Source organism: Ischnura elegans, chromosome 12, assembly GCF_921293095.1.
Source record: "Ischnura elegans chromosome 12, ioIscEleg1.1, whole genome shotgun sequence".
Taxonomy (NCBI): Eukaryota; Metazoa; Arthropoda; class Insecta; order Odonata; family Coenagrionidae; genus Ischnura; species Ischnura elegans.
Genome location: NC_060257.1, coordinates 67,083,053 through 67,371,410, shown reverse-complemented (window position 1 = coordinate 67,371,410; position 288,358 = coordinate 67,083,053). Strand labels below are relative to the sequence as shown.

General features: G+C 37.9%; 2 protein-coding genes across 3 annotated transcripts; one reads left to right on the top strand and one right to left on the bottom strand.

Moving 5' to 3' along the window:
• The first annotated feature begins 140,908 nt into the window (after positions 1 to 140,908).
• LOC124168968 (surfeit locus protein 4 homolog) lies at positions 140,909 to 155,043 on the top strand. The gene is made up of 6 exons (XM_046547391.1): positions 140,909 to 141,019; positions 141,155 to 141,418; positions 141,920 to 142,052; positions 144,682 to 144,779; positions 146,240 to 146,419; positions 153,842 to 155,043. The coding sequence occupies exons 1-6, from the start codon at positions 140,969 to 140,971 to the stop codon at positions 153,926 to 153,928; spliced, it is 813 nt and encodes a 270-aa protein (XP_046403347.1). The 5' UTR covers positions 140,909 to 140,968; the 3' UTR covers positions 153,929 to 155,043.
• A 9,127-nt stretch (positions 155,044 to 164,170) lies between these two features.
• On the bottom strand, positions 164,171 to 265,108 carry LOC124169093 (aquaporin AQPAe.a-like). 2 transcript variants are annotated; one of them, XM_046547575.1, is made up of 8 exons: positions 264,941 to 265,108; positions 214,847 to 214,883; positions 174,689 to 174,934; positions 171,179 to 171,322; positions 169,722 to 169,928; positions 168,785 to 168,865; positions 167,090 to 167,236; positions 164,171 to 164,857 (listed from the first exon to the last, which is right to left on the bottom strand). In XM_046547575.1, the coding sequence occupies exons 3-7, from the start codon at positions 174,899 to 174,901 to the stop codon at positions 167,096 to 167,098; spliced, it is 786 nt and encodes a 261-aa protein (XP_046403531.1). In that variant the 5' UTR covers positions 174,902 to 174,934; positions 214,847 to 214,883; positions 264,941 to 265,108; the 3' UTR covers positions 164,171 to 164,857; positions 167,090 to 167,095. The 2 variants fall into 2 exon arrangements, with proteins under 2 accessions (XP_046403531.1, XP_046403530.1); XM_046547574.1 differs by having other exon boundaries at positions 167,111 to 167,236.
• Positions 265,109 to 288,358: the final 23,250 nt, after the last annotated feature.

The following is a 288,358-nucleotide window of genomic DNA, read 5'->3' as shown; positions in this document are numbered from 1 at the left end:
GAGAGTTTAGCTTCTAAACTAGGATATTTACGCTTCCCACATAAATTACCCTATGCGGCTTTCAGCTGGTTTATATACAATACGTTTTGCAAAGATATGTTGTCCTCAGATTTTTCCAGTTCCCGTTGTTTATTTCCATGTATTGCTGGGTCGTCTGGGGGTCACTCGAGAGTCCTTACCTGTAAAGGAGTAAAAGAAATATATTTGGATATTGCACTCATTGCGAAATACTGCCTCTTCGTCAATATATGTAAATTGGATCATTGCCTTATTGATTGGTGGTATTAACTAGCAATTTTATCTGCAAAAATATTAATTCTCTCCGTTATAAAGGGAAAATTAAGGGAGAAGTTTCCCGAGGAAGCAGTTTTAAACACTAAGGATACAAACATATGTTTAAAATTGTTACATTTTCTAGAGGATTATGACAATTTGGGTAATATCACATTCACTATCTTGTCTACTCATCTATAAAATCAACTGAGTCAGAAGACGATCAATGGAATTAATCCCCTTACATTGTCTACTTGAAATAACCTAGATAAAATTAGGAAATTGGAACAAATCGAAGTTGCTAGCGAAAATTGATGAAATATCTTACTTATTATAATCAATCTTAGCAATGTCAGTACAACCTAGATACTGGTAGTGTATGCGTGGGTAGATAAAACCTTTTTCACACATTCCGTTCGTGACATATTCCAATACAGTAGGAACGGAAAACTGAAAACCAATCACGGATAAAGAATTCTGGCGTCAGCAGCTTCGCCACACTTAACCACAATATGACACTCAAGAATCTGATGTCAGCGTATCAAATACGTTTGAGAAGGTATTTACGTGTTAGGACAGAGTACCCGATGTTAAACCTCCGCTGTGTACTTGATGGGGTTTTTCGCTTTGAACTCTAATTTTACGCGATATTTGACACTAACAATAAGTGGCACAAAACCAGATTAAAAAGCATGCACGTCGACAAATTCAAATTAGAGATTTTTTAACACGTGGTCTGAGCTCTGCTGCGCATGACGGGTTTTGGAAACCCGCGAATCGCTTATCGATTTCGTATAATGACGATATTTTTCTACAATTCTTCCGTGTTTTGAGTCGTTAAAGTCGAATCATAGAATTCATAGTTCTCATAGTTCTTATATGTGATGGATATTGTGCCGAACTGATAGAAAATTATGCGATTTAATGTCTCTTTGCACATTTCCCTTAAAGACTTCACATTTGAACCAATTTAATCGTATGAATGCGTTCTCCCCGCTGCACAACAGCAGTGAGAAAACACCCTGAAGGTGAAATAAAAATCATCTTTCGAAACGTCGGCGTCACTGGATAGTATCACCCATTTCAAAACCCGAGAAACAGTTTTGAATAGGAAGGTTGGAGGCAAAAGAGACTCGGCATGTATACAGGGATGCCGAATTACAAAAAATATTGGGGGGGCCCAAACTGGGGATCTTGCCCCGGGAAATTTTAAAAGCAGTGAGTTGATTGTTTGAGGCGTAACTTGGTGAAAGCGATTCATTATTAAAGTTAAAAAGGAGAACTTTGTGCTTTCACATCAATACATTAACTATTAATGTGAAAGCACTAAGTTCTTTTTAATTTTAATATGTAATGAGTTATGTTTTTAAAGCATTTTAGAAGAGTCATACGCACAACATTAGAACCCTGATAACTCGAATCTCGATATCTGGTCACGGCAAGCCTGACACATTTCTTCTTCACACCCATAACGAATTTTCGAGGGGGCTCGGGCTCCCTCAGGCCCCATGGAGTCGGCGCCACTGCATGTATAGTAAATAACTTGTGACTGTAATTGTCACTTCTATAAGTTTTCTGCAAGTATTTCTTGGCATCATATAGCTCAAAAATGAATCAGTCATTGCCCTCACTTTTCTTTTTCTATTAATAACAAATAGTTTTATTTGGGTAGTCGCTTTTTCGCACCATTAGCACTCTTCTATTTTCTGTTCTGACCGCGTGTCGGTGTCCTTGGTGATTGGCCAGTGTCTGGCAAGCGAGCGCGTGTTTGATTAAGGCTACGATGAGTGCTGCATGCCTGGTGTGGAATCAAACTGTGCCACACACTCTATAGTAGTGGCTTGCTCGGTACGTCGTTGATGTAGATGTAGATAAAATATTGCCATAGTAATGCCTAGTTTTTCCACGTGGAAAACTATTTTGGGGTAAAAAAATTAAGTCCTATTTTTAAAAGAGAGGAACGTGACGCGAAGTAGATATTGAAAAGGGATTTTCCAAAATTATTAATTACTTGTGGGAAAGCTAGAATATCCACCTCAGATTATCTCCTCCTTTGGCTCTTCCTATCGCGGCTCACGTAGTCTCATACATCAGCGCCGCACGTGAGTCGATTCGGAACTTTACGCGTCTTTCCCTCCCCCCCCTCCTTCCTCTGACGTCATCTTTGAGAACGCCTTTTTCCTTTTGATAAAAGGCTCTGAGCGTCCTATTCTCGACGAGAAAAAGATCCCTACCTAGCATCCTAACATCCTAAATGTGTGTTCAGATTTTCATTGTTTAATATTACTAACTAGGTAACCCGCGCGAAAAATTCACGCAATCAGGTGGTAAGTATGTTACGAAAACAGTGTAATTGGGTTTTTAATGGAGAAGGTGTTTTTTATACTTATTTTTATACTTATTTTCTTGCAATATATACAAAACATATGAATACAAAAAAGGTAAGAGAGTTTGGTACCAGATAGGAACGATCATAACGTCTGTTACTGAATAATTGCAATCAATTTACAAAACTTCTTTAAAGGTAATATTAGAAGTAACAATGTTGACAATCGACATGAAAAAAGTGAAAATTTTATGTCAAATCAATGGTTATATAGTGATTTTGAGATTCAGATTGTATATTTCGTAAGAAGCCGGTGTTTAAACGTTTAAAATGATACCTCAATTATCACTGCAGGTGCAGTAGTAACGGATCATATAATGAATGACAGAAAAAGACCTTTCTGTAAGAATATTTATGAATGCCGAAGAATGTTTGAATAATGAATAATTTTCTACAATTTCTTTTTGAGTTATTTCCTCAAGGAATATTTATGGTAACAACTACACGTTGTTGAGACGGTATTAATTAGAAGAAAAAAATTGTGAAAAAGCTAAATATGTACGGGAAAGTATAAGTTCGTGATGAAAAAAGGAAGATATTTGCGAAAAACTGCATGCAACCAGCAAGATGATCGACAGAATCTTTGTTACCAACATCGCAAAACGAAGAAAACTCCACCGACTTCGCTTAAATCATGCAAATATACTATTTAGTTCCCAGGCAATTACATGCATCTTAAATATCTTTTGTTTATAAATAAATATATTTATTTAGAAGTTACCACTTATACTGTGAATATTTAGTCAAGGTTTGTCAACAGTTCAGTGTGCAAAGGTTGGTAGCAGTGTTGACTACTGTGAGTGCCTTTTAATAAATCATTTTTTTACGTTTTTATTGTGCTGAGGTGCAAAATTGCACTCTCATGCCATTCCTAATTATGTGTTTTTTGTTTAAACTTTTTGGTGACTCTTTTCCATAATTAATAGGTAGCTCGAGTGCACTCACATGACTTCAGCCGATGCCATTCAAACTACCTTAAGAGCGTTATGTATGATTTTACACTTTCCCGGCGAGCAGAATATTTAAATTCTCGGGTTTCCGCGCGGGAAAGATATTCGAAGAGCACCGGAAAAATCTGCTATAGTCGAGCATAGAGTGGGTGAAGACTTTAAAATAAGTTGGGATGACACCAGAGTTTTATGGCAATCAAATTAATTCTGAGATCGTTTAACCAAAGAGGCTACGGAGATAAGACTGGAAAATAAAAATTTCAACAGAGATACCGGATACTCGATCAGCAGCTCTTGGAATCGAACGAAGAATTACGATAACCAGAGCTAAGTCTGCGCTGGTCCACGGTCCCCTGAGACAACAATCGAGACTCGAACAATCCCACCATCTTGCTGGTTGCATGCAGATTTTTGCAAATATCTTTCTTTTTTCATCATGAACTTATACTTTCCTGTACATTTTTAGCTTTTTTACGAGATTTTTCTTTTTAATGAATACCGTCTCAACAATCGTTTTACTAAATAGGCTACAGAGATAAGACTGGAAAATAAAAATTTCAACAGAGATACTGGATACTCGATCAACAGCTCTTGGAATCGAACTCTAAAAAAAATTAAGATTGCCAGAGCTAAGTCTGCGCTGGTCCACGGTCCCCTGCGACAACAATCGGGTCCGCAACAATCCCGCCCCCCCTGATGCTGAGCTTCAACGGTCACTTCAAATATTCATTCAGTAGCCTTGAGAATGGGTGACGAGTCGGAACCCGAAACGTCGGCATCATAAATATTATTACTGAAAGGTCTTTTCCTGTATTTCAGTACATGATCCGTTATTACTGCACCTAGAGTGATAAATGAGGTATCATTTTAAACGTTGAATCACCGGCTTCTTACGAAAAATACAATATGAATCTCAAAATCAGTATTTAACCACTGATTCGACTTAAAATTTTCAACTTTCCCATGTCGATTGTCAACATTGTCACTTCTAATACTGTCTTTAAAGACGTTTTGTAAATTGCATGCCATTTTTCAGTATCAGACGTTATGATTGTTCCTACCTGGTATCAAACTCTCTTAAAAAGTTGATGTCTCCATGTTTCTGGGTTTCACCGCGTGGATTTTTTCTTTTTGACGACAGTTTCTCCGGTATTCCAACCGGCGCACAGTGGGGCGAAAACCGTTTTGGTCTGCCAAAACCCTAAAATTCATAATGTCCGGATTTTATTTAAATATTTTTTCTTAGGTATTATAATGTCAGGAGCAATGGAATCTGAAGAAATATTTCCGTTTAAATCATTAATGTAGAGACAGCAACCCTACAAACATGAGTGATGCAGAAATGCATCGCCAGCACGCGCAGATTTTGGTTTCATTCGTCAAGTTCTTCACGGCCACTGCTAAGTACCAGCAAAAAGTGTTTCCCTCCACGAGATAACCAATACTTGATGATCACTACCTTTAAATATCAGGCCCTAGTACTTCTAGAAAAAGTCATTTTTTGGGCCTTCATAACATGTGCTACAAGTTTCAGAATAACACAAAATGTCACTTGAGCTACAAAAAATGTCTAACGATGTCGGATCGATATATTACTTTGAATCAAATGTTTGTTATGTGCTCGAAGTGCCAGAAAAAAATTGGGTGCTGGTTCGCGCAGGTTTTTGAGATAATTGCTTTAGAGTGCAACTATGTATTACTTTGGTAAGCGCTCCGCGGCGCGCGCCGCGGTATAGGAAGCAACAAAACCTCTCACATATCGCCACCGAGAAGATTTTGTCCATTACTTTTTCGATGGTGATTGAGATAGGGCCAGTGGTAGTAGGGTTCTCCGGTGTTCTAAAACGTGCTCGTGGTTATGTTAACGATATCGAGGCATGAGTTATATAAGCTGTTGATGACGGAAAAACGTCTTCCATGGAAAGAACGTTACCAGCGTGTATATCTTCAATTGGATGAAGTATTTGGTTTTCCCAAAAACAATGTGATAGAGGAGAAAATGAAAAGGACGGTGCGGCGGCTTTGTGGGGAAGTGCGAAAGAAATGGATGGAATCTCACCGCATTGAAAAGGACTTTCTTCGCTACCATGTAGATTAGCTGGATGCGAAAATTGTGATCAATATTCCTGGGACTACAAAAACGACCACAAAAACTTCAGGTATTTATAATATTTTCAACGTAATAATTTTGTATTTACATTCTAATTAAAATATTTTGATCGACATATTACTTGTACTGTTGCACACTATAATGTATTTGTATATTCAATCAAATTGCTGATTACATTTTTGCAGGCAGCGGTCGGCCAAGAAGAGGCTTTGAGGAGAGTAGCTACCGCAGTAAGATGAGAATGGTGGAGGAAATGACGGCAACTACGAGTACACCGGCCCAAACGTTTGCGACCGAAAAGGCTCTCCGTGCTCAAGGCAGGGATGCAGAGGCTGGACTGGTGAAAGAGGCTCTCCACTCTACTCCCACTCGAGCATCAAAAATAGCAAATGCTTGGAAAAAGTCTCAGTCGAAAGAGAGTAAGTTCATCCATCCATACTCCCCTGAAGAAGCCCTTTCTCTCATGATTGAAGCCGATTTGTCTCACAAATCATATCAAACCTTACGATCGCAGGCGATAGAAAGGGGATCAGATTTATATCCCTCTTATAAGAAGGTCCTTTTAGCCAAACATAAGTGTTATCCGTGCAACACTGCGTTCACAATCACTGAACGTAAGGCTGAAGTTAACGTACAGGCCTTACTTGACATTACTGTTTCCAGAATCGCCATGCTGCAAGCGGACGTTATGGAGCCCCTTTCTCCCATCGTTCTCCAAATTTTACATTTGATCTGCGAGTGGGGGCTTGATGGTAGCAGCTCCCAATCTATGTAAAAACAGGTCTCTAAAGACAACTTCATCGACAGTCATCTTATAATGACGTGTGTCGTCCCTCTTCAGTTGTACTACAAAGAAGACAATAGTGCAAAGGTAGTGGTGTGGCAGAATGTTCGCCCTTCATCTACAAGGTATTGCAGGATTTATAAGCTAGAGTTTAAAAAAGAAAATAAGGAAACAGTACTTTATGAACAGCAAAACGTTCAGACACAAATTGATAAACTAGAACCTTCGAATGTTGTCATACCGAGTTGTGGTCCTATTCAAGTACGCCATGCAATGATAATGTCAATGATTGATGGTAAGGTATGCAACGCCATTACACACACTTCGTCTCAACGGTGCTGCCTTTGTGGCGCACTCCCCCGGGAAATGAACAGCATCGACAAAGTTCTGGAAAGGGGAGTTAATACAGAATCGTTTCGATATGGACTTTCAACTCTCCATGCCTATATTCGATTCTTTGAATGGCTTTTACACGTAAGGTACCGGTTAGAGACTCTAGAATGAAAAAAAACTACAGATACTAAAGATCTAATACAGAGAAGGAAAATTGAAATTCAAAAAAAGTTCAAGTCTGAGATGGGTCTTCTAGTAGACATCGTCAAGCAAGGTAGCGGCAATAGTAACGACGGAAATACTGCGCGTCGTTTCTTCCTGAACGCTTCAAATTCAGCCGCAGTAACTGAATTAGATGAGGAACTAATGAGCCGGTGTGACACAATCCTACGAACTCTCTCCTGTGGTTACGCTGTTTATTTGCAAGCATTCCAAGAGTATGCAATTCATACAGCTAGGCACTATTTCCGTCTCTACCCATGGTATCCAATGCTCGCATCAGTTCACCGAATATTAATTCATGGTTTGGATGTAATAGCAGTTGCACTTCTTCCCATAGAAGTGAAGAGGCTATGGAGGCGCGCAATAAAGATTTCAGGAGATTCCGGGAAAAAAGATTCAGAAAAACCTCCAGAGAAGATACTAATAGAGATCTTTTCAAAATTTTAATGGTATCGTCAGATCCACTTATCTCATCCTTGCGGCCATTACCTCCGAGAAAGAATGGAAGTCTAAAACCGGATGTATGCGCTCTTTTTCAGATTGTTAGTAGATCTACAACGGACAGTGAAAGCGAAGACAGCGATTAATAAAAATTCAAAGTGAATCAAATTTTTTTCTGATACATGTTTAGGAATTTGTTTAGCGTTTAACTTGTTAATATTAGAATTTATTTTGAAAAAGGGTATTATCTGTATTAAGAAGTGATTGATTTGATATTTTACTTGAAATTTATGTGGTGTAAGCTACATTGGAAGTTGAATTTTTATATCTTAAACTATTAATTGTCTTGTAAAACAATATTTATAAAATTTATAAACATATAAATGTGATTATATATGTCCACGTGTTTTTCTCAAGGTTATTATATGATATTATTTCCGTTCTCAGTAAAAAAAACAATTAAAAGTTCAATGCAAATTTTTTAATTTGTTTATAATTTTTCCGCTTTTCCTTTCCTTAAAATTTTATTGCATATTCCTAATAACCAGCCCATAATATGCAATCATATGAATTTTTATGCAAATCAGACAAGTCCTTGATATTTTGCCGACTTTCTCCGAATTTGGCCCCACTGTGCGGCGTCTTCAGGTCGATGTCGGGATTCAATTTTTGGTGAATTACATAGTTCATTTTTGGCGCCAATTTTTCATGCTGGATGCTGATTGGTCCACCTTCTTTTCTCTCGTATGACCCTCTTCCACGAGCTGTGGAGAGGGTAGCCGTCTTCTCTATTCATGTTTTCCGGTGTCTTGAATATTTCGATAGCCTCCTTTATCAGTCTGGGATAATATCTATTTTCTTTTGCAACAACTGTTGCTTCGTCAAACAGTATCTGGTGTCCGGGTTCGCTCCATGCATGCTCCGCGATGGCGGAGAGCTGAAATTGCTTATTTCTTGTGGCTCTTCTGTGTTCCTGGATGCACACTTTCATTGAAAAGAAGGTGGACCAATCAGCATCCAGCTTGAAAAATTGGCGCCAAAAATGAACTATATAAGTCACCAAAAATTGAAACCCGACATCGACCTGAAGACGCCAGTTGGAATACCGGAGAAACTATCGTCACAAAGAAAATCCACGCGGTGAAACCCAGAAACATGGAGACATCATCTAGACAACGCCGCGGAAAACTACGCATCAACTTCTCTTAAAAAGTTTATGTACCTTAAGAGCGGTGAAATTAGGGATGGAGAGGGTTGAGAGAATACTTCTCTTTCCAGGTTTTTGGATAGATATCGGGTAACTTGCGGTTTGGGGGTGACTGGTTCAGTAGTTTTTTGAGAAAAGGATGGCAGTCGGTGCGTTCGTTGGTTGCGGGCACATAAATTAGGTCTCCGTGGTTGACGGGAGACTTTTTTCCTTATCTCGGGGACCCTGTGCCGCATGAGGGAGGGACAGATATATCCTGCGGGAGGAGGTTGAAATGTGTTCACGCACGGAGTGGGTGCAAATGGCTTTTATAGGGGGAGGGGAGCGTGGTGTCCCTATCCTCCGAAATCCTCATCTCCCTTTTCACTTCAGCGTAGGTACACAATTTCGGCATTTTTTGCTTTGACGCTATCCATGATAAAAAGAAGAACACAATGGTAATTTCCACACTTTTAATATTACAACTCAGCACCGACCATGGTTTCAACACATAAGTGTCATTATCAAGGTGTGTATCTTATGTGTTGAAACCATGGTCGGTGCTGAGTTGTAATATTAAAAGTGTGGAAATTACCATTGTGTTCTTCTTTTTATCATGGATATGCAAGTATTCACTTTAGTAGCAGAGGAAATCAGCGGATTTATGTAATAATATTTTTGAAATTCAAATCACTGCTACCCACAAAATCGCACATTCTCAGTACCTTTTTCGGAAGTGCCAAAATCTTGGAAAGGAAAGTGAAATTCGTTCCCAGAAGCGTTGTCTACATTGCTCTGCATCGAAAGAAAAATAAATTCAGCCAAATATTCGGTGCATTTTTTTCGGAATTAGGAATGGGTGTAGGAAACGTTAGGTTCATTAACACTTCAAATCTGGTCGTTTTAGAGTAACTACATGCGAATAAAATTGACTGAGGCTCGTGAGATGAAGTGGAAAGAATTCATGTTGGTTGAAGAAAACAGGATAGCACTTTTTCCTCAAGTTTTACTTAGGTATTACGCGTTTCAAACGCTAGATATATATAATACAAAACTCAGAGGAGGAAGTGGTGGGGAGGGAAAAATAAGAATGAGGAGGGGTGAAGTAGTTATTGAATGGACAGGCACATGGTAAAATGAGATTTTAAAAACATTTTTACCAATCCATTAAAGTTAATTCATTACTATTTATTTCATGATTTACTTATCTAGAAGAAAATTTCGTGCGCATAGCATGGCGGTATTTTAGGCTGGGAGCCGCTTGAAGCTGCGCATTAGGCTTAGATTGCTTGAGCAATAGAGAATGGATATCTTTAAGAGCGACACGAAAAACATCATATTAGACCCCCACCATATTTCCAGGTCAAACAGAAGAGATAAATTAAGAAAGAAATTTTTGCCGAACAGATAGAATTTGGAATTCGTTTTTCATCCGAACCATAAAGGACTTTATTAAATGGTATTCGTAATTTTTCGAGTATTTACTTTTTATAAATAGACGGCTGGTGTCCTAACACTCCCTCCCACACGCCTTTTCAGGTGCCTTGCGGGGTAGTATATAGATGTAGATTTGTAGATTGCACGGAATGGTGACCTTCTGTCCTAAGGAAAGGCATGTTGAAGACTAAGGAATGAAGCGATGCGGTGAAATAACGTCCCTTTGGTTAGCGATGCTTGGGATCTTCCCCGATTCCCCGAAATGACGCGTTCAGCGAGCCAAAAAAGCCCTTCCGCGGAATGGAGCAGGACCATTAATAAAGCGATTCCAAGAACATTCTCTAGTGGATACTAACTTTATGCTAACGTGATGTGTGCCAAGAAGTAGGTACTCGTGCGTAATGGATACGAGGAAGCTCTGGATTCTCTCTCAGAAACCGCATCGACGAAAGGCCTGTTCGCCGACTACAAGAATCTTTGGAGGCGGCGTCCGCGTGGCCTCTTACTGCGTGGTGTATTCCTTACGTAACTCAAGTATTGATGCTGACTCAAAAGCGACTTGGTTGCCACGTTGATATTACGAGACCTCACTTGAGTCCTAAAGGCCGCTATAAACGGTGAAAAATCATGCTGAATGATCATACGAATGTAAACATTCACATTGCCATCATTCACGGGATCATGCGAGCACAAATAGAACATGTTGTAATTTTTATTGAATGATCATGCGCATGACAGTTCATTCGCAAATTTTCCCATTATACACAGCGAAGCATTTCATTCGCATGATCATTCAATGTGTATAGCTGCCTTAAGGGTCACTTAAGGCTCGATTCCACGGTACATTAACACCTATGACTTAATGTGTGAATGCATGAACAAATTTGGTGGACCGGAACGGAACATGTACGAATGCATGAACAAAATTAGAACAGGTTCTATTTTCTTTTCATGCGTTCGCACAAGTTCATCTACATCTACATAATACCCCGCAAGCCGCCTAGAAGGCGTGTGGCAGGGGGTGTTAGGACACCAGCCGTCTACGCATAAAAAATGAAGTGCTCAAACGAAGTTGGGACTAGCATTTATTAAAGTCCTCTATGGTTCGGGGGAAAAACGAATTCCCACATCTATCCGTTCGGCAAAACATTTCTCTTAATTTATCGCTTCAATCGGACCTGGAAATATAGTGTGGCTCTAATATTATGTTCTCCATGTCGCCCTTGAAGATATCCATTCTAAATTGTTCAAGCAATCTAAGCCTAGCTACACGGTGGGTGGCCACACGGCGCATTTCCGTGTTCATTCACGCGTTCATGCATTTAGACATTAATTCGTACGTATTAATTTATCGTGTAACCAGGCCTTAAGACTCCATAGTGAGTTACAAATGCTGATTATGACTTGAGTCCAAACCACGGGCTTACGTCCAAACTCAAATTGAGGTGCCAAGTCCCAAGATGTCCGCCGCCGCCGGCTCACATTTTGAAATATCTCCCGTGCAAATACTTTCGCGTGTAATATTATGTTCCAGTAATTTAGTTGTGTATCAGTCTTAGTTCCTGATGAGCGGGTGACCACTAGTGACAATAATTTAAGTAAATGTATCATTTTGCAAATTTTATTACTGAACGTTACTACAATCATTCAAGCTCAAACGAATTGCTGAAACGAATTAGGTTAATAAAATATAAACTGTTGCTAAAACTAAATTAGAGTCTAAGTTCTAACTCCACCAAAGACGTACAAAGACTGGATGGCGGGGATTTGGAATGAGGCCCTTAATATAGTGGTATGATATTACTAATAGCAACTCTTGATGCAGTTATGAATTTTTCTTCGGAGTTTTTTCTACCTTACCATTTTCGCTTCAAGCGTGATAGTATGAAAGATGGTTAAATTTTAGTTTGCTTACAATGTATGTATTAGGTAACTAGGGTATAATTAGAAGAAAAAACGGATTTATTGGTACTATCTGTAACTAAATATTTGGCGTCGTTTTCATTGATCGATGTACACCAAATTTTGCATAATTGAGATTTAATGATGGTAAATGTCGAGTACTGAAATTCTAGGCTATGGCATCAACGAGGAAATTACCGATTACAGTGATTGCCAAAGCCAGAGCCAACGCAAATCTTTCTATCGTCAGAGTCATAACATTGCTGGTAGGTCGCTGTTGATATTGCCTCGCGATACTGACGAATCGGTGGGTTTATCTCAAATTTTACGGTTTTGCAAAGTTCAGGGTTGTTACTTTTGATGTGCATTATTGCCCTGTTATTCATTGCCTCAATAAAATATGTCATTTTATCCTGCTGCAAATACGGGCACTTATTTCGCGGGGCCCGCAAGCTCTGAAAGTAAATATCAAATGAACCATCGAGCCGTTGAAGTCTTTGTTGTGGTTTAAACTGCTGTACAGTTATATGGAGCTCTCCACATCTTTTATGCCTGCGCTATCTCGCGTTCTGGGGATAACGTAATTTACTCCCTTACTGCTCGAGTCGCGAGTTGAACATCACGCTTGGTACTATACCGTGTGTGAGTCGCGCCAATTATATACTTCAAACAACGATTACATTCTCTATTACAGAGTAACAAAACTGGTAATAATAGCAGAAACGCGTGGCAATGGTAAAGTTTTAATATGCACCGTGGAAATTAATGGGCATTATAATCTTATAATGCCATGGATCACGTGACATCCACGCCAAAATTCCGAAGTGTCCTTATTGGTCCATTCGAGCTCATGGCTGCAATCAGGTGACTTCATTGGGATGTATCGCTGGACGTTAAAATTACTGCCTCATGGCTAATTTCTCACTGAATTTTCCACGCACGGATTAAGTTCAGTAAAGGATTCGTTAGCCACAGGAATTGGTCGATTAATGAAACTGATACTGTGCTGAGTTAACGTATGAGAGCTTTACTGGCAACTCAGCGTAGTAAAAATAGCTCACTAGAGCAATAAATGCACCTATTATCTTATTCTAAAAGCAATTACTTGCTCTGGTTTAGATTATTTTCTATAAAGAAAGTTCCACTGCGAAAAGGACTAAATATCATTTTCTCCATTACTTAAAAAGTAATTTTAGGAACAAAACACTTTAGAGCAAAAAAATATATCCATCTTTTTATTCTATATGTTGTAGCCTAATCTGTTTATGTGATTCTTCTCCAAAAACAATACGTTTTATTTGTACTTAACAATGAAAATAAATGAATTTAAGTTGAATAATATATCAAGTTCAAAGCTTTTACCTCAGTTTTTTTTATATAACAAAAGTTTGTAAGTTTTTGGTCCTGTAATTGATGATTTACCGTGTAAAATAAAATAATTTTCCCTGTATAAAATCAATTTCTCAAAATGTCCATTTGAGGTGTGTTTTTCCTGTAAATAAGGTCGCAGATGTTTTTTGGGAAACTTACTACGACAGTGTTCGGTCTGATCGTATTTACATGCAATATTCGTAGATAAAAGAACTGCTTTTCTAGTGATCCCAAACTGAGTGGGCAGTTACTATTTTTCACTAAAAATTCATAAATGATGATGAAATTCGAGATGAAATTCATAAAATTTCATCCCGTTTCTGAGCTGCATTAGGAATAAAGAAATAACCGTCTCTCCCCTAATAAGACCAGTCATTTATGAGGATAAAAATACGATTAGCAATAAAATCATTGTTTCGGAAACTTAGTAGTGAATCACAATGTATAAATTTATCCAATTAGCCCTTCTTATATGCATAGCATAAATGCCTCTCAATTTGCTTGTATTTTTTTGCTACTTATGGCAAATATTTTTCCATGCATTTTCATCATGTGACACATAAATCCCCATCATAGCATGTATTTGTAAATTTATGTTCTTAGGGACATTATCCCTGAACAATAAAACTCATTTCTCTACTATTCAGTGCCGTGAAAAATTATTTAAAGGCAGCTCATGAATATATAATTCCTTGGAATTCTTTTTCATCCGTGTCACTGCTAAATCAATGAAACCAACATTATCTACCGCTGAGACGTAATTCATCGAGTATTATCCGGCTGCTGAGCTTCATTGTGTATATAGGCATAACCGCCTCTTCCCCAGTAACCACCAATTCAGGTCAACCAAGTTCGTGTACTCCAGTGATGTCTCAATGCAACGTAAACACGCGAGCACGAGACACCTTCAAGAGGAGTGTGAAGTCGTAAAAACAGTTTTCCCCATACGATGCTTACGTGCGAGGACCTATCGTCAATCATTGATCGGAAATTATGGTCTTCTTCTTGTGCGGGTTTATTTTCCTTTGTCTACTTTGATCTCTTAACTGTTTTCGTTCATCCTCTATTGGTTTATTCATTTATTTCATATTCCTTTAAGTAGGCTATCGCCTAGTGAATGTATGAGATTTAAAATAAATGAATTAAAAGCCTACCTACCTTAGAACAAAGCAAAAGAAAATAAAATGTACAAAAATATGCATGTACATTAATTAGAATACCATGTTACTAGAAAATTAATTTGAGCCATAAAATCGAATTTTCAACGTTCCCTAATAAATTATAATGATATCAATCAAGAATCAAGGAGCACATACTATTAAAAATTTCAATGCTTGCCGGAAGCATCTCAAAATTTATTCAAATATTAACCGTGAAAGTAAATTTGAATTATTTAAATTATTGTAGGCTATTCCAAACTATTATTCCTCTATGCAGGAGGGATTTTTCAAAATGTCCGTTTTCTGTGCGTTTCGTTTCTTAAGAGTTTTTAGTGATTGTGTTAATATTTTATTCAGATATCATTATATTGAGCTGTTCTTGACCACCTTTTTAAAATAATTTGGGATTGACCTTTACGAATGTGGATGGTAGGCAGACCGAGTAGATAAGACAAAAATGTTTTATTTTAATCTTCCCTATGGAGTTATTATCTTTAATATTTCGGTATTGATATACGGAGTGTTAGTAAATTCAAAAGGAATATTTTTTTACTCCCGGAAAAAATTTCGCCTTTTTTTTTAGCATCATTGCATAGCCGTAGGAAAATTTATAAGCATTTTATTTCTATTTTTACCGTAATTTAAGCTTTTGCTTTCCATTATGTTAAGTTTTTTGTTACTTAGGAACGACATACCAACACTGAAGATACATGGAATGCGTTTTAGTGTGTGAAATAGATAAATGTTCATCATAGAAAGTCGGAAGAATTCTCATTATGGCTGACACCACTGATCTATCATCCTTAAAACCTCAAAAAAGGATCGTTGGAAAAACATTATCCCAGAAGGCTTTAGAAGGAGATGAAAAGGAGATATTTTATGAGATGGCGATGGAAGAAGCACATATTTTTCATTGTATCAAGGGTGCTATAGAACAGATTTTATTCGTTATAATTTTTCAAAAATATCGATAGTCACGCAACATCAGGTTAGTGGCACGAGTATATTTTACGGTCATCTATTGAAATGTGCCAGAAAGTGGCAATTATATAATGCCTTAACTTTCCATTACTTCAGTAATATTTGAGGTCTACTTTCAGCGTCTTAAATGTTCACTACATGAGCCCCTTTTGGAGCAATTATCGAAACTATAATGCTATGAAGTGAACATTTTCTGATATGGAGTTATGCTAAAACCGTGGAAAGTAAAGTCTTTAACATCTCAAATATTTTTTTTCTGATAATGACTGCGACCCAGTACAAACACGTGTCGTATAATATGTGAAATTAAAATTAAGTGGACATTTCGATATCTTTGAGTATTATATAACATGCTGTTCCACGCTATCTTGGTGGAAAAAGGTGACTTAAAATATGCTACGGTTGAGTGAAAATTCTGAAACAGACACTTCGTTGGACCTCTCAAGTTGATCCTATTGTGAGTCAATTCATAACGCATTTTTTCCGTTAGAATAGGCGTTCTCAAGCAATCGGCTTCAACGGTTTATCGTTTGATATTCAATAAAAGTCAGCTGGGGGCGTTCATAGTATAAACTTTGCAGCGTGTCCAGCCGTGTTGATACACGAAACGAGATAAAAGTCTCGTCTAACATTCCCGAAAATTGATATATTACACCTTGGATATGTCATCCTCAACACACTCAAAAATGGATCGTTTGATCAGATATTATCCCAGAGGGCGTGAGAATTTGGAAGGGAAGGGAAATGAGTTATTTGTGAGATAAGATAGCAGATTCAAACAAGTTCTTTCTATTTGTATCGCGGGAGTTGTTATCGGACAGATGCCTAATGCCCTTTCCGCCGACTCTCAAAAGAAGTTCCGTTCGGCTTGCCGTGACTCCTGATCCTGAATAATAGGCCAACTCACGGAAGCATCGGATTCCGTGGGCCGTATCGGAAACAATATTGAAATAAAATCTCCTGCTCCTGGAAACAAAAGAGGCATTAATTGTTTTTCAATCCAGTACGTATTGCTGCTTTATTTTTATCCTTGGAGTGGCCGAAAATAAAAACAAAACGTGTATAGTATTTCTTTTCACCATTCATAATTTATGCGGGGTAGAGCTACAATTGTAAAGTGTAGTCTAACCCATTAGCGAATAGCGTCCGATATATCGGACGCGCGTTTATAATTTTTTTCTGGGCTCCAGTTGACTTGTGCTACATTTGGATACTATATTAAGTTCAAATGGATGTCTGTATTCACAGTCCTGCTAATATTTTAGTTGATTCCTTGAATTTATCGACTTGAGAAGAATTTATGTGAGACAAGGCATTGAAAGAATTTTCAGTCTCCCGCACGGGGAAAGTAAATCAAGCAATCAATTAAAATAAATCTTATTAGCCAGAATAATTACCTTCTAAATTAATACTTGACAAAAATAACTTTATGCACTAATGGGTTAATGAGGATTGTGCAACGTAAACCCATATTTTGATATATATTACGAATTTTCTTTGATATTCCTTAAGTCGGAATGAAGGAAATATCAACCGCATCTAGTATACAGCAGTTGACGACTGAATAATATGCCATGTTATAGAAGCTAGAAACACGTAGCATCGAAAAGGCTAGCGGATAGGAGAGAGGAATGGAGAGCTTCGTCATACCATTCTTAGTATTGTTGACTAATGATCATGATCCTTGTATTGTCTATCTCGTAATGTATTTTTTTCTTAATTTTGCCGGTGTCGCTTGAATGAAATAACCTTTTTGTTTTATTCACCTGTCACTTAATAGCTGAGGAACTTTTGCTTAATGGCATCATAGAATAATTTGTGCGTAAAATTTGGAAGTAAGATGTTGAGTAACATCGCCGACTTAGTAAATTAAACATCTTAGCATTGTCGACTGATAATGATGACCCTTGTATTGTGCCTATATGGAAATGTATTGTAATGTGTAGCTTTTGTCTGTCACTTAATAGGAGAAGATTAGCTAATTGCATAATATTATACTTTGTGTGTGAAATTTAGGAGTGATATCTTGAGATAAACTCTTAAAGAATATGAATTAAGTCAGGAAAGAGGTAATCGTCTTTCGTTGAATTTTGGAAAACTTGGTGAGGATTTATTTTTCAGCTCTTGTTTCTGGCTGCGTTGACCTACTTGCTCATTCAACCAGTAGTACACTAGATTCTCACTTTTGGGTTTCGCAGCTGCAAATGTTGATGTTTATTATCCCTAATATTTTTTCTTAGCATTTCATCTAAATATTTTTCTTTTCAGTTTCGTAAATGCTTCTGCTGTTAGTTTCATTCCTTGGGATATAGTTCCTGTCTACGAGATAGAAGAGGTTTTTGTTTGTTTTTTATAGTATATTTACTCTGTTAAAGTTCTAGACATCCTTGAATTACCACTGTTCCTACTAATGTTTAATTTATCATATGGTTGAGAACAGTGGCGGATCCAGGGCAAACTGGATACCCAAGGGGGTTGAGAATACTTTTCTCGTACATGTGTTTTTTAATTAGCGCTAATGGTCCGCACACTTGTTACTAAATCATCATGTAATTACTCAAATGCAGATGTCATGTTTTCATTTTTAGTACGGGTAATGAAACATTTCATGCCATCTGAAATAGGATTTTAAAAAAATAAGACTACTATGGCTGTGGATACGAATTATTTACATTGTTCAGTATGTTCGCGGAGCATACGTTTTGTGCTACCTTTTTTTTATTTTTTTTTTGTGGAAAGCTCAAGATTCATTGTGCTTTGGGAATATTTGACAGGTGTGGGCGTAACCAGGAATGTGCCTTGGGAGGATGGGATTGCGGCCCCTCCCCCCCCCCCCCCAGGGTAAAATCTGGTAAAATTTTTGAAAAATGACATGCCTGGAAATACATTTTACATCATTTTGGTAGAAAAAATGTAACTCTAAGAATATGTAGTTATATTTGTCGAAACTAGACAACAGTTTTAAATAATGTTTTTTATTTCTATGAAGCTTGGGGGGGGATCTTCAGGTAAATATTCAGGTAAATATATTCAAGAGAGGAATTAAAATAGGAATAAGCTTTAGCTTGAGGCCTTGCCGTTCTCATATTTTAAAAAGTGAGCATTAGATAGCTTACTGGAGGCTTTTGGGATAGGGGTATGGGGGAGAATGAAGACATTGGAGTGGAACAATGAAGTGTTATACATGGCGGACGAAAAATGGAACTTTTAAGATGAGATATTGAGAACTTACATTTGGAGAAGTGGCGTTGACACGGGGATGGTTTTCAGGGTTACAACCCCTCGATCCCTTGAGTCTTTAAAAGAGGCGCCAAAAACCAGTAATACGTCCTCAATAAATTGAAAATATTTTATTTTAATAAATACTCGTAAAAAGTTACTGTTTTTGAGTCCTAAAAATCACGTTTTTGTTATCAGAAATCTTAAAAAACCCAAAAATTTGACCTGGGGTGTTTCCCATGCATCCTTGAAGGGCTCCGAAATCTCCGGTAAACCCCCCACTTCAAAATCCCATCTACGCTACTGATTTGGAGTATGTAAATGGAGAGGAATGGAGAATAACAGTAGCAGAAAAATCAAGAATTTAGGCCTTCAACATATGCTAAACTACAGAAGAATGATGAGGACCAAATGGATCGACCGAATTAGTAATGAGGAAGTCCTAAAAAGAGTAGGAGAAAATTGAAGCCTCATGAAAACAAAGACAAGAAGACGGAGCAACCTTATAGGCCACATATTGAGACATGATAGCCTGAAGAAAACCTCTAAATAAGTTCTCAACGCCCACGAATCTTATTAGCGACATGATGCAAGGTATTTAAGCCACCCAATTAGATGCTAACTAATTCACTAGATGCTAAAATTAGGGATTGGTAATGAAAAATACTGCATTTCATTTTGTGAGTAATTAAAACAGATCTGAAAGACATATTTTCTATTCTTTTATTTAACTTTAGCCAAAAGATGCTATCAATCCTTTAACTACGGCAGCTATCCTTGACAAGAAGACTGAACAATCTTATAAGCCATATCTTGAGACATGATGGCCCGATTAAGACAATAACCAGGAGTGGCAGATGAAGATGGCAAAAACGAAAAAGGAAGACCTCGAAAAAAGTATATGGGACAGGTAAAGAAGGATGTGAAAGAGAATAAATACGTAGGTGTTAAAAGATTTGCTGATAGGAGGACTGAGTGGACAGTTGTGTCAAACCAATCTTAGGATTGCCGACCTGTGATGATGATGAAGATAAGATGCGAAATAAGCAGAAGGTTTATATAGAGCAATTACTATACGAGGAGAGGATGACAAAAATCATGTCAGATGAAAAAATATTAGTTAAACGGGGAATAGAGAGGAACCAATTATGATGTCATAGAGTTAAAATCGAAGAGAGTAGGCCTCATTATGATTTGAAGAGAGAAATATAATTTGGTATGAGAAAGAGGCCGGGATAGTTGGAAAATTCTTTACGAAAATATACTTTTACCGGTGAAATATTTTAACCCTGTCAGTTTACCTTATATTTATGGGTTAAATGATTCTCATAAAATAAATAATAATTTTATGCCCTGTAAAAAGTCACATGCTTCACCTGCATAGTTCCTTTGTAGCATGTGGAACAGCAGTTGAAGAATGGCCATAAAAATAGCACTTTCAGCGCTATAGAATTGGAGGCATATATGTGTAAAGTGCATTTTATATCTTTTTTATGGGTTTGTGACGTGTATTCAAGATTCTGAGGACAATGGAGGGCTACTCACTTTTCCAAAAGTCTAATGATGTCAAAGATGTTCTATGGAATAAAGTTGCAGTTATATCTTACATCTATACATGCATCGAACTGTCCAATTCTTCATAAACGAACCTAGAGTGCAAGTGGAATATTATTAGCAACTGTGTTTCCGTCATTTTCTGAAATTGGTTATTCCGCAGAGCAATAAATTAAGAATTCCCGCGACGCCTTCCACCCTTTGATCGTAAAATTTTAATTCTTTGCATCATAATTTTTTATAGCATCACGCAAAGTCTTAATTGATATTCTATATTCTCTTGGCATTTCCACCAACGCTAATTTGGATGACAGCATTATATGAAAACGCGAAGAAAGCGCAATGCGCCTACCGCTATAAAATAATGTGCTTCAGAATGGAAAATAATTTGGCCCGCCCTTTAATACTTGATCGTAAACTTTGAATTTTTTTCGGGCAGCAAGGGTTGTGTGCATATTTTTTTCATTATATTATCACGCGATCGCCAAAAAATTCCCTCTTTAGCGTGCCACCGAGCGGCTAACATTCGAAATGATACGAATTTTCGCCCGTGAATGGTCTTTTTTGTGCTTGCGTGCGGTGAAGCGAGCAGATCTATTCAAGAGTCTGACAAGGCAAGCTTTGGGCGCTATGTTACAATGCCTTCGTGACTTTTGTTAACGGTAAAATAGTGACGGCGGCCTCATGGTTTTACCGCTCACTTCTTAAAGGATGAAAGTCGCATGGCTGGTAATGGAAAGGTGGGATGATTATATTTGGGAACTCGGCTGGATAATGAGGTCATTTGCGTCATCTGCTAAAGTTCACGTCTACGTCTGTATATACTGGGTGTCATAGGTGGATTTTGGGAGGGGGGGGGGACACAGGGACACGCCCCCGCCCAGACCCTTAAAAAACAGACGATATTTTTAATACAATTATCTTTACCATCGTTTTATGTTGTGTATTACGGAGCCTCAATGATTTAATTTAATATTAACCCGTACAGTGCCGCGAAAAATGCCAGGAACACGATAGCTCCTTCTCCAATGTAATTTTTAGATGCTGATAGTTCACTATTCATTCAATAGTCAATTTCTTTTTATTTTAACACTAACCATTTTTTTAAGTATAAAAACTAACTCATATTACCAAAAATTCGTCAAATAACACATTAAAAGGTGAAAACATACACAATAATGATTTCTTAAAGTTTATATCTTTAGTTGTTTTTGAGACCTAATTTTTTTCCTAACCTACTGCAAAATAAGAAAATATGCCTCGGCATTTTTAGCATAGTACCTAGAAAATCGGTTGGCACTCCTAGGGTTAATAACTTTCATATCAAAATAAAGAGAATATTTTCTATAGTAATTGTTGTATTTTGTTTTTAATCTTAAATATGAGGTAACCTGTCAGACCTATGAGCCCTTCCCCCAGAAAAAATCCTGGACCCGCCCCTGCTGGGTGTTTTTAGAGAAATCTGCACTATTTCATGTGCTGGTTAAGATGCAGTTTTGAGCATTCTTTGCTGATGATGATGATAATAACACATACGAGCACAAAGAGTTCACATAAAATTTCAAGGAAGGCGAAAGGTAGTGCAAAATAAGAATTGGAAGAGTGGAGTTTTCAGTTGGAGGACACAGGACTTTTCAGATGGAATCTGCAATACTTCAGGAGGTGGTAAGGGAGAAAATTTTAAGCATTCTTTGTCCGTAAAACATGGGGCCGCAACTCCTTAGTGATGAGCGATATATCGCTAACTGTGATTGAATCACCGTTACTGAAAGGTAGCAGTCACTGTCGGTGATTGAATACTCGAAATCACTGTGATTGGATCACTGGATTCGGTGAAGGCTACTAACAAGTGATAAGCGATCTATCGCTGCCAGTGATTGAAGAAAAGTAGCCGATCACTGCCGGTGACTAAATACTCTAAATCACTGCGACTGTGAATACGGTGAAGATACCTGCTGGCTGGCTGTTACCACTGCTTTATGATGAATAAGGTATTCTTTACGAAATATACCGCTAACGGTTTGAATCATGATGTTTGGTTTGAATCAGAATATAAAATATTTATTAAAAAAATGCCGACGGGATTTTAATGATTGACACTTATCAATTCCTTTACCATATCAAACATACTTAATTTTCGTAATATAAACTCAGAATCAGAACTATACCTTCAAAAAATATATTTTGCCTGATTTTCCAATTTTCAATAAGTTTATTCGATCCTTTTGCGGAGAGCTCATTAATTGGAATGGGAAAAAATAGCAGGAAAAGCAGCACCACAAATCACCGCTGACTTTTAAGAGTGATTCTCCTTTGTGATCGCAATCACAGTTAAGAATCACCGTTACTGATGAGTAGCAGTCACAGGCAACGAAGTGATTGGAAAATCACAGCTCCGCTCATCACAGTTAGTTATCGAGCTATAACAACGCAAACATTTTTTTTGATGAACTTTGTAGTTACCATGATGAAAACGATTTTTCTTGGGTAATCAACCCCTTCCACTTTTATTTAATATTCTGGATTTTTAAGAACAAAATAATTAAGAATGGACGAAAATGTGGGTTCATAGTTGTCTAAATTAATCTCAAAATGGGTAAGATTGCACATCGTGTTACATCGCATATTACATCATTGTGAATACTGGCTCAAAGCTGTCATTTTATTAAGCTCGAAGATTAAGGAAGAAGAGTTCTAATAGCGGCTGATGAAAGCCCATGAGAACGAACTCAAAATAAATCTTATACTTAGTAGTAATGTAAGCTTTAATGCTTCTATTACTCCAAATTAGGACCAGCAAACTGCTTGGATTTCAATCTAAATTTTTGCTAAAGCCAGAATAAAATACGAATTCATGTACCCTAGTTCGGGTTTTCTGGCAAAAGAGTCAACTTTTATTGACTGGAAATATATTGCGATACAATAATAAAACCCTATGCGTTAGAAAGTAAGATTTCTTTAACCTATATTGTTAATCTACATCTACATGCCATAGTTATCGAAACTTACATTGTTCGGGGGAAAAACGAATTCTCATACCTATCCGTTCGGCAAAACATCTCTCTTAATTTATCGTTTCTGTCGGACCTGGAAATATAGTGGAGTTCTAATATGATATTCCCCATGCCGCTCCGAAGGATATCTCTATTCAATTACTCAAGCAATCTAAGCCTTGTTTAAACTATGTAATATCAACGCGTTGCTTCTGAGTCTGCATCTATTCCCAACCTTATCAGTGTTTAAACTATGCGTAACATACCGTTCACTCCTTGCAGATTGGGATTAATTTCTCCATTTATCATTGTATTTCATTTATTTCCCCCATGCGTCTCATTATCTTACTTGAGAAAAGGGGCCGCTTCGAGAAAATTTTGTGTAAAAAAAGAAGAAAGCAAGTTGCGACATCGAGATAAGAAATGGTGCGTAAATTTCAAAACATCACGCTGTCGTTTTTAAGACATAACGTAAATCACGTCGTTATCTCCCTTTGATAGCAAAGCAGGAAACTGTTATTGTGAGACAATTAATCCATTTAAATTTTATGCCAACGTTAAATTTCGAGTTGAATGTTTTATTTCACCCATGCTGTCACTTAAATTCCATCCGCTGAAAGTATAATTCTCGTCAGTATATTTTAGTAGTAGATAAATCTGCAACCATAGAAGACAACGCTAGAGTTGAGGTACTTGTTTATAATTGGTAATAAAATAATGCTAATATTAGCTTAATTAATATTTTGGTCGTTTCTTTTGGAGTATTAGGTAATTAATACTTTCAAGTAGCTTCTCACTTCCATAATTATTTCTGCATGGTTACAAAGGCAGATTGAAGCGTGACTGACCAGTCTGATTTTCTTTTTCTACGGCGGAAAATGGCAAAGTGGTTGGGGAATGCTTGAAAAAATAAAACATAACTCAGGTGTAAAACTCAATAATTGCATGTTAGAATGAAGCTGCAATTTCCGTATGGGCGCAGAAAGGTAAAAAGTAATAAACGTCTTAATTTCTTTTATTATCTAAAAGCTCCACTCAAATCTACAGGGATGTTGACTTGTTGCCAGGCTGTTACTACTAGAAGTATAATTTAGCTTAATAACCCCCGGTTTTATTTTTCGCACTATCAACATATTTTCGTTTTCAAAATTGTGAAAAGAAGCATTTGCTACGGAAAAGAGCACCTTCTGCCCAGCATGTGAGAAATCTGAAAGTTCCACTCAAATCTACAGGGATGTTGACTGGTTGCTATTGTTATACCTTCTTGTCTGTACCTTAGTCGAAGGCGAGCTATACTCTCACGTATCTTTGGCTTCAATTAATAAACGAGTCATATTTGCATAGGTTCTAGAATAAGTACGTATTAGCACGTATTACATTGGAATCCATTCTCAATTACAGTGTCTCATCCAAGTTTTAAATATATCTGCAAAATGTGTCTGGATTTACGTTTTCCATAACCGCTTTTTCGACCCAGGCACTAATGAACGCATTCATTAAGAGCCATTTTTTTCATCTTTAAATTGCGGAATATTGAAGTGAGCATTTCGGGGTATAAATAGTCAGAAGTAATCTCGAAAGTTCTCCGTCAATATTTCTTCAACTACGAGAATATTTCCAAAGCTTGATGAAAAGGTTTTGTGTTCAAGTTGTATTCAAGGTTAGAGGGGTTGCTAATTAAAAAAAGCATAAAGGTTCTGCAGACGTTTTCCCCACGAAATATCGCCGGTTTTAATGGTGACGCCACTTCACGAACTTCCCTTTTAGGAACGAATGTTTCGGATTTTCGCTCCGATGACCAAAGCGCTTGATGCTGGCAAGCAAAGCACATAAGAAGCGGGCTCGTCAAAGACTCCCTCTGAATCGAAGTAAAGAACTATCCTAATTTCAAGGATTGAAACGCTTCGTTCGCCAGACGTTTCCCGCAATATGTTTCAGTTACAAGTGGAAGTCGTTATTTACTTCCCTAAGGCCTCATTTTTGGCTACACTGTCAAAAGATCCGGTTAAATTCACAAAGTAAAACTTGCGTGTGAAAACTGAGGGATGTTTTTCAAAAATTTCAAAATGTATACCTTTTTTGGGAGTTGTAATAAGCGATACAAATATTTCTTTTAACTCTCCTATGAGATATTAACACCAATAACTCGTTTTTCTGTGGAAATTCATGCAAAAAATACACTATTTATTCCAATTTTAACAGAGCGCCATGTACATATACGATGTTAGCCATGATTAAATTGCGAAAATTGCCATGATGAAACTATCTTTTGGTTCAAATTTCGAATTTTTGTCGAAAAGTCGAGATTTTCATTTCGATTAAAAATCGACTGTTTGAAAAATCGATTTTGACCAACATTTTTCAATGAGAGATCTCTACTAACTTCTTATGATTTAATTAGACAGCACCAATTGAAATAAAAGGTATGCTCACTAAATAAAATAGGGTAAACTAACAATAAGTAAAACTAAAAAACGTATGATAAATAAAAGGTCCACTTTAAATTAATGCGTGCTAAGTGTCTCGGCTAGCAAAGCCACCATCTGGTACAAGGCGTTGTAGTATATGAGAACATCACATTTATACTTTATAGGAAAGGATTTGACAAGTTTGAGGAAGGGATAGGAAATAGTCCTATAGTGTGGAGACAGTGAGAAAACATGCAACTAAAGAGATACGGGAAAACCCAGGGGCAGAAGGAGGAGTTTAGTCACAATAGGGTGGTTACCTACTATTTTTTTATTGCCTAAATCGAAAGATTATTACTCCTGGAGTACGCATTTCACGCTTTTATATTTTTAAATGACGATATCTATTTTTCGCGATTAAACGAAAAGTGAAAATTTTCAAGCGCGCGAAAACGCGACGGGTAAGTATGAATACTGGGAAAAAGTCCGCGTGACGTCATTCTGTTTCCCGCTGCCGCAAAGTGAGGTGACCTTGGGGCTAGGACATGTGCGCCGCTGCGATGCAGGCTGGTAGCAGGTAGCAGAGTAGCCTGCTAGCATGAACCGCTTGGCTTAAATAAGGATTATTATTACCCTATCAAATGAAGGAAACTTTCCCATCTTAGGCAATTTTAATAGGTGATTATTAAGACATGTTTCTCTGAGCTCTGTGCCTCATTCATGCTTTGGTAATCTCAGACGATGTAAAACTCCTATCTTCTCGTATAGAAACTAGGTCCCTGTGACGTCACGTGGAGTGGCATCGCATGGGCGCCAATCTGGCCTTTTTTCAAATGAGGTTAAAATTGACTATTGCTATTCGTCTAAACTGAGATTTATAAAACCAACTAATTTGTGTATTATGTATACTTTAATGATGGGGCAGGAATCGCAATCAATGCATTTAGTTTTCTTTGATGAAGGAAACTACCCTATTGTAGAAGAACTTTTTGTTCATTATGCTAGTTTCCTATACCTTCCCAATAATCCGGCATTTTTCATAATCCGGCTATGCCATGACTTCATATACGTCGGATACCCGATATCGTACGTATAGTCTGTCCAAACTCGGAAGGCGGGTAAGAGAGTAAGGCTCGAGATTCCAACAATATCTGGGTACCCTGCGCTTGCCATACAATAGACGTGGTCTGGTCGACAGCCTGCTTTATAATGCTCTCCTCTACGAACAATTGTCACATAAAGTTTCACATTGTTTTTCTAACTATAAAATGAAATTTAAGCACCGATACATGCCCCTTATTTCGAAAATGCAATTAAATCTACGTAAGGGTGGAGGATGTTAAAACGGAGGTGTTTGAAAAAATACATTGTTAAATTTTCTCTTAATTTGTAATTTTTACTACAGTTTTGATTTCTGCATGTGATTTCATGAAAAAAGAGTCTAAAACTGACGGAGTTATGTCAATTAGTTATGTAAAACTTGGGGGGTGCAAAAAATTGTATTTTGCTCATTTTTAAAGTATCACACGAAGTGTTAAATAACTAATTGACATCACTTCGTCGTGTTTAGACATTTTTTCATGAAATCACTCGTAAAAATCAAAGCTGTAATAAAAGACTACAAATTTCTCTTACCTTTGTGAGATAATTTTTCCGAGTGGAGACTTTAATCTCTTACCCATTTTCCATGTTTGGACAGAGTATAGTACTCTTCAGTGGCGTAATTAGACAAATGCTTTGGGGGGGGGGGGGGGTGGAGGGAGGATAGCCTAGTCCAGCAGGAACGATAAACTAAGAGTAATATTTTGCCGAACCGATAAGCATAGAATCTCATTTCCCCCCCAGGAAAAATGGGTTCCGCGAATTTGTTTTGGAAAACGACATGCCTGGAAATAAATTTTACATCATTTGGGCGCTTAACATTTAACTTTAAGCAGATGCAGTTATTATATGCCAAAACTAGAAAATAGTTTTAAATTATTGTTTTATTTCCCTGAGGCTTTGGGGAGAGGGGATCAATCCCCTCATCCCCTCCATAGCTACGTCACTGGTACTCTCCCTTCACTAGCGCCAACAAGCCGAGGTCTCTAGCATTACCCTGTTTTCACGGTAATCCGTCCACCCCACAATTTTCTCCCTTATCCACCGCACTTCCTCCCATTCTTCCCCATTTCCTCCCTCCGAATCACCATCTTTCCTTTTTTCTTGCGTCTTGTGCCCTTTCCCTTCCGAACACTTTATGGCTCGTCCTCTTTCTCAGCACCTCCACCGTCGTCGAGCTATTTCCTTCGGCTATTTGTCCCAACACGCCTCGCTGCCTGAGAACACCTTTACCAAAAACTTTCGTACCTCACCACCTCTTTCTCACGCAGGGAGCAGTGCGATACCACGCCTTATCGATATTCACGACGCTTAATATCAAAGGAGAAGCACTGAAGTTTTCTCGGGTTTCACACCGGGTCAAGTTCTCCATTTCTCCTTCCAACGTTTCGATAACATGAGTGTGACTGACCTTTAAATATGATCGACATATCGATATTTATTACATATTACATATCGATATATATCGATCGACATATCGACAAACAAACAAACAAACAAAAATCTTGGATTCCTGAATCCCTGAAGACGATGGGCGAGTTGTTCATCGAAACGTTGGAAGGAGAAATGGAGGACCTGACCCGGTGTGAAACCCGAGAAAACTTCACTGCAATTGTTCGCCGGGAAAAAAACCAAAAAATTATATTATCAAAGGAGAAGCTCTCCGAAGATATGTGACTAATGAGTCCCTCCTGGGATTCATTGAAATCTTTATTGTTCGGGGATAAACGAAATCATATTCGTATATACGTTCGGCAAAATATCACTCTTATTTTATCGTTCCTGCCTGACCTTATACGAAATCGGGTTGGTGTGGTGGCTAGAGTGTTGGCTTCCCACCCGGTGGTCCCGGGTTCAAATCCCGGCAGCGGCAGAGAATTTTCAGAAACTGCCCAATACCTGCTAGAATGTTGTGTGGAGGACATTTCAAGTGCAACACTCCGTCCGTCGCATGGGGCGTTAAGCCGTGGTCCCCTTGGTGCCTTTCGCTAAGAGCAGGCTATTGCCGACGCCAGGTTTCTCTCCACCCTTCCTTACCTATCCTTCCCTCATGGCGCAGATGACGTCAGCTGTCGGTCGCCTCCTCCAATTACTATACTATACCAACGGACCTAAAAGCAGTAGGTTCCGATAGTGAGGTTCCAATGAAACCGAGGGGAAACGTGAGTTTTTTTTTTAAGAAGAAACATGGTAACGTATCAATTCTTTCAGTAAAATATTTATCTTATTTTACCAATTCTGCCGAGCCTGGAAACATATTTAGGTTCCAAAATTATGTTCTCCTCGTTGGGCTGAAAAATACCTGTTCTAAATAGCTCAAGTAATCTCAAAACGTCATGCAGTAACCAAGTCTCTAATAATATTGCAGTCAAGTAATATTGCAGTAATCATCATTTATCCTTTCCTTCAACAAGTACAGTTGTTATTATCCGGTACTTCACTTCTCCGGCCCTGTCAGTAATCCGACGTGTTTATTCACACAGCTACGAAGCGGTTTCGCAGGTGAGCCCAGTGCAACTCAAAAAATAGGGGAAATATATTTCGTTATTGCAGTTTTACTTTACGTTAGCACTTCAATTATATATCTGTGCCAATGCAGTGTTTAATAAAATATATTTTAAGCATTTGTATACATTATTACATAGCTTTTGCCGTTTAATTGCATCATCACTCGAAGCGCGTGATAAAATATATTATATAAATGTGCACACGAAGTAAACATAGTTTATCCCGATAAATTGCGTCATTACTGGTGATTTCCGGTAATCCGGATTTTTCGGTGCTCTGGTCCGATATCTGCCGGATTACCAAGAGACCACTGTAATGCCATTTCATCCTGATTAAGAATGCTGATTTTCACATGTGGCAACCGTGAAAGCAAGGGTGTACCAAGGATCAAAACAAGGGGGAGGGTGGCAAGCCATTGGTTGTTCAACTTGTAGGTAAGATTCAAGTACGGAAAAGGTGAACGAAATCAACTTTTTATGGAAAATTTTACAGCTCTTTATTAGTTTTCAAAATTATTTGCTCGAAAAATATTATATTCCTTAAATACATTTGCGATTTTTGTTTCTGGGGGGGGGGGGCAGCTGCCCCCTCCTGCCCCTCGCTGGGTACGCCCATGCGTGAAAGTACAATTAGAAGAGTATATTTGGATATTTTTCTTGAAAACGACGTTTTATACCTTTCTTACATCAACTTTCTAGAGTGGCGCGCAACAGACGATGTGTTAAGGCGTAGTAGTCGTAGTAGGACGATCGTTGGTGGCGAGTGGGCGTGTTTTGGCGGGAGGCAGCGGCGTCTTACAGCGGGGCTCAGGTAGCGGCGTGAGCCGGAGAGTGGCGCTAATATCGATTCACAATGGCCCCAGCACTCTCTTCTTCTTCTTCTTCCGCCCCGCCTACCTTCCTCCCAACACCTTCCTCCCATCCTCCTCTGCAATGAAAAACCTCAAAAGGTGATTCGAATCCCTGGGGGTCTCGAATGACTGCAGATTTATGTTGTATTAGCTGAGTGTGGCGTTAGTGTGGTTTTGGATTTTACGTGAAGAAGACTCCTGGCGCTCTACCCTCGCCTAACAAGACCAACCACTGAGTGTGAGAATTTTTTGCACTTAGTACAAAGATCGACCTCTACTAGTCGCAAAGTAGTATTTCAAAAAAGCATTCGATTCAGGAGTATCTTTAAAAATCTAGTACAGAAAATCGTATGAGTAAATTTAAGTTTTCTTAGATATTACATCATTTCTTATACCTCTTCTTTTTTTACATAGCGCCCGGGTTTTGATGAATAATTAATCATCATCTTAAGGCGCAAATTATGATCTATTTATCTTATTCTTGTTACCTAGTTGCCTGATGAATTTTAAAACGGATGCCAGAATAGAGGAAAAGGATGGGTAAAGATGGGTATTCGTATAACAGAGTACTGTCCTAACTTTCAAGAAAACTTATAATGGAATACTGGAAAGTTAATAATGAGTCAGTGAATTTCGTATGCGTAAAATTTGAGTTATAAAGTCGTATCTGGAATTTCGCCCATTGTAGACTGGTATTCTGACATAGGTACTATTGATGGACAAAATTGGTATCAAAATGTGTGAGATTTTGCGTTGTTATTGGTGATACTTGCTTAGCCCTTCCGTGACTGTGCGGGATAACTCAGTTACCCCAAATTATGTTAATGTCGTTTAATGTTTTTTACATTGTCCCTTTGGTATTTTTCGCATTTAAGCCTAACCACTTTGTCGTAATATTGGCGACGAATGATTTTTTTAAACATTTAAATTGCTTTTGAAAACTTCAATTTTTATTAATAGGGTCACCGAGTTACCCCGCACAGCTGTTGGCGGGAAGAAAAAAACTTGTTTGTTACCTGAGTTCAGGGATAAAAGTTGAATGCAATAACTTTTATTATATTATAGCTTCAATAATTCCAATATTCTACATGATGGCACCTTTTTTACTCGTTTTTTCATAGCATGTTAGTCAATGTACAGTTACAACAGCAATACACGAAAGATTCCTGCCATTTCGCATTAAAACAATGTAAAAACCTTAATGTAGCCTACAATTTATTTCCAAGTTATGCAAAACATGATAGTATAGCATTAAAAAAGAGCCATGGCGTTGAATTACAGGAAAGACAAAAATACAGCAGATAAGTTATGAATTATGAACGGAATACCTGGGATACCCCACATTGTTGTTCGCCTAAGTTTTCTGGGCACATGTCCTTAAAAATCCAGAGTATTGCTTAAAATGTCGAAAAGGCTTGATAGCAAAAAAAAAACCGTTTTCATGGTAAGTGAAAAGTGCATCCAAAAGAAGTTTAATGTTTATGGACAAAAAAGCTTAAAATTATCTCCCTTCCCACCTCCTGAAGTATGGGAAACTCCTCCCGAATCATCCTGTATATATTTTTTATCTAAATTAATGGCGGCATTACGGACGCATCTATTTTTAAAGTTCCCCCCTTATAATTTCTTTTCCTTTTATTTCTTACCTTATGCCCTGACGGGGAATAATGTTTCCCTAACCCCTTTGCTGTGCCTTTCCACCCCAAACCCTAGACCTCCAACCCCCTGGCGTCCGTAGCGTCGAAAGTTGGACGATGGAAACAGATTGTTTTATTATATGATCGTCTCCAGCTGTTGCCTGTGTCGACTCTTCTTCTCCCACAGCCTTATGAGGCATGTGACACTATTGAAAGAGTTCGGATGAGTTTGAGAGAAAGACTAGCGGCGTAAATTCACTTCTGCTCTGGTCCAAAACCAGTTTATAAAATACATGAAGGCCCATGTTTTCGATAAAAATAAAAAAATAAAAAACTATAAGCTACAAAAAATTAAAATTAAAATCTTATAAATTAATATTTCATATCAGTCGCATGTTGAATAAATTAAAAGTTCCTTACCATGAGGTCTTATTATACGGGTTGGTCTCAAAATAACTTATTGGCGTTATGGCGAATTCGGTTGGTACACAGTAGGCCATCGCCTTGAACACTACCTGCTGTGGCGCAGTAAGAAGTCAATGTATGTACTGTTGAAATGTCCCGGGATAAATTTTAGTGGTTTCAATTAAATGACCCATTATAATGCTTCCCCTGAATTCAATAGAATTATATCTGTATTTAATATATACTTTAATAAATAACATTTCAAAACTTCCACAGTATGCCTTACTTAGTCTTACGTATTACTGTGGCTTCTTAAGAAGAAAAAGATAAAAACTTTCTTGGAATCAATTTTAATTTTGATTGTTGGCATTTACAGTTATTCCATAGTTAAATACTTTGGTTTTGAAAAGGCAAGACACGACGCAACTCTACTGGAGTGACAAAATGAAGTGTTACTTAGGAAAGCCTTGTGAGAATGGAGTGATAAATTCGCGGAAGCTCGATAAAATTTAGCGGGAATCACAAATAAGTATTTGCACACCTGTCAATCAGATCCTTTTGCGTCTACCTAGCGAGTACTCTTAAGGTCGTCTTAATTGTTCTGACCTGAGTACTCCTGTGCGTAATTAAATAGTGAGAATAGAAAAAATAATAAGTACGTAATTTATTTCGCCATTCATATTAGGTGCAAAAGTCATTTCTACAGCAATTGATGACGTTTACTACATGCCTATGCATGTTTTAAACCTTGATGGCCTCGACTCACATTTAGAACCTTTCAGATAAAAGAACTGTTATCTGTATAGTACTATAATTCAAAAAGTGGGCTAGTATGGCCATTATTTACCTTGGATTGGCACAAAATTTACTTTTTCTTCTCATTTATCTCTTTCTATTTCTCTGTTAATATTTGAAATTTTCCATTAAAAAATTAATTAATTTTATCGATGTACCACAAATTTAACTCCATTTATTGATAAAACAGTCTATGCTATACAATCCATGCAATGTTTCTCGTGTATCTCAGATTTAGATTTTAAAAATAATTCAAAAACTTCAAATGATGGCGACCAGGTCTATATTTGCTGCACTCATTTTCATAACCCTGATGAGAAGCTTCAATTAAATATCAAGGTATGGGAACAAATATTGTCTCTCTACGATGACTTGATACCCGGCTTCTAGAGTATTTTAGGGTAGACAGAACGGGATTTTCTCTTGCGTTTCTTGGAAGATGAGGACGAGGTTGGAGGGTCCTTAAAGTTTAATTGCCTCTTGGAAATCCTAGTGAACTGGGCATATAATTTACGTGCCTCCATATTTTCTGCTGCATTTTGGCTTAATCTGTTATTTTTCCAAGGAAAAAGAGGTCGAATATATTAATAAGCTGACTCCTCAAGTGACTTAATTTGAAATGTTAACGCGAAGCGATTTGGGGCGATGATTGAGAAATCATAGCCTCCTAGCCTCAGCGAGAAAGGCACCATCGGAGAATAGGCGTGAACACTACCGTAACAGATGGGAACTTTATCTCAAGCCTAATTTCACAGTTTTCCGATAGCCATGAAGAAAATTTTGGCAGAGATCAAGAACCGTTGTCGGCGCCTCATTTGTTTCCTTAATAGTTCTCCTAATTATTTTCTTAGTTTATTGTATTTTGAATCATGGGAATTGAACCACTAATAAAATCTTGAATTTCTGTAGGATATTCTTAATTCATGTAACGCATTTATCGTGTGAGAAGAGAGTATTTCTTTGAAAAATACTGGTGGGAAAAGGGCATGATACTTACAACAATATGTGCTCCCATTGTATTCGCGCTCTTTTAAGAAGGAGAGTTTGAGAAAAATTGTGGGTACTAATTGGGAAAAAAATGTACACACCTGACAGAACCTTACAAAAACTCAGATTCCTTCTGATAAAACTTCTATTGGCACTGTTAATATGAGTGGCAGTGGAGAGAGAGAGAGGGCAAGTACCACTTGAAACTTAAATTTGAATACCCGAAAATACATAACGGATGCTCAAAATCGCTGAGGTAAAACTTAAATAGGCACTACAGGAGAAAGGGCCAAGTACGATTGGTAAAACATTTTTCCTGCAGAGTTCGACCAAAAATTGTCAATTTTGGACTGCATGAGGGAGTGATAAACACTGGCATACACCGTATTATATTCATGAACATATGTATCAAAGGTAGGAAAAAGAAAACTTCATGAAATTTTCATGTTCTATTCGCTTTCCAGAATGCAATATCGATAGCAATTTTCTAGAGGTTATTGGGAGCGTATTATTAAACCACTGTACAATTTAAACGAACATATTCTTGAACAGCTATGACTCTAAGATTCTGACGTAATCGAAGGCTCAAAACCGGGACTTGAACCCAGGACCTTCCTATCATTAGCCCGGCAATTGGCCCTTGTAATATTTGTCTTGTTTTAAAATTTAAGGCCGAAGAGCACGAATTCTCATTTCAGATAATAAGTAATATAATGTCTTTCCAACTCATCATAAGGGTTGTTCAATTTAATGATTGAAATTCTGGCAATGAAAAAATTGCAAAAAATTTTTAGTCTTTACCTGGCAAATAAAGTATGGAATTTCCAGCGCCATACTTTATTTGACATTTACAGACTTGAAATATATGCAACGGTAAAGGCTGGAGATAAAAAATGTGACGGACGACACCCGTCTTGTAGCTTACACATACACTAACCCGTGATGATTACATATTCCGTTCAAATTCCCGCATATCTCGCCGATACTTATGACAATACAGCGTCAATATATGCTCTTTTTCAAACTTCATATAAATCTAGGTAAGCATTTAAGGTCTTGGGGAATAGGTCGAGAAAAAAACCTTATGTACGTCTGCCTAGTTTAACCTCATGGTTTTAAATATAACACAAAGATATAATGACCGAAGTTACGAACTTGTAGGAACACTGTTTTTTTCAATAACTCATCTTTTATGGGGAAAATTTCTATCTTTTCCGTGGATTTGCGAAAGATAAAAAAAACGTTGGAGGAAAAAATTAATCTATGTGATATTTTATATTTTTTGCCGCAAGATTCAAAAGGAGAAAAACCCGACGACAGTGAATCGTGTAAAAGAAAACCTCAGGACGCTTTAACAGCTTCCCCTACGGCGTAAAGCATGCATATTATTTTTTGCAATAAAAAAAGGTTCCCGAGGAGACGAGTAGTAGGAGCCGGAGTTGGAACAATGCATCCGGCAGGATATATCCCTTTTCCAAAACCCTTGCTTTTTTTCCCGACCCTTACGCGAAGACAAAGGCGAAATAATAATGGGGAACATCGTCGTAGGGTTTTTCAAAAATAAAAGAAAATAAAAAAATCGGAGGAGGAAGTTCTTTCACTACTACGTGATTCAAAAAAACGGACGAGAAATGCAAAAATTTGCGTTTTCCGTGTCGCCGTTGGAAAGAAAATTCAATTTCATTCATGATGACGGATGGCAGAAAGCAAAAGTACGATATGTAGATTAGTGGACGGATGTGTTTTTTTTTAACGAATGACTTCTTTTTTTCCCTTAAAGCCGCTGATCAGAATGAGTCGAAATTGCATTCAGGCGATTCGGAAAACCATTAATATAATCCACTGGAAAGGTCTTTAATTTAAAGCCAGTTTTAGTCTCCCAGCAAAAAAAAGGGGTTGTTTTTGTTATATTTTTTAAATTTAACTTATTTAGGCATGTCCCTCCGTCTCCTGTTATTTTCCCTTTTTCATTTACAGAACACCATGTAATGTAACATGCTTTCGACTGTGGTTCTGGTCCGGTATGGAATGCCATTTCCAAGAACATATGATGAGGTCTCGAATCTACGACTTGAGTCTGATTCTTTGTTTGATTATGATGAATTTTTTTAATAACTTTAGATAGAAATATTTTCGCTGTAAACATTCCATTAGTTTTACAGAATAGTGAAAAATTGATTCCTTTTAAATAATTACCTTTGAAAAATTTTATTTCTAGTTTTCTTTACTATCAGCAATATAGTGCCCTAATCGCTGTAAAAACCAAATTTAGAGTTTCCTTCACAATTCACTTTTTCGGTTAATTTTAGCATTTTACCTCTAAGAGCGTAATAGTCTAATCGCAGTTTGATATACTAATCGCCGTTAAATATACTAATGGCCGTAAAAAATATTTATCTATATTATAAGAGAAAATGCGCTGTCACTCACTCACTGCAGTGAGTACTTATCTATTTTTTTGTTTTGCTAACCCATTTTTCCGCCAAGAAAACTTTCTGCTTGCGGTAGTGAAGATATTTAAGTACTCCTATGGTCATTTTTAGTAATCCAGTGAATGATTTTTTGTGATATATCAACTTTTTTCCTCAGAATTCTTTCTGCAGCGTAAGCCAAACCAATATTGAAGAATTGGATTTCAAATGATAATAATTTTTTTATGTAGGACGATAATCAGTCTATCGTACACCCAATCGCGTTTTGTTCCGTGTCTGTTGCAGTGCATCCAACTTTCACTTATCCAATTAAAACTGGATGCCTCATCCAATCCTTTTTTTTTTTAGTGTGATGTTCTCATATATATCCATAAGAGTCGCGAAGTTATAATTTTATGAATTATTGCGAGATTATGATTTTATATATTATTGTTACCCGCTAAATAATTTAGCTTAAACGTGTTGACACTCCTATCCCGGCGACAATGAGCAAGTTGACCGATCAAATCTTTGTCGAAGACGCCGTTTAATGGAAGAGATGTCTCACGAGAAGTGCTTTATTTAACCCATTTCCGCTCAGAAAACTGTCTACTTGCCATATGGAGCATATTTGAAAATATTACTTGCTCCTATTGTCATGTTTTAGTGTTACAGTAGATATCATTGTGATATATCAACTTGTTTCTTCATAATGATCCGTAACCATACAGATACACTGAGTGATTACGAGGTTAGAATGTAATTTTGTTCAATTTATATGAGTGTCTTTGATAGAATAAGAATAAATCTTCATTGCAAGCATATTTTTGGATGAAGGAAAGGTTAAAATTTAAATTTAATTCCAAATACTATTTAGCTTTATGATAATTACCTGTAATTTAGAGATTGTAGGCTTATATTTTGAATTTCGGTTTCACGCCTGTGTCTTTCCATTAGTGGGCCTATTTCAACCTTCTTCAAATATAAACCAATAAGCGGATCAAGTTATTCCAAGCTTCAATAACATGTTTATGACAATTCGACAGCAAACAGGGTAGGGGTTTTTCTTCAAGAGACCGATGCACAGACTAGCTCATATGCTCAGACTAGCAGGATGTAGCCATATGGCAACGGTGGGCGAAAATTGGTTAAATCATCAAAATACTTTTCGAAGGCTTAGGGTTACATATTTTTTTCTTGTGTAAGTAATCATCACAACTACGCATTTTGTGGACGAAGAAAAGTTTGCGAACTAAAACGCTCCTCATTAATTTCATACACTTGGTTTTACTCCTCATTTTCCTGAAGAAGAGCACCTATTGTGATGAAATATATTTTTGGAAGTCAAGGTTTTGATAGCTTTGTTTTATAGCTTAAAAACGACGTCTTGCTGTATAGATGACTTGAGCGTTAAAAAGATGGTTTAAATCAATATGAAAATTGAACCTCCTCCTAATAATTTTTCACCGCACTATTTTTATTCCAAAAATACATAACGCTTATATATCTCCACTTAGGTGGGATCTTATCAAATGTAGTTCAACAATTAATAAAGTTAATTTTATGCCTTTGACTCACTGTGCGGACGCTCTATAGTCGCTTGATTTTCACATATGGTGGAAATGTTTTCTCCTTGTTCGTTTTAATGCAAGAATAATGTTGTACCTAGATTAACGCGTTGTAATTAGATTAACGCGTAGTATAAATGTATTTGAAAGTTTAAAATTTGCTTGTCCGTGTATTGAGTAAGCTGCTACTCTTGATTATCGCAAGCGTAGATAATTCAATGTACCTTTTTTATGTCGGCCTATTACTGTTATTTCAACAAATTTACTTTTATGTTTTATTATTTATCTGCCATTTTCACGTAATAACCAACTCCAGTGTTTTTAAAATGGAGGCATACTGATATAATCTGCCACTTTTGTCGTAGATAGAGAAGATTTTTGTTATTTTCAATGTCGGATTTAATATTTTAAAAGAACACAAGTTGTGTGCTCTAACTCAGAATAAACTCAAAATTAATGGCATTAATTTAATTCTAGACTTCTGATGGATGAAGCGATCTGTTTTGAAAAGCTATAAAATTATGACACTATGTAAGCGATCATCATCATCATTAGTTAACAATCCTAAGATTGGTTTGACGCAGCTCTCCATTTTTCTCTCCTATCCGCTAATCTCTTCATAGTGACATATTTATTCTCTTTTACATCCTTTATAACCTGTCCTATATAACTCATTCGGGGCCGTCCCTTGCCCTTTTTCCCTTCCACTTGTCCTTCAACGATTGTCTTCATCAGACCATCGTGCCTCAAAATGTGGCCAACTAAGTTGTCCCTTCTTCTGCTTAATGTTTTTAGGAGGCTTCTCTTTTCTCCCACTCTCCTTAGCACTTCCTGGTTACTCACACGGTCAATCCATTTTATCTTCATCATTCTTCGGTAGCACCACATTTCGAATGCTTCCTTTCGAATGCACTCTTGACTTCTCTGCTGCTGTCAACGTCCAAGCCTCGCTTCCATAGAGAAACATACTCAATATGTAGCATCTGATGAATTGTTTCCTTACTTCTATGCTGGTATTTTCAGCTGTAAGAAGATTCTTCTTTTTGTAGAAAGCCCTCTTCGCCTGCGCTATTCTACTGTGTATTTCTATCTTGCTCCGTCCATCGCTGGAAATTCGGCTTCCCAGGTAAGAGAACTCGTTTACCTCTTCAAGCCTATGCTTTCCTAGGTTGATGTTTGTTTTAGCCTCCTCTCTTTTGCTGCAAACTAATATCTTAGTCTTCTTTTTGTTGATTTTCAGCTGATATCTGGCCATTGTCCTTTCCATCTTTGTCAACGTCTTCTTCAAATCCTTCTCTGTCTCGGCTATGACTGCTATGTCGTCAGAAAGTCGCAGCATACTAATTTTTTCTCCGTGGATATTGACACCCGAAGCTTTCTGCTTGATTTCGTTGATGGCTTTCTCTATGTAAACATTAAAAATAAAGGGGGAAAGCGCACAACCTTGTCTCACCCCTTTTCTTATTCTTGCTTCTGCACCGTTTGGTCCACATTTGATCACAGCTACTTGGTTTTTATACAAACTATGAATGATTCTACGATCATGTATGTAAGCGATAAAAAAGATTATTTGCTTGGAATCGTTTGCGTTAATTCTTTTCTCTAATTTATGTTATTTCTATTTGCACGTTAACTTTTAATTTGATCCACACCTTGTGGCTTCAGCAGCAGTCTAAAAAAACGTGAAAAATTGAGGACATTTATTTGCAAAAAGGCGATAATGTCAAAATAAATATATAATTATGCACAAATATAAAAAAAATCTGTTAACATCCCATTTCTTTTAATTAAGTTCTTCTTCCTACGATGCAGCGTAGTTATTGCGAATCCTTTAAGATAAACTCCACGCTAATTTTTTTAAAACAAGAGACTTTAGAAAATTAGTTATAAACTTATGGGCGAACTGATGCCATCTATGCAAGTGCTGTCGCTTGTGCGGGAGACTTGTTTTTATTTCGGGTGGCTTGAATGCCATTTCACCGTAAAACCCACGTAAAGTCGTTCCGTTAGAAAGCCAGACGTTTCCAAGAGACCACGTAATTATTTCGCTCGTCTTTTCGACGCGCGCGCCAGTTGTGGCCGGATGCCCACTTTTAGCCACGTCTCTCTCTAGTGTACCATCGTGGAGATTCCACTGAGATACGATGCAGCACATGCAACTTCCATGAATGTGTCGAAATATGTCATTTTCACTATTGTGTCCTTATATTGTTTTGGAAAAGTTAGGCTTTTTGCGATGCATGTTATAAAAATTTATTTTGGTCGCCAATTTTTTTAAATAATTTTGTGTTAGCAGAAGAGCACGTTCACCTCAACTGGGGGTGGACAAAAAGACCTACCATCGCTTCTCTATCACTAAAACAAAGTTATATGTTTTAACTTTTGATTTCTCAATTGTTTCCTAGCAAAATATGGTCCTATAGTGGTTCCAACTACTCCGTTGACATTTTTCGTAACTACCCTTCGTAAAGTATGATTACGCCCTCCAACGGGTCGTATTGTTTTCATTATTATTATTAAATTTATTACTTTACACCGGCATATATTTTGGTTTTAAAAGTGTAATTACACTAGTAACTTGGCAAAAATTCTTTCGTTGTGACTGTTGTTTGGCAAAAATAATATATTCAATTAATTACAACATGTAAAACTTGCAATTCGCAATTTACGTCAATTTAGATAAGCTAAACAGAAAAAATGCTGTAACTGTTATATATTAGTGAAGGTTTCACGGCAATAGTATCGTACTCATCACTCCGATTAGGAAAATCGTTTAACAGGGCAATCACCTTTAGCCTTAATGTCTACTCATTTTATCGTGGTCGATTTACAGGGTCGATAAAAATAATGTCACGACATTTTAACCCTGTATAGCTGATGCTAGTAGGAACCAAAATAACAATCGATGTTTAGGTCGAAAAGGTATCTTTTTTTAAGCTACAGAAACATTGAGCCAAGCGCTCCGATTGGCCGCGAGTTTGCCCCGTTGCCAGATGATCTGGAAAATTCATGACTTCCAATGCTTTGCCTATATTTCCCTTTGTCGAGAGCATCCGACAACATGGCAAACTCGCAGGCAATCGAAGCGTTTGGCTCAAATTTTATGTTCTTTATACATGGTGCGTTTTCGATCAAAAAATCATTAGTATTTTTGGTTCCTACTCGATACCACCAATGTATAAGCGTTCAACAATCCCCCACCGATTCAAATCCGCTCGTCTAGGAGCGCTACAATAAGAATGCGCTCAGCTGGTAGTAGCCGGAGCACAAACGAGCTCACCTCCTAAGGTTGGAGAATTGATTCGGTAGGCGATTGTTCAGAGCATTTGCAGCGTAGGTATCGTACTGCCGTCGACTATTCAGGATTCAATTTTTTTGACATAATTTTTCTCCACTCTATACCTAGAAATTTTACAGTGCCGTTCATGAAGTGTGAAGGCCGTTTTACACGGGGCACGGAATTGCGCAGGTTAGAGCTGCATTAATTTCTAAAATGGCGTGGAATTACGCGAATGCATGAACGAAATTAGAACAGGGGCTATTTTGCCGTCTCGAATCCACGCATTCTCGCATGTGTTCTAGCAATTCACCGCTTTATACGACGCAATTTTGATTGCGCCTTCGCACGTACATCAGATTGCGCAATACCGTGTACCGTGTAAAACGGCCTTAACACTTTAGCTCTTAACTTGCGTTCTTGGTATGGTATGGTATTTGAAGGAGGCGACCGGCAGCTTAAATCATTTGCGCCATGCGGGAAGGGTAGGGAAGGAAGGGTGGAGAGAAACCCGGCGTCGGAATTAGCCTGCTCTTAACGAAAGGCACCAAAGGGACCACGGCTTAACGTCCCATCCGACGGACGGAGTGTTGTCCAGACAACATTCAAGCAGGGATCGGGCAATCTCTGAAAATTCTCAGTCACTACCGGGATTTGAACCCGAGCCCACGGGGTGGGAAGCCAACACTCTGGCCACCCCACCAACCAGATCCCCGCGTTCTGGCAATACTGTGGGATTTTGGGAGACTTCTTATCGGCCAGGCATGGCTGCGTTCGTGGAACTTTCGTTGTCCATTTCTTAGTATGCCTTCCTTCCGGAATATTCGTCCTAGAAAACCGTCAGGTTACATTCGCGGAAATCCGATGGAAAATGCAAAAAAGGCCATCCGGGGATCTTAGCTTGTCTCAAGACCGAAGTTATCGGAAAACCGCGAAATTGAAACAAAAATTCGTGGAATCGTTCCCTGGTTTTCGGAAAAAGTCGCCAAAATCGTCCGTAATCAGTGGCTTAGTGAGGAAGGAGATCCGAAGTATAAAAACATGACTACTTTTCTTCGTAAAAGAGAAAGAAAATGCTGAAAAATCACGAATTTGCAAAGGATATTATTTAAAAATCAAGTGTTTGCGATTACTAAAAGAAAGTATTCATTCCAGGAAATAGCCGCGGGCCAGCCAAGAATGGAATTGTAATGGCAATAAAACTATGATTACATAATGTTTGAACGCTTCATCATGTGTATTTGTTTTGATTAATGCAACCGCGTAGGGATACCCTTAGAGCACACACACTGCCCGACGCGCCCCCTGGAAAGCGGAGAGAATGGGATTCATTCACGTCTCCGTCCGCTGCGCAGTTCGCGTAGTATTGGTTTTCTAGTGAAGGAAGAGGGGGAGGAGGACAGAAGTTATGTGGAGGGGATGGGACACTTGGGATGACCCGGAGGAGACTGCGGGCACCGGGATAGAGTCGCCATGGACACGTTGCGAGCTAACAATGCGTTACACAGCTTTTACGTGAATTTAAAGGCCTGTTTAAACGGTAAAATAACCCATACGAGTCAATGCCTAAATGTATGAACGTGAGAATGAACACGAAATATGCACCGTGTAACCACTAGGGTGCTTCGTTTTGCCACTTTTTTTAGGAGCGAATCGTAATACCCGGCAAAAGTTGCGTACCCGGGTGGGTAATACAGATATGATTTTTTTTCAAAATCGGTTAATATCTTCTGTTCGCCATTTTGTCTTGAAATTTCGAAATTTTTAACGAAAAACCTTAAAAATGTAAAAAAAAAATTAAATTTGGTTTTAGCTAGCGCTCATTTTTTCCAATGGTGCATAACATTGGTCTTTTCTTGATATTTTAGACCAAATACGTCAGCTCTATTACATCAGGTATTACGATTCGCTCCTAATAAAAAGTGGCAAAACGAGGCACCCTAGTAACCACCCAACTTGTGCGAATGTATGAAAGGAAACACGTTGCGAGCTAATAGAATGCTATACACAGGTTTTACGTGAATTCAAAGGCCTGTTTATACTTTACATTAACCCGTACGAGCTAATGTATGGTATGAACGCGAGAATGAATACGGAAATGCACCGTGTAGACAACCAACTTGTGCGAATACATAGACGGAAACTAGAACCTGTTCTTATTTGGTTCAGGCATTCGTACATGTTCCGTTTCGGTCCACAAAAATCATTCACGCAAACAGACATTAACTCTTACGTGTTAATATGTCGTATAAACAGGCCTAAAGAGGGAAGTTCATGTAAGTAGAGACTTTTTGAATACTCCTTACCCCTTGCGTTGTTCCAGCAGTTATAATTGTATGTATTGCAAGTGAATTTGCAACTTAAGAATTTGTATGGCTCGATTATTCCACACATTTTTACTGCAATATTCAATAGTTGCCAGGAGGTAAGAAAGAGTGGACAATATTGCAAGAAGTAATTGTAATTCAAACGGCAATTTTACTGATAAATTTCTCAAGTCAGTCACTTGTTATTGATTACTTTTTTTACTAAGTAATTGTAATTTAGTCCGGTCACTTTTTCTCAGTACTTTCACCAACATTGCTTATAAATGAACTAAATTACCAGGTCCGACAGAAACGATAAATTAAGAGAGACATTTTTCTGAACGGATAAGAGTTTGAATGCATCTCACTCTCCCCTCTAACCTGATGAATTCCGTACTACTCCTTGTAATCCATGCTTCTTTAATCTCAGGTTGACTTTTATATACCATTCATACTCATCAGGACACACCTAGTATATTTTTATGGCCGAGAGAAAAGATTAATTAGAGACATGATTTATTGAACATACATGTATAGGAAATCGTTTTTCCTCCGAACAATGAATGGCTTTAACTAGTGATGGGTCGATTCCAAAATTTTATCGATTCCGATCCCGATTCCGATTCTGACATTTCGATTCCGATTCTACCGATACCGATTCCATCGATTCTGACGAAATAGGCTCCAAGAAAAAGACCACTTTTAAATACAAGGGAGAGCCCTGAGTAAAGTCATATTCACAGTTATAATTAAGATTAAATACTGCTTATATGAATCGTGTAATATTTGGCCCTTACAAATTCTCAAGCAGAAAAACCAACATGCTCATGCTCAGCCAGCAGGTTTTGATGTCTCCATGTCACAGTATTACTGCCTGCAGAAAATTGCCTTTTGCTACATAATTGTGTGACTGGGAAAGTACTTTCCTCCCTAAATTGCAAGATTTTGGAAACTTGAAGTATATCATCGATCTTTGTGGATCTTGAAACCTCATGGAACTCAAGTTGCCTAAGCAAATGAACTAAAGAACTTAGCTTTAGTTTTGTAGAGCCAAAAATACCTATACTTCTCACGTCGTTTAATCAGCCTTAAAACTCTTGCTTTTTTAAGTTCAAGAAAGAAACTAAACGCTACAAATGATTATCACATTGGACGGACGCAGTATTAAAAAAGGCTAAAAGATGCCTTGTGATGTGAAAACTCTGCTTTCCGCGCGACTCACCTTTGCGAAGGTGGAGAGGGAAAAAGGGTATCGGCTGTTGCCTTTCGAGGAAACAGTTCATTTTCCTCTCTCTTAAGCATGCCGAATTAATCTCTTCACTTTACTTCAATACCCGAGCCATATTTCTTATGCGTGGGATGGTTCCAGAAAAATATCCAATCCTTAGTATTTTCACTCGAGTAATGCGTTAAATGGTCAAGTCGATCTATATATAACCCTTTTTAACACCCTCATTTTAGTTTTTTAAGTCAATGAAGACGATTGTCCGTGCTTTAAATGACGATTTTCAAGACTTATGTTTTAAAAAACTTGAAAAATCGGCCTCAGTTACTGAGTTCCGCGGCGTGTAGCTCAGCCTTGACGCGCAATTAAAAAATCGCTCTTTTTTCCTTCTTCTCAAAAGTGTTTTTCCAAGATTTCTGCTCAGTACTTTTTAGAAATCTCTACTATATATTGTGGTTCAAATTTTCCGAGTTATATTTTTCGCAAACGAAAGATAGTTTCTACTTTATGTCAAATTTCAAGTGAAAAACGGGTCGACCATTTCGCGTTGTAAAACCAGACAGATGAAAGCCAAAATCTTCAAAAGTCATTAGAAGTATAGAAAAAGCACCAAGTGTAAGGAATATTGCGTTTTTTATTCCATAAAAATCATACCAACGCAACACCACCTGGATAAATTTAAAAAATTTCGAGGATTAACGAGATCGCGCGTGGTTTTGAAAAGTTGGTCATGTTTGGGCCACTGTATCATCACTAAAGCGTCGTATTTAGGTAAAATGGCATATAAGTGTATATCTGGTAATGATTTATGAGTATTTACGCTAATTTTCAAGCCTCTATCCCCAAAAAGGTGATTTTGGACTTGATTCCAGCTTTTTCCGATTTCGGACCGGTGCACCGCGGTGTGCGCCGGGTCGGAAGACGATCGGCCGCCGCGGCTGGCGTAAAGGTATTCGGCGCCCACGTCGACAACTGTAGAGTGTACAGCAAGCTAAAACTACCAAGCTAAGACATTGGAATGACTTATCGGCTTTAAAAACTGTATTACTACATGAGTTTCATGATAGCACTTCCTGTCGGCAGATTGCTGGACCAACTAGCCTCGAAAGCCGTGTAACCGTAACTTACTCGACTCGACATTTGCAATGTTACTCGAAACGCTCGAGTCGAGTACCAACTACTTAAGCGCATAAAAGTACCAACTACTCGACTCTACTCGAACTTTCGAGTACTCGCAAATCCCTAGAAGATAATGTTTTTTGTTGTTACGATAACGCGGCGCGAAAATTCAAATGACTGCTTGAAACGCGGTCATATTTAAATTTGTGGTTCGAAATACTACTGGAATCGGAATCGATTTTTCACATTGACAAGTACTCATTTTCGATTCCGATTCTTGGCCGAGAATCGAGGAATCGAAGAATCGAGGAATCGAACCGACCCATCACTAGCTTTAACAGATGCTGGCTTGAGGTTGGGCATTCTAATCTTTCACAAAGCGCACCCTAAATATTTATTACCACTCCAGGACAGGTTTGCATCTAGTGTCTACACTTAGGCCAGGAATCCTTCGGGAAACAGGCGAATGATGCCATTTCTATGATGCCGAGGCACAAATATTATTCTGTCCATGGTGCAGTGAGGCGCTGTGTCTCCCTTCAGTGATCTCGCAACTTATTTCTACTCCTTCCTGAATCGTCCCCGACACTTCAAGCTATTATACTCGATAAAAATTTGACTACTTAAAATATAGTTCACTTAAAATAATACCCAACATAGTATATCTTATCAAGGCAATGACATAATATTGAACTTTATCGAATTCAATCTAAAAATGGATTAAAAAGAGACATTAGAACGATACTTCATCACCATCCTACTCCGATATTTTATCACCCTGAACTTAGCACCCGCCTCTGGAGGCGGCTTACTTGGGATTGATGGATTTGTATTGTACATGTTGTAGTGTTTGATAAGTAAAAAAATTGTTTTGAGTAAAAGAACACTGCTTTGGCACGTAATGGTTCCAAGGTGAAATTTAATTTTGTACGGTCAATCAGTTCCTCTTTTGATTAAAACATCCTAGTCATTTTCCTAGTTCTTCTGTAACACTTGAAATTTTATGGCAAGGAGGCTTTCCCCAATGAATTTTATTGCATGAGTGATTTGACCCACTTGCATTTGTTTCTTTGGGAGTTCAAACCAAATGTGAAGCCTTTGGAAACCCCACTAAAAATCCTCGAAGTGGGCCATATGGGTCAGGGGTAAGAAATGGCTCACTCCCTTACCGTGACTGTGTTATTTATATGCCTGCTCATTAGTTTGGGATGATTTTTAACCTGACATAACTATAGCAGCCTATGGATTTAATTACTACAGTGATGTGGATTATATTGAATCAGCTGCGTTCGGTAATTTAATTTCTGCGGTCTAAAAATGTTTTTTTTTCACCCGTCTCGTATATTTTTATCACTCCCTTGCGGCAATAGTATCCTATATGTTTATCAAAGGCTCTATTTATTTTATTGAGGACATTTTCTGAGTGTATAAATCGATTAAAGTAAAATTCCGTAGAAACGTGATATCCTCAGCTTTTTAGCGGAATTAGGGTATTTTCTTCTTCGCAATCCTCGTTTTTGCGGGTCACTTAAAGAAACTATGTACAAAAATAAAATGCCAGCCATTAATGAACGAGTACTTTTAAAAAATGGTTCTAATCTGGAGCACTCTAAATGTCACTGAACATTTCTCATTGGCCTACTCCTCCGGGAGAATAAAAAGTGCATGTCTTGAAGCATTTTTGCGTTCTTTAAAACGTTATTTATTTTTTTTTAAGCTAGCACTCTATCCCCGAGGGTTTTTTTTCGGGTGACCGAGTCAATGTTTCCGAAATGTCACGATTAATGACACTCTAAATCTCAGCCCGCGGGATTTTCTTTAAATACCTTTCAAATGGAAAGGAGATAAACATTAAAACTGCATCGAGATTTCTTTTCTGTCTTTTAAATTTATTTCTTTTCGGCTCAAAGGCTTCACATCCTTGTTTTTGATGACAGCGCGACCACTTGTCGGATTTAAAGCGAACACCGCGGGCTACTGGCGCTGCAGCCGGAAGATTTTCCACTCCAAGCAACAAGGAAACAGCACAAAAGGAGAAGCTTTTCATCTTGCAAAGAAACGCGGAAAATATAATGGCGGGAAGGAGTTAGTTTCCTTAACCCTTTATAACCAAATGTTGCTTGTTAGCAACATCAAAAATATTTCGACTTTCAGCTCTAGTTAGGAGATATCTAAACTACCCATTATTTTGTTGAGTACATTTTGAGGACGAACTATTTAGCGGCAACGATAATTACAGTTGAGTGTAAAATTTTAAAGTTTTCAAAATGGAAAATCTCAAAAATTTATTTCTCCCATAATATGCTCTGGATTAAAGAGTGGAGCGAGGGAATGTGTGTAATGGACGTAGTGACAGGGATGAGAATGAGATACAAAGAATTTTAAAGGGAAAGAAAACAGTGATGCTGATATTTAGCGTGATGGTGATTTTATTCCACACGGAGAGTACACTAAGCAGGATTTATTGGAGATGGAAATAATTAACTTTGCATTATTTACGTTAAAATCATGACTTATTGAACGCAGAGATATAGAAAAACGTTTTCCCTCTGAGAAATGGACGACTTTTATGGATGCTTGCTTGAGCTAGAGCAGTTTCCCCTAATTTATTTTTCAAAAAATAAAAGTGGAAAAAGCGCCTTATACGCCAGAAGATTATGGAACACTTCCACCTCATAGACCTTAGTACCTTAATATAGCTTTCATTATATCTTTTAAATCTACCTACTACCCCGACAGCCTACTCAACAGCCGGGTGGTGGGAGATATTAGTTTTCTCGGAAATAAGTTTTCTTGGAAATTACACTATTTAACTTATACCGCTTCTTTTTTAAATAGTGCGACCCGGGTTTTGATGAATTATCATCATCTTCAGGCGAAAAATTATGATCTATTTCTCTTATTATTGTTACCTAGTTACGTGATGAATTTTAAAACGGACGCCAAAACGGGAGAATAGCATGGGTAAAGATATTCATTTATCATAGTACTGTCCTGGCTTTCAATAATTTTTAAAATTTCTAACTGCTCTCTCGACTCCAATTCACTGCGGTCATTGCATAATTTTAAAATATTCATTTTCAAATCGCTCCTATGGCAGTTGCATATGAAGTGTTTGGAAAATTACTTTTTTCATCTTTTTTAATTTTGTAAGCACTTAAATGTTCTTTTTTCCGGACTTCAAAGTTTCTTCCGGTCTGCCCCACGTAGTCACCATTGCAATCGCTGAATTTCAATGAATACAATTCACATCTATCCAATTTGTCTATCTGATCCTTCCATTTAACAATCAGTCTGCTCAGAGTGGCAGAAGGTTTAAAGGCAATGCGGAATTTGTCCTTAGGTAAATGATGAGCCATTTTCATAGAAAGTGCATCGAGGTACGTCACTGTGCACCACTGCTTCTTTTTACCCTCGTCCGCCGAAAAAATTTGGTCGATAGCCAATCTTCTCTGTTTTTTTAAAATATCAGTTAGCCAATTAAATTTTGGGAATAACCGTTGTCTAAAGCATTTTTTTTAATATGAGGAAAACAGCCCTGGGCGTTTTCCAATGATTATAACGTAATAGTTCAGTCTACAATTTTAAGAAATGGGAAAACATGTACAGCATAAAGGACATCAGTGGATAATGCCGATAGAATAAGTGGCTTTCATGTATAGGAAGGAGCTTAGAGGATCGTAATGTAAGAGTTTAAAGAAAAGACTTGTGAAGAGTCCGTTCTGGATGAATCGCTTTACGGTGCCGAAACGTGGACACTTAGTAAGGTGGACGAGAGAATGCTGGAGGCATTTGAGAAGTGGGTATGCAGAAGAAAGGAGGAGGTGTAGTGGACGGAGAGGAGGAGGAACGACGAAGTGCTGGATATGGTGGATGAGGAGAGGTAGTTTCTAAATAAGATATGGAGGCGTTGTTGAAAATAGTATTGGAGGGTAGAATGTTGGATAAACGAGGGAGAGGAAGGACGAGAATAGTATTTTTGGATGGAATAAAAGATAAAAGGCCATTTTGTGAATTGAAGAGGGAAATCCAAGAAGGGAAGGGACACATCGAAGTTGGAGGTTTGTTGTTTTTGGGGTAATCAATTGTCTCACCCTTAGTTTAATCCCTGCACCTTAGCTTTAGCAGCCAACGTGTATAATCTTTGTAAAAATTGTGCAAATGGCTTTAATAAGGGTTCTTTCTAGCAGTTTGAAAACACATATTTATGAAGTTGACGAGATATTGCAACAGGTTAATTCATTTCAATTGTCCTTGCGGTACTGTCTAATACACGTTAATTTTCATTCATCTCCTAAATCTGACACAATTATCATCAAATTTTCTCATTATCTTTTCTCTTTTACATCGAGCATTAGCATTCAGAATAGGAAATTTGCAAGGGGGTTAGAAAAATGAGAATGTGTTGGAGCATTGATTGTTGTATTCCCTGGTCTAGGAATTACCATACTCGACTCGATACGCGCAAGTAGGTTTTGACTCGACTTGATTCTTGACTCGAGATCAAAAAGTATTACTTGCCCATCCCTAGTAAAAATATTAAGTGTAATAAGTGTCACATTCCTCTGATGTAACATGCCTGAAATACTGAATTTAATTCGATAATGTATCAGGATCGGTTTTTTTTTGTCATGGGCAACCGTGAAAAAAAAACGCTAAGAATAGGGATGGAGGAAAACAAATGAAAGGAGAAAAAATGGACGGGATTGAGATGACAAACAATGAAAAGAAAAATGAAGAATGATGACATTATTCAGAGAAAGTAAAGCGGAAATGACGGTTTCTTCGGAGGCGGAAGGTAAAGAATAAACACGACTCGGGAAGAGAAAAAAAAGCCTCGCCATGAATGGTGGACCGCGAAATGTGATTTATCTCACGAAATGAGACGTTTCCTCTTTTCTTTCGGCAAATTATGGAAATGTTGGAAACATTTTCCGATTCCTCCGAAATTTTTGTGCCCGAGAGAGACCTTATGTAAATGCGTTGTAATTTAATAATTCAAGCGACTAGCATTGAAAATCGTCATTTGTTTACGACGCCATCTTTCGGGAATGTGGCTTTCATATTCTTTGCCTGAAGAGTCCTTTTAATTTATTTAAATTTTCGTGCAGTCGCATTTGGAGGTTATTAGGGGAATTTATTTATCCAAATGTGGCTTTCCTATTATTCTTAAATTTTCCTTCAGTCCTGATGACACCTTATGTCTTTGGATGAAGACGATTTTTAGTCGGCAAGAATCATCGAGGCTGGGAAGGCCAGAATGCTGAGAAGGCAAGAATCGTCGAGAATGCTGATACATTATCGAATTAAATTCAGTATTTCAGGCATGTTACGTTAGAGGAATGCAGCACTTATTAAATTCAATATTTATACAAGGGATGTACTTTTTGATCTCGAGTCGAGTTTCAACTCGAGTCGAAAACTACTCGCGCGTATCGAGTCGAGTCGAGTATGGTAATTCCTGGACCAGGGAATACAACAATCAATGCTCCAACACATTCTCATTTTTCTAACCTCCTTGCAACTGACGCATTAAAGACGAGGACTAAAGTATCATTCGTAAAAATCATTCATATGTTTTTTTAAAGCCCATTACACATGAGATAAATTAAAGGCACACGTGATGATACTCAGTCTCTATGGGTTCCAAAGTGGAGGTATGAGATAGGTGATTGAACGATCCTCAGCCGTTGAACAGTTGAAAGAAATTAATGCAAAATGCACTAATTTACCGGCAACAACTGTGCAAATTTCGATTTCCGTACTCAAAAAAACATTTAAACCAACCAAAATTAGGTAAAAATATAATATTTTAATTTTATTTCAGTCTTACCTGGATAAACTATATTTTATGCCTGATATTAGTATAAAACATATCCTCTCCCTCTTTCTTGCCCTTAGTTGAATTTTAAATCACAAAGTTCTTACTGAAGTGAGTGAGATTGGTATTTTTGCATGTCTAATTGGATTAAAAGTGCCATTTTCATGAAAAAATTTAATGGCGGCTCCTATGAAGAGCAACCTGTAAAAATTCAAAACCATTTATTATATCTTATGACGACAAGCTTTGTTTACGTGCTTTTTCTGGAGACAATATTGAAAACTGTGGTTATCAAAATGAATTTAATACTAATTGATGCTGTGTCAGATGGATTACTTTTATATTTAATGGTAACATAATTTCACGATTCATGTTTATCATCAATTAATTCTCATGTACGTGTTAAGATAGACTATTAATGAGTATGCTACATTTTTGTGAAGTTTAACTTGAGATATTGCAACAGTTAATTGTATACTCAAAGATAAAATAGTCTTATAAACAGATTATGACTGCTGGGGTGCGTAAATACTCCACGGAATTTACTATCAAAGGATTTGCACGAATCTTTCCTTGCTCTAATGAAAGTAATCTTCGCATTATGATTTGTTTTTTATGGATCACCCAAAGACTCGACACACTTGAGGCTAGGGTAATATTCCATCAAATTCACGTATCATCCGATCCCAAGTTAACGCTGCCATCTTTAATCGAATGAGTGAAGCTTATACTGACTCGGATACTTAAAAATTCCGTTACGGGTCCTTGATCACAGCAAAACAACAGCAATACTCAACCAATAGGCTATGTCTTGTTTGGGTGAAAATGATAAAAATTATGTATTTTCCAATAAACTGGTTGATGTTCAAACAAGGGGAATGGCTCGTGGATTGGAACTCAAATCTTCAATATGCTTGTATTTTTATGTATATTTACTCCATTCCTGATTACATTATTTCAGTGCAGAAAATTCGGAGCTTTTGACAGCCTCAAAGGTACCTGTATAAAGACTGCCCTCCATAAATAAATACATATTGTTGCTGGTATAGTCACACAGCACTGAAAGTTTACAGGAAAAATCTAAAACGATCAAATTGGAGCTAAAATTAATTGAGTTCCCGATAGCTATTTCCATAACTCCAATAGCTGGACTAGTTGCACGAATTTTGCAAATGATAGTGCTGCGTGTAATATTTTTGACTCACTCTCACTCACTCAATTTTTGCATCTGAATTTCAGGTTTCCGCATTCTCACACATGTTTAATCATGCATTATTAGAAAATAACACCCTTAATGTAGTTAAAGTAGCATCGACTGAAGTCATGTGATGTACTCGGGCTACCTATTATTATTTGCACAAAAGAGTCGCCAAGAAATTTAAACAAAAGAAAACACAATAAAAATGAAATAAGAGTGTAATTTTGCACCTCAGCACAATTCAAACGTCAAAAATTATTTTTTTTAAAGGTATTAACAGTAGTCAACTTGACCAGTTTCAACACTGCTTACAACCTTTGCACGCTAAACTGTTGACGACACGCGTTGACTACATACTCACTATATAAGCTTTAAATTCTAAATAAATATATTTATTTATAAACAAAAGATATGTAAGGCATGAGTAAAAGCCGTGAAAATAAATATATTCGCGTATTTTAGGCATAGTCGGTGTAGTCGTTTTCGTTTTGCGATTTTGGTATCGGAGGTTCCCAGCCGCCCGTTTCAGGCAGTTTTTCGCAAATATCCTTCTTATTTCATAATGGACTTATACTTCTCTGTACATATTTTGATTTGTGACAAAAATTTTCTTCTAATGAGTGCCGTCTGAACAACTTCTTGTAATAAACAGCTTCGCTAGTTAGAAAAAACGGCTCCTCTCCATGAGAGCCCATGTTCAATTACCCTAATTTTACCGTCAAATATCTATCTAGCATACCATCTTTGTAGATTCCACTGAGATACGATGCAGTACATGTATCTTCCATGAATACATCGAACTATGTCATTTTCAATTCTCTGTCCCTATATTCTTTTTGAAAATTAGACTTTTTGCGATGCATGTTACAGAAAATTTATTTTCGACACCAATTCTTTTTTACAATTTTGTGCTAGCAGAAGAGCACGTTTATCTTCTCCTGGGGGTAGAAGGCAAGACCTATTATCTTTTTTCTATCACTAAAACAAAATTATATTATTCACCTTTTGATTTCATAATTATTTCATAGAATAAATTTGGTTCTTTAGTGGTTCCAACTCCTCCTTTGGCATTGTTCGTAACTACATTTCGTAAATGATGATTTAATGTCTGCTCATTTTATCGTGGTCTATTTACAATCGATGTTTAGGTCGAAAAGGCATCGTTTTTTAACCACTGAAACTTTGAGCCAAGCGCTCCGATTGGCGGTGAGTTTGCCCCGTTGCCGTATGATCTGGGCAACCATAGGCGGATCTAGGGAGGGAACGGGGGTACGTGCCCCCCCCCCCCCCATACCCTTAAAAGTTTGAGAGATTTTCAATACGGTCCCATTATCACTGCGCTCGTTTTGTATTACGAGGTATCCTTGTGCCCCCCAGAAAGAATTCCTGGATCCGCCCCTGTGCACAACTCATAACTTCCAATGCTTTGACTACATTTACCTTTGTCCAGAGCATCCGACAACATGGCGATTATCATAATTTTACCGTAAAATATCTCTTAAATGGCACATGGAAATGCCTAATTCTTTGGATCATTAATACTTTGTCTTTCAAAGAATATGTGGCCAACGTATTATCAAATTCTTGTGACTTTTACCGAGGCGCCCTTCCTACCTTAAAAAAGAGTTCTTTACGTTCAAGTAAGAATTATGATATTTTTATCTTCGAATAATTCCAATAATTTATTGCGGAGCCCTTATTTTCAGCAGCGTCGTATGCTGCTTAGTCACATGACGAACCCCTGATATCCCGTCACAATAGGCAACGCAATTCGCCACTCATTTCTTAAATCTGGGTTCCTTGGAGTGCGCACAATTCATTCCGGCACGCTAACTGCATCAATGCATGGTTTCCATCGATTCCGCTGGAGGGCGCCTAGTTCGCAGCGAGTCCATTAGAGCCTTTTTTTATCGAGCATCATTGTCCATGCTAAATGCTCCACTCCTCAAATGCAGGCACTCTTCAAAACGTTATCTCACAGTCCCCAGCGCTGTTCCCCCGACTCTCCGACAGTCATCGATCGTCAATCATCGGAAAATATCTTCTTTTTTCTTTTTCAACTAGATTCTTTGCTTCATCACAATCCTCTTCTATCATTTCCGACCAAATTTTTTTGTATTTTACAACACATATAACTGCATCATGTAAAGGGAGTTTAATTTCATGAAGATAAATAATAACATAATAAGACACCGCAATATTTCCACTGATTTTAATTTGCCACGACGCGTCTCGTTGTTAGAGCATCATTCTCAAGTGCCTTAGCAACGAAATGCGTCGTGCTGAAATAAATTAAGGGGAACTTCTGTGGCTGGACATCCTGCCTAGTAGGTACACCTATTTCACTCTGAGAGGGAAAACATAAAACCTTTTTGGTGTGGTATGCGTTCACACATCATGTGTTAATGGACGAACTTGCATTATGCTTAATGTTGTGGATAGGGGTGTGAGCTGATTCCATGCTGGGTATATGGAAATGTTTTCCATTGTTAGCTGTTACGTAAGTATAACATATTCATATCTGCTTTATTACTTTACGTGAAAATTAAAAAAATTACTTTACGTAAAATTACTTTACATAAAAATATGACTATGAATTCCTTACCATGTAACACCGGGTGGACAGCTAGTTTCATTAATAATAATAGCATTCATTTCAAACACATCGTGCATTTTAAACACTTTGAAATGAAAAGTAAAAATTTGCCTCTATTCTCCATGCCATTCTATCATTTTCGACCAAATAGCATGAATTTTACGAAATACTCAATTGTATCGGACTGTATTTGCCATGTGTAGGCAATGGAACAAAATTGTCACCGCTCAATTTGTTGTGCGACTATTGGAAATGATGGCACATGCATATTAAAGGTAGGTCGGCATGGAATTTTTTTACGAATCATTCCTCCCCGCTTTTCCTCCCATATTGAACTTACCTATTTAAACCATAGTTTGGTCTATTTCTCTCGAAGCCTATCGGGGGATCAGATTGTAATGGTGTCTTGAGTATCAGCTTCCCGACCCGTGGACTCGGGTTCCATATCCGGCAGAGAATTTTCAGACTGCCGGATCCCTGCTTGAATTCTTAGTAGAGTATTTCAGACGCAACACTCCGTCCGTCGGATGGGACGTTAAGCCGCGGTCCCCTTGGCGCCTTTCTTTAATTACAGACGCCGACTAATGCCGACGCCGGGTTTCTCTCCGCCCTTCCCTCCTTACCCTTCCTTCATGGCGCAAATGGCCTCAGCCAACACCACCTAGAGAGAAGGCCTGAGTGCTGAAGGCTTGAAATCCTCTGACGTCACGAGGCGGAGGCCTAGCGAAGTCGGGCAACCCTCTCGTTGCTAGGGAGACCTAATAATAAATAACGTGAAAAGTACAGTTAAAACGTGTATCCTGCGTCCATGCCTGCGTGTATCAGTGAAGTTTTGCGCGGATTTCGGTGATTTCAATCAAAAAGTGCTTGAAGTTAACGATTGGATAAGTGTATAATGGTGAATAAGTGCTGTGTACCTCACTGCCGAGGCAATTATGCGGGTGGTGAGAGGGTTTCCGTTTTTCGTTTCCCGGAAGACGACGAGCTGAAGAAGAAATTGATCAGGAGTATTCCGAGGGAGAATTTCATCCCTACGGCATATTCTAGGGTAAGTTGGCAAGGGTATGAATAATCTTAATGCCTGGTTGTACAATTAATTAATATTTACGAGTTAATATACGAGGTTTGGACGAAAGTTGAACCGGTACTATTTTATGGCCATCCACAATCAATGCATTCGTGCAGGTTGTTGTTATTTGTTGGAGCGTGCACTCGCACGTTATCTCTTATGTTTTCATTCATCTTGTGTAACCAGGCAATTACGAGATATATTTCTGAAATATTGTGGTATTTAGTTTTTCGCTGAAATATCTTATTGCTAATGTTTGTAGAAGGCTCTGACAATGGCGCCTAGTTTTTAGTTTATGGAGGTTCTGTATTTGTATACTGTAATCATGCAACACTATTTTCCCTTGTACTTTAGGTATGTATTAAGCATTTCCTGGCTCATGATGTTTCCTCGGAAACATCCGCCTTTGATGAGAAGACTGGTAAGGTAATTACAGTGAAATTGCCAACACCAAGACTGAAAGCTGGTGCAGTACCTTCTGTTTTCCTTGGCTGCCCGTCTTACTTAAGTTCGGCTTCACCATCGCGTGAGGAACCCAAGACGAAGCGACTGAGATTGGAGATGAAGCACCTGGAGAGGTGTATTGAAGAGAGTGAAGAAGAGAGAAGGCTCTCAGAGGAAAAGGTGAAGTTTAAGGATTCATGTGAACTTCACATTATTATAGGGTATTGTGTGAGATCATATTTAAAGTTGATTAATTGCTCATTTTGCAAAAAAATGTTAGTGAAGGAAAGAATGTTAGAAGAGGTAGACAGTGATAATTTTGTGAAGTGCCTTAGTCGAGGTGGTCTTTTTGTGCCTCAGGAGGTTGCTTTGAATACTGTTCTTCATGTATATGTTGTGCTGAATAAAATCATCAGCAGTGATTTAGAAGAAGAATTTCTAAAAGAAGTCAGTCAGGGAATGCATTATACACTGTCAGCACAAGTGAGTTGATTTTAAATGATATTTAAATGAAAATATCTGTGACAAGGGGCACCGAATGAATAATACTATCAAAAAAATTGTATATGTTTGTGCCAACATCTTTTTTAAAAATTACTGTTGTAGAAAGAATGACGAATGCTGTCATGTTAGTAACGCAAGAAAGATAATGAAATTTGTGAAGTGATATCAGCATCAATAAATGTAGCGATATAATAAATTTGTATTCTTGATTATTCATTACCGTTTTCTATTAGATCCTGGTGTCTTATTTAATCACACGTTCGCATTTTTTTCTTTGAGAACCTAGAATCAACGCAAGATTCATCAATGGTAAGTGAAATTTGAATGGTTCATGTTGACATTCTTTTAAGAGCCTTTAATATTTTTAAAAAATCTTTCCGATTGTGAAGGAATTTTGATGAAGTCTTTCTACTATCTGACGAATCCGATTTATGAGTTCTGATATTTCGTAAAAAGTTCGGCTTTCTACGGTTTGTTTAAAAGTGAAAAATATGCATTTACGGTAAAATTTCATTGAGTGGGTCATGGTTTGCATAGACGCAAATTTAATGGCTATGATAAATACGCGGTTGTACTAGTTATATTCATCCTTTGATTTTTGGAGTTGGATGAAATAGATAATTCCCGTACATTTACAAGAGATGAGCTTTCAGTACGATGAATAGTTCACAATCGGCCGGACGGCCTTCGGGTTGTGACGTCACGCGCGAGTCCTCAGGCCTTCTCTCTAGGTGGTGTTGCCTCAGCTATCGTTCGCCTCCTCCAAACACCGTACGATACCAGAGCCACGTAAAATACATGGTGTATTCTGTATTCTATTATATTCATACAATGTATTCTGGTGGCTCTTACTATACCATACGAAGCCTATCCGACACCTTCACTGCACAAACGCTCAACAATCGCTCGTCGAATCAAATTTGCTCTTTTAGTACCATTGGGGCAACTAGATGAGCGGATTTGACAATAGCCACCTAGAGAGAAGGCCCGATCACAAATGACGGTTTTGACATTATGACGTCAGCACGAGAAATGCTGTGTAGTGCCGGCTGACGTTGGAGACCACGTTGTTTACGAGTGAATTTACGGTACGTTTTTCCACATTTCTGGGATTTTTGTGGTGCTATTTGGTGAAAATTTGCGTTTCTGAGGATATTGAAGTTTCCATTATTCTTGAATTTCATTCACTAGGCTTCAGAAACGTATTTGTGAGGTATTTTTTAACAAAAAAGCCTTCTCACGTGATTAGTACCAGGATGCAAAGAAAACTCCCGGACTGGAGTCAAAGTTCAAGTTTTTAGCTTTCCAAAAGACCCTGAATTGAAGACCCAGTGGATTTAAGCGATCAAGAGAGACAACTTCACCACCAGGAAAAACAGTAACGTATGTACCCTTTCTCGCGGTAATTATTTGGGAGAAATGTATAGCCAGATGTGGCTTGGGGTGTTGATGAATGACTCCAATGCTGAAAGAGGTGGTTTAAAGTATTATGGCGGCAGGCAGTTCATTTGAAAATTCACACGCCAGCGATCGGGCCTTCACCGTAGGTGGCTATAATTTGATTCGGTGGGCGATTGTTGTGCGTTTGTTCAGGGGAGGTATCGTAACCCTTTCTTCCCTTTCCCATTTTAATTAAAATACTTCCGTATAACATTTTATAATATCCCCTCCCCGCTCAGTACTCGCTCCATCCCATCAAGGCCTATCTCGAATCTGCTAACATTGATCCTTCAGCATTATATAAAACGCTTTAAACTAGGATCTCACCTATTCCTTATGAAAATCGTCTCTCAAAAGAAAATATCCAATATGTTTCTCTTAAACACCGTCCACGCCGAGAATTTCCAGATCAGATACCTTCATAGTCTCTTTTGCCTCGGTTACTGATCAATTCATCCATTAATCTCTATTATTTCTGCCAGTAATTTCAGTTTTCAATTCCTCTTACCATGTATTTTTTCAAATCCTACCAAAATTGTCTGTTTTATTATTTGTGTGTTCATGATTTTTATCTCTAATTTATTTCTTTTTATCTCTAATTTATACCTCAACTGTGATGAGTCCCGTGGTGCCGACTATATGGAGGCTGTTAAGATTACAGCGGTGGATGAAAGGAGTCTCTCCGCACCATAGCAGCCTCCTGACTTGACTTTCCATCCTGGATCATCTATCGCTTGGCATCACATTTTTATTGGACTTACCGGCATACGTGCCAATGAATGCTTATTGCAAAACATCTTATGTAAAAGAGCCCTATGGCCCGGGGGAAGAGTGGACCGGATTGTGGTCCAATTCGGGCCAGATTAAATAAAAAGCAAGTGAAGTCAAGTCCATCCCGACCCTCTGTCTCATCCGTGTCTCATGTAGAGGTTTTATATCCTCACCCATCATACCTTGCAATTCTTCGCTCTTTGTTTCTATCCGTGCATTTAACCCTCTCTATTCTCCTCCAAACAGTGGTGTCATGGTTAATAAAAGACATAATAGTCAAGTAACACTTCTATCGATTTTGTTGCCTCAAAACTTCTAATATATACATTCGTAACCAAAACAAAAATATATAATAAAATGTAAATAAATAACTTATGATAATTATAATACTAATATTAATAATAAGAACTAATAATAATAAATAATAACTTTCGATAAAAAACACAAGAGTAATATTTCACTTCTAAAAATAGTTTAGGAAGTTGCGCTCCGGCACAGATAATTTTTCCATGACGTCACTGCCTCTATACCCACATTTCGAACACCTCAAGTCTCTTCCCGTCCCATTACCTCAGCATTCTACTCCAATAAGCACGCATAAAGCCGTTCTAGATTATTTTATTCAAATGTATTTACTGAGTATTAACGTACAGAACTGGGCTGTACACGGGGCCCGTTCCAGACATTATTCTATTGTGAGCGAACAATATTCCGCCCAACTGCTGAAAAATAACCTGAGAGGTGGTCGTGATTTTCTCTGAATACATTATAAAATACGTGTACCTCAGGAGTGAGGGTGGAGACTTTAATATCAGCGTGACCTTAAAACGTGCTTGCTATTATATGTTGACTGTGATATTTTAAGAGATTAAAAACCACTTATAAACAAAATATTCGGGGGGAAAAATGTAAATAAATCAACAAATGCAACATGAGTGGTGTTCAATAAATCAAACCATTTATTTAATCGGCAAATACAAATGAAAACAAAATAAGAAGTTTATACTTAGAACACTAAAAAGAGATTTCTCTTGGTATTGGTGAAATTGTCCAGGTAATCAACAAAGATCAAATACTCACGTTTTTTATACAATCACCGGTATTAAGATGCAAAGAAACGCAAAAAAAAACTTTGAAAATTTCGGTATTAAACGGTAGGGTCATATTAGTGCGATCGTGCCCATACGAGTACACCAAATTAAAATGTATGACAATAGTTAAGAAATTTTCAAAGTTTCTTACGTTTCTTTGCATTTTAATACCGGTGATTGTATAAAAACGTGAGTATTTGATCTTTGTTGCTTACCTCGACAATTTTTGAGATAACCAGTCCAGAGTTGGCTGAAAAAAAAACATTCAAATCACGACATTTATATCCGAAATAGCGTAAAAATATGTTATGTGTTGCGGGTTGCCTACGCTCAACATAAATGGCCCTGGCACCACCATAGGATGTCAACCTACAGGAATAATTTTTTTTCACTGTTCATTTGGTACCTCGGGCTACATTTTGACAAATGTTGAACTTTGAATTTCGAAAATAGATGTTTGAAGACCCCAACAGAACATTGGACTGAGCGCTTAGGTGACCCCTTTTGCTTGGCGTTGTACGCGACCGCGTGCTTCAATTACCGCTTAAACCGGGACTGGCTGTACAAGCACTTACGTTGCTGCATGAATAGTGTCATCCGGGCCAGAATCAGCATGAAATTTCTGGGGGGGTCATAACCTATGACCGGGGAGTATGGAATACACCCCGGAGGGGCAAATGATGTTCTCCCGTGTAAAATGTTTAGCTGGTATGTGCTACACACTACGATAAATAAAACTCAGACTTCTCTCACGTTTAGGAATTGAAGCTATACATTTACATATACGAGGGCAAGTTAACTATTATGCGCAAATGAGTTATATCTTTGTTTATTTTGGCAGTACTATCGTTTTATGTTGATGACGCATGCTTTGTTTATTAGTTGTGTTTGCATTGTCTTTCTATGTTTTTGCAAGTTTCAGGCTTCTAGGTTAGTATCGTTATAGCTGTCTTGCTGTTAATCATGGCTGCTCCGTTTTCTATTTACACTAAAAACAAGCAACGTTCAGTGACCCGCTTTTTGTGGCCGGAAGGCGTATTAGGGGCCGAAATTTTTCGAAGACTTTCGGTACAGCACGGGAATAGTGTTTTGCCAAAGCGGAATGTCTAAGAATGGATTGAAAAATTCCATAATGGAGATGAACGGAGCAAGATGAAGGAGCCAGAAGACCGTTTACAGGCACAAATGAATAAAAAATTGAGAGTTCACATGAAACGATTCTCTTAAACAGAAAAGTAACCCGAGAACTATTCCTGCAGAGAAGTAACTGTTGACAAAGAGGCACATTATCTGCAAATTAGTCACGGTTCTACCAATGAATTTAATGTAAAATTCGTTGGTAGTATTGTAGCAATGTATATAAATTTTACTTTTATTTAAACTACTATAAAATGCGCATACATATGCATACTTATCCTCGCATATTCCCATTACTCCTTTAAAAGGTTATAAAAACTTTTAAACTAATAAAAATTACAAATTTTTGATAAAATTTGTGTAGGGGGGTCATGACCCTTGTAACTTTTCCATAAATTCGCCCCTGGTGTTATTTCTGTTTACTTTCTCTTTTCTCTCAGTCGTTTCCGATTCATATTCACTAACGATATCATCCATTCATCGTTATCATGTTAATTAAGTCAAGATCGGTTCCTTGGACTGAAGATGTTCGGATCGTTGGAACTTTCTACCGAATCGAATAAAGATTTTTAATTTTCAAGCGGGCATTGAAGGGGTTGTTTCAACACTTTTACACAGGTAGAGAGCAGGAGGGCAAATGATGATCCGCCACTTGAGACGAAAGAATAATGCAAACCCCTTAACCCCTCTTTTGTTCCGTTCTGCCTTTGGGCCGAGATTCAGGGTTCACTGGCTTGCGAGGATGAATTCTCTCCCCCTATTGACCCTGGCGACTTTGATCATTCTCCAACCCTTTCTCCATTTTGAACTTTACCTTCTATCAAGTAGTAACAATTTCGCAACTCGAGTATGAAATAATTATCGTCAACGAACCACTTATATTCTCTTTATCTATCTGGCTTGGTTCCCGGCCGCGGTGTGTTGTATCCCTGAAGGGCTCCCCTTGAGCCCTCAATCCATTTGTCCTTCTATGACTGTTTTCATGAGGCCATTGCGTCTCAAAATATGGCCTACTAAGATGTCCCGTTTTCTCCTTAAGGTTTTTAAAAGATTTCTCTTTTCTCCCACTCCTCTCTGCACTTCCTCACTTCATAAAACAACCTATATTCTGTAAAATTGATAAAGCACTATGCGAAAATTCGGGGCATGTTCATCCATGTCCGGTACCTTCCCTGGAGTATTGGCAGTAGAGTGTTTACATTTAGTAATAATATTAGCGTATAGGAGAGCGGAATCGAGAGTTGTGTCAACTCTATCTTAGGAGTGATGATGAACAATATGAGTGATACTTATTATGGTATGGTATTGTATTTGGAGGAGGCGACCGATAGCTAATGTCATTTGCGCCATGAGGGAAGGGTATGGAAGGATGGGTGGAGAGAAACTCGGCGTCGGCATTAGCCTGCTCTTGACGAAAGGCGCTAAGGGGACTACGGCTTAACGTCTCATCCGACGGACGGAGTGTTGCGCTTGAAATGTCCTCCACATAGCACTCAAGTAGCGATCGGGCAGTCTCCGAAAATTCTCTCTACTGCCGGGATTTGAACCCGAGCCCGCCGGGTGGGAAGCCAACACTCTAGCCATCACACCAACCCGATCCCCGATACTTATCATGATGATGAGTAATATCCCACTTATATTTGGGAATTCAAAAAACAAATTCTAAACCTTAAGCGCACTTTTGAGAGAATTTAGGGCATTTTCTACGAATAATTATACACTTTGATACATTCCACACGATTCAGCATAACAAAAACCCAAGGAGGGAAGAGTGAAGGAAGACAGATGCTCGTCTTTTTCAACCTCCGATTGGTCAGGATCAGAAGAGGAAATGATTGATTAAAAATTATTTCATTGCTAAATGTTGAGCACACTTGTGTTGTCTTTTCGACATAATCTCCTCGGTGACTGCGGAACTGGTCTTGCCTGTGGACAAGCTTTACTATACCGTCTTCATAGGACGTTGCCGCCAATGACTACGATTGAAGCTCATCGCCCGTTTGAAAACGCTTCCCTGCAAGCCACATCTTCATTTTAGCGTAAATATGGAAGTCATACGGCACTAAGTAGGTCAACATTCAACGGTAGGTGAACGAAAATTTCCCATTGAAATTCCTCAAGGAGCAGTTGGGCCGCATCAGCGCTGAGATGACGGGCGTTGTCATGGGTCAGAACACTTCCAGAAGTCAGCATGTCTCTTCTTTTGTTTTGAATGGGAATGGGCGTAATGTTTCAAACTGAGCAGCTGCACTAACGCAAAAATTCTCTTTTATCGGTATAAAGATGAAGACATGTCAATGCTGAAGTCATTCGGCGAGTTTTCTGGCTGTCGCTCCGCAGTGCTCACTTGGCGGGAGAATCAATTAAGGCAGTGTAGTTAATGAGATTGCCACTAACCTTAAACTAACAACTTACCGTCAGAAATGACGTGTAAAACGTGTGGTGCAGGGAATGGGCAGTTGCTATATATGCGCAGTACCCGCCTGTCTCTTGTATGGTGTTTTTGCCGAAAGATCGGAGTTTGAAAATAACCGCCTCCGTGCAAATCATATTTTAATTGGCATCGCATTCCAAGGTGAATTTTTAATGGTTATTGAATATTCTGAAACCATTAGGAGTTAGTCGTGAAACCAATAATATATGCATCCCCATGGCCAATGTGACAAGGGTTTGCTGTTCCTTATTCCATAGTTTAGCACGTGTAACTATTTTAGAAAATACAATAAAATTCCACTTGTAAAACGGGTTTAGAGGGATCTTTCAAGTCTCTTTCTCGGACAAAACACGCTTATAATTATTTTTACCTATATTTTGGTTAGATGCTATTTAGACATCGCCCATCTAATTTGACAACTAGACCCTTAGGGAAACCTCGGAAAGTAATGTATATAATCGTGATTTTTTGCTTTACGGAGAGAATATGCGGTAATTTAGACTCTCCTTAATTGCACCGTGTGGTATCCTACCCGAATAATATGCCATGGATAAGGGATCAGCCCTCAGCGCGAATCCAAAGCACGACCCATGAATAGACCAATTAGGGTTTCTCAAGCTCCGCGTAATGAACATCATTGAGACAGAAGAGCCCCCGCTTTGTCCCCTTTGGCGGGAGGATCTGGCGAGTATTTCGGCCCGCCGTCGCCAGGAGGAGCGCATTAATGGACAGCCAGCTTCATGCCGGCCGGAAAGCGAGAAGTGTTAGACCCCCCTTGAGACGAGACGCCCTGAGAAAAAAAGTATAACGATTCGTATTTAATTAAAATCTTAAGGTCAATTACTTGCTTTTTGCGTCCTTGAGTCCATATTTCAAGGGGAATTTTAGTATATTTCCTGATGTAAACTTGTTCAAGTGTAGAGCAAGAATCAGCAACTCTTTGTCGTGATAAAATCTTCACGGGTAAGGCTGTTTTAGGCTTTTAAAACGGTTAGGGTACATAATTATAGGGATAAGGTAGAAGAAGAATCTCTAAATTCTCAATAAAGCCCAAAAGGCTCTTTATAATTATTATTTTACTTATATTTTGGTTGGATTATATTTAGGCATAAATTGACATCGAGACACCTGAGTAATCTCGTAAAGTAACGTATGTAATGTTCGTGAATTGCACAGTGGGGGAGATAATATGCGGTAATTTAGACTCTCCCAAATAGCACCACCTAATTAATTGCTGAAGGCCTTAAACCGCCTTACTCGATGCCGAACCTGAGAATTATTATCATTAGTATTCACTGGGAAAGCGTAAGACCTATGAGCTCTATCGTATTGGCCGTGGAGATGAATACTTCATTGGCATCAATATAATAGTTCGCAAACATCAATTACTTTTTTTACTATTCGCCAATTACTTTATTATATTTTGATGAATAGTGTACAACATTTTACAAATACTTTGGCGATGAGCCCAAACAATGTTTAGAAGACGCGTTTCTGTCGGTTGACTGATATTTTATGGTGTATGATAAGTCATGTAATAATTAGATTGAACTTATGCTATCATCTTAAAATTTTCACTAAATACGGATTATCCCCTCATATATTTTCAAATATTTATTCCCAGGTTTTGATCGCAAAAGGATACCATTGTTTTCAGCTCTTATTGATAATAAATTATGCCGTCATTCGAATCGTTTGATTTTTGCATATTTCACGTTAAAGACTACCTATGGATATACTGGAATATGTTGTATAATGCATTATGTAAGGGATAATTGATGGTTGGCCTATGGGAGCTATGCGCTCGTTTATCTTATAATAGTTAGCAGTTAGCAATGCCAAATTAACAATCTACTAGATAAATGATAACTAAGAATGGACTTGACAGAAAACGATTACAAATTATCTGGGGAAATAAAAATTAGCAATGGAATGGATAAACAACAATAAATAATGGGAAATAACATGGAATAGGTAAGTAAGGATATGAAAGATAAGAAATACTAGATGTGAAAAAATTAGCCAATACTAGTGAAAAGTTGCGGCAAGCTAATCTTATTATTGTTGACCAGTGATGATGAAAATAATGAATGAGCAATAATATAGTTAACAAAATCAGTAACGGACTGTGAGCATGAAAAATTTGGTATGCCATGTAAAATAAAATCCTGAAAAATTGAAGCCTTAACATGGGAAAGGTAGTAAGTCACTAAATGTGAATTTTACAGGAGATGAAAAAAAGAGGTTTGCCAACATTTTGAAGCTTATATTAATGTACAAACTTCGTCAATGTTAGCAACTGATGTATTGTACCAATTGACTTTCTACCTTGTCCATCCCCTTGGCATGTGCATGAACTACCTTCACCATTCATAAACTAAATTTCGATTTTTTCTGTCTTAGTGCCTTTCCTATATGTCAACGCTTCAAATACTTTAATATTTTAACAGAATAGTCAAAATAAAAAAATGAATGTGTGCCCTCAAACCATTTAACAGGTTCACCATATTTCAGTTTCCACCTGTATGGTTGCCGCTATGAGCTGGTACGTTCATTCAAGCGCTGGGATTTGCCGGGAGACGAAACCTTGTCCTCCATTTTATACATGACATTCGAAAATATGTCAGCGTAGCTGGAGTGACCCAATTCTCCGCCGGGGCCCCACACCTTGACCCGATTCGGGCGCGCAACTCGGAGGCAAGAGAGGGGTTGACCTCATGTCTGTGACCCAAATCCACGCCGAGGAACGATTCTACAAAATTTTCTGCGCAGTACAAAGCAAACGATGCTAGACGACGCAGTCTGAGGGCAACTCGTGTGTTTTACTCAAAGAGGTCGCCCGGGTTGCTAGACGAGACCGCTGCGAAATTAATTCCCGTTGGAACATGTTATGTTTTTGTTCATCTTTACCGTTTATCGGAGTTTATCAAGTCCTAGACTCCATGTTAATATGTACACACACATAAATGGATACATAAACGTATATAATATATTATGAATAATATATTATAAATGCACTACTTCATTCATTTACACGACGCCTAAAGCGTAAACATTCAAATAAAGTCAGAGGTAAGGAAAGTAAGGGACAGGAACATATAATAGAAAAAGGACGAGGACAACGGTGACGTGGTAGATGGAAAAAGCCAGAAATCATAGGGTAAAAATGCTACCTGACTGGGACCAATACATATACTTATATAATATACTAGACATAAACAAATATGTTATAAAATTTATGATTTAAAACCGGTGTATACTTATCCATTGACTGAAATAAATGCAAAAGAAAGTATAATGAAATTTGAAGAAATAACTATGCATAATGCATCGAATAAACCATAATATGATAAAATATATTATAAAAATTTGGATCGAAAACCGTTGTACTCCAGTCCAGTAACGAAAAATTCGATCTCGCTGTAAATCTAAATCGAGTTTTAGCAGCCAATGATCGAGGGAATTGAGATAGAGACATAATATTTGAGTTTCGATCCAAACTCGATTTTCCATCTTTGATCTTAATCTTTTCGTTTGATCTCAGCAGCGACACTACCGGCCTTATGATAATTTCATCAGTCCCATGCGAATGAATTCTCTATTAGGCCGGTAAAATTTAAAAGGCATGCCCTCGACTATCATTTTTTCGATTAATCGATCGTTTGCGTGAAATTTAGATTTTAGTTGATAAGTGGAGCTTTAAATTTCGATAAATAATCGATTGCTCGAAAAATTGATTTCGACCGGCATTTTTCCATCACTACTCCTATCCAAAACCTGATAAATTCTTTTGCTCCCGAACATTTCTTATTTCCGTACCATTCTTGACGTGCCACATGTCGTGTGCGACTTATTTCTTGACTCGACTTTAATATTTTTCAACCCGTCCCAAATGAGTCCACAATAGGGCCCCCTCTACTCCTGGGCCAGGACTCATCAATTAATTAATTTACCACGGAGGTTTGCTTTTCTAATAAATCATCTCAATGAAGTTTCAAACATTGATATATAGGCATTTAGTCCAATAAACGTTTGCTTGAATGGTTTGTTCCATCCATCCTCCATCCAATTGAGCTGGTCAAGTCGTTTGGTCTCCCGTGGTTTCCGATACTGCTCAGGAGGCCCGTTTCATAAAACATTCACACATGGAAATTAAAGGAGAAAATAAATAATTAAAAACAGAATAAAAACAATGAAATTGAATACATTTATGGTATAAACGGTTTGGTCACAAAAGCGAAATAGTTGATAAATTTGCAGGCCTATTAAAATTTTTGTTTAAAAGTCATAATAACATATCAGAATAATATAAATAGCTTGAAGTGGTTTGAAACGAAAATTCATACAAGCATTTAAAAGGCCATTTGATATTTATAGATTGAAGAAAACAAAAATGAAATTCGAACAAATAAATATGCGTAAAATAACAAATAAATAAAAATTTGATAAAATGTATTACAACGTTTATGATATTACACCTGTGTATATAGCCGTAAAATAATTAAAATTGATAATGAGCGTTGAATAATTACTTTGCCAATATATTAAATAAATAAATATACATATATATGTTTTGGTCATCATACGAGGGCTCCCCTTATTATTGCGATGCCTAATAATTTGTGCCATTGCCAATTTACTGAGTTCTTTTTTTGCGAATGGTGCTCTAAATATTGTTGTTCAAAGGGAACTCAAGTACTCCAGTCCTGGTTCTTTCCGCATTTTTCTGTGCCACATGCTGATGGAAAGTTGTCAGAAGAAAGAGTGAAATAAATTTAAATGGACTCATATAAGTTACCTGGCAAAGGGTCGTACATCTGTCGGTAATATGGCCGAATTTAATCAAAATAACGGACTTGGGCTCGGGTTTCCCGTCTATCACTGTCAGCACCAACAGAACAATATACCTTCCTTCTGCAGTATTCATGGACGATAGCGTTCTGTCTTCAAATGTTTACTTAAATGTATTCTTTGTTATAAGTTTTCTAATACGCCCGAGTCAGGATATTTATATGGGAAAATGGGACATATTTACTACGTTGACGGTATAGGATTGCAGCACTTCTCTGCGTATCGTTGGGTTTTGGTACAGTTATTAAAATGCACGATCTTTAGCTCTTTTGTTATTTTCAAAGTTCTAAGACTGCTTCTACGATGTAATAATGGTCTGAGGTATTCTAGGTTTACTCCTACATCACAATTGCATAATTACTTTTGTACAGTCCTTTACTGATGTATCTTCTATGCCTTTGATACGCTTTTGATACCTGTTATGTGATTAATGACTGATTTTTGATTTTTGTATTGACTTCAATTGCTAGTAGATAAAACATTTTACAAAAGGAAAGATGATTCAATTAATGCCTTCCATCGTCTCTTTAAGCTAAAATTCCCACCATCCCAGCAGCGATTTCGATTTGGATGAAAAAAATTAAAAGCGTATCAAAAGGTTCATTTCAGGAAAAAACATCAATTCAATTGATGCATAGCTTTCATTTATATTAAAGGCTGCTTTCTTCGAAGTTTACAATGAGCATATAATTACATTTTAGGGCGTAAATTTGAGATCAGGCAGCCTAGGCATTGTTTTGGCATCCATTCAAAAGGCCGCGGGTGTTTATGAATGATCTCAAATTAATGTAAGGAACGCTAGTAAGATTTCCCGTGCTATGCACAGCGCTAGGAATCTCATTGGGAGGCCTCTTTGATAGGGCAAGATCAAAGGTTCCCCCCATTCGTGGTTATTGAAGCTTATCTCTCGAGAAGGCATGAATTCTCTCGGAAACGCTATTATTGCAGGTTTAACGATAAGATTCCAATGAATATTTTCCAAGGAAGAAATATAAAGTCTCTTTACGTTGTTGATGACGCTATAAAACTCAGTAATTTTCGAAAAATTGATGGACCATAAGACTGTTTTTCTGGAAGAATACTTCTTCTTGCTAATAAAAATATCGATGTTTAACCGTCTCAATTACTGAAAAATAAAGTCATGAAAGGCATGAATGAGATGCTGCTGTCCAATTTTATCAAGTAGTTTAATCAATATTATACCGTTCATTACGAAATAGAATGCTAATTTCAATGGTTTTCTAGAGTACTTTATACTGTATACCTACCTGTATAGGTCGAAACCTACACTGTATAGGTTTCGACGCGAAAGAAAACAACTATGTGAAAATGAAGTATGTTTTGAAATAACTATTGGGAACATCAACGCAACTCATACATTCATGTAGCCTTCATGACGTCAGGTATTAAAAGAAACCTATTGATCTCATTTAAAATACTTTTCTTCAAGAATAACCTATTGTGAAGGACCGAGGAGCAGGTGACCAAATGAAACAAGCACTTTAATAGAAATGCAAAATTACGAGGATTTAATTGTGTCTTCGGAAAGGATAACATTGGAACGCCTTTATGCTAGCCTTACCCAAGCGTGGAAACTGATCGTAATAGAATTGGATAGACAAAGACCAATAAGAAGAAACTCCCGAAAAAAACTAAAAAGGAAAACATTTTAGTAACTAAAATTAGCTCTAGTTGAAACAATTCCTTAAAAAATACCAAAGGAAAGAACCTATCAGAGGGTAACTCCCAAAAACTACTTAGTAAAACGTTTTAGTAATTACAAAAACTGTAGTTAATGCCATCAATAGCTTAACCATTAATAGCTCCAGCAAAACAATCCTTAACCTAAGAATTCGTTATATACAAAAGCTTAAATTTTCTTTTAACTAGGTATAATTGCTTTTAAACTATGTTTCCATCTAAAATTTTTGGCTGTTATCAAATGAGAATAAAAATATACCTATCCCATTACTGTCTTTTGGCGATGAACAACGAGCCTTGATGATATGCAAGTGTGCATTCCTGATGTGGCCATCAATATGGAATGAAGCTCCCTCGATTGAGTCCTCAATAATGGCCGTATTCGTGGGAGCTTGGAGCCAAATGTATTCCTCTCTTCCGCCCGTAATTACCGTAATTACCTCGCAGTAATTAAACTTCAGCTGTCGTTTTAATTAAGACGTATACACGCGAGCCTCATTCCAAGTATCATCCCTACGGTTTGAGATTCGAAAATCGTCAAAAATGGGTCTCGATTTCACCTCAAATAGAGCACTCAACAGGAAGAAGGAAGCTTGAGTTGAAACACCTTTTTTTACTCAAGTTTTATTATTGAAAGTCTCAAACTCGCGATGATTATCTCGAAAATAATAATAATAATAATAAGCGTTTACCATGTTGAACGCTTAAGGGCCTAAATACTTTGCAGGAATAAAAATTTGGCTTGCTTTTCAAGTAAGGAAACTATTTTAATAAGAAATAATAATAGTCAATTCCGAAGTTCTGAATCATTCAGAAGATGCCCTGAGGATGAACAGAAAGTCGCTGCTCGAAACGTCGGGAGACATGGAGAACATCAACCGGTGGAAAACCCGAGAAACATTTCTGCACCTGATACGCCGGGAAAACCTAAGATCATACATTATTTTGTGGTGTAAATTGTGATTACGAAATACTTAGCTGCCACAATAATTATGATTGATCGCAAAAAATGAAAAATATTGAAATTTGATCTTTTCCAAAAGCAGCTCAGGGTTAGAAAGGGTTACAGGTAAAAATTTCGTGCCGAATAGCATTTTTGGGTACAACGTAGGCAGGTATATGCACCATTCAGGACTCACAGGCACCAAATTAAGCGCTCCTCTTCCTGACAACGGGGGAATATGCGGCACCAACGGAACAATTGAGACGACCAAGACTAATTGTCGGGCGAGAGCGATTTACCAACGGGTCCACACTGTCCATTTGGCATTTCCGTACGGCCGGGAAAAAGGGTTGGAATAGCCGGGAAGGTTTAAGCTCAGTCTCTGTCTGGGTTCGAGTAAGTAAAAAAAGTAGAGCATCTGTCATCTATTATCCTTCTCGCTCGTATTTCTTTCTCCCTACCCTTGTAGCTTTCCATTCTTTTTATTCGTTGTGAGTGTGTGTGACTAGTAGGAGATTTTTCACCCGATTATTTTGCTATCCCCTTGCCCGTTTCCCTTTTCTATCTCACGCTTTTATATATCCTCCTTTCCTTCCGTTTCCAGTCTTTCTCTGGCGTAGATATAATTTTGCGAACGACTTGCACTTTGCGAGTGAGTAATTATATTTATTTTGCCTCAGGTCGTTTTTGCTTCGGTGTTCCTGTTTACCCCTAAAATACCCCGTAACATCTACATTAATTTTATCTCTCTTTTTTATATCGTCCTGGATACTTACTCAGTGGAATATTTTTCTTTCCAACTTATAGGCTATTGATGTGTGGTACACTCTGACCAGACAAAATAACTAAATTTTAAAAAATTAGCGGATTTAAAGCTCCTTAGCGCGGATATCCTTACTGTCCACCCTTAACAATACCCATCCCAAACATCTACATTGTTTTTATTTATCTTTCTTTCCATGTAAGTACTTGCTATCAGAGGAATGTCTTGCTTTCCAGCGTATAGACTACTGATATGTGGTATACTCTGCCCTAAGAAAATAACGGAATTACTTAATATTTTGAAGATGCATAGCTCCTGAGCACGGACTTGGATACCTCCTGAATAACAATTCAAACCTTATGGATAATTGAATGAATATTAAGATCAACGAAAGTTATGAATAATTGGTATCAAATATTACGAACACCTGAAGTGTAAAGTAATAATGTTTACGCTGTTTTTTTAATTTTTCTTAGTTTTTTAATTGAAGATTTGAAAAACTTGGATGGCTATTCTGTGCAACTTATGGTGACATTTGAAATCATTTACCGAACTACATTACAAATTTATGACTGCCAATAGATCTTAAATTGAATTCTTCAAAATGTTATTTCAATAATTGACAATCTGCGTCCCTAAAATCTACATTAATTTTATTTCTATTTCTTTCTATCATAGTAATTACTCGGTGGAACGTCCTGCTTTCCCACTCATGGGCTACTGATGCGTGGTATACTCTGACCTAATACTGTAACAGAATCAAGAGATTGTTAGGATAAGAAGTTCTTGTAAACGGACTTAGATATCTCCCGAGTAACACATCAAACATTATGAACAACATTGTTATATTAGTGTCTAGGAGTATAGGGCTTCATAACTTTTAAATGCAATTTTTGCCAAAATTTCGGAATATTTATGTACCTTGATGATGTCTCCATGTTTCTGGGTTTCACCGCGTGGATTTTCTTTGTGACGACAGTTTATCCAGTATTCCAACCGGCGTCTTCAGGTCGACCTGAGCGACCTCATCGACCTGAAGACGCCGGTTGGAAAACCGGAGAAACTGTCGTCACAAAGAAAATCCACGCGGTGAAACCCAGAAACATGGAGACATCATCTAGACAACGCCGCGGAAAACTACGCATCAAATTTATGCACCTTCATCAGGACTATAAATGAGTATAAGTACTTAATGTAGGATTACTGGAGTGCAATAAGGTTAGTCTCCCATAATCGTACAAAATTATTTCCATGGACTACCAGAAAAAAACCGAACCTGTTCAATCAAAACTAAAATGGCATATTATTTCATGTACACTTTTACTAGTTAGTTTTAGAAAAATTAGTAAAGCAAAAAATTATATTCTCCTATCCTAATGTCCATAGACTATTCCAATGGTTACGGACATATGATACTCCATGGCTAGTTACAGAATGTCCAATGACGTATAAAATTAACTACTTCTCGTGAGTAAACACAATATTCCTCTTATGCTGCAGCATGCTCTACCCGTGGACTTACATATCATTCCCGTAGACAACACAAAAGTAAAAATTAAAAAAACAGCGTAAACATTACTAATGATCTCTGCCACTTACGTCATTATATTGTATGATTGACAAACTGTGATAACACAAGTTTGGTTCTTATATAACCAAAAATTATTTTTTTTTTTATTTTGCCTGTGGAAAATGCAATTTTTTTTAGATTGACCCAATAGCGAACCACGGGAGGCTAATTTACAAGACTGAGAATTGGCAGAGCCGGGATGACGCGATAGGCATAGTTATAGTTCACTACGTCACCAACTTATTTGCGGAAGGGTTTTGGCTGTCGATTTTTCTCAATACGAAATTCTCAGTAGATAATTGCCACCGGATTGAAAAATGGAAAATTAGGGGGCTGTTCATTTTTTCGTTCTCTTAAAATACAATCGAACAATACAAAGAAATTGGCAAACGGGCCCAAGGCAACTATCTGCTTAAAATTTATCTTTTTCTCCTTCTAGAGTGGTAGTCCACTACAGAAAATCGTCTGAATCCGTTTGAGCGTTAACCATTTCCCCGGTCCACTCCTCGGAGTTGGGCGGAATGGGAATAGTGCCAAGATATTAATCCTGGAGTGCGAGAGAAAGAGAGAAGGGAACAAGAGGGTTATGGAGATATCTCTATATGGTTCTCCTCAAGGCTTGTCCTCTATAAAATGACATTTATGTGGATAGGTCCATTGAGCCTACGAGTTCTGTTACGCAGAGAATCACGGCATGATTGAAGGAGATAAAACTACGTATCTAATGAAAATACAATGGATTACTTCACCGCAGAGAGCAAGGGCGTACCCAGGACCAAAACTGGGTGGGGGGCAAGCCATGGTAGGTTAGTAAGTTATAGGTTAGATTTAAGCATGGAAAATGTGAATGAAACCAACATTTTAAGGAAACTGTAACAGTTCTTTATTAGTTTTTAAAATTATTTGCTTGGAAAAATATTATTTTCCTTAAAGACATTTGCGATTTTTGCTTCTTCTAATATTTTAGACAAATGGTCATTAACTGCCACTTGTACTCGTGTCTTCAACTGGAGACCCTGGATGATCGGGAATGAAGTATCTTTGGTGAGAGTAAAAAGTGAATTTTCATTTCCTATATCATAGTTCCACAAAGTAACGCCGCATAAGTCAGACAGAGCGCTTAATATCTGCTTCAAATTATTTTAGAGATCCATGTTTGTCAAGAACTATTTAGAGCTACCCGTCTGTAATTCAGTCGGGATTTGATTGGTTTATAATTTTTGTGTGCTCATGGTTACTGGAAAACTAAATCAGTAAGCTTTTTTGGTGCCATATCGATGCCTCCACAGCGAAAACGCTCAAAAATCGCCCACCGAATCAAATCCGCTCATCTAGTACTACTAAGCCTACTAGATGAGCGGATTTGATTCGGTGGGCGATTGTTGAGCGTTTATACAGTGGAGGTATCGATATAGATTAGCAGTTGTGCATTACCTACTTTCCACTATTAACCTCGTTTAGGTATAATATTGATTAACCTGTTTCTTTGTCCTAATTTGTACGGGCAGTATTTTCCTCAAGACTAGAAATTTTGGTAATATTATAAATGCTTTCTTTTCAAGAAATAGTTCTGAACATGTGCGTAAATAGATACGCTCCTTTGTATATTTCGCCATTGAGGCGGTTGATTCCAACATCGACCCGAGCCACTGACGTCACGCTGTTTACATTTTGCCCTGAGGAGCCCATTCATGGCATGTTATGCAGCTAGTTACGCATGCGCAACACGACTCATTAGGGTCCGGGGCAAGCCGCTCTTGAGTCCTCATGAAAAAGTTTTCATGTTGGGACTAATACCCACTGCCCTAGAAATGCATTTGGGGTTTACGTGAACTAAGTGGCGATGAAAGCGTAAAGAAAGCGTGGTATTAGCGTAGCGCTTTATATTCATAGTTGAAGATGTGGATTAATTCTCATTAAATCACTTTTATTTTTAACCCTCTAAGTCCCAACGAAAATTGGTGGTAGCAGTAGGTGGGGAAAAACTTTAACAGGTGGAGCATTTTAAGTATTTGGGCAGCACATTAGAGGAAAACGGATAGAGCAGTAAGGACGTCAGGAAGAGAATTACGTTAACAAAGGAAGGGTTCATGAACAGAAAGGAGTTCATTAGAGGATCGTTATATAAGAGTTTAAATAAAAGGTTCGTGAAGAGTGTGATCTGCAGTGTAGCTCTCTACGGTGCGGATACGTGCACACTTAGGAAGGAGGATGAGAGAAGGCTGGAGGGGTTCGAGATGTGGGTGTGGAGAAGAATGGAGAAGGTGAGGTGGGCGGAGAGGAAAAGGAACGAGGAAGTGCTGGATATGGTGGGTGAAGAGAGGCAGCTTCTTGATGAGATACAGAGGAGACAACGAATGCGTTGAGGGAGTATTTAGCGGGGACTTGTCACCTCGAATTCTAAGTTATTTTCCCGCAAAGTAATTATAAATACTTAAATAGCTGTGTGGTGCTACAGAAGAATGATGAAAATCAAATGGATCGACCGAGTTAGTAACGAGGAAGTCCTAAGAAGAGTAGGAGAGAAGAGAAGCCTCATGAAAACCTTAATAAGAAGACGGAACAACCTTATAGGCCACATCTTGAGACATGATGGCCTGATGAAGACAATCGTCGAAGGACAGGTGGAAGGCAAGAATGGAAAAGGAAGACCTCGAACAAAATACATGGAACAAGTAAAGAGAGATGTGAAAGAGAAGAAATACGTAGGAGTGAAAAGATTAGCTGATAGGAGAACTGAGTGGAGAGCTGCGTCAAACCAATCCTAGGATTGTTGACCAGTGATAATGATGATGAAATAGCTGTGTCTAAAAAAACATGTAATTGCAAAATGAGGAGTAAATAATGCATAGTTGAAACAAGTGTTTAGCCGGTATTGAGTCGGTATTCGTAGGGATTTATAGATAGCTGGAGAGCTATTAGTTTAAAAATTAATTGTGAAATTAAAGTGATTCTCATTCTTCTGCTTTCATTTTTACGATTTTTTCTGAACAACAATTTACTGAGACCCATAATCGCGATGCCAAAAAAATAATTTGATAAATCGAACGTAAAGATAAGTTCGTAAAAATCCTCATTACTTAGTTATCCTTCATTATTCTCTGGTAGTATAATAAGAAAAAATTAGTTTATCGTGTAATTAGTGTTGGACGTGGTGCGTGAGGAGAGGCAGATTCAAGATGAGGCACGGAGGAGACAGAAGGTATGGATGAAGCGAGTACTGAGCGAGGAGGGGATGTTGAAAACAGTGTTAGAGGGTAAAGTGTCAGGTAAACGAGGGAGATGTAGTAAGAGAATAGGATTTTTAGGTAGAATGAAAGGGAGTAGGCGTTAGTTTGAATTGAAGAGGGAAGTACATGTGGGAAGGGGAGAATGCCGAAATGCTTCGTGAAGCTTCATGCAAATCTATCTTCATCGGTAGTATACTTAAATAACAATGTCCACCATAAAGTGGCCTACCAATACATGTTAATAGATAATCAAAACAATGCACTTCTCCCTTTTCCTTCTGAATAATATTCATGTTCTTATTTCGTTTCCGTGATTTCGATAAAATGGTAGAGTGCCGTTAAAAATTAAGTGTTGTACCTGCACAAAATAGCAGATTTCACTTTATTTTGTCCCGACCAATTTTATACTTTGAAATGAAACACAAGACTTAAAATTGTTAAATTGGAAAACTGGTTACTTTTTTCAATCATTATGACTCGTAACGATAAAATTAAAGAAAGTAGCTGTCTGGCAGAATTCCGACGTATGGGTACACATACGATGTTCTTTGAGTCGTGTTTAGCCGCTCCCGAATTCTCTTGCACCGCTAATCAATGCTGATATTGGCACCAATAGCTTGCCCTGGAAGCGCTTCAATTATTGATGTAGAATATTACAAACGAGCATGCATAGTATTGCAGTCCTAGGATAGGCATACTTCAGCCCTCCATCTCTCCGTATCCTAAGCTATGGTCTTATTACACGGCTATTCCACCGTGTTCTTTCTGTTGACGTACAGTGATATATAGTGTCCTTCTCCTATTCTTCTGTACATCCCCTCATTTCTAACCCTATTCCTCCATTTTATCTTTACCATATTCCACCAGAACCAGATCTTGAGGGTATATATCCTTTTCTTATCACTTTTTTGATGGTCCAAGCTTCTGAACCATAGAGTACTATCATGGGCGTACCCAGCGAGGGGCAGGAGAGGGCAGCCGCACCCCCTAGAAGCAAAAATCGCAAATATCTTTAAGAAAAATAATATTTTTTCAAGCAAGTAATTAAAAAAACTAATAAAGAGCTGTTACAGTTTCCTTAAAATGTTGATTTCATTCACCTTTTCCATACTTAAATCTTACCTACAACTTGAACAACCATGGCTTGCCCAGTAGTTTTTATCCTGGGTAGGCCCTTGAGTATTATTAAATATTAAGCACACGGAGCCAGTAAATTATTAATAATTATTATTTCTTCCTGTATCCATCAATCAGTGGATAAGGTACAGCCAGTAGAGCAGATGATGAAATTTTCATAAATATTACTTATAATTCCTTCCTCGTATCAATCTCATTGACGATGACGATATTCCTTCGATACATAGCGTCAGCTTTTCCAATGAGCCATGTTTCTAATATGCAGGCTGCCTCCGTCCTTGACCTATTTTTACACATGGTGTTTCCTTCTCGTTTATTCTCATGCTCTACTCCTATAGAATGACCTTTCTGAAACAAATTCTGTCTTAGTTTGGAGTACGAAACTCTTGAATTTCGTTTTTCTCACGCCTTCAGTAATACTTAATTAACTCGTTAGAAGGGAATCAAAACTCATCTGTGACGGGAAGCAGTGGCGCAACGAGGGGGGGAGGGATTTGGGGGATAAAACCCCCCCAGAGCTCAGAGAAATTTCAAGTTTAATCCATTTTACTTAATTGGATTGAATTACCAATAGAATAGTGTAAGTATCATTAAAATATCCCTCAGAAATCCGTAAGACTCACCATTTTTCTTAAAATTCCGGAATTTATTAATTTCGCATCTACCGCTTATCCTGATGGGCACACCTACTTATTAGTTGCACCTAAACCTCCCCAGCCTTAATTCCTAGCTGCGCCCCTGACGGGAAGAGACCATTTCCGTTAACTGAAAGTTTGCAACCGACTTCAAAGGAAATGCATACAACTCCTTGAAAGCTGTATTTTATTTTTGTACAAGTTAAAATTCAGAAAAATTACGATTACATTCATTGATCGTGTAAATCGGCGAGTCAAAATGTTATTAAACGGTCGATTATGAAAGTTTCAATGGGCGATGGTATAATTTAAATACCCTATGAACTCAAATGTTAATTATAAGTGTCTCTTCTTGCAAGAATTAATCTAGCCTAGCAATGCACAAAGATATTATAAGCGTTTGACAAGGAGCTATTGACGAGCTTGCTTTATCGTAGGTAAAGCTGGTCGATTTGTTTTAATTTAAGTATGCCGAGAGTTGCCACGGTGATAGCTTTGCGGAGTCACCCGCAATGCACAAATTGTGCGGAAATTCCACTGAGGAAGAAATCGTTCGCCTTAATCTGGATTCGAACCCGGATTCCCCGATTTCCGATCGAGTGTTTTAGCTAGAAAAGCCACCCAGGAGTCATTCCACAAATTTGTACAGAGACAAATTACTCCATATCGATATAGATTCGACCGGAAATCAGGGGATCCCACTTCGAATCCCGGTCAAAGCGAATTATTTTTTTCGCTGTTGAATTTTCGCATATTTTTTTAGCTATTTTTTCGATTCGAGTCTATATCGATACCTAGATACCCCGTTTTGCGGTCGAGTGCTTTAGTCAGTGAAGCTACTAAAGCATCACTATTCAAATTTCCACAGAGGGTATATAAAAACGGGAAAGATTTTGTAAGAGCGTCAAGAATGGGTAATGAGTCGGTACCCGAAACGTCGACGGTCTTACAAAATCTTATCCACTCGGAATCCCGAGAAAAGTTTATGTATTCTGTTCGTCGGAAAAGTGTAAAATCTTCCACAGAGGGAACAACGCGATGTCGACATTGACTCGACCGGAAATCGGGGGATACGGGTTCGAATCCGGGTCAAGGCGAATGATTTTTTTCTCTGTGGAATTATAGCACGATATTTCCAGTAATTTTTTTCGTTTCTTCGATATTTTTTTCGATTCGAGTCCATATCGATATCTAGATACCCCCATTGCCGGTCGAGTTTTTTCCAGTTAAGTTATCGAGGCCACATTCCACAAATTTCCATATTGAGAAATTACGCGATATCGATATGAACTCGACTGAAAATCGGGGGATCCGGGTTCGAATCCCGGTCCAGGCGAATGATTTTTTCTGTGGAATTTTCACACGATTTTTTCCAGTTTTTTTTTCGTTTCTTCCATATTTTTTTTCGATTCGAGTCCATATCGATATCTAGATACCCCGATTGTCGGTCGAGTTTTTTAGCCAGTAAAGTTACCGAGGCGTCATTCACAAATTTTTACAGAGAGAAATTACGCGATATCGATATGGACTGGACTAGTTACGGGGGATCTGGGTTCGAATCTCGGTCAAGGCGAATGATTTTTTTCTCTTTGGAATTGTTGCAAGATTTCTTCCAGTTAATTTTTTCGTTTCTTCGTTATTTTTTCGATTCGAGTCCATATCGATATTTAGATCTAAATATCGCTCCTCTGCTCCACTGAAGTTCTTTCCCTACTGCTTCGCCCTCTACGTCTCTCTTTTCCCTTCTCTTCAGTTATTGCAGCCCACCCGAACCCATCGTCAAACTCATTCATATACATTACAACTCCGCGGAGAACATCTGTGGAGTGGTTGGCTGCGTGGGAGGTAAAAAAAGGAATGGTCGCTGAATTACTCTAGGGGTCGGTATTTCGAGGAGTATTAGCTTCGTATCCCTGGGCGACCAGGTACGTCACCTCTTCAACCTCGTGCAATCACATCGGAGAATGAAACATTTTTACGTCCGTTTAATGGCGTCTATAGGGAGCGTGATTCCCTCGTGGATTGATCGCTTGGCTTTTGAGCGGAGGCTGCCGGGTTCAAATCCCGAAAAAAAGCGTTTAAAGGCCTGAAAAAAAAGGTTTAAAGGTACATTAACACGTACAAGTTAACGAATTAGTAAGCTACACGGCTAGTCAACGAACCTATTTCAAAATCCTAATCAAGGGGACTGCAAACAGGAGGTCCTAGGAGGTATAGTTTCTCAATGCCGTTTTCCACGGGGAACGTCATTGCACAAACTGACATACGTACGAAGGCGCAATCAAAATTGCGTGTTGTACCTAAAGCGGTGAATAGCTTGAGTACCTACATGCGAGAATGTATGAATGCGAGACGGCAAAACAGCCCCTGCTCTAATTCGCTCTCACGCAATTTCCAATGCTAACCTGCGCATAAACGTGCCCCGTGTAAAACGGCCTTTGCAGATCGCGGAAAATACGACGTTCTAAGTCTATATTTTCTACGGTTTATCTCTCTCATTCTATTACTATGACCAGATGTACCGTAGTAAGTTGGCGTTCGTATGATATGGCTGCTTCCCTCTAATAAGCTACCCACTGGGCCACGACGAATTACAACAAGATCCATTAACTCGTATAATCGTTCAATGGTGGGCGCATCGCGAAAAATCGTGAATCGAAACCAGCACTCACCCGGCCAAATCAGCAGTCACGTGACTCCTCCCCCGCCTGAGCTTTACCCTTACCCCACCTCACTTCCCCTTAACTTCCGCCATTCCCTGACCCTTTCATTCATTCACTCGGCCCCCTCCCCTCCCCATTCTAGGGTCTCAAAACCTCTTCCCCCTCAAATCCCCATAGCAACGCCAAACTCTACTACATACTTCCACATAAACCCCTCCAAACTGCCACCCCCTAAATCCTGACCCTATTCCCTGGCTTCCCCTCCCTTCCAGACCTAACCCTGGCCCTATTTCCCCGAATCCCCCTTCCCCTTCATCCCCCCCCCCTAGGTCATGTTACTCTCCACCAATGGGAGAAGACGTCGCATTACATCCTCCTACCTCTTTAACGTCCTAAAACCTCACTCCTCACGCTGTCTGAGAATCTCCTTCGCCCGAGATCGCTGTTCTCTCGCTTCTAACGCGAGGTATAAGTTCTTCTTCTTCGTATCAAGGTAAAAGCGCCCACGCATCCTTGAAGCGATATTATTCTAAGGTATTTAAGCCACCCAATTAGATGCTCGATCCATTAGGTAATGAAATTAGGGATTAGCCATTAAAAATTATTATTATTATTATTATTATTATGCACTATTATTATTATTATGTATTATATTTTCACAGCATTTTTGCTGGTTTTAGGCAAGGTACGGGCATCACCAAGCACTCTCGTCTTTTTACTTTTTTATTATTATTATTATTATTATTATTATAATCCTTCTATTTTCTTCAGTTTTCACTGAATTATTTTTTAGAGTAAAGAGCACGGGTTCTCACCAAGGTAACTCTTCAAGGTTACTCACCAAGGTAACTGTTGAATATTATTATTAAATTGTTATAAATAGGCCATTGGCTTGGCGCTAACATGCACAATATGCATCATATGTGCATTGCCTATGCGATGCAAACAATTGAAAACATTATAAGAAACCTACTTGTTTCACCTATTTTTAATAAGACGTAACTCTCTCGGGAAGGCATCAAAGATTTTTGATGGTAGGTCATTCCAGTCCCGTGTGATCCCGTTCAAGAAGGAGATCTGCATTATATTTTTATATTGAGATCGACAATTTATCTTGAATCGGTGATCCTTTTTGCCAACAACGTTTGGTATTGTAATGTCCTTCCCATATTCATCACATCCTTTTTCCTAAGTGCTTGTTTTTTGCATCACGCACAGCCTGATCCTTTTCCTCCTCTCCTGTAAACTCTCCCATCCCAGTACTCTGAGAATTTCTGGATAAAAACATATTGCCTTTAATTTCCAGAGTAATTAAAAAAAGGTCAACAGTACATATTTGGTATGATTATATTTAATTTGACGCAAAAGAGGCTATAAACCCTTCGCCTATGACAGCTATCCTTGACAAGGAGGCGGAACAACCTTATAAGCCATATTTGTAGGCTTGATGGCCTGATGAAGACAACCGTCTTGGGACAAGTAGATGGCAAAAACGGAAAAGGAAGACCTCAAATGAAATGCATGGAACAGGTAAATAAGGATGTGAAAGAGAAGAAATACGTAGTTTTGAAAAGATCTGTCGGAAGGAGAATTGAGTGGAGAGATGCCTAAAACCAACCATAGGATTATTGATCAGTGATGATGAGTAAATTTATACATTTTTTAATCTTTCATCCAAGGTATTAGAGTATTACAACCAACAAATAATTGATTGTAGGTAACTTAAAAATTCATTACATCGTTATCTAATGTAGTCACTTCATATTGTGTATATTAATAAACTGCTACAAATTTCTTAAATTTACGTCGTCACTTTTTGCTGTTATTACTATTAAAGTATTCTACCGATTAAGGTAGGTTTCAATGGAGCTTCACGATATATTCAGAAGCAGACAAAGAGTAGAGTAAGTAGTTATGAAAAGATTATGATGATGCATATTTCGTAGCTATCGGCATTGTTGGCGGTAAGGTAAACTCTTCGCCGGCCAAACTGAAGGCCACTGGCTCGAATCCCACCTGAATATGTTGCCCATATTTAGGGCGTCGGTATTTGTGATCTTTCAACGCCGTTATTCGTAAGATTCCAAACATTTGACAATGAGTGGCATGACAAGCTTACACTATCGTAGGTGAACCTGGAAGTGAAGAAAGAAGGTGACATAATTGAAATACTCTCTCTGCTACTCACTAATAAATCTCTACTGCTGTCAACGTCCAAGCCTCGCTTCCATAGAGAAACATACTCCATATGTAGCATCTGATGGATTATTTCCTTACCGAAAATGCTAATTTACGATTTATGAGCTAAGAACGAGACGATACAATCTACAGGAAAAATATAGCGATCTGTTTCCATTTTGGAGTCCTCAGCGGTATCCAAAATAATGGTTGCTCTTATTGCATGAATGAAGGACTTTGGCTGTTAAAAACTGCGTAATGAAGTAATTTGAATAGAGAAGGAATATTTGAACAAATATTTCAAAGTAGCTGCTTGCCATTTCGTCTTGGCCTACTTGTTCCCGATTTCAAAATAAATCAAGTGTTGAAAACTCTTAAGTTGACTTTTATTCTGCATAATCTTATACGATTTTGTTAATCATCGTGTAGTTTACCATAATTCCATTGTTAACTATTTGAGGTGAGGACGATACTTGATAAGTATTTTATATTAGAATGACCGTTTTTGAGATATGGTAACAAGATGTATGAAACTTGCGCAAGCATGAACGTTAGAACAAATACCAAAATGCACTGATTGTGAGTAGCCATCCAACTTGTACACATGAAAAAACAGAAAAAAGAACTTAATATGTGTCATGTCATCATCATTAGTCAACAATCCTAGTATTGGTTTGACGCAGCTCTCCATTCCTCTCTCCTATTCGCCAGCCTTTCACTAGCGACGTATTTCTTCACTTTTACATCCTTTATAGCCTGTCCTATCAACTTATTCGGACAGGTATAAGTTCAAATAAAAAAGAACATGTTAATATCCGGTCCAGTTAAACCATTAATATATTCTTGTTTAAACAAAAATATCAAAGGTTACACTCAGGTCGGTTGCTAAGAAGTTGGGTTTAAGAGGTTCAAAATAATTTTTAAAAAGTTTGACATGGTCTATGATGCTCCCCCTTCATATGAAAACCCCCCAATCACAATACCCCCTCCAAATATCCGAATTCTCTCTTTCTCTCCAAGATTTTTTTTTCTGGCTACAGCGTCGGTTGTACGGCAGAAAAAAATATATCTAGCCTCGAAGGATTTCACAGGTCTGGTTACACTATACATTAACTCTCCCGAGCATGAATTCGAGATTGAACACCAAAATGCACAGCACAACCTTCCAACTAGTACGAATGAAAAAAGGAACAGAAAAAAGTACCTATTCTAATTTCTTTCATGCATGATAGTAAATAAAAAAGCACATGTTAATTTCCGGTCCAATTAAATCGCTAACACATTAACATGTACGTGCTAATTTACCATGTTATCATGCCCTCATTACTGTTTACGCAAAAATATTAAAACTAATACGCAAGTCCGTAGCTAGACAGGCGGGTTTTCGAGGATCAAATGAAATGGAAAAAATTTTTGACACACTCTAAGGTGTTCCTCCTTCAGATGAAACCCCTGAATGCAATACCCCCTCCGAATTTCCGATTTTCCCTTCCGTTGAAAGATTATTTCTGGCTGCATCCTCGGTTGTACGGCAGCCTTATATTCCTAACCTCGAAGGAACTCACAAGTATGTTTACACGATACATAAACTCCTCCGAGCAAGAATGCGAAGATGAAGACCAAAGTGTACTATGCGATCCATCAACTTGCACGGATTAAAAGAAAAAAGAAAATAGAACCTATTCTAATTTGAATGAATGAATATTATGAATATTTGTATTATGCTCTAGGTAAAACCTACGATACAAAAAAAATTGAAAATACAGGAATGTTCTACTCTTAATAAATATCATTTTGACAAAACGATTGGCATTATAGATATTATTACTAGGCTAACAAGTAGTAAATATTTGGAGAAAAATGTAAAATATTCAATATTAATAACAAAAAAAGGTAAGTTTCCACACAGATCATAATGAACACACACGTACATATATATTTATTTAACTAAGTAGAAAGTTTTGTGATATCAAAAGTTTAAGATAATAACTTCAATAAGTTGAGGATACTAACTAATTTGCATATGAGTGTAAATAAAGAAAGCACAAGTTAATTTCCGGTCAAATAAAGACGTTCATGCATAATCATTTACGCGTTAATGTACTGTGTTGCTAGGCCCTCATTCTTGTTTAAACAAAAATATCTAATGAAATTCGTATTTCAGTAGCTAAGCAGGTGAGCTTAAAAGGTCAAAATTATTTTGAAAAAAATTGGCACATTCCATGGTGTTCCTCCTTCAAATAAAACCCCTAAATACCATACCACGTTTAAATTTCCGATTTCCCATTCCTTCTCTAAAAAAAATTCTAGCTGCAAACTCGGTTGTACGGCGGACACATATATTCTTAACCTCGACGGATTTCACACAGAAAACAAATGAAGTGTCAACGCCGCACGGGGATCGCTAAGGGTGTCGCGAACTGCTAGCCAGCGTCTCGCGACATGAGGAGGTCACAAAAAAAGAACGGCTCTATTCTCTCTCTCCAATCTCAACCAATGCTCCACTAGCATCGTGTTCGGAAATGGATGCTTCGAACTGGTATCGATCTCGAAAAACCGTATTTTTTTTAGTTCCGCATATAGAGAGGGAGCGGCAATATATTCTTTAAAAAGAAAACTGCGGAAAATCTTGGGGGTGCAGCGGTATGTGGGTGGTAGAGACAAGTGGGGTGGTTTTGGGGGAGGAAAAGGCAAGCGGAGAAAAGAACCGAAGATATATATCTATCTGCGGCTGGGCCGTGGCGTAACATAATTCTCAATTCGGCATCTGAAACCGAATAATGTCCTGGGCTATCTGTCAGACCCCGGTCTGTCCTTGGCGACCACTATAAATGTATTACTCTAAGACATACCCACATAAACATGTCCTCCTTTCACTTTGAAGTTCTATTGCATCCATTCCTTCATATCATGAGATTCAACATTAAAATACGAGTGTTCAATAATAATATAATTTCTTCCGTATTATTTTAAGTCATGGAAGTAAGGTAGCCCATGAGGGAATAAGTCTCTAATTACGCTAACTTCAAATATTCTTAAATGTTTTTCTAAATTTCATATCAATATATTAATATTAAAATGTCATGGAATTTCATGCTCAATCACAGTTTAAAAAAATTATGCGCGCAATTACACACGTAAATAATTAAGTATCGCAAAAACTCGTAAAAAAACTTGAAATTTTATTTTTGGATTATTCTTTCAAAATTTTGATCAATAATTCAATATTAATATTATTACTACATTCAAATATAAATTCATAAAAATATGATGGTTTGACATTCTCATCAATTTTAATTCGCCTGAATAAAATTCGAAGGAGAATTTTAAATTTCTTACCCTAAGTTGGCTTTTAGCATCAAAGAATACCATGCATGAAAGTTGAAAGTTTCATGCAGTTGAAAACTCATAAAACGAATTTCATTTGATTACACCTGAATCTTTAGACATTGAAATAAACACTTGCAACTTTCCACGATTAAACAATTTTATTCCGACTTATGTTTAGATGTTACTACATCAGCTTCGAGATACAAAATGACTGGAAAGAAATTACATAACGTGTTTTTTTGAATATGGAAAAATTCGACTCCATCACGCTTTGTTCTTCTGATTACATCTATATTTTGAGAAATCCTCGAAGGAACGTTATATTAACGTTACCTTTTAGTTATAATGAGTTTGTTATTCTATTAATGATATTAAGTAATGAATTAGGTATATCAGGTGTTCATTATTCATATGTAATTAAAGTTATCCGCGTGCTATAAAGCTTAATCCGACTTACAGGAAAAAAGCTGACATGTAAGAAAGCATTACATAATAGACAGGGTGAAAATTTTGATTAAAAACTTTGCCTTAATTGACAATGTCACCTCTAACTCTAAAATCAAAGATCCTTCTAAAACTTTTTTTCCAACTTTAATTGACTCTTAACAATAGGAAATTCATTTTTTTAAGACTTAAAAGAATTTAAGTGTAGTAGATTTCGATTACATCGCAAACACATTAGTGAGGTTTTCTTTGTGCATCCTTTGCCATCATGGGTTTCTCAGGGAGCTCTACCTCACTAAATGACGATCATAATGGAGAACCTATGAAGTGTAGCTATTCCATTGGTCTTTCATCTTCGATTTTCCTTCTTCCACGTAACGGTGTGGATGACATCAGCAGATGCAATCGCTGGTCAATCCATCACAGCCAGTGGCTTCAAAGGAGTGGCGGTTAATTCAGATCTATCCAGGAAGTAGATTTTCCGAGGAATTTTTTCCATTTAAGTATTCTACCTATTCACCTATCTCTGCCAAGGAAATTTGCGATGGTGAAGATATTTGGGTACGTTGTTTCATAGCCGTCTTTAGTAATCCAGTGAAAAAATTTGGTCATACATCAACTTGTTTACTCAGAATCAAGTCTGGTAACGAGGCCAGAATCTAATATGGCTCAATAGGGTAGTTTCCTTCATCAAAGAAAACGAAAGTCATTGGTTGCGATTCGTTACCCGCCATTAGTGCATTCATAATACACAAATTATTTGGTTTTAGAAATCCCAGTTTAGACGAATGTCACTGGTCAATTCTAACCTCATTTGATGAAGGCCAGATTGGCGCCCATGCGATGCCACTCCACGTGACGTCAAAGGGACCTAGTTTCTATACGAGAAGATGGGAGTTTTACATCGCCTGAGATTAAAAATGCATGCATGGGGCACAGAGCTCAGGGAAAAATCTCTTAATAATCACCTTTTAAATTTGTCTATGGTCACCTATTAAATTTGTCTATGGTATTAAATTTGTCAGGGCACTCTGCTACCTGCTAGCAGCCATAAATTAAAATATTAATTTGCTAATTACAAAAAAATAAGCGATTTTACAGGTCTTAATTGTATTTTTATCATAATTATTATATTAAACGAGTATTTCATCAGTTTGTTGATTTGATTTTCATTGTCAAAGCACAATACCTATTCTAACAGGAATTTTGTATTTTGGAGACGAATTAATATTCAAGACCAAACGTACACATTCGGATTTCAACATCCAATTTTTAGAAATGACAAACGAAAATTCCATTTTTTGTTGCTTTCAGGCCTTTTAGTATCGTTAAAGAGCAAATTTTGGCATTTTCATTACAATTAAATAGATAACAGTTTACTCATCGACCTCCTTTAAGCAGAGCCCTTCTCAAAAATTCATCTGCGAAAATATTTCGCAGATGAATTTTTATCGATAATTTTAAGCTATATCGTGCAACAACTGGGTGCTTAAAAATGTTTTTCATTGAATACGTACTGTAATTAGCCGTAACATTCTGTAACAATTTTTTTACTCATACGCCACTTTTTGTTTTGAGGTACTCTTATGCAAGGATATCGCTCTAAGTGCTCTTGAAAAATAGTCAAGGAGACTAGCAAAGTAGTTTTTTATAATTTTGTCAATAATCAACTGTATATGTGCCTATTTCGAAAAATTTCCATCATTATTTTCTCCACGCAAGTGTATACGTTGTTTTAAACTTCTGGAAGTGCATATTTTCCTAAATGGTATTTCCAAAATTGCTGTCATGCAATGCATTATTATCTACACATCTAAAACTATTGATTTTCTGATACTGTCACCTGAATATATTGTATTTAGTGCAAGTTTGATAGTGAACTTAGTAGAACTTATCCGCTAGTTCACTATCACGCAAGTGTATAATTTTTTTCTAAAAGCGAACGAAAGTCCGTGCCCATAGCGAGAACAAACGAATGATGAGTTGCCGTATTTTCATTGGCCTTTACGTCCAGTTTTTTTATTTATACCTACTGTACTGCTTACGTTTAAATTAAATGTTGGAAAAATATTTATTAATTAATTTTTGTTCCTCTAGCTGCAGCCGATTTATGATATGTAACACATTGAGATGATCTTTCGGTCGACAATGCACAAAGTCCTTCAAACCGCCCATCAGGAATTTAATTCTTCCTCCAAGCGACCGTAAAAAAAAAGAAACAAAAGAAAGCTAGTTTCCAGCGGTACGTCGAGATTTTGTCCAGGGCATATCAAAATGTTTGAGTTTGGAAATTACCAACTTCCTTTGAAATACAAGCGCTTGTACAACATAGTTATTATTGAATAGTAGTTTAATCGATTGATGAACGAAGAAAAACGATATAAATTTAAGCCAAAGCTTTTCCATCCAGGTAATAATCATGTTATTACAGCAGATGATGACCTTTCACGCTGCATCTTCTCTTCAATACACGTGCATGGATGTCACTCGCAGAATCTATAATTGCTCTGTCAATCTCCAGCTAGCCACTGCGAACACGTGCATCCGATATCCAAGCCAGGAGGAAGTATCTTCATCATTCTGTGTGAAGATAGGGCGTTATTATGGCTTTTTGCCTTTCGGTTTCGTTGGAAAATGTGGACTGGGATCGAGTTGGCCCCATTTTCTATCTTTTTAATTGCTCTTAATATCGCCTCATCACCATCATTAGTCAACAATCCTAAGATTGGTTTCTCAGCTCTCCATTCTTCTTTCCTATCCGCTAGCCTTTTCATAGCGACTTATTTATTCTATTTAACACCCTTCATAACCTGTCTCTCATGTAACTCATTCGGGGCCGTCCCTTGTACCTCATCCCTTCTACATGCCCTTCGACGATTGGCTTCATCTGGACATCATGCCTCAAGATGTTGCCAATTAAGTTGTCCAGTCTTCCGCTCAAGATTTTTAGGACGCTTCTCTTTCCTCCCACTCTTCTTAGCACTTCCTCGTTACTTACACGGTCGATCCATTTTATCTTCATCATTCTTTGGCAGCACTACATTTCGGATGCTTCCACTATTAACTTCTCTGTTGTCAATAATAATAATAAAAAATAATAATAGTATTTATTGTTCTTGGACAATTGTCCATAAAGAACATACAGTGGCTACAGCATATAAAAGAGCTAACGAAATAAACTTTTACAAAATATACCAAATATTTCCAAATTGAATTCAGCACAACTAACATATATTAAGATAATATATAAGAACAATAATCAGTGGCGCCGACTCCATGGGGCCTGAGGGGGCTCGAGCCCCCTCAAAAATTCGTTATGGGTGTGAGGAAAAAATGTGTCAGGCTTGTCGATTTTCCCCGGAGTGTCCAGATACCGAGATTCGAGTTATTAGAGTTCTAATGTTGATCATATGACTCTTCTAAAATGCTTTAAAAACTTAAAATTGACTACTCATAACATTACCCGGGGCAAGATCCCCGGTTTGGGCCCCCCCCAATATTTTTTGTAAGTCGGCGTCCCTGATAATAATATTTATTGTTCTTGGACAATTGTCGATAAAGAACATACAATGGCTACAGCATACAAATCAGCTAAAGAAATTAACTTTTACAAAACATATAAAATATTTCCAAATGGAATACAGCACAACTAACACATCAGAACATAAAAAAGAAATCTTGAAGTTACTCAATCAATCATGGCAAGAAAACCTAAGTATACGTAGTGTACCCACATACTCATCACAAAATTTAGGGTAGAACTTGAATAATGATAAATCATTTACTCCAACAAATATGGCATGCAATTTGAAACAGACCTGAGGTAAGTATTATAAAACATTAATTATGATGTATTTTGTATCTCACATTGTTGAAGTAGTTTGCTGGTATATTTTTAGTTTATTATTATCAACGTCCTGGAGGCAAAACTTACTTTTAATGATATATGCGAAAGGTATTTGCTTTTAATCGCGAGTCCATCTACTCATGGAGCAAACAATAATTGATGAGCCATTAGTATCACAAGCCGTGAAAGAATAACAATATAGCGAAGGAAATTGTAACGTAGAGCTCTTACCCCGCAGCACATTCTTTCTATTTATGACTAGAGTTGCCATGCATCACAGATTTCGCGATTTCATGCTGGAAGACGAACTTCGTGGATAAAGAGATAAATTTCCCTGAAAGCATTGATTGCTTATATTTTTTAGGTTAACTTGAACTATACCGCCAAACGCCGTTCAAAGTTTCCGCTACAAGTTTTTTTTGCACATTTTTTCACAGACTTATTCTAAATCAGGGCAAGTTTATATCCTCCGTTCTACGCTCAGGTAAATATTACTGGTATAAGGCTTAGCGAAAAATACATCCCAATAGTAGCGACAAAATTGTATATAATATATGAATTTGCGTTTGATGTTTTATTGCAAACACACTTCATGAAAACATAATTAATTTCCCTCATAAATCATTCTTTGTGCAAACACGGAAAATTTTGAACTAATCTTCATCATAAATACAATTCCTTTGTCGTCGGCGTGAACTTTTTCCTTGATTTCTGTTCTGGAAGTATGGCAGCTATGACGCAACAGGCGTAACGCATGTGACTCATGGTTTATTTTTAATTTATTTTGGATATCTCTTCTCTACTTAAAGTTGTAGTTCGAGAAACGATGCATATCTCATTTTATTAAATTTTCCAAATATATTCTGGTAACTACACCTCATCGGCCGACGGCTCCAAAAAATAACCCTTTTGTGCCATGTTTTCTGGAAATAAATTCGTAAATCTGGTTTTATTATGGGAATTCGTATTTAACCACTAAAAATGTTTTTAATCCTAAAATATTAGCGTAGTTTTGATAAACATTAATAAAATGATCTTTACTCTTTAAAATCATGATAGCGATAAAAATTCGTCTCCAGGCCTATTTTTCGAATTAGATGTATAGATAGAAAATTATTTATTGTTCAGGAAAAATTCCGTAAGCACAAAAATAATATTAAATTACATAAATAAATTACATTCTTCTTCGTTAAAACTTTCGCGGGTGCTCGTCATGTTGAATTAAAACTTTTGGGCTATGTCGCCGCGTCAGATTTTGGGTGGCCCCAACGTTTCCCGACCGATGCTGGTCGCTTTCTCAAGGAAATCTGAAGAGGTGGGATTTAAAATTGATATATATAGGTATACGTGTCAGGTGGTGGGGGGAGGGGAGTGAGAGGTTGGAGGAGTAGGTTGTCGATTATTTTTGCCGATTACGGGTTGCCAAGTACGGCTGATTTTAAGGCCAGTGTCTCTGTTGAAGTTGTTGAACACGCAGCCACACAATCGACCTTAACGAAGCAAAAAAAAATTGTTGCGAGAGTGAAAGGCTTTAAACAGAGACTCGTAAGAGAAGCAATAGAAATATCTAAAGAGGAGAAAAACAACCTCAACAGAGATTCTGGCCTTAAAATCAGCCGTACTTGGCATCCCGTAATCGGCAAAAATAATCGACAACCTACTCCTCCAACCTCTCACTACCCTCCCCCCACCACCTGACACGTATACCTATATATATCAATTTTAAATCCCACCTCTTCAGATTCCCTTGAGAAAGCGACCAGCATCGGTCGGGAAACGTTGGGGCCACCCAAAATCTGACGCGGCGACATAGCCCAAAAGTGTTAATTCAAAATTACATTCTGTTAGCACATTACGTTAAATGCAATATAAATGATTAAAATGTATACAACGATAAATGATTACCATGATATTCCATTTCATGACATAACCGGTCATAGCAAATGCATGAAATATAGTAAGAAAACGGCAAATTGAGCTATTTCACAAGCCGGATTTTATACAAACACAAAAAAGTCACATATCCCTAAGTAAACAAAAAAACCGCTACAGCAAAAAAATTTAGCCATAATAACAGAACACAAATTTGAATAAAATAGGAGCAACTTATTCTGTTATCAAGTTATTAATAATCATAATATTTTAGTTTAAAGGTTTTGATAGATTTGCAATTTTTGACATCAGTTGGTATCTCATTCCAAGCCCGACAAGCGGTAACGAGAAAAGATTTACTGTAAACAGTAATGTGATGCCAAGGGAAATATAGCATATTAGCATCAGACCTAGTGTACATTGTAGAGACAGAGGGACAACCAAGGAACAAATCATACAGATACCTCGATGATTTGTTTTTAAATAGAGCAAACAAAAAGGATCCCAGATGGATTATTAGCTAGAGTAAATTGCAATCAAAGTTTCCATCAAATCCTGATAGGTATACGAAAATGGTCCTGCGGTTTGGCTAAAGGGAAAAAGTATGGACTTTTTTTAAGAATAAAATTATCCTCGGAAATGGAAAACTGACGGAAAGAATAAACTTGTAAGGTTCGCTAATATATTTCAAAACCTCGATCCAGTTTCATAGCATATTTACCCTGAAATTGTAAGTATGTTATGAAACCAGGGTCGTGCTTTTTTTTAATATACTAGTGAGCATTACAATTTTTATTCTTTTCCTTTCCATAATTAAAAGATTTCACACGGTTAAGCCTAAAGTCATCGGTTACAAAAATGATCTACTCCATATGTGCCAAGATGCTTATTCTAATCTTGATGGCTTTCAATTTCTGCTTATAATGTTGTTTTTGAGCATAACAGACGCTAATAGCGTTTGTTATGAACCGCGAAGTAGAGAAATTAACTCCTCAAATATATGGCATCAATTGGCTCATTTCGAACGTGAAAATTTTATCGACATTTGTCTTGTTAACGATCAATTCAACCTCAGGCCGGAAGGTCTAATATTGGACTAGTTTCGCCGGATTAATTGAAATCCCAGTTGAACGTAGTACGATCCGAAATTGTTAGTGCGAGAATCCCCCAAGGAAAAATCATTTGCCACGACCTGGAATCGAGCCAAGAATCCTGCGAAATCGCGCCGAATGCCTTCGACCACTTAACCGACCTTGGTCAACGAGGCTAAAAGCACTCCGTGCGGATTCCATGTATCCTGGTTCGAATCTTGGTCGAAGGAAATATTTTTTCGCTGCACTTTGTGGTGGGGGCACTTTTCTTCCAATTTGATTAATACCTATATGCTATTCGTATTGTTTTGTCATCACGGGTTAAAAATCTTAATGTTGGTTTGGCGCAGTTTTAAGGCGGTTTCACACTGTCAAATAAACATCAAATTCCGTTCAAGACTCGTTGAGCAAGCTTTCTCGAATGATCACGACCAGTGGCGCAGCGAGGGTGGGGGTTTTGGGGGATAAAACCCACCCAGAGCTCAGAGAAAAGTTTTAAGGTTAATCCATTTACTTCATTTGATTGATATACTTATAGAAGAGTGTAAGGATTAATAAAATATCCTCACAAAAAATTAATAAAATATCCCTGTTAGTCTTGATAATGACGGTATAAACGTCTAAACTAGTTGACAGCTAATAATAAAAAGTTAGTGGAATAGTACTGGGTTTTGTTTAACTATGAACATCCCTCATAAAGCCGTAAAACTCACCTTTATGAACCATTTATCATAAAATTGTTCTGGGAAGAGCCCCCGCACCACCCGCTTATCCTGGCGGGTATACCACACACCCCAGGTCTAGTTGCACCTATAACCCCCCAAGCCTGAATTCCTAGCTGCGCCCCTGGTCACGAGGTCATTCCAATCGTCATGACTGTGGAAATATTGTCTTGAATGCACTTGAACTCCTTCATTTCCATCAAATTTGTTTTGCCATGAACGGTTCTAATCTCTATAGTTCTCGAATGGTCTTGAAGCGTTTCGACTAATTAGTGAAGGTTTTCTAGCCTTCCCAGCGTTCCCTTGGAGATGGGATGAGTGTAGACATCATGACCGCTTGAAAGATCTTTACGAATAGTGAAGGTGTTTATATAAAAAGGACTACCACAGAAGACAGAATAAAAGTTTTGTACAGCCAGAAATTGATACAAATTTGTTTCCTGTAAGTAAAATTATCATTATAATTCTCTCTCGGTCTAGCTATAACTTATTACTTCGTCTTCCGTATTGGCAATCGTTATTCAAGTAAAATCAAGCTTTCTGCAATAGTGTGAAAGGCCGCTCAACTCTACTCAAGATCTGTAGAACAATTACTCTTGAAAAACCATCTCGAACGGTCTTGAATATCATTTTAGCGTTCAAGACGACTTGTCCCACGTTCCTTGTTCAAGAGATCTCTAGTAGTGTGAAAGATGCTTTGCACTCAATTCTCCTATCAGCTAATCTTCTCTCCCCTACGTATTCCTTCTCTTTCACATCCTTCTTTACTAGTTCCCTTTTCCGTTCTTGCCATCGCACTGCCCCTCGACGAGTGTCTTCATCAGGCCATCATGTCTCAAGACATGGCCTTTAAGGTTGTTCCGTTTTCTTATTAAGGTGAGAAATGGACCAGAGAAAGTTAGATCTTTTACTCCAAACAAATCCTCGAAGGGCGACGTGGCCCATAGAAAGGAAAAAGCCCTAGTACCCTGATTATAAATTCTCGCACCTGTGACTCAGTTTGGGATGAGCTATACCCTCACCTTTCCAAACCAATCTTCGTGTCGAATCACTGAGTGAGTTGTTACCATCATTTTATGATACATCGCGTCTAAATATGGTATGGTATTTGGAGGAGGCGACCGACAGCCGTGGTCACTTGTGTCACGAAGGGTGGAGAGAAACCCGGCGTCGGCATAACCGCACTCTTAGCGAAAGGCGCCAAGGGGATCACTGCCCAACGTACCATCCGACGCGACGGTCGGAGCGCTACCTTTCAAGTGCCATTCACAAGACACTAAAGCAGGGATCGGGCAGCTTCTGAAAAATCTCTGCGATCGTCGGGATTTGAACCCGGTTCGACTAGGTGGGAAGCCAACTCTATAGCCGCCACACCAACCTGATTCTCGCATCGTCAACCGCGCATTTAAATGGGTTTACAATATGCGCCTCTCGCGTCGCTGACGGACAAAGTTTCCGAGTTTCACGGGGAAATATGATATATAGTATAATTTTGGGGTTTAACCGAAATTTATATACAATGTGATTAGTGGTGTCATGGCAAAATTATTAGTGCCGGAACGCACTTTCCAGAACTTTTATTATAAGTGAAATATTACTTTGTGTATTTTTATTGCAATTTACGTCTGAATGTTTTAAAATAAATTTATATTATGGTTACGAATGTACATATTAGAAATTTTGAGGCACCAGGATTGATAAAAGTGTTATTAGACTATAATGCCTTTCCGATGACTGCTAATTTCCGGGTTCTCCAGCCGCGTCTGTCGTTTATAGTTGACTACAGTTTCGGAAGCCATCCTGCTTCCGTCTTCAGGTCGAAGGTGAGAAGTGTTCATTTTTTGCCGTCTTATATAGCACTGGCCGATCTCCTCCTGTGCGCTGATTGGTCAGAACTCTCTTCCAAACGTTGCTGATTGGGTAGCCGTTGTCCCTGTTAATATTTTGCCTTTTGTGGATTTCAATCGCTTCCCTAATTTGCCTTGGGTAGTAGCGACTCTCTTTTGCCACTATCTTCGCTTTTTCAAATTCAATGTTATGGCCGGCCTCACTCCAAACATGCTCTGCAATGGCTGACAAGTGCAGTTGTTTTTTATTGGTAGCCCTCACATGCTCCTTCATCCTTGTCGCCATTCCTCGGCATGTTTCGCCAACATATGATTTTCCGCAGGAGCATGGCACTGTGTACACGCCTTCGCATAGTGCCTGCGGGATACGATCTTTTGGTCCAGGTACAATGTTTTGTATCTTGGTCACGCAATTGAACCTTGTGACCACGTCATGCTTCCTTAGTATCCTAGCAATACACTCTGACACTCCTGCTATGAATGGAATTGTAAGCCGTGCTGCAGGTTTGGTCAATTCCTCCTCCTCTGTGGCCTGGCGTTCCTCAGATGGTCGTGAGTGCATCTTTTTGACCTTAGCGGCCCTTTTGAGGACCATTTTCCGGTCGTAGCCATTCCTGATTAGTGCTTTGGTCAGGTGCTTCTTCTCTGATTCTAATGATTCGGCGTCGGAAATGGTGAAGGCTCGGTGGAGTAGAGATGTTACCACCGAGGCCTTCTGGGCGGGATGGTGGTGTGATGCTGCGTTCAGGTATCGGTCCGTGTGCGTTTCCTTTCTATACACCGCATGTCCAAGACTGCCATCGTCTTTCCTCTTAATCATTACGTCCAAGAAGGGCAACTTGCCCTCGCATTCCTTTTCCATTGTGAAGCGGATCCTTCGGTGTTGTTTGTTGAGATATATCAAAAATTTGTCCAATTCCTCTGCACCGTGTGGCCATACGATGAACGTGTCATCAACATACCGAAGCCAAAGCTTTGGTTGCTTGTGGTAGGTATTCACGGCCTCCTCCTCAAACTTTTCCATAAAGAGGTTGGCCAACACAGGGGAAAGGGGCGAACCCATCGCTGCTCCGTCTGATTGTTCATAATAATTATCATTCCACAGGAAGAAGTTGTTCCTCAGGCAACGAACGTGCCCATTGAAGAATCAGTGGAAATTGTGAAAAACCTGACAAGCTCAGGAATTCCCAAGGACTTCCCCAAGCTTGTGGAGCATTGCCTGAGGAACAACTTCTTCCTGTGGAATGACAATTATTATGAACAATCAGACGGAGCAGCGATGGGTTCGCCCCTTTCCCCTGTGTTGGCCAACCTCTTTATGGAAAAGTTTGAGGAGGAGGCCGTGAATACCTACCACAAGCAACCAAAGCTTTGGCTTCGGTATGTTGATGACACGTTCATCGTATGGCCACACGGTGCAGAGGAATTGGACAAATTTTTGATATATCTCAACAAACAACACCGAAGGATCCGCTTCACAATGGAAAAGGAATGCGAGGGCAAGTTGCCCTTCTTGGACGTAATGATTAAGAGGAAAGACGATGGCAGTCTTGGACATGCGGTGTATAGAAAGGAAACGCACACGGACCGATACCTGAACGCAGCATCACACCACCATCCCGCCCAGAAGGCCTCGGTGGTAACATCTCTACTCCACCGAGCCTTCACCATTTCCGACGCCGAATCATTAGAATCAGAGAAGAAGCACCTGACCAAAGCACTAATCAGGAATGGCTACGACCGGAAAATGGTCCTCAAAAGGGCCGCTAAGGTCAAAAAGATGCACTCACGACCATCTGAGGAACGCCAGGCCACAGAGGAGGAGGAATTGACCAAACCTGCAGCACGGCTTACAATTCCATTCATAGCAGGAGTGTCAGAGTGTATTGCTAGGATACTAAGGAAGCATGACGTGGTCACAAGGTTCAATTGCGTGACCAAGATACAAAACATTGTACCTGGACCAAAAGATCGTATCCCGCAGGCACTATGCGAAGGCGTGTACACAGTGCCATGCTCCTGCGGAAAATCATATGTTGGCGAAACATGCCGAGGAATGGCGACAAGGATGAAGGAGCATGTGAGGGCTACCAATAAAAAACAACTGCACTTGTCAGCCATTGCAGAGCATGTTTGGAGTGAGGCCGGCCATAACATTGAATTTGAAAAAGCGAAGATAGTGGCAAAAGAGAGTCGCTACTACCCAAGGCAAATTAGGGAAGCGATTGAAATCCACAAAAGGCAAAATATTAACAGGGACAACGGCTACCCAATCAGCAACGTTTGGAAGAGAGTTCTGACCAATCAGCGCACAGGAGGAGATCGGCCAGTGCTATATAAGACGGCAAAAAATGAACACTTCTCACCTTCGACCTGAAGACGGAAGCAGGATGGCTTCCGAAACTGTAGTCAACTATAAACGACAGACGCGGCTGGAGAACCCGGAAATTAGCAGTCATCGTGAACGACGCCGCGGAAACCTACGCACTAATTATAATGCCTTTCCTTAGCAAGTGCCGGAACGGCGTTCCGGCACGTTCCAGCACCATGAGATGATGATGGTGATGGTGATGAGATCTATCAAATTCATAACTTTTCAATGCTATTCCCCGCAATTAATAACTTCATAATGCAAAATGTTGTGGGAAAAAAGTGGATCGCATTGAACTCATTACAGCGCCGTGGACATTTGTGCAAACCGATTAAAATGCGACCAAAGTGGCGACAGAAATAGGCCTTCTATGGAATGCAATTGGGCTTACTTTATGCAGTTCCCTTGGTTTCAGTGATGAAGTTTGATTGCGTGGAGTTCGACGGTTATAATTAATTCTTTTCCGATGGCAATGCATTATGTATGTCGATCATCCACGTGTCGGGGATTGTCGTTTTAAATGATTTGTCAAGAAACAAAGATTCCCCAATCATAGATATTTAGATTTCGTTGCAATAGTTGATTACTTCATTACCATACGTGATTCGATGAGCTACTTTAAAGAGAGCAAGAGCGGCTATGCGCTCAACCTCATATCTCGGCTGACATTTACAGTAGGTATGCGGATAAAGGTCAAGGACTGAGGTTTCCGAATGAATATTGTACCGCTAACTGCACTCGTGAAAATTGGAGTTTTTTATTAATAAAAAATGAATCTAATTGGATTTGAGTGTACGTTTGTACCATTTGATATTGTGGAATTTTTTCCAAATATCATCTGTAGCTACTGCCCGGCCAAAGTTTTTTGATCTCTGAAAAAATATCCCGTGTGATAATACAACATGACCTTTGAGTAAAATTCTCATAGACTGTTGGAGCTATTTTTCGTAAAATCAGTAGTTACTGTGAAGGATATTTAGTAAAACCTTCTTTACATATTTTTCCCACCTATTTCTGATTTTTCTTCGTGAATCAGAGTTCATTGCTTATGCACGTATTTAAATGCTTGAAACTTAGCGATACCGAATAGCGCTATGATTAGCAGTAGTGTGCCTTCTTTCGATTCGAATTTTTTGCTAAAATAGGTGCTATAAGAATTCGTGTTATTTTAAGGTATGCTCAATGGGTATAAGTAAAATTCTTACGAAACTTTGAAGCCATTCCTCATAAACCCAGTGATTATTGTGGGGGATGTCTTTTAAAATGGTCTTATTCACACCCTGCTACATAGGAAGGAACATTAAAAATTCAAAATTAAATTCAAGAGGCAGAAAACGGACATTTTGAAAAGAAAATGCTTCCTTCATAGAGGTATAAAGGTGTGAAATGGCATACCTGAAGATATTTTAAAGACCTTCCCCGCAAATACTAAATTTTTCCAGTGTAATAGTTCATCGATTCTCGGTTTATATCACTGTGCTTTATTAGGGAGAGTTGAAAGTTGGGGTTATTTGGTTCAAACTTGATTTTTTAATTGTGTGGCATTAAAATTGATTTATTTTTGTATACTATAGGTGCATTTTCTGCCCCTTTACTTAGTTCTTAGTAAGGTAGACTTTTCATTAATTTATTTTAAATCTCAGCTACCACCAAGCAATAGCCTACTTTTATCAATATGTAATAATAAATAAATAAATTTTAGATATTAAAGACACCCCAATCACCCCTGGGATCCCTATCACTCTACTACCTTGTAAACGTATTCTAACGGTAAAAATAATTACAAGGTCATTAAACGAATCACACCGGCCTGACCCCATTCCATTCTGCACCGCCCTCTTCAAAGCCTAATACGGCCGGCTTTGTTTAATTCTGTTTATAAATTGTATTCTTTTCTTCCCCTCCTAGCTTAACTAACATGCTTCCCTCTAACACTGTTTTTTAAAATTTCGCCCCGCTCTGTACTCACATCGTTCAAACCTTCTGACTCCTCTACATCTCATCTAGAGGCTTTCTCTCCTGACCCATCATTTCCAGCACTTCGTCGTTCATTATTCAGATATCCAAATGCAATATTGATGGACACATATTGGAGGAATAAGTTTTGAAGGAAAGATATGGGAATGAGGCCGATGGAAATTGGATTAAAACAGAATTATTCAAGTAAATGCAACTTAATTATAGGAGGATATTTATAACCTTTGGAATTGATATGTTATTTATTTCATGTACCAAAAACAAGATTAATGAAACTATGTTGGAAGCTTAAGTTTTGAAGAAAAGATTTGGGAAAAATAAGTGAGACCAAAATAAATTGGATGAAAAAAACGGAATTGTTTGAGTAGACCCAAATTAATTAATGGAGGACATTTTTCTAACCTTTTGAAATGGAGATGGCATTTATTCTCCGATCTTTAAAGTTATTTCATTCACGTTTCGATGGTAGCCCGCTGTAGACAGAAACCTTACGGAGGGCATAGTAAACTTCGAGCGTGCTTAGCATTCCAATCAGATTATTTTTTTATATAAAAAAACTCAACGAGGACGCAAATATTTCCATTATAAACAGAACATAGGATATCATTCTTGTCTACATAGATTGCGCGGGCACTAAACTCATTCCTGGGTTTCCTGTTAACGCGACAGAAATATATGGGTGCATTTTTCTGGAAAATTCGCCATTAATAACGAAAATTGAAATTTAGCGGCCGATATCAAATTATAAAAAAAGGCGATTTGCAGTTTCCCGAAAGAAATATTCCTGTGAGATCTCTCCATCCAGAGTTAAAATTACGTTTCTTCCGCGTTCCTGGCGCTGGCGCAATTGAATCAAGCAATTAAGATTTCTATCTGCAAAATTGCTTGTCGTTGCTCTGTGATAAATGGGAGACCTGTCGGAATTCCTTTTATATATTTGATATATTTATATTTTTTCGGCATTCCTTCTCGTGCTTTCCATCGAAAAATGCTTCCACGGAGGGAATATGAAGAGAAATGTGTTATGTAGTCCACATTTCTGAATGAAGTTGAGATTCGACATGGATTTAGGGTGAAGGAAAATAATACATAGGGGTGTTACTTGTGGAGTCATGTGATATAAGTAACAGATAAAGGAAGAAAGAAGAATGATTGAATTTTAATATGAGAGTAGTTTAGAGAATATAAAATAGAATAGTAGACCAAGAATTTCGAGGTGATTGGAATATTTTTACTGGAGAAACTATACTCATTACAACACGGTGTTAAAAAAAAAGAAACAGCAGCGGATTTAGTGTAACGAATACGGCTTTTTTCAACTAAAAGGTACTCGAGGGACTAATAGTGGTAGCAGAATGCATAGGAACAAGAGATATGTATGGTGGATATCAAATACCAATGAAAACTTGGTACTCAGCGGTATTGCTGGCTGAATTTTCCGCAGGTCTATTCAAAATGATACTAACTGTATCCGATTTACCTTTGACGAATAAGATTTCATTGCTTAAACATTGATTTTATAGGTATTTAAATTATTAAAATTCAGTGGCGGTATCGAGTTCTCTAATAAACAGCTATGTTCCTTCTTTCGATTCGAAGTTATACCAAGAATAGGAGATAATATATTTCACATTATCTAAATATATATGCCCAACGATGGATAAAAGGTGGAAACAACATGTATTTTAAATGCTCTTACCCTGAAATTGGCAACTGGAGAGTAAACTTGAGAAAAAATGTTTAAAGCTCATTTTTTCGCCGAGAATTTTAAAAATTGGGACCGATCGAGGAGCAATTGTGCTTACGTATTAGGAAAAAACTATATCCTACGTACTCTATAGTTTCATGTATCGATTTTTTTGTGATTAAAGGCGATTATTACTGTTACTATGTTTGTAAATCTCATGTTACTACCATCGCCGCAAAAAGGTAGAACTCTGAACTTTGAGCATTTGTATAAACTTCTGCCGAGGCTCCATAGGGTTGTGTCATACATGGTTTTACTCATTATTTATTTGGCTACAACAATAAATCATTAAACTTTGTTTAAACGTTAGTGTTTCGCTTCTGCGGTCGAAAGAGTGAAGAAGAACACGCGAAAAGCTATGAGAACACCGAAACGGTCGTCTTCTTCATCTCGTCACGGGAAAAATATTTGATTTGTACAATTCATCGTACTTTTTATAGAGAGAACAACATCTTCGCATTGTAAATAACTTTCTTCAAATTAAATTTTGCCCATTCTTCGATTTTAAAGTATCCTAATGGTTGATTTCAATTTCCGAGGTGTAGAATATTGCATGAATACTGAAGTTACGTATGCTAAATGATAAAACTATTATCAAACTTTTCATATAAGAAAATGTTTATATTGTTCCTCTTACTTAAAATAAACCAAAAAAACAAAAATCACCCCCCGGAAATCCACGATACCAAAATGGCGAATTTCGTTTTTCTGCTTTATTTTAACTTAAGCTTTCAAACTTAACTTTGTGTAATACAGAGTATATTTTGCCATTAATTCAGAAGGCTCTTCTCATAAACTTAGAATTGGCCGTACACTTTATACTAGTTCGTAGTAGGTACTATGTCCAAACTGTCCTTTAGTTCAATTGTGTGTAGCATAGTTGCAGTCCCTCTCTTAGTTACAAAAATGTCTAATGGAATCCTTCCAAAATATGTAGTTTGTTGCCCTTCGACGTACTTTTAGAGTAATTTCACTTAAGCATTCACTTATGACTTTCATTTATTCCGGTTACTTCATCGCTAGAGGTAATTAATCTATGGTTAGCATCTTCTATAAAAAATAAGAGAGTACAACAATCGTAGCGAAAGCCACTTAACCCTTCCTTAGCTTCAGTTGGCTACCGCTAATGATAACCACAATAAATAGCGTGTAAAGGGGGCGAAAAACCTCTGTGTTACTGGGGGAAAAAAGAATTAGCTTAGGAAATGAAAAATGACAAAAAATGGCACAAAATAGAGCAAAATAATTTGCATTTCACCAATTTTGTACTTGTCTGCAACTAAAGTTACACGACAGTAAACAATGAAAACATTTCACTACAGTTTTCATTTCATTTTGTGTTGCTTGAAACATTGTGTTGCTGGTTTCATTTAATTGTGTGTTATTTGAAACGGCCAGATTACGTTTTAGTTAAATATTTGGTAAAGATATTGCCGCTCAGGGAATATAGACATTTATGGATGAGTGTTACTTCGTTTCCTGGGTCACAAAGCACCCGTAGTCCCGTTCTACTCTGCAGAACATCGACATGTCTGCAACGGAGGGACGCCGCCGCTTGCAATCTTTAAATCCGAAAATCTGGAAGCTGGGATGGAGGCGACGCCGGGTGACCTAGTGAGGAAGCAGCATTGACCCTGCGACCTATAGCGGATCGGGGGAGCATTGCCAGGGCATTTTTCTATTAAGTCCTGGATACGAGCTCGCTCCTTACTCACCGTTTTGAACTCCCTTGGCCCAGTGCAATGAGCTCAAGTATCTAGTAAGCTCACTGTTGTAAACAAAAGATAAATTCGTGTATATCGAGATTTTAGCCATCGCTAACCTGACCGAAAGGAGTATATACGTATACGAAATAGTGTGAGGATTACAGTACTATCACTTACGTTGCACCGAAGCTGTGAAATGTGAATCAAAATGTAATCAATTTCATCTTTTTCGATTAATAAACGTCAAAGATAGGTTGGGAAAGCATGCTTAATTGTCTGGAAATTTCTGCTGGTCATAGTGAGAGGTACAAATATATTATGGGCACAATGCTTGCTAAATTACCTCTGAACACCCTTACTTTGCAAGGCATACAACAGTTAGACACCATCAAATAACTGGCGCATTTCAATCAAACGAGTTTTCAACGAGCTATAAAAAAATTGCAGTTTTGTTGTATTCAATATTCCATTTGCCCTATAAAATAGAATAAATTACTTGGCAGAGGAAAGACGTTGATTTTGCGAACGTTGGATATTGCATCAAAATTTTGACGATTTATTTAATAAGTCACTGAATTCAAAGAATCGAACATGTTAGACACCCCTAGTATATATATATAGATTAGTAAGTATAATATTTTAATTCTGGATTTCTCATTTACACATTTTTCTCCTGGAGTACAATAATCCCGAATTTTTTCCACAATACCTTTACGCATCAGCTCCTATATGATTAGCTCTCATACGCTCGTCTTTAACGAGCATCCTATAAGCTAATAATGTCCCGGATTTCATGTGTCTCGTAAAAGTAGGTATGGTTTTGTCGTGCACTGAAATGACAATGCCGAAAAGGATTATTCATAATGAATTCCTTAACGCGATGGCTTATTTCATCTTAAGATTTCACCAAATATTACCTCGGATACATTTCTGTCTGAGGAAAAATCTACAGTACAAGAGTCCAGAAAGGCTTTACGATAATATCTGCTCTAAGCTCAAGATTGTTGATAATAAATAATTCGCGAGTTGTTCAATGCAATCATCTATAGAGTTGATAAACAATTTCCGAATAAGCTTTAAGCTGAATGAGATGTATTCCACTTTCATTGCAAATATGGAATTCCATGTTGAGATCGATTGTCTGTAATTGATACTAAGATAGTGAGAATAGGGTATCAATGTACCGACTGGCCTGAGTTGAATTGATATTCACCTCTATCGTGCTTGAAAAACCAACTAATTCACCAACTTCAATAGCAATTCCTGCTGACTTGAATAGGCCTGTGTCTTCAGAAAATAAATTTCTAGCTAATGCCGTATGCCATGAAATGTTTATGAAAAACGAGTGTGCAAGAAATTAAAATCATTGCGATTTTCCATTCATGCGCCGTTGATGATTTGTTATGAGGATAGGTTCACTATTTGTTCAACATTAAAAATAGCAATTCAAACTCTAATTATGTATCATTTTAACCTTGTGTTCCTTCTTTAAGACATCAAGAATTGCATTGCATCCATCGATATATATTAAAATATCCAAAGCTAGCTTTGACGTAGAGGACTTAATTCCAGCGTCTACAGTAATCAGAATCTATATTATAGTCATCATTTCACTGCCTTCATGATTCTTTTCACGGTTTGCGGTCAATAAATTTGTAACAATAATTGTGAATCTAGCAGAGAAGAATCCTATTTCTAATGTCTTACTAACTTTCGTCTTTGGTTTATTAAATATACTTTGATGAGCACTGGGAGATGTGATGCTTAACACGCCACGTACCGAGATATTTAAATGTAGAGGAACGATGTACCTGGGCAGAAATGTTGAGTTTGAACATATGCGCCAACTTGGGCCGACTGCATTTGGTTTAAACATGGTTAAAAAGCTAATGTTTAAAAGCTTCACCAAAACAAACATTACGATACTTCCAATTATAATAAGTAACAATTATAATAATAATAAATACCTTTCATATTCTAGGAGTCTGAACTACTTTGGAACATTGATCAATTTACAAGGTGAGCGTGGGCAATTGACATATGGGGATTTCAACAAGAGTAGGAATCTTTCAGCAATATAAAAAAGAACTGAATTCCTTCTAATGTCAGTAAATGAGCATTAAGCGAATCGATATACAAATCAACTAACTCAGTCAGCATTCCAGAGTGACTGGAAGATAAGTCTGCGCTAATATTTATCCTAAATATTTCCAGTGAAGCACTGTCTTTTACCTGTTTCTGCAAATCTTTCCAGTTTTGAAATAACAGAAACTGATACCAAATATCTACAACGTACTAAAAATACCTATAGTATGCTTTAAAATTGTTTAAGTTGACGCGCCTAAATGATGAGAATCTTCATCATCCGTCCGTAATGCTCGAGAAATAAATGAAGAGAATTCTCGCCGTCCGTACTCAAACTGTTAAGGATTTCACTTATTTGCTGAACTATAATTATGAAAATATAAGTTCGTCCATGTGAACACGGGCTCCATTCATCGTCCCTGATATTTTAGGAATTAATTCATTGTGCTAAAATCCTAAGATTTATTGCAACTCATTCCTAAGTCCGCTTCCTTCAGTTTCCTGATGTTTTTCTTCCGCATTCCATTCGTTATGTGTCCCGTGTAGAACTAACCTCTAGTTCTTCCTAGGGGTACTTCTACGTTCGTTCTATATTGCCCTCGACCATTTGGTTACAGTTGGAAAATTATTTTCGGTTACTTTAAATGCTTCTTTTTCTCAGGTAATTATTTCTTTCTGTGAATGAATTTTTCTCAGGTTTCCAACCGAGCTAGGGTCTACATGTTGTAGGCTGACGTTTAGTTGGGAGGCTTTCCTAGCATCTTCAATGCTGATGATGCCGACGACAGTAATGTTCCGGTATCTATACCCTCCTCCTTCATCAGCCCTGAAGATACTAGCAAAGTCTCCTAACGAAACGTCGGCCCACAGCATGCAGGCCCCAACCCGGTTGAAGACCCGAGAAGAATTCATTCAAGTCATTTACTGGGATAAACTCAAAGTCTTCGCCTCCTTGTGTGGTTATTGATTTACATTTACATGCGTGTGTCAATTTGTTCTTTTACCGCGAAATATAAACGCATATGAATTTAGGAACATCCCGAACACTCCGAGAGCAAAGTAACACTTCTCCATTCCAAGCGCGTTCGAATCAATGATTTCCTACACACTAGACCACACATAGACTCGGCTTCTCCGTAGTGCTTTCTGCACATTCACTCTACCAATTCTACTATTCCAGAACACCCTTATTCGTTGGCCCGTTGGCAAATGGAAACTTTGTTCCGTATATGTACGCCTTTAAAAAAATCGTTGTGGTGGTGAAGTATTTGTAAACAATAATAATAATAATAGATATGCCTCCCGCGTGTTCTCCCTTAACTGTTTTGCGACGCACGCTAATGCAATGCCATCTATCATCTAGGTCTAAGAGATAAATGAATAGTTTTTAGCGAGGATTCAAAGAGGTTCACTGTTTCATGCCCGACACTGAACTTGATCTGGATACGTTAGAATATGACATTGGCACTACTTCCCCAATACCCGTTCTAAATTTCGTACTAAAAGCAATTCGCGTTTGAAAATAAATACGGAATCTTACGGGATTCGATTCTCTGGAAACACTTGGCGTTTCGCTCTCGATGCAAAACCTCTTAAACCACAAACCATCCTTGGAAATTCTTATGGTGTTGAAAAAATAACAGGAAATAATATTGAGCCCTGAAGGATAATATTTTATGGAAATTGTGTTATTGATGTCGATGGTAACTGTATAGTTTTCTAAGCGAGTTATTGTTCAATCATTCGCGGGCTATTCGTGGGTTCACTAGTTTTCTAAGCGAGTTATTGTTCAATCATTCGCGGGCTATTCGTGGGTTCACTATTACATAAGGGTTCCTATTTACAAAACCTCACAGTCATTGAGCAAATTTTTGCTGGGGGATTTTTTAACGTGTACCGCAATCTCTTAAATATGCCTCAATGGATGCACTGAGGGAAACACTACGTTTATGAGGTGAATGTTGGAAAAAAAAAAGCTGCGATACCTCACTTCACAAACCATTCACTCTCATTCTGATACCATTTCTAATGGTTTCAGATGCTGATTCATGCAGATCACACTAAAACAAACATTAGGGATTCTTGGAATAACATGGGTCACGGTCCCTGTTGCCAGCGAAACAGCTCAGGTCACCGAGCGTGTCAGGGGGTGAGGGTCGCCTATCACAAACACACGCTGAACTAGTTTCCTTAAGAGACTCTCCATAAATTACATCGGCGCTCAGGAATGGTATGTGCATATTCCTGGAAATTAACGGAATGTTTATTATTTCGTATGACAGGTTTCACTGTGATTTCTCGTGGATAGAGAGTGAAAATTTATACCATTGACACATCGTTTCCCGAGAAGAAAAGGTGCTCTGTGGCTTTTATAAAAACAAAGATGCTTGACTACTTCCACAACTGGTTTACGACATAGTAACGTATTCCTGCTCACTCCTGTAGGAGTTTCATGTAATTTTTTTGTTGTATGCGGAAATGCCCACACCATATGTTGTAGCGTTTACCTCACATAATATTACTCTTATATTCCCCATATCATAGTACCAGAAGGTTTAAACCATTCTCAAGCTAACCCTAGCGGAAAGTTCTACCCTCAATTCGTTTTGTTTCCCTGAGACAAGTCCCAGAACCACCTCAGTTCATTTTATGATAACGCGGATGCTAATACCATAGTGCTTCCTTGAGAATAAATTCACAACCTCTTTTTCATTTTCTGTATTTTCCTACTACTTTCACGAATATTTTGAGGGGTAATACCGTTCTACAGCTTCGAAGGTTCATCTCATAGTTTTACACCACGAAGACGATAGAGCCATTGTTTTTCTCCGTCGTAGTTCCCACGGTTTCCATCATAGGCTCTTCTTCTTTTCCCTACCACCTACAGGACAGGTAATAGGGGTAACAATGTAATTCTACATGCCTCCGACGTGGTTTGACTCATGATTTTGCTGGAATACCTTCTTTTTACCCTGGAAAAAATTCCAAAAGACACCTTATTTTGCTCTTACTTCATATCCAAACAAAACCTTGATGTTTTTGCGGGTTGACATCGTTATCATGCTGGCGCCTGTACACAGATATGCTCATGGATTTGTTGTACCAACGTGGATGCGGAGTGCTTTTTCTAACCCCTGACATCATCCCTACACCAGTCGTATAGAGGAGCTGGCCTCACATCATCTTCTTTTCCAACAATCTCCCCGACTGGCATGACGACCAACACCATTATTATGCCTGCTCCTACTGGGGAGTCTACGCAGGGTATCTTTTTTCTTATGACGAAGGCGCTAGGCCCTAGATGTTCTCCTGAGACAATCCCCACTCATGTTTTAAGTGGCGCTTACCTTCTGCAGCAGCCTGGGCCGGTCGTCCACTGGCGAAGCGGACTCCGAAGACGACGCTATCTCCAGGGAATCCCCGGAGACGTTGGCGGGCGGCGACGGTTGCGGCGTCGGGATGTGTATCCCTGCCATGGCGGCCCTGAACACCTGACACGCCTCCACCCTCTTCCTCAAACTCTCCACTATCCTCGCCTCTTCCCTCCGCTTGTCCGGCCACCGGTGACCCCTGCTACCGACCCACAGTCCGCCACCGCCCCCGGCCGCCGCGGCCTGACCGGGGTTGTTGCCGGCGGTCCCGCCACCACCGCCCCCCGAAGTCGACTTGTTGGCCTCCGAGTCTTCCGAATCCTGGAAAGTGACCTTCCGGGCCCTCCTGCCGGAAGGCGGGGTCGCGACGGCGTCCCTCCGGGCCCTGGCCTCCCTCTGGGCCTGGGCCAGCAGGGCCCCTTCGCCTCCTCCTCCTCTGGTCTTTCTCTGCAGCCGCTGTAGCCAGCTCCCACCTCCCGACCGTTCCTCCATCCGACCCAGGGCCTCAAGGCGCAAGGGGACGCTGCCGCTCAGGCGGTTCGAGAAGTGGTAGGAGGAGGACGGGTCGTCTTCGGGTGGGGAACAGGCGCCGTTCGCGACGGCAAAGTCGTCCGACGGGTGCAGCATCCCCGGGCGCACTGCGCGCCACCTCGGCGGGGAAGATGGGAAGCGCGGGGCGCCGGGTGTTTGTTGTGGGGAGCGCGCCCGACGCGAGGGGCGCCTGGCGGGGAGGTGGGGAACTATTTGGCGGGGAGTGGAGGGGAAAAGAGGAGAGGGAGCTTTGTTTGCATTCGGGCAGCCGCAGTGTCGAAGGGAGCCACCGCGCACCGCGGCAGCTCGCGTGAGTGTGACGTCATGAATGGTACACCGTGGTCCAGCGGAGGATGTGGATAAATTCTAGGGGACAGGGTGGATCTTCCGTGGACTTGGAGGATATTAGAAGACTTCCTTAGAAGTAGGTGCAAGACGAAGTCATATTTAGATAAAAGATGCCGTTTCCGTCGTGATTCGGTGGTAATCTTTGATATTTTACGTAATAAAAAGTGCTTGTCTATTTTAACACATATATATTCATTCCAATGTATTCCATTCCGTCCACACTTATTTATTCATTGCAGTTTGGAATGAATAAATAAGTGCGGAAATAGGAAAGTACTTTTCATGGTGTTCAACGTATTTATATCTAAGTTATAAAAAAAAATTAAAAGTAGACTATTAGAGTAGTCCTATGGGTGATAGACATTGTATTTTTTAAGCATGATTAATCGCCGACGGATTTTTCTCTGTTGAAGATTACTATATAAAGGAAAGCATTAAAAACCATATTTTCGCTAGGCTCGTTTTACTTTTCCTTTACCAGTTACTGAATATCATCACCATTTTTTATAGACAAACAACGAAAAGCATTTGTTTTTCTGATTTTAGACTCGAATCTGTGGGTAGTCTGGCTTTTATGGAATGGATTCGGGTTGATGGAAGGAAAGTTTAAGGAATATATCCAGTTTAAGTCATGGCATTATTTCAATGGACTTCTTTTCTCTCCTAGCGGGGGCCTCTTCTATCCCGGAAGTCACCAATAGTTGGTAATCTGCTGGTCACCTTGGTCGCCGTCAGTGCAATAGAATTGAAATCGTTCGTGACCGGTATTTTGAAGGCATATATGCAGGAAATGGATTTCGGGAGAGAGATGGAAGTTGTTAAACCTTTAGAGGTAATGAACCAAGGGCGTACTCAGGATCAAAACTAGGGGGGGAAGCCATGGTTGTTCAAGTTGTAGGTAAGATTTAGGCATGGAAAAGGTATATAAAAACAACGATTTAAGAAAACTGTAACAGGTCTTTATTAGTTTTTAAAAGTATTTGCTTGAAAAAATATTATTTTCCTTAAAAATATTTGCGATTTTTGCTTTTGAAGGGGGCAGCTGCCCCCTCCTGCCCCTTGCTGGGTACGCCAATTTAATGAACTCCTTATACAGTACTTATTGAAAGCAAACTGTCATTAATTCTTAGGAGTTAATCTCAAAACAGACTCTCTTCTAATATTTTATTGAAATGCTTCAATTTTCGGATTTTATTCGCAATTTGTCCTATGCCTAACTTTTAAGTTTAATTCCTGTCTAATACCATAGAGTAAGTATAATATACTTACTCTATGCTAATACGCTATTTAAGTTGGAAAAACAAAAGTTATTATTAAAGAATTATAGCAGTTAACGTAGATTAGCATGGAGCACTTGAGAATAAATCTCCATTCATATCTTGGAGTTCCTACTTTTAATCACAATAAGGAATACTCCCCTCCATTCTGTATATAAATCGTATTGTCTTCCCCCCCTCCTCGCCTACCAAGCATTCTTCCTTCTAGTGATGAGCGGAACTGTGATATTCCAATCATGGGCGTACCCAGCGAGGGGGGGCAGCTGCCCTCCCCCCAGAAGCAAAAATCGAAAAGTCTCTAAGCAAAATCAGTACTGAATTGAAACGGAAGTATTAAACAAATTTTCTTTAAACCCGCGAAAAATGATATGTATTAGTATAAGAGATGTAACTAAAATAAAACTATTTTTTTAAAGAAACAATCTCATAAACTAATGAAGCGCTGTCATAATTTTCTTAAAATGTTGGTTTCATTCACCTTTTCCGTGCTAAAATTTCACAACTTGGCTTTCCTCCCCCCCTAGTTATGATCCTGGATAAAGCCCTTGATTCCAATCACTTCGTTACCTGTGACTGCAACTCATCAGTTGCGGTGATTCTTAACTGTGATTGCGATCACCGACGAGAATAACTCATAAAAGTCAGCGGTGATTTGTGGCGCTGCTATTCCTGCTACTTTGTCCAATTCCAATGAATGAGCTCTCCACAATAGGAACGAATAGACTGATTGAAAATTGGAAAATCAGGCAAAACATTTTTTTGAGGGAATAGTTCTCATTCTGAGTTTATATTACGATAATTAAGTAAGTTTGATGTGGTAAAGGAATTGATAAGTGGCATTCATTAAAATCCCGTCGACATTTTTTAATTTTTTTTAATATTCAAACCTTTTGCTGTATATTTCGTAAAGGATGTCTTATTCATCATAAAAGATAAGACATCCTTTATTATACTGTTGGTAGTTGGTATCAGTGATAGCAGCCGAAGCTATCTTCACCGTATTCACTGCAGTCGCAGTGATTTCGAGTATTCAGTGATTTAGTCACTTGCAGTGATCGGCTACTTCTCTTCAAACACAGGTAGCGATATATCGCTCATCACTTGGTAGCAGCCTGAGCTATCTTAACAAAATCCAGTGATCCAATCACAGTGATTTCGAGTATTAAGTCACCGACAGTGACTGCCAGGGGCGCAGTAAGGAATTAAGGCTGGGAGGGTTTAGATGCAACTAATAACGGGGTGTGTGGGGGTATGGAATACCCACCAGGATAAGTGGTCGCACTATTAATAAATAAAAGCGTAGGTGCGAGAGTAAAAAAATTTGGAATTTAAGATAAATGGTTCAAAATGTTGAGTTTGTTTGTGGCTTACTGATGGATAATTTATTAAATCTTACACTATGCTATTAGTAATATCAATCCAATTAAGTAAAATTCATTAAATTAAAAAATTTCTATTAGCTCTGCGGGGGGGGAGGTTTATCCCCCAAAACCCCCCCTCGCTGCGCCACTGACGACAGCTACTTTTCGGTCCGGGGAGTCAATCACAGTTAACGATAAATCGCTCATCACTACTTCCTTCTAGCATTGTGTTTAGCATCTCCTCCCCGCTCAGTATTCACTAAAACCAAACGCTTTGCCTAAAATCTTTCTCACCTCACCCACCATATCACCTACCATCTATACATAAGTTTCGAACGCTTCTAATCTCTTCTATTCCTCCTTCCTCAGCGTCCTCGTTTCCTTATCGTAGTCCGCTACACTGCAAATCTACCATCTCAGCAGTCTTTTCCTCGCATTCTTACGCGGTGATTTTCTCGTCAGCTGCTTCCTATCCGTGAACTCCTCCTTTGTCGACGATATTTTCTTCTAGAAGTCTTTACTGCCGTGTCCATTTTCCTCTAATATGCTGCCCAAACAGTTGAACTGATTCACCAGCACAAGTTTTTGACCGCCTTCTTTCATTTTGAACGTCATATTGCTAGCTCGCGATGCTTTAAGGCCGTTTTACACGGGGCACGTACTTGCAAAATCTGACGTGTGTACGAAGGCGCAGTCAAAATTGCGTCGTGTAAAGCGGTGAATGGCTAGAACACATGCAAGAATGTGTGGACGTGAGATGGCAAAATAGTCCCTGTTCTAATTCCGTTCATGCATTCGCGCAATTCCTCGCCATTTTAGAAATTAATGCAGCTCTAACCTGCGCAACTCTGTGCCCCGTGTAAAACGACCTTTACAATACAGCAGAGCCTTGGTGTTCCCATGAGTGATGTTCGTCACATATTCATCGCACCGTTCTGTTACCGAATCCACCAGTACCTGCAGTTCTTTCGCCGACTGGCTAATCAATGCCTGATTATTCGCGAACCTCACTGATTTGAATATAAATAATCCAGCTTCAACTCCTGCTTTTATCTTATCCTATGCTTCCCGCACCATTCCTTCTGCATACGCGTTAAACAGTGGAGGTGGTAGTGAACAGAGAACAACTTTACCCCGTAAAAAATAATCATCGTGTTAATAATTAAATCAGAATAATTGTATCTGTTCTATATTCGGTAAATTTTGACATCGAGTTTATGAAAGAAATTTTTTAAATTCCGTTTTTCGGATTTGACGAAATTTGTATTCATTCAGCCAGTGTCGTCGCGCATATTTTTACTTGCCGCGGAAAATTTAAAACTAATTCATAACATTAGAAGTTCATGCGAAGCATTGATCTTAATTATCAAAATTAAATAAATGGAATCGGCGATTTATTTTGGTTTGAAATCAGAAAATTAATCACACTGTATAAGTGACACGCCAATATAAGACTATATAAGGATAAACAGTCCAGTGGAGTGTTATCGGATCGTTGCCTTGATACGAGAGTAGTTTATCCCGCAATTACATAACTAACGGAGCAGAAAGTAGAAATTCAAGCTATACCATCAGAGACTTCAAATCAGAACCAATTACCAAATGTGATGAAATTCTTTCCCGACGAATTAATTGCGTGAAGTATTTTCGAGAATTCCATCGGTTTCAATCGTCGTATATCACTAATGTTTCAATGGACGACTCAGAAATCGTCATCGGGATGAATGAATGAGTTGAACTAAACAAAAAACGTTGAAACTTTGAGACTCCGTATCAGTGGTGTGGCCAGGAATTTTGTTCAGAGGAGTGGGTCAGAAACCATGGGGGGATGTTGAGACATCAGCCATCTACATATAAAGAGAAAATGCTCAAATAAAATTGCGACTAGCATTTACTAAAGTCCTTTATGGTTTGGAGGAAAAACAAATTCCCATATCTATCCGTTCGTCAAAATATCTCTATCAATTTACCGCTTCTCCCGGACCTAGAAATATAGCTGGGCTCTAATATGAAGTTCTCCGTGTCGCTCCTAAATATATCCATTCTCAATTGTTCAAGCAACCTAAGTAAGCCTTGCGCACAGCCTCCGAATCTGTAGCTTCTTCCAGCCTGATTCGCTTAACATCTGGGTAACGCCGCGCCGTGGGTACGCCCGCAGCAAAATCGTATCCTGTACTAGCTGAAAGTGACGGCGGTTATCACCTCAATTTTTCTTCGTACCATGTATGACGTCAGTAACGCAGGAGTTTCCGAGGTCGCAACAAGTTTCCCTTGGGCGTATCTAACGCATCAAACGCTTCAAGAATCGGAGGGGAGGGAGTGCGACGCGTGAGAGGGGAATGAGGGGAAATGGAGGGGTTGAAGGGGAGGGAATAAGGGGAGGGGAGGAGACAGAGAAGTGTGTGCTCTTACAGAGGCCAGCTCCCAATTGATCGAGTCTCGTCTTCTTATGCCGGGTCCTTCTCCTCCTCTTCACTTCTCGGATTACTCTTTGATTGGACGGGCTTTGGAGAGTTTTAAATAACGATTTCGACATTCATTTAACGACCTTACACGCCGCATTTAAGAGGACTCATCAGTCCTATTCGAGCGGCCCAAACTTTGTCTTTACTCGTTTAAAAGTTAAGCGTTATGATCTTGAAATTTTCAAGGTATTTAAAATTATTATTGTCAAAATTGATGTGAAGGATATAATTTTAGAAACTTCACAATATTTCGTGGTCAGACGAAAAGCGTGAAACAGGAGGTATGTTTCGCCGTACAGATATGCACATGAATTCGTTTTTTCCTCGAGTTACAATGGATTTCAATGAATTCTAGATCGAAAACAGGCAGTCAAATCTCTTACAGTGCGCATCCAATTTGTTTACCTCGTAAAGGTTAGCATCTGGTATCCCAGCACCTACCGTCAATTGCCCATTGACACGGCTTCAGGGGTAATATTATTAATGGGATGGTATAATAGTGATGATCTTATCTCAAGGCCTGTTTACTCGTTATATTATCCCGTACGGCTTAATGTCAGATTTTCATGAACGATTTTGGTAGACCAGAACGGAACCTGTGTTCACAATGCAGGGATCAAATTAGAACAGGTTATATTTTCTGTTCATGCATTCGTAAAAGTTGGGTGATTACGCTGTGCATTTGGGCGTTCATTCTCGCGTTAATCCATTTAAAAAATTGTTTGTGCGCGTTAATTTACCATGTAAACAGTCTCTCATGTATGAAAATTTTGCCTGATACGAAATTCTCAAATAAATATTTTATATTTTTAGATTCGAATAAATTTTGAACTTGGTCTGCTCTTTCCATACACCTTGAAAATTGAAAAAAAAATATATCGAAGGTTTTTAATAAGTGATGCGTCGTATGAATTTGGACCATTTAATTGGGAGTTACGGATCCCCTAAAGAGGGCGATCTACTTCGGCAGAAAGTAGTTCGCTCAAAATTTAAAAGCAGCGATTAGTCTACTCTTTTAGAATGATATCATCGCTGTACAATACTTGTTAGTAATGTACGCATACAACCCGGAATATCTAAACATATTTTTTGCATAATCCAGCATGTTTTCGCTAACAGCTGCGTGGTATTGTTGAAATGAACTCAAAAAATACGTCAGCATTCGCAATGACGTAGCTTTTATACTTGTAAAATGAAGTGCGCTCTTTGCGTTCAACGATTAGGGATCAATAAAGCTATAAAATGCTGTATTTATTTTTGAGTCGCGGGTATATTGAAAAAATGGGAAAAATTATTGTCTTAAGCCAATTTTTTCTCAATGTCAGCTCTAAAATGAACGTTGTCTCTTATAGTGACTGCACAAATTCATCCTTGCAATAGAATGTATGACACATTTTATGTTGCCAAGGGGAAGGTTAAGTTCCGAAATAAGAAATGGCGAGGATCAGCAGCGATGCTGTTCGCCAAGATAATGGGCCCACTAAGCAATTGACTTTCCTTCTTCCTATATAGCCGGTTTAACGTGTCAGGTAGGGGCGGTCAGAAGCGATTGGGGGCCCTCGGCTAGACCTCATGATGAGGCCCTCCTTACCGAGGGGTTCGGGGGACCTTCCTGGCAAACTTTTAGGAAATTGCATGCTCGGATATATATTTTGACGCTATTATGGCCCTTAAAAACTACATTAACGTTTTCAAAAATAGCAATTTTGTGAGAAAAATTTTTATGTGGAGTGAGAATTTCACAACTAGTAAAGTTTAACGATGTATTATGTGGTTCTATCATCTATTTAGTGATTTTTTCCCTGATACCGCTCTGGAATGTAAAAAATCTCAAAAATAAACTTTCCGAATAACCCTTTCGATCTTCAGACAACTTTATTTTATTTATTTTTCATTTGATCTTTTTACGCTTAATATGTTGTGAATAAAGCAGGGATGCCAACTTACAAAAAATATTGGGGGGCGGTTGGGCCAAACCGGGGATCTTGCCCCGGGAAATTTTAAGTTTTTTAAGATATATATTGAAGAGTCATCATATATTATCAACATTAGAACCCTGATAACTCGAATCTCGATATCTGGACACTTCGGGGAAAATCGGCAAGCCTGACACATTTTTTACTCACACCCATAACGAATTTACCCACACCAATAACGAACAAAACGAGGGGGCTCGGGCCCCCTCAGTTCCCATAGAGTCGGCGCCACTGGAATAAAGCAACTAATGAAAACGCATTATTTTATAACTGCAAAAAAAACATGGGTTAAAGTAATCTGAGTCATTTATATTACACCTTTCACACATGCTTCATGATAGATACGAACCTTGTGGGGCCCCCCTAAGTTCGGGGCTCTCGGCGATCGCCGACCAGCCGACATGGCAAGACCGCCCCTTGTCAGAGGATTGGTTCTTATGCTAGACCTGCGTTAGTCGCTTTTTTGTCTGAGACATTAAGCGTCGGTGTCTCGCAACAAACCTGTGCCATCCCTCCCCTCCATCGTTCATCTTCCCATGTGCGATTTCAAAACACCCATTTATTCGCTCCGCGCTCTTTGGGCAAAGGAAACTTTGAGCTCCTCCACTCTCCCCTCACCGCTCAATTGCGTGATAAAGGAGACAACATCGTGACTAGCAAAAGACGAGTCTCTTCTTCGTCTGTCTCTTGGTTCTCATCAAGATACTGTCGCGCTAACTTAAAGAATACAACCGTACTGTGGCTACCAATATCTAGAAGTTTTACATAAATGATATCCTACATGATCATTGGTGAACATCCGTAAGATTAGTTTGACGAAGCCAGGGCCGGCCCTAGCAGGTGCGGGGCTAGGGGCGAACCTTCAGTGCGGGCCCTTCACTTAAAATATTAAACTCTATACCCCATCAATAAACTCGAGCATTTTGAATCCCTACCACTCTCTGCAACATCATGTTCAATTGACAACATAGCCAGAGAACTTAGACGTTCCTGTGAGATGCTACTTCTCAGATAAGTCTTGATGAGCTTCAGGCGTGAATTGCACAATAAAAATTACTGCAATATTATTCCTTTTTCATAATATTATTTTTTGTCTAGCACGGACTTAACAATACAGTAATAGTTGAAATTGCGTTTTCAAAACTATCGTATATTTTAATTTTTTTTCACGAACGCGGGGCCCCCCAAAGCGCGGGGCCCGGGGCGGTCGCCCCGATCGCCCCGCCCTAAGGCCGGCCCTGGACGTAGCACTTCATTAGGCGCTCCTATCCGATAGTCTTTGCGTAGTGACGTATTTATTACTGGAGAGTGTATTTTTTATTGTTTACGTTTTATTTATATGATTCTTATTAATATCGTCAGTATCCCGTTTCGATTATCATTGTTGTCTTTGCTGGGAAAGCGCAGTTGCTGCGTGTAAATACTCCCTGGTTTGTGTTATATAGTAATAAGTAAGTAACAAAGAAGGACGTTCGAGATCCTTTTCTACGCTCTGCTTTTGGTGTAATTAACTGATGAAGAAGAAATCAGTTAGCAATTGCAAACATTTCTTTTCTTTTACATCCGTATTTCTGTATTTCTTCGCCTATATTCCATCTATTTGTATTTCTTCCCTTCTACATTATAGAGTATTTCAACTTTCCTTCGTCCAGAAATATGCTTCATTGCGGATTTCACGCTTGGTATTAATTTTAATCTATAAATGTAGCTGTGAGTATGAGATTCACTCCAAATTATACCCGCGAATCGTTGCTTTACTGGCGAAATATTTTAGCAACAAGCTCATCTGCATTTAAAATAAAGTTAATATGAGTTTCGATTACGGTAGTTAAAATGTAATTTTTTCTATAATTTTTCAATATTTGCTATTTTTTCTTGAACCGATGAAATCCAAAGCTTGTGCCTATTTCTTATTAATTCCATAAATCCCTTCTTGTCTCAAGAATTCTATTTAAAACCGTCGATCCAGGGGCGGTCTGGATACCGCGGCTTAGCGTCCCATCCGATGTGCTTGAAGCGCACTCCGCATAACATCCAAGAAAGGTCCAGGCCGCCTCCGAAAAATATCCGGCGCCAACGGGACTCGGGTCATGGGTTAGGAAGCCAAGACAGCTACCGCCACCACCGATCTTGTTGTCCCATTTGAGCATCTTAAGGCCTATTTAAACGGTAATTCAACCCGAACGAGTTAATGCGTAACTGTATGAACGCGAGAATGAACACGAAAATTCACCGTGTAACCACCCAATTTGTGCGAATCCATTATCAGAAAATAGAACCTTTTCTAACATGGCTCATGCATTCGTACATTTTCCGTTTCGGTCCACGAAAATCGTTCATGCAAACAGACATTAACTCGTTCGTGTTAATGTATCGTGTAAACAAGCCTTTATACTGGATAATACTGATAAATCAGCGTTTGGCAAAATTAATAATAAATGAAGAATTTTGGGTATCATTAAGGCCGTTTTACACGGGGCACGGAATTGCGCAGGTTAGAGCTGCATTCATTTCTAAAATGGCGTGGAATTGCGAGAATGCGTGAACGAAATTAGAACAGGGGCTATTTTGCCGTCTCGTATCCACGCATTCTCGCATGTGTTCTAGCAATTCACCGCTCTACACGACGCAATTTTGACTGCGCCTTCGTCCACACGTCAGATTGTGTAAGTACGTGCTCCGTGTAAAAGGGCCTTTGGAACGTTATCATTCCGGCTTGGCCGGCCGTATGTTGTCTTTTTTTTGCGACTTATTAGCTGTATAAAACGTATGCTATAACCTTTAAAAATGACAGCAAATATAGAGGAGCTTGTACTCTTTGTCTCCATTTCAAATATCAAAAAAACCGTTTACATCTTAGGAGATACGGAAGCAAAATTTTTCAATTGTGGTTTAGAGACAAATCGACCGATCCTCGAGTCGCAAAGGAGTATCTCTAAAAATCATTCCGTTCCATTCCATTGAATTTCTGGTCCAGAAAATCGTGTTTGTAAGATTTAGGCCATATGAAATTTCGTCCATTGTGGAATGGTATTATGACATACAATTTAATGGAAAAAATTTCAGATGCGATTACATGGCTCAAATTTTACACATACGATTTTCTGGACTGGAAATTCAAGATTCGCCTGAATGGAACGATTTTTTGAGATACTACTTTGCAGCTGGGAGAGGTCGAAAAGTCGACAAATGTCTCTTGTACTAGGCCTGAAAATTATAAGATTATTGCATGAGTTTTAAATTAGTTCAAAGGATAGCCCCGAATGAGTTACACAGGAAAGGTCATTAAGGATCGAAAACGGAAGAAATTCCTCACTATGCAAAGGCAAGAGGACAGGAGAGCTGCCTCAACCCAATCGCACGATTGTGGACATATGATGATGAACTCGTCAGTAAAGAAAACACGTTGAGCGATAAACATGCTTGCTCTTAATCTTGATCTAATCTTGACCGGGCATGCTCAGATCTTGAATTTATCTCTGAATCGTGAGCGAACAACCCAATTTGATATTCACCTCTTTTTTTTAATGTGAACCAGGTAGTATCAGTTTTGACGGCTGTTATCAAGGAGAATTCACGCCTTTTGGATAGTTTCCTGGTAGGTACTCTTTACTTGAAAAACTCGTTTCAAATGTTCCTTTTAGGATTGTGATGTGTTTCCCGAAAGGTCAGTTTACCAGTTACGTACTCTTAAAGTGCTCGTCACTGCTGCAGCATCAAAGTGCTTGTCGTAGTTACCATACTATTGGGTACCTCATCCCGTGATATTATCTTGATCGCATGGATCTCTGTAGTAGCTGTGAAAAAGATTGCAATCAATTTCATTGAGAAAGAATTATCATTTATCAGAACTGGAACACGTATTTGCAATCCATTGGACACTTTTATCGGGGAATATAAAAAAGAAAGCATCGCGGGTTTACCTTGACTCTTGGACAATATGTCTTACTTAGCGTATTTTTGCTGAGCTCAACGAATTCATCTAGCCTTGATGAAAATCGCGTATAGATTTTTATGCCTCGATCTCTAGAAAATCAATTGACTTAAAGGTAAAGACTCAGCATTAGCAATAATGTACTGAATTTATTTTTAAAAGAGTATCAATAACTTCATTCCAAAGAATCGTGATGTGATAACGATATGAGTTGCTCCATAAATTGTGTTACATGTTCCAGAGGAGTAGCTAGGATTTTGAAATGGGGGGGGGGGGGTGTTTACCGGAGATTTCGGGGCCCTTCCGAGGTGTATAGAATACACCCCAGGGCAAGGGGGGGGGGGGTTAACACGGAATACCCCCCGTGGATACGCCACTGACGTGTATATCTGAGCCAGAGTTCTAAGTTCTATGTTCTGTGAAGATCAAAAGCTTAATCGAACACTTAATAGGGCGACCGCGCATTGTGAGCGCGAGTATTCAATATTATTATTTTGTTTAAAGAAAATAAAAAAATTATAGAACTCCTCCAATTAGCCAAATTCCCAAGATCTTTCGGGACAATGAGGAGTGATGATTTTTTTATTCACTCAAGCTTGTAGAATTCATTCACTCTGATGACGATGTGCGGGTCGTCCGCTGAAATTTCGTTGATATACAACGATTTTAACAGGTAGAAATTCCTTGAATTCCCCGCAAATAATACGCCAGGAAAGAATTAGGTACATCATATTTTAATATGTAAACGGCTGCATTGTAATATTTTATCGTGATCCAGGGGCAGATTTTTTTCTGGAGGGGGCACTAGGGTCTGATAGGTCTTCTCATATTTGAGATTAAAAACAAAATACAACAATTACTGTAGAAAGTATTCTCTTCATTTTGATGTGAAAGTTATTAATATTAAATTTAATGATTGAGGCTCCGTAATACACAAAATAAAACGGAATAAATGATAACCGTATTAAAAATGCTGTTTAATTTTTAAGCGTCTGGGGGAGTATGTGCCTCCGTGCCCGCCCCCCCCCTAAATCCGCCTATGTCGTGATCGTCATAGTGTCCATTTATTTTGCTTGAAAACCTACATAGTAGCTTAAGTTACTCAAGTAATCGGGAATATAAGTGACAATTTTCAATTCCGTTACCACTTCGTTGTATAGGATATAGCATGGAGATCATCGATTACCATATCATCCACCTTTAGGGGCATCCATTAATTACGTGAGGCGTTTAGTAGGGCAGGGGGCCAAGCCGATTCTCAATCAATTTCACGTGGCGGAGAGGTCCTGGTAAGTATCACCATAGAGTATACTTACTCTATGGTATCACGTTATTTTTTTCCGCAAGAAAAAGTGTAAAATTACGATGTAAGTAACCTTAAATACTATTCTTAACTAATCTGATAGGAGTAAGGGGGGTAAAAATATATAAATTGAATCACTGACGGATCGGGAAACGGAAAAAATACTGGTGTCTACATTATTTTAACTCTCAATCAAGCTGTCGTATTCGACCATAAAATAAAATTGGCGAACGATCCTATTTTGCGCTCTGCACAGTGCGAATAGAAAAAGTATCAGCGGCGATCAAAGGAATTAAGTCCGTCGCCGATTTAATTTGAATAGTCTCCAACTCCGAAATACACTTTCGCTATCTTGCCGCGTACGCGCCGAAAATAATGCTTTCTCCTCGGCATTCTCGGCTTCTGCTTACCTCGATCCACACGTCCTACTTTCACCGACTGGCTTTATAACAGTCTTTCGGCGACCTTCCCACTCATCAAACGCCTTAAAATACGCGTCGGCCGGGGCGATCACGGCGCTGCGTGGCGCCTATGCGAGTAGTCTTTGTGGGGAAAGCCCTGTTGATGCCGAACTTTTAATGACTTGAAAGTCACGGAAGTCGCTCTTCACCGTCTCAGTGCTGCGGGCCGATGTATCGGGCTTTTGCGTCTCAACCGTTAAGTGCCACGAGCCGAAATATCGGCTTTGAGGTAGTTAATTAATTGTTCAAATTAATAATTATGCAGAAAATGAATTATCGAATGTCTTTATTTTTTCTTTATTTTATTTATTTTTTTATGGCAGGCTTTCTGTTAAAATTTAATTTAAATTTTTCTCATACAAATGGAGTTGTTTACCTAGACAAGTGGTCGGCAAAGTTATTAGCCAAAGAGCCAAATATGAACATTACAATAATCTAGAAAATTGGAGCTAAGTCTGCGTTTTAAGTAAGCTTTTATTCTAATAAATAAGTATTACACTAAATAAAACTAAATTTAATGCTTGATAAATACAAGGGATGAAATCCTGTATTTATTAATGCGAAAAATGTGCGAAAATTTGAGTGTCAGGTTTTTTTTGCTGTTTTTTTTATTTTAGGCATAATTCCAAGTTCCAATACGACGACTTCTAAATTGACTTTTAATAATTTTCATGCTTGAAAAAGATTGCTCGCATATATATGTAGAACCGGAAAGGGAAAAAACAGCAAATACGAGCTTTTCCAGCTGGCCGTAAGAGTGAGGAATACTATTCCAAGCGTTTAAGTGATCATGTCTTCCTATTCCAGATCATTCAAAGTAGACCACTTCTGTTGTGAACTAAGATCACTTTTTTTCTTCTGCAATATTTCCAATTCAACACAAATACGTTCGAATTTAGAGCGCCATATCCCTTTTTTTAAATCCAGCAATTGTATTTCAAAGCTACCAATGTCACTTTCAAAAGGAAAAACTTTCAACTCGGTTATCGCAGCATAAAGACATTTTTTGACAAATGCTTAAGTTGCTCTCTGTTTTTAAATTCCTGAAACCTTCTGAGAAATGTTTTCCTCATATTATTGTTTGAAAATGGTGTTTATCAATGGAGGAATTATTTTCTTAGCGATGCTTCAATAGGCTCGGAAAGCGAAGCAATGTTTATATCTAGATAATTTGTTTTCGAATGTTACTACCTCTTCTAACATTGAAAAAATTAAGTTTCCTTTCCCTTTTAGTTTACGATTAGGCTGATTTAGATGAGGTGTAACATCTATCATGAAATAAAAGTTTTGGATTCACTGATTGCCTGTTAGTTCTGGATAGTGAACGCCCTACTCAAGGAGAAATGCTTTTATTTCCGGAAAAAGGAACGCTAAACGTTTTAAAGCGTTCCCTCTTGATAAACAATGTACCTTGTTATGAAACAGAAGATCAGCATACTCACTATCTATTTCAAATAAATATTCTTTGAATTGGCGATGATTCAGAGCTTCAGCTAAAATGGAGTTGATAATTGTAGTCACTAATAGGTTGGTTTCCTATTATTTTTTATTGCCTAAATCGAAAGCTTATTACTCCTGGAGTGCGCATTTCACGCTCTTAGATTTTCGAATGACGATATCTATTTTTCGCGGTTAAACGAAAAGTGAAAATTTTCAAGCGCGCGAAAACGCGACGGCTAAGTAGGAATGATGGGAAAAGTCCGTGTGACGTATTTCTGGCTCCAGCTGTCGGCGTGTGAGGTGACCGTGAAAACCTTGCCATATTAATATTGCTGCAAGATTGCATCAAGTTATTAAACACAGAAGTTGACGACTCTTGACTCTTCTGATGTTCCTCAACTGCTTTCTTCCTTGGATCACCGGTGGGATGCTTAGTGCTAAATGACGCGTGCTTTCTTGTAAAGTGTCTCTCTAAATTTTACTTCTTTTAATGCGCGGATTTCTACTTACAAATAAGACATGTCGGAAGCCCATTCCCCCACTACTTTAGAAGAAGTATGCGCGCGCGTGCTTGTGGTACCTTTGTATCACACCGGAGTATGCCGAAAACATGCGAACATTTTCAGCCGGTAGCTTTTACATGGCTTGTGTTCACGTTTGCGAAAACTAAAAAAATTAAAATTCGATGTTCGATACGTATTTTTATGACAACATAAAATTTTAACTACGTGCCCATCTTTTAAATTAAGCAAAATATTATACATGTTCTCGATTTATAGAAGAATTTTAATTTATCAAAATAAGATGTAATTTTTTTCTTACCAAGTTTTTTATGTATAATAATATTATATATTAATAAATATTATTGCCCTGTCCGTGGGTATTTGTGCCAAAGACGCACTTAAAGAGCCAAAGGGCCACATGCGGCTCTGGAGCCACACTTTGCCGACCACTGACCTAGACCAACACCCGTCGATATATGAGGGGTTAAGCGTTTTTATTTTCTTTGTGACGGTAACGCGTGTTTTATTCAGGAAATCACTACACTGTATTACGTCTGGAAATGTTGATGTTTTAGTTAAAACATTCATGCATTTAGCATTCTTTGTTAAATTTTTAATGAAAATAAGTAGCATATGAATATGAGTTTAAGGGGTGAGCTTACAGAATGAATGAGCTTACGTGAATGAGCTTACAGAATGTTGGGATTCGTCGGCCGAACCTGCATCGACTTCAATGACATTAACTGTCTTAGATTGCCGTACATAGCATTAGTGAGACCTATTCTTGAGTATTGCTCCATTATCTGGAATCCCTATCATGTTTAATACGTACAATTCATTGAGAAAGTGCAACATAAGTTCTTAAGAATTATTGCATGTAAATTTCGCCTAAATGGGATTAATGGTGACCGCAAAGACCCAATTGAATGTATTAATTTAGCCTCCCTTCATCTGCGGAGAAAATAATTTGTCATTATTTTTCTATTTTGTATATCAAATAATCATGTTAAGTGTTCAACTTTACTTTTTCGTGTATCCATTAGAGTTCCATGGTTCCATTAGAGTTCCATGACGTGTAATAACCCCGGTACTCCTAGTGAGAAGAGAATGCATGCCTCCCGCTCTACCGCTCTACTTTTCGAACTCATAACTCGTACATAATTTAAGCCACCATCATGAATTTTTCAGGGTAAACCTTTTCCTGTATTTCATATTTGAAAATTCTTCTCGGATATACAGCAAGTTTCAGGAGGAATCAGCACTACTTCAAGAGTTCAATACTTAAAGTATTGACTGCTTACACTCAGGGGTGCCGACTTATAAAAAATATTGGGGGGGCCCAATCCGGGGGCCTTTTTTTCCCGGGAAAATTTATAAAGAGTGAGTTTTAAAGTTTTTAAAATCATTTTAGATGCCATCTGATCAACATTAGAAACCTGAAACCTCGATTCTCGATAACTGGACACTCCGGGGATAATCGAAAAGCCTTACACATTTTTGCTTCACCCCCCATAACGAATTTTTGGGGGGGCTTGGGCCCCCTCAAGCCCCACGAAGTGGGTGCCACTGCTTACACTAACTACCCAAATTCATATCGAAACAAAACGTTCGTAGAGAGCGAGCCATCTGGTAGACGGATCGTGCATTGCCAAGCAATATTGATGACTGGTGCAGAAACTTTTACAGCCTCTGGCCTTGGACACGTGGTGATTCTTAACCATGATAATTAATGACAAGAAATAAAATTTAATCAGGTATAACAATGAAAAAAACTTGATGAAAGCGTGACCAGAGGCAGAGTTGAAAGGATATGTTGCCATTGAACGCAATTATTTCACTCATACAGAAAGTACTACTTTTTGCCTCAACTGCTTGCATCGCGAATATGTAAATTATGCATAACAGAAAAAAATTCTATTTTTAAATAGAGGATAACATTGAAAAAGGTCATCCCTCTATTATATGGTCACGAGTATATTTAGTATATTATATACTTTGTATGAAGTATACTTTCTATTATATGTAAGTATAACATACTTTGTGTCTCCAAAAGCTAAGTCAGAAGGTGTCACTGAATGCAATTATTTTGCTTCGTGTAGTAAAAACTATTTTCTACCTCAACTACCTGCCTCAGAAACATGCAAGTTATACAGGGTGTTACAAGAGTAATCTGCACTACTTCAGGAGGTGGTTGGGGGAGACCATGTAATTAAAGCATTTTGTTGTCCATAAACATGAGGCGCAACTCCTTAGTTACTGAACTATGGCAACGCAAACATTTTTTATGCACTTTGTAGTTATCACGAAAACGGTTTTTCTTGGGTATCCAGCCTTTTCGATATTTCATTTAATATTCTAGATTTTTACGGACATTCAGTAGTTAAGTTTTGACGAAAATATGCGATTATAATTGTCTGAATAAACAATCTCAAAATTGGTTAGACTGCGCGATCGTATTGCTGTTACTCGCTCAAAGCTCTCGTTTAATTAAGCTCAAAAATTTTACTCACCCGCGAGATCATCCATACATCTATGACTGAGTTCTAACAACACATATCTCAAAAATAGCAACTTTTCGGGTGAGCAAAAAACATGTTTTAGCTGTATATAATTTTAATTGGAATTAAAAACCAAAAATACATTAAACTGAAAAAAAAGCATACATTTGCAAACAAAGAGTTGTTTTTTGTTTCAATTTTATTTTTTATTAACACTGTTAACGGTATTAACTCAGACCGGCCAAATTTTGAGATACGTGTTGTTAGAACTTAGCCATCGATATGCATATATAAAACAGGATGTCTGTTTGTCTGTCCGCTATGCGTTTTCTTACGGCTGCACGGATTGCAACCAAAGTCAGTAAATAGGTGCATCTCATGCTCCCAAACTTCGTAGTCCTACTTTTGATTGCGTTTGACGCGTCCTTCGAGTGGTTTCATTACCGTTTGTTACGTCACGTCATACAACTTCTGTGGTTGGGCATCCTGCCGGGTAGACACACCTCTTTACTCGCTAAAAAGAAAAATATAACTCAAAGGATGCTTCACTCTTCTAATAATCCTCTCGGTGCAAACCTTATTGCTGTGGTATGATTTCACAAGACGATTTTGGTCTACGTATACGCACGGACTCACATAGCGATCAATGTTATGGAGCGGGGTATAATCTGATCCCGTGTGCGGTACTCGGTATTCGTTTTTTCTTTTGTTTGCTGTTCAGCGAGCCTAAAAATCCTCCTATGTAACCCTGAATTTCAAGTTCCCCTCTTCTCTGGATATATCTTTCTAGGGCAAGGCCGGGTGGCCTGCTAGTTATTTATAAACATCAAACATTTCTCGGTCGGGCCCATGTTAGGCCACGTTACGCTAAGTTACGTTGCTCTGGTCGCCGCTTAACAGTAGTCGATGTGCGTGATTAATTTCTCATCCCGGATATCATATTCTTCTCGCCCGCCGTCTCGGCACTAGACCTACGTAACGAAGGGCAGGGCACCGGTGCAGCGGCACGCATTGACCTCCTGACACAATTGTAGCGGCCGGGCACTCTTGAATTACCGAAAAACAACACCCGTAACTACTGGCCCTGGCTAGACAGACTCGAAACTAGGCCTTTTTTCTTCCGTCCCTAGGTGTAGGCGTTATTTCTATTCTATCTAGTGCACTGGGATCGTCACTTCTTGGCTACTCAGATCATTGTGAGTGACAGAAAATGCAATACAGATCTGAAGCTGGTAGTTAAGGCTGTTCGAGTGCTCCACCGGGTAATCTCCTTCACCCCTGATGATGGAGTACGACTCATACCCCGAAACGTCGGCAGCCATGAAGGAGATTACCCGGTGAAGCACCCGAACATCCTCCAAACTTTTAGTACATAATTTCATTACAGTATGTAGAAATTTGCAATAAAAACTCCCATTCATAAACTCAAAATTTTAATGTATTTTCTATGCACTAACTCGTCTAAATAGCAATACTACGTAGATATTACACTGTAATATTACGGTGGCAATATATAAGACGATAAAATTCATACCGGAGTAATAATACGTTGCCCACAGTTCTACGAAGTTTCGCGAGAATTTAATATTACGTCATTAGAACTCAAAGTGTTAAATCTAGACGTACTGGTCGTTATTCGTGGCGTGTTATTTTCTTATAACTTACGCTAACCACTAGAAATTTTCAGGGCTTACAGAATGTCGACCTTTTTCTTTTATCTCAACGATTTCACCAGTGCATTAGGCATCCGTGAAAACTACAAAGGCAAATTTTCCCACATTTAAAGCTCAATCTCGTCTAAATCGGTTGAATTCAATTTTCCACTATTCTTTAAGTTTCAGATTTGTAGGTGTGAAAAATAAAATGACTTCACCCTTCGTGGAGCTCGAACAATTCTTCATTTTTTAGCAATCATGAAGCGTGTCCATCGGGAAGCAAAGCATAAGTACACGAACAGCATAAGTCATGGGAACAGCAGCTTTTCCGGATTTGTTTTTCCTCCAGACTTCATAGTCCTCAAGTTGCCGTTTCAAAGTCGAATTCACGCCGAGATTGGGGTATTTCCATGAGAAAAAAACACCTCATTTTATGCCATAATTAAAGAAAATATTTATCAATGATAAATGTTTAACGCTGATTTGCTGCTTTTAAGTCAATCAGTAAACTTTTTAGCTTTTAAAAGTAGAAATGTGCCTGATTGCGAAAAACGACCTCATTTTTCATGATGTCATTTTGAAGTTTCCAGACTATACATGAAGTTATACAGGACCATGGAAGCGATGAGAAATTACGTCATTTGGTTTAGACTTCTTTAGGTTCCGTTAGGTTTCCGTACTCCTAAATTAAGGCTTCGATTTACATGGCAGCTTTCTCGATTAAAATGATATATTTTGGAAATTTAAATTTTGAATGGCCGCCTAAGACTTGGAAGTATTTAAAAAAAATAATAATATTATTGCCATATATGTTTATATTATTTATTTTTTATTATAGTCGTAAATATCTTTCTTTTTTAGGATTAGAAATTCGCAAGATGCAATTCTTTTAATTTGGGAACTTTAAATATTGATATTAACATCAAATCTTGAGTCAGCCGAAAGAATATTTATTAGAAGATTCCTGTTTACCAACAGAAATTCACGGAATAAATTATTTTCATAAGTAGCCTACATAGCTACAATCGACAGAACCGGTCTCGGCTCAGTCAAATTATTATATCTCCCAGTGACTTCCTTCTTTGATGGTTATTAAGACAATGAATCACTCAGTTACTACCTATTCTAAAGGCCGTGAAAACTATATACCCGTATTCTTCGTTTAGTGCCAAGGTATTACCTTCCAGTTGGTGGAACGGTTCCATTACGATATATCAAACCAAAGCTGAAATTTGTCTCGGTAATAGTAGCTGTATTGAAGTATATAAATCTATTTCATTTAACCTTCCTTCTTCATGGAGTGATACATCACCGCGACAATACTAATCTCAATTAGTAGCATGTTACACATGAAGATTAATATTGGCAGTAAGTAAGACCTTATTATGTTTTCCGAATCATGTTTTAGAATATTCTTTGATCAGAGTTGTGCTCGTTTTTTCAAAGTCGCAATGTGTCGCCTTGCTCATACTGTACCTCGGAAGCTATTTGGAAGAAACTTTGCTAGGTATACTTCATTATTTGGTGAAAGTGCAGTTTCTGTGTAATCGGTTGAATTTTTTGCCATTACAATGAGATTTTCATGATAGCCCTGGCTAATGAGTCTAGATTCAAACATTCGGTGTCTGCCATTCTTGTAAATTGGCACAAGAAGTATTACCCGATGTTTAGCGACGAATTGGCAATGCTAACGAAGCGTTTTTGGCGGTGCGGTTGTTTGGCTTACGAAAGAAAACGAATTCTTCTTCCTGCATGCTTGAAATAATTGCGAGCAATGGCAGAGTAGCCTTCGATCCTTCAGTGACGCTTCTTTCCAGATGTTTGCGCTGATATCGCTGATTCGAGTTTGGTGTTGTGTTTGATGATCCATTCCTCCCCATGCGTAATAATGACTACGTGCTCAAGGCCGTTGGATATTGAAATAATTTCTGCATAGGTCATCAGTATGTCAAGGTTATGCCAGATCCTGTAGCCATGTGAATACTCTCAGTTCGTATTGTTTTGATATTTACTTGGGAAATGTAAACTGTTAGTTACGACGCTTCACTCCCGCTAGACAGGTCTTTCTTCGACGATATTTGTTTGAAACTTAATGCTATCATCTTGAAATTTTCAAAGTATATTAAGGATTCCCTTTTCAACATTTGGCTGTTTTTCATAATTGGAAATATTACCTCTTAATTTTCTTTTATTTCTTTCTTTCTTCTCGGTGCCTATCCAAGAGAAAATATTATCTCCTAAAAACATTTTCTTTCATAGATAACTACAATTTCAGAATTAAAAGGAAATGTTTAGAAACAATTACTTAAATATCAAGTATAACTTAATCGAGTGGAATTTCATTTTCTGTATGTATGATGAACTGATAGCAAGTACTCAATTTTTTTTAGTTCCTTCATGATAAGAGAAGATCATGTACCTGATCAACTAATGCCCTTTCCTCTTCCTAAATAATTTTGCCTGCACAAGCACCTCCTAACGAGTCAGTGCTTAGTAGGAAGATATTGTAAATATTTACAAGATTTATGAGTCGTCTAATTACATATTTTACCGTATTATAAAATTTGCATAATTAGCATAAAGAATGCCTGAAAGAGTTCCGATGTACCAGTACTCGTAATTTTTTAATTAAATTAAGATTAAAAAAGGTTTATTTCTATATTTCAGTGTATATAAACAAATTTACCCAGCGAGTTAGAATCATAGCTATTTACAGTAAGGTTCCGTTGTAGGAAAACAATTCCTCTTCAGGGAATGTCACAAGTTGTTATTGTTTACACACTGTTTGTAAGTTTGTGGTAGATATGGTAAAAATAAAAAATGCTTGAACTCTTTTCCTCCGGGATGACTCCGACATTCGTCCATGACGTGAGGAAAACCGGCAAACCCCAACGTAGACCGCCTCATTACTCAGAAGATGTTCGTTGAGCCATAAACATCCGCTCCCGTATTCTCCGAGTTCTTTCAATGCTAAACAGCGTAGGCCATACTATGCAAACTTCATTGCTGTAGGAGAGTGTATTTTGCTCATACATATGCTGGGAACAGAACCTCTTTTGGGGAGTCCTTTTAAAAATATGATATTCCTCGTTTTCATCTTGGCACGATTCCCATACTCATGCTTATGAGGTCTGTTTGTATACAATCGGAGAAAAATATTGTCCGGCGTTCACATTTTCAAGGGAAATCTGTGAATACGCTGCCAGTAACCAGGACTCTTCCGTGAATTTTTATCATTTAGTTGAGTCACTCACGGCTTGAAATCAGCCAAAGTATTTTAGGTATGCATTGATAATAGTAGAAAATTGCATTACCTTTTGTACCAATCGATTTCATAAATATATAATCCAATTTTTTCATCACTTGTCCAATTATATTTTATTTTCTATCTACCTATCACTTTATTCTCTCGGCCTGATTGCAACTAATACAAATGTCACCAGCTAAAACTCTCTCAAGTGAGTTGGAATATGTGTTCTTACATTATAAAAACCAATAACTCATAAAATTGTAAAATATTAACCTTTCCTGGCGGATTTTTTCTGTGAAAATTTCTAAGTTACACCACCAGATGAGGTGGTTAGGCATGACTGATGTATCGGTGACTAGCTGCTATTAAAAAAAGATACTGCATTCGGAAGGATAAAGGAAATACCCTGCTTTTTTATTGATGTGTAGAAATTCTATTGGCGAAAAATGTAAAGCCAGAACGACAAAAAAAATAGCGTTGCAAGTTCATTGCCACATTTTTCAAGAATGATTTTTTTCTTGGATATCACCTCCTTATAATGTGGAGAAAGACGAAGACTCAAGCAAGCCTCAGAAGACTCGAGAAATGTCCTCCCCATTTCACTTAATATTATTTTCAGATCTTAGTTTGTTTTATATTTTACATAAAGGAAATGCAAGCTCTCCAAGAAGCACTTACAATTAGATGAGTTCAGATGTATTATACCAAGTGGTGCTAGATTCCACCTAGCCATAGAAAACAAACATCCCCGAAGTATGCGGTAACAAAAGGAAATGAGCTGGGCCTGCTCTCTATGTTTGTAATCCAAACATCAGCGGCTTAGCCTGGGGTGAGCTCTACCCTCACCTATCTAAAGTATCTACATCTACGTAATACCCCGCAAGCCGCCTAAAAGACGGGTGGCACGGGGTGTTTGGATACCAGCCGTTTACACATACAAATGAAGTGCTCTAACGAAGTAGGGACTAGCGTTTATTAAAGTCCTTCATGGTATTGGGGGAAAACGAATTCCCATTCCTATCCGTTCGGCAAAACATCTCTCTTAATTTATCGCTTCTATAGGACACGGAAATACAGTGGGGCTCTAATATTATGTTCTCCGTGTCGTTCTTTCCATTCTCAATTGTTCTCAAAAGATAAAGCAATCTAAGCCTAGCGCGCAGTCTCCGAGTCTCTAGCGGCTCCCAGCCTAATTCGCTTAACATGTGGGTAACGCTGTCTGTACGCCCGTGGCAGTTTTTGACGAAACGCGCAGCCGTCCTTTGTATTTTATTCAGTTCGCGGACTAAGTCTTTCTGCACCGGATATCATACGCTCGCTGTATATTCAAGGTGCTGTCGGATGAGAGCGAAAGAGCACCTTTCTTTTACTTTCTCATCCGAATATCTTCCCACAATACGCTTGACGTATCCTCGGGATGAAAGAGTAAATGACCTTTTCGTGCATCGGAGCTCAGGTAATCCGGAGGACATTCGCGAAAAATGTTTAAAATGGAATTATTATTAAAGGTATTCTAAATATCGGCTAAGGTAGGTCTGCATGGAGCGATAGCAAATTATTCCAGCAGTCTTACCTTCCCTAATGGAGCTCCCCCTTCAGTAAACTATATGGGCTGTTCTCTTACAATCCGTCAAAAATCCTATTCTCTTCCTCCCCCGACCCCACCGACCAAGCATTCTTCATTTGAACATCCACTCCCCGCTCAGTACTCTTTCTATCCAAATCTTCATCGATATCTCACCTAGAAGTTTCCTCTCCTCACCCACCATGTAGAGTACTTCGTCCCTCCTCTTCCACGTCGTCACATCACATTTGCCATTCTCCTCCACACCTACATTTCGAACGCTTCTGGTGTCTCCTCGTCCTCCTTCAACGACCATGTTCACACGCCCACACTCCAAGACAGACTCTTCACATGTATTCTCTTTACATTCTTACGTAATTATCGTCTCATCAGTTATTTCCCAATCTTGAACGAACGCCTCCTTTGCCAACGCAGTTCTTTTCCAGTCGTCGTTATTGCAATTCCCGTTTTCCTCCAATGAGATGCCCAAACAGTTGAAATGCTCCACGTGCTCAAGTTTTTCACCGCCTATGATAATCCTCAGCCTCGATTTCTTAAGTATTGATGCTTTACAAAACCGCGTAACACTGGTCTTCTTAAAGGCCGTTTTACACGGTACACGGAATTGCGCAATCTGACGTACGTGCGAAGGCGCAATCAAAATTGCGTCGTGTAAAGCGGTGAATTGCTAGAACACATGCGAGAATGCGTGGATGCGAGACGTCAAAATAGCCCCTGTTCTAATTTCGTTCATGCATTCGCGCAATTCCGCGCCATTTTACAAATTAATGCAGCTCTAACCTGCGCAATTCCGTGCCCCGTGTAAAACGGCCTTTACGATTTATACTCATGCATTTTCCGTGCAACGTTTACCCTACGCATCAATAGGGTAGTTTCCTTCATCAAAGAAAACGAAAGGCTTTTTTTTAGTATACCGGGACCAGCAACGGCGATAACTTTTACAGGAGTCACCCGCAATGCACAAATTGTCCGAAAAATCCACAGGGAAAAAATCATTCCCTTTGACCAGGATTCGATCCCGGATCCCCCGATTTCCGGTCGAGTGCCATAGCCAGTTAAGCTACCGAGGCGTCAGGCGACGGAAGGCATTGATTGCGATTCGTTACCCACCATTAGTGTATTCATAATATGCAAATTATTTAGTTTTTGAAATCCTAGTTTAGACGAATGTTAGTTGTCAATTTTTACCTCAGTTGAAAAAGGCCAGATTGGCGCCCATGCGATGCCACTCCACGTGACGTCCGGGGCCCAGATGCTATACGAGTAGTCAGAAGTTTTACATCGTCTGAGATTACCAATGCACGCATGAGGCAAAGAGCTCGGAGAAACATCTCTTAATAATCACCTATTAAAATTACCTATGGTCTGAAAGTTTCCTTCGTTGGATAGGGTATCATTAATCCTTATTTAAGCCAAGCGCTACTTCCTAGCAGAGTACTCTGCTACCTGCTAGCATACTGCGTCGTATCAGCGCTCAGAGCCTCGCCCCAAGGTCACCTCACTTGCGGCAGCGGGAACCAGAACGACGTCACACGGGAGTTTTCCCGGCATTCATACTTACAATTAGCCGTCGCGTTTTCGCGCGCTTGAAATTTTTCACTTTCCAATTAATCGCGAAAAATAGCTATCGTCATTTCAAAATCTAAATGCGTGAAATACGTTCTCCAGGAGTAATAATCTTCCGATGTAGGCAATACAGATAGGAAACCATCCTATTGAATGAAATAGACAACGCCGTAACAAGCAGCGGAGTCTAGGGTTTCCATTCCCCCGAAATCATCTGGATTCAGTTGTTTTAAGCGTATCCTTTCAGACTGAATCTTCAACCTCGAAATGTACCCCTCCGAAATTTTATTCTGGATGCTGCCTTGCAATTAGCTTAACTCTTGTTAATCCAAAATTTTTATCATCAGTATAATCATTGCGCCATTCAAAAGGAGTGGTTACTATGGTGACCCTCAAATTTGAAGTATTGGAATTTATTTTTGCAATTTTTTTGTTTCCTTATGGTAATAAAAGATAAAGTTTCCGACGTATTTCGGTAGAAATCTTTAGTACTTAGCATAATGAAAGGCACTTGTCAATTTCCACACTTATTTATTCCAATCGACTCAGGTTCCGGCACATAATGCCATTTTTCGGAATGGTGCCTCCTTGATAATGACGTTATGTGCCGAAACCAGGATCGGTAGAAATAAAGTTGCTGTATCACCAGAATATTTCACTGGTTTATTAAAGACGGCAGTAGAAGCAACGTACCTAAATACCTTCGTAATTGTACGAAGAAAGTTTTCTGAGCGGAAATGGGTAATCATTATTCGTCAACTCATGTGCACTCTGAGATCAACAAAAAGTTTTAAGTGTCGATATTTCCACTTAGTTAATAAAAATTTGGATATTATGGACACTACAGATAATATCTATATGGAAACTACAGATAGCATGCATATTATGCTTTTTAAGCCAAGAGGGTGTGAAAATATATACTCACTGAATTTCATTTTTTAGAGTCACTTTAAGTATTCATTTTTCAGTCATTCAGTTTGGTTCATTATGCTTTCGTCCACCGTAATTCTGGGTCGCGTCTCACGTCTAAACCTTTTAAGAGGGAGCCTTATAAAATCGGATTCATGGAAGGGGATTGAGGTTTCGCTACGCTCATACGTCGCGTTTCCTATAAAAAATCGCCGCAAATTTTTATAGTGCTTCCCCCGGCGTGCTGCCCTAGAAATCAGCCTTCCGAGAAATTACTCGCGGCGTGAACCGGTACATACTCACCTACTGTGACGGAGAGTCAAGTTCGCCTCGCATTTCATTCTCGCGCATGTGAGGTGTCATTGAACGTACGTAACCTTGCGATGCAGAGAATATGTGCACGTCCAACGTCAGTAGTATAACAATTTTTCATGTATCTCGTAGAATAATGATGCTTACTTTATGATTAATAATAATTCGTCCGCCTATATGCTCTCAGAGATTATGAACTCACTTTATTTAGTAAGTTGGCCACATAAAGCATATTTCCAATTTAACAATGGCACAATATAGCAAACATAAAAAAGTACAAACACAATTACACATAATAAATGCAAATAAATAACTAATTAAATGTAATGATATTCACCTAAAGAATTTCTATTCAGATAGGAAAGAGCTGGGTTGGTAAAAGTGTGGCTAGGAAAAGATAACGGGCCAATGTGGCAAAAAGAGATATAATACCAAATATTTCATTCACAGCTGATATTTAATTATTTTTAAACAGGTCAGTCGTGCGACAAATCTTGGATTCATCCGCTTAATATGAAGCTTTATTTAGTAAATAATCATGATTGATCAGACTCTCATGCACTCTGAGATGATGAACTCACTTACTGAGTGATCTAGTATTAAATGCTTGCATTCATTGTTCCTACAAAATGAATTATACTATTATTTCATACACAAGAAGTGTGAAAAATTTATTACCAGCTCCAAAATTTCACATTTTTCTGCAAAATAAAATTTTAATAACTGAAAATTCAGCCACTTAACTTGCAGTATCATAAATAAAAGTTGAGTACTTAAATAACCTCTGTAGATGTGGTTTATTTCAAACCTGTCGCGTGAACAGCGGTACAATTTAAATGAAATGCCATGAGAAAAAATTCCACCAGACCGGGAATCAAACCACGGACCACCAACCACCACGCTATCCAGGTACTTAAATTCCCGTGGCAATGTTAGCGAGGTTTAATGGTGCAAATTTTCATGGTATTCAAAGAACCTAAATAGCGTAGTGGTCAACGCAGTTGACCGGAAAGTGGTTCGATTACCGGTCCAGAGGAATTTGTTCTCATGGCAAAGCAAGTGAACTTCTGCGGATGTTGCAAACATTTTGTGAACTACAAATGATCATCAGGTGTATGGTTGCCAAAATTTTCTTTAAACGTGTTCAGTTAACTCAAGTTTGATGAAGCTAACTACGCAAAAAACTAATCTTCGTGCATTGTTCGCATCATCTTCATTTATTTTTACTAAGAAGGTATTTCAATTAGAATACTTATGCAATTAAATACTAGTTAATTCCCACGTTAATTCACCAGTTGATATCAACAATTAAATACATCATTTTAATCCTAGGCATTAGAACAGCCTATGTACATTTAAAAAAATGTAATTTCCAGCCTTTATTCAGATGAAACACATATCTCCAATCATTTTTTCGTCCCTGTTGCGCATTTGATAATGGACTCAGCTATATACGGGATGATTATACCAGTCCATAGATATCGTTCTCAGAAATAGCCCAGAAACAAACAACAACACCTGAACTACTCCCGACACCTAACAAGAAGTTACAATGGTAAGTTATATAGATGTTTATGGTGTGTCATCACAACTTATCTGGAAGTTTTTGTCTGATTTTCTTATCTCCCTCATGTTCGTTTCTGTGTTTTCTCGTTTTATAAATGGGGTAATTTATGCTTCGGTATATTTTTCTGTTTTTTGTTGCAAAAAAATGTGCCAGACCTTTGTTTTATTTTTGTTGTTCGAGCCGAAATTGTCGTATATGTTTGTATTTGCTTGTATGGAGAAACCAGATAATTAGTAAGCTTTTAATTCATTCATTCAACAATTTCACCATGCTGTTGTTTCCCTGTTAGGGAGCACACTAGGTGTGAGTTTTCCATTATATCGATTACAACTAAATTTATAACGGTATTACACCCGTGGGAAAAACTCATTCCTATTTCTACCCGTTCGACGACCTTATCACAATCACCTCATCATCGCGCTTCCATTCCATAAATTCATCGAAATCATTGCATCTAAACGTCGCATTGGCAACTCTATGTATACATCCTGACTCGGCGTAAAACCCAGTAAGCAAACACGTACGCTGTCGAACGTAAATGCCTCCGAACTTTCACATGATACCATTATTGACCGGCGTGGCTAGCGTCGAATGCTTATATTTTCCCTGTATAGCTTGAGCGCTTTCTTGATAATTTACAGATTTCTACGAGACACAAAAAAACCAAGAAATAAGCATTTATTTCTTGGTATCCCAGGATAAAAACGAAAAAAAAATACTTCGTCCAGTCAGTATAGATGCTAATTGCATTTTTAACGTTTTAGCTTAATACGATGTACTTATAGATAATGATGCCCTACAAATCGCTTATTGATTTATATATATTCTTCTTTCGAATTCATGACACGTAAAATATGATTACCAAGGATCGCAAGACATATAACGGTAAAACGACTGGTTACATGAACAGGAAAGAAAATGCTTGTCATCATAGCTCTGTCGTCACGGGTCAGTAATTATTCAAATACTACTTTTAAAAAGAAAATTTTGCAGAAAATCTAGATGATCTGAGCTCCTGTTTTCGTTTTTGGCTAGGCCAAAGACGGCCAGAGTCGCATTTTCCCCAGTCCTCCTTAGCGGATGCTTTGGCCATGCTACATGAGTACTATGCTTTTCTTTTTCAGAAAAAAACTTCATTGAACCAACTCAGAGTGTAATTTAGATTAAATTTAACTTAATTTTACAGAAGAGGTGGTAATAACAGCTGAGTTTTCACTTTATGTATGCTGCAAGATAATCCGTATCTAATTGCCGCCGGCTAGCGAGTTTCAAATTTCCCTCCAAAATCACTAAGCAGGTCAGTAAAATTTAAGCTGTGAGAATTTCGTTAAATAACACCCTCATATCTTCTTCAGGTGACGTAAAAATATTATATTTGAATACTCATTTATAAATTTTGTCTTTTATTAGTACATGATTTAACATAACGGGGTTTTAATGGCATTGAAAATACGTGTATCCCTCAATGAATCGGAAGTTATTCAACTGTCTTTCTCCACATCATTCGTTGTAGACCTGAGTACGGAGGTGGCGGCTGTGAAGATGGGGAATTACGAGGAATTGGTAAATAAAGCAGAAAGGATCGTTGATCAGGTATGCTATTATCTGAATTTACAAATTTTTTGGTAATGTGTCCTAAGACTTGAATCAGTAGCTTGAGTTATCGGTAGTTGTTGAAATATGTTCACTCTCTGACCTACTATTAAGATACTGGTTTCAACCTTTCAGGTCATACCCATCACTAAGAACTATTTGCCCACGTTAGCAAGGTTGTGTCTTATTTCCACCTTTTTGGAAGATGGATTGCGAATGTGGTTTCAATGGTCGGAACAAAGAGATTATATGGACGTGTCATGGCAATGTGGCAAGTTTCTAGCGGCTCTTTTTGTTTTCATAAATTTAGTTGGTCAACTCGGAGGCTGTGTTATGGTTTTGGGTAGGCTACAAGTTCCAGTAGCGTGTGGAATCCTTTTTTTCATCGTTGTCTTACAGGTAAGCAGATTTTTTTCACCTACCTTGAGATTGTATTACATATCGTATGGTAGGTCTGTATATTTCTGTTGTTATGAGGGAGGTCTTAAGTTTGAAGTCCTCGTGATTCTAATTAATCACAATTTAAATTAATTTGTTATGTTTTGTCAGTTGACGTGTGCCATAATACCATAAGGTAATGTTTACAGGCTGTTTGCGACAGCAAATCGAGTCATCCCTGTATTGAAAAGGCACCGTGTATCGGTGGCTGTAGTTTATGAATTGAAAATCGGTATTTTTTATCATCCTCAAAAAAGATTTTATCAGATCTACTGCGTGTTATATTCAGCTAAAGTGGCCGAACAAAATTAACTCTCAAGGGCACGATGCATTTTCCGCTTCAACTGCAGCTTAGAAGATAAATCCATCCTTTTGACCTCACTAAGATTGCCAAATTTCTTTGTACTGATTGTGACCTTGGCTTTATTTACCTTACCAACTCGTAATGTGTCCCTTTTTCAGACTATCGCCTACAGTATTCTATGGGACCTCCAGTTTCTTCTGAGGAATTTGGCACTAATTGGAGCTTTACTTTTGGTGTTAGCAGAGAGTCGAGAGGAAAAAAGGAGTCTCTTTGCTGGTGTTCCATCGTTAGGTGAATGCTTTTCTATATTTTTTCGTAGTATTGAAATCCATGTTTTATTTACTCAGCAGAGTCCCTCTCCTTGGCACTTTTTAGCATTTGTCCCTCTTAAATTGTTATTCTATTTCTATGTCAGTGTTAAAAGATTAGCCGATAAGAAAATAAGGGTGAGCTGCATTAAACCAATCTTGGGATTGATGATTCTTTCTTTGTCTCTGCAGCATGCATTTCATACTATCTGCTTTTTCAAGCCTTAGACATAGCTACATTAGGATTTATGTGGTCGTAAGGTTTCCTGAAGGGCCAAGGACTATGACTACTGGTATATTTATGGCCAAGTAGTCTATCATCATTAGTCCTGAATAGTGCACTTATGCTGATGTGAAATGGAGATGTTTGAAGATCTTTGAGTCCTTGACCAGGAAGAAAATTGTAAAGGGCCTCAGGAATTATATTTGCCAGGAGATACTATAGTGTTTGTCTATGAAATCGTTACAGATACTGAAAAAACTCAAGGTGAAGTTGCAAAAGATATTTTGAGCTGCCCATACTTTTATTTTTACAAAAAATAATGATGTTACATGCAACATTTAAGACGATTTTATTTAAACTGATTGTACGCGTACACAAGACAAGGCTATGTTATCATATAAAAAAGTTACAATTGTGCTTCTGCAATGTTCGGCAATGCAGGTAGCTCCGCAAGGAGGGGGGCGTGGGCGTATGTGTCTGCCACTGCTATGAAAGTTTCAATACATTCAGTACACGTTCAGTATGGCAATTTTGTATACTTTGTATCATGAATATCTTTGCATGATTGACCGCAGCAATATGTATATGGAATTTTCTAAGATTTCTATGGTTATTTACTTAATGTTTATGCTAATAACCTTGACCTTTAAATAGCTATATTTGTATGAGTCTCACTCGAATAAACTATCTTGTGAAAATTAATTTTAATCTGATGTTTATACAATATACATTTTTGCTTACTTCTTTCTGCTTGTGTCATCATGAATGGGAGATCCTTTAAAATGTAATCGTTAAACTTAAAAACATGTTTCACTTGAAAACTGAATTAGAAACATCACATATTTTGACTTAATTACATCATTATTGAGGGGTAAAAACATCAAAACATCCCGTGTCATTACTTTTATAGGTTTTTAAGTGGAGGTTTCGTTGGAGCATTCATTATGTTTGAAGTCTGCTACATCTCACCTAAAACAGTTGATTGTGTCAATATCTCATTTTTCACTTATTTTTATTTTATATGGAGTGAAGGGTAGGGAACAGGATCATATCCTTTGTTTTGGGTTCTGTGAGGTTGGTTTAATATGTGAAAAACAAATTCATTTGCCATAGGTACAAATACTTCATGATGTATGCATGACTGCAATTCTGAAATTTACTAAATTGTTGTATTGCATTTTGTGAGCAAAAAATGTTAATTCTTTTCCAACGGGCAATTTTTAGTGCGTGAAGGAGAAAATGTTCTAACGTATATAGTGTAATACTTCAGTGCTGAAACCTCGGGAATTTCCCACTTACTAATTAGCATTCCTTGTAGTGATAATGCTAATAATGATTTATGGCTGGTAGACATACCAAGTAGATCCTCTTAGTGCCCATAGCTCTTGATGTAAATTCATAGCTGATGGCATAGTTAAATCTTGTAGTGGTGGTTAATATATGATGTTTCTATGGGCTTTATATGTTCCATTAATATCCTCAAATACCACCTTGTCCGGTATAGTCCACAAATTTCCACAGGGGAGAATGACGCCTCGGTAGCTTAACTGGCTAAAACACTCGGCCGGAAATCGAGGGATCCGGGTTCGAATCCCGGTCAAGGCGAATGATTTTTTCTCTGTGGATTTTTCGCACTATCCTCAAGTGATAAAACTGGTTGGTAGTTAGGGCATTGAAGTTTTACAATGGTTTTTGGTGCAATACTTTTATTTGATTTTTTGTCTTAGTTAGTCATAGGCCTTTTGACAGTAAGCTGCCAATAACTCCAGAGATATATGTCGTAATACCAGGTGCATTCCGTGGAAGGAACTTTTTGGCCTTGCTACATCTGATTTATGTTGCATGTAAAAAATAGGTGGTTTGGTGGTACGAAGACTATTACTTGATGTAAAGCGATTCTAGCCATATGCCATACTTGCTGTGCCGGGCTTCCACTGCGGTAATAGGGGAGAATTTGAAAAAATTGAAAGTTGATATGAAACCGTGCCTTATTCAGCATGGCTTGAGACCTCAACATCTTGTGTTGCAAAACCTGGTGTGAAATTTACCTTTTACCTTGGTGGTTGGTTATTGGTGGCCCATGTGGCAGTAAGGTACCTATTCTTTGTGTACCTAATCCGCAATTGCAAGATCTGTTTTCATATCCTAGCTTTGCCAATTGATTTTTACAGTGAATTTAATCCTTTCAAGTTTGTAGTCCTTATAATCTATGACAGTATGCTACATTAACGCTCTAATTTGAGAATATTTTCTGAAGGAGGCTTTGCATATGTTTTTAATTTTTTATTGGGCAATATTCACTCTTTTTCGTGTACGCAAGTAGCATTACTTAATGGTCACCAACAATCCCAGTATGTTCAAAACTAATGAATATATACTTGATTTTCAGGTGACAACAAGCCGAAGAATTACATGCAGCTGACTGGGCGAATTCTCTTAGTCTTTATGTTTGTAACTCTTCTTCGACTGGAACTGTCCTTTATGCAGGTAATGCATTTTCCTATTAAACTACTGCCTAAAAGTATGAAAGTACGCCTTTGATTATCTGAATATGTGGTTTCATTCATTTGTCAGAGGATGATGGATAACTCAACCGGCATGTTTGATGTTGAATTAAACCTTTTTATATTCCTATTTGTAGTAAAGAAAGTAAAATGCTCTTTATTCATCAATTTTCGAATTTTTCAATGTTAAGAGGAGAGTATATTTTAGGTACATAAATTGGAATTTATACGTATCAATTACTAGTATTAGATAGGGGTGGAGGGAACAATAATCAGCTTTTCCTTGACATTTTTAAGAATTTGATCTTGCAATAAAGTGGAGAAGGAAATATGCAAAAATCCAATGGGATAGATGTATCGAATAGCAAACTCTCAAATCATGAAAAATCTTTTCCAACTTCATTATCCATGTCCATGCTTTTCTGCAATTCAGTTGATAATCCTTTATTGATGGATGAAAAATAAAAAGTCTTCTAAAGGGACTAGAAAAACCAAGCACTGTTTTCTAATACTTATGAATGCATAGTAATATTGCTGTCATCTAGATATTGGTCAGTTTGGTTCTTAGTTACACTGTTTTTAAGCTTTACATAGGATTTGTTGCCAAAACCAAAATTGATTGGTGCATAAGTGATCTATTTTGAAAACTTTACCAGAGTGTAAATTACTTTGCAAACACTGCCATTCTATTCAAATTTATGCTCACTCCTATCAAAGTTCCATCTGGGATATATTTAAACAAGAAATACATATATGTGTGTGTATGGTAGAAAAAATATATGTAGATTAGTGGGATATAAACATTGATAACTTCTTTCATACCAAATATTTGAGTGATGTTATGCGCCCAATCGTTTTTGATTTGACTTGATCTGTTATTTTTGGTGGCTTTCATGCTATAATAATGAAACACTCAAATATGAAGTGGGACATAATTCCAGGAATCTAACCAGCATTTGAAGTGATAAAAGATTGTAACAAACATCCTAAGTGTCAATTATTTTTCAATTTTTTGGCTCTTTTCTTACTAGGTGTAAATTTTGAAGGTTGTGGCCATATTACTCAAAAAAATTCTATTTTAATGACTTATGTCATTCAATTCATACGGCTATGGTCAAATCAGATTTATACCTTATTTTTAACCATAGCCATATCCAGAATAGTTACCATTGGTATAAGTTAGCACATACTGATGGTAAGTTTATCAAATTAAACTAGAAATACTCAATTTTTACTACCCAAAGGTGTGAGGGTGTGATAATATAAGGATGCTTCTAGGCATATTACAGGGAGAACCTCAGGGACATGCAGGCATATAAAGCATTTAAGAATTTTTTTTCTGGTTTATTTTTTTTTCTGCTTAAAATTCATTTGATGCTATATGTGACAAAGAAACCATTGATTTTAATGTTATTTTCCTGGTCTTGGATTTTTTTATTGCAGATTTTGCAGAACATAATTGGTTCCGTTCTCATGATTTTGGTAACTGTGGGATATAAGACCAAATTAAGTGCAATCATTTTAGTACTTTGGTTAACAGCACTTAATTTCTACTTCAATGCCTGGTGGAATATCCCCAACTACAAACCAATGCGTGACTTCCTCAAGTATGACTTCTTCCAAGTGAGTATAATTGACTACCTTTGATGTAACCCTTTCCTGTTGAGTAATATGAATTTTCTCTTGCTTTCATCTGTGTGTGATGGGGGATCGGGTTGGTGTGGTGGCTAGAGTGTTGGCTTCCCACACCGTGGGTTTGGGTTCAAATCCCTGCGGTGGCAGAGAATTTTCAGAGACTGCCCGATTCCTGCTTGAGTGTTGTGTGGAGGACATTTCAAGGGCAACACTCCGTCCGTCGGATGGAGCGTTAAGCCGTGGTCCCCTTGGCGCCTTTCGTTAAGAGCAGGCTAATGCCGACGCCAGGTTTCTCTCCACCCTTCCTTACCTACCCTTCCCTCATGGCGCAAATGACCCAAGCTGTCGGTCGCCGCTTCCAAATACCATACCATACCTGTGTGTGATGCAGCCATTTTCAAGGCATTCTTGAGTTAGTGACTTAACATAGGAGGAAGGCAATTAAAACATCGGCTGGCTTTAATTTTTCACCGTGGTCGTGAGCCCGATTAAAGTTAATTCGAGTATATTGACTGTTTGAATAATTATGATATACGTACTGTGGAACTTGATGAGTACGTTCCTCTTTAGCACGTTATCCTCCTTAACACGGAGACTTCTCTTGATCCCAGTACCATCCGAACAAAATACAGGTAAAACTGTTTGGTTAGTATGTTTTAAATTGTGGCGCTTTCCTGGGTAGTACGCTCAATTATTTGCCATCATGCAACCTGCGATTCGTTATGTCTTATTTTTTTTAGCATTTTTCGAATTCTTAAGTTATTTATTATTATCAGCTATACACCTTATGAATTTCATCCCACACTTCTCTTTCTACAACTCTGATGCATCTAAATGCATTTCTCAATGCGAGGGGTGCATGCATTTTCATTACCTGACAAGTGTTGCGGGAGCAGACAATGCTTTGGATCTCCACGCAAAGCTTAACACAAAAATGCTTGATCTCGACACAAGAAATAGAATGTAGATTACATTAGACAAATTTTTTAAGTGATTGGACAATTTAAACTATCAATATAAAAATGTGCTTGTAATAATCTTTATGTGCGTTATTAATCGTCATATCAATCGAACGTATAACGTGGTTGCCGTGATTAATGGTAAATAAAGTTCTGCCAATTTTTATGATGTTTTAAAACAACCAAATGATATACTCAGAGTTATCATCGTATTCTCCGAGAAAGCTGTGAGAAAGGAGAAATTACTTACCGTATTTTCCGGCGTATAAGACGACTGGGCGTATAAGACGACCCCCAACTTTTTTGTTAAAATATATAATTCGTGCTATACTCTCCGTATAAGACTACCCCTTTTCCAACGCACACTACCGGTAAATAAAAAACATCAGATTTGATTTCAATATAGAAATTTTTAATTAATATGCTTATGACATCATGGCATGACATGATAGCATGAAAACGGTCACTAATAAACATAAGTCAGTTCCTCATAAAACATATAAAACTAAAACAGTGCAAGTGGATTAAACTTTTCCTAAAGCAGTCTGATACAAGGAAGTTAACAAACGATAGAGAGAGCTCGCAAGTCACTGCGAGTCAGCAACGCAGTTTCCATTTAAAAACCTTTAAAATCCTCCTGTTCGTCATTTGATATCATCAGTACATCAATAACGTCTTGTTCTACATTTGTAAGGCAATCATCATATGGATCAAATTCCGTATCAGATGGTGTGGTCTCAGCTTCGACTTCCTCTTCATTTTGCCACAAGTAGTCGTCCTCCATACCATCTAACGAATTTGATATGCCACACTTTTTGAAAGACTTGATTACTGTTTTTGCATCAATGTCATTCCAGGCTTTTATAACAAATTTGCACAAAACATCCAACTGTGGAGCACGCATGTTTCCTCCTTTTGTGAATGACTTCTCACCGCTAACCATCCACTCATTCCACTGTTCTCGAATGCGATGTTTAAACGGCTTGTTTAGGCACACATCCAGTGGCTGTACCAATGATGTCAATCCTGCAGGAATAACTGCTGAATCTGTATTTAGTCTCGCAAGCCTTTCCTTGGTGCTGGGAGTTAAATGAGCCCTGAACATATCCCACACCAGTAGGCTACGTTTTTAATAAGTCCACCTGGTCGCCTGCTCCATACGTTATCAAGCCATAGCTTTACCCCTTCTTCATCCATCCAGCCTTTTTCATTCACATGTACAAAACAACCAACAGGGAACTTGAGTTTCGGCATTGGTTTTCTTTTAAAAATAACCATTGGTCTCAGTTTGGCGCCATCAGCTGTGCAAGCTAGTACCACTGTAAAACTGGACTTCTCATGTCCTGTTGTTTTAATTAAAATAGTTTTTTCACCTTTTAGATGGACAGTCTTATTTCCAACCATATCAAAATTCATTGAGGTTTCATCCATATTTCCGATACTATTTAACGCATAGCCATGTTTATTGCGCTGTTTTATTACGTATCGATGGAAGTTATTTAATTTGGCATCAAGATCTGCAGGTAATTTCTGTGCAATTTTTGTCTTTTGCCTCAGTACTAAATTGTGCCTTTCTAAGAATCTAGTACACCAGGATACAGTGGCCTTAAATCTGTTGCTGTGATCTGGATTAGATTTTGCCCACTGAAGTGCAAACAAGCGTATTTTATTGCGTGTTACAACATAACCATTTTGGCGATGCTCATTCACCATGTCTGCTACATGTTTTTCGAGTTCTGGCCAATGTGGGGTGCCTCTTCTTAATGCACACTTACCCCTTGGCATATTCTCCACCCCCACCCACCCTCCTCCACGGCCACCCCTCCTCCTTGCTGCCACATTCCCGGCGTATAAGACGACCCCGACTTTTTAAAAAAGATTTTAGGTGCTAGAAAGTCGTCTTATACGCCGGAAAATACGGTACCTTAACTTGTCCTCTTAAAGCATACTCATGACAAATCACAGGAGAATGACGCCGTTTTTATGTAACTGTCCCTGGGGAATCCATGAAACATTGATTTTCAATCACATGTTTCTGTTTTTTCAATGCAGTGCTCATTTTCTTGATTTTCAATGTGGAAAGAGTTCAGGAAGACGATGCTACGAGAACTTCCGAAAGTAATTGTAATTATGACGACTTTTACACGGAGTGTAATTACCCCAACCGCTATTATCTACTTGCCTGGTCAGCACCTTTTCCTGGATAGTACGTTTATTTTTTGCAGTCCCTTCAGAAACGTACTAAACAAGTTCTACTGTATATTGTCTATGTCATAAAATTCATTTAGGTCTTCTTTTGTTACATTTCTGCATTGGTTATTCCTGGAATGAAGTGTCTGGAACTTCTCAGTGAAATGTGGAAAACTCGATATTTGTGTTGGGGTTTATGATTATGATTGCCAGCCTTGGTGGTGGTAGGGTGAAGTCCTCACCTGCGAAATCTAACCAGGGCATGGATGTTTCTGTCGTGCTTTGTTAATTCCTCCGTTGTAAAGGCCTCTATGTGCTGTTTATGGGGAAGTTGATAGTAAATAAATTAAAAAATATATCCACCTAAATGCTGTTTCTTATTGGTGGAACTTCATAGTAGAGTATTTTTGTAACTGCTGGGACTAGGACTGAGGTTTGTAATGATGAAAAATTCGTGAGAATGATTATTTTACTATGGATTGAATCAGCCTTTTCGTTGGGACTAACAATTTACTTTGTAAAAATGGGAACTTCATAATTAGGTTTTTAATTTAACTTGAGCCTACTGCATAAGGTTGTAAGGAATATGCGCTGAATTGTTGAGGCCTTTACTTTGTAGAATTCCATTATATGGTTGGAAGGAAATTACTTTGCTTTTCTACAAAACACACACTTTATTGCCGACTAGTTTCGGTTACACTGTACCATTTTCACTATTGTCTGTATTTCACTATTCACTTCACTTTCACTGTTCACTTTTTCACTATTCACTGTACCATTTACACTAGTCTTGAAAATGGTACAGTGTAACTGAAACTAGTCGGCAATAAAGTGTGTGTTTTGTAGAAAAGCAAAGTAATTTCCTTCCAACCATATTGTAAGGAATACCCTATTTGAGTATCCTATTTTATTGTGAAGGCTAAAGGTGTTGAAGAACAAGGGATAGAAAAGAGGAATCGTAAACTGCACCAAACCAATCTTAGGATTTTTGACTAATGATGATGATGATTTTTATTGTGCTGGTATATTCTTTGGTTGCACATAACTTGCCACCTCTTGTCACCCAGATATCCTTGCTGCTGTTCCCCTGTATCATGATGCACCATATGTAATCCAGAGCATAGATTCTCATCCAGAGAGTCTTCGCTTGTAGGACATTATTATGTGGATTATGAGCTCACGTTGATTCACTAAGTTGGTATTATAATATGGTCGTTCATTTGGGCCCGAATTTGCAGTTATTCAAACAGGGTTCCTACTCAACCGTGAATAAGCCGTGAATTTTGTCTACCGTGAAAAAACCTGGAAATAGCCGTGAATTTCATCATAAAACCTTAAAAATCTCTCAAACTTATAGAAAAAGAACTACAATTGACAGATCGAAAGAAAAAAAATATATTTCAATCATGTTTCAAGGCCGAGCCACGTACAGACATTGTCCACACATTTATTTCCACACGTATATTCGAATTAATTATTGGTCTTTGTGCCTTGACTACACATTGATCTTGAGCTGTGATTGGAAGACTGGCAAACAAAGTGTTCATTAAACCTGGTGAAAAATCAGACACTTTTTTACTTCCCTACCTCACTGCTCCCTCCATTTTGCCACTCACAATCTCAAGCTTCACCTAAATTTTGGTATCGATTGGTCACGTCTTGAGAAATAGTATTTTCATTGCTACGTTTGAATTCACGGCGCCTGTCGCGGTTGATAAATTTTTAGTTAACGTGTGGGCGGTGATTGTTAAGGCCGTTTTACACGGTACACGGAATTGCACAATCTGACGTACGTGTGAAGGCGCAATCAAAATTGCGTCGTGTAAAGCGGTGAATTGCTAGAACACATGCGAGAATGCGTGGATGCGAGACGGCAAAATAGCCCCTGTTCTAATTTCGTTCATGCATTCGCGCAATTCCACGCCATTTTAGAAATTAATGCAGCTCTAACCTGCGCAATTCCATGCCCCGTGCAAAACGGCCTTTACGTCATCAATGTTTCTGCCTAAAATGGCTTATCAACAGATCGTGAATTTGACGATATTTAGACTGAAAACCTGGAAAAACCATGAATTTTATAATTTAGTTAGAGTGGAAACCCTGTCAAAAGAATTCTGTGGATAGAATGGTAAGACAAGTGACGTCAAAAACAAACTATTCCTCATGCTGCCTTTCTCTACAAATTGAAAAATTTCGGTTGACATAAACTTTTGATGAGTTGATGACATCATCGGAAATTTGGCTAAATGACTTGTTTAGGTAGACCTGATCCTTAATGGAAATAATTGCTCATCACATTTTTGGTAGCAATGAGCCATGTGAGATGAATGAGTGAAGTGGAGGAGTAGTGGAGAAGCAGTGAGCTGCGCATTTCTGGGACAATAAACCTATCTGGTAAAGGATAGCTAACATATATGAGTGGATGACAAGCCAAGGGGTACTAGTGATTTCTTTTTTTTACACAGAGTTATTATACAGAGTTATGTGCAGAAATTACATTAAGAAAACAAAGGAGTTGTATTAGATATTTGTCAGTATATTTGATTTTTTACTCAATGGTCGCGTTCAGCATTCATTGGTTATTCCTGGAATGAAGTGTCTGAAACTTCTCGGTGAAATGTGGAAAACTCGATATTTGTGTTGGGGTTTATGATTATGATTGCCGGCCTTGGTGGTGGTAGGGTAAAGTCCTACTCACTCACTCATAATGATGCTCCTGATAATACCTCCTTCAATCCTGGCTATGCCCATCAAGGCCACCATTCCATGCAAAAAAAATGATTTTAGAATATTAAATGTGAACCATAAATTATAATAAAACATTAAAATTTTCATTTACTACATCAATGTAAATGATGAAGGATTTAGTGCTTTCCCGATGAATCTTGTTGATGAAGTCTTCACGGGAAGTCAGCCGGGTCATCGTCGGGTGCGACGTCACACCGACTCCCGGCAAGCAGTGGTGCGATTCTGTACGAACCCGAAGGGTGCGGCACCGACGTGAGGACGGGAGATCGTCGGTAGCCGTACCGACAGCAAAAAGGTGTCAGTACGGCCACCGACTAGTGGGTTTCATGTGCTTTCATGAACTCCCCGGTGCGCATTGTACGTTTTATTTTGTTTTTACCTCATCACCGAGTAAATAATGAGGTTTGCTGCAATGTTATCTTTTTCTGCCCCTTCGAATACGCCTCTATAATTCACTGTGTCATCATCTATATTGATTACCTTGACAGAAATATAAGATTGGTTAATAAACATGAGGTTTGCTGTCATATAATGACTTTCTCTCATTTATGTTACCACTTTCACTCGCTTGTGATAGGATTTATTTCTCTCTATCATCATTTATTTGCTCCTTTGACATAAAAAAGATATTTTTGATTAAATATGAGTTTTGCCGCAATGTTATCACTTTATACTCACCGGGATCAAGAGATCACTTACTGGTGAGCGACCGGTTGTTGCAATCTGCTGAACGGTTGCTGAGTAGTGATCAGTCACGTGACCAAATAGCAGAAACATTCAAAATGGGCAGTAATGCGATTCCTGTAGAAGCACTGGCATTTTTAATTGCAGGAGACGATGATACTGTGAACAATTTGTTCGGTTTAATTCAACGTGAGACGAGATTCTTTAGAAGAAATCCCTAAGCCGTAAGCCTCAGAAGAAATAGGCCGTGGAATGAAAACTTTTACGAAAGGATAGTCCCTCGTTTTCAGGGTGATAGCTTACTTAGTCGATGACAAACCTGAAGCCAGTTTTTCTTCACTATCCTGAATTTCTTATGTCATTCCTCCTTACGCATATCTTTTTGCAACTACAGCACCAGAAGACGTGCTAGTACTGGGCATAGCTATATTGATTCTCAACATGTTCCGACCAGTGATTGGTGATTTTCTCCGGTGGAAAAAATGGCGTCTGATCAGTAACACCGGTGAGCTACCAGAGGGCGTTCAGCAGAAATTGTCTCACCGGTTCCACAACTGTTGAGTCTGCTGAACGCGACCAATGTCAGCACAGAACAGAGACTCACTCGTATCCCTTGGCAACCAAGTTTTTGTGTATTTCTTCTAACAATTTACTTTACCAAACTCTCTTTAGAAAAAGTCACTTGTACCCCTTGGCTTTTCACCCACTCATATGTTAGTTAGGGTTGGATCTGTATCTGAAAATGGAAAGTGATGGTGTGATTCTGACTTTATATAGGCTAAGCTTTATTTGTTCATATCTGAGATGCTAACATCTTGTTCACTTGTAGACGCTGTCTGTCATTGGTGGCCTGCTCATGATTGTTCTCCATGGCCCTGGAGGCGTTTCAATGGATGAAAAGAAGAAAGAGTGGTAGATGGAGATCCTTAAAGGTGTTTTGTGTGGTGTGATATGGTTCTGAGGCGGAGGCGCTTGAGGAGGAATGGACTTTGACAATGACGAGAGCAACTGTGGCTTTTATAACAATGGGCTTTGAATTTTTTTTGCTGTCTGAACGACTGGTTTTTGGAAATGGATAAAAAATTGTGGACTCGTTATATGATATCAATGCACAAAATGTGACTGTCTTTGAGCAGTTAAAGCAAATTGATAGTTATCTCCGATGGTGCCCTTCTCATGCTGCCATTGCAAAATTGATTTGTTTTTTTTTTTATAAGTGTTTAGTTTTTCATTCCTTGTATGAAAGTTTCGTGTATGTCTGTGGTAATGTGTATGAATGTGCCATGTGTATTTTGGAGTATGAGTAATGAGCTGAATGATTTTGAATGTGTTTTCTGGGCAAAAAAAAATATTATCACATTCGATTGAACGTCTGTGTAAATGCGTAAGGTTGTTCATGAAGTCCTCATTGGAAATTTTTTTGGTATGATATCCCCTTCATGACAACCCTTACTCCTCTCACACCTGATGGTAAATTGTATTTGATTGAAATTGAATCAAGGGTTGGAAATGAAGACTATTATAAAGATAAAAATCTTGTGTTTTTGTCCTGATGCATATTTGTTATATTTTGTGAAGTTTTTGATTACATGTGAATACATATTTTGGTTATGAGAACAAACTCTCCTGATTGAACCCAGGATCTAGGCTAAGAACTTGTTAATCTACCCTCTCACCTCAGCAATGCTTCTTTGCTATTTGGGTCAGGTGATTGACTAATATTTTAGTTAATTTGTTTGCACTTTTAGACAGGGTTTATTTTATAACTTTTGGAATATTCGGGTTAAATATAATATTATTATCTCTTATAGAGAGAGAAAGGAAGGTATGTATGTTAATGAAAGCATTATTTTTGCATTGGCTTAACTTAAATCTCAGAAATATCTTTTGAACACTACTTAATTCAGTGAAAAACAGCTGCTCTAAAGGTTTTATCACTATTTCCTTAGCTGTAATGAACATGTTATGACTTTTATAAATGTTTTATGATTGCATAAATTTATTTCAATACATAGATGATTATCCTTCCTATTTATTCTTATGGACTCATTATTTTACATTAATTTCATACTTTTTTCTCTATTGACCTCCTCTTTTCTGTTTTGGAGGTTCTTGATGGCTAGTTCAATACTAAATAGCCTGTGGTTGCCAGAGTTCTGTATTTAGTGTTATGAAGTAATTTTAAAGCATGCGTCAATGTTTAGTTTTCGTTTATTTTGGCATTCGTGGGTTATATATTCATAAAATTTTTCATTAGTGCATTTAACCTAAACGGGAAAAATGTATTAGATTGCCTGGAACCCTGAGTATTATTTCCAAATGCTTAATTACTGATGCCCCTCTAATAATGTGTTAAACTGGTCAAATTACAGTTTTCAGTTAAATGAAATTATTAGCTTAAAACAATTTTGCGTACCAAAAAATGAAATAATATTAGTGTTTGCATTAAATTGATAATTCATTTTACACATGCCTGATACTCATATCTTGATTGAATGATGCAGCAGTTCAGAATGAACTGCTTAAGTTTTTGTCTTGCTGCTTTTGGGCCAGTCTGAGGAAATAAATTGATCAAACAGAGCACGCTCGGAAAAGCCAGCCAATTATATTAAGTTTGTAAAAACATTCATCATGGTTACTCAATGGAGTCCATCATTATTCCCTGTTTCAAATGAGGTTGTTCATGGGAAGATGAGGTCAGCCATTTTTCTGATTTAAAGGTGGCAAACAGGAGTGTTTTAGGAAAATTTGTAGCCCCTGGGAGGTCTATTACCGTATTTACCCGTAGAAGCCGCCCACCATTTATCCGAAAATGCTGGTGAAATGAGGGAGTTGTGTGGCTTACATGAATCCTCCAAATTTTAATGTATGCCGTGTACCATTTTCCCTCAAATTCTTACATGTGTGACATTATTTAACCTTATTAATCACGGTAACATAAATTTATCGATTTAGAAACGAGTACTTATATTAGATCGCACCCAAATAGTGCTAGGAAGTTATTTTTTCCACACGAGCCAGCCCAGATACACAAAGGGTGTGACTTGCACGAGTATATACGGTAATATAAGTTGATCATTCTGTCTTTGCCACCAACTTTGGTATGCTTAGACCAGTTTCAGCAATCCTGTTTCATTTCCCTCCTCCTTGATCGATATTCTAGGAAGTAATTGTATTCTAGCCAGTGGATTACTTTTACAAAGTCATCCACAAATGCATTTTGTCTGTAGTGAACACTGTAAGTTCGTAGTTCTGGCTTTAGTCCTGGCACTGTCTTGCTATGTGCAGTGTGCACTAATGTGATGGCCTGTGGCAATGTAAAAGTGTCAGCATAAACCATAGTGGGCTCTAAAGCCTACCAAACTCCGTAGGAGAAGCAATGTTTAAGTGGTTCACCTGAGCAAATTTGGGAGATACGGGTTTGAATCACTGTCAAGGCAAAAGATTTTTCGTGTGTGGAATTTTTCCAAATCAGGTAAAATGAAAATTGATAAACCCAAGTATATTTTCGTGGACTTCAGTGGTATCCATTCAGGTTTCGACCATGCTATAGACATTAACTATACCATTTACATCAAATTTATGGAGGATTTGAGGTCCATAACTTTTAAGAGTAACGGAAGATGTGTAACTTTTATTGCAAAACATTAACTATTAGCAGTGGAAGCTGCCACAAATATGTATGTGGAAGAATTCTAGTTAAAAGCAGCCATGCAAATTAGCAATAGAATACACATTGTAAGATCGGTAAATCGGGGTTCAAATAATAGACCAGACATATGAATTTTTTTCTGTGGAATTTTTGTAATTTACTTGATCAAGATTAGATGGAGCACAGAGAGATTAAGTGAGGTAGTCTAGGATTCACTGGGTGTGAATATAGTGGTAAATTTCAACCAAGTCTTCTGTGGGAAGAACTTTGGTGCAGAAGTTCATTACCATAAATCAACAAACCCAAAATTAGTGACACACAGCTTTCCACTTAACTCTCTTATTAGCTGGTCTGTCAACATGTTATTCTTGTTTTACCACTTCACAGGGATGCCGACTTACAAAAAATATTGGGGGGGTCCCAAACCAGGGATCTTTTCCCGGGAAATTTTATAAGTAGTGAGTTTTAAGTTTTTTAAGCATTTTAGAAGAGTCATATGATCAACATTAGAACACTGAGAAGTATAATCTCGATATCTGGACACTCCGGGGAAAATCGACAAGCCTGACACTTTTTTCCTCACACCCATAACGAATTATTGAGGGGGCTCGGGCCCCCTCAAGCCCCATGGAGTTGGCGCCACTGGCACTTCATCACGTGCTCCATGTATCTCTTAGGATGCCTTCCTCTTCCATTCTTTTTCACCTGACCTTAACAATTTTCTTAAGACCATCATGATTCATGATGCAACTGATTTAAGTTATCTGTTATTAAGCTTCTCACCTAATCTTCTTGGAACGTCCACATTACTCATAGAACATCCATGTCATATTAATCATTCTTCCATTCCACCACATTTCGAATGCATCCAGCCGTAATTTCTCCACTGCTGTCATTGTCCATGCCTCATGAGCATTTTTTAGTATCATATTGGTTTTCAACTCTTTTATTCTATTCCAAACCAATATCTTGGTCAAACATGGTTAATGAAACAACTTTCCACACTGCTTTATGAATACCCTGATCGATTTTAGCAACTAAGCATCGCCAAGGGAGAGCCAATCCCTTCCCTTACCTTTGGCTCCAACCCATGAAAACACCCCAATATCTTTAAGGATTGCAAGCATTGAATTTGAATCCACATTATACACTGGAGGTGTGATGAGGAAGATTCAATTCCTTATTCTATATTTAATTTAGTGTCCACATGGTTGCCTAACTTTAAACTGATGCTAAGCATACTGTTACAAAGACAACATCAATGAAGCTTAAAAAAAGGAAGTTAATTTTGTTGGATCCTAAATAATTTGAGTAATCATTTTAAAGATTTATGTTGTTATTTTTAGGATTGTTTATTGAATGAATATGGTGCTACGTATGTTAAATCAGGTTGTATCGAATCTAAGGATGCGCGGTTCCAAGGAGGAATTTATATTATATTATCAAATCATCGCTGGCCATCAAACATAGGAAGTTATTCATTCATCATTACTTTTTTTGTGGTAACTATGCTATTTTCTTCATTCCTCTCAAGGTAATCATAAGCTGGTCTCGCAAAACCCTAAATATAGGAGCATATTGATCAGGAAACCATTAGGCTTAACAATTGAATGTGGAATAAATATAACTTGCTTTGGATCAAGAGCTCATCTAGTAAATGTTATTGTTGACTTAAAAAAATGATGTAAAAAACTAAGACAATCCTCCACCTATTTAAACAAAATCATAGATTGGTGTGCTTTGACACCTTATGGCTATATTAGGTATATATTAATGGTTCAGGAGTACCAAGAGACTATTTATAATTCCTTGGCAATGAAGCAAAAAAATATTTTCATATCTTTCAATATGCTATTCTAAGTGACGTCCTTTCATACTAAATGCAGAACTCTGGTACCAATCTACCCATTTTGTTTTTGCTTCTGCTTTGATACTCTGTAATGCTATCTATTTTTGTCATTACTTTATTTTGGTAGTGTGTCTGGTTCTTATTTAATTGAAATAATATCTAATGCATAATTTGTTCTACTTATTTTATATAATGATCCATTATTTTCTCTAGTTTTGTCCCTAACACTTAGATTACACGGATTGATCGAAGAAATTGATGACTTATTTTTACCAGTCTTGTTAATGGCCTTATATGTACGTATTTCATATGCAATAACACACTCCTTGTGCTGGTAATGATGGAATGTGGCATACATTTTATACATACCTCAACATAATGAGGCATTGTAATGTAGTTCATTGTGCAGAGACAAGACAGAAAAGCAGATGTCCTCTATTTAATTGAGCATCTCACTGCCAGTAATTTGAGTTTTTCAACTTTCTCTACACAATAGGTACATGACAATGCGTTTACATACAACGAAACTGTTTTTGTGTGTTGGAAATAATAATCTCTACATAATGGGGAAGCCCCTCTGTGATGTTAGAATTGGTTTAATGCATTGCTTTCCCCTGGTATAATTTTTGTGGGTATGAAATATATCAGAGAATGAATTCTAATGCGTAATTAATGTTGCCATAAGTGTGTTTACCTTTACTCCTTTATCATTTAATGCTATTATTCCCACAAAAAGATTAATTCAACGCAGTTTTTTAATGTAATAAATGTTCTTTTGACTATGATAGGGTTTAATTTGTGGTAAGATAATACATAGCAGGAATGATGCATTCATATTTAATTTTTGAAATATTTCATGATACAGGATATTAGCATTGCTACACTGGTATACATCTCATGAAATTTAATTGACATCTTATTAACATTCAACCTACAAACTGGGTATTTTTGTCCCATTTTCAAAGTGTTCTCTCTCTCTCATCCAGTGTAATTTTTAGTATGATGGGAAAGGTGACTTTTCAGAAATTGTAAATCAGGAACAAATTGTGACAGTGAAAACCTTAGCTTTTGAGTAATATTTTGAATACTTAAAGCAACTGATGGGGTATTTTTGCCTGATAACTTGGTTCTTTTTGAATATTAGCATTTTTTCTCATTAAACGGCATGAAATTGTCATCTCTCAAGAGTGGCCAGTCCTCTGGGATAGGAATGGGTCAAAGAGAACCAAAAATTTCAAAACAAACTGTTCAGTGAAATGAACCATTTGAAAAATGAAAAGTTCTCTAGCACTCCCTCTTCACTGGTTGTTTGCTCTGCGCTCCTGCGTAAAATGGCCATGCATCCTGGTTTGGCCGGGACAGTCCCAGTTTAGACTGCTTTTGAGGGTGTCTCATCGGTTTAAAAAAATTCTGTATAATATCACAGTTTCGTGCAAAAATTATGGGAAATGATATATTTATATTAACATGTTGTCTATGCATGGCGAGAATTCTCGTCATTTTTCTGGAGAGTTCTGGATGGATGACAAATATTCTCGTCATTCAGGCAGGTCAACTTATACAATTTTAAAATTTGTTTGGTAATACATCATCAGTTGTTGCTCGTTTATTATTATATACTGACATCATAATGACTGATTGGGTCAAGTTAAATTTTAAACATTAGCTTTTAAACCATGTTTAACCCAAAGGCAATTCGCCCAAATTGACGCATAATTTTGATCTCAACGCCTCAACCCAGGTATGTCGTTCCCCTGCATGAAAATACCCTAGTACTCAACGTGTTAATAGTTAATAACAGAAAGAAAGCACATTACGGCATTAAGAGTTTATAAAAATAAGTATCTTAGCAACTTAAATCTTCAAAAATCAAATAGTGGCATTGTCAAAGAACAGAGTCAGCTTGGAACCAAATGCTGCAGCAATGATGGCAGTGGGCCGTAGGAATTTGGACTTCACTGGAAACCCTCCACTACCTCCCTCCTCCGGGGACTAAGATGTCAGTACTCTTTGATGATACCCTTTTAGTAGGCACATGGACCACATAAGTGGCCTGTAGCAGTGGTGCAGCGAGGGGGAGTTTTGGGGGTTAAACCCCCCCCCCCCAGAGCTCACAGAAATTTTTAAGTTAAATCTATTTTACTTAATTGGATTAATATTGCTTATAGTATAGTGTGAGGATTAATGAAATATCCCTCAGAAGACCGTAAAAATCACCATTTTGAACCATTTATCTTAATTTTTTCCGGCGGAAGGCCGCCACACCTCCGCCACTCACCCTGGTGGGTATGCAATACCCTCAAGCCCCCCAGTATTAGTTGTGCCTGAAAACCCCTCTAGCCTTAATTCCTAGCTGCGCCCCTGGCCTGTAGTGTTTCGTACGTGTGCTGTTTTTTATGTGAAGGCATAATATGCATGTGGTTTTCAGTAACTGTTCATTGTTAAGTCCTCTAAAGCCTCACATAGTTGTTTGTTGGTAATAGGCACATGGTTAGCATTAAATAGAATACAAAAGGAAGCAGGTGTGACTGAGCCATGTGTGTGGCCCACGTGCCTATATTCTGCTCACTTTATGTTTGTGGGTGGGCTTTCATGAGAGCCCGGACACTCTTGGAAGGCTTCGCTACTGAGGAAGGGGTAGTACCGAGAGGGAGAGAAGAGGAGCCAAGTCAACGTTGCCAAATGTACATAGCCACCCTACTTTGTCCATGAAAATGTGTGAGCCATGGATGGTCACAAGGAGTGCTATAGTTGAGGCGGTACTCACCAAAATTTGCCAACAGCTGAACATGTATCCCAACGTCCGCGATTGAAATTTCAAACTCCAACTCTCATATTAGGTCCAAGTTGTGCCGCGAGATAACTCTGAGCAATTAAAAAATCACTTCCAATTTTTCTTCCTGAAATCCATTGGACAATTTATAGTAGGGCTATTTTTTTACAGATTTAAAAAGGTAGTTCAACCGGTACGCTTAAAACGAGTTTGGATTTTAGGGGGTATGTTGTATCGGTCCAACTACAGCACTGGTCGCAGGTATTTTGGCCCTGGTTCTGAGACAATATACCTACTCATTTGGAAGGTATTGAGGGTAATCCTTTTGTAGAAGCCACCATGCTGAATGCTATTGTCATTATAGAATTGTCAGCTACCGTGTTGAATGAGGAACCATCGGTGAAAGGCAAACTTCAAGACATACAAGGAGAATGCGTGAGGTTTGGCAACATGCTCCACGAGCAGATTCATAATGTTAATTCGACGGAGGTCTTTGAGCGACTGACTGAGGCAACGCCTGCTGTTTGCTGATTGGCAAAGTCACATGTCGAGAAACTATCCCTCCCCTCATCCCCGCTTGCTTTGGTCACAGCAGCTCACCCACAAAGATAAAATGAACAGAGAATAACAGTGTAACACTTATATGTTGGTATCACCTATAGCTATACAGCAATTTTAGTAGGATATTTGTCTACTTTGATTAAAAGCAAACGTTTATGTTACCTTTATGGGCACCTTGGCAAGTGGCGAGTGACCTGCTAGCTAACCTCTGCAGGGGAGGTGGTGGGGATGTAAGCGATCTAAAGCTCTATCTTTACATGTGACCAAGCTTAACCCCTCTCCCTGAAGTAGTAGGAGTGGGGATTCCTGGTGTCAGGGGGGCAGCTAGGAATTAAGGCTGGGGGTGGGGGGGTTAGGTGCAGCTAATACTGGGGTGTGTGGGGGTATGGAATACCCACCACGATAAGTGGTAAGTGCGAGATCAACACGTTGCGTGCGGATGGCGAGAATTCTCGTCATTTTTTTCCCGAATGTTCCGGATGGATGACGAAGATTCTCCTCATTTAGGCACGTCAACCTAAAAAATTTTAAAGCGTACATTACGTATTAGTTCGTATGTTTTCAGTTGTTGTTCGTTATTCATAATGAACTGATGCATCATAACGTTTGATAGGATAAAGTTATATTCTAAACATTAGCTTTTTAACCATGTTTAAACCAAAGGAATTACGCCCTGATAGGCACATATTTCCAATCTCAGCGTTCCTCGGTATTTAAATACCCTGGTATGCAACGTGTTAATAAATTGCGGAATTTTAAGATAAATGGTTCAAAATGGTGAGTTTTACAGCTTTCTGAGGGATATTTTATTACACTATTCTATCAGTAATATCAATTTAATTAAGTAAAATGGGTTAAACTTAAAAATTTCTCTGAGCTCTGGGGGGTTTATTCCCCTAAATCCCCCATCGCTGCCTGGTGGTGCCTACCGTTTATTGAAAGTACAGTGACTCTTCTTCAGGGTTCCTTTTCTCTTAGCTTGACTGACACACGGGTATGTACAGACAGTGTGTCTCGCTTGCCTGGAGCATTTAGATGTGTGCAAATCATCCTCTTTGCCGACTCGCAAAATAGTTGATGGGATTTGAAGTGTTCCGTGTTCATTTTCTATAATACGCTGGGAATAATCGGTCCTGTTTGTCCGACAGTTTTTCAAGGTAAATTTTCTTTTTATTGAGCTTATTTTATATTTACTTGTAATCGCTTTTATTTGCCCTTTTTCTAGCAGAGTTATGGGTTTTGCCTCGCATTTGTTGACTTTGTGAAGAATACTTAAATTAATTTTACAAAATATTCCTACATACTTCCATTTTTGTCCTTAGAGCTCACTTATTTCTTGGAAGCGATTCTTATGCCATTCAATAAAAGATTATGACGAGACATTATTCAAGATGATGGCATTCAGAAATGGCTGAAGGAGGAATCGATGGACTCAGAAATCTGATTGAGGGAGGAAGAATACTTGTGAAGAAGATATCATTCAAGATAGTGAACCTGATTCTTCCTCAGAGTTAGAGGTTACATAGTTAACATGAAACCATCCAAGGAGAAGACAAAGAATCAGATGCCAAAGACTGCATTGGTGAGTTTAGGCCAGCTGAGTTTTATCATGAGAAGGACATAATTACAGAATAGAATGAGAGCGAACCAAATTTAAGGGCTAGGTGTCGCAAGCATTTTACTTGTAACTGAAGTCTCTGGGTCAAAAGGATTTGCTAGTGAAGTGAAATCAGAATTAGATTCTTTGCAGCTATTTCTTGATGAGAAATTGTTTGAAATTATTAGATACCAAGAATACAAATTTATATATCAAGAAAGTCAAGTGTATGTTTGAAAGAGAAAAGGATGCACATTCTTTAGATGAAATTGAAATTAAAGCCTTGATAAACTTACCTTACCTTTTAGGGGTCTTAAGGAGATGAGACAAAATGTTTCCCAATTATATATTTGTCCTGTATGGAACAATTCACAAGGAAGTGGTGTTGAAGCTTGCTACCCGGATGTGACCTTTGACGCAGATCTGATGCCATTCCATTGTATGTGAAAGATAGGGTGAGGTATCTCTAAGCAGCCTTGATTTTTTTCAAGTACACAATTTCTTTTGTAGATGAAGATTAAAGGTCAAAAGTTTTATATCAAACATTTAATGAGTATCCTTTTTTAAACATTTATCAATTTACAAGATTGAAATACATAATCATCAATTCATGGAAAACATATCGAAAAAAACAATTGCATGCAGGGCATTTAAGATATAAATTCTAATAATGATGATGACTATTATGTGTAAATGCAATTACATGATTCCGCCTTTTTAGGTGGGTTTATTATTAAAAAATTGATACAAGATGCAAAAAGTGATTCACTGCAATAAGCAAAATGTCTTTTCCTCAGCTTCCTTTACAATGTTATATGGTCATGGTCTTTTCTTTTTCGAGTTTCAAAAACACCAGCCATAAATTAATTACCTAATCAATGGAGTGAAATATGTTGAGAAACCTTCCCCGAGATGCTTTAAATAATTCTCCATTTCTTCTGAAAAATCTTAAGAGATGACAAGCTTATATCGATGATGCGCAGAATCACAGCAATCCAAACCTGATTAACTTTTAATTTTAAGATGAGTTTGATAATGAAAGTCTTGAAATCACTGCAGAGTATGGGATGATTTGCAGCTTCCAGAATTTCAGATCGTCTTATCAATAACGATGAAAACATTCCTGTTCACTTTTTTTCCTCATTTGTGCACAGCTTCTCTAATGTACTAACTCTCTTGCTAACGTCCTTGCTTCAAAGGTCCCATATATAATCCTTTTGGCTTTTTGCAGCATCTTGCTGGTCCTTGGCAGTGATTTATGCAGTTTCTTCGTTAGGAGAAAGGAATTGGGGATGGGAGAGGATGATAATTATGGGCAAAGGTTAATCATGAAGTTCAAATGAAAAGGGTTGGGATTCACTTGGGATTTTTTCAAGCGTTATCTGCACCCTTCTTGACGTTGATGAGTTGAAGCTGGAAGAGGACAGGCAAGAAATAATTAGTGAACTTGTACATATCATTTAACCATTCATCTATGCAATGCTTTTTGCCAAATAAGCTGACTTGTGAAACTTTAAACTTCTTTATATTACGTGATATAAACTTCTTTATATATGTATGGTACGTGATACTTGCCAGGCTTACTGTGGGGCGTCCATGAATTACGTGAGGCAATTTTGGCGATGTTTGCCCTCCCCCCCTTCCCACTTAGTGAGATATCGTGAGATATAGCTTGACCCCCTCCCTCGAATCTCATGTGAGATTGTTCAAAATGCGTATTTTCAGTGTAAATGCATTAATCTATGCTTCATTATGTTGTATTTATTAACCTTTTGTCAGATGCAATGTTGGAATGGCTGAGTTCGGGGGCAATGTGCCTGACAGGCACAGATGCGAAAAAATATTATTAACTCTTAGCATGGCTCAGTGGTACACCTTAAAAGTTAAAGCCACCATTATAATTATACTCGAACACTTACATGATGTCTTTCATGTTATGCATGTACCCCTTCACATGCCGTCATACGGCCCCGGGCCGATCCAGCAAGGTGCGAATTAACGTACTCTTTAGGCTATTAAGTATTATTGTATGTAATTTATTTTCGCAAGTGAATTCTATAAGATCAGTGTTTTTTATTGTATTATCATATTTATCTATTAATGCTTTCATTTAAGCCATTATTTTGCTTAATTACGCTGAATAATCTGCCACTGCTCTGTCGGCATAAATGCGAAAAGTGAAAGGTCACATCCAGCATGTCAAAACATAAAGCTACTTTAAGCATGAAGGGTCTATGCCACCTACTGGCACGAAGGAATGAAAAAAACTTGCGCTGTGCCTATCAGATCAATTGCACCCGACGGAAGGTTAATAAAACAATTTGTTTAATTATTTTTATTTAAGATTAGTTAAGGCAAATAAATATTTAAGTTTACGTTTTGCTCAATTCAACCCAGTTCTCTTGAAATTTTATTATGTTTCTAGTGGGAAAAAATTAAGGATAGTTGCCAGGACCAGGATGATAATTGTTTGTCTATCTGAGGTGACTTAAGAACTAGCCTTAGTATTGACCATCATGGATCTATATGAGGCAATCACAAATTAGTAAAAAAAAATTGAGGGTTCAGGAAAATAATTAACTAGGCTTCAAATATGCTTTTTAAGCTACCAGCTGAATATTTTTCTGACATCATATCTCAATTAGAGTAATCCTAACCTAATTTTATTATGATTAATGTAGTCGGGCAGGTGAGGACTTTCTCAGAAAATTAAAAAAAAATTAAAAAAGGACTTCAGAGGCTGGTGACAGAGGAGCGTTGTAGAAAAAAAATGTGCATCAGACATTATTCAAGGAAATAAACACAGACTAGCCAGTAACATAGGTTTACAAAGTAACCCACTGGTACATATGAAGTGGAAAAATTCACAGAGGAAAAATCATTTGCCTTTTCTAGAAATTCTTACCATAGTCCCCTGAATTTACATTTGAACTCTATATAAGTCAGTAAATGTACACCACCAGCCAGTCCACAGTTATTACCTTGAATGATAGCTGACGAAAATTGTCTCAATATATTCCTCCCATGTAGCTGTACTTCTCGATCTATATATTATGAGTAAAATAGAGCTTCAATTATTTCTTGTTTGATTAACTGTTCATTAGATCTACTTATTTCCCATCACATCCTTCACAAATTCTTCCGACAATACCCTATTCATTTTTTTCTTTCTTTCTCCTCCTGAAAACAACTTTTTCAATTGAATGGTGGCAGAAGTTGCTGAGAAATCACATTAAAAGTAAAAGATTTCTAAGAATTTAACCTATGAATGGATAATCCATCTTTTTCAATTTATTTGGATAAGATCAGGAGCTTAATGCTTTACGTTGTGGAAATTCACAATAGCAAATACAGAATCATCTCTTTCATATTTACCACTCCTAATTATGTATCTATTCTCAACTGGTTTTGACACATTTCATATAATTCTGCTCAGTTGAGCAGCAGCTGTCTTTGAGCAGAATCTGCTCAGAGACAACTCTTGATAATGACATGAAGTACGTGGAAACTGTTAAAAATATGAAGTAGAGTAGAAAATCACTGTTTTACTCCATTTGTTATCTATTTTTGCTTTCCCTCCATTAGAACAGATAATTGAATCTCTTCTGTACTCAAAATCAAAATGTGTAATTTGTCCTCTGATACCTGATTTCATGGGATACTTGCTTCTTTCTCTTCAGCACGAACAGGCCTGTATTCGCTCTCTTCCTTGTGCTCAGGCTGCATTGCGAAGACGTGCTTGTAAATCAATCCAGCGCAGATACCTCCAAGGGAAGGCCCCAGCCAGTAGACCTGTGGGAGAAAGATTATCGGGTTGAAAAAGTAAATAAATCATGCAGTAATAGTTTAAATTGATGGTGGGCATGTCCCTTTGTTGTTGGTTTCATGGAGTAAATATTGTGGGACTTAATGTAGCTATATAAATAATTTTCCATTCATTATTTTTTAACTTCTCTCATTGATGGAATGAGAATATTTTTAGTGTTGTCGACCTACTCTTTGATGTAAAGCTCTACATGTAAGAAGTGACTTTGTACGAAGCTACCCTAACAGGTGAAAATTTATTTAAACCAACGGTGGAATTCATTATGAACAAATTTTAAAAAATCACCTTTGGTATATTTATGATGAGTATACACCCAAGAATATGGTAATTCTCCTCTAATATAGAACAAAAATAAATAAAAACATATGCTGAGGAGGCTAGTGTAATTATTTGAGAAAACTTTGGTATTTGGCTCTCAAATTCATAAGTGGTGTTTACAGTGTTATATAAATTTATTTACCTGTTCAACGTAATAAAATATTTAAGTGACTTATGTACAGAATGTTGAAATATTTGGAGAGACAGCCAAAAATATTACTGCATAAAGGTTTTAGTAAATGTGCTCAATAATTAAAACTCTGAGTTGTTGTGCATCTGCAATTTCATTATCCAATTTTTTAACCCTTTTGTGCCGGATGTCAGGTGGAGCAGGACGGGCAATTTCATAAGCAGAGCACCTGACGTCGGGTATAGCTGTTGGGGATTTTACAATGCAAACGACCAGACATCGGCTCTAGCGGACGCGAGGGAAGGGAAGTGATCGCTGAGGTAGCAATTGTCTGATGCATTCAGGCTCGGCAGGAGACCCAGCTTAGCAAGTTCTCGGGCTACACCTCAGCAATTCAGCCCGACCCTCCCTCTTATTTATGATCATCCTCACTGCAGGAATCCATCGCTAAGTTATATTTTCAATAGTTTTTCAACAATATATTTTGTTGCATATTACAATTTTTTTATACTTTGAAATGAATTCTTCATTTTGTTCCATGCATAAGAAATGTTTTAATGAAATTTTAGTGTTAAATATAACGGATTTCCGGACTTGTAGTCTTGCTACCTTGCATTTACTAACTTTGTTGTTATAAACACTAGAAACCTGTTTAAAATTCCACAATGCTTAAAAAAATGATAGTAATTCTTCTAAGAGAGTAAATTATTAAAATTCGAAAATAAAATGTTTGGTTGAAAAAAACAGTGGTAAGGCAATAAATTGACTGTGGATTTGTGCTATGATAGGGTTAGAGAGTTTAGTCCAGTGGCCGTAGTAAGGGACGGGTGCTCCATTGAGCTGGGTCCCAAATCTGAGGGACGATAATACCGGCATAACCCTCACTCAAACAAGAGGTCTGTACAGGGAGATTTAAAATATTCTCATGCTAGATGTAGCACGGAAAACGTTTTCCATTTGTAGGCACCGGCAGGCAAGGGTCTAAAAAATATCTCAGTCGCTCAAAGACATGTATCCAGGTCACTTGAATCGTTTTAAACTTAAAATAAGACGTAGATTAACTCACCCAGTGGTGGTCCCAGTGAGAAACAACAACAGCTGAGCCAAATGAACGGGCTGGGTTCATGCTGGAGCCAGTGTAGGGGATCTGAAAATACAAAATCAAATCCAGATAACTATCATCCTCATCAGTAGCACATTCATGCAATATTTTTTAGGGATTCAGGATCAGTTTTATGCTTGGTGAGATAATTTTAAATACAACTCCCCGGTGGTGTAACAATGGGGGGTGATGAGGGGATGGATCCCCTCCCAAAGCCTCAGAGAAATTTAAAAAAATATTTAAAACTATGGACTTTTTTTGATGTATAATGACTGCATCTATTTTAAGTTCAATTTTTAATGCCAAAATGGATAAAATATACTTCCTGGCCTGCCATTTTTCAACAATTTTACCAGATTTTGACAGTGGATGGGAGGGGGTTGCCACCACAGGCCATCCCATTATGCCACTGCAACTCCCTATGATATTTTATGTTTAAAATGAATGTGAAGCAGTGGTGTGAGGACAAAATTATCAGTGGCAAAAAGCAATGTCCTTAAATTATTTGTAAGCAAAATATCACTATGCGTGTTCTTTTTTATTACAAGTTATCATTTACATTTCATTACAATTTTTTTTGTTACAAATTTATATTTAGAAATTTTGAGGCACCAAAATAGATAAAAATGTTATTTGATTATTACGTCATTTGTTAACCAATGCCAAAACAGCATTCCAGCATCATGACACTACCGATATGAAGTTAAAAATTTAAGAAAATGTGATAACTGTAGTAGAAGCATTTTAAGAAACAAAATTATATATTTGACAGGCAGGCAGTAGACTGCTTGGATGCTAAATTTTTTTCATTATCTTAAAAATATATACATATTTTGGAATTAGCTCTACTTTCTAATATATATCAGTTAAATCATTTGAATGCATTTTACTCTGAACTTACAGCAGCCAGATGTCCAAGAAGAATGACAAATCCAATAGCAAGAGGTGCATGGTGTCCAAGGTTGCGTACTGGGTCACACACAGCAAAAACAACCAGGACAAGAATGAATCCAAGAATGAACTCCATGCCAAGTGCCTGTGGTTCCGTGAGGCGAGCATCTGGCCCAGTTGTTCCATAGTTTCCACCAACATTCTCTGGGGTTAGAGCCTGCAACGGAGAAGAGAATTGGGGTGTTAATTGCAGTATGGCTGACTGGCTGATGATCAACATGTAGAGGAGAATTTCAACATTTGCCATTTCCAAAAATTTCCTGAATAAGTGCAGTAATGGTAAAGAATTTTGGATTCGAAATAAGAATGCAGTAATTTTCTTGATGATGAAAAACTTGAGGATTTGCTATTTTCAACTGGAAAAAAAATAATTTTCTTAAGTAAATTGATTCTGCAAAAAATTGTAGAATATTTTAACGTGTTGATTTAAAAGATTATTGAATGTTATAAGCAGTTGAAAAAAACTAATTTTTGGAAATGTTGCTGAAGTACATCCATTTTCCTCAACTGCAGATAGAAGACTGATAAAGAAGAAAGTCCCATGTGAAGTCTTCCATTCATGTGAGTTTATTTGAAACTGTCTATAGTGTTTATTCATAGTACTAGCATAGAGTAAGAATATACTTACTCTATGGTACTAGGCACATAGTTTATAGGTGGACTTGACAGGTCAATCAATAGATTGCACTTAGATTTGGTAGGCATTCTAATTATATTTCAAGTTCCCAGGGCAAAGCAATTTCTTTTTGTCATTGACATTTAATATTACCTCTTTTATATTCCTTCTTGCACTTTATGAGCGGCATAAAGCTAGACATTATTGGTTTCAATTCTTTTTTCAATAATTTATGTGATCATGCTATAATCCATATAATATACTTGAGGGGGGGTGCAAAAGATAATCCCTATAAAAAATAATCAAGTCACATGCAGAGTTAAAGAAAATTTTAATTAAATTTATTACACTCATATACAAGACAATGCCATCTTGTGATATAAAAAAGTTATAATTGTGGTTCTGCAATGTTTGGCAATACCGATGGCACACGCCCCCCTCTGTATCTGCAACTGAATCCACTCTTTCGATACCTCCACTGCACAAATGCTCAACAATCGCCTACCAAATCAATTCTGATCATCTAATCCTACTAGGGCTAGGCCCGAATTAAATTCACTCATCTAGTGGCCCTAGTAGTATCCGATTATCGGATTTAATTTGATGGGAAATTGTTGAGCGTTTGTGCAGTGAAGGTATCGCTTTTTACTTTTCTTAGGGGATATGGAAGAAGTTGTATTTTGGCATGCAGACCAGCTAGTTTTTCCTAATATTATTTCTGTGGTAATTTTCTGGGAAGCCATTGAACTCATCAGTGGGCAAATAAGAATATCCACTGTGTATGTACTTACAATGAGAATTCCTGAGCCAGCAATTGCACCGAGACACTGTGCAATGATGTAAAGAAGTCCTCTCACGATGGTGATGTTGGAAGTGAACACCATGGAGAGTGTGACTGCTGGATTGATGTGCCCTCCACTGACATGGCAAATGCACTGAAATTGAGAGTATAATGGTGAGTGGAGAAATTTAATAATCATTCACATATTTAATCATACATAAATATATAAAATTAACCTTTAAAAAATGCTCTATTTTTAACCTCCTGTTATACTAATGGCAAAATTCATAGTAATTCCCATTGGAAATGCTTTATACTCCTAAAGAGGTGCATGTAATTACTTGCTAGCCAAGGTAAATCTCAAAATTCAGGGGGCACTCTTGTTATGAAGCTACAAGTGCATCTCCAAAAGTGGTTTACCCTCCCCCCTGTACCAATAGCATACATCAGTTGTGCAGCAAGGGTGGGGTTTTCGGGGTTAAAACCCCCCCCCAGAGCTCAGAGAAATGCTTTATTTTAATCCATTTTACTTAATTGGATTTATATTACTAATAGAATAGCGTAAGTATTAACAAAATATCCCTCAGAAAGCCGTAAAACTCACAATTTTGAACCATTTATCTTAAAGTTCCACAATTTATTAATCACGAACCTACCACTTATCCTGGTGAGTATTCCACACCCCAAAACACCCCGGTATTAGTTGCACCTAAACCCCCCCAGCCTTAATTCCTGGCTGCGCCCCTGGCATACATTATTGATGACATTTTTGTGGGGGGGGGATCAAGATCTATTTTCAGTTAAGTTAAGAAATTTTAAATATGGACCCCAACCAGACTTATGATATCCTACATCAAATGTGAAATGTAATACAAATGTGAAATTAAAATATACTTGGAAGTATCGCCAAACTAACTGATAAATAGGTATACATTTATTTAAGTATTTCGTTGTAATCATTATTTGCTTGTGATAGACGATTACGTTACTGATTTCACTGATTTGTCTTGGCCTACAGATAACTTCAAGTCCCTGAATACCATAATTTGCTCGTACAGATTCAGCCACTTATGATAGGTGCACCCAGTGGCGCTGATTCCATGGGGCCTGAGGGGGCCCGAGCCCCCTCAAAGATTCGTTTGGGGGGGCGGAGCCCCCTCAATGTTTCAAGAAAATAATTAAGTTATATTATGCTTTGTGAAATCACAAAAATATATTGGTAATTTTTATTTCCCATGTTTGACAATAGTTACTTTTTAAAAGATATTCAACAATGTGTTAAAACAAATAATTATGAGGTTAAGCAGGTTAACTGAATCAGGTGGTGTGAATTATGATAGTGTTTCGGTGATGCAACACACTTTGAATTTAACCTCTTCCCGGGGCAAGACCTCGGGTATGGGCCCCCCCAATATTTTTTATAAGTCGGCGCCCCTGGGTGCACCCCTTGTGTTGTTATGCCAGTTATAATTGTATGCTTTGCAAGTGAATTGCAATATAGCAATTTCTATGACTCAATTATTCCACATTTTTACTGGAATTGGACAGTTCCCTGGCGGTGCCTGGAGTAGACAATCTTTTTAAGACGTAATTGTAATTTTACTAATTTCTTTTTAAAATCAGTAATTTGTACTCGCACTTTTTGTACGAAGTAACTGTAATTGATCCCAGTTACTTTTCTCGGTACTTTTACCAACACTGCCTGTCCCAGTGGCATAGCAAGACCCCCCCTGAAATATAAAAACACCATTACTTTTCTTTATAAAAGAAAACAAAATATTGGAAAATCATGAATTTGTGAAAGATTTATTTGAAAAATGACGTTTTTTCGATTGTGAAAGGTGTTAAAATTAGTTTAAAACTCCCTACGTAGTACCCTGTTTTTCAAAAACTTTCCCCCTGGTTTTGGACTTCTCCCCGAACGAAATTTCTGGCTACTTCACTGAGCTGTCCCCCTTTTAATTACCCCTTTGAGGACTTTACTGCCTTTGAGAAAATGTAGACAACATAGCAATGGAATGTTGTAGTGGAGCTTACTGAATATTCTATCACAAATATGTGCATCGGGCTCTTAACATTCCTAGGGCTACTTATCGCAATATAATGCAAACTCGCTGAAACAGAGCCCGCTACTCGGATCTTGGGTAGCGTTCTCCGTACAAGGCTTCAATTTCGCAGGAGTACGTATTTGCTCACTGGAATTCTTAAATTCGCTCTGCATCATCTCCTAGGTTAGTACCAATTTCCTTCATATGATCGATAGCTAAATGACGTATGCATTATCACCCAACACTGGGTTTACCTTTGATGATATGCCATTTGGGCTGGCGTAGGACTAGCTTTGAATATCGTTTCGATTTCCTAGGGTGCAACCCGGCCGCATTTGACTGTTCAACCTGTATAAACTTTAAAAGGAACACTCCAGCTCGGCGGTGGGTGTAACATTCCAAAAGCAATATCAGCGATTAGCCCTCTATTCTTGTATGAAAACTCTATAAAATACTTCATACTAAATATAAAAATGTTCATTTTTGTATGTGCTGACGGGTATTCTAAGAAAGTTAGCAAATTCCTCGGAAACATTAGTGAAAAATCTGGAGATACCCGTTAGTTTTTTTTACATTTTACAGCTTTTTATTTGTCATTTTAAATTTAGTCTCGCATATCCTTTACATTATATGTCCAAGGGCCATTATCCGTGATATATTTACTTTTGTTGAGGAAGTATGTTGAAATTATAAAGGAAAATCGGAGGGAGACTCGGAACCGCTAGAGACTCGAAGGCTGCGCGCTAGGCTTGTTATATTGCTCGAGCAATTGAGAATGTTTATCTTTATGCGTTTCATTAGTTGGTTTGTTTACCACATTCTCAGTGTAAAAAGATTACATAAAATAAATAAAATAAACATGTCAGAAGATAGAAGAAAACCTGATGCTTTTTGAAAGGGTTATTCGATTAATCCGGCAACGCCCGACGACACTTACAGGTGACACAGTTCAGAAAACACATGCATACAACAATGTAAACTTAGAGACACGGTATATTTTTTTTTACATTTCTTAGTCTCTTTCAGAGTCACATAATGGAAGATCATGTTGCTTTTGCGACAGAGAAGTCTTCAGTACACCGGTGAATAGAAGCCAGTGAGATGAGGTGCTTGTCACTTGGCATGGAAACTGATGGATTAGGTCATTTTAAATATTTTTTATATATTTTATTGCCGTTTAAAGTCCAACTAATTCAATAAATGGATAATAGAACCGTAATACACTATTAAATTATGTAAGCCGTTAAGTTTTCAATTTTCATAGTATTTTTTCTTACGACATTGCAATTTTTTATTAATGTTTATGCAGTGTTTAAGAGCCAACTTATATAGCGTCAGAATCCATTTCCGGGCAGTCAATTTCTTTAAAGTCTCCGGGGTAGCACCCATAAATTCCTCGGTAGAGGGGCCCCCATCGAGAGCCCCAGCCCAGGGCCCAGAGCAATCACCCCAGACCGCCCCTGATTGCATACCTGGATGATGGACGCGGCGGCGAGGCCGAAGGCGAGGGCAATTTGAATGATGTTGGCCGCCCCATCTGGTGACCACTTGTGCACGACCGAAGCGCAGCCGAAGAAGTTGAGGAAGAGAGTGCCCAAGAATTCGGCGAACAGCGCCTTTAGGAGCAGGACACGAGCTCCAGTGGTCAGCTCCTTCACCCCAAGTCGGTCTTTCATGCTAGGCATCTTGGCTCAGGTGGATAGCGACAGCAGTTCAATCTGGAATTGAAAGAAAATAAAAATGACTTCGTTATTAATTTTTCATCACCCTCATTCCGTCTTTGCGCGATACAAGGGCGTACCCAGGATCAAAACTAGAGGGGGGTAAGCCGTGGTCGTTGAGACGTAACTCAGAAATTTTTTTTTAACCAAATTTTTTTGAAAATCATAGCAACGCTGCATTAATTTTTAAAATTATATGCTCGAAAAAAATATATTTTCATTTTAATTACGCGTTTTATAATAACATCACTTTTCATGAATTCAAATAAAATTTGTTCAAAATTTCCGAAATGAACTAAATATTCTATTGCTTCTAGGGGGGGACAGTTGCCCCCTCCTGCCCCCCGCTGGGTACGCCCATGATGCGATACATGTTTATCAAGTATTTCGTCAGAAAAACTCTCGGAGACTCGTCGATACGATTCATGTTTTTCAAATATTTCGTCGGAAAAACTTAAAAGAGTGAACTTTGAGTGCAATAATAATAGTTTCCTAGTAGGCTTCTGCGGGAATTTTGACCGTTGGCAGTGATTTCACCAACTGAACTTCAGTGGACCTGAGGAAAACAACTAGAACTTGGAAGAAATATTGTCCATAAAAATGGATAAACGCGGTAGGAAACCCGGAAGACTCACTAACTACTGGAATAATAATCTCTTAAAATGGGAATGACGTTCTCCACAAGCAATCATAAGAAACGATAAAATAAGATAAATATTTTTCAGGACGTAGACGTATAGGCACTGGTTTTTTCCCCAATCATTCAATGGAAGGGGACTACGGAGAGGAAGTATTAGTCTATGTAGGTTCGAAGATTTTCGCGGCGTTGATCAAATGATCTCTGAAAACCCGAAAAGAATGCAGAGATCAGTATCAGTCTATGCCGCAAGGGCGTACCCATGATCATAACTAGGGGGGGGCAAGCCATGGTCTAGAGGGGGGTAAGCCATGGTCTAGGGGGGGTAAGCCATGGTCCAGGGGGGGCAAGCCATGGTCTAGGGGGGATGTAAGTCAAGTTGTGACATTTTAGCATGGAAAAGGTGAATGAAACCAATATTTAAGAAAATTATAACAGCGCTTTGTTAGTTTATGAGATTATTTCCTTGAAAAAATATTTTAATTTAGTTACATATCTTATATTAATGCATATCATTTTTCGTGGGTTTAGAGAAAATTTGTTGAATACTTTCGTTTCAAATCAGTACTGATTTTGCTTAAAGGCTTTTGCGATTTTTGCTTCTAGGGGAGGGCAGCTGACCCCCTCCCCTCCTGCCCCTCGATGGGTACGCCCATGCTGTGTCGTTGAAGGTGGATTTTTGTTGCCTCTCCGGGCTTATTTAAATCGGCTCTCAAGATCACGCGATCGAGATTCTAAATTTCGGAAAACAGCCCTCCCGTTTATAATTTTTTTGAATTATTGACGAAGGTAATAGTTTGAGAAACATATTTTTCTGTTACGCTTATTTCACGTAAGAACTGATTTTCTGAAAAGAACCGTAGAAATTTTTCGATTAATCGATATTTTGGTTCAAATTACTATTTTTGTTAAAAAATCGAGCTTTCCATCTCGATTAAAATCAAGTAATCAAAAAATCGACTTCTACCGACATTTTTCCATCACTCGGTGGGAGTGAAGACGTGGAGTAATTTATTTTATTTTAGGGTATGTCGGAAGTTTTCACCTGGGATTCGAACGCAGAACCCCTTAGTCAGAAGTCGGGGAAGTAAGTGCTCTAATAATTTGGCTACCACGCTCCCCTCATGGTAATCATTTCAGTAAATATGATATAATTTTCGATGAGATTACTGAAAGGAAATTTGTTCTCGTCCGCAATAGTTATTCCGCTGAGTAAGAAAGGGAGAAAATGCAAAATGGGATAGACCTTGACCGTGAAAATGAAATCAAGGTCCATTACAGTTGTGAAATAGTTTTTATTACGGTAGTTAATGACTTTAATGGAAAGTAGTGCCCCTGACATAGAAGCGTCATTATCGAGATGTGTCCAATGAATAAATTTTTAACGGATATTAAATTTAAAATTGAAAGTTTGACATTCCAGATTAATTATATCGTTTGTATTAAATATATGTATATTGATGCGAATGTGTCGTATTGATTTTATCCACCCTAAGGATATTGTTGGTTAAATATACTAACGTTTGCTACCATTTTCTGAATTCTGGATGAATTAGTGAAAGCTTACTTTATGAACAATTAGGTACTCCACGTATTTGGAGGATGTGATACACCTTTCGGACTTTTTGTTTTTTAAGAAAAAAATAGAATAACTAGTGTAGGATTTCGCAACGATGCCAAAAGACAGAAAAACGCGCCGCGCAACACCCAAAAATACCTTGCATGAGGATGAACCGAATATTGCTTTAGTGATTATGTTATTTGTGCCGCAGGTTACTGTTCCCTGGTCATAATTATTATTCAGTATGCTTGAAAATATTGTAATGCGCAATGAATTTAAAAAAGGCAACATAAGGGCCCGACTTACACACAAAGAACAGATTATTACGGCCGTAAAAGTTTAAAAAATACGTAAATAAGATTAGGTCAGCAGCTAATAAGAAAGCAGGGGGGTAGTTTTGTCAAAGTAAACTTCGGATTTTTTACTTAAAATGTTGATGAGTAAATAAATGTACGTAATTATTAATAGTGTGTTCATTTTTTAGAATTAGTAATTGGAAAAGTTGGCTCAAGCACGTATCTGTCATTGAGTTTAGGGCGAAGAAACCCAACTTAATGTAAATGGATCAGAAAGGGGTTATTGCAATTGTATAATGAATTCCTGCAAGTGGCGGATCCAGAATAGGGACAAGGGATATCCTACCAGCTGTAGTGGGGGTCCGAAAAAAATTACCATTCTATCTAGCGTAAATTGGATACCCAAGGGGGAGGCTATAGCCCAATTACACCCCCCCCCCCATAGAACCGCCACTGAATCCTGCTTAATATTAGTTTGTTCGTTAGTTTATAGTTATTAATAGTTTGTTCATTGTTTAGAATTAGTAATTGGAAAAGTTGGCTGAAGCACGTATCAGTCATTGGGTTCTGAGCGAAGAAATCCAATTGAACATAAATGGAACAGTAAGGGACTATAGCCATTGTATCATGAATTCATGCTTATTATTAGTCTGTTCATGAGCTTATAGACAGTGCTGTAGTTGGGGCGGTACGGGCCGGTACGGTGTATCTCCCTAAAATCCAAACTCGTTGTAAGCGTAAGCGTTATAAGGTTAAACTACCTTTTTACATATGTAAAAAAATAGCTATCCTGTAAATTTTCCATAGGATTTCAGAAAGAAAAATCGGAAATGATTATTTACTTGTTCAGAGTTATCTCGTGGCACAACTTGGAACTAACATAATAGTTGTAGTTCAACATTTCAATCGCGGCCGGATGTATAATACATGTTCAGCTGTTGGTAAATTAGGGTGAGTACCGCCTAAATTTTTTCCCAAATAGAGCTCTGCTTATAGTTATTTTTAGTTTGTTCTCTACTTATTGTTAGTAAAACTAATTGGAAAAGTTGGCTACAGTACGTATCACTTCATTGAGTTCAGGGTGAAGAAATCCGATGTAAATGAACCAGCAAGGGGTTATACTCGATGCAATTGTATCATGAATTCCTGCGTAACGAGCGCTGGAATGCGGGTGATGTTAAAGGTAGTAAAACGCCTGTTCATTTCGCGACCGGCCTTTATCTCGGGTACTACTTTGCTAGCGCACTCAAATGTGACAATTACTCTGTCACGATTCTCTCCGTGCGGCATGCATGCATGCATGTAGAGGGGCCACGGGGTTATGTGCGGGGGTTGGGACTGGACTCTGAAAGCGTCCCACAAGAAGGAAGAAGCTCGTTGACTCTATTAGAAATTAACCGCAGGACACTCTTGCCGGGGTCCCAACAATCGCTTTCTCCCAATCCTCAATGCAGATCGCGCCACTTGACACTGCTTTATATGATGACGGCTTGAAAATGAATCTTCGCCGCGTCGCGTTCGTTACGAGAGGCAGAAAGAAAGCACCTTTTGACGACCCCTTGAATCCCTTCGTCTTGGCTTGACTATAGGCAGCGCACAATGGAGAGAAAGAGAGAGAGAGGGTGTCTTTTCTTCTCGTGGGATCGAATGACATCCTTTATGAGGGCATTGATGATATCGTGTGGATCTCGTTTTCTACGGATCATCTGATAGGACCAAACAGACGACCTTGCGTCCGTGTCGATTACGTCTCTGAATGGACTTTTCAAGGATTCGTCAGAGACTGACAATGAGGAATGTGAGGATTGTGAGGAATGAGTCGCTTTTTGTGACTAACTCGTGTTATTTGAGGGTTTTGTGCCGAATACTCGTATTGAAGTATGCATTGAATAGGTTATGTGTAGTAAAGTCCCACACAGAAAGATTTCACTTGGGATAACTTAAATCATTATCAATCAGACCAATTCAGGCTCATTCCTTCAACTAAATAAAAAACCGCAGTACTTACGATTATTTTTCCTATCTATTAATAACTAATCTAAATGCATTGATATGGTTTCATTTCAAGACAATTTTTAGTTTTCTCTCAACTAATGACTATCCTAAGTCGAGCTATACCATGTTATATCTGGAAATAACTTCACTTTTAAATGTTTCAATGCAATTTTTTTATCGGCCTAAGTTTCTCACATGCAGCCAAAAATTTGCTTTTTGGGGCCTTGAATGGAATGCGGGTTGCGCATACTGGTTATCTACTGTCAGTGTGCACGAATCGGAATACCATAAATTTCATTAAAGAAGCTATTTATTTCGTTTGTATAATGCTAGAATTAGTTATTTAAATTTTGTTTATATCAAAGTGGCTGTCTACTCACATTCCACCTCCCTGGAGGCTTAGCAGTAAGTATTACCATGAATCTATGTTTTTTATTCTCCACAACGATAATGGTGTAATTAGCAACGTGATATGTTGAATGACAAAAGAATTATGATTGTATTTTTTCCTTTGGATTTGTTTAAGTAACAGTTGGTGAAAATAACTTACAAAAAAATGTAATGCGCTTTTAAAAGTAGGTTCCAGTTGAATCACCAGTGATTTTCATGGCTTAGGGTCGCACAATATGATGACAGGGTGTTTTTCAATAATCTTTATGTCCATTTCCCATCGAGTGAGTTCCTTCTCTAGTGCCAGCATTTTCTTTATCTTTGGTATGCTTCCAATCATTATTGGTAGTTTCTTAAAATTTGTTTGCAGTTCGAGCCAGTCTCTTTTTAAGCTCTCCAATAGCTTCTTTCTGGTTTCTCCTTCTATGCAATATTACTGACTGTCTCCATTCCTCTGTTTTCTTTTCACTGGCCATCTTCTTTTCTTTTTTTCATGATTTTCATTAGTGTCATTCTATGAAATGTAACTATGAACGATTTTGTTTACATATCATCATGTAAACTCGCATGGGAATCTCTGTCAGACCGTAAATTGAAAAATAGGCTAAGCAATTCAGATAAATTCAAGAGCAGTGTCTTTTCTAACGAAGTTAGCCATATCTTACGAACGCCATCATACTACGGAAGATCAGATCATATAAATAAAATAAGAGAGATAGACTGTTGAACAGACAGATTTAAAATGTCTTTTTTTCCATGATCAATAAGAGATTATAACGCCAGCGTTAGAACTCACACATAGATTAGATTACTTGTAGTGTAGCCTACTAACTTATGTTTAACCCTTAACCGGTGACGTGCGGTCTGAGAGACCACTGCGTTTCTAAAATTATGAATATTTTCAAAATTAATATTTCAAAATATCTATAATTCTCGTTAGCTTCATAATTTTGCATAACGAGGACAAGCAAAACAATAACAATGGCATTGCAACATTTTATGAATTTTTGATTTATTGCGGTCTCCAAGACCGCACGTCACTGGTAGTGTAACAAATATTTCACGTCCCTGGTTAAGGGTTAACTTATTACATGTTTCTAAATTTTATTATTATTTCTAACAGCATGTAGTAGTATAATTTGTTAGTTTGCGTGACATTTTTGAGACTCAAAATGTCGTTTAAATGGAAGGAAATGAAATGAAGGAAATGCTCTTTCGCCCTCAACAATACTTTAGATCGCCTTAGTAACCACGATGATATAAGCGTCGAGAGATCGTTTTGAATAGAATGACTTACGTAATGGAGAGAAATATGAAATGAATGAAAGATGAACACGTGAAATATAGCCGACTGTACGTATTTCAGTCTGTATTCGAGGATTGTAGCTCCTCCATTTCTAATTATGAGCGTTTGAACGCAGCAAACTTAAGCATATTAAAACAGCATTTTTGGAAAATAAACGGAATGATCCAAAGAAAATAACGTAAGGCCCCAAATATCCCCCTAAGTTACGTGCATACTAGACTTTAACACTTTATCAAGGGTATATTTTTCAAGAGTTGAAACATAGGTCAGATAATTAAAAATATTGAAATAAATACTTACTATTTTCCACGATTGTAACATTTATTGCGACTTTTATAATCGTGGAAAACTACAGCTAATTTTTTCAATGTGGAAAAATCCACTCCATCACGTTTGAGTCTTTGGATTTAATTTGTAAATAAATTTTTTAAAGCATTAATATGTCATTTCCATATACATTTTGATTTTAAATTTAGTTGACCATTAAATTTTTATTTACAGCAAGTTACCCCTCCTCAGGCGATTCAGAAATTTTCTTTTACGAGTCGTATTTCGTTCACAACCGACTTCCAGAGAGCTTCGACTTTTTTTTTTAATTCTTATCCCTCACCGTGTTTTCGCGTTCACGTACGAAAGAATGGAGCGTGGGTCCCAGTGACGTCATTCCTTCGAAACAGGTTTGGTCGTAGAAGGAAAAGGCCAGCGTAGAAGAGTGAGGGGTTGTAGGGTGTGGTTTTGAAGTCTTAAAGCCGGCGGAAGAGTTCCAAAGCAAGCTGAATGGGATGATTCGAATAGTTTTACATATCCGGTGACGTAATCCCATCAATACAAACTCGCGAAACGGTCTCAACACGCTGTTTCACCCGACTGATTGTTGAGGGAGGTGTAAATTCCAACATGGCGCCCTTTGATATTCTCGCACTGCTTCATTATTATAATCGCGGAACAATTTCCCCTAAGCTTGTCTAACTCAAGGTTCACTATCACCATTATCACTGGTCAACAATTCTAAGGTTGGTTTAAGTAATAGTAGCGGGCGGAAATGGTTTATCGTAATGCGGGGGATATCTTTTATCGTAGGAGTAGAAGGAATAAAAAATTTGCTTTGATTAGTTTAAGAATATTGGGACCTGCCAAGGTGATATCTTCACGGAGTCACCCGCAATGCGCAAATTGTGCTAAAAATCCACAGAGAAAAAATCATTCGCCTTAATATTATAATATTGTATAAACGGTAGCACTAGACCGGAAATCAGGGAATCCGGGTTCAAACCCTGGTTAAAGCAAATGATTTTTTCTCCGTGGATTTCTCGCACAAATTGCTTTATTTTCATCAGGCTCTCGTGTTTGAAGATATAGCCTATATGATTGTTCCGTCTTCTCATCAAGGTTTTCGTGATAATTCTCTTTTCCCTTACGCTTCTTATGACTTCCTCATTACTATCTCGGTCGATACATTTGATCCTCATCATTCTGTCGAAGCACCACATTTCGAAGGTGTCTACTCTTGATCTCTCCGCTGCTGTCATTTATCATGCCTCACTTCGTCGAGAGGCATATCTTCTCAAAAAAATAACGTCAAGATTTTTATCATTTTAAAAATGTGTACGTTTTCAACTCAATCATTTTCATCTTGGCAGCTATAAATTTGGCCATTTCATTTTACGCCGCAAAATAACTCTTAAAGATCTATCTTCAATGCTGAAAGTTATCGAAAAGTATGTGCTCCATTACGTTCTAATCGTTTTTATTGAAACTTACATTTATATTTATATATGGGAATTGTTCTTTCCCCTATTTTCTATCCATACCGAAATAAATGGATAAAACTTTTTCACGTGAACTTGTATAGTTAAATAAGCATGAACTGGGTATCGTAACGTATCTACGTCTTCAGGTGTGTAACTATCTAACGAAACCCGGGACGTCCCTATGTAAACATATTGGTGAACCTAACAAAGTTTTATTTTTTCCACAAAGGAAATGTTTCACAAAGATATTTATATAGCTATCAGTTATAACGTACCCATAATTTCAATTCTATTCCGGAATTTATCGTTCAATTCGTTTGCTAATGACATTATTATATACATGTTGTAATATTTCCTGGAGTTAAGGTCAACGTGTTTTATGAAAACAAGTTATAGCCAACGTTTCGATTTATTTTAAACCATCATATTGTAACTAATAAATAGTATAACATGTATTAAACGAGGTCAAGATAAGAAGAGAAAAAAATTATTAAATACTTAGCATATATACGAAGAAAGTACCATTTTCTTCATTTGTAATGGACCTTTTGTTTAAGGTACAGAACCACGGCGCTGACCAAGCGCCAATTTAAACATTAAGGAGGAAAATTCTTTCCGGCGAAACTTTAGCCTTTTACAGCACCTCTGATTGGTATCTTCCTTTTTATGGCATCGAGAAAAACACAGCCGCGTCACTCCAAAGGCAACCATCATCCGAAATTAGACCCTCCCTACGTTTTTGCCTTCCACCTCTCAAAAGATTTTTTTTCTATTCTGACCAATTCGAACCTTTCAATACTCTTTTCTCCCCAAATTCACCAAATCTCTCCTTCGATCTTCGAGAGGAGGGTTATTCGAAACCGTTAGATAAAAATCTCCATTAGGTAAGCATGTGATCGAGTGGTTTGCTCACGAGCTATCCGAGATTTGGATGCGGTTGAATCGCTATAGTGAAAAAAAAGTTCTGCCGCTCCGATCAAATTTGGGGAGGAGATAATGCGGTTTTTATGATTTCAGACACCTCGACAGAATGTCAGAAATAATCCTGCTTTATGTGTGTTGATTTTGCTCAATTATATCGAGAACTATTTCTTTATATCATCAATGAGTATCTGTTAATTTGATCGAACAGATATCTCTAGATGAAAATGACTGCATGAATTTCCATAATTTTTATCCAACTTTAACGATACGTCGTGAAAATCTTTCGCAAATAATTTTATGGCACGTAAACACAAACCCAGAATCACTACTAGTTAATTTACAAATTTACCGCGCGTCTTTGATCTTTACTTAAATATTTCTTTTTACATACATTCCGTAGTTAAGCTCGGGCTATCGCCATTGATATTTCTGACGTCAAACGGTACCGTCGAATGGTCTGATGACTTAAAAGAAGCTCAAGATTTATGCGAGCCCTAAGTTAAAGCAATTATGGCGTAAATAATATGTCACCTTCAATATTGTTGACCAAGTGTGGCATAATTGGGTCTGTAGAGGAGAAAATTGTACTAGGAAAACGTTAATTTTTTATGGTGACCTTGCGTCAATTTTAAATTGGTATGCAGTCGTATTTCAGCTCATGAGATAATATCCAGCTAATACTAGTGAAGATACTACATGAATTGATTAACGTAAACGTGGTGCGTATGTACTTTTGATTAACAACATGATTCATTATGTGGAGGATTGTGGCGTGACGCATTGCGAAGATATTTTTTTCAGCACCAGTGTTGTCACGTAAAACCAATTGTCATTTTATTAGCCTCCTTTGACACTGACTGTCATGCTATCGTGTGAATCTTTATTTATGGTTTTATTTTAGGCAGTTCACGAGTTATCCGCTGAATGCGTAAGATGTATTGTCTTATTTTTCACTAGGTATTTTTCCTTGAATCGGTTCCAAATAAGTAAAAAAGATTATTTTCTGGCATGACTCACTTTATTTCTCGTGATAATTGAGTCGTATTAACGCCCTTTGCTATTGTGTGACATGGAAATGATTTAAAAATACATATTACAATTATTTATGCATGTATGAAAAAGTATAGATAGGAATATATAGTTTTTTTGTGTCAGTTTTTGATAAGTCAGTTTATTGTCACTCCACTACTTGCGTTGCCATATATTTTTATAGCAATTGGATCAACTCACGTAATATTCACTATGTATTCATGGTGAAATAAAAACACAGTACTATTCCACAACCTTATAGTTTTGCAGTCTACTAGTTTCAACGTTTACACCGTCATTACTATGTAGGCAATACAGCTGGGTGCGAGAAATTTGTTGCATTATTCCGATCTTGTATTATTCCGATATTAGTAATTCATCGAATTAACTGTTAAACGAAGTGTCACTGATGGCTGCCTTAGGATGAACTAGCATGGTGATTTTATCGACGCTATCCAACATACCTCAAAAATATTTTTTCATTATTGTATTTAATTGGATAGAAGTTTATCCACTTTCATATTAAATAGCTAAGTTAACAGATTTATCTTTATTACGTTTAAATAAACTTCATCTACCAGTTTAACTCCATGAAGAGAAAGTTGCTGGCGGTGTCTACGAATGTCGCTGAGGAAAGGTACTGGAATTATAATAAATGCTTGCCGAGAAGCATTTCTGAGCCAGAGAAAAAAAGCAATATATAAATGGGAAACACAGTAATGAGTGCGTCACTCAATGACGTAAATTCACGGTTAGTAAATGACACTAGTTGCTGACTGGTGAGTGAACAAAGAATGCGTTTCCATAGAATTCTGAGCCGATTAATTATCTTTCAATACCGTATTATGTCAAAAATTCCATTAAATAAATATTTGAAAGCCAAATATCATAATCTCTATAGTCTTATCTCTGTGAGGTACAATTTAAGAGAGCAAGGGTATTCTTTTGTGGATGTTTCCGTCGATCTATAGTTTCTCCGTTTAATATTAAAGTTGCATGTTTATACATTCGTTATATAAACTGGTTATCTTATGAATATAACCTGCGACTTTCGGGAAAAGTCGTTTATTGTCATGATAGGTACATGCATTTTAATGGTTAGTTCATGGTTATTGTACCAAAGTGTTTCCAGTTAAAGTATTCCTATGATGTATTTGCGATAGTCAAATCTATACTTATTCATCCTTAACCCTTTATAACCCAATGTTGCTTCTAAGCAACATCAAAAATGTTTAAACTTTCAGCTCTATTTAGGAGATATCTAAACTAAATATTACTTTGTAATGTAAATTTTAATGACGAAATATTTAGCTGCCACGATAATTATCATTTAGTGTAAAATTTTCAAGTTTTCAAAATGAAAAATCTTGAAATTTGATTTCTCCCAGAAACAGCTCTGGGTTGGAAAGGGTTAAGAGGCTAAGAAAGGGTATACGTATTTTTTATGTTCGAGTATTCTCATAAGCATATTCATTCCATAGAGCGTTCTGCATGAGCAATTGTTTCGCTTCATCGCGGATTATTTTCGAAGTAAGAACTGTAAAAGAACATGGAATTCGCGGAATTAGCCGATTGGGTTCCCAAAGAAATCAATCTGTGTATCCTACTACTGTCATACTCAATAGCTCTGTATGCCACGTTACCTACTCTTCCAATACTTGCAATCCAATGGCTTCATTGCCTCCATCATGAAAGCCGTCACTACCTATTATTTGTAAGGTACATGTATATACGTATCATGTTCGGGCAAACTACATTGCACAAGTATGACATCCTAGGCCGACACGCTCTCGAGTTGCCTATAGATATTATTTTATTTGAGTGATGAAAGGATTAACTCCCGTTCACAACAGCTCTTAAATTGACATATCCGGGCGTAACTTTTTTATGGATTTGAAAACTCGAAAAGAAAATATCTTGGTTCACAACAACTAAAAATTGCGTCCCTCAATTGGTAATTTGCATTGGTCGAGGAAGGAAAAAAATGGTCTACAAAATGGTGAGTAGCAAGTAAGACATTATTATCAATTGACAATCATTTTAACTAATGAAAGTCGTCTTTGATCGTTTTGATAATTAATGCTCGGTCTGAGCTGTGACTTGTGGATTTTTTCACACATTTCTGTACGTCATTGCAACCTAACATACGCCAAATTAAGTTGTTGTTATTATGTTAACGGGGCTAAAGTTATTGACTTAGTTAAGGGTGGCGCATTATTTTCAGTTACACCTGCCTGGATTTCTACTCTATATTAGCAAAAATTCGTAGTGGATCTTAAGGGAGGAAATTAGTAAGAAATTGAAGGAAGAGGAGGTTTTCTAGAAAAAAATTCGAGGCTTCCTAATCGCTCTATTTTTGTGGTTAACTTTCAAGTATGGTAGTTCAAGCTTCTTTCGAGAGGCTTCGCTTTCCTCCTTGTTTCCGAAGGACTTTCTCATTATTCACCCAGTCGATCCATTTGATCCTCATTTGATACCATTCTTATGTAGCATCACATTTTGAAGGCCCATACCGTTGATTTGTACGCGGTTTTCATTGTCCATGCCTCACGTCCGTAGAGAAGAATACTCCAAATGTAAGTTCTAAAAAACTGTTTTCTTACTTTAATGTTTAGATTTCCTTTTGGTAGAATGCTATCTTTGCATTGGTCATTCTGCTGATAATTTCTTTCTTGCATCTTCCATCGCTAAATATTATGCTTCCCTAATAGCAGAATTCATTCCCCTCTTTTTTCCCCACCAGTTTTTGTTTCACAAATTTTAATGTAAGTCTTTACTTCTCCTCTTCTGCTACATGCTAGTATCTTAGGTTTCTTTGTGCTTATTTTTAGCTGATATCTACCCATTACCCTACTCATATTAAACAGCGTCATTTTCATATCCTTCACTGTCTCTGCTGATGACAGCTGAGTGCAAATTTATATTTTTACAGGGATTAATTTACCTACCATAGGTATTTATTCTTCTCCAGACTTCTGCTGCATACTAAGTGAGTCTTAATTGTGCTTTATAGTTACTACCCATTCGTGCGAGTTAAGCATCATAATGGCCTGTATTAGGAGCAAACCTCGACGAGTTATTCAGGATTTATTTTTCAAACTTTGAAACTTTTCAAAACTTTTTTTTCTTTCGTTAATTTACTATAGGTATCTGCTCTTTATGTTTACTGGCGAGTACAATATTTTATTGTTTCCACTAGCGAATTATTATTAAGTCCAATCGACCGCGCTCAAGTCAAGAGGAGAATCTCAAAGAGTCCTTGTTCACGGTGCGCGTACCTCAAGGTATTACGGTTGGATTCACACCCCCTTTTTTATGGCATTGCATCAAGGTCGCCAATATCTCCTCATTTTACGTCATACGCTCTCTTCAATTTTTTTATCCTCCTTTCGCTTTTCCTTCCACTGCAGCATTCTTTCCCTCCGTTTTTCCAACTGATGAGTCCCCTCCCCTTCTGCCTGGTCGATCTCATCCGTCCCCTGCGAACAAAAGACGCGCGGAAGTCGAAGGAGAAGAGGCCGCCGCCGCCGCCGAGTGGTTCGCGCCATTTTCAGTTAGGCTACCGGTCGAATCCCGCGTCTCCATTAAAGGAACTGGCACCAGTGCTCCTCCGCGCATATAAGGACAGTGGTGTGCAGGTCTTTTCAAGGAGTGTAAGCTTGCATACGATGCATCGCCTGCATGTTTTCCTCCCCATAGAGAGTCGTCTGATGATGAGAGAGCTTTGCTACAAAATTGACCGTAGTGAATGCATTTGACGTTGCTTTAATGGAAAAATCGATAGCTTATTCTCCTGATTTATTATGAACATGTTCGTAACCCACAAAATGCCGTAAAAGTCATACGGATTACAAAATTGTTTGACCGCGTTTTGTTACAATAAAGTTCAAATTCCCGAAATATAGAAAAATGGTCCAAAATTAAAACTTTGTTCACTTCATTCGGCGTCAGTGGCGCAGCGAGGGGGGTTTTGGTTTGGTCATTGAGCAGTCAGAAACTCTGCAATAATTGTTAATTTATATATTTTTAGTTTTATCCTTGACTTGGTCGTCAAAAATTCTAAAATATTGAGTTCACTCCTTCAGAAATGTGGTATACTCGCGTCAGAGACAGTTTCAGAGGGATATATTTTTAGAGTCAACGTTTTGAAAATTAATTCAATATGCATTAGAATCTAGTCCGTAGAATAAGGCATAAATATGAGACTTCCTTGACGCAGTGTGGTAACGATATAATTTAATTCATACTTTCGCTGGATTCCCTCAATTTTTAATTAAAGCAGTTAACCTTAATAAATAATCACTGATCATGTTTATTTTAGATATTAAAATGTTTGTATTTGAAAGAATCAGAAGATTCATGGTGGAAAGACGAATATACAAAACGTGATTGAATATACACTTTACTTTTCCTTTAATGCTGTAGGTAACAGTCAACCATTTTCATTGCAAAGATTAATTTTCAATACAAAAAGAAAAATGTTTTTGCATTATTTAAAAAATAACACTGAGGATTATGAATTTAACCGGGAAACAGAAATAAAATTAGGCAAAACTGCGCTGTTTAATTTCCATCATTTTTCGCAGTTTTGTAGCCACATACTTATGGTGAAAAGTAACATACTGGAGTTGCATACACACAGACTAGCTATGTTTGCATCTCTTTCCTGTAATCATATGGGAATATTATTTCCTTTCAGAGAATTTTCTCAAGGAAATATAAATTGGCTGAACTTTTCCACCGTGCATTGAAAGGTATCTCACGTAGGGTAGCAATTTTCTTACTCTTCCAATTGCATTTCTGCCCACCTGTAATGTGCCCGTGCGGTAAGAGCCATGACATGGAGGAAGAGGCAATTATTTCGAGACAAAGCTTTTTCTCGTTGCTCCACCGCTAGTACTCCAGCTCCACCGCTAGTAGTTTGGACAACAGCGAGTTGCACGAAAGAATGTGGCAGGAAGGACTGAATCGGAATTTTTGAAAAAAAAATGAAGAAAACTGCTGCGTAGCGCAGGTTGTTGAGAGGCTAGGGGTAGATCCGAAAGAAAGGACGATGAAAATTGACATAGAACGAGAGGAAACGTGGAGATGATGGGAAAAGGTGATTGATTTGGATGGCCTATTCGTAAACCCCTTCACTCAGTGATTTCAATGGGCGATTATTTTACCATCGCCTTTCGATGGCTTAATTCAATCAATATTACGGTCAACCTTTGTTCATCATCGACTGTAATTTCGAGAACCCCATTTTTCTCAGGGAAAACTAAGATTTTGTAACTTGGGCTTTTTCGATAGGGATGTTTAGACCGCTAAGTATAGTCGATTTTTTCATTTTTACTATTATTAATTAATCTATTCACTACAATATCGATGATTGATTTCGAGTAATCGATTGCATTCCGTTGACCGTAGTTTTTATGGACAATTTTCTATTTTTGGGGAATAATAAATAATTTAAATTATGTGCTGTGCCATTAATTTGACATTCTTCGTTACAAATATTCAACGCATGCTACTTTATGGAAATTATCGGACAGTTATCGGCGAGGTTGGGTTTCCAGGTAGAAGCAGTTGTTAGAATTTCAAAATGGCCGTTCATAACTCTCTTAATTTCAGTTCATGCTAACTATTTTGCAGGTGCTAAGAGAATATCTTCCTGGATTTCAGATAAGTACGTGAAAATTTGAATTCCTTCAAATTTGATTGCTAAATTCAGGGATCATCTTCATGCACAAGACTTGTTGAATAATGTATTTGACCAATTAGCAGACTTTACTGCTCCTGCCAATAAAAAAAAGTCATCTAATTACTCCCCTCCGATCTGACTCCATAATCTCAACACTCATCATCCTTCTATAATTTGGAACTCTCATGAAAAAACTCGTTTTCCCAAGCTTATTCGTAGCATTTCCTCGTATTTGCGTGAGAAATATCCTTCCGCCTCACATCCCTAAAAAAAGCCTATGAATTATCACACCATTGGCGTGTGAATAATATTTCTATGCTGATTAAATATATAGATAAGCCTTACTGAAAACGGAAGAGGGATGTTAAAGTTTTGGTGGTGGACAGGCGGAGTGACTCGCAAAATTCTCCATTTCATACCTTAAAAAGTATGAAACCTTTAACATTAATCAAAGTAATAGATTTAATTGCTATTTATGGCTGAACACCTCATGCATAAACTGCTGCATATGAAAACTTAAAGTGTTCATTGTATCGTCAACTACACGAATATTACATTAGAGGATTCTCAAGTCCGCCGATACAATTGTTGTTGCTCCGCGTGCATTAAAATCAGATTTAAAATTTGCTACCAATCATCTTTATCCACTTTTCACGAGGAAATACGAAGACAATTATGTAACTGAGCCAATAAATCATGTAAACTACATATCTAACGCATGCGAGACGATTGCCAACTAAAAAAATACCACTTCCACGACGGTTTATGGCGAAAGCCACACCGAACGAGATACAGCTTCCTAGTGGCGCCGCCGAATAAAATGCGCGCGAAACGGCAACAGATATTACGCTTAACCGCCATGTTCCTTGGCGTCCTATATTGCTGCTTAACCATTTTATAACATGAAATATACCTTAATGTATGATTGTCTGCGCTACTCTCGATTCAAAAGAAGAGCGTAATTCGTACTCGTCTGCGTGCGGCATTCGACGCTTTCTGTCTCGGAGGCGAAACAGAAAATAGAACGAATTGAAGAGGGGACGCCACTTCCCGCCTTGGACGAATTTCCACCGTCCAGCGCCCCGGAAATCGCTCAAATTGAGCGCACGAGCGAACGGTCCAAGCGTACGTGATCCACGCCCACGACTGCACGCCCTTGCAGACACCCCAGGGAGAGCCGTTGTCTCGCCAGCTACATTCTTAGTTGGGATGGAATTGGGTTTAATCCAGGTTATACCACAAGGAGGCTACATGGCACCTCTCATTGTTTTCATGATTATAAAAAATTAGTTTCTTTACTAAAAACATTCTGTTATGCGTGAATAAAAATATTTCTAATTTTAAAATGTAGATCATGCAATTTTATTAGAAGAAATTTATATTTCTATACGTATTTTGGTTGTTATTCTTAAAATTTTACAGTAGGCTCTTCCATATTGTAAATAATCGTATGAAACTTAAATCACGTTTATGTAAAAAAAAAGAGCGCAAACATTTGTCAAAAAGGCACCCTCGTGGAAAAATCATGTTTTGTGTTGCCAGCTAACATAAAGCAGAATTTCTCGCGCTTGACAAAAAAAATAGGCACGAGGCAAAATACGTTGAAATGCAGTGAAGCAATACGTGATCTATGTGTTCTTAGAGAATGTGCATCCTTTCATTACTGGAAATAACGAGGTTATATTTATGAACTCTCTCCTCTATCTGTTCATGGAGCCATGGCTTGAAAATATAAGACTTTGCAATACATTACACGGCTTACTGTTAATATCCATCGTCATTTTTAAAAAAATGATAAGCATTTCGACGGGAAAAGCTAATTGGCTCTAACGAAGTTGCTTCGTTACAGCCAAAGTCATTCTCTGTTCAGCAATAAATATTTCAATCAAATTTTGTGTTGATGTATTTTAAGGTCGGCAGATTTTTCCTGTCCCAATTTTAAACACTCTATTTGAGCCTTACTTTTGGACTTGTCTTAAAATGTCTGGTTATCTTTACCCCTAAAATGATATGGCTCCAACGATAAATTTTGGATGTTCTAAAGCTGCAGCAAAGGAAAGAAGTCTGTATTTATTATCAGTTACGCTGCTTGCCTTCAGTGGGAGAATTCTTCAACTTCGCTTCCCATGCTCCACTAAACTCTAATCAGACGTCATAACATCGTCCTAGAAACTGTTAAGACTTTTATTTGAAACGAATACCATAATTCTGAACATATAATTTAGTAAAATCCTTCCAAATTATTCTTGTTAGTCACTTTCTCTTTCATTTGTAGGTAGTCGGTGAATTCATGCACGGAAAATATCATAAGCCTTATATAAAATTTTAATATCATTGACTTATGTCTATTGACCGCAATCGACAAAGTTCTTCTGAGAACGTAAGGAAATCAATTTACAACCACCGGTTCGAAAACTGCCCGATCACGACTATGATATTCCACAAAATCTTGTCTTATTACCAGTTTAGTAATATAGAGCTGGCACTTTTCTTATGAAATTTTTCAAATGTACAAATTTATACGAATGAATGTATGATACTTTCGTATATATCATCCTTAATGATAGCTTCTTAACTATTATAATAGAATGAAATATGACGTAGGCGACCAGTTGTTCGCGGAAGTCAACTTTCCCAAGACATAAAAGCCCGCTTATTTTAATCTAAATCATTTTTTGGGGGGTGCAATCTTTTCACCATGAGTTGAGAGAGTGTGGTCATTATTATGGCTGCAGAGCCCTGTAGTTAAGTGAATTACGCAACAGGAAGGCGTTGCTTCTCTTAACGCCGTAGCTCAGAAATAAAGTGCACCCTACGCTCATTATTACCAGCTGCAGCGACCTCAGCGGATAAGCGGTTGTCTGCTGAACCACCTCCCTCGCTTCCGCAACCCACTCCTTCAAAACTCGTGGAGAACTTTTCCACCGAATATGACTTGGGTTCATTGAACCCTCCAGCTAATGGCCTAGACTCAAGTCATTAGTCTAGGACATACCACCCTCGTAGCGTAGTGTTGTCGCGTGCGCAAAATGGCGGGATGCCTAGATGAATGCCCATGCCGCACTGTGGGCAGATATAGAAAACAAATGCTCGCCGGAATCTTAAAAAAAGTTTTTTATTGGTTAAGGAAGTTCAACGTTGGCACAGCTCTTTTACACCATGGCATTTTTACTTTTCGCTTAAATTAGCAAATGAATAGCCCGAATTTTGAACGAATTTCGCAAAAATTGCCCGAAAATATTTCCTCGAATTCACCATATGCAAACAAATTAATACTTTGCGAGTTCACTTCACGGAATGATGTTAGATTCAACAATGAAATTTTTTAAATTCCATAAAATATTTATTAAAAACTATCGGTTTCGATCTTTTGAGGTCAACGACTTGAAAACTTGAAACGGGTAGGGTTTTTAATAAATACTGAGTGGAGTGTAACGAAGTTAATATTTGAATCTATCACCATATCCAATCTATTGCTCCACCATTTGTAGCAATTATATGCAAACAAAACTACTCAGTGTTATTAAAACTCATTGCTATTCTCTTAAACTCTTTGGACATAATGTTCATATGTTTTCTGTGTAGCCCTGTCGATGTTGCGTACAACAATGGTGCAGAGTTTGGCGTGGTTTTCGAAACTGTCCTCTTGTTGACATGAATCTTCCTTCATCGTAAGCCTTGGTTGAGTCCCGACTATGCAGAATGCGTGACGTCAGAGACCTGCGGCTGACGTCGAGTTCAAGACGATGTTCAGACTTGCGTACCATAATTCGTGGTCGTCCCTGGAGACGTTATATTTTTTTCACCCCCTTTCTCACAAAGAGGCAACCAACTTGCATGTAACCTAGCCAACCCTCGTGTCTCGGATCGGTTGCATCTGAAACCAGTTTCGCGAAGACGTTCCGTGCTTTTATTTTTAATACCTTGATGCTCGCTCAGACTTCAACTGTCACATTCTCCCCTTTCCGTACCTTGAGAACTCAACTCCTCGCCGTGCTGTGCGATATTACGTTCCGTATATAAAACCATGTCGTTTGTATTGCTCTGCGATGTTTATTCAATTTAATTCATGTATACCGTGAGCCTTTCTGACCCATGAGATATTTTAACAATAACACTATAAATCAGGAAAATCAATTATTGGAGGTACAAAAAAAGCTATGACAACAAGGCTCAATAAGTACAAACACTCATCATATCGCTCTATTGCACTGCGATGTATATTCAATTCATTTATTATCGTAGGCCTTACTGGAATATAATGAGATATTTTACAATAAGGGCCCCCGCGCACTGGCAACTTTTACAAAGCAACTATTTAGTTGCTTTGTGGATGTTCAAATGAAACACACGAAATTGACTGTGGCCCCGCGCACGGGTAACTTTTTAGTTGCTGCAACTGCCGTGTGTTCCATAGGGACTTCCTCAAAGCAACTAAATAGTTGCTTTGTAAAAGTTGCCAGTGCGCGGGGGCCCTAACACTATAATTTAGGAAAATCAATGGATAGAGTTACAAAAAACCATGACAACAAGGCTCAATAAGTGAGAATACAAAGAAAAAAGGCAAAAACAAAGAAAAGAAGAGAAAAACGATATATACTAATAAAAAAAACGCACACATATTTGCATCCAGAATGGAGATACTCGGAAATCCAGCATCTCAAAATTTCCTCTTGTACGAAATACATTGGATGTAATCCCACCACTTAATCAAACAGTAGGTATGTTCAAGGCTAACAGCAACACGCACTTTATTCTCTCTCTATTATCCTGGTAATCATTCCTTATTTGCTATTCCCTGAATTTCTTCCTGAGTCAACGTTTGAAAATTGTCTTAAATTATTGAAATACCAGCCGGAAAGCCGATATATTTTCATGAGCTCATGAGATAGCTATTTTTTTAACGGATGGGAGAGTAATTTACGTAGTATACATTTTCCCTGAACTGAAATCGAACCACGGAGTTTTGGCAATAGCACATAGATATTAACACATATGACAATAACAGATTCCTTAATTCCGTAGGCAATTTTAATGAGATTCATATCTTTCAGTGGTAGGTCCTCGTGGTCCATACATGATGGCAACGAAAAGGACAAAAGACTTCTAAGAAGCCAGAACCAGTAAAAAGAATCACTCCTGCACGCAAGCCGCGCTTTGGTGGTAAATGAGATATGTTGTGCGAATGAGGTGAAATTCAGATTAATATCGATGCCAATAAATTCCCGGGAATCCAACCTCTGACCTTATGCTGTACGGTCCAGTATAGTAACTGCTAGTCTATCAAGTCTCTTTTTTCCTATGAAAATATAATTGAGGTTCGTGGTGCTAGTGAGTGTAAATGGTTTGGACGTTGTACTGCATCGAAATTGCTTTGTTTTTCTCTTAAATTACCCTATTGATAGAAGCACCCTATCATTATCAATCTGTCTCTTATTCTCCCTTGAATGAAGCTCCAAAAGTTAGTTTACATAAGTTTAATTCAGGTGTGCATTCAACAAGTGTAGTTTTGCTTGTAAAAGAGCGTGCGAAGTTTTTCACTAATCTATACATTCAAGGAAACGTTCCTGCTACCTTAAAAGGTTTGAGAATAACGAAGTTAGTGGCGTTCTGGTTCGATTTCATCCTCAGTTTTCCTACTTCTACTTTTATCTTTATAAGGACCTCTGCAAAAATTTGCGTGTCAGTTTATGAAAATAATTTTATCATAACTGCAAAACGGGGTAGTATTGTAGTTCAGTAACTATGGATAGAGGTTTTAACCCTCCAATGAGGTTATTTCCGTCACAAGGTCCAATGAGTCACGATTAATTTACTCACAACCATGCTAAATAGGGTCAATGTGCAGTAAACGAAAGGTAAATACGCTTCTAGCCGAACACTTTCACCGTCAGCGGCTATTGGCCGAATAAGGCATTCGATTAGTCTCAATAATTTTGCTGCCATCTTTGTCAAAAAAAATATCCACTCATTTCTGGCTTACTCGCAGTCACCTCATTGAAATGAAAGTTAGGCCTTTTCGCTTAGTAATTTATTTGAACAGAATTTAAAAAAAGAATCTAGCAAGAATTGTCATAAGTGGACAAAAAATGTATATTTGTCTATAGTTGCCCATATTTATATCCTTTGTCATATTTCATTTTCGAATACTTTTTTATGTTTAGCCAACTATAAGTCTGATCTTATCCATACGATGTTTTTATTCAGCGACGGAAAGTTTTTTTAAAATTCCTTATGACTGCGGAATGTTTTTTGGAAACATAGTAAAACAAATGTTATCCTCGATGAACAGGGGAGATATGCATTTTATCGTGCACTTCGTTGAATAAAATTTACAGGTAATATTAAGACAAATATTCCACCGTGACCTCTTGGCAGATATTTTGGGATCATAGAGGATGCCCATTCGACCTGTTATATTGTATCTTTTTATGCGAATTAATAGTTTAAAAAATTATGCTTTGATAAAAATATTTCGGGGTTTAAAGGGAATATAACGTTTAAAAAGTTTGTATTCTCTATAAACCCTTATAGGGGGTTAAGAGAATGTTTTACTTACAATTAGATAACATAGTTCCATATCTCATATATAAATATTTTTCATTCCAGAGCATGATGAAAATGCTGCTTGAAATACAGGGTAATGTTGAAATGTAGTATAGTAAGTGTATACCCGATAGACTCTGAAAATTTTAAGATGAAACCATAAGTTATACTTCAGTAATTCGTCGACAAAATAGTCTACTGGCGTGGGAGTGATGCTTTCTGTTAATGTCTCCTAACAGACGTTTCCCTGGATTACTTGTTCAAAGTCTTTGAAAATGTCATGTTTTATAGGGTTGTCATAAGTGGACAAAAAATATGTATATTTGTCTATAATTGTACATATTTTTATTCTTTGTTATATTTCATTTTCGAATAATTTTTTATGTTTAACCAACAGTAAGTCTGATCTTATTCATCCGATATTTTTATTCAGGAACGGAAAATTTGTTGTTTTTTTTATTCCTTACGACTGCGGATTATTTTTTGGGAATCTTTTAGAGAAACTTTTCCTGTATCTCAAACATTAATCATTTTCATCCAAGAACATAATCAGCAAAGATTTTCAAGTTTGAAACATAGGGTAATGTTGCCTAAAATATACTCAATGCACCCTGAAAATTTTAAGATGAAAACATAGTTATACTTGAGTAATTCGTCGGGAAAAAAGATAGCTATCCTAGGGTCGGTGAGTTCTCTGTATGTCTCCTAAAAGATGTTTCCCTGGATATTTTAATGAAAGTATGTCGCGAGAAGCTCTTAAGCGCCAGACTCTTACTTCCCCTGACATACTTCCGAGACCGGGATGGAACTGCTATATGCCTCGGTATTATTTTTCCTTTTCCACACATCTAATGTAATAACCGGTTCTTGCATAATTCGTGTAAGCGAGGAGCAGTTGACGCGTGTGCCCAGAAGCTGTGGCGTGCACACCTCACGACATCACCTCTGCCGTGCACGATCCTTTCCCAGCAATCCTCTCTCTCTCCCTCTCTTTATATTCCCATTTGTGCGTCACGTATGTCACCGAAGTGAGAAATCTTGATACGTGTATGAGAGCTTATAAAATATTTGCGTGCTTCGCCTACGTATCCATTTCATTTTCAAGTTTATGGCATCGAGTCCACACCTGTTCAATATTGTACATATTTGATGGTCAGGGCGACTTTTGGCTCAGTAATCATGTCTGCGCTCATATTTGCAGTTGGTGAGTGATGGTGATAAGTGTCGCTATATGTCCAAAATAATGCAACTGTTGATCTGATGTCTTTAATAAGAAACTGTGCAATACTGGTTCCTGTCTCCTAACTAATGTGGGCATTGTTTTTATATGCAGATGCCAGAAGTGGTAATATGCCGAGTGTATCAGATAAATGTAGATATAATTTAAGGAGTGAGTCAATTATTATAACAAACAGGCGAAGATTAACTTTATATGAACGCCGCTTTCTTTGCATACAGCTAAAGATACTCAATATATTGCCCGTTGAAATTAAACAAATAAAATTCTCAAATGAGACGTTAAAACTTGCCAAAGACTGAAAAATTTCTCATGTTATACTTTAAAATTGTTATTTATTTTGTTGCCATTCCATTGAAGCAATACTTAACTAATAGTTTTAGAGTTTTCAGGTTTATGTCTTCAAGTCCACACCTGTTCAGTAAGCGGTTCAAGGAGCAACAAGGAGTAATTCAATGGGAATTTGCTTTAACGTAGCAAAAGAGATTGTTTTTCAAGCACGTATTTCAAAGTACGTATTTGATAGTTAGAGCGATGGTTAGGCTCCATAATAACGTCCGCACTCACATTTGCACTTTGTGAGTAATGGTGGTGAGACGTTTTATGTCCAAAATAATGCAACTTTTGATCTGACGTCTTCCAGAACAAACTGTGGTGGTTTCCCGGGATACTTTGTGGAATTCGCCGAACATTTTGAATGCATAAATTTAAACTTTGTTTTACAGCAGAATTTATATAAAAACAAGGCCATGGTCTCGGCGATTAACGTCATCTTTTGGTGAGGAATACCTTGTCGCATCATCTTAAATGCTGGACACACAAACTATTGAGAGTGAGAGGAGGAAACTTTACAGTTTAAAAAGAGAAACCTCCACAGTTCCAATGGTGGAGGTATGCTCTCCATGGCATTATTCTAATTCTGAATAGAAGTAAAATATTTTTTAAATACGTTGTTTTAACCATTCAGCAACGAATTATCGATATTATTTTGAATTGTTAATATGAAAATATCTCGGTTTACCATGCTCCCTTTCAGCTTTACCGTGAATGATCCTAAAAAAATGATATTCAATGGGGATATACTTCAATGTGACGAAAGAGTTTGTTTTTCAAGCCATATATAACATGAATATCATGCAATTATCTCGTTATTTCCAAAGAGAAACTTCCATCGCATGTAGTAAAATGGGGAGTGAGCAGATTTCTCGGAATAAATAAGTTGTTCCTGAGTGGATCACTTTTTTTTCCTTCTCCGAAAAGAGTTACTGCGTCCGAACGCAAGGGAAATTCCCCAGGGACTTGAGTGACAGAACCGGATGTCTGATTCTCTCCACAACAAGGTAAACGCTCGGCAAAATTTATGTTTTCGCTGGACTGCCGCTGCGTTTAGGCTTTATACGTCGATCGCTCTTGACTTACGACAATCCCGCGGTGAAAAGTGCCTGCTGCATCCCGTGAAGCGACATGGCGTTTCTCACCGAAACCGATGTTCCATTATTGTGAGCCACGTTCCCGCCACGCGCCCCACATATCTCGCTTCTTTTGTTTTCCCTCGTGTTTGTTACCGCTCGACGGCAGACAGCAGGAGCCTTCTTCCCGCCGCGCCGTGCCAATGTCAAAACAAAGAATTCCGAAGTGAATGTCAATAAAATTGACGGAATCAAGCTACGATATTAAGAAGTACATCATCGAAAGAACAAAACCGCTTTTTTAGTTCCAAAGTTTAGTTTCCAAAGTTCTTAAGTTTTTTTTCAATTTTTAGCACTAATTCATCATTATTTTCACGAAACGAAGTATTTGCCAAAATTACGGCGTACATTTCAAAAAAATTGTGTAAAAGTGCGAACTTCGTACTTTTACACAATTTATTTATGACAAGGACGAATTTTTATGATTTTTATGACGACGACGAAAAGTAGGTTCTATTGTGCAAGTTGGTAAAAATTTCAAAACATGCGCTAACTTCTTTCTTTTAGAAGTTCTAGTAGATCTTACCTAGAAGTTTAAAAGTAGGCGGATGCCCTGATCAAGGAAATCTAAAAATGAATGAGTACACTTATTATTATGCCCTACAAACAGTCGCTCAATTCATTGTTCTCCACGTTGTTTTTCGAAAATAGTACTTTTTAAGACCCCGAATTTCTGAATATGTTCGTCTTATGGTACATCGTATTGTATTTTTTTATAACGCTAATATTGACATGTACGGTACAGCGGTCTGTGAACGAAACTTAACTCCGCAGCCGCTTTCTAATTGTGGTAGTGAGAACGTAGAGAATATTGATTTTTATAAAATAAATTTAGAAAAAAATAATTCAAAAATCGAAGCGCAATCGCCTCAGAAATTCCTTAAGCACCGAAAAAATAGATATCAATTAGTGCAAAAAAAGTCAAATATAGAGATTTTGGTTATTTCAAATAATGAAAAGAGGTACTTGCACGGACATATGCTTTATATGTTACCAATTGTCATCTTATCGTCTGTTTACTTTAAACTGTACACAATGAGCGTATATTACATGCTAATCACGTCGTGTTTAAAAAGAAATTTGAACATATGCATGCAAGAATTTCAGCCGACATTTTAAATGACCTTGTGGCTTAGTACGAACAGGTTAGTTCTCTCGGTTGATAGGTTGTGTTGGTAAACAAGTTCACCATTTTTTTCTCCTTCGCGTAGGTATTTCCAAACGTTCGAATTTTCCATTCCCTTGGCGGATTGGAATTCAATGCGATCCGTGGCTGTTAGCGGATAGATACAGCGGTGGCAGCTGGAATGTTTGCCAACACCTCCTCCCCAAGACAGTGCGGTGTGGGGTTGTAAAGGAGGAACTCTTCGCCTTATACACAAGCAAGTCGGTGGGTCTTTTATGCGAGGAAGAGGTAGAATTCCTGCCGCGCTGATGGGGTGGGATGTTGGTGCGGCTGTAGTTAAATGCATGAGGATTTGCATTCCCGCGGCGGAGTCGGTAAAATGGGGTCATTCCGACCGAAGGCTAGACCGCATCGTATAGTTGTTGCACCCGCGAATACAATCACCGCGTCGACCTAAGGAGCCGTCTAATGACTTCATTGTTGGTGGCGCGTCGATTCGAAGTGTTTTCGAGACGCGTAACTAATATCAAAGAGTGGTTGTTGACAAATTTTATAAAGCTGTATATACTTTTCAAGTCACTTTGACACTAACTCGCGTGAGATTTCATATGAATCGGAATAGCCACATCAATGTATTCACCCAAACTATTTTTGCACGCATCAAATTTCTGTGTAAATTTCTCAGTCAGCGATTCTACCAGAAGGTTAGTTAAAATAGGTGAGGGTAGAGCTCATCCTACATTAAGCTACAGACGTTCTAATAGCACATTTTTCAGAGTATAAAGGGGCCAGTTCCCTTCCCTGGGTCGCGTGATTTTGATTTATGTGTCCGAAGGGTTCACCTTGGATTTGAATCCGAGACTCCAATCCCGCAACCTCTTGGTTACTGTGCTATGGAAACGCAAAATTTTGTTGGATGCACTTTGCAGTTACCATGAAAACGCTGAATAACCAAGTTTGCAGTGATTGAAGGGATCTGAAACTTGTGCTGATCGTGATTGAGATATGTTTAGTTAATTTTATGCTGTCCACAAAGAGAATGGTAGCTTATTTTTACAATGGACTACGATACGACTAGGAGATATCGTTGCTTAATTTTAAATTTTTTTAAATCGTAAATTTAAAGTGGGAAATTTTCACACAATTTTTATGTTTACCGACCCGGCTTCGAAACTTAATATCACGACACTTTGTGACACTACCGGATCGGTCAATGTTAAAATTGTGTTGAAATTTACAACTGTCTTTCGTACTCACCCTACGGAGATTAGACATTTCCATGATGAACTTTCGCCGGATAATCTGACGTATACGTGTGCTTCGTCACCAGGATTTACGCTGGGCTGTTGCACCCCTTGCGCTTTCTGATTGACCTCGCCGAAAAATGTTAACGGAGAAATTGGTGCGCGTGGCTGTGGCAGGAATTTCTCAGTTAAGTGACCGCGGCACCTTATTAGGAAGAGCGGTGCTGACGTTGAATAAGTTCTCCGGTCCCCAGCCGACTTCATCGGAAATGGTCCTCGCAAGGGACTTTGAAAGGACTTCGGTCGTCGAAGGGGTTAACGGTAAAACGATAAACGGTGCATTCTGATGCCGAATTTGTTGAGCGACGTCAGTGTTAAAATGAAAAAATAAAAGTCAATAAAAACATGATGAAACACGTGCTTCCAAAAACAGGATCAAATGCATTAAAAAAGTTAAAAATAATCTTAATATCTCTCGGAGAATAAAGCTTGGGTACGGATTAGGTTTTTTAGTAATGAGTGGGGAAGAGCTTGATAGGCGAATAATGATTGGCACACAATTCTAATATGTGAACCTAATCAGCACCCGCGCCTTATTCTTCGAGTCATGAAAAACTTCTTTTTTAAATTTTGGAGCATTTTATCACTCCGATATTTAGTCGCTACATTTTGAGCGCTGAGTTTAGACTTTGTGTGTATGCTATTCCCACTTAAAAACATAGTTACTCTTAATGTTACTCAATTACAAGTCTTTCATAAATATCAATATTATGGCTATGGACTTGAAGAAGGATTTTTGAATTACGTGATATTGTGAAAGCTATTCCAAAATTTAAAGGCATTTTCAACCCAAAAAATATCGATCCATGAGTGATTTGAAGATTTAACGAAATAAAAATTACATGACCATCTTGAAAATGAAATGATTCTGTGAGCATTATCCCACATTTTATTTAATGTATAATCTTCGATGCTTATGACCCGAACAAATTAACAAATAATGTTTTTTTATGCACTCGATCTCCCGTCAATTGTCGTAATTATTTATGCAGGTAGTTACCGTGCAAAAAATAAAGTTCATCACAATACGTTTCATCCATTCCTTACTTTACTTTCCTTACTTTCATCGTATTGCTAACGTAGTTGCGGTTAACTATACTCAAATCAATATTCGAGATAGCTTAGAAATTATTAGTTATAAGTATAATCTTTGAATTAATTTTGTGTGCCATAATGCAGTTTTTTGTCGTAATTATTTACCCACGCAGTTGCTATGCAATAAATAAAGTCCATAACAACTCGTTTCATCCTTTCCTTACATCGAATTATGAACGTAGTCTCGGTGAACTCTACTCAAATCGATATTTATTAGAAGTTTCATACCATAGATATAACCCATGTATTCATTTTGTGCACTATAAAGTAATATGCAAGATCCGGCTTGGGAGTTTAGACTTGTGACACCGTTCGTTGAGAGTGAAGGGGAGTTGGAGGCTCATATTAAGAGTGACTTCGGTGGGTGTTGGATGAGATACGCCGAGGGAGGTGGTTGCGAGGAAGGGCAGGATGTATCTCACGCTGCTGCAGGACCGGTCTTGTGTTCTTAACCGTGGCATACGGAGACTAAGGGAGGCCTGGCCAAGGAGGCGAGATCCCCAAGACTCATTGAATCACGGCCCGAGTTCCAGTAATGGACGCTAGGGGGAGTAGAAGGAGGTTGAAAAAACCTTTCACAGCGTCCCGGAACGTGAAGATTATGCAAATGGAGGGGATGCGATTATCTCTTTAATGAATTCGGCGGATCGCCAGGTACTTCATGTATCGTAAACGTACGCCGCCCTTCAATTTTGCTATCTTTTGAGATGGTTAGCATGAAAAAAAAGTAAACTGTGTGGACCAAAGCTACCTCGAGGTGTTGAATGCTCGAAATTGAGGCCAGATAATAGGATAATACACCAATCACACTTTTTTAATTCAATTTGTGGCCATATTTTCATTATAAGTGAGTTAAACGTGCCGTAATGGACTTTATTTATTGCATGGCAACCGCGTGGGTAAATAATTACGGTAATTGGCGGGGGTTGGTTGCCTAGGAAGCGTGATTTGTTTATTTGTGCGGTTTACTAGGCATCAAAGATGATATATTTAATGAAATGTGGGATTGTGCTCGAAGGATTATTTTCGTTTCAAGATAGCCATGTAATTTTTATTTCGTAAAATCTTTAAACCACAATTGGATCGATATTCTTTGGGTTGAAGATGGCCAAAAATTTTGGAATTGCTTTCATAATATCACGTAATGCAAAATGCCATGTATTGCAACGCTTTAAGTGGAAATATTTGCTTTATTATGGGACATCAAGTATGAAATAAGGCTATTAAGTAATTTATAATGCCATTCAAGACCGCTGGTTGATGATGAACATTCTCTTTTTAATGTGTGTTTACTTTTTACGCCAGTTTCGCAATCACACATCAACCTTGGGATAAAATGCGTAGGTAGAGTCATGCTACGATATATATATAAAGCCGTGGCTGAGAAAATTATCGCAAATTTTTCAACTATAAGTTCTGAATACATTTATAACCAAGAATGCTGGTTTATAAGATAAAAATACTTTCAGTTCTAGAATGCGTGACGCAAAAGTGACCTACTAATCTTAAGTAATAGAGAATGTAAGTAGAGAAATGTAGAGAATTAAATGAACTTACTACAGCTCCACGCTTTTCTCTTATATTCGCTGGGTGTCCTATTAAATCGACTGATTAATTGGATACGTAATCAATTTCCTGTTATCTCTTGTTAAATATTTTATGATGTCAGTGTTCATTCGTTTTAGATTTTCGGCGAATGGGGCCTGGCTTAGGAAAGGACTATTGTTAACCATTTAATGATATGAAGCAAATTTTACTTTAAATGGAAATTCCTAGTGAATTAATGACTTTGTTGTCTATTATGAGATAAGTCATAAAAGTGGATAAGGTAAATGATTAAGATAAAAATACTTTCTGTGCCAGAATGCATGGTGGTAATTTCTCAGTTTCATGGCATAGTTGCATTTTACTGTAGAACATGTGACCTGATGATGTAACAATATAACGAAACCCGGGTCGTGCTGTTTTAAAAGTATATCCTAGTGAATTTAACAAAGTTTTATTATTTTGTTTTCCATAATGTAGGTATGGTATTACCAAATGAATGGTATTTTTAGAATTTGCGATATTTATCTCAGTCGCGGATATCTCCAATACTTCAAGAGATTGCAAGGGAGGCAATTTTAAGCATTTCATCGTAATGCATGGCATAGGTGAAATTGGGAGGGGGGAGGCATGAGGGGACGTGTCCTCCCTCCGGATGTTTAAAGAATAGACAAGATTTTGAATACGGTCCCGTTGTCATTATGTTTGTTTTGTATTGTGTAATCTGTAATAGAGTTATACGTAGAGGGTGCAGAGGGCATGTCATTTAAAGAAGAAAATAATCCATACTACTTTATCCGCTATTGATCGCGAGTTAATGATAACAAAAAATATAAGCTGTCAAAAGGAACCATAAGAGAAAACTGTCGTTAGTTCATATGTAACTTATCAATATTTTCATATTAAAAATATTAAATTAGAAGAAAAAGTACGAGGAATATTCATTAAGTAATGGCCGTTTGGTCAAACGAAAAAATATACTCATGTGCAATACATTTTATTGGCACATTTAATTGCCTACAAACCTACTTCACTTTTCTACATAATCGTCGTTCACCTCTAAGTATTTTTCGTACCACTGCACCATATTCTTTGAACCCCCTGCATAGAGGCTCGCCGCCAGAGAGATGAACCAATTGGACTAAGCCACATGCTCACACTGCTGTCAAAACGAATAAGAAAATTCAAGATTTTCGTTGCAAGCACTTTGACCACACGCCGTACAGTCCCTACCTTGCACCTAGCGACTACTTCCTCTTCTTACACTTGAAAGAGTGGCTCGAGGGCAGAAGATGCAGAAAAAACTCAAGGGGGGGGGGCGCAAAAGATATCTTGAGCTACCTTTACTTTTGTCATAAATACAAATAATTAAGTCACATTCAAAGTTTTATTTAAACTGATAATACGCATAAACAAGACAATGCAATCTTATGGTATAAAAAGTTATTATTGTGGTTCTGCAATGTTAGGCAATGCGGGCTGCCACGCCCCCTCCGCCCCCTCCGCCCCCAAATATATCCGCCGCAGCTCGGGGACAACATTTCGAAACCAAAGAGGAACTCAATGGCGCTGTCAATTTGTTCAATTCTCAGGCCGTGAGATTCTATGCAAAGGAGTTAGAGCTGGTGCAGCGGTACGAAAAATGCTTCGAAGTCCACGGCTATTATGTAGAGAAGTGAAGTAGGTTTATAGCTAACTAAAAGTGCCAATAAAATACGTTTCATTATGAGTATTATTATTTTTCTATGACCGAACGGCCCTTAAATTATGAATATGCCTCGTATATTTCATAAAATAATTGCTGCATGTTTTTCTTAAACCCAAATATGAGAAGACCGTTTGCTATTAGATCCTTGTACGTCCCCCTTCCCCAGAAAAAAATCCTGGATACGCGGAGGAGACGAAGTCCTTTACCGATGACTTGCTTCCAATCTTCCCAGCACAACACCCCCACACTTCGTATCATAGTCCTCTCCGGCCGGCCATAGACACCGACGGGGTAGTCGTCAAAAGGACCGCGGTTAAATGACTCCCGTTGAATGGGACCTTGTTCATTACTAATTTTTCTCTCCCTCGCCCTTCAGTCGTCTCGGGCGAAGGACAAAGTGGCATCGTTATACCAAAAGGGCATGAATGCTGGCGAGTGCGGGATGGAGATTTATTGAGTTATATTTTTTTTGAACCAAAGAGGAGGAAGGAATCAGATAAGGGAGATTTTTTTAGGGAGTGGTAGGTGCAGTCGGGCCCGGAGAATAATAAGGAGCATGCAAGTGTAAATTAGGACCGGCCCGGGAAAAAGAGACGCATAATTCGGACGATTAAAGGCGAAAGGCAATCGTTAAATTGGAGAGATAATGAATGCAAAGAGGCCGCGCCAAGCGGATGCCACTAACATGTATGACCCTCATCGGGCATTCTACAATCTGACGGATTACTCGCGGAAAACTACCCTCTTGAAAAATTTAGGGTATATTAAGACCATATTTAGCATTTTCCTTGTATCTCAAAATCTAAAATTTTACCCCGCGTATTAAAAAAAACGGTACACTTTCTGACCCATTAATTTTTATTTTTAATTCTCACCTCGAATTTCACGTTTGGATTCTCTCGATAACCGCTAAACCAAGGATAAAATATGATTTTCAATTTCATCAAAATATTGGGTGCTTTAGGAGGAATCTACAATACTTCAGTTGGTGGTAAGCGAGATAATTTTAAGCATTTTTTGTCCATAAACATATGGTCGCATCTCCTTAGTTACGGAGGTACGGCAACGCAACCATTTTTGGATGAACTTTACAGTTACCTTGGAAACAGTTTTTCATTGGTATCCTTATGTACATTTAACTCAATACTCTGGATTTTTAAGGACATTTAATGATTATGGTTGGACGAAAATGAACGATTTAAATTGTCTGAAACAATCAATCTTTGAGAGAGAATCAACAATACGATCGCGCAATCCCACTCATTTTTGAGATAGTTTATTTCTTATCAGCAGAGAAACTGGCGCCTTCGCAGCTTACTTTAATTTATATTTTTATCACTTCTTTACTTGCTTCGAAGCTTGGAATAACTCTCTCAGTGAACCGGGCGGGTCGGCCAAAAGGGACATTAATAGCTTCCTTATCGCACGGCGCCTACGATACGGAATTGAATGATTCATTCATTCACATTCGGGGATGCGTGAAAACACATCCAATCCGACACTATATCGAAGGAACGAAGCCAAGCCGTGAAATTTGGAAATTTTCCAAAGCGCTGAGGATGAATACCCAATGGTTCGGAATGATTTGGGCTGCTGTGTTTTCTTCTAGGAAAACATATGAAATAAAAGCCAAGAGCTCATTTGTGAATTGATTGCTCATACCTTTTTCGTGAAATTGAGGATGAATGGCCTTAAGTATAAGAAATTATCTAGTAGCAATTAATGAATGAGTTCATAAGAATATGTAATGGCGCGGAACGATTTGAGCCATTGTGTTTTCTACTAGGAAAATATAGAAAATTTAAAGCCAACAGATCCATTTACAATTGCTTTCTCATACATTTTTTTGTGAAATTGAGGATGAATGGCCTGCAGTATGAGATATTAACTAGTAGCAATTAATCAATGAGATCATAAGAAAAGCCAATGGTTCGGAATGATTTTGGGCCTCTATGCTTTCCTCTGCTATAGGATAGAAAATGAAAGCTAACACTTCAATTAACAATAGAATGGTCGTAACTTTTCATGAAATTGAGAATGAATGGCCAGAAGTATGAGAAATAATCTAATCGTTATTAGTAAATGAGAACCTGTGCAACTCACGCCCCACGGAGAAATACCGTTAAAAGCCATAATAACCTGATAATAATAAACTGATAATAATAGCCTAATAAAAGCCGTATAAAAATAATGAGATGAAGGGCGTAGTTTTATGACAGCGGAATTCAGCACAAATGCTTTATGCATATGATATGAAAAAAATGTTACTTTTGTTGATGACAGCCATCGCGGTGAAAAATAAATAGAAGTGTGCACAGCAATCTGATTTATTCAATCCTTGTGTACCTATTTAAATTTACGATTTCTCCAATTATTTGACAGGAGCACAGCGCCACTTCTATGTAACTAACGTAATTTGACTTCCTGTAGAGTACTCATTTGCTTGTAATACAAACCTTAGGACGGTAATGAGCCTAATTTAAATTTTTATCATATTTATTACGGTATTGCGGAGTGCGATTCATTTTTTTTTGTCAAGCGCTTCTTTGTAATACAGTTTTAACATGCATTTTTATGGAACTAGGTCTAAAATAGCCTGTGAATCAATTATCAGCTGGCAAGTCTTCTTCTTACAAATATGTACCGCATAAAATGTGATTCCAATGGATTACAAGGAACTTCGCCGTGTAGATGTGCCGAAAAAAACTTTTTTTATCGTTTTCACTGAATTCAGCTCCAGCAGTAAGTTAAATTATGTTTTGTAGGAAACGAACATAAGGAAAAATTATTTCGTGGATTCATAGATCCGTGATGAGGATGTGCGACTCGAAATGCTCGCGGAAACGTTGGGAGGAGGTATGGAAAATATTAACTGGTAAGATACCCGAGAAATAATCTCCTATCTTGTGAAGCCTTGCTTCTTATTACATTTTATCGAACCGGTCATCGAGGGTGCTTGCTGACGTAATCGTTGTCCAGCATCGAGCGAAATAAAATGAGCATGCTCTCCAGCAGGCGCAATTGCTATTGTGCTCGGTGATCCACTAGAATTGGCACGCGGATACACTTTGCTGAGAGCTCCCGATGGGAACTAGTAGTCGTTGATCAATCACATTGAAGGTGGTTGAAACAGCAGTCACATAGGAGAGTCCATGCATAAAATACCAGGATCGTGTTACGTGGAAGGACATATAAGTATAAAATCTGGTACTCATCGTTCTCATGGAAAATGATCATTTTGATGCCATCATTATCGATTCGATTCGTTATAGATACATTCAATCGATTCATAAGATTTTAATCAAATCATTATCGATTGCCCCGTTATCATATTGATGCCATCAAAATGCAGGAAATAACCCGGAAATCTACCCTACTGCAAACCCAGTTACTTATTTTCACCCTCAGAATCGGTAGATATTAAAAAAATATTATAAATTGCCAATAATTCTTCCGAAACTGTCGTTTCCAATGTGTGTACTTAGATTTTTCTTCTGATATTTTTAAATATATTTAAAGCATTATACCTCTAAATGAATTATGCTTTTAACAGCCGATGATTACGGCTCCAGCCTCCTTTGGAGCGGGAATATCGAGCTGGATGAAAGGAAGAAAAACAGGGGAGGATTTTTTTCCAATAGGGGGTGAATGCAGTTTCTTCCCTCCCTTCCGCAATGCTGTCTGTCGGCGTGACTGCATGGCTCCTTCGCCGTTCACGACACAACTTACGAATAAGGCAGACGAGGAGGTGTAGCTCGTGAGAGGACTGGCTGATTGTGAGATGTTTGCCGGCGCCTTAACGAGCGCGTTGACTCTTTGCACCGAAAAGGTCGTGCGTGGCTTCTTAAAATATTAATTTTTCATTCAAATGTTGGCTTGCATGCAATAGTGTCGCATGTTTCTTATTTTGCTAAGGGCATGAAACTTTTGTGAGTACGCGAAATAAAATGCGCGGATCTTAAGTCGTTGACTTATAACAACAGAAAGTTTCTTCCAAAAAACAAATAAACGAAACCAAATCTAATGTTAGTTTTATTCTCATGCAGTCACGTATCCAATAAAGGTTGTCCCTGGTTTTGCAGGGGACATTAGACTGTTTCTTGAATATACATAATGAATATATTGGCCTAACATCCATAGCTAAAGATAGCTAAAATACAAAGGAAGGCTGCGCGGTTCGTCAAAAACTGCTACGGGCGTACAGACAGCATAACCCAGATGTAAGAACCGAATTAGGCTGGAAGCCGCTGGAGACTCGGCGGCTGCGCGCTAGGCTAAGATCGTTTGAACAATTGAGAATGGACATCTTTAATAGCGATACGGAGAACATAACTTTAGAGCCCCACTATATTTCTACGTCCGATAGAAGCGATAAATTAAGAGAGATATTTTGCCGAACGGATAGATGGGCGAATTCCTTTTTCCACGAACCATAAAGGATTTTAATAAATGACAGTCGTAATTTCGCTAGAGCATTTCCTTTTATGCGCAAATGGTTTGTATCCTAACACCCCCCCCCTGCCACACGCCTTTTAGGCAGATTGCGGAGTAGCATGTAGATGTAGATAGCTAATCGTTGTATTAAGTAGCTTTCATAATGTAAAGATACAAACCCAGATACTTATTTCCGCCCTAAATATTAGTAGAACTAAAAATATTTTATGCATTGGTAATAATTCTGACGGAACTAGTATGGTGTTCTTAAAATATTAGCATATTTATGTGCGTTAACGCTTATGCCATAGTGGTTTCCCTGACGTCGCAGGGAACTTTGTTGTGCCAATGCGCAAATTAAATAGACAGGCCTGACATCTTTGGCCTAGCCCAATGTTAAGTATTGTCAATAATGCAGGGAAACGAACACTTACATTTTGCCGCACTCAAATTTGGAAGTAGGCAGCACACTATTGATGATGTGTATACGTTGATAAATACTGATTGTGAGTGGAGAAAATGCTAAGTACGGTATTATGGTAGATATTTTGCCACCTTTACAGTCTATGAAGGCAAAAACCATGGTTAAAGGTACACATTTACATGTTTTATTTTTAAAAAATGAGAATATGTGAGAAAAATGAAACCCTGTTCTGACACACAGGAAAAATTCTTCTTTCCCGCCAATTTTGGGTATTATTTTTGCTACTTGGCTTTTCTCAAATTGTGCCTACCTATTACGTGTTTTACCAAGTGCATTGACGGAAAATTTCAATTCCTTACCCATCGGGAACGTCGTTGAACTCGTGATCATGAGTCATTTATGGCTTTTGCAAAGGCAAATATAGATATAAAGAAATATCTCTGCGTGTTCCACGTCCTCGCTTGGGAGTTAGCGTCCCTGCTCATGCGATCGCATGCTGCGTGACTGGTTAAGGGAAGGGATGTAAGTCGGTTGGCGGTAAGTTTGAGACGAGTGTTTGAGTAGACCGTGAAGGAATGCTGTCGCGGCGCACGGCGCTTTTCATTTCAAAGGCAGGATACAACGGCCGTAACGGCGGTTGACAATGAAACCTTCAATGTCGACTCTAATCGACGCGGGAAAACTAATCATCCCTTGAACTTATTACCTTTCAACTGCGATTTTCAATTATAATCTCATCGACTCATTGCTGTTGTTGGTTAAATTTCAGAAATTTTTAGCTTAATTCACCATACACTTTTCAATTACCTCTCCATATGGCTAAACATTGGTTTTCGAGCAGCGCTAGCGAATTCATATTCGGTTTTTAAAAACTGCTTTCACTCAAGATGGAGGACTGGTTTATTTTATCGAATCAAATTTATGTAATTCTCCAATGTATTCTCTTTTATCCTCAGTATTCATCTCAAATCATGTTTTTAGCTGCAAAATGTCACATTTTCGTCTGAAATCATCTACTGCATATTTCCTTGTCAACCAGTGTTGCTATTAATAAATAGTGGCTGTATTTATGTGAATTTATTGTTGAGTGAGTTTAAATTGTAATAATACGAAATACATGACTCGCATTTCTGTGAGTGCTGGAATTTTATAAGGTTAACTAACCCCCTTTAGATTAGATTTATTTTACTTGTATTCACAGGTTTTTTTTTGCATCTATAAACCTTACATATGCGATCACAGAGAGGGCAATGCATATTAGGTTTTACTAGTTCACAACATAAAAGTATTATCAGGGAATATATTATGAATAAATTATGAATGCCATGCTATTCACATCCAACGGTCGAATCATCCTTCAGATAATGAATCATTTGTTTATGCGTTCTTATCTCCCTTCTCGGGATAGTAAGGATAGTGGCGTTTGAAGAGGAACCACATCCTGTTCCCAGAAAGGAAGTAATCTTGCCGAAACGTATTCTCGCGTCCCTCGAAAAAAACCTTTATCTCTGGCTGTTTTTTTTTCGGTGAAGTTAAGTAATTATATTTTTTGTTCGTGTCGTCATAGTGACCCAAATTCAATCATCAACCTAGTTTCATGGTGGAACCATGCATCCTGCGAGTTTAGAGTTACGGATAAAATCTCTTGTGATTGAAAAAAAAGATAACCGCTTGAAGTTGATTTGAGTAAGAGGTGCAAGTTATTCCTGTACAAATAAATACTCTAGCTGATAGGAGATACCTACTATATTTTAAGTTTTAGTTATTTCCTTTTCATAAGTATAAAATCTCGAGGAAAAGAAAGTACATTGAACGATTTTAAGAGTAAATTACTAGTTTTAAACTGTAGAAAAGTAGAAAGAGGGACAAAGGTATGTATATTAACGGCCTCTTGTGTAAAAGAGGCTACTGATAATGACGATGCACTTACTGATACAGAAAATGTGTCTTGATGTGGATTGGTAGGGTTTTCTCTTCCTAAAACATTCTAACGATACACGTCGGTGTAATTTTACGTATGGCTGGAAGCTTTTTGGATGTGAGCAATAGCCTTTCAGTTTTAAAGTACCAATAGTATAAAAAAGCTCTTTCGCCAAGACACAGTGTTAAAACACCGTAAAATGATGTAGGACTTATTAGGAAGTATTATGCCTTAAGAAAAACATTGCGCCCTTCTTCACGGCGAAATTATCACGAAAATAGAATGAATACTTCATAAATAGGTGAATCTATCCGAGGTGAAATAAATAGTGGATTCGCAGGGAAGAATAGTGAATTTCAGCGAATAATTTCCACATAGGTACTTGAGATTCCTCCAGGTTCCTCAATGATAAATAAGTTGATTATTCCCATTTATTTTTTGCCATAAGAGATTCAAATGAATTAGGTACAAGGTCTTCTTAGCTTTTGTGTGACGGAAGTAAAAAAATCAAGAATTCAGCCACTCGGTGGAACTATTAGGTAACTGTTTCAAATCTACTTCCGTTGTCGAAAAACCACCATGTTTCCTGCAAAAGACGGAAGTCCTCCAAAATTCTACATTGAGCCTCTTAGGACAACTTATATTCTAGAGGAGAAATTCTTCTGGCGGAATGCCAACGGTTTCAAGGAGACGGCTTACTAAATTTTCACATCTCGTCATGACTTTTATCCAAAACTCGTACGAAATATTCCCCTCACTTCTCCACCTTGGTTTCAGTTGATGTTATTTGCTGTATTGTACAAAACTCGTATGGATTTTTGATCCGGTTGTTTGAAGCGGTTGACATCAGAAACGTTCATTTGTATTCTTCGTTATCGTTTCGGCTGGTATCCGTGAGCAGCGTGGTTATCGAATATATGCTATAATCTGAATCAAAGATAATTAAGGACAGTATATTGCTCTTGACTTACAAGAATAAAAAAAATGAACTTGCTACAACTAAATTCTGTCAAATGTACTTGAGCCTATTTATTGTGGAACATATTGTTAATGAAAAGTTGAATTTATATTACGAGGCAAAACCTTTGTGACCTTCGTGAATTTATTTATTTTATCAGTCTCATGAAATGAAACCTGAACGATAACTCTAAAGCTTCAGTTTTTCATATAAAACGGTACACTTGATAATACAAGGTGAAAACGGGTTTATTGGTCGTTATATTAGCTAATGAAAGAAGTGGAGATCTGAAATTTCGTCAATGGATTCAGATCAGAGGTATTCTACCTCCTCTGTTTACATCAGGCAGTTATTTTTAGTGCGTAAGAGGTTCCAAAGGGTCAAATAATTTCTTCTCCATATATTAATTGGATTATAATACACTGAGGGTTTCCAAGATATTTTTCTTGTGGGACCTGTTGCAACGAGTGGAAAAGATTTATAGCTGTCAATCCTTTTACTGACTGCACTCTTTGATGTTTTTTACAGACTTTATGCGTTACAACTATGTAAATGGGCAGTACTCACCAACTGAGGATGTCTGCTAGGTCCAAAGGTTGGTAATCTGAAATTAGGAAAAAACATTATTTTCAATATGGCTTCACAAGTTATGACAAAATTTATAGATAACTCAACGTGGAAAACATTCACATGCGCTGTTTTGAAGAAAAACTTAAAGAAACTGAATTTTTAAAAATCAACTTGAGTGTTGCTTGAGGAAACTCGATTTTTAATTGTAACTCACAAGCATTTTGCTAGTTTTTCCGTTTCTCATTTTAATGGATTGGGCCATTTTTTGCTGCATTTGAATATGCATCAAAGAAATGAATTGATTGTTGTGAAAAACAAAATTTCTCTGAGAGAAAAGACACATGTATTAACTCTTCTCGGGATACCGCGCGGGTAAGATTATGTAATAGCACCGACGTTTCGGGCACCGACTCGCTAATCATTCTCACGGCTACTGGCAGAAAATTTGAAGTGACCGTTGAAGCTAAGCATTAGGAGGGGCCGGATTGGTCGAGTCCCTATTGTTGTCACGGAGGACCATGGACCAGCGTAGACTTAGCTCTGGCAAGCATAATCCTTTTAAGGGCCGGTTTTATAATGTCTGGTTAAACCTCACGTTAAGTTGACGTGGAGATTACGGTAACGTGGAGTTTAACGAGAGGTTGTGTTTTATAAAGCAAATCCTACCGCCGGTTGGCTGATGGGAACTTTAACGAGAGGAAAGCGCAGCTACTGTAATTCTCATACCAACAATTGATCGCGAAAAGTGAAACAGACGAAAGTCAAAATTGAAAAAAATCGAGTTGGAGAGTGGTGAAAGAATTGTTTACGTTTGTTTTGAAGTGATGGTTAGCTTTGAAAACGAAGATGACGCCAATATTTTCGGTTTTAATCGTTGACGATCTTATGGTCAATCATCAGTGTGTCGTTAAAATAAAAATACTCGCCTCGATCTGTGAATATTTGGCAAGTAAAAGTGTTAATTGTGTAAACCATAAATTACACAGAGATAATGAATTACTATTTGTTAATGGATTGAATCAAGGTGGAGTCCCTTTGCAAGAAATAGTGGTAGATTAACCTTGTTTGTGCTTATTATTCGAGAACGAAGATTCTCATTTGTATTGTGAAACCAATTGAAATGGTTTTCTATTGAGTACGCCACCAGAGCGATTTTAGGAACATTTTGAGGCTACAATTTAATCATAATGACGATAAATTTTAATCATACTTTTGCAGTAAGATATATCTTCTTAGCGTTAGTATGGCCCCTACGCTAATTTATTATCATCTCTGCGTTCCCTACGGAATTAGGAACAGCCTGCAAGTTGTGAATAATGAAAGCCTTTCCCGTTTTCAAAGTACTCACCATGGCCATAATTTAAATAACAGAATTTATAACCAACCACCGTCTAATATAAAAATTCATCAGTGTTCATTAAAACGATAACGAGGCTTCTGTCACAATGATGTCATTGTTATGATCAATTCATGGTAATTCCTTTGATGATTTTTGTGTTTTTATAGAGCATTTTCAGTTTTATTAAAATTTTCACAATGAGGAGGTATATTCAGCCATGTGCCACTCGTGTTACAGACACGAAAAGAATTGAGCCATATAATAGTCAGCTAGCAGCAGATATTTCATAACTTTAAATTATCTCATCTTTTTTATGATTATATATATACATATACTGTTAAGAAGCAATATGTTTCATGAAATCCATAATCTCTGGCAAATAAATTTTCAATAAGGGACAGAACTAAGTTTAAATTTCTTCATTAGAGATACCAAAATCTATTGCATGACACCAAGTAGCCCTTACCATTGAAGTATAAAGTGAAACATATTTTGATACTGGCTGTCAATAGTGTAGTTGATATTGTAATAGGGATGACTGTGAGTCTTTATGGTAATGCCATTGAGAATGTATTCATTGCCATTTTAAATTGAATGGATGTTCAGAAATCACTGATTATGAACATAGCTTCACAGTCAAAAATTATAATTAGAGAAGAATGAATAAAGTTTGAATAACTTATGCATAACCCTACCACAGTTACTTCAAGGGCTCCTGCTATCCAATTATTAAATAAATGTACAGTTTGCAGCAAACCTTTCATACTTTACAAGTAGGCTGCATGTTGTTATGACAATATGCATCTGTAACAAAATATTGCAACTCTTTTTGGCTCATAGCTTGGGATGGGGGATCAATTCTTTATGTAAATACTATTTTTGCAAACCTTGTGTAAGAATAAGTTTTAAGTGCTAACGTTACGAACTTCATATCTAATCAACAGCAAAGGCTTGTGTTGTATTTAAGATTCAAGGGAAAGAGATGGGGTGCAAAGATATTAAAGTTTCTGGGTTCAATTTATAAAAAATCTGTCAAAAAACATATCTAATCAGAATGAAAGCATTAATTTTCAACTCTCAGTGGTGTTTATGAATACTATACTATATATGTGACAGATAGTTTCTTTTATTCTCAGCCCACAAAATATGAAGCTTTCATTGAACATGTTTTAAATATTTAGCAGATTACTAAATTATACAAAGACAGTGGTGGATCCAGGATAGGGACAAGGGGGTGGGCTAGGTGAGGTTAAAATTCCAGCTGTAGTGGGAGTCGGAAATAAACCACCATTCTATCTAGTGTAAAGTGGATACCCAAGGGGAGTAAATTGGATACCCTCCTTAGCCCCCCCCCCCTCCATGGATCGGTCACGGTACAAAGATACAGTTATTTATACAGCATTTAAAGAATTTATTTGTATCAAATGCAAAGCATAAGGACTCCATCATGATGACTCCTTCATTGCAACTGTCTTTTGGGATATGAGTTTTCAATAGAATTATGTTGTTACATGTAGTCACAGTAAGTAATTTTTTTTACTACCTACTTCTGGGGTAATCCTTTTGAATGCTGTACCAAGTCATCTCTGAATGCACCACACTGACATCACTCACTCATAATTAATGTATGTGCTTCCACTATCATAAATGCAATAGTATGACTTCCTCACAGAATTTTACCGTACCATGTTCTATTTATGAAGTGATCATATAAGCAATTTCCCTTACATCCACTCCACTTCCATAAATCTATTAAGATAATTTGCCTATGTGACATGAACATAGACTGTTTCTCATTACATACGTTGCAGCTATGCATGTTAAAATATATCTTTAGTGATGCAGATCGCAGCGAGACAGATGAGACAGAGATAATCCTTGGAATAAATAAAAAGAGGAGAATTAAAGGGAAAATCACAGGACCAAAGTGCAAATAGAAGTCTGGTTAAGATATATGGAGTAAGGTTTGCTATGGAACTGGTATTTTTGACCCAGAAGGAGGATAAGAATGTATAGATACAGGAATGTATAGATAAGATTGACAGAGGAAAAGGAAGTAGGAAGTGCTAGACGAGATAAATGTGGCAAGGGAATTAATGCAGGAGATGAATGTGAAGTGTTCATCAAGCTTGAAATGCTGACAACAGGGATTAAGGTAAGGATTTTGAGTAACAAGCAAGGGCAGGGAGACAATGGTTCTGGAATAAATGGAATAACCATGTATGTTACTAAGAAATATGTTAACCTTAATGAGTAAATCACTTATAACAGTAAGGAATGGAATGAGATATCAAGTCATGCATGATTATAAGTGTTGATGATGTTATACCTAATCGATTTTTTGAACGTATGTACTCATTAGTGACAGTTCAATGGATGGAGCATGAAAAAATTAATAAAAGCTACGTATGGGATTGAAATCCCAAGAAACTAACGAGTGTACTAGATATGTGATGTAAATTGGCTGTTATAGGAATATGTCTTCACTTATCCTTTGAAGACTTATTAAACGTCGACAAGTAGTAGTAAGGGTTAATATTTTAGGAAGAAACCATACCAAGGATCCCACTTAAGACTTTGATAGAGTCATTAGTAAAATTAGACATTGCAATACTTCCACTGATTTTATTATAATAAAAATCAGTGGAAATACTGCAATGTTTTATTTTACTAATATGAAGAACTTCCACCATATCTTGCTCAATATCATACAAGGTACTTTGAAAAGGCTTATCGATGAAAAAATTTCAGTGTTCACTGATAAGCATAGAAAATAATGAATGGAATGGTGGTGAATGCAGTCATTTCCTTTAAATTCATCCTCATGAGCAAATACATATGTACACAGACAACAGCTTTCCCCAATAGCAAGCAAGAGTAGCCCAGCTGGCTCAATATTGTAAGAAATACAACTGACTCTGATTGTTTCAAACATTCCCTTAGCAGACAATGCTTGAGAACCTCAATAAATATATTCCCTTAGCAGACAATGCTTAAGAACCTTAAAATAATATTTATTTGATTGATCTGGCTTTGATATCATATATTCCATATTTTCCATGAGTCTTCAGGTACAAGGGTCCAAATTCTCTTGAATTAAGGCTCAAATGTATGGAATAAAATTAAACTTTTTCAGGATAAGTATCGAATTGTTTATTTTCACCATATTAAAACATTCAAGCCTGAAATAAGATAAGTATTGGTAACCAAATTGGCACTCTTATATTTTAACATGAGATATCTAGATGGGCACCACTGATTCTATGGCTCTGAAGCTACTTTTGATGGCAGATGCACCACTGATTCTATAGCTCTGCAGCTACTTTCGATGGTAGATAATTTGCTAGGAGGTTTTAATAGTACATAACCTGTGTTTGGCTACGAACAGCACTTAGGCAATAAAGTCGCAATTTTTTCCGTTGAAGGCTACACATTAGAACGCTCAGAGAAGAGAAGACTTTTCTTGCTTAAGGTGCCTTTCCAAATCTTTTTCTATCAAAAGGATAAGAGGTCATTACTTTAGTCACAAAACGTACAATAATTAGTAAACTTTCACACTCCAAAGGCTCATTTGCCTCACAAATTCATTGATATATCATACCATCTTATGAGCAAATCAGTCATTCTTACTTTTTTACCCACACGATCTGTATTGGTTGTATCAATTTGCCTTTCTCAGCTTCCAAAGAAAACTCAAACAGTATCTTGTATACATTACGTACGAAACGTGCTAAATACTTTCTTTTTCACGCAATATTTCACTTGCCTCACTTATTCCTATATATTTATCTCCAAGAAATACCAAGCCGTACACCAAATATTGTTAATGGACTTACCTACAATTTTTATAGTAGTACTTTGACAAACATCCTTTGGAAAAGGAAATACGAAAATACTTTCACCTCATAACATATATCCTCAGAAGTAATTATGAATTCTATAGTGACATCACATGCTAGTAAATCAGAATGCAATCGGTAGATACGATCTTTTTCTCTCTTTCGATTGCCAAATACGAAACTTGGCTGTTCTTCTAATTCAAACTGTCTTTGTAAACACCGACACATTTTGAAATCGTTGATGAAGTCAGCAAAACCAGGTAATAACAGATTTCTATACCTACACTCCTGTTACACCTCCTTCCTTCCCTCCGATATGTAATTCTAGTATTTTTCATCAACTCACTTGGCTGGCACAAATCATAACAAACTCCTACGCCGGCACAAATATTGCATAACTTCAACATTTTCAGGGGTTTAGCACACGATCTCCGACTGCAGTCCATAGAATAGACAATATTATTTATTGGATGGTGATTATTATCAAACTTGAGATGTTTGTAAGGATTTCGTAGCGAATACCGTAGAATAGTGGTCCGTTCCGGATATATCACCGGTCTTATGGAAATATTTCACTTATTACATTGCTATTGTGGTGCTAAAAATATTGGAAATTGATTGCTGATATCGTAGATACGGATAAAAACGGAGGATGCTGCGCTTGGTCGATTATTTCTTCCGTATATTATCGTAGGGTTCTTCAGCATTTCAAAACATCCGCCATTTTCAACAATTTAAACTTCACGTTAACTTTTTACCCGAGGGAAATCCATGGTTTAGCTTGACTACCACTTTAACGCTCAGATTTGGCTTAACCATCGATTATAAAACAGAATTCTGGGACTTAACCGACGCTTAGCTTAAACTGCAGTTTAACCAGACATTATAAAACCGGCCCTAAGAGTTCTTTCCAAGAGCTGCTGATCGAATATCCGGTGTCTCTGTTGCCGGGAAAGTGTAAAATCTTACATAGAAAAGGAATAATATCAAAATTTCTTATGCAGTCCTGATATTGATGACACTTGAGAAAAAGTACATAAACTTTCATAATGAATGCGATTACCATCTTTGGATTGATATAAATTATAGAAGTTTAAATATATAGTATTTATATGCATTTAGGCAGGCAGCAATTATATGAACCAAGACAACCATTTTTAAGCAACGGAGACATTTAAAAATTAAAAATACATTCTCATTCTATCCGACTAGTTGATCTTCAACACCCGCCGCCCGCACCACGTCACGAAAGCTTTCAAGTCTTTTTTAGACGAAGTTTCTGATTATTATAAGCGGTCGCCAAAGTGAATATCACTGCGGTAATAGTATTATATTCCAATGGATAGTTTATGTAGGCTGTAGCTACCTCTTATCGACGAAAGAGTCGAAATAAATCTCGCAGTCAAAATTGTTTCAATTTTTCAAGACGTGTTCCATCCACTCCAAAACCCGGTCTTTATAAGGTGGCTTCATTATCAATGTTGGGGGCTTTGAATTTCAACTGACAACTGACTCTCTATCATAGGAACTGGAGATATCAGTCACCTTGCCTATCATAGTCAAGTAGGTGTTGAATGAACGATTACTGTGAGCGCGCAATGACTGCCAATCCTACGCAAGTCAAATGGGGCTACTTCCTGCTGCTCCCGCAATCACCGCGAGGCGCTGTTAAGTAAGGAGGTGAGTGGCTTCAGCAGATGGGTACATACCCCCTTAGTGTAATCTCAATTCCTTCCCTCCGTATTTTTTCTAGCGGTCATTGACGTCACTAGCCTATCATAGATAACGCCACGCATTTTAAGCCACTTGAAATTTGATACCCTGGATAGATAGTTGCATAAAATCTGTTGATTTATGTCTTGACAAAGTTACGAATTTTTATTTTGTTGTTTTTAATTCGTAATTTGAAGTGCCCAAATTAACTATCAATTTTCACTAAGTAAAAAATCCCACCTTTGAAGCATCATATAAATGACAAAACGCACAGATCGGCGAAGAATTATGCACTTAAAATATGAGCAAAAAGGATCCCAAGAGTTATCAAGGAAGATTACCGATTAAATAAATGAAAATAAGTGTTTCTATCAAGTTTTTGTTGCGTACGTTAAGGGACAGAAATAAGTCAAATCGTGTTTCTAATGACACAAAAATGATAGATTTATTCGCAACTTGCTCCGCTACGAAATCAACGAGTCCTAAATTCTACTTATCGGTAGATAAATGTGACATGAGACTATTAATTTACAGAGACCATACAAGGGCGTACCTAGGATCATAACTAGGGGGGGCAAGCCATGGTCAAGGGGGAGCAAGCCAAGTTGTGGCATTTTAGTATGGAAAAGGTGCAACTAACATTTTAAGAAAATTATAACAGCGCTTTATTAGTTTATGGGATTATTTTCTTGAAAAAACAGTTTTATTTTAGTAACATATCTTATACTAATACGTATCATTTTTCGTGGGTTTAAAGAAAATTTATCGAATACTTTCGTGCCAATTCAGTACTGATTTTGCTTAAAGACTTTTGCGATTTTTACCTCAAGAGGGGGGGGAGAAACAGCTGCCCCCCCCCCTGCCTCGCTGGGTACGCCCATGAGACCATGGATTACCTGGAACCTTTTACTTTTTTGACGCTAACGGAATCTGCTTGTGCTCTTATTGCTGTTTTATTATCGATTTTCGCCATAAATATTAAGCCACTTTTCACTATTTCATCGTCCAATGCTAATCCCGTCAGTTTTTCGTCCGCTATACTTGTCCGCGAATTCCTTCGCCATTTACGTACTATGTGGGAATGCAATGAGGGTGCAACCGTGCACCCCGGAGTCTGGTGACCCTCCTCATGGTCAAACAAGGCTTGTAGGTCGCCGTGGAGCGGTTATACCCACCGTGTAAGACGAAGCGACATGATAGAAATCTACCAGCATTCCGCTCCCATTCATTTGCTACCATGCTCCCCTAATGATTTATAAGGGAATGCGCTGGCTGCATTAAATACAGTCCGGTGATCCCATTCAGGGCTGCCGGTAAAAAAAAGCTCGTATCAAATAATAAAGCGACGTCTTTTTATCCTTCGTGTCTCATATATTCTCGAATGATCAGGTGTTATTAACCAGCTCTTTGGTGAAAGTAAATACAATCGGTGGCTCATGAGATGCCCACGTAATATTATAGAGCATAAATAAATATAAATTTGTAACTAAATTCAACTTTTTAATGAACACCAACTAGTTTCAGTACTTCCTTGAGTATGGGGTTAAAAGAGTAACATTCATTAACCGTAAAATGTACAAGTAAAAATGCCTATTTATTTATTTTATCTCGAAATCTGTATTAGCGTCATTATAATGCCATAATCTGCAAGCAATTTAGAGGGAAAATATTCGCGATTTATATTGGACCCTTGTAGTGCCGTAAAGTTTCTTCAAAAAGAAGAAAATAATTATGACAAACTTCTTTATAATTTTCCAACAGCTGATAATTTGTCATAAGTTCGTACGAAGTGACTTGGAAATAAATTTACAACGTCTTCCCGGTAAAAAAGCAGCAGTTTTTAACTACAAAAACCTAGAGGTTGTTTAACAGGTTATTGGTTTCGTTATGAAACTAGACGACTTCTCATCCATTCGTTTCTCATCAGCAGGAATTTAGAGAGCTTTATTTAGATTGGACAAATTGTGAGTCGTACTGGATCTGATTCGATAATTTTGCATAATCCACTAAGCAAATGCATTGGTTCCGAGGGAAGAACAAAAGCTTCAATCTCATTCTTAAACACCAATCGACCTTTAAAGCCTAATTAACCGCCATTGCTTACTACCGTGAGCGTGCTTGAATGAAATTGCGAGTCAGGTGCACGGTCGGGTCTATGCCAATACCAGCTCAACGCCTCGCGCAAACACTGTTTGACGTTAATTGGAGCTTGCTCCCAAACAGTCGACCTTCGCCAGCGTCCCATATTCTCCCCCCATCTCACCAAACGAGCCTCCCTCAACCATGGGACCGCGATACATCCAACGCGGGGCACCACCACTACACTATGATGATACCCTCCCCCGCTTTCCCGCCACGAATCGTTCCAAAGGAATCGTTCGAAATCATTTCCCACCTTCGCATTTTTTCATTCTCTCCCTACAGCACATCTCCGCGGCCTGCCTGCCTGCATAATCATTCGTTCGAACGTTGTGTCACTCCCTCCGCAACCGGCTCTGCCGTTTGTTCGTTACTTAGGTAACCCTATTTGGCGCTATCTTCCGAACGCGCGCGTGTGTTTTGTTTGTGTTTTTTCGCGCGCGCGCGGGGGAAATCGTTACCCGTCTCAACGTCTTCTCTGCTTTTCTTCTTTATTTGGGCGAAAGCTACTCCGTAAGGGTCGCCGCAAGTCCTGTAATCTTTCGTGTAACAAAGAGAGGAGAGTTCAATTTATCGGGTATAGTTGCGCGAGACGCCTTCATCTTGCAAATGACCGCTAGTGCAGTCTCGTAAATGAATCCTATTGTTGAATGAAGTATAATCCCCAATAGCAATGTGCTGCATTGGTTTTAATGGTTGTAAAATGAAATTTCGCTCGAAAATTTCTTTTTTTAAGGATGCTAAGATGTAAAACTGACCATTCATGAATACCTGTAAGTACGTGAAGAAATTACTAGCTTGTGCTCAAATGAAACCGAATTTGACGTCATTGTGTCATAAACGATTTGGACTTAACCATTTTCAGGACAATTAATAATATTTTCAATAATCATATTCAATAAATACCGTAATGAAAAAAAATAATAAATGAAAACATACATATTCATCATTTCACGTCTTTTAATCTCATATTTGGCAGTGATTTTAATATTTATTTGAAAAATTAAACGTATTCGTGAGTGATATTCCAAAAAGTTGTTTCCCAGCGCAAACTAATAAAGGCTATGAGCTTCGCTTCAGTAAATTCAGTAAACATCTGCGTGAATGAAACTACAAATTGACTGACTGTGTCTTCAAAAATTTTATGCCAGAATTTTATTGGGCGTAAAGGAAGGATAAAGGGGCCGCATTCAGAGGTTAAAAGTATTTCAAATTTTATTGATTCACGATAATTACTTGATAATCCTTAGTCGTTTACGTTGTTAAAGCGCTGTGAGTCATCGATGGAAACTTCATCAATTTGATGGCATGACCGGTTAGTGCCACTGGTCGGCAACTCACGACGCTTCGATAAAACCCACGTGTAGTCAGATGTAGCGAATGTCGATGTCTTGAGATTGGTCATGCTGGGATTGTATCCTGGATAAGAACTTAAATGAAGTTCTCCCTCACAATGTAGCCCTCGCCGCCAATCAGGAAGTGAGTCATTCCTTATTCGAAAACTCGTTTCGGGCTCACCGTAACGGGGAATAAGTCATGGAGTTCTCTTTTTGGATCCTCATCTGAATAAAAGTTGAGGAAATTAGCGGGTCATTTCATAAAGTTAATGGACAGGTTGACTGCTAATTCAGATTGCTAATTCGTGAGATAGTTAAGGAGAAAAATCAAATGATAATGCTTGCGAATAATGAACGATGAAGAAAACATTTCAACTCAAGTTTGCACGAGTTACTTTTCGTTAGCATGATAATTATTCAGTTAGACAAATAGCATGTTTTATATTCTGATAATTAACGATATGAAAGAATTATTTCTTGGATATGGAAAATATTAACCCTAACCTGATAATGTTGTTGTTGGTTTTTATCAGAACGAGCGAGGGCAATCATGTAAATATGAAATATACAGTTTTGATAGCTAATACTTGTAGTTTGTAATTGTAATTGTAGAGACGACAATGATGGTCGTGTTCTAAGCGAAGAGCTGGTATGCCTCTTACCCAAAGGATACAATAATCTCACGCGACAGCTTCATTTAAATTCCGACTCTCTCTACACAGTAAAAGTTAGTATTTAATCCTTTAGTTGATTTGCTTAAGCCTTTTTTTATTTTCTTAAGTTTTAGAAAGCCTTAAGTTTATTTCATGTAGGTACCTCTTTACTCGCACTTTATGGCATGGAAACGGTTTGAGTGATTAATCGAAGCTGTAAAATGACAAAATCGTTTTATTTTTCGATTTTAACCTAATATATTTTGTGAGTATTGTACCTAACGTATTTTGGTATTTTGTCGGAAAGGTTTTCTCCGTCCTTAAATGTAAATTGCCCTCACAATTGCATAATATATAACGCCTCGCCACCTTCATTTTTTTCCTTTAAGGAAGTAATGATTGAATCCCGATGGGAGGCGGCATGGTTCTTCCCGGCTCCCTTTCCCTGATTTGCATTCGAGAAAAAGACGATGACGGCGAAAAACCGGTAATGGACGCCCAAGGCTACTCTCAATATGTATTCCGTGAAATATGAAGCGGGGTAACAAAGCGTGAAGGTGTTTACTGCCGAGATAAAATAAGATACCAAGGCTGAGATATTCCGTTGTTGGTTTTCTTCGGAGAGGCGAACAGAAGATTATTCAAATTTGTAAGATACCGTAATTTGATCGCTAATACTATCCAACTTAGTTGTAATTGAATCCCTGAAATTTATTCACCTAAAACCTTTGGCTTACACTTATACTTATGCTCACTGTCGGATAAAGGGGGGTATAGTAGCCATAAAAAACCGTTCAATTTCATACAGGTGGTGCGGGGTAACCATTGTTGATTTTTTTCTAAAACAAAAAGCATTTTTCTGTGGAGATATAACATGAAAATTACCAATTTTAACTTGCCACGATTATATAAATGTCTATATTTTGAAAATGAGCCTTGAATGTCGAAAATGATTTTTGTTTGATTTCTTACCGTTTGCACTAAAATGGAAAAAGATAAGTTTTGCGCTGAATAGGAAGGATAAAATAAAATTCAAAGTTGTTTATAAAATCACGAAATGGTTTACAGAGTTGCTTACAAATTCTCTAGGAAAAAATGCTAAAAAAAACGTTTTTGAAATAATCATTACACCGCTGTTTTATGACTAGAAATTCACTGCACATGAAAAACATTTTCTTCACGATATATTTGACCACTTTCAATACGCTAGAAATTTTCTGTTTCTCACTCGCTTTCCAGAAAAACAACTTTGGATATTTTTTTTAAACGAGTCTATCTTTATTATATTTATCGAATGAAGTTAAATTTAGGAAGCCTGTAAATCATTCTTATTGTTCCACGACGATTATTATCTTGAAAAATATCGACGAGGGGTAAACCCTAACTTTTCAATGAAAATTTTCATGAAAATGACGATGCATGTATCAATTCACCGTATTGGATTTATTTTTACGATATGAGATTTAAAGGAAATTATATTTTTGGAGCTGGAGGATAAGAATATTTTCTTTAAAACATGGTAACTCCTTAAGTATGGATCGTGCATCTAATCTTTCTTTTCGTTTGTAGTTATTGTAAGATAAGGGGACAACGAAAATGAGTTGATTTGAGAAAGAGCTTGTTTTGAAATCGATTGTGTATTCGCGTCGTGGAATTCAAGAGTTTATTGCCCGCCATTTCATTCTGAAGATTCTTCCATTATAAAGCTTTCATCCGATACGACGCTTCACCGAATATCTCTGACGTCAGAACCTGACGTGCCTCGGACTCCTAATTACATCGACAGAGTTTCGGCGCTTTGAAATTCGTCATTGACCGAAATAAGAACTATTTCCTGTCGCGGCATTTTAGGTACGTTTCAGCTTCTGCGCCCATGCGTTTCATAAATTAATATTCTAGATTCGATTTTGGATAACTTCTGGTTGTGTGTTGTAACTTTAAGTGTTTATCACAAGAATTCATTACATATTAATGTATTGGATTGATATTGAGTATTGTCATTTAATACAACTGGCCGCTTAAGTAGCAGTTCTAAGACGATTAGCAGGTGAAAATACACATGCTAATACTAATATCTTTGGAGTTAATATATCTTTTCCATCCAAGGTATTTTTACTTCATTTTGGATATTAGAGATCTAAGGTAGATTTTACCGCATGTGTCTTAACTCTGATAAAAGGTAAAGACAGGTTTAGCTTCTACATAATTCATATTTTCTATCGTATCATGCATTCTGCCATATTGTGGCATCCTAAATTAGTACCAAAAATTATATTAAAAGCAATTTTTGTATTTCTATTTTCATTTACTATAATTATAATTTTACATGATTTTGTCAATTCACCGTAAGAAAGGAGGACTTTGCTCTATCACATACGATAACTTTCTTCATGAATTTATCAAGCTGTTCTGCAAATGCGTCTCTCAGTAAATTACCGGGCTTTGATGAGTGCAATCATTTCCCCAAACAGATTTCAGTGATTCGTGTTTTCGTCGAATTCTTCTATTTTTTCTGCTAGTTATGTAATAGAATGCACACTCCGGGATCCAGACTGACCGGATATCTGACGTTGTCCTTGTTGCTCATGCCTTGGCGCTTGGGCGGTTGCGGTTTGTCGCACCGCATCGCATGATATCCGAAATCTCTTTCGCGGTTCGTCATTGCATCGCAAAACAACTTCTTTGGCGCCCGAACCTTCGTTCGCTGATAGCGGAAGTTCCGAAGCCGCGGAAAACGTCATTCGGCCGCCGACATATGGTTCCGGTGATTTCAACATCTTTGGAGAAGCACGCGTAAATCTCGTGAGATTGTTGACAATCTCTCCCAGCTGCCACAAGAGAGGATTTCTAATATGACGTTTCAATGTCTGCACACAGGGGCGTAGCTAGGAATTAAGGCTAAGGGTGGTTTTAGGGCAGCTAATACTGGGGTGTCTGGCGGTGTGGAATACCCGCCAGGGTAGGCGGGGGGTGCGGGGGCATTCCTTCAGAAAAAAAAATTCAAGATAAATGGTTCAAATGGTGAGTTTTACGGCTTTCGGAGGGATATTTTTTAATATTTACACTATTCTGTAAGTAATATTAATCGAATTAAGTGAAATAGATTAAACTTAAAAACGTTTTTGAGCCCTGGGGGGGGGGGGGGGTTATCCCCCAAACCCCCCTAGCTGCGCCACTGTCTACTCATAGTAGTGATTAGAATTTTATGATGCGATGTGGCATGAATCGGGTTGGAATATCGAATTTCTATCAAACATCTTATAGTTAAATCCTTTCTCAACACGCTCTCGGAAATTCGTAATGTTACGCACGTCAGTATGTCATTTATAGATACAAATGCAAATTTTTCTTGCCTCTTCCATATCTAGTTATTCTTCTTCCCATTTAAAAGAATTTATTTAACTCCCCCAGTCTTTGTTTCCCTATTTGAGAGTTTTTATAGACTTCTTCTCTTTTATGAAATATGGTGTAGTGTTTGAAAATTTGTCCTTATTTTTATTATGACATATTGCTACAAGTAGGCTATTGCCTGGTGGCAGCATTAGATTTACCCACATGAATAAAAATCCTACCTATCTAATAACTATAGAAGCAGATAAGACACCTTTTTATAAAAAGAAATGCATTAATTCTAATACTATTTTGTAGCGAAACAAGTTGTGAATATATACCATTTGATAAATGAAAGTAAAAACGCATAAGCAAAGTTTTTCATGTTATCCTATAAAATGGAGTTTCATGTAGTGTCGTATATTAATTGATTCATGTCCCCCCCAGACGCTTAAAATATAGGCAAAATCTTTAATAATGTTTTAATTACGTTCGTTTTGGTTTATGCATTACGGAGCCTCAATAATTTAATTTCGTATCAATAACTTTCATATTAAAATGAAGAGAATATTTCTTATAATAATCGAAGTATCTTCCGCGAGCCGCGAAAGCTTCAATCAAGAAATTGTTGTAATCTTGTTTTTAATAGCAAGTATGAGAAGATCGTTCGTCTGTCAGGCCCTTGTGCCCCGCCCCCCATGAAAAATCCTGGATCCGCCCTTGAGTATAGTTAATATGGCATGAAAACTTTTTTATTTCCACTGCTAAGTTAATCACACGCTCGGATACGAATGCTCAGTTCATGTTCGTGGGAGCCGAACATATACATTGAATTGACGGCTTTTTAGCAATGTATTGTTGGGTTTAGATATCGCATTTCTACCAGAAACGTTGTAGATAAATGCTTTCTCAACACGTGCACGCAGTTTCGTAATGCTACTACGCTCTTCAGCATTTCATTCGTCGATGCAAATGAGAAACAACGTTATTTCCTTTACCGCACAGCTAGTATAGCATTCAGGCACAATATATATTGTGCTACGAAATTTTTATAAGCTTGATGGATCTCAAAGAACCGGCTTTCTGGCAGATGACGGAGCTTCTATCTCGTAACATCAACTATTTTCGTATCCGTCCGGAACTCTGTCCAATGTTGCCTAGATTCTCACCTTCCCACTTTTTTTTCTACCTCTATAAAAGACTGCCAATAGGGCGTGACAACTGGGTCCCGACTTGGATGTGGTCGTCAAGGTATCTTGGGACGCATTTGTAAACCACGGGATCACCGCTTTCGTATCACAAGGACTAGGAGAGGAAAACATACCTGTAGCAACAGGTAATCATCTGATAAACCTTCCGCGTTATATTATCGAGTTTCAAATTTCAATTCCAACTTACTAACGGTGCTATATAGTGATTAAGAGTTCAGGCGTTAGCAGTCGTCAGTCAATCTGCATGAGAGGACATATAATGGGACTCTATTTATGACAATTTTGTGCTAAAATTCCCCAGAGAAAAAAAATAATTCGCCTTGACCAGGATTCGAACACGCGATCTCCCGATTTGTCTCGGAGTATTTTAACCAGTTAAGCTACAAATTCGCCTCTGTGGAACTGCCCAAGGTACTCAACCAGAAATAGGATAATGGTCCGATTCCCGTCCAAGGCGAATGATTTTTTTTTCTGCGGAATTTTTGCTCAATTTGTGCATTGGGGGTGAATTCGTAAAGTTGTGACCGTGGCTTATCCCAGTATACTTAAATCTGACTATTTTGGCAAAGATGGATTTGGATGCAAGGTATTAGTCGGGGCTGACATGGACGAAATTGGGAAGCGAGAACAATTGGTGAAAAATAAAAATGGGCTGCAATGGGATACTTAATTTCCGTGGAGAAGTAAAGAAAAAAATCGATATTCGATAACACAGTATTAATGAAGACCATACCATTAGATGGGGAGATGCAAAAATTCTTTGCCACGCACAACGCTACTGGGGCCGCATCATTGAGGAAGCCATAGATCCGCCTCAATCCCAAAAATGTCAATCGCGATACTGGCATTCATTGTACCAAAACATGAAGAGCCGTAATCGGTTTCACAAAAAATATAAGGGAATGGCATAAAGAACTGAAAAGACCATGAGCCAATCGGACGTCACTTGAGCCATATTGTTGTAGTACTCGCCAAACGGTCGATTCGGTTCAGTGTGAAATTGGACATTCATTGGGTAACACGCCTTGAAAATAGAAGGCAAGTACTTCTCCGAAACGTCGGCCAATATTACTGAATTAATCTGGTGGAGAACCCTAGAAGAATGGCTCAATTTGATATTTGCATTGAAAAGACTTCGTAATATTTCTGCCCTTCAAAAGTTGATGGAAAATGGACAACAATAGAAGCCTTGGAGACGCCTCTGAGGTAGTTTCTATAGTGGTAGTAGAGCACTTAAGGGGTCACTCGGCCGAAACAATGGGATGAGACTCTGCGTAAAGGGCGAGGTTCGGAATCACTCAATTAAGGAAGGTTTGGAGAGAGCACGCCCTGTTATAAGGTGGATCCGGAGCTGCCATTCAGAGGTGCAAGCGGGTGGATTGGGACCAAGATGCTGTCATGAATATGTAACGTCTCTCCGTCCACCGGCCCGAGACCCAGTTTAAATCCTCATGACCAGTTTATGCTGCCGCAAACTTTTACCTCCTCCTGTTAAAGGAGTGAAATCTTGCCGTGGATGATATGCGGAAAAAAATTGTTAATGACCTACCGCAAAAACCAACGACGATGAATAGGTCGTTAACGCAGTATTTAAGACTTGGTGAATGAGAGATTATCAATTTATGATCTTTAGATGCATTGGAGAGTACATTTTCAATACAACCAACTAATGATGGTATTACATCGCATCCTACTTTATTAGTCAACATAAAGGACTCCATGGCCTACCAAGAATGTTTGTTTCCACCCAAAACTGGGCAATGATTTAGTCGTAATATTTAAGTTTTCATTAAATGTGAGAGTTAATATATTAGTTACCTTGTGCTGCAGAATCTTTCTGTGTTTTGGCAAACGAAAGAATACTTTATATCAGAGAGAGGTAACCCGTATTTCATATTCTCCACCATAGTATCAACAGCAAATAAGGGGAATTTCGTACGTACCATCGCAACGCACCTTCAATTACCGGGTTATATATTTATTTTTTTAACTTGTAAAGAAGTCAAGTGGTTGAATATGCAAATGTATGGCTACAAGTACCAAACGTGATATAAGGACGAGTTGTATTTAGATTAGTCGTTACCTTGTGCTGCAGAATCTTTCAGTGGTTTGATAAACGTAGGAATAAATAATATCGGAGAAATCATACCCGTATCCCATATTCTTCACCATAGTATCAATAGCAAATAAGTGGAAATTCGTACGTACCGTTGCAACACACTTTTGATTTGTGTCGCTTAAATTAGTAGGGTGCATTAATTGTGCATACGAAGTTTTTTTTTACTAATTTCCCTTGCCTTTTCCATACATTTGCTGCGATAACCTCAAAGCGTGTGAGAACACACTTCGTGATAAAGATGGCGGAGGTAAATGCGATGATCGATTAGTATCGACAGCCCCACCGTTGAATGCCGCCACATGTGCCCCATTATTAATAACCGCGATCTTCCGAGGGGAAAACGATTTGCTTTTGAAATTTGACAACAATGTACGCAGATCCTTTCGACACCTTGACTATGGCGGAGTGTAAGGGGAAATCCCCCAAGTCTCTTGCTCCATCGCGGGTGTTTCATAAGACGTGGTTCATTAATCCCTGGGCGCGTATGACCCACACTCCGCGCCCCTAAAAGCAGTAACCCTCTCCGATAATGGAAATGACGAGAAATCCCAACAAGACGAGTCGTGCGTCCGAGATTTCCTTCGCGTCGGTCGCGTCGACCGTTGAAAGGGAATGAATCACGCCGCTCGTAGCGGCCGCAGGGGATACGACGCTGAAAAATCTCCGTAGGTGCTCCTTTCAAAGACCCAATGCAATGGAAGCGAAGTCGACGACCTCGCTACCTCAACGGGAATCATTAACCCTATGTGGGAAACCCAGGTTTTGTTTCGCATAAACCGAGTTCACGCCTAGATAAAGACTTGAATAAATGGCATATTTATGTTTTAATTTGTGATTTATTTCACTTGGATCTTAGAAAATATAATTTTAAAAAATCGTAATTTTGAATTTAAGAACGTAACGTAAATATTTATGGAAGAATCTGTTGATGCTCAATCAATGCCGCAAAAATTGTGTTCTTGACCCAGGCAATCGCAAATATCATAATAATTATACGTTGATATGAAATTATAGACGGCAGTGAGGTAACTTTTGCTCATTTTTAGATAAATATTCATTATAAAATCGATTCATTTCGATTATTTTGCGTAAAAAGTTTGTATGTTTACTGCAAGAAATTATGAATTTTAGTACCATCATTCTCAGTATTTCAACTATGGCTCCTATGGTAAAATAATGATTGAATTTTTAATTTATCTATTTAATATTTTAATATCATCTTAAAGAAAGGTTAGGCCGAGCAGACCATTTGAAACATTAGAGAAAAACCTAAAACAAACCGTTAGGCTAATCCTTAGCGTATGTATGTAATTTTCTTTTCTCCTCAAAATTCTAGAGCTACGCCAACATGAAATGCTGGCAACCATAGGGTGGTCCCTGGACGCATGTTATTCCTACCTAATCTCATCAAACCCGGCCGAATTCTTTCGTCAAAGACTTAAGCCGCTGGTCTCCCACACGTAGTCATCAGCTCACTCTTTGTGCAGCCCTCTGTGCCGCTAGCCCATCAAGGCGTCCATCCCCCTGGGGCCTGAATAAACCTCCCCTCCTCCCCGCTCACGATTCTCCCACCCTCAATAGCCCTTCTTCCTCCCCTTGGGCAACACTTGACCTTGGCTCTCCCCCTCTCCTCCCTCCCTACCTGTTGGGTCATCGTCCTGCCAAGAGGGACTCCATGGAACCCTCCCTCAACGCTGGAACGGGCCAAAGCCACCTCTCTACATAATGGAACAGCCGCCCCGTGCAGATGCAACCGTAGCGCATGGTGGAATATCGGTACCCTTAAAATCATCACAAATGCTACGTTTTCTGTTTGGCGAACTCTTCTCAGGAGTCAATTAATTAATTCTCTTTCTAATTTTTACACGTCGATATTTCTCAAAGTCAATTCATTCTGTGATTCGCGGAATCTGTGGTTCGAACGCTTCGCAATAGTCCATAAAGGTAAATAAGGCAGAAAGTGAGTTTTCGGAACTCACGCAGTCAAGGCGAACAATCATACTTCATTTCCTAATGAAATCAACGCTAAGTAACGCAGGGAAAGGAATTTTGGCTAAATAAAATATAAGATTCCAAGAAAAATTTCCAATTTGCACTTTGAAAAGAAATGAAGAATGCTAATGCACAATCTGACGTATGTACGAAGGTGCAGTCAAAATTGCGTCGTGTAAAGTGGTGAATTGCTAGAACACTTGCGAGAATGCACGGACGAGAGATGGCAAAATAGCCACTGTTCCAATCTTTTTCGTGCATTCACGCAATTGCACTCCATAATGAGATATTATTGCAGTTCTGACCTGCGCAATTACGTTCCCCGTGCGAAATTTTAGGCCATGCATTTTGTTAAAATAAGCAACCAGTGAAATACGGTAAGCGGCGAAACATGCACTAATGCATTCACAATTATGGAAAATTTGAACTTCCACACTCAAAAAAAGCAGTTTTAGTTTTTGGCCGCATGTTTTCCATTTCCACCCTCTGAGCGACGTGTACAAATTTGTTAAGATTTGCAAGTTCCATGCACCAGCCATGGTACGGCTCTCTTTGGCTACACGTTCTTTCCTTCTTCATTGGAGCACCTGCGGAATATGATATCTCTTTTTCCTTTTTATGACCCTTCCATTGGACCGAGTGAGTTGAAAAATGTATTAACCGTTGCATGACTCGGAGGCGGTATAACTCATGATATCTTGAGGGCAAAACATATGCAATCACCAGCTATGGTTCGTAGTTAAGTAATGATAATCTCATTGCCAAAGTAAGGTTGCTTTAGTAACTTGGGCTGAAAACAACCACCTTTGAAAAGGCAATTTTACTTTTACTTTCTACCGAAATCTGTTCTAAATATTTGTGTATAAGTCTTCTTCCCTAGGATATTGTAAATCAATTGCTAAATTTTTTCTTATGGTTTGAATACGTATAGCTTAACTCCATTTTTGTGCTCCTACGGCATGCTATCACTAAGTATAGGTAAACTAAGCTCGCAAAGCTAGTTTGAAGCAAAAACCACCCAAATGAGCAATCCTCTTAAAGCTGTTGAATCTTTTTTGACACATTTTTCACCCCTGGTATTCTTGGCAACAGTCCTTAGTCAATGTGAAAAAACTGTACTTCATTGCCCACGATTACATTCTAAAGTTGACCAAGTGTGATTTCCCACGATGTAATGTAAAACAGAGCATTATGATTTTTTAAAATGTGACCGAAAGCCGAGGCCGATATCTTCAGCATCTCAAACTCCGTATTGTATTCTAAGAAATGGAACGGGGAAGTAAATGCTTATAAATATTAAAACTTTTAAAATTAATGCTTATAAGTATTAAAACTCCCACCGACCAAAGTGGATTCCTCTCCCAATCCGTTCTATAAAATAATTCTATTATTTAATAGTTTCTGTGGGGCCCGGTTATGAGTAGGGTATATAACATGCAAATATAATATAAATATAGAGCATACAAATTAATATCTATATACACTTTTATATTCTATATATTTATACGATATAGGAATATATAAATATACTGATATATAAAAATATGTATCCTTCTTCTTCAGGATTCACTTTAATGGAATTTAATGTTCCAATCGAAATAAACACAATGAATACAAACATAGGCGGATTTAGAGGGGGCACGTGCCCCCCCCCCCTCCATCCCCCCCCCCCCAGACGCTGTAAATGTAGACAAAGTTTATCATTGCGTTCGTTTTATTTTGTGTATATATTACGGAGCCTCAATCATATCATTTTATATTAGTAACTTTCATGTTGAAATAAAGAGAATATTTCGTACCGTAATTGTTGTATGTTGTTCTCAAGTGTGAGAAGATCGTTTGTCTGTTAGACCCCCCGTAAAAAATTCTGGATCCGCACCTGAGCGCAAACAATAATTTCGAAGTCAATGATAGCCATTGTCGTAGCCATTGGCTGTCCTAGCATTCTGCCGTGTCCATCTTGGTATTATTCGCGGAAGCCGAGGAGCGCTCATGTGTATTTTTCTTCTGAGGTAATGTGAGACCCACAAGGCGAAGCCGTCGCACAGGAAGCGTATGAATGTCGGAAATGATACATCATCGGCGGTCTAAAAAGAAAAAATTTATGGACCTATGCCTCTCGATGATGTACTTAGTGAGTGATCCAACCCTAACGATCACCTTAAATCAAAAATTCAAATTCGTCTCACGTCGTAGGCAGGTATATATAAAACAGGTATATATTTCGAACTGCCCACACTCTCTTGATTGATGATATAAGAGCACGATTCGATGATTCAATTTCCTATGGGGAGGGCAGTGTTCATGGTCGTGAAATTAACTTCCGACGGGGCAAGTGTGCTCCCCGTCCAAATTTGTCCAATTTTCTTTTCGGGTGTCGGGATTAATGTTTTCGTCAGGATGGCCGTGGCCTTAGCTGGAGGCTGGGAAGGCACTAATGCTACTGTGTGAAGTAAAGCATCGTAGAAATGTAGGTAGGGATATGTTGTCGACGGTGGCGTGGGAATTGAAAATTTCGGTACAATTTTCCCGTTTAGTACCTACTTGTTAGCTTAAGCATTAACGGAGTGTTGAGTAAAGTGATAACATGCTGTCTCCGTGAGCTCAATTCACTCGCAACGACCAAAGCAAAGTCCTATGCCGATCCGTTCGATAAAATAACTCTACCATTTAATCGTTTATTTCGGGCACGGAAATGAATAGGGTATACAGAATATAAATATTGCGTAAGTATAGAGTATACAAATAATTATGTATATTTATATATTATAAATAGTTAAGCGGTATGGAAAAATAAATAAAATTAATAAATCTTACATGAATGAATTTGTAGAAGGAAGCGGGCAACATTAATTTGATTTGAAATAAGATTATCCCATGATATTTTACATTTAAATTAAACGTGAAAATAAATAAAGAAATACGATCATACTGGTAGATGGATTGTGAGTGTTACGATAGCTCTATGCTGCGGGCGGTAGGCACCTTAAAAGCTGAAAACTCCGGTCTTGATGGCGGTGGGGTAAAATCCTCGCCGGCCAACCCGAAAGTCGCGGGTTCGAATACCCCTTGCCAGATAGATTGCCAGAATCCAGGGTATGCGCGTTGGTGATCGTTTATACGTTGTTCCCCCGATGCAAAAGGCCTAAATGAGCTATTTTCGGTGAAGATAATTAAATATTCCTGATTTGGTGGGGTGCTAAGGCCCCCTAGACCCTCCTTATATATAACCCTCCTGTATACATCCATTCAGGAAATATTGTGCTGTTTGGAAAAAGATATTCTCTGTGTCATTCGTAGGATCTTTTTGTATTTGCTCTTGCAATCTGAACTTATTATTTGATTCACGGGATACCGTATTATAGAAAAAGTATTATCGTTTTGATTCCTGGTAAATTAAATGTTATTTTAAAGGCTAAAAGGCTTTCTCACATAATTTCTCAGGACGGCATTTTGCTTTAAGCAATGAAGACCAATACAGAATGGAATCCTGTTTCCTATCACTGGAAACGCAGCGTTAGCTCTTGAATTGTCTAAAAACCACTAAAACTTTTTTTTTTACTCTCGTGGTTGGAGCAGGACTGGTTGTTCGAGGCAACCAGTTTCACCTCATAATGGGTTCATTGTTGCGTGGGACGGAACAAGACCGATGAGCCCATAAAACATGGCGCTTCCTTTCGGAAGGGAGGGATGTCTAGAGCGACTATTTGTGAGACGGACGACTTCTGGCATGGCCCGCAGCGTCAATAACAGATAAGAACTGTTCGAGATACGAGTAATTGGTGGGAACGTTAAAAAAGAGTGAAATATCGCGAAATGTGGGTAGGCAGGTTTCTTTTTTTTCTCCAGATAGTGTGTGGTCGGGGAAGGCCATGTTCAAAAAGAAGTTCACGTGAGAGAACATTCTAGAACGATTGCTCGCCCATTGGAAACCTTTCAGAAAATTTTCCTGCAGAGGTACCTAATATTGGTAATTGTTATTTGAGAATCTAAAACGTTTTAGCCTGTTTGAAAGAGTATTATTCCATAAAGTTTAGTTTGGTCACTCAAGGGTTGGTGAACAGAATTATTTCCACCAGCCAACAATTGCTAGTTATTTGGAGACCTTTCAGGAAAATATACTGCTCATATGCGTAAAGTTTTTGTTTTTTTTTTTACAGTTTTTGAAACTTCAAAACTCTGTAGCTAGTTAGAAAGAGTTTTAGCCCTTATAATTTATTTTTATTTACTCAATAGTTGTTGTACAGCTTAAGTTCCAATAGCCTAAAGGCCCTCAAAGTACCGTTACTTAATTACAGAAACTTAAATCGACTTAAATTAAAAATTCGGCACGAAAGTTCTATCTTATTTGTTGATGTTTACAATTCAGTCTTCGTTATTTGAGCAACACAAGGTTTCCGAGGACCTATTTCTATCTATCAAGCCCTAGCGTTGCGCCTAGTGTAGCGAGATTCCCGTCATCTTCGGATCTTCACGGTGGAGACTGTGAAATCCTTGATTAAAGACTCCATACCCCTACCCCTTTGTACTCCTAACTAAGAAAAAAATAAGAGGTTGAATTCTTGTTGATTAGCCATATCCGTGACCCACGCTTTTTAAAATAACCGCCCACGTTAAAAAAAAAGTGAGTGACAACTATGAATAGAAAAGCGCTTCAACCCCGATAGCTGCTGGCGTTATGCATCTTATATTGTTATATTTAATTTATCTATCAACTATTATGAGCGAAAAAATTCCCTTACGTGTTAGAATGCATTACTGCGTATTTTAGATAAAATATAAGAACAAATTTTTAAGCATTGACTACGTTTTACCATAGTTACGTATTTTTAATGAAGGCTTGGAGAGGTTGAATTGTTGTGGTTGTAAAAAGGAAAATTGAATGAAATTGTGTGAGCGTTTCTATGGTATTAGATATTTAAACATTGATAGTTTGAATTTAATCTTCTTTTGTTTTTGTCAATCTTAGATATGGTTTTATAATGCATGGTTGGCGATAACCACAGGATGATACAGCCTTCCACTTTACCAGGCGGTGGCTGAAAATACTGGTTAGGTTGATGTCTGACATTATGCAGAAGCTAACCGGAATTTTCAACCACCTCAAGGTAAATTTGAAGGTTTTATCATCTTATGGTTATCATTAACCAGATATTATAAGACCTGTCGTTGTATATCGCGAATTTTGGAAGTGGTTTATTATATTCGCTTGGCGCCCAAAAATTAAAAAAAAAGCCAAAGCAAGCTTATGTTTCCAGTTCTACTCACCAAGGCAATAATAAGTTTTATCAAGTAAAAAATAATCCTACGTGCATTAAAATGCAATAATTAGGATTATAGATTCAACTTAACCAAATTTTTTAGCCTTGACTACTACCTTTTACCATATTTACGCATTTTTAATAAAGGTGTTGAGAGGTGGAACTTTTGGGGTTTTAGAAAGAAATCGCGGTTTTAAGTTAATATCACTTAACAATGAGAACTTGAACGTAATAGCCCTCGACGTATTTATTTAACGGCATGCTATGACGTAATCAGTTGGAATGAAATCAATCCCCATTTCGTTCTTTTTCGCCTATTTATCTCTCTTTTGTCAGTTATTGGAGAGCTTCACGTCATATTATTGGGTCTATTCGGGTTGACACGCTTTTTTTAAAAAAAGGGCATCAATTTTTTTCTACGCGAGACATGTGTTTTCGGGTGTCGAAAGCCTTTTACTTTGGACCGTGAGCGTGATGGGTGGGACAACCCTTGTCACGCCCCGGTCCGCTGCCAGTCACGGTGTCACTAATGTTTTCCCCTGCTGTCATCCCCTCCCCCCTCTGCCTCGCTTAAAAAAACTTTAAATGGTCCAGTGTACGACTTCTACCATTCATGTAAGCGACTACCGAAATTGACCCAAAGCCTCACCGTTTTGCCAGCTCCACACGATTGATTGCGTTCATATCACACAGTCTTCCGTCTGTTATAACTCAACCACGAGATTTTTATTTCAATTTATCGCCGCAATACTGATGAACCGTTTTCATCACCACTAGCCAGTTATCGATTAAATAATTTTTGTGCGCATCTGTTTGTGTTGTGTGGGTTTTATGCTGTTTGTGTTGGCAAAAACTTGAGTACCCTCTGACAACATTGGTTATAAAAACATTGATGCTTAGGAAAGTATTTTTTTGCCAATCTTGTATCATTTTGTTGATTATTTTTTTCATTTTAATTTAATATTTCTTCTGACGTCGGTTTGAGCCTTAAGTAACGCTATTTAACTAAACTAACGTAATTTGACTTCAATTACAGCATTCCAAACTCAAAAGATGGTTCTGTGACGAGCCTACATTTTTGATTTATTATATTCCTAAAGGTGTCACGAACATTATATATATAAGTTTTTTGTGAAACATTGCGTAAATATTCCATTTGTAATCAAAATTTATATAATTTTTTATATATATTTAATTTAGAGCATGTATAAACTTATGAACCAATGTCAAATTAGATTTCCAGAAAATAATGCCCGGAAAACCTATTTTTTGGCTGTCAGTATCGAATTTACATTTAAAGAATATATTTCGATATTTTCACGGAAATGACATTGACCCTTATCAATGCACTTAATCGAAAAGGCAGTTTTGTTATCACTTGTACGACGCCACGGGCCGCTAGGAAGTTAAAACATGTTGAAAAATATATGCTTTCACAGAATATTATTCGTGCTAAGAAATCTACCTTTGATGCTCGCCATGGAGCAGAATACTAGAAAATGAAAATCATAAACCCCTTTGTCAAAATGGGCAACGACTAGGTATTTATGATTGTATATGGAAGAGCTATCGTTTTTTTTCAATAAGATATTACATTTTTAAATGAAAACTTAACAGTTTTTTTGAAGTGTTATTTTATTTTTGCCCAGCATGAAAATATGTCTCCCAAAATAGGATTTTGCATTACGCACAAAGAGTGAATAAAAGCTGCCCTGATATTTTGAGAAGTTATAAAAAATCACTAAAAGCATTTTTGAAGATGAGGTACTTGATTTTTCGTGAATTTTTATTAGGATTTGAACCGGTAAGTTTTTGTCGCGAGAAATGAAAATCATTTTCCTAAAATAGGTTTATGCGTAGGAGTAGCGTACGTTGAGAAGAATCGAAATTTCTGCTGTTATTATACGACACATGTAAACAATGCGATACAAATCACTCGAAGAACTCAGGAAGGTAGTCTCTTGAGGGAAAGTATACGCCCTTAACTCACCTTTACTGCTTTCCATCGTTCCTGGCGCATGCCAAGTGGGCAATAAAAAGACTTACGCTCCGTGAATTTCAATGAATCGACTCGGCAGGAAATGAGCATCGAACTGCGCAGATAATTCGAAATGAAAATCCACTGCCGAGAAAATAAAGACGTAACTATAAAAATGAAGATCGGTGCGTAACGACTAATTGCTTTTGTCATGCATGTACTGACGGCGATTAGGGCGGATAATTTGCATCACTCAATATTGACCATCTCTCGTGAGTCATTTTACTCTTTTCTCGATAAAATGGCAAATGATGTTGGTATGATGATGATGGTTGTCAAATACGAGTAGATTCGAAAGGAAACATCGGAAAGTTGGGAGGTATTTCGTAAAAACAGGAAATAGTTGCGATATTCAACATATTTTCATAGATATTTTCTTATTGTTTCAGTATTCAGTATTTTTATTACACAAAAAAAATTTTTATCGGAAGAATATATATGAAAATGATATATGAAATCTGTCCTAGACTCATAGGCTGTTTTAGGTGTTTTAGGCTTCATAGGAACTGTGTTAATTTGACAAATTTTAACTCTGTTTAATGGTGTTCATTTCCAACTTTCGGCTTCATCAAAACTCGGTAATTATTTTATGATGACATATAATTACTTAAAAAAAGCTAAGAAATAAGGAAGTTTTTGTGTTAATATTAGAAATTCCTATGCATACAAATTTGGCGATGAAATTTAAGCATTATTTCAAATGCGTTAGTGCTTCTGTGTACTCTTCTCGTAAAAAAATTACATAATATTTATTTTTATCATCATCACATTTTTAAAAATCTTAGTCTTCATATCTTGTTAATTACATAATCAACATGAGTTTTGCTATCAGCATCAAACTTGGAAGATTTGAAGGCTAACAAGATGAAACGTGGTGATGATACGGTCGAAAAATACGTCCAAAAAAACACGCCCCTGTGATGGTGGCACGAAATGGTACGTAACCACGAATTGGGACGGGCTTTATTAAAAGCGCATGGGCCATTTTATATCAACGCCGCAGCTATGTAGGAGAGCGATGAAAGTGGAGCGTGTCATCTAAGGGAACGGAAAACAAGAAAAAATAGGAAGAACGAAATGCGTGTATCATTTCCAGTGGGGTCGGGAGTTGGTCGACTCCACCTTCGTGGCTTGCGTTAGTTTGAGTCGGAGTGATGCGTGTTTTTTTGTGAATTTGTTGGGGAAAAAATAGAAGAAGCGGCAACGGTGGAGCGAAGCGTTGAAAAGAGGACAGGTGGATATTAGGGAGGGACGAGAGAGAGACATTTGGGGGGCGAAGGTTGTTGTAGGACTTTTAAATAGAAAGCCCTTGCCCCGCACGCTCCTACGTTAAGTCTCCGGAAAGTTAACGATTTTGGGCCAGGGAACAGTCCAAATATTTAATAACATGCTGTTAATTAATTAACTGTTCCCTGGCCCAAATTATTTCCTATTATAGATACATTGTAAAAATACTAAAATGAACTCCACGTCATGAGTCGAGATTCAAACATGAACTCTTCAGCGCACGAATTTCTGAGTGAAACAAAATAATTTCGTGGTTAGGTTAAATATATTTTATTCGAATTTAAATAGTTCACGTGCATGATAAATCTTTGGTAAGTATTACTGATTTTATTTGCTTAAGGATATTCTCTCTATCCTAATATTTTCCATAATATATAAAAAATGATGGCGATAATATTTATTGAAGCCCTCGAAAAGTTGGTGTTTATTTCGGATAGCGTGGTCCCTTCTGAACCTCCACTAGTATGCGCGGGTCTTTTCTTATTGCTACCCTTCCATAAATGAGAAGTACACAGTCTCCTAACTAATGGTGTGCAATTGTTACTAGTTCAAAATTTTTAATTTATAACGATTTATTGTTGCATGGACCGTGAATTTTTAACATTTGGATAAAAATCTGTGAAAGGTGCTGAAATATTTTAACTGATACGGATACGGCCAGTAGTAGTTTTAAGTGTGCTCACGTAAAGTTATCAATGAGTATTTATTTCTCCTGGCGTAGTTTCCTCTCAACCTCCACCAGTAGACGTAGCTTTTTTTGAGTGTTTTCCTAGGGTCAACAAGGAGTAGACGCGGTTACCTTGGTAATGTAGAGCGGCAAATAGTTCAACATTTGGTTTCTAACGTTTCTATTGCAGCGTGATTGCTGTCTTACCGTCAACAAGGAGTAAACTCTGTTACCATGGTAATAGAGTGCGCTTATTCGTTCAACAGTTGGTTTCTTACGTTTTTATTGTCGCTTGACAGTTGTCCTCCCATCTGCAAGGAATAATCACGGTCTCCTTGGTAATGCAGTGTGGTTATTAGTGCAACAGTTGGTTTCTAACGTTTTTTATTGTTGCGTGAACCGCGCTGGGGTCATTCGCTTGGAGTGAAGTGGCGCTTTAAAGTTGGGCGGGTCTTTTCTATGTGGGGGAGTTGGAAAGTTAGTGGAGGAACCGTAGCGTGAGGGAGGAGAAAAAAATGGAGGCAGAAGGGCGGAGTTTCCCGCCTTTTTTTCTCCTAAGAAGTGGGAAGGGAACGTAGAAAAATACCGACTCCTCTCCTCTCCCTTTGTGAGACTGCTTTGCTGTGGGAGACGAATTAATTCCTTGTGGCGTGATACGAGAGAAGCTTTTCTTCGGCTGGAAGCTTCGTTGGCACACTGGGTTTTGGAGGTAGGCTGGGCGGGCGGAAAGCCAACGAGGTTATGGGGGAGATGGTGGATGAGGTTTTGGTTAGTATACGTGGGTGACCGCGAGAAAAAGAAAAGACTGTAAGAGGTAGGCCAAAGGAAATGCGATATCTCCTATTCAAGGAATCACAGGTTTTTTGAAGAGGCCAAAGTATAGAGAACTCCTGTGTCCTTAGTTAACGGCATTAACTGACGCATTAATCCAGTCGACAATTAATCTTTGAGCTTCACTAAACGAGATAATTAGCGAGTATGAAGAATGAAATTGCGCAATCCCACCCATTTTGAGATCAACTGTTTTGGACTATTACAATTGCACATTCTCGTCCAACTGAATTATTTAATTTCCTTAAAAATCCAGAGAATTAAATGAAATGTTGAAAAGGCTAGGTTCCAAAGAAAATACTGTTTTCATGCTAACTGAGAAGTAGATTATTAAAATGCTTACGTTGCAATAGCTCCGTAATTAAGGAGTTGTGACCCCATGTTTAAGGACAAAAATCGCTTAAAATTATCCCCACTGTTACTTCCTTAAGTTAGGTTGATTCCTCGTGAGATACTCTGTATATTAGTTGGTGCGGATGAGCCAAAAAGCAAAATAGCCGATTCCATATCAACTGGCAATAAGTGTTCGGTCTATACCAATTAATAACCGGTTTTTTATTTAATAAACTTGGTTGCCAGGTGATAGATATTTTTCTCGACAACGCCAATTACTATTTTTAGAAAATATAGAGGATTTCGTTTTGCAATGACTGAGTAAACTATTGATTCGTTATCATTTCCAAAATAATGAATCGAACCGACGCATTAATACAATTGACATTATTCAGGGTGTTTCAGGAGGAATCTGCAATTATTCAGGAGGTGGTAGGAGCCTTTCGTTGGCAATTTTAAGCATTTTTTGCCTCCAAACATCGGGTCTCAACTCCTTAGTTGCTGAGTCATGGCAACGCATATATTTTTGGATGATCTTGGCAATTACCATCAAAACGGTTATTCTCGGGTATCCAGCCTTTTCGAAATTTAATTTAATGCAATAGATTTTTAAGGGCATAAAATTATTAAGTTTGGACGAAATTTTGCGATTTTGACTGTCTGAAACAATTCATCTTTGAGCTTAATTAAACGATTACTTGGTATGGTATTTGGAGGAGGCGACCGACATCTGTGGTCATTTGCGCCATGAGGGAAGGTTATGGAAGAAAGGATGGAGAGAAACCCGGCGTTGGCATTTGCCTGCTCTTAACGAAAGGCGCCAAGGGGACCACGGCTTAAACGTCCCATCCGACGGACGGAGTGTTGCACTTGAAATGTCCTCCAAACAACATTCAAGCAGGGATCGGGCAGTCTCTGAAAATTCTCCACCATTGCCGGGTTTTGATCCCGTTCCCGCCGGGTGGGAAGCCAATACTCTAGCCGCCACACCAACCCGATCCCCACGGTTACTTTGGACAGGAAAAGAGGAATCGTCACACCTGAGACAGAAAGCGAGTAATGTTCCATAAGACTGTTTGTTAACATTGAGTCTCTGTAAGACTTACCCGATGAACTATTTTTTTCACTTAAAACGTGGGATATCACTTTCTAAAACTTGTAAACACTAGCGCCAACACTTTCATACAAATCTGTGCCTTAAAAATTCCAGCCACTTAAAAGTTCCCAGCAGCCATTACGTCAGGGGACAGATGGTGAGTAAGGGGGGGAGGTATGATTCGCCGTACCCATAACTCGCAGACGCGAGGACGTGGGTGAGAGGATATAGCGTGACAGACCTTGACAGTGAGAAGGAAGGAGAAATGAATTCGCCATCACCGGTAGAAGTGCTCGAAACATTTTCCTCCGCGAATTTACTCATTAAATGGCCTTCTGATCTGAATAATGTTGGAGAAATATCCTGCTACACATTTCGTCGTGGATTCCATTTGTTAGTGTTAGTATTTGATAAAATACCTTATGATAAACTTTTATTTTAATCACAATAATGCCGAAAATGAAATAATAAACATTGCTAGGTTCACTAATATATTTGGAAAGGCACGACCCAGGTTCCATAACAGGGTTACATCGTCAGGTATTTAATGAACCTAGAGTCGTGCTTTTTCAAATATATTTGTAAATCTAGAAGTTAATCCTTTCGTTTTCCGTGATGTAAAGGTTTCATAAACTTAAGCCTGAAATCATCAGTTATACAACAAATACGGGTGTAACGAAATACTGGTACCTAATAAATTGTAAACGTGACTTTCTAAGCGAGCGTAAGCAAAAAGTAGAGAAAGTGCTGACGACATTAACTCTGTTTTAGTCATCCGGTGTACCACAAGGAAGCGTTTTCGGTCTCTTGCTGCTTATTATATACATAAATGTCCTCTGTACCGGAATAGCTGAAATACACAGCAAAAAAATGGCGAAGCGTTTTTTTCGAATCGGTAACTTTATAATGCTCTCATCAGATCTAAACAATATTTATGCGTAATGTAATGTTTTGATGCACTCGATTATGAAAATAGCATATGGATTGATAGGGCATATGCTCATTTGCAACCCCATACAACTACCAGAACGCCATGTCATGAATGGGCTTCCAAGTTGAAAATATAAAAAGTATGACGTCTGTGATCTGGGTGGATGTTGGGAGCAATTGCCTAATTAAATGGTTGTACATGTTTACGCACAATTACTTCCATGCGTGAAAATAAAACCCAGTTTACATGGAAATGATATTTGTTAATAGTCTTCGATCAAAAAGTTAAATCGAAAAAAAATGGAACGGGGTCAAAAGGGCTGAATACCATGGCCTGAATCCGTAAGGTAAGAAATCACTCATTTTCCATTCGACAGGTATATAAATAACGCCACCGCGGTAGTGTGGGAAGTTCGACCCGTAATTATTGAGTACGAAGTTGGCGAGCGACCGCGTGGGTAGAACAACAAAGGTATGTAGGAAGAAACATAGGGCAGACGCGGAAACGGGAGAAAGGCATTGTGACGCAATAATTGTTAGTCCTTCGCGTGTCGAAAAAAAGTGAAATATATCGCAGGGATATCTCCATAATACTAGTAAGTTCACGTGATCAGGCTAAGTGTATGGAATTATTAAAGACGCGAATTCTAGTGATTTTCAAACTGGGTGTATTCATCGCCCTATCGCTTTTCGGGATGACGGATGAGATGAAAGAATGAAAAAAAGAACATGCTGTTGTGGGTCGCATTAACACCCATAAACTACCATCCGGCCTACGTTTCCTCCTAATCATTTGATCAGCTTTCCACCATGAAAGGGGATAACAGGATTATACACTCGTCCGCATGCGGCAATTAATAATGCAGGAGATGAGGCGGTACGGAGTTGAATGATTAAAAAAAAACACTTCCGGCATCCAGCCGTGACCTCTTCGTAGGTGTGGTGTTAAAGGTTCGTTTCAGGATATGTGTGCCCATGTGGTGGTGCCACGTTGATTTTAATTCATGAAAGCCCTCGGCGTAGACTTGTGGCGGAAAGATCGGGTCTACGCCTATCTACCATTCCTGTCAGGTGCTAGCTGGCAACAATTGTAGTCACGCAAAGATCTAGCAACAGCGGTGTTTGTTTCCGTCACAAATGGCGCAGTTAATATATAAATAAATCTCATTAACATCGCAAATTGTAGGTTTATGAAATTTAAATTGAATGAAGCTGTAGTTAATAAATAATTTTTTGGGATATTGAGAGTTAAAAGCTGAAGAATATAATAATGTTTATCTAAATAGCCAGCTACGCGCTGGAAAATGAGATATATTTTTATGGATCTCCAAAATTGATAAATTACCTCGATGGACTTAGTCGTCCATAAGTGTAAGCAGAGTAATGGATTTTTCAGCTAAATGATTGTTTCCTTGAGATTCGCTCTTGATCTCTTAGAAAATATACCATATGCCTTGGGGTAGAAATGTAGAGAAAATATTTAATGCATTGCTGGGACAAGGCTCGAATAAGATATTCGAGCCAAACATTTGGAATTATATAATTTTTCCCAAAATTTTGAAATTATTTAACTCCAAAATTGTGGAAATATATTTTTAAAGTAATGATATAGGATAATAAACAGTGTGAATATGTTCACATGAGAAATTTGGCACTAGAACATGCCTCAGGTGTTCAAATGTAGCCTGTTGAATTATGCAGCATACCAAAAATACGCTTTATCATTGTGAATGTTTGTGTTCAAGTAAAGTTTCATGACTAATTTATTATTAAATTATGCACATTTCAGTTCGGAACTAGAAATTGTACGCCAATCATAATCTATCGTTACTTTTCTTTATCAGTCATTGAGCATTTTTTTTCCAATGTTAGGGATGGTAATGAATACAGCCACGGCAATGACCCGATGTCTGATTAAGGAAAGACATAGAATCAACCATTGTGAACGAACTCACGTGGCCGAATCTATCCCCTTCGCAATACGGCCTCCAGGATTTTCTTGCCGGCTCCGAACGTCTTTTCAAAGTGGAACAAAGCGTGAAAACTTGACCAGCCAATTTTTATGGGCGTACGTCTGAAGAGTGTAATTCAGCCTCTGCCTACGTCGCAAATCTGCCGGTTGGTAAATTCTTCACCAAATCAAAGACGAGAAACTCTTGGTCGAATCTTTGCTGCTACAAATGGCCAACGGGATCAGGTTATATTGTTGCTGGGAGATCAAAATCTCGCCCGTGTATCACTTTGCGTGGTTTGCCGATAGCCCCAGCCTCTTCCGTACCTCTTTTGTGGAGCCAATTCGCACCCATGCTTTATGTAGATAGCAGGAGCCCCCCGAGCTGATAATTTACGACCGTATAACCATGAAATTGTGTGGTGGAAGAAAGAGTCTGTTTCTGTCCTACCATACCGGCAAATATCGCGAATTCGCACTGATATATACCAGTCATAAGTTTGTAAGCGCTTAAATGAGTAGGCACTTACAAACTGTTAGTTTAGAACTCTCTATGTGTTCGTCTGTTAACTCGAGATATAACTGTATCTCAAGTTGCATAGCAATATAGCGTATCTTCTTCTCTCGTTAAACCCTAGGAATGGTCTGCAACATTCTTCCACTTTATCCAATCTTGGGCCAACCTTTTCACTCCTCTGTACCACTAGTATCCAAGTTCCTTCACCAGCAGTCCCACGTAAATAAGTTTAGGTCAATCCTTCTGGTTTTCACCAAGCTATCATCCCGGAGAATACAGCCAAACACTTATATAAAGTACATGATATATAAAGTAGACCCTTTCCGACGTTTACCAATATCATAAATTTGAACATTTTACCGTAATATTTTCTGTGACGCATAATTTGTGCATTTGAAAAACAGGCTATTGTTGTAAATGGCCTATTTTGCATGCCATGAGAATTGCAAGAGGACAATGTAAGCGTTTACCAAGGGTTAACTGCGGCTGTATATGACGGGCGGTCAAGCGGGCGTGATGCGTCTTCTTGATTTTTCTGGTGACGAGCCTTTGGATACGTCAAATGAGACAAAGTAGGGTACGCGAATACGAAAAAAAAATCCTATCTATTGCGTATCTCAACGAACTACATTTCCCTGCTTCGTCTTTTGCCGGATAGGTTTTTTTTATTATCATCCTCTTTGAAACAGTCGGAATCTGAGAAACCCTCCAACGAAAATGCCTCTTATTTGCCGATTGGTGGTGGTGTGGAATCATAAATAGCTTGTGCCTTCCCGATAAATATTCGAAGCCAATGATTGGCAATAAAAAAAGAAGAAACGTTTAATTTTTTTTAACTGCCGCCATTACATTCATGTTTTGAGTCGCGGGATCGGATCGTAAAGCGGCTGTATTACCAAGGCACCGAATTATCATCACGCCGCTGGTATAATATGTTCGCTTCGCGAGCCTCGATAACAATGGAAGCTCTTAGGAAGGGATGTAAGGGGGAGGGGGGAAATGAGATAAGGCAAGCAGTTGTGGAGTGAGGGAAAGCCAGACGAATGGAGGAGATATGTGCTGCTTACCTCAGGTCATTGATTGCACCTTTTCTCAATTAACACGTCATCAATGCTAGACATTACTGGAACGCAATCGAGTACGCAAAAGCCTTAGCTTACGCATATGACTATTATTTGCTCTCGCTTTTTTCTTATCTTGCTTCGGTTGATTGCGTGTTTCATTGATGTAATCTTGTAATTGATTCTTGGCGCACTTCCCATTGACGGATCTGCTTGAAATTTTCCACTTTTGCTTATTCACAAAAGCACTACAACATTAAATCATCAGAAATTTGAAATTTTGTTCTGATCTGAAATAGTGATCCCATTAATTTACTGAATTTTCAAATGGAAAGTAGTTTGAATTTTTCCAAAAGATGGCGTTAGTTTTTTAAAAGAAATTTATTTAATACCTCTGGTTTAATCGATTACATATTCACAAGTAAAGAGAAGAAAATAAATATAAAATTAAAATGATTTTCAAAACACGCTCTTTCTAAAAAAAAAGTATAAAATGTATTAAAAAGTAAAAAAAGAACCTCTTCATCACTCGGAGAGCATATCGTGAGTGCTGATAAGGTTTAAAGAAGTAACTGAAGAAGTGCCTGATAATAGAGTTAGGATTGACTCAAAATATGAAAATAAGTAGGTAACTCTACCTATTGATAGCAGTCTCTCACGTTACTGTTGCCAAACATCTGACTCGGTTACATTTACTTGAGGAATTCGGGTAGTGGAGCGCCTCGATATATTCTGTTACATATCTATTACTTTTGAATCGTTAACTTAGATAAAGTTTTCACAACATTTTCAGGGAAGCATTTCATTAAAAAGCTCCGCTCATGAAACGTTTTTATTCTGTTGAGAGCAACGTCCGATTAGACCGAAGTATGTAATTAATTCAGTATCTTTGTTGAAAAAAACGTGATGACCCCAATTTGGCCGAATGAATATTTAATTCTAGGCAGTATAAATCCGCTTCCTTTCGATTAATTGCTTTACTGCTCTATGCTTCGTCAGCCATTTTAGGAATTTATTTAAAATTTTTCACCTTTAAGATTACACTCGCTGTCGAGAGGTTACGAAATTGCGAAGCAAAAAGAAATAGCCTCATGAGTGTGTTCGAGAAATTATAGCGAAAGAACGCATGCCATAAATATAAAAAGCTGTAATAGGTTAGAGAATCATAAACTAGCAGAGTATCGAAATGTGAAAGTTATGTCAAATATATATGTGGAAAATCAGTGCATGTTTTACGAATAAAAAAGGTCAGAATAAACGTAACTTTTAGTCTAGACTTTTATGACCACATTGCGAGATGGCATCTTCGGAACTGAAGTTCACGAGTTCTTTCTCATGAAATTGGCATTCGGCATTGAGTTTGTAACATAAAAATCTAGCGTAACGAGTAGATTGTACTTCTTTAATATAACACATGGTTACTATGAAAACGTTTTTTGTTGAAATCAGGTTACAATATCCCCAATAATCGCAAATGTGGCCAAACCAATTCTCTTACCGCTCCAGGAACCGACCCACGCTCCATAAAGTAAAACCGGGTGAAAAATTCTGTTCGGTAGAAGTATGTGAGCTGAATAAATAATGAGAATTCGAGATGAGGGCGACGCGAGTAAGTCCCCCAAAATACACGCATTCCTTTTTGCTTACCCCGCGATGATGATTTTTATTTCCTTACAAATGTGTCCTTTAAAGGAAAATTACGCTGCCATTGGTATTATAAGATCTGACACCAGTCTCAGAAGAACGGAGTGGTTTTTAACTTCTCTGACTTTGTCTCGTGAGTTTGGAAGTATGCGTATACACAGTCAACAATTGAAGTCTCCGAGACTCCGAGACTGTCTCACTACCATTTCGACCTGTGACCCGACTTTAGAGACTATCTTGTGGGTTTTAGTCTTCAGAGGAAACGTGACTTAAGGGTGTCTTGAGTGAAAGTCACTGTTAACCCTTTGTAATCCAGAGCTGCTTCTAGGATAAATATATTCCAAGACTTCTCATTTTTAAAATGTGAAAAATTTTCTACTCAACCATAATTTTTATGGCAGCTACATATTTCGCCGGTAAGCTTTGCAGCACAAAATAACACGTCGTTTAAATATTCTCTGAATACAGCATAAATTGAATGCATTTTTGGTGTTACTAATTGTAAGATGCAAAATTGGGATGGATTGGATGGGTTAACTTAGCCGTCAGCGGTTTGACATCTGTTCTATCCCCAGGTAATGGTTGCCTAATACAATCGAAATACCGTTCTCGGGGATATTTTTTCTAACTACATTATTTGGAATTTGGATGTCCTGTTTTTTCTTAGCTAATAACTTTATCTTCACCATACCATGCACTAACTGTGGCAACTTTTTTGGTTGAAATAAGATTAGAATATCCCCAAAAATCGCAAATGTGGCTATACCAATTCTCCAATTGCTCGAGGAACCGGCCAGCGTTCCATAAAATTCATCCGAGTGAAAAATTCTGTTAAGCACCAGTACGTGAGCTGAAATATGAGGGTTGGAGATGTGGGTGACCCGTTTTGAGTCCCCCAAAAAACACGCCTTCCTTTTTAACTTAGCCCGCGCTGAATATGGCCCGTCGGCAGCTGCAGTCAACACGCCTTATCGCTATTATGTCCACGCTTGAGAGCATTCGGATAAAATTCCAATATCCATTTCCGTCGTTTTGTGTACATAAGCACATATATCTGGAATAATAGACTTCTTTGATGAAGCTTCCTCGTTTCATTGGGTCGAGAATAACCGGATTGAAGATTGAAGAAGGAAAACATTCAAGTTATTGTACTGCGATAATTTTATCGCCATGGAAATATGTGTTTACGAAATCAATACTTTAGATTAGCTCCAGAAAATCGAAGGGGCAAAAAAATTTGAACGCTTTGCAAACTGGTGGGAAGATTTTTTTTAGAATTACTTCTCTCTGTGAGGATTAGTTCACTTAACTCTTGTCTTGAGATTGTCACAATGAAGCAACCAAGAGATATGCTCCTAGGTCTTGCTTTAAAATAAGTTCAAGTATAGAGATGGCGAAAGTAGATCAATAGCTTTGCATGCAAATATAAAGAGGGCAATTCTTAGAAAGCAACCGCTAATATATTCAATGTTAAGATTTTATAAATTTTTGCTATTGCATCATGGGATTAGATAAGGTACTATTAAACCGTAGGAATAAATTCGATGGATACATTCGCTGGAAATGAAGAAAATTCTAAATATAAATTTTATGAATTCAACTTTGTTGTTTTCACTGCGGTGCCTAGAATTTCTTTGCGGTTTCACAGGAAATACTTCCTTATTAAAGACCTTATATTTACTTTCGGATAGGCCACTTGCGGCCAGCAACAATACACAAGAAGCAATAACAAGAAAAAAAGACGAAAGAGTAAAGATTGGGTATCACATGAAGTATGTATTCTTATTACAAATTGATACTTCAACAGTCCGCATAATTTCACAGTTTATCATTAAAATATACGTTGTTAAATGAATTGGTATACACCGGTTGGTCAAAAGTATAATGCGTTTCCCATTATTAATCTGTGTTGAAGAATTTTCACCGTATTGCAGTTATGTCTCATGCTTGAAACTGGTCAAACAATCTCCAAGTTATTCGATATGTTTAGCCCCACCTCAGGTCATGCGTAAATCTCATTGACATGAAAATAATTCCGATTTCGTTTATCGGAATTTTTAGATTATATAATATTTAGACCACTATGGATATCAATTACTTGGAAATAAAAACAATGTACCGTAACAGTATTGGTCAATAACCCCGACTTCACGTTAAGATGCTGACTAAAAATCTATTGGAGGGAGAAATTATGCATTCTTCCGCTGAAATGTTGACTGTCACGTCTTCATTCGCTTTCTTCAACGAATTAAAAGAAGTTATCAAGAATTCATTGTTCGCCTCTTTAGAAGGCAATTGAAAGTGCTACAATCTAGTCAAGGGAGTTATCAATTGACCCAGTGAACCAAATTCTCTCCTCCTCGGAAAACTTAGTTCATTGACAGCTAATGGAGCAATCGTCCAAATAACTTTTTAACTGCAGCAAAATTAGCGATTAAGTTTTTAATTATCTCCAGTTTGGAACTGTTACATTATGGCAAGATATTGGCATCTTTTCTGCATAAACCGGATCCATTTTAAAGGCGTAAGAATGCTTTCTGAAAAATAAATCCTTAAGGGATTTGCGTCATCACTATTGGTTGCGAACTTTCCTTTAAAAACAAATTTACCATCGCTGTGTCGACGAAAAACAGGTACAAATTAGTTCAATGGCTTGGAGTTGAGAAACAAATTGGGAATATAATTGACGCGCTGCCTTGTAGCCTGCAATGTTTGGTTATTCGCCCCGAGTTGGATTGTAAACATCGTTGGTCGTTAGCGACGCCAGCGACAAAACACCGTTGGAACACCAGATGGAACGAGTGTTCTCTAGCACTTTCAAATCGCAAGGCCTTGAAGTACATCCTTACGTCTGAGTGGTTTCTCATCGATCGTGTTTGCTCATTTTGCATCCGTTTAACACTAGAACGCTCTATATTGAGGCTATGTGAGCAAACAGGTGAGATAGGAATCTAGTCAGGTGAGCGGCAGAAATAGTTCAACTAAGACTAAGTGTCGGAGAGAGAACTTAATCACCTCATTAAACTCTGGCAACGTGTGGAACCTTTAGAAAAGAAAAACTCCAACGCTACTTTTTTCTGAAATGTTGGGCTAATTAGCAGATTTTAAAACCCGATAATAGGTCGGTTTTTAAGGCAACATCAGAAAATCTTGACGAATATACCGATAGAGCAATTAAAGGAGAGGAGCCGTAGGATTTTATTAATGACCGGTTACTTAGATGTTTAAATATCAACCTCCATGAATTTTTTTGATTGTACTAGTTGTAAAAAAATCTTCAAAGATAGCCCATTAAAATTTTTGACTATTTTCAAAGGCTCAATTGAGATTCTATGCCTAGTCAGTAATCTAATTCTCCTAGTCCATTGAACTGTATCATTCAAGAATTCAAAAGTTTATATTGTCACCGTATAATTTGCCGAGAACTAGTTCAAATGATTCAATTCGCACTTCACTGTGATTCTTGAAATCAAACTTTCGTCAAAAACGTGCTTATCGACCGTCTGTATTTTGAAAAATCAAAACATTTTGGAGAAATTCATCCGATAAAAAGTTCAAATCACAATATTTCTTACATGCCCGTGATAAAGTGTATCACAACCATGCTTATCTCCCACACTAAGAATGGCTACCGGCTAAGGAATATTCCAAATCTTGGCCTACATCCGTGCCTCGGTCGCTATTGATTAAGATAGCAGGACAAACTGTCCTTAATGGGGATAAACAAAGTTGATGAGATAAGATTGAGAGATTTTAGCTGTGGAATTGGATACTACACCGGCGCGCCGGCGGCGTAACGAGCCGTGTGCTAATGGGAAGCGTAGAATAGGAGATGTTGCCTTTAATATCATTGTATTGAATTGTACAAGTTGTGAAGAATGGAAGCTTAGCAACTACTACTAAAATTGATACACTAAAAGAAATTTAACTTGTAAAATAAAAAAAATTCATTTAAGTGTTTATCAGTGAATTAGTTAAGCATAAAGTTTTAGGGTATCGGATGCCTATAATGTAGGTTTCTCACCCAGAATTTTCATTCAATCACAAAGGACATGTCACAAATTGCTTATAAGTCGTTTGTGAGCTCGTAGAAAATATGGTAAAAATCAAAATGCTGGAATTATTTTCATACAAAGACCACCGGTATATTAATTTGTTCGATGAAGTCTTCTCGGGAAATCAGCTGGGTCAGGATGGACATTACTGCCAACGTTTCAATAGCCTTCTCCGCCATCGTCCTCAGGGAGAATGATGGACCCGGTTAGTGCCGGCTGCCGGGCTTAAATACACAGTTCGGTCAAGTCGTCTGTGATTGGTCAGTTTTAGGTGTCCTTCCTCCTCTTAGCTTACTCATTCTTGTGATCATGGGATTCCATGATTTTGCCCAGGTTGAAACCCGCGTCTCTCTTCATTTTATTATTTGCGATTCTTATTTCAATGGCCTCTTTTGTAAGACGGTCCCAATATCCCTAGTGCATTAATCTGTTCTAAATGGTATGACGGACTATAGCAGGTAGAGTTCCCGATATTAAGCGAACAGTGCCTACGCGAACGTTAGGCGAGAGCAGATTCGTAGGAGGCTTCTTTTTTATTTCCCGGCTCTGCCGGCCAGGGAGCTTTTGAGGGGGCGGCGTTAGATATGGCGGGGGGCCGCGTAGAAGAAGAAGGGATCCCTCCCTTCCACCCACCCTCACCTCTCCTTATATTCCACCTGGCGTTGTCGGAGTCGTTAGGTAGAAAAAGGACGCCTTATCCACGCCGCCCGGCCAAGCGGACCGAACTCGTCTTAGAGAAAAGATACGCAGAGTGGCTTTTCAGCCGTTAACTTTGTATCCCTAGCGCTCTTATACAGCGGAGGAACTGGCAGGAAAGGGAAACCGGTGTCTTGCAACCATAGAGGCAGTGATAATACGCCGGGTATAGCGATTGTCCATATCCGTTTGAGTCCATCGGTATTAGCTTCGACCGCGATGTCATCACAAGCACCTACTTCCAAAAAATGGCAATGAGATAATGTTACCAGGGATGCCGATTTACAAAAAAATATTGGGGGGCCGAAACCGGGGATCTTGCCCCGAGAAATTTTATAATTAGTAAGTTTTAAGTGTTTTAAGCATTTTAGAAGAGTCATGTGATCAACATTAGAACCCTGGTAACTCGAATCTCGATATCTGGACACTACGGGAAAAATCGACAAGCCTGACACATTTTTTCCTCACACCCATAACGAATTTTTGAGGGGGCTCGGGCCAACACCCTAGGTGGTGTTGCTCGGGCCCCCTCAGGCCCCATGGAGTTGGCGCCACTGAATGTTACTGACGCAGCATTCCCCGAAAGCAACCACCAACATTGATAAAAGAAGCTGTGGAAATCTTCATACAAAAATGGCAATGAGGTTGATCCCAGAAATGTGTTATTTTTATGAGATTTCAAAATCTGGTCTACCAATCGTGCTTTATCGGCTGACAGATGCTTCACTACAGGTTCTCCTGTGAGGCAACCCAGCCTTCTTACTCTCTTATTGAAAAAAATCGGTATTTTGCATTGTTTTATTGTAAGCAAAAAATTAATTTACATTAAAACGACAAAACAAGGCTGTCCTTGCTGTATTTCCTGGTTGCATTTAAAAATCCCTATTTACACACAAGTTTTTATGGCGATAGGCTATCCATATTACTCGGGAATTCCACCGGGTCAGGTTCTCCAACTTCATCTCGGCCGAAATCCGTCAATTTTTATGTTTATAGGTTGACAAACCACTAGAAAAATTATTATTTATAAGAAACTATTATGGAAACTTTAATCCAGAGGATGAAAGCAAAATCCGAATTCAATCTCATGACAGACACAACTCTTCACCAACCGCATTACGCAAGGAGAAATGTTTTTTTCTTCGTTGAACTTAGTGGGAACAGAGATAAGAGATTACGGTGATCTCATCTCACTTCTGGCGCGGAGAAAGCGTTCCAAATCACCAGCGGGACATTTATCATCGCTATTTCAGCGGAATAGTCATCGCGATTTATTGGCTCCTTCGAAAAAAGTCGACATAACGCACATTATTCTGAGAGCATTAATCCATACACTAGGATGGTGCGAATTGTTACATTCTTGCTACTAAATATGTTTATATCCTTCATTTCCATGATAACGACTGCGTACTGGATTTTATTATTTTGCTATTATCTTGGGTTTCCGACTGATGTGTTAATCTCCGTAAATTTAAGAGTATCACAGTGTGAGGGAGTCTGATAGTATGCATTGGAAGTTAACATATGTTCGTTCTTTAATGCTTTATATTTCTCAGGATTGTTGGCGTATTCATTATTTTAAAATGTTATACGATTCTAAGTCATTAACTATGTCCATATCCTGCATGAAAATGCTCTTTTCAATTTCTTGATTTCTTTTTGAGATGTGGCCTTACTAGAGAGAAGTGCCTGCACCTTTCTTTTTCCATTAATATTATGCACGAACAACTATATAGTTGATAAGTGAAAACATTTTTCAATTGAATTTCTTCCATTTCGATTCGCTAGGCCAGAATCGTCATCTTGTATCACTATGGGTAAATACTCAAAATTCATACAGGATGGTTTTTTATACTTGGAAAAATCCTCCATTGGGTAAAAAAAACCGTCCAAAATTATACTTCAGAGTGACAGAGTCGCAACTGGGCATATAACCAGAAATCATTGAGTCAATAGACTTTTACGGCCCGCGAGGACCAAAATATATAGGTACATGTTGGAACTATATATATCATGCTGACTAATAAGCTAGCTTGTGTAACTATAATTATGTAAATCGATTTCTTCATCATGACCTCATAGTAATTAGTATAGTCTTGGAGTATATGTCAGTGAAATGAAATGCAAAATGTTTGCCGACGTATCTATATTACATTATATCATCATCAGGGCAATGAATAATGAGCAAAAATTTAATACATGAAGGAATGAACGATTTTTACAGTGATATTTTTACAATAATAAAATAAAAAATATAAAAATAATGCTCAAAAATGTAAAAAGAATGGTAACCATGATATTTTACTAGCCTAGCCACAGTCAATAAACAAGTGCCAATGAGGTATGTCCATAATCTTGTCTTTTCCTTGTAATTTATTTAGAATGGCATTCCTTTTATATTTTTTATTTTATTATTGTAAACAAATCGTTGTGAAAATCGTTCATACCTTAATGTATTAATTAATTGTAACTATTATTCGTAGCCCTGATGAAGATTTAATAAATGTCGAAACGCCGGCAAACATTTTGCATTTCACTTCACGTACCTATTCTCCAAGGCTATATTGATTTCTATGCTATAATTATGTAAATCAAAGTATAAAATATAGCAGCACGGAATCTTCTCAAAGACGTTATCGTTCCATCCTCGCCTCAGCACCCATACAAGCGCTACATTCCAAAAGCAGCAACCCCCATGCCATTTGCCCCTCCTCCCGCCCCCCTCCGTATTCTTCCAGTTCCGGCAACAGGAGACCAGCCTCCAGCCGGTACTCAGCCCACCCCCCCACCTACTCCCCCACCCCCGCCCCCTTCGTAAGAATCACCACAGATCGGACGGATACCTCGGCCGTTCCGTCCGTTCCTTTCAAGACCGTTGGGAGCTTTGAAATTTCTGAAGGGGATCATCGGCTGGTACCTACGCGACTCGCTGTAGCATAAATGTGATGCTACACGGGCCATAAGATGTGATGTTTTGTTGGAACTGAGAAATTCAATATCGAAATGATATCCAAATGCTTCAACGTGAAAGTTATAGGAGGCTTGAAACTGACGGAGGAGATTTATTATTTTGATGTTCCTAATGAGTAGATATAGTGGTCATTTTTTGACAAATTCTTTCTTTAGTGTATAGAGCTAGATATGAGTACTTCAGAAGGGTAGCTTCAGATCCCTGCACCAGCGCCGTTGTATCAACAAACTCCAATACTAACGTCATATATTCATATACGCTTTCGTCCTTGCTTTGTGGGGCCATGGAATGGTAAACTTTCGTACACTCCCTTCTAATATTTTACTCCTGACCATGAGTTCGACAATTCCATGTAATTAACAGTGAAATGCAATCAATATCATACATCAATGTCTCTACCTTGATAATGACCGCCGTTGCCATGAAATCGAGTGAAAGTAATCGGAATGCCATTAACGATCAATTTTTGCGATACGTAATTTTTCTGGCAATTTACTCCTTACAGTGAAAGTGGAATCGTTACTTTCGGTGTATTCGTTACTTGCTTGTAATCCACGATTACTTGACTGATTTACCTAGTCCTAAAGATAACTTCTAAACCCTGAATACCATAATTTGCCTTTTTAAATTCAACCGCCCTTATGTTTTAGCTTATATGTGATGGGTACAGAATATGATACCACTTGTGTCGTTGCAGCAGTTATGACTGTATGTATCGCAGGTGAAATTGTAACTTTAGCGAATTCTATTACTCAATTATTCCACATTTATACTTCACTAAATGATGGTTGTCAGGTGATCTCTAGATTGGAAATTTTTGAAAAAAAAATTATTGTCATTGTACCCAACTAATTTTACTGATTATTTTTTAAAATCGGTAATTTGTACTCGTAATTGATTATTTTTTTACGAAGTATCTGTAATTTAGCCCAATTACTTTTTCTCAGTACCTTTACCATCACTGATAATGACACACTACTGTAGAAATATTGGCCATTAGTATTGGTTTCTTATGCTAATAAATTGATAATGGCTTAGTATTTCCAAAACCACGACCTGGAATAAGTTATTAATTTAACATATTGAAATCGCTTAATCTTATTTCCAAACTCTTTTATTTCGACCGATCAAGGCTTCAGCACATTATGCCAATTTGAAGGCCCAGTTTTTTCACCTTGAAAATGGCATTATGCACTGAAACCTAGTTTGGTCGGAATGAAAGATTGCGGAAATAAGATAATTTGATTTAATTATGCTAAATATTAAACATTTCCACAGAAATACGCCGGACACTGTATCTTTCATTTAAATTATTATTTTTGTGTTTGATTATTAGTGTTTTAGTGCAGAGTGTGCAAAGAAAATTTTAATTTCTTCTATATTTTTCTTGATTAATTCCATATTTATTTCTCCACTCTTTTCAACAATTTTATAAATTTAACATGTCTCATTATTTTGTCTTTAAGGAGTAGATGATTTCAATTTTTACAATGGTACACGATGGGATAGTTCGACTAATAATAGTTCGATTGAATAGTACACATCGGCATTGGTATGTTTAAAGGAGTAATACGCTTTTTATACTGACAATTTCTTTCTTGCATCGCCCATCGTTGGAATTTCGGCTTCCTAGTTAACAAAACTCCTTCACGTGTTTTCTGTGTAGCAAAATTCATTCAGTAGCCGTGCTATTTCGTCAACGAAACGCGAGGTATTTTCTTTCCATGGTTTTGTTTGGTTTGCTAATTAAGTCTTTCTTCTTCTGCAGGCCCCAAAAATCTCGCGTAGCTCTCAAGACGAGGTCCGATCTGGGAGGAACTGGCCTTTTTTCCTTCCGAGAAAAACCCCCTGACGGAAGAACTTCCCACTTCTCGCTGCCTTGGGGCGGGCGTGAGGAACAGAACGGAATTGGTGAGTGATTCAACAGGTGCCTTTCCTCCTCCGAAGAATGCGGTTCGGTCGGCATATCATTTCTCGATGGTAGGACGAGTTGAAAAGCACGACCTTTACACCAATATTTACCCTTTAGATCTGAGATTTCTCTTTTATATCTGCCACTGTAGTTTTTTCATAACAATAATTGCCTTTATTTGCGTATAAAAATGGTCCTTTCAAGCCATAAGGCTTGTTAAGCCATAAACAACTCACCCGGTGGAAAATGATAAAGATATCACCAAAATTAAATAAATAAAGAAATAAACAATTCTAATTACAATAGAAAGTAGACGATTTAATAATTTAACAATTTAATAGTAATCTAACAATTCTATGTTTCAATAACTACCTCTGTGATCTACAAGCAACTCACCTAGTGGTAAAACCGAGAAGATTTCACCAATATCATACGCCGGGAAAGGACAAAATTATTTAATTTTGCTTGCTATTTTGGTTTTGATTCATATATTTTCCTTGATTGATGATTTAGATAGAGGTTTAATTTATATTGCATATTGGAATATTGCTAGCATAAAATTACATTTATCTTGCAAAATAAAACTATAATAACCGTGAAATGTGGTCGCATAGTGAAATTCCTGTAGATAAAAGTATTTATCGTTTATTTTTGTGCAAAATGTGAGGATTTTTGCGATACCAATCGCTTTAATCGAGTATCGCTGTCACAACAATCTGCACAACAAGTAAAACTAACGTAAGTAGTTCGTCTCAGTCCACAATTTTGTCAGATAGAGGCCAACTGTATGCATTCCAAATTTATCGTATCAATGTCAGGTCTGCTTCCACCTATTGGCACGAATCACATGCAATGACATTAATAAGTTGAAATAATTGAAGTTTTTCTGTCTAATTAAATTCTGGACAGCATCAAACTACAGAGATGTATTTATTGTGTTCGAATCTAAATATTCACGGATGAAAGTGGAAACATACTTCCAAACGCATCTTGCCGATGAAGGACTACAATACATCATAATTTACTTACTTTTCCACGTATAATTCCAACTTTTGTGTCTTCTGCATATTACCGTATTAATGTAATATCTGCAGGGTCAAAACAATGGAATTTCAATTCGCGCAAAACCAAAAAAGTTGTTACCAATGGTGATCGTTAGCCAAATACTAACATAAATATAAAAAGTTTGAACTTTTATCGATGCAATTTTAGTGGGATTTAGGGAGTCCAAATACTAACATAAATATAACAAGTTTGAACTGTTATCCATGCAATTTGAATGGGAATGGGATTCCAAATATCGAATTCAGTCTTTGAAAACAGGGAAACAGCTTTTCTTAAGTAACTCACGTCCTGATGTCACCGATTCATAGGATAATTAACATATCAGCAGTGCGATAAGAATTGAACGGTCGAGAATTATCTTTGTATAGGAAGACTGAGTTAATAATACATGAAATGATTCAACCGTCAAAACTGAAAGATTGATATACCTAATGACTTGACCGAAAACGAGATAGGGCTTATCAAAAATGTGTATTGTATGATGACCTATTTACGAGTGTACTCAAATCACTGTGGAGAAGCATTTGAACTCAGTGAAGTATACAAATTGCAGCCTTTGGTATTACATTCACTCCCAACCGAATTTATTAGCATATTTTTAAGCCCAAGGTTAATAGTGTTAAGCCCAGCTCAGTTGAGTAAAGTCTACACTTGAGACGTGTCAGAAATTACCAATCGAGAATGTTAAGCATCTGGAAAATAGTACTTTCCAATAGAAAATTTTCTCAATTCGGATGGTTGAGATTCTACGCAAGCTCGTGTGAAAAGGAATTGTTTTATTTGTATCATTACTTAGGGACTTTTGCTTCTATGGGAATGCATCAGTTATTTTTAGCAACTCGGATAAGAGATTTCAACGAACTCCCCGCACGAATCTATGAGCGTCGTAAGCCGCAACTCCAGAATGCGTAGGTTATGTGATCGTAAAAACGTAGAAAAAAATTTTTTCTCCGTAAGTGGGGGCAGGTTGAAAGAAGACGATATCTTCCGAAGTCATCCACGCCCTAATTATTGACACCGATAAGCCTACGTCGTCGGTCTTCAGGTATTAGATTAAAATTCGAGGCATTGGTGCGTAGAAAAAATCTAGGAAACCGAAAATGTTAAATCTACAGTCAATAATAGCCAATTTTAGTAGCATAGTTTAAAAAAATTAACTTAACATAGAGACTAATAGTAGGAGAATAATAAACCGAGAAAACTTATTAGCCGTCCCTGGTACTATAAACTGAAACCTTGAAAGTACACTGGGTAGATCGTTGGACACCGGAGCGTAGGGCATCGGGTTAAAATCTGGCTGAAAGCCTTTGGTCGCAATTCTGAATGAAATAATTCCAAATTCAGAAAATATCCCAACATGAATTACCATTTAGTTTATTTTTCGTAAAAAAAATATCGAACCTAATTTCGAGCTGCATTCAAAGAAGTTCTGTTTGATCTTTGGATTCCAAAGGACCTGCAGAAAACCCTGTAATGATATTTTGGCTGGAAAAACGCGCACAGTGAGTTGAAGACGAATAATTCGTGAGAGTTGCGAAAAATAACTTCTCAAATTGTAGTCCAGTTGTTTAGCGGAAGTCTTTTCCATTGGAATTAGCACAAATTTATGGATTGGATCATTTTATCACTCCTAACTTCTTAAGGGGATGTTCTTTGGGGTAATGGACACAATTGAGGTGCGGGAATGTCAGAAAACATATATTCTTAATATAACCAAATTCACCACAGTAAAAAAATATATCCGGTATAAAAGTACATTTTACCACTTGACAGATGAATTCCTACCAATTGTGACGCCGGGATCTCTCAAATAATTAAAACTTCTTGAAAAATCAATTTCGATTTCCCCACTATATTACACGTATTCTCTCTTAAACTTTTTTTAACAATCTCTTTCTTTTTCATCAACAACGCAAAGCTAATAAACAATCTAAAACGTCCACCTAGCGTAACATACATTAGCATATAAATTAATACAATCATACTCCCGAATAACGAACGAAATTAAAAGAATGAAGTTGAATAAAAAAATAAAAATGGAATTGGATAAAGTACGGCGTTACAGAAGTTAGGCCCACGTCTTATAACTTGTGTGGGTACTTACAGTGTCTTCCTGCCGGTTGATGCTGCTACGGAGTCCTCCAAAGAGACTTGATCAATTCTCCTCGTATGCAACCAAAGTTGAGCGAACAGTGATCCTCTGGTTCCCTAGGTGAAGACCGTCCCAACCGAAGGTGCAACAAGAGACTGACTGACTGACTCGTTGGCTTCACTCTTGGATGGGGTTTATGGAGTGGGGAAGTTCGGAGGGGAGGGGGAACGGAGGGGAAAGTGGAGAGATGGATGGAGTGTGGGGATTGGTGGACAAAAGGCGTGCCTTAGGGGGGGGGGATATGATGAGGAAGGGGATGGGTTATTAGAGTCTGCAGCCTGGCTGCGCTGGGAAAGGCACAACACCACAACAGTTATAAAACGCTATAGGATTCTAAGAACACGTCACGTTTGTGTCTGCCTGTCCGAGGATGGGGATTTTTTGGTCCCTTCTTAAAAAAATAACAACAACAATCCCGTGACGTCAGCGGAAATTTTGACCAAAACGTACGATTTTTTTCTCGTTAAGTAATTCATCTATGTGTTACCCCACCTGACGCATCGATAGGTGAGTGGCGGGAGGTGTTTGGGTACCAGACGTTTGTAACGTGGTTCCCTGTTAAACTTCAATTTTTAAAATTTTATTCAACTTTATTTATTTAATTTTGTAGATATCTTCACAAGTTTTCCACCGTGTGAGTTGCTAGCAAGCCGATGTTTCGATAGCAACCTCTGCCATCGTCCTTTGGATAGGTAGCAATGGAAACGTCGGCCTACAAGCAACTCACCCGGTGGAAAACGATAAAAGATATCACCAAAATTAAATAAATAAAACAATAAACAATTCTAATTTCAATAGCAATTAAACAATTTAATAATTTAACAATTTAATAGTAATCTAACAATTCTGTGTTTCAATAGCTACCATTGCCATCGTTCTTTGGATAGGTAGCTATCGCAACGTTGTCCTACAAGCAACTCACACATATGAAGAGAAATAGGTCCTCAGCAATAGGTCCTAAGTTTAAATTCGGGGTGAAGCCTTGGGACGCCCTACAACAAAAATCTACTCTGATGGGGTTTAAGGAAATGAACTTGCTCCCCTAACTTGCATACTTGAAATCCACCGCGTCATAGCTCTACCTTCGCCCATGCCAGCCAACACGCGGTACCCCTGAGAAAGTGTATGTGAGAAACTATTATAAAATTCTGAAGCTTTGATATCGCACGTATTGTGGGAGACCTATCGCAGGGATATGTGAAAAAATAGTACAGTTCACATGAAATGCATCTGGAAGAATTGATTAGGTGCTTCAATACACGATGCATGATAAATAATAATGCATTTCTCTGGTGAATTTAAAATATAAAACTTTAAATTTATTTTATCATAAAGTGATATTGTCTCGATTTAAAAATAATTGAAAATCACTGTTACAGTATTTGATGTAGGTATCTTTGGTGGATAAATTTAATGAAAAAAATCACGAATAGTTTGTACTGTTGAAAATTTAATTGATTTATGTAAATTTTGATGTGAAACATCGATAATTATTTTCACCATTACTGTATCACCATTTGTCCTTGGCCCTTCTACGTTAACGGGCAATATTTAGCGATCCATGGACAAAAAATGGGTTCGAATTGCAATTTGACGATTATCGATTACTTAAGGCGATCGATCAATCGATAATCAATAAAGCGACATGGGTAAACTTAAAGTAAGCTTTCGGATAAGGGAAAGGAAGTGAAAAGACGGATTATGAGAGACTGTAGACCGACAGCCGCGAAAGGAAGAGGACCTCAACTGTGCTAAATTCTAAGAAGACGTCACGTTTTTTTTTTAGAATCACGCGATTGTTTTTTTTCTATAAGGGGGATGATTTTTGTTTTTTTTCCTAAAAAATAGAAACATCATTGTCACCCCTGACGTCAGCGGAAATTTTGGCTAAAGCATTCTATTAATTCATCGAAATTACCAAATCATCATTTTATCATCGAAATACTTGTCCATATACGGCTATTTACTTGTTAAATGGTACATGAAGTGTGGTATTATGGTTGTAGAGAAGTGAGAAGTGGTAGGTACGACGAACCACCTCTAAATGAATCAAGGGGAATTTGTTACTTAGAGACTCGACTCAAATCTAGTGGTATTAGTTATTAAACCTCCTCTTGCTAATCTCTGAGTATCTATACTATTGAAATTGTACCTATTAATTTTATATTTAGAGAAGCGGCGGCGGTATAATATAGATCGAGTCGAAAACATAGAGAGGCCCACTTGGATTACATCAAGTGGCATTGCTTTTTGTTGAATGGGAAAAGGCAACATTTTACTATAATATTTGATTCTTCAATCTATGCATGGGAACCTGTGAAAAATCTGAATCCATTTCATCCTTGTGGATTTGATCAAATATGAGGTATATTCAGTGGTTATGAAGTATCAAGTATTGGGAACCATGTACATATTTCACGATTGTAATAGCTATTTCTGCAAAAGTGATGGAAAATATTGAGTGAAAATAGTTTCGGCTATTGAAAATTCGATTAAAAATTTCGATGCCTACGTTTCGATTTTTTTTAGCCTCGCTGACTACCGTTGGTTCGTTGATGATCGTGTTATCTCTCAAGAAGTATCATTTTTTATTAATATAATTTAAAAATTACTTCAAATAACGAAACTGACAACCTACCTACAAATGCACTGACCTTGAGCGGTTATCGCTAGGATTCTAAAATAGTGCGTCACTCTTGTGTCACACAATCACCCTTAAGGGTTTTCCTGGAAGGGGGAATTTTTCCTTTTCTTTTCTAAAAGAATGATGAGAAATATCATCGTTACCCATGACGTCAGCGGAAATTTTGACATGGAATTTGATGCTGGCATGACTTCCTGGTTAATTTAATTAGAAACTTCATTGAGGTTTGGCTTAGAAATGCCACTTGCATCATTAGGAAGCCTCCTAAAAATCCATCAAAATTATACGATCGGCGATCGAATGTGCGGCCGGATATCATAGAGATGAACTGCAGATGTTATCATTCCACTTTAAGCCATTTATTCAATACACTTTTGAAGTTAACACATATCCATCCGTTCGATTATTGCCTGTTTTAGAATCAATGGAAAATTGATATTTAAAAAAGTTTATATTTTGAAAATCAACGCAGTATTTGGTGGTTTTACCTGATTTATATAAATAATGCTGTGATTTTGCTGATTTCCAATTGATGAAAGCGACATTGCTTGGTTTTGACATATGCTATGCTGCGCTAATTTTGGTGTCGATTGCGGGAAGGGCCTCATTATATCCTTCCGTAATCAGGAAGGAGCTACTGCTCTCATTACCATTGGAAACACCCTCTTCACATACCTAGGAACTGGAGAGATTCTTTGTAGCATTCTATGTCTCCAAAGAAAGTGAAAGTGGTATGTGATTTGTCATTGAGGTGGAAATTCTTGTATTAGGGCCAATTTTTGAGTCCCGTCAGCAGTAACTAATCAGTAAGGCCGTTCTGACCTCGGAAAGGAATACATTTCTGTCTCACAATGAAATTCCCTTACAAAGCAGCAATATGTTGTTGTTGAGATAAAAAAAAATATTCTGTTGCATCGGGATAACGGGAAGATTTTTATTTTTTCACTCAATTTTTGTTAGTTATTTACTCAGGGCAAGTTAAACCATTACACTTAGTTTGTCTTTTTTTTCTCTCGTCTCAATTTTTCTTCCGATATTTCACTAAATATTTCAATATATTTCTTCGGTAAGACCAAAAATATTGCATTGAAATTCCTCGGCGGCGGCGGGGTAAAGTCCTCGCCTGCCAAACAGGAGGTCGTAGGTTCGATTCCCGCCTGGTCAAGTTACCCCTATTCAGGGCATGGTCGTTTGTGCATGCTAAACTGTTGACATGTTAATAACCCCGATCTAAAATAGATATATAGGCCGTATAGAGTTGGTATATATACGGTGGTATGGAAATAAATAAATTAAATAAATAAAGGGTTGGCTGAGATGATTTCGATTCATATCTAGTTTCGCCCCATGCTTCGGGTTATGGTATTCAGTAATAGGCTATTCTATATATTTCACATTACCAAAACAAAAATCACATATTTGTTTCATTTCAAAACTATTATTGTCATTAAAAAATTTATCTCCTAAATAAATGCAATGTCATTCACCAAAAGGCATCTTACCAGGAAATATACTACGTGACGATTACTCTAGTCTATTCAGCACTTGACAGCGTTTCAACGATATTTCATTGAGAATTCCATGCGATGACCTTGGTACTGACCTCTGATTGACTACTCGAGATTTCCCATCGACTAATATGCAGTGACTAATGATATTACCGGATGATTCGATGAATGCCGACAGCAGCCATTCACCCAGTGTTTTTCCCTGCGAGTGAGGTTGAAATCGATCTTATTATGCTCGTTCATACCGTATCTTACAAATCATAAGGTGTTTGGCAGAGGTTGCTCGAATAAATTTACTCAAAAATATCCAGAAATCCAATCTACACTTCCAGTCTATTTTCGTCCTCCTTCAACAATGTCCACGTTTTCGTGCCATAAAGTGCTTCGCTCAAAGTTAGGCTCTTTTTTAGTCTTTTCTTCAACCTATTACACACTGCCGGCCTCGGTGGCGGTGGGGTAACATCATAGCCTCCCAAACAAGCGGTCGCGGGTTCGATTCCCGCCTGGGTAGGTTTCCCTTGTCCAGGGCATGGTTGTTCGTGTACGGTTACTTGTTTAATTTGTTGCATATAACGGTGTAAAATGGCCAATCTGAGCTGTAATCCGTGGTTTGAGAATAAAATAAAAAATAATGATTTTCTTATCTGCCCCCACCTATCATGAATGCCTTTAACTTTCGCAATTACTTACTTAAAGCGATTGCTATTAATCATGTAGAAAAAAATGTATTTAACTAAAACGTTTACTTTTTGCGTTGTCTTCCGTATAAGATTTCCTGCCCTTTTAAATTAATTTTACCTCCATTTTACTAATGCCAGTTTGGGTTACAATGGCATTAATTTATCATTACCACACGTAGGTCTTTTCCCATGCTGGCAGTGCGATGAAAATTATAGTCCTTTATATCAACTTTCTTGCCCTTTTAAGATTCGAAATATAGCAGAAATGGCTTCATGTCAAGTTCAAAAAGTCCCCGTTTAGAAGTATTTACCGAGGAACGTAGGGTGATGACTTTGCATCGTTGATTTGGATGACGAAAAATTAGACTACCTGTAGCTGCTCCCATGTAAATTGTACGCTGCTCTTTTTATTGTCCAAGACCACCTTTTTTGCATGGCGTCTTCCGGAGAGGGCTTTACGCTCAAAATATTTAAGGCACCGCGATGACCTTCTACAAATAAATATTTACTTCATGAACAAAGTACTTATGCTAGACCAAATGTTTAGTAGATTGAGAGCTCCCATGTAGGTACTATAAGCTCTTAAAAGTATGACAAAAAATATACCATATTGTGCGGCCATAGTAGTTTCAGCGGATGTGCTCGAAATATCTTACACATTCACTCATCTTTTGCGTAACGGGGAAAAATTCCCTTTGAATCTTTTCGTTCTGATATGTATTAATTTTATATTTTGCTCGTCATTTTGCAACCATAATTTCAAAAAACGAGGAACCTCGCGTCATATATTCTGAAAATAATATCTTCTTGGAGTTAAATTGAGCAGATTCCTTCAAGGAACGACGCGGTTTTCATTTTCGTGGGGGGCTTTACAATATGCCTTTCATATTTATTCTGCCATTTGCGTTCTAAAAAAAGTTGGGTTGTTCATTTTTTTATATATTTTGAATTTCAAAACAAAAACCCAAAAATCTGTATCAGCTCACGTGACATTGGCTGCGTACCTATGCATATGAAAAAATTAAAGTCAGAAGAAAAATGCCTACATGTCTAGAAAATAATATATATTAAGTACGCCTTTAGAGCGTGAATTCTATAGCATGATAGCAAATATTACGATGAAATTGAAATTAGGCATGTAGGTCACGTAAAAAAAATAAAATAAGACACTTTGCCGTGAAAATTCAGGAGGAAGCTGTAAATTCAACGAAACCTAAACTTCTATTGCTACTAGGAAAATTGTTATGCCTTTTCAACATTAAACTTTATCTGGTATGGCTAAACGAAAACCTGCGGTATTCAAATACAATTAGTACTTTATTGTCATAACATTTGTAATCCAATTATTTAATAGTAGAGATAAACGTTTTGTAGCTCCGTTTTCTTAAAATTTAATAGTTTTTTTCGATTCGTAGCAGCGTGAATTCTATAGCATGATTGAAAATATTACGATGAAATTGAAATTTAAATTATGCAATAATTATATATCCTATCGTATTTTTCTCTTTTTTCTCCGATCTATAGCTAAAGGAATTAGGTTGGTGTTAATATTACACACCTGTGGCTATATATATAGATCGTGCCCTTTGTCATGCAAATTAAGTTTCAACCTTAGTTGTGAATGGAGGGAGTTTTCTTGATCTAACCAGGTCCCATATTTATGAATACTATTGTTCGCGTGCTCTAAAATATGACCTGTAAATTTGCATGAGTATTTATTACTCGTACGATTTTCTTAACAATTCTTGGCTTTCTGTGGGTTACTTTTGCAAGGGAATAGTAAATAGTATCCAAGTGAAATTTTCGTGCTGTATTATGCTGGTATTAGTTCCCACATTTGCTGAATCCCAAACTAGATATACTTTTGGTGCCATGGTCAAGACTGGAAATATTTGTGCGAAAAATATTTCTCGCCTTTGCCATTTATGCTTACAGCTACCAATATTGGAGCTATTCGATTAAAATATGTAAAACCTTTGTAGTTCATTTAATAAGAAGAAACTATTTTATTTCAGTTTTGAAATTAATAGGAGCAAATGTTCTGTATTGAGCCCAAGTACAGAAATATATTCGAAGTTGTTCTAAATCTTAATAAGTTGGCTAACGAATAGCCTTTTTCATATTCTGACTTAACCATAAAAATTAAAAAAAGAATGCTGTCATATTTGATATGATTTAGTGGCTCCCAAAAAAATTTATCTAATTATTTCCAAATAATATATTGCTATTTTTCCTGAATATGCAACAGTGTTGGTTGAGAATAATTATTTATTCAAACAATTAATTTAAAACAATTGTAAAATTCTGCGGCGTTGAAATTAAAGGTATTAGTGTTAATTAAAACAAAATTTCAGGTTTTTCATTAATTTTATTTTGAATTGGCGCACTTCGGAAATTTCTTAAATACTCATTATAAGTAGTGTTTCCTAATAATGTCCTTCGCCCATTCCATTCCCTTTACTTACCTGACCTTCGCATTAATTAACCTTCCGTCTGTTTTTGTCTGTATTTTCCCACACACATGGACCAAACGTAAATAGGAATGTGCTCCTATATCTGTCCAAAATGATGTCGCAACGTGACTAAACCGGTCGTTCAATATTATTCATGATAAATGTACAAAGCGCTTTCATTTCATCATTTTGCTTTTGGCTGAAGATGGCAAAAACGTTAATTTCAATGTCTATTGGTAGCTTGATGAAAATAATTACCCCAGATGACTGTTTTGTCTTTTTGAGATTCGAAATCTGGCAGAAATGGCGTCATTTCTAGTTAAAAAAGTTTCCGTTTAGTTTCAGTAAAACAGGTTTATTTTGTCTGATGTAATGCTAACGGATAATACTCGTAGTGATAACTTTGCATCCTTGTTTTGGATGACGAAATTTTGGACTGCCTGTCGCTACTCCTTTCTAAATGACACTATTTAGTAGTTTAATGAAATTGATTACCCAAGATAACTTTATTGTCTTCTTGAGGTTCGAAATCTAGCAGAATTGGCTTCCTCTCAAATATTCTACGAAAAATATGAATGAAAAGTGATGGATAGAAACTGTGACGATTAAGTCTGGAACTAGAACCTATGATTAAGTAGGGGTCACGTGACCCGGGCGGCAGATTTCAGGAGCGATAACATTTGAAAAGTTGAAAAAATATTATTTAATTTTTCTATTTAAATTATTTAATAATTACTATTAATGTATGGATTATTGAACAATACTACTAATAAAAATCCTTAATGCCAAACATACGGTGAGTAATTTCAGCTGTCACTTCTAAAATATAGCTTACGGATGTAAAGTCCTCGTCTGCCAAGCCGTAGGTCGCGGGTTCGAATCCCGCCTGGGTAGATGGTACCTATCCTAGGCATGGATGTTTGTGTCGCTCTTTGTTAATCCTCCGTTTTGAAGGCCCTGCGTGCTATATACGGGGAATTTGGAAATAAAGAAATAAATTACATTGTATTATATTATATTATAGTGGTGGAGGAGGGAGAGAGCGAGTGGGGATCAGTGGAGAGGGGAAGGAAAACTGATCCTCGCCCACCCTGACAAAACTCCTCGTTCCAGCCCTGGTGACGATCATGTTTTTGGCTTGGAGAAGCGTTCACCTTGTATATACTAACTTTCTTGGGAAAGGCGACTTATTTGCAACGGTCGTCCCAAGGGAATGTCCTTGGCTCGACTTCATTTCGTGGTGGTCCCCGAAAACCCGAACATCCTGTCGGTTTTCCCATTTCCTCACCGCATCCCAAAAGATGGCGCTCCGAACCCAACTTCTACGTCACACCTCGGGGTGATTCGCCCATCTTTACTCCGGATGTCAAGGTACCGACCAGCACGGTGACGTACACGATATTTTGTGTTCTTCACCTTTCGCGGAGATACGTAAATTAATCAACCTTGAAAAGAATAATAATTAATAGCAATAATTTTTTATTATTTGCTTACAATTTAATTACAATTTATTATTATTACAACAATTATTTACCCCTACATTTTGATTTTACAGCTGAATACTAGATGACAAAGAGAAGAGGCTTTACGTGGTCTCCTTGATCAAAGGGTCGTGTGATCCATCAAATAAAAAATGTAATTATGCCAATAATATAAAACAATAATGTAGTAAATAATACATGAGTGTTTTAATAAAGTAATATCAGAGTAAATTTACAATTATTTCTTGTGAGAAAACAGGTCCGTTTGTTACTGCAGATGACTCACTACTTAAGTTATATTTGTATTTATCACATCCACTCGGCATATTGCCACTTCTGGTATAAAATAATTTAGGCCTGAATAAATACAAAATGACATAGAATGTCGAAAAAGTAAATATTTAACTTTGCTTACCGTGACGTGGTTACATTAGCATGGTTACATCTGACGATTTAACAATCTTATGAAAATTCGGGAAGCACTTTTTCTTAAATGAAGGGATGAGAATGTAAAGGGTACAAGTGAATTGTGTTTTCCAAACAGAATTGGGTACAGATATTAGGCAATGAAAACCAACGGGTTAAACTAAATATTTAGTAGTTCATTTGATTTTACACTCGATGTCAGCACAGATCGTAGACTCACTTGCATACTTTGGCCACGAGGTTTTTGTATATTTCTTTTATCAATGTCCCTACCTAACTCTGTTCAGGAAATAATCACTTGTACCTCTTGGCTTCTTACCTCCTTCTGTAGGGTAACTCGAGGCGGAACGGGGTAAGCGATTTTAAGTGCGAAAAACAGCGGTAATAACTACAACTAGTCCAGATTGTGTTTCTTTACTTATAAGCAACACCGATCAGGACTAGATATAGTTATTGCCGTTTGCGTAGCACCTTTTTTAGCAATTAAAAAAATCGCTTACTCCATTCCACCCCGCCACCCCGTTCTGCTCCAGATTCCCCTACTAGTGAGCCTAACGAAGTTCATTCTTTCGTTCTCAATTATGGAAAGGTTTCATACGGCCTGAGATCATCGGTTATAGTACATAACGTGTATATAACGTCTTTGGCATTAAATAGTAAGTAAAGCGTAAGTTAAGGTTCGGTAGTTTTATACTAAACTGCGTATACATATGCATCTACATAAAAACCTGCGAGCCACCTTTTCTCAGGCTCATAATTTTATTTCTCACTAATTCCACCCCGTATACCAAGAGGAACCTTTTTCATTCCTAGAAGATCATGATTCAGGGTATTTACCGATTGTAGTTTCCGTCGGTCGTGTACTTTCAAGGTTCACGAATTTATGCACGCGGAAGAAAATACTGCAGGCTAATGGAAAAAGTCATGCTCAAATTTGATTCATCGACACGCTCGCACAACACTATAATCACGCTTTCATTTAAATTAGTCTTCTCTGATCTACCATCCTAAGATCGGCTTGACGCAGCTCTCCACTCAATTCTCCTATCAGCTAATCTTTTCACACATACGTATTTCATCTCTTTCACATCCTTCTTTACCTGTTCCATATTTTTGTTCGAGGTCTTCCTTTTCCGTTCTTGCTATCCACTTGTCCCTCGAAGATTGTCTTCATCAGGCCGTATTGTATCAAGATATGGCCTATAAGGTTGTTCCGTCTTCTTATTAAGGTTTTTATCAGGCTTCTCTTCTCTCCTACTCTTCTTAAAGGCCTAGTTACACGATGCATTAACACGTACGGGTTAATGTCTAAATGTATGAACGCGAGAATGAACGCCAAAATGCACCGTGTAACCACCCAACTTGTGCGAATGCATGCACAGAAAATAGAACCTGTTCTAATTTGGTTCATGCATTCGTACATGTTCCGTTCCGGTCCACCAAAATCATTGACGCAAACGTACATTAACGTGTTAATTTACCATATAACCGGACCGTAAGATTTCCTTATTACTACTTGGTCAATCCACTTGATCCTTATAATTCTTCTGTAGCACCACATCTCCAAAGCCTCTATCCTTGCTTTCTCCGCTGCTGTCATTGTCCATGTCTTACTCCCCTATAGGAGCATATTCCAAATCTAGGTTCTTATAAATTGTTTCTTGGTATGGTATTTGGAGGGGGCAACCGACAGCTTAGGTAATTTGCGCCTTGAGGGAAGGGTAGGTGAGGAAGGGAGGTGAGAAATCCGGCGTCGGCATTAGCCTGCTCTTAACGAAAGGCGCCAAGTGTACCACGGCTTAACCTCCCATCCGACGGACGGAGTATTCCGCTTGAAATGTCCTCCACACAAAACTCAAGCAGGGATCGGGCAGTCTCTGAAAATTATCTGCCACCGCCGGGATTTGAACCCGAGCCGACGATGTGGGAATTCAGCACTCTAGCCACCACACCAACTCGATGCTCAATTGTTTCTTTACCTCCATATTTAAGTTTCCCGCTGTAAGCAAGTCTCTCTTAAGGTGGAATGCTCTCTTCCATTGGGCTATGCTGCTGATAATATCTGTCTTCCTTCTCCCTTCGCTAGTGATCCTGCTTCCCAAATAACAGAATTTTTATAAATCTAATTATATAAATTTGCCTCTTTAATGCATATTTTTGTTGTCACTTACTCAGTATATGTTCAGCCTATTTTTCCAGGCCATTATGCCTCAAGATGTGGCCTATAAGGTTGTTCCGCGTTCTTATAAAGGTTTTCATGAGATGAATCTATAGTTCGTCTAGCGCGTTGTGAGGAGGTTTATGGATGAAATATTGAAAGAGAGATGCTCCTTTGCACTCTGCAGTCTACGCCTCAAATAAGCGGAAAGCATATCGACGGCTAAGGTCTGACAACAAGAATCTCAAAATTTGGGCAGTCTAAGTAAATATCGCTAATACTGTTAATAAAAAATAAAATTCAAGCAAAAAACAACTCTTTGTGTTGCAAATGTATGCTTATTTTCAGTTTTATTTATTTTGGTTTTTAATTTCAATTAAAATTACATAAAATTAAAAAAATAAATTGTTTTGTTTTGCTCTCCTGAAAAGTAGTTTATTTTTTAGATACGTGATGTTAGAACTTAGCAATCGATATGGATTCCGGCGCAAAAAGATTTAGTGCATGATCTAAATGATATGCAAAGGAAAACTACGTGATTCCTATAAAAAAACTGCTTTAAGTAGAGACATGATTTTACATGATTTGGGATTATAGCCACTAGACACTCGTAGGCTACGTACTAGTCTTCAAGTCTGGTAAGTCTAACCGTAAGATTATACAGCCCTTCACTTTATCTGGACGTGGCTGAAAGTTCTGGCTAGCTTCCTTATAAATTAAGACTTCGAGCTAACCAGAACATCTAGCCACCGCTGAGTAAAGTGAGAGGCAGTAGCATATTATAGTTAGCGCATGTCATTATGAAACCGGCTCATAGATTGATCGAGCAATTAAGAATATATATTTTAGAGGGACACGGAGAACATCATCTTTGAATCGCACTGTATATCCATGTTCATTTTTCCTCCAAGCAGTTAAATTTTCGGTCGAACTAAACTATAGCGACCAATTCACTAAAAATTCACGCCAAAATTTTTCCAACCTTTTTTGGATTCTCTAGCAGGTTTACGGATGGCATTTTAACACCCCTCGCCACATGCCTATTTTGGCGGATTCCAGTCATAATCAATTTCTAAAATTATATATCAATATGTCTGTTGGAAGATTATAAGATAATTGTCTGAAACAATCAATCGAAAAAGTGACAGCTGTGGAGAAAGCAAGGATAGAGGCCTTCGAAATGTGGTGCTACAGAAGAATGATGAGGATCAAATGGATCGACAGAGTTAGTAATGAGGAAGTCCTAAGAAGGGTAGGAGAGAAGAGAATCCTCATGAAAACCTTGATAAGAAGATGGAGCAAACTTATAGGCCACATCTTGAGACATGATGGCCTGATTAATACTATCGTCGAGGGACAAGTGGAAGGCAAGAACGGAAAGGAAGACCTCGAACAAAATATATGGAACAAGTAAAGGAAGTTATGAAAGAGAAGAAATACGTAGGTGTGAAAAGATTATATGATAGGAGAATTGAGTGGAGAGCTGCGTCAAACCAGTCTTAGGGTTGCTACCCAGTGATGATTTTGATGGGTGAAATTGCTCAATCGTATTGTTGATACTCGCACAAAGGTCTCGTTTAACTTAGTATATTATTAGTAATACTTAATTGTTCCAGATAATTACTATCGCAGATTTTCTTCCAACCTAAATTAATGTCCTTAAAAATTCAGAGTGTAAAATAAAATTCCGAAAATGTTGGATACCCAAGATAAACCGTTTCCATGGTAACTGTAAAGTGCATCCAAAAACTGATTGCGTTGCCATAGCTTAGTAACTAAGGGGTCGCGACCCCATGTGTTTTCACGCATCCCCGAATTTGAATGAATGAATCATTCAATTCCGTGCCATAGGCGCTGTGCGATAAGGAAGCTATTAAGGCCCCTTTTGGCCGACCCGCCTGGTTCACTGAGAGAGTTATTCCAAGCTTCCAAATAAGTAAGTGAGTGATAAAACTATAAATTAAAAAAGAAGTTGCGAAGGCGCCAGTTTCTCTGCAGATGAGAAAAAAAAATTTGTCAAAATGGGTGAGATTGGGCAATCTTATTGTTGATACTCGCTCAAAGGTTGATTATTTCAGACAATTTTAATCGCTCATTTTCATCCCACCTTCATCTACATACTAGCCCGCAAGCCGCCTAAACGGCGTACGGCAGGGGGTGTTAGGACGCCAGCCATTAGCTCGTAAAAAGGAAATGCTCCAACGAAATTTCGACTGGCATTTATTAAAGTCCTTTATGGTTTGGGGGAAATGCGAATTCTTATATCTTTCCGTTCGGCAAAATATTTCTCTTAATTTATCGCTTCTGTCGGACCTGGAAATATAGTGGGGCTCTAATATTATGTTCTGTGTCGCCCATAAAGACATCCATTCTCAATTGTTCAAGCAATCTAAGCCTAGCGCGCAGCCACCGAGTATTATCTTTATCGATTGAAGTTGTTTACTTATCCCATCGCGTTTTATAGAGGTTTCTTCCATCGTTTCCTCAGTATATGGGATATATAAATTAAATTCAGTATCGTTCGTGGTGTATACACTTTCGAAGTGGGAATTTAACGTGTTAGATTTGTCAATATTTTCGGTGACAAGTTTACCATCTTTGTCAAATAAATCCTTAATCCTTAAATTTCAAAAATAAATCCAGAGTATTAAGTAAAATAAGGCTGGATACCAATGAAAAACCGTACCTAAGGTAGCAGCAAAGTGTATCCAAAAATGGTTGCGTTGCCATAGCACAGTAACTAAGGGGCTGCCACACAATGTGCATGGAAAGTAATGCATAAAATAGTCTCCTTCATATCCTCCACATATTCTTCCTGAAACACCTAGTATATGTTATGTACGCGACTGGACTTCCATGGGTTACCTTTCCTACCTCGAGGGACGACTTAAGAAGGGGGGCTGGGAATGCACGGGTTCGAGAAGAAGTAATGGGGATTAGTGAACTACGAAGTGTTGATGACTCTTCGAATAATCGTTACGTAATCTTAACCCACGGTCACCGTCGAAATACGGAAAACCCTAAGCGGAAACCTTGCTGTCAATTTGCGCGGGATTACTTGCGCAAGAATTGATGGCGAACTCATTTACCATGGGTTTTGGAGGGTAGATACCTGAGTGAATCTTCTCCTAACGATTTACTTTGCCGCAGTCATAAACTGTGAGTCATGAGTAAGGTAGAGAGTGGGACATAGGCTAAATAATTGAGTTACACAAATTGACCCAAATGCGGGGCGGCAAATTTCTCGCTTTAACCATTTCAAGCTGTTGACGACATAAGAACTCCCGCAGGAAACATTTTAAAAGCAGTTTATCCTTATTTATATTCCGCACCCTACTTTCATAGAATTTTGAAATGAAATTGCAGATTTACTGTTAGTTTCATATTCTTAGAAAATCTTGGGTATAGGTCCAACCTAATTTGTTTATAAAACTGTTATACAATTAAAATAATTATGATACATTGTAAAGTTTGATCCTATGAAGCAATTAAGTTATTCTATGACATTGATAAAAACTTTCCCGAACCAAGTGCAATAATTTATCTTCTTTCTCGGTGTGAATACCAGCTCTCCGCTAAAGCCTTGATTTTGTTCTTGATTTTCCGCTTTGATTCTAGATTTTTGAATACTATTCTCGATTGGACTTGAATATAAATTTTTCATAAAAGTCGACATGATTTCTTTCAAAATATTTAAATAATTCTCATTTTACTTTGTCTTACTAAAAAAGCCTGTAAAGAGGGCTTACTTCTCTTTAAATTGTGTGCTTGTTTTCGGCATTTTTATGCCTTTCCAGTGATACACGCAAAGTTGAGAATAAATTTATTTTCAATTTTTTTTAAATAGGAGACCTTACTTTTCAATACCCCCACGTAAAAGATGGGAATGTTGCCATTTTCTTTGCCAGTGGAGAATAGGAGAGCCTCTCCACAATATCCGAAATATTTTGACCCACATGCAGTTTTATAATTTAACTTGCTTTAGACTGCGGCCTTCTCTGGTCACCCTGCCAGTTCTTACAATTATTGTTGAACCCCGTGACGCAACACCGTATCTCCTTACGTTTTTTTGAGATAATAATTCACGAAATAGTGAAATTGCGCGATTGGGTCAAAATTAAAAGTGCGATCAAAATCGGTCTAAAAATTAATTTCCCGACGTGATCTAGATTCAAAAAATGACAATTTTGAAAATATACTTTTTGATAGCCAAATTCCCCAAAAAGTAGAGGCATAGAGACAAATGACAATACAGTAATGGAATGAAAATTTAGTTATTCGAAATTTATTCCTAGGGTCTAGGGGACGATTTTATAGGGGGTTGATTCGTATCTCGCCTCGTTCGCCCCGAAAATTTGTGTGAATCGGTCAGTCAGTGGTTGGAAGTGGATTTAAATAGTATTTGAATTTATGATATTACTTTTGAACGATATTTATATTATATAATTAAGTAATTAATTAATATATTCCTACTAGAAATAGACTATAAGACAGCACGCTCATTTGCATTATAATTCGTTATCACACATTAGCGTGTATGGATGACCTTGCAGCACAGAGTTTTTCTGAATTAATATTAAGATGAGAGGCAAATTCTACTCTTTTGTTTGGATAATTGGGGTTCGGGTTGGTATGGTTGCTAAAGTGATGGCTTACCACCCTGTAGGTTCATATCCCGACGGTGGCGTCGAATTTTCTCAGATATCCCGATTATTGCCTCAGGGATTTGTGGAGAGCACTTTAAACATAGCACTCTGTCCGTCGGATGGGACGTTAAGCTGTGGTCCCCTTGGCGCCTTTCGTTAAGAGCAGGCTAACGCCGATGCCTGGTTTCTCTTCACCCTTCCTCGTGGTGAAAATTACCTAAGCTGATGGTCTCCAAATAAATTTTCAGCCTCCTCCAAATATTCGTTAGGGAAATTATCCCGCTTCCGCCCACCCTAGCCATATGGCTACATCCTACCATTCTGAGCATATGAAGCTCTTGAAAATCTGCGCTCCCTTTGGTTATCGAACTTCCACAAATGCGTTGCTGAAGCTTGCAATAACTTAACCCAATTATTAGTTTACTTTCGAAGCCTGTCAAAAGAAGCTCTTTGACGGAAAGAGAGGGGTGCGAAATGGAAATTATGTATTAACACCTACTGTCAGCAAATTATATGCAAGTTTTGTGAAAGTAAACAGGAAATGGGCTTTTATAAATTATTTTGACTTTCCTTCATCCAAAAATATGCTCTCCCTATAGAATCACCCTTTACATCAAGGTCACTCGTAGACATTGAGCAACATTACACTCTAACAGTGGCGTAGCCAGGGGGGGAGGGTCCGGGGGATCCGCCCCCGGACACCCCCCTTGGAACATGAAAACACAATTATTTTCCTTCATAGCAGAACTATTGTAAAATCATGAATTTACGAAATATTTCTTCAGCAAATGAATTTTTTTCGATTATGAAAAGTGTTAAAATTAGTTTAAAACCATCTACTTTTGTACCCTGTTTTTCAAAAAATTTCCTCCTGGTTTAGGACCCCCCCTAGCAAAATTCCAGGCAACGCCACTGCTTTCTGACCTCGTTACCACCCAGTGTAGGTAGCTGTATGGCTACAGTTCATTTTGAAGAAACAACTTGATGTATTACCAAAATAATTCACTGGATTGCTAAAGACAACTGTTAATGGAGCAAAATACATAAATATCTTCATAATCGCAAGCAGAAAGTTTTCTGGGCGGAAATGGGTTTGAAAAAATTTGTAAATTTTTGTCCAAATTATTCTAATTAACCTATAAAAGCATAGAAATTGACCGAATTCATGACAGCGTATTTTTGGGTCTCGAGAGGTTAAAAATGCTAATGGTTTTCTGCAGTTGATTACCTTATAGAATCATGGACAGGAGGGGGCAGATGCTCTCCCCCCAGAAGCAAAAATCGCAAATGTCTTTAAAGAAAATAACATTTTTCCAAGCAAATAGTTTTGAAAACTAATAAAAAAATGCTGATTTCATTCACCTTTTCCATGCTTAAATCTTACCTACAACTTGAACAACCGTGGATTACCCCCCCCCCCTAGTTTTGATTCTTGGTATGCCCTTGTATATGATGCTACTTTATATACAGCAGGACATTTTTCGCCATTCTACCGCGGATGGAAATTTCCCCGCAAAATACCCTTCTAATTCCGATCGTGTTTGTTTATCCGTCTCTCATTCAGTGTACACGATGCACGACAGTCCTTGAGAAGGAAAGGATACTATCACTTTAATGGCTATCATTCGCAGTAAGCCTTCAGTTCAGCTTCGCTGGCCTCATTGCGAAATGCAGGGGGCGTTCCACTTGACTTGTGGTCGAACATTTCCAATGAGTGTGTTCATAAGAAATCGAGAAAGTGTACGTGATGCTGACTAACAGACGTTGTGGGTGTTACCTGAACATCTCACTTAGCGATAGGATTCTTCCCAGATCATTAGAACGGATCATTTGATAGCTTGAGCAATTTATTTATATATTTATTGTATTTTACGTACATCCAACTCATAATTTCAATTATAGTAATGAAAGGTTACGTAATATAAAAAGTCCTCTAGTACCTTAATTAGCTATTGGGAACGTTCATAGATATCCTACTCGTCAGACTGCTACTTTCACCTTTATTAGTGTCATGCAAAAACTATAAATCTCTTTGTGATATCCTTAAACGTAGTTTTAAATCCCAAATATTTATATTGAGCTGTCATAATCTAATTAATAATTAATCATAAATATGAACAGATAATTAACAGCAGACGCGCAGCGCGCAGTTTCGACGCGTAAGAAAGATAAAAATATGGAAGGTTTTGGGCGAAAAATAGCAGAAAAGGGGGCCTTGGAAGTGCTTCTTAGGCGAAAAAGGTTAGGGCAGAGAATCGGGATATAACAATATTTCAGGGTGATACGGATAATCATCTTAGAAATGCATCATATTTCCAGCAGAAGTGATAAAAATAGAATATATTATAGTTTTCAATTTTCTCCATAGATGGCAATAGTTGTAAATTTGTTGCCGGTTATTTCGTCAACAGCTCTGGTTTAATCGATTACATAATTCAACCCTAAAAATTAGAAAATGAAAAATACGCTTATACCAAAAACCGTATAAAAGGCACTAACCGCAGTATAAGAAACTAACCCCGGAGGGAATACCTGCGCGTGTCCTCAAAAAGGGGGACAGACATGACCCAGGCAACTATCGTCCAATTTCATTAACATCGATCGTAGTCAAAATACTTGAGCATGTCGTCGTTAGCTATAAAATGACTTCTTGGATAGTCGAAACTTCCTCCATGGCTGTCAGCACGGATTCAGAAAAGGTAGATCATGTAAAACACAGCTCGCGCTATTTCTTCACGACGTTCTCAAATCTGGGGAATCGAAAAGACAAGTTGATGCATTATTTCTAGATTTTAAGCTTTCGACACTGTACCTCACAATAAACTTTTTTTACAAATTACAGTCATGCGAACTAAACGAAACGGTGATAAACTGGATTCGCGGCTTTCTGAATGATCGTAAACAATAAGTTCTTGACGGAATTAGCTCTGATGTAGTTAAAGTGACAGCAGGTGTTCCACAATGAAGTGTGATCGGCCCCCTTTTGTTCATTACATACATTAATGACCTCTGCTCCCGGATTATGAGTAAAATACTTTTATTTGCTGACGACGCTGTCATCTATCACGAAATTAGTAATCACTCTGACTATGAAATTCTATGATCGGATTTAAACAATGTTCATTTGTGGAGCCAAGAGTGGGGACTCAAACTTAATCTGAGCTAATGCATGTCGGTACATTTTTTGCAGAGTTCGTCCAACTTTTACCATGTTTATGCTGTGGATGGTATTAACATAAATGCAACAGGCGAAATGAAGTACCTACGATAACCTTGAACCTCTCGTGGGGAACACACATAAGGAATATTTACAGCATAGCCCTGAAGAAATTAGAATTCCTCAAGCGTATTGTTGGAAGATTTTCGAATGAAAAAGTAAAAGAAAGGTGCTATTTCGCACTCGTCCGACCGCACCTTGAATATGCAGCGAGCGTATAGGATCCAGTACAGAAAGATTTGGTCCGCGAACTGAATAAAATACAAAGGAAGGCTGCGCGGCTCGTCCAAAACTGCTACGGTCGTACAGACAGCGTTACCCAGGTGTTAAGCGAATTAGGCTGGGAGCCGCTAGAGACTCGGTGGCTGCGCGCTAGGCTTATATTGTTTGAACAATTGAGAATGGATATATTTAAGAGCGACACGGAGAACATAATATTAGCCCCACTATATTTCCAGGTCCGACAGAAGGGATAAATAAGAGAGATATTTTGTCCAACGGATAGATATGTGAATTCATTTTTCCCCCAACCATAAAGGACTTTGATTAATGCCGGTCATAATTTCGTTGGAGCGTATCCTTTTTATGTGTAAATGGCTGGTGTCCTAACACCCCCTGCCACACGCCGCTTAGGCGGCTTCCGGGGTAGTATGTAGATGTAACCCCCTAACCCTGAATGTGTGACAATCACTCACCTGTTTTTAAGCCTAGGATAATGTGTACCCTCACCTGTACAAGCTAACATTTAACTTAATTCAACGCATAAGTAAGATGTACAAAGATGCTGCTATACCAGCCATAGTTGTCAGTACTAATATCAGATTAATGCACTCAATATTTTTCGTCTACATTAATTAACTGAATGTTAGTAATGCAAAATATCTTGTGTGGCATGAAAAAGGATATTCCTACGTTACCTTATAATTCGTGAATCCCACGTTCTTAAACCAACGGTTTATAATGCGGCGAGTTCTAGGCTCACATATACCAAACAAAATAAACAGTATACATTTGATGGCGCACTTTGCTACTTTCCTGATTTGGCAACAACGCATCGGGCGGCTTATGGATATTAGAATGTGAAACGAATTACATAAGACCCTGTGCTCTCGGCTAAATGCAGAACGCACCATAAGAAACTAAATGAGTGAACCACGTTGATCATTTAGTTGATGCTATTGCGGCTTTTAGAGTTATCAGATTGCCTTGTAATGAAGACATAACTGTCGCTCTCCTATTCTCGTGTAACATCTTCTGATAGAAGAGGTTTTCAAAACATTGCGTAACATCATTGAATTCAACGAGGAAGGTGTGCAATGCATCATCTGATAACTCTAAAAGTCGCAGTAGCATCAACTAAATGATCAACGTGGATCACTCATTTAGTTTCTTATGGTGCGTACTGCATTTAGCTGAGAGCACAGGGTCTTATGTAATGCTTAGTGAAATGCTTGGTTTTCAGGTTCTGTTCTTTCTCAGCCTTGGCTGAATTTCTTGTTGAAAAAAGCTCCACAAGTACGTTATTCGTCATTATGATTGATGTCAATTTAAAATAATTTACCTTACTATTACTTTTTATGGGATTATTTACTACCATATGATGACTTATTTGCTAAAAACTTAAATTCAATCGAAATAAATATTATTTTATTTAGCCCCCAAAATGGAATTTGAGAAACGTAGGCAAAAATGGGTTGTGTTGTTCGGGTGGTCTATACTCTAACTTTGTTGTTAATTCATAGACATTGTTCGAACCATAGATTTTGTCAAATAAGCTTCAAATGTCATTTTTATAAACTGTAAACATGTACCCACTCTTTAATATTATCCATTATCCCATATTTTCATAAAATTCGTCTTCATAGCCGTTTGATTCTGAAATCAGCCTGATTTTTCGCAAAATTTTAAACTTTACAGCTCCGACGGCAGTGGTTAATATCATCCGATTTGAAAAAAATTTGTGTGCGAGATCCTTATATCATTCCGCATTTTCCCCGCACAGGGAAAATTTGATCAGGGAAAAAAACCTTTTTTCGGCTCACCCGAGTGTGCATTTTCCTGCCAGGACGTGGAAAAGTGCGTTCTAGCAGTCCTGGCAACCAAACAGTGGCCCTAATAAAAAAATTCAGAAGCGGTAGTTCCTCAAAGCTACCCTCTGGCAACGATTTTGTGAAGTATGTTGTGCCAAATTTCACGGAGACTTCTCCGAATCTGGATAAAATTTCACGAAACGATTTCTAAAACTCTTCTGAAGGATTAACTTGAATTTGATTTTCAGTCCCCAAGGATAATTTGTGACTTCCTCCACGTGCCATCACCGTTGAGATTATTAGCTCTGGTAACCATTGTCGCGAAAAATCATACACTCGTAATCGCATGTGAGGAAAAAGAAAAAAATATCCTCAAGGTTTTGTTCATAATTTTTTTGTTAATTCTTCATAAGTAGTTTTTGTTAGTTCTTCCCGTTGTCTTAATATTAGATTATTCAAATCTGATTAACTTCTATACTAATCCATTATTATATATCGATGGCTAAGTACTAACAACACGTATCTAAAATTCGTCCGGTTTGAAACAGGCATCTTAAACAAAGCGTATAGCATTAAAAAAATAAAATTCTTTGTTTGCAAATGAATGCTTCCTTTTCAATTTTATGTACTTTTGGTTTTTAATTTCAGTGTGCAAGTAACAAATATTAATCGTTTTTTTTTTGCTCTCCTGAAAATCTGCTATTTTTGAGATACGTGTTGTTAGAACTTAGCCATCGATATACGAAAAGAAGGCATAAATCGATGCGGAAAACTGTATGACAACGAATGTAGTTTAGAACGACTAGTCACCGAGTATCGTGGTACTGAATCACGGCGCGGAGGTAGGAATTAATTTACCTATCCTTTCCGTACATTTTATTTTCGATACGCATGGCTTTACCTAACATATGCACGCATGAGGAAAATAATTTCCCTAGGTTTCGTTCATATGGTTTCTTCTTTAGTTTAAGGGCGCCATTGTCGATTTTTCATTACTAATATTCGATGTTTGATTATTGACTTATTCACAAATTATATATATAACTTGATATACAATAAATGATTACGTACCACGTCGAAACCTAGATCAGCTTGCGGATAAAATTGCATATTAAAACATAAATAAACAGAAAAATGAAGGTAAATAAAATTAAAGCCTTCTAGCCATACATGAAAATAAAATCATTTATACTAATATATCTTGAAATACGGTCTGTTTCGGAATATTTCAACTGCAATTATGCATTGCTATAAACAAAACAGGAAAAACAGTCCTTTCTAAAGATGACGAAAAGCGATTAGCATTAGTTTGACAATTGCTACCAAACAAGCCAGCACTTTCGTTTCATTAATCAAAACTTCGATGAAAGTTTGCAAACTCGGAAGTGTATCGAATGTATGCAGTTATTTTAACCAAATTCTTACGTACAATCAACCATTGAAATATATAAATATTCGTTAAAAATTTATGACGAGCGTCTGATGAAATAAATCAAGTGCTAAGTCATTTGCATCAAAGTTTAAGTATTTTTTAACAAAACTACTCTCTATCACACCAGTTTGATAGTTTTGATAAAATATTTTTCGTCCGTGCGAATATGGCGGTTTCGAATCGCAGCTGGATAGGCTACGCGTGGTGACCCAGCGGGGAGAGCATTTGGTTAAGAGGAGTTACCGAAGAGTTCGGGGTTCAAATCCCGGTTGTAGCCGTGGCACACTTCGTACAAAAAATCCTCAAAGAGCGCAATGGTCCATAGAAAGGAACTAGCCGTGCGATTCCGTGCATTTGTGAATACACACAGCGGCGGATCAAGAGTGGAGTAGGGGGGGCACATTACGTTTAGTGCAAATTACGTTTGCGATGCATTGAAGAATCATTACCACTCCAAAATCGATGCGAAATCGAAAAATCGGTATTCAATAACCTATTTGCCCTTGTGCTCGATTTCATTTATATAGGATTTTTGTCGGAATTCTCTGATGGCTACATTTACGTAGATTCGTGGTGAGAAAAGATTTTACAATCCATGGTACAGTAAATAATTCTTTCCTTGATGGTATAGTAGCCACCTTTTAATATTTCGAAATGGGATGCCATTCTCCATGGAATGACGTATCTACGAAACA

What these genes read in the sequence shown, in the direction of transcription:
- LOC124168968 (XM_046547391.1), top strand. Translation starts at nt 140,969, where the DNA reads ATGGGGAATTACGAGGAATTGGTAAATAAAGCAGAAAGGATCGTTGAT. An exon ending in TTTTCATCGTTGTCTTACAG is followed by an intron (nt 141,419 to 141,919) that starts GTAAGCAGATTT and finishes TCCCTTTTTCAG; the next exon opens with ACTATCGCCTACAGTATTCT. An exon ending in TGCTGGTGTTCCATCGTTAG is followed by an intron (nt 142,053 to 144,681) that starts GTGAATGCTTTT and finishes CTTGATTTTCAG; the next exon opens with GTGACAACAAGCCGAAGAAT.
- LOC124169093 (XM_046547574.1), bottom strand. Translation starts at nt 174,901, where the DNA reads ATGCCTAGCATGAAAGACCGACTTGGGGTGAAGGAGCTGACCACTGGA. An exon ending in CCGCCGCGTCCATCATCCAG is followed by an intron (nt 171,323 to 174,688) that starts GTATGCAATCAG and finishes TCTCAATTTCAG; the next exon opens with TGCATTTGCCATGTCAGTGG. An exon ending in TTCTTGGACATCTGGCTGCT is followed by an intron (nt 168,866 to 169,721) that starts GTAAGTTCAGAG and finishes TTGTATTTTCAG; the next exon opens with ATCCCCTACACTGGCTCCAG.